This window comes from Natator depressus, chromosome 3, assembly GCF_965152275.1.
Source record: "Natator depressus isolate rNatDep1 chromosome 3, rNatDep2.hap1, whole genome shotgun sequence".
Lineage (NCBI taxonomy): Eukaryota > Metazoa > Chordata > Testudines > Cheloniidae > Natator > Natator depressus.
The window spans coordinates 96,774,089-97,062,446 of record NC_134236.1 but is presented as its reverse complement, the minus strand read 5'-3'; the positions used below and the strand labels follow the sequence as shown (position 1 = coordinate 97,062,446).

General features: G+C 43.4%; 3 protein-coding genes, 1 long non-coding RNA gene and 1 other non-coding gene across 22 annotated transcripts; 2 read left to right on the top strand and 3 right to left on the bottom strand.

The window, feature by feature from the left end:
- Positions 1-19,884: 19,884 nt before the first annotated feature.
- TRMT11 (tRNA methyltransferase 11) lies at positions 19,885-82,519 on the bottom strand. Of its 3 annotated transcripts, XM_074948386.1 has the most exons (14): positions 82,404-82,519; positions 77,395-77,460; positions 72,509-72,582; positions 70,022-70,103; positions 69,837-69,929; positions 68,492-68,626; positions 58,654-58,810; positions 53,914-53,994; positions 52,197-52,361; positions 49,052-49,124; positions 47,376-47,507; positions 37,930-38,050; positions 26,966-27,127; positions 19,886-20,220 (listed from the first exon to the last, which is right to left on the bottom strand). In XM_074948386.1, the coding sequence occupies exons 1-13, from the start codon at positions 82,512-82,514 to the stop codon at positions 26,996-26,998; spliced, it is 1,422 nt and encodes a 473-aa protein (XP_074804487.1). In that variant the 5' UTR covers positions 82,515-82,519; the 3' UTR covers positions 19,886-20,220; positions 26,966-26,995. The 3 variants fall into 3 exon arrangements, with proteins under 3 accessions (XP_074804489.1, XP_074804487.1, XP_074804488.1); XM_074948388.1 differs by lacking the exon at positions 26,966-27,127 and having other exon boundaries at positions 19,885-20,218; XM_074948387.1 differs by lacking the exons at positions 19,886-20,220; positions 26,966-27,127 and adding an exon at positions 20,697-22,644.
- A 122-nt stretch (positions 82,520-82,641) lies between these two features.
- Positions 82,642-91,510, top strand: LOC141983978 (uncharacterized). 8 transcript variants are annotated; one of them, XR_012638596.1, is made up of 4 exons: positions 82,642-82,781; positions 85,767-85,895; positions 87,053-87,158; positions 87,699-91,510. It is a non-coding gene; the product is annotated as an uncharacterized LOC141983978 (long non-coding RNA). The 8 variants fall into 8 exon arrangements; XR_012638597.1 differs by lacking the exon at positions 82,642-82,781 and adding an exon at positions 82,844-83,034 and having other exon boundaries at positions 87,056-87,158; XR_012638595.1 differs by lacking the exon at positions 82,642-82,781 and adding an exon at positions 82,844-83,034.
- Positions 91,511-95,612: 4,102 nt separating this feature from the next.
- On the bottom strand, positions 95,613-109,340 carry HINT3 (histidine triad nucleotide binding protein 3). Of its 2 annotated transcripts, none has more exons than XM_074948385.1 (5): positions 109,091-109,340; positions 106,686-106,776; positions 102,409-102,482; positions 101,107-101,233; positions 95,613-96,716 (listed from the first exon to the last, which is right to left on the bottom strand). In XM_074948385.1, exons 1-5 carry the CDS (start codon positions 109,222-109,224, stop codon positions 96,669-96,671), a joined length of 474 nt encoding a protein of 157 aa, XP_074804486.1. In that variant the 5' UTR covers positions 109,225-109,340; the 3' UTR covers positions 95,613-96,668. The 2 variants fall into 2 exon arrangements, with proteins under 2 accessions (XP_074804486.1, XP_074804485.1); XM_074948384.1 differs by having other exon boundaries at positions 106,686-106,799; positions 109,091-109,335.
- A 12,005-nt stretch (positions 109,341-121,345) lies between these two features.
- NCOA7 (nuclear receptor coactivator 7) lies at positions 121,346-273,127 on the bottom strand. 8 transcript variants are annotated; one of them, XM_074948377.1, is made up of 16 exons: positions 272,802-273,127; positions 234,273-234,403; positions 200,198-200,451; positions 167,464-167,543; positions 166,399-166,506; positions 164,849-164,962; positions 163,416-163,541; positions 161,067-161,251; positions 157,693-158,744; positions 156,439-156,607; positions 142,897-143,044; positions 131,948-132,073; positions 131,514-131,666; positions 130,712-130,807; positions 129,879-129,952; positions 121,347-123,891 (listed from the first exon to the last, which is right to left on the bottom strand). In XM_074948377.1, the coding sequence occupies exons 2-16, from the start codon at positions 234,320-234,322 to the stop codon at positions 123,756-123,758; spliced, it is 2,871 nt and encodes a 956-aa protein (XP_074804478.1). In that variant the 5' UTR covers positions 234,323-234,403; positions 272,802-273,127; the 3' UTR covers positions 121,347-123,755. The 8 variants fall into 8 exon arrangements, with proteins under 8 accessions (XP_074804476.1, XP_074804478.1, XP_074804483.1 ...); XM_074948382.1 differs by having other exon boundaries at positions 157,693-158,711; XM_074948378.1 differs by lacking the exon at positions 272,802-273,127 and adding an exon at positions 272,491-272,627.
- A 10,924-nt stretch (positions 273,128-284,051) lies between these two features.
- TRNAE-CUC (transfer RNA glutamic acid (anticodon CUC)) lies at positions 284,052-284,123 on the top strand. Its single transcript has one exon. It is a non-coding gene; the product is annotated as a tRNA-Glu (tRNA).
- Positions 284,124-288,358: the final 4,235 nt, after the last annotated feature.

The window sequence follows — 288,358 nt, the reverse complement described above, 5'->3', positions numbered from 1 at the left end:
GAAAAAAAGTGATCCAGGTAACAACAGGCCTGTTAGTTTGACATCTGTAGTATGCAAGGTCTTGGAAAAAATTCTGAAGGAGAAAGTAGTTAAGGACATTGAAGTCAATGGTGATTGGGACAAAATACAATATGGTTTTACAAAAGGTAGATCATGTCAAACCAACCTGATCTCCTTCTTTGAGATGGTAACAGATTTTTTAGACAAAGGAAACGCAGTGGATCTAATTTACCTCGATTTCAGTAAGGCATTTGATACGGTTTCACATGGGGAATTATTAGCTAAATTGGAAAAGATGGGGATCAATATGAAAATTGAAAGGTGGATAAGGAACTGGTTAAAGGGGAGACTACAATGGGTCACACTGAAAGGAGGTTACTAGTGGAGTTCCTCAGGGATCAGTTTTGGGACCAATCTTATTTAATCTTTTTATTACTGACCTTGGCACAAAAAGAGGGAATGTGCTAATAAAGTTTGCGGAACACAAAGCTGGGAAGTATTGCCAATACAGAGAAGGACCAGGATATCATACAGGAAGATCTGGATGACCTTGTAAACTGGAGTAATAGTAATAGGATGAAATTTAATAGTGAAAAGTGCAAGGTCATGCATTTAGGGATTAATAACAAGAATTTTTTTTTATAAACTGGGGGTGCATCACTTGGAAGTAACAGAGGAGGAGAAGGTCCTCGGAGTATTGGTTGATCACAGGATGACTATGAGCCGCCAATGTGATGGTGGTGAAAAAAGCTAATGCAGTCTTGGGATGCATCAGGCGAGGTATTTCCAGTAGCGATAAGGAGGTGTTAGTATCGTTATACAAGGCACTGGTGAGACCTCATCTGGAATATTGTGTGCAGTTCTGGTCTCCCACATTAAGGATGAATTCAAACTGGAACAGGTACAGAGAAGGGCTACTAGGATGATCCAAGGAATGGAAAACCTGTTTTATGAAAGGAGACTCAAAGAGCTTGGCTTGTTTAGCCTAACTAAAAGAAGGCTGAGAGGAGATATGATTGCTCTCTAAAAATATATCAGAGGGATAAATAACATGGAGGGAGAAGAATTATTTAACCTCAGTACCAATGTGGACACAAGAACAAATGGATATAAACTGGCCATCAGGAAGTTTAGATTTGAAATTAGACGAAGGTTCCTAACCATCAGAGGAGTGAAGTTCTGGAACAGCCTTCCAAGGGAAGCAGTGGGGGCAAAAGACATATCTGGCTTCAAGACTAAGCTTAATAAGTTTATGGAAGGGATGATATGAGGCATAGCCTAATTTTGGCAATTAATTGATCTTCATCTATTAGCGGTAGATATGCCCAATGGCCTGTGATGGGATGTTAGATGGGGTAGGATCTGAGTTACTTCAGAAAATTCTTTCCTGGGTGTCTGGCTGATGAGTCTTGCCCACATGCTCAGGGTTTAGCTGATCGCCATACTTGGGGTCGGGAAGGAATCTTCCTCCAGGGCAGATTGGCAGAGGCCCTGGGGGTTTTTTGCCTTCCTCTGCAGCGTGGGGCACAGGTCACTTGCTGGAGGATTCTCTGAACCTCGAAGTCTTTAAACCACGATTTGAGCACTTCAGTAGCTCAGACATAGGTTAGAAGTTTGTTACAGGAGTGGGTGAGTGAGATTCTGTGGCCTGCATTGTGCAGGAGGTCAGACTAGACTATCATAATGGTCCTTTCTGACCTTAAAGTCTATGATTCTATGATCATAAAGGAGCTGCTGTTTGGGGTGGAATCTGGCCCAATATGTGCAAAGAGTAGCACATTTCTGTTGCCAGTGAGGCTACAGATTAAATAGAACACTGTTCAGTTCATGGCTCTGTGGCAGGGCAGGGGTAAAACCCCCTTTAAAGCCCTGCCAAAATGCTGGCTGCAGACAGCTCTCTGGTCAAAAGGCCATGTAGAGAGACATGGGTATGCCGCAGGGAGCCCAGCTGTAAGCCCTAATGAGGGCTAGCTCAGAGCAACAAGCTGGGCTGAGTGGGAACAGCTGGGCTAAAGACTGGGAGGGCTAGAAAAGCCCTGGGAAAACCTCAGTGAGGGGGTGGCTGGGGAGGAGACAGGAGGGCTGTTTCTCTGTCTCCGTCTCCTTACCTACTGGAAGGAACCTCAAGGGCCAGAAGACCCTGAGAGGGGTCTGCGGTGTGATTGTTGTTGTGGGAATTGGGACTGCACAAGAACACTGTAAATAAAAACACAAAGGTGAAACCACAGAAGAAGGTGGTGGGACTCTTTATTATACCAGCCTGAACACAGGGTGCAGGCACAAAAGTGGGAGTGCTGTGACAGGCTCCAAAGTCAGAAGCCGGACGAGAAGATCAGTGGTTCAATCTCAAAGTATTGCAGAGTTTTTAGATACAGACTCTGAAGGCAAAATGTATTTAATCCACAACGCCCATGTAGTGCAGAGAAATATATAATCAGTCTGAAATGGCAGGAAGATGCACACCACTTTCTGGCAGAAACGGAAAAAAACTAACAGTAAATGCTGTGACTTAGGTATCTTTTTGGAGAAGATATGAAAAACAAGTTTGCCTGTGTGACTTTCAATCAAAGGCAGCCTACCCAGAAAGGCCCACTAATAGAAAAGGACCTAAGGCATATAAAGGGACTCAGACCAACAACTGAAACAGGAAGCATTTGAATTCTTCAAAACACTTCCGAGCACCAATGTACTGAAATAAAATTGAAAATAAAAGGTCTATTACAAATGACCTTTCTGAGCTAATTGTTGTGGTGACAGCTATCTTGCTGATGGAAAATATTTGTTACAGCTTTAACAGCTGCAAGCCATGCCCACATCTTGTGGTGCTCTGTCTCCCTCTAGTGGTGACTAAGTCCCATAGAGGTTGATGAGCCTGCTACAGCCCTGGCTAAGAAAATGGGTTCTTTCAGCTCAGGCTAGAGAGTCTCATACACTAAGACCTGGTGATCACTGGTGTAATCCCTGTTCATGATGACTCACCCAGGAGCATCAGCATTAAGTAGTCATAAAGAAAATGTTAGCAGAAATGGAGATGTTAGTGAACGCTATTGGTAAACTCCAAGGAAAGAATAAACTCATATTGACTTATGTATAAAGCTGGTGGTTTCATTGCCTTTGTTCTTTCAGAAATGAAGTAAAGATGCTCAAATCCTGTGCAGTTCAATGAACTATTGTCTGTTTTCTAACACTGTCAAGCTATCAAATTCTACTCAGTGGAACAAGGGAGTTAAGTTTAATGAAGAGCCAATTATATGCCAATTCTCAATCTGTTTATACAAATAAATTATTCAATGCCAGTAGCCTGTTACAGCAGGCAATAATGCCCACAGGCCAAGCCTTGGACATCAGAACTTGTTTTAACAGGAGAAAAAAGGTGGACTAGAACATGTGGTTACCTCTCATCTTTTCAAAAAGAAATGGTGGGATCTTTAAACACCTACCCATACAGCCAGAATATTTGACATTTAGATATTATGGTAGCAAGTGTCTGTAAATATTTATACCAAAGGGATCCTAGCTTAACACCTCCCATAAAGAACAGCATCAGGAGTGCTGCATCCGATGAAGTGAGCTGTAGCTCACGAAAGCTTATGCTCAAATAAATTGGTTAGTCTCTAAGGTGCCACAAGTACTCCTTTTCTTTTTGCGAACACAGACTAACACGGCTGTTACTCTGAAAGCATCAGGAGTGCAACTCCTACCGGGTACTGGATTAGCATGACTGGATATGATCAGTTGCCCTCTTGTGCAGGGGAAGAATAGGGCAAAAGTCTTGGAATCTAGGCCCCACAAATGGAGGGCCATGGACAGGGCAGTAAATCAGAAACGGTGTAGTAGGTGGCTGCTAGTGTACAACTGATTGCTCCAGGCAAGTTACCTAGTGGGAAGGGCTTGTTTGCGTCACTTGAAAGGAATATCGAGGACACAGGAGCTATAGCAGGGGTAGCCAAACTTACTGATCCTCCGACCTGCATATGACAATCTTCAGAAGGGGCTTCAGCTCTGAAGGAGGTGCCTGCCGGGGCTCAGGGCTTCAGCTCTGACTGGGGGGCACCTGCCGGGGCTTGGGCTTCAGCCCCACTCCTGCTGAAGCCCCGAGCCCGCAGCAGGTGCACCCTGCAGGGCTGAAGCCCCTTCCTTACCACCCCGCTGCAAGGCAGAGGTCCCAAGCTCCACCTACCCCTCAAGTGGAGAATGGGGGAGGGGCATGGGGGACTCCATGAGCTGCACTTTAACAGTAAAAGAGCCACATGTGGCTCGCCAGCCACAGTTTGGCCACCCCTGAGCTACAGGAAGATAAGAATCCCTCTGATCTAGTGAGGGAGAAAGCATCCCCAGAGTGGGTGGTTTGAGCCAGCCCAGGAGGTGGAGCCCCAAATCTAGGGGATTGGGGATCTGAATCCCATTTAACCCTAATCAGCTCTTGCTGATATGGGACCTGAAACCACATTCTTCTTACACAGGAACAAGAGTGTTGCTGGCTGAGCTACAGTGAGAGCTGAGAAGACTGTGGAGTAGGAGAAAGAGGGAATGCAACTGGATGAAATTAGCAACACCATGACTGGACACAGCTGATCACATCAAATTAATAGAGTAGGAAGGGGGTTGTTAAAATAAATCTCATTTAAATATTACAAATAAAAAGGTGTGTGTGTCTTTGAATAAAGATGCATTAATAGATTTCCATAAGTAAACAGGTAGGCTTGTCTGCCAGGGAAATAGTTATTGCCATAGCAATCAGCAACCAATAGTAGCTTGTGGAACACATAACTGAACTTTTGGAAAATAGCTGCCATGGAAAAGTTTCACAATTGGCTGTTTGTCAGCAGGTAACAGGAGAAGCAAGAGCTGCAGATCCAACTGGCAGCACTGGGTCAGTCACTGTAACAAGTAACTGCTGAATACTGACAGATAAGCCATATTTCCCACCTTAACTTGTCATCATCATCTTTCTTCATCAACATCACCTCGCTACAGTCAGCAATTCCGAGCCATGCTGTAACCTAGAAGGAGCAATGCAGCCATACATACCTTTTGTAGTGGATGCCACATTTGTTGAATCCTACCAGAGAGATTTACCTCCTCATTCTAACTCGGCTTCCTTATTGAGATCAGTGTGCCAGCCTTAAATATTACAATGAAACCTCCTGTAACAGCTACATGCCCGTTAATACCCGTATTAATCACTTTAAAGCAGCTCCATGTGGTTTTATCAATTATTCAGCGTATCAAGCTACCGTATCTCCAACAAAACCAGAGAATTATTTGAAAGGGCTTGTCTACACAGAGTTACTGCATGGCAAGCCAGCGTTTGACTCTCCAGTGCACTAGTTTGCCATGCACTGACTGACTGTACAGACCCTGCTACAAACACATGAAAAGTTCTTTAGTGCAAATTGACATACTCCTGTTTGAAAAGGGAGTATGTCAATGTCCACTAGGGAACCTTTAGTGCACAGTAGCAGAGTCCACGTGGCCAGTTAGTGGCAAGCTAGACCACCGTACAGTCACACCCTGGCTTGCTGCACACTAACTCTCCATATAGACAAACCCTTAGTCTAGTACTTTGTAGAAATATTCACCCAGCAACTGACCTATCTGGGCAGCGATGGAATGATCCCAGGTAATTTTTAGGCTTTGGATCAGGCTTGAAAACACTGAAGCATTTGGCGCTACAGCAAGTAAAGGAAGGAAAGCTAGAATTACTATTTTAATAAAATCTTGTCAGAAATTCACAGAATCTCTCTAAAATAAACCCTACCACAACCCTAGCTTATTATTCTCAAACCACCTTAGCTAAGTATAGTTCAGACCTGTACTGTGGATTTTCTTTATGAAAGTTCAGGTTACCAAAATGCATACACCATTCATACCAAGTTCTTTTCATACTAATGTTCTCATATCAAGTAATACTCTATTAGTATTCAGTCTTCAGCTGATTTCTCTCTTTGTGGTTACCAGTGAAATTTTGTTCAGCCTTAAAGCCCATCTTTTCTAGGCAGCCAATTTTAGCTAGATCCTTCACCCGTCTCTATACATTATGCCCTGTGCAACTCCATTATTACAATTAGGGTTGCACAGGGTGTTAATGGAGGTAGAATTTGGTCCAAGCAGTGGAGCTCATTTAAAAGTATACTGGACAAAACAATAGCAAATATACGTAACAATCCTGCATTGGCAGGGAAATGCACTGGATGATCTAACTGGTCGTTTCCATCTTTGCCTTCTAATCTGTCACTGCCTAAGTGATTGGGAAAAGGCAGCAAAGAGACAACAAAGAGCAAGTAAAGAAAAATAGATAAGACAAAATCATGTTTAACAATAGGAAAAACAAAATACAGATGAATTACAATTGCCCAAAATGCAAAGTACAGCCAGTCTCTATAGACCAAAGTCAGAGACATGTATTCTTAAGATGGCCTTACACTCAAGCTACCTCAGGCTCCCTTCGAACCAGTCTACTGACATCATGCTGAGGATCTAGAAGGAGGTATACATTAAAGCTATCCCAGCCCTGTTTTACTTACATCTTCTTAATTCTTCTTCTAGCTGTGACAGGGCAAGGCCAGATGGCTGTAGAAAAGTAGTGGGAGATAGATATATTAGCTCCAGGCTAAACAAATCCCTGGTACCAGGATAAGTGAAATGGCAGCTGCTCCAGGTCAATTAAGACACCTGGGGCCAATTAAGAACTTTCTACAAGGCAGGGAGAATGCTAGGTTGATTGGGACACCTGAAGCCAATCAGGGGCTGGCTGAAACTAGTTAAAAGCCTCCCAGTTAGTCAGGTGGGTGTGCATGTCAAGAGCTGTGGGAGGAAGTTGTGCTGTTGGAGAGACTGAGTAGTACACACCATATCGGTCACAAGGAAGGAGGCCCTGAGGTAAGGGGGAAGTGGAGCTTGAGGAAGTGAGGGCTGCTGTGGGGGAAGTAGCCCAGGGAATTGTACATGTCATGTTTCTAAAAGGTCAGCTACCATAGCTAATACTATTAGGGTCCCTGGGCTTGAGCCCTGAGTAGAGGGTGGGCCTGGGCTGCCCCCCCCACACACACCTTTGCCCCCTGATTAATAACTGAGACTGGGGGACAACAGAGACTGTGCAAGGAAGGATAACTTCTCCTCACCTCCCTTGCTGGCTTTTGATGAAAATGGCTCAGTAGACTGTGACCCTTGTCTCTAGAGAGAGAAGAGTTATGTGGATGGTCAAAGTGAGCCTCTGAGGCTAGTGAAATCTGCCAGGAAACATGGGACCCCTGGAGGCAAGGACAGAGCTTTATCACACAGCTCATCAGCAGGGAAGGGACACCAAAACTCCCCTGTACTATTGGCAGAGTGACGGTAAGTAGCTCAGAGAATCTGAGATTCCCCCAAGTCTGGAAAGAGTCTGAGTTAGTGTAAGAGGGTCTAACCTACACATTGAGCTAAACCCTGGCAGTGAGGATTTTATACAACAGTTTCCTTTCTGCTGTGAGAAAGGACTGCAAGGAGAGAATATGGCAGTGATTTAGAAGAGGGATAGTTATATATCACATACCTTTCATATATTCAAATATATGATACTCCCAGACTCACATGCCTTACAACATTCTACTTGCCCTGGGCAAGTAATTTGGGGGGGGGGGGGGGACGGGGAGAGCAAGAGTTCTAGAGAAAAAGAAGGAATAGAGCTCCTACTTTTCCCCCAGCAACAGCTCTGTTAACACAAAATACACAAGGGAATTGCAAGAAACCCTGTTCTCTGCCATATAAGTCCCAGAGGTTTTAGTTTTTCAGATTTAAGTTAGCTTTAGGGGAAAAAAAAGGAAAGAAAAAACCACCATAAATGCTGACTGCTGTTGGAAATGTAACTCCCTTGGAGCTACATTAGCTCATTTTTGGGGGGTGCCCTGTACCAAGAATTTCTGGTATGAGGGGTTCAAAGAACCACTTTGATATTGGATGTTGAGTTGGACCCCTGCCCCTTAAGTTTCATTCTTGGACATATTCCTAATACCCAGAGGTACCTGGTATCAGGGCACCATGGTTCCAACGTGCAGCTTTGGGTGCTAAAAAATCCTGCAAAAATAGAAAAGTTGATCCCCACGAAATCATAGAAGATTAGGGTTGGAAGAGACCTCAGGAGGTCATCTAGTCCAACCCCCTGCTCAAAGCGAGACCAGCCCCAACAAAATCATCCCAGCCAGGGCTTTGTCAAGCCAGGCCTTAGAGATTCCACCACCTCCCTAGGTAACCCATTCCAGTGCTTCACACCCTCCTAGTGAAATAGTGTTTCCTAATATTCAACCTAGACCTCCCGCACCGCAGCTTGAGACCATTGCTTCTTGTTCTGTCATCTGCCATCACTAAGAACATCCTAGCTCCATCCTCTTTGGAACCCCCCTTCAGATAGTTGAAGGCTGCTATCAAATCCCCCCTCACTCTTTTCTTCTGCAGACTAAAGCCCCATTCCCTCACCTCTCCTCATAGATCACATGCCCCAACCCCATAATCATTTTAGTTGAACTCTGCTGGACTCTCTCCACAACCTTTCGATGGGGGTGGGGTGGGGAGGGCAAAACTGAATGCAATACTCCAGATGTGGCCTCACCAGTGCCAAATAGAAGGGAATAATCACTTCCCTCGATCTGCTGGCAGTACTCCAACTAATGCAGCCCAATATGCCTGGCAACAAGGGCACACTGTTGACTCATATCCAGCTTCTCATCCACTGTAATCCCCAGGTCCTTTTCTGCAGAACTGCTGCTTAGCCAGTCGGTCCCCAGCTTGTAGCAGTGCATGGGATTCTTCCGTCCTAAGTGCAGGACTCTGAACTTGTCCTTGTTGAACCTCATCAGATTTCTTTTAGCCCAATTCTCCAATTTGTCTAGGTCACATTGGAGGGTAGGAATAGGGTCCAGAGTATCTACCTCTCCCCCCAGCTTAATGTCGTCCATGAACTTGCTGAAGGTGCAATCCATCCCATCATCCAGATCATGAATGAAGATGTTGAACAAAACTGGCCCCAGGACAGACCGCTGGGGCACTCTGCTTGATACTGGCTGCCAACTAGACATCGAGCCATTGATCACTACCCATTGAGCCCGACAATCTAGCCAGCTTTCTATCCACCTTATAGTCCATTCATCCAATCCATACTTTTTTAACTGGCTGGCAAGAATACTGTGGGAGACCATATCAAAAGCTTTGCTAAAGTCAAGATATATCACGTTCACTGCTTTCTCCATACCCACAGAGCCAGTTGCCTTCTATGAGGAGATAATCAGGTTGGTCAGGCATAACTTGCCCTTAGTAAATCCATGTTGACTGTTCCTGATCACCTTCCTCTCCTCCAAGTGCTTCAAAATGGATTCCTTGAGAAATCCATGATTTTTCCAGGGACTGAGGTGAGGCTGACCAGTCTCTGGTTCCCTGGATTCTCCTTCTTCCCTTTTTTTAAAGATAGGCACTAGATTTGCCTTTTTCCAATCGTCCGGGACCTCCCCCAATCACCACAAGTTTTCAGAGATAATGGCCAATGGCTCTGCAATCACATCAACCAACTTCCTCAGCAACTTTGGATGCATTAGATCTGGCACCATGGACTTGTGCATGTCCAGCTTTTCTAAATAGTCCTTAACCTGTTATTTCACCACTGAGGGCTGCTCACCTCCTCCACATACCGTGCTGCCCAGTGGAGCAGTCTGGGAGCTGACCTTGTCTGTGAAGACCGAGGCAAAAAAAGCATTGAGTACATTAGCTTTTTCCAAATCCTCTGTCACTAGGTTGCCTCCCCCATTCAGTAAGGGTCCCACATTTTCCCTGACCTTCTTGTTGCTAACATAGCTGTAGAAATTCTTATTACCCTTTGCATCCCTTGCTAGCTGCAACTCCAGTTGTGCCTTGGCCTTCCTGATTACACCCCTGCATGCTTGAGCAATATTTTTATACTCCTCCCTAGTCATCTGTCCAAGTTTCCACTTCTTGTAAGCTTCCTTTTTTGTGTTTAAGCTCACCGAAGATTTCTGTGTTAAGCCAAGCTGGTCGCCTGCCATATTTACTAGTCTTTCTGCACATCGGGATGGTTTGTTCCTGCGTCCTCAATAAGGCTTCTTTAAAATACAGCCAGCTCTCCTGGGCTCCTTTCCCCCTCATATTAGCCTCCCAGGGGATCCTGCCCATCTGTTCCCTGAGGGAGTCAAAGTCTGCTTTTCTGAAGTCCAGGGTCCGTATGCTGCTGCTCTCCTTTCTTCCTTTTCTTTGGATCCTGATCTTGACCATTTCATGGTCACTGCTGCCCAGGTTGCCACCCACTTCTATTTCCCCTACCAATTCTTCCCTGTTTGTGAGCAGCAGGTCAAGAGGAGCACAGCCCCTAGTTGGTTCCTCCAGCACTTGCACCAGGAAGTTGTCCCCAACACTCTCCAAAAACTTCCTGGGTAGTCTGTGCACTGCTGTATTGCTCTCCCAGCAGATATCAGGGTGATTGAAGTCCCCCATGAGAACCAGGGCCTGTGATCTGGAAACTTCTTCTGTTAGCCGTCCGAAGAAAGCCTCGTCTACCTCATTCTCCTGATCTAGTGGTCTACAGCAGATGCCTTCCATGACAGCACCCTTGTCACTCTCGCCTCTAAACTTAACCCAGAGACTCTCAACAGGCTTTTCTCCAGTTTCATATTGGAGCTCTGAGCAATCATACCGCTCTCTTACATACAGTGCAACTCCCCCCCCCCTTTTTTCCCCCACCTGTCCTTCCTGAAGAGTTAATACCCATCCATGACAGTGCTCCAGTCATGTGAGTTACCCCACCAAGTTTCTGTTATTCCAGTCACATCATAGGTCCTTGACTGTGCCAGGACTTCCAATTCTTCCTGCTTGTTTCCCAGGTTTCCTGTGTTCGTGTACAGGTGCCTAAGATAACTAGCTAATTGCCCTACTTTCTCAATATGAATCAGGAGGCTTCCCATCTTGTACCCTCCTCTTTGTGTTTCCTCCTGGTATCCCACTTCTGCACTTACCGCCACACGTGGCTGGCTGGCTCAGTGGCTCAAGCCTGGTTGACCTCATAGCTAACAGCCTGGCATTGCACAGAAGGGGAATTCCTGAAAAAATTCAAAGCCATTTGGCTGACTTTTTAGAAGTCTATGATTAATGTAGACTCTGAAGTTAGGTATGTGGCTTCTGCTCCCCTCCTTTTATTCTAATCCTCTTTACTTACACTGTTTATTATGGTGAATCTGGTATTTTGGTATATTTGTTGAATTTGGAAAAATTACTAAAATATATAACACTTAAACAGATGGATCACTTTGTCACATAACCTGAGCTGCACTGGATTTGAAGATGGAAGTCTTTAAATCCCTTTACCAATTACTTGTGACACTCATATCCCTCTAATTCTGCAATTCTCAAAATTCCTCTCTTCACAGTATAAGAACTAGCTATCATTATTAGTACCTAGCTTTTCTGAAGTGCTTTTCAGCAGTAGATCTCGAAGCACTTTCCAGAGAAGGTCAGGATCATTATCTCCATTTTACAGATGGGGAAACTGAGACACAGAGCAGTGAAGTGACTTGCCCAAGGTCACCCAGGCCAGTGGCCAAGCCAGTAATAGAACTGAGGTCTCCCAAGCTCAAGTGCAGTGCTCTATCTGCTAAGATACACTTCCTCCCATTAGCAATACAAATCTCTTTTCCTAGATCTCTTCAGGGCAAAATCTATATCTTCCTATTAAGGATGTAAAAGGTTAACCAGTTAATTGGTAAGCATAGTCTCACCAATGAACCATCTTAACCATTAACTCCCACGCCGGTCAACCCAGCAGCCCTGCACCGGCCGGAGATGGCTCAGCCGCGCCACACAGCTGCACCGCCCGGTTGGAGCAGGCCCAGCTGCAGCGCCTGGCCGGAGCAGTGCCGCCCAGCCACGCCACCTGGCTGGAGCAGCTGCACCGGCCAGATGGGCCCCAGCCACTTAAATGGTTAACCGTTTAAACAACATTTTTAAATCGTTTAAACAGTTAACTTTTTAAACAGTGTTTACATCCCTACTTTCTATAATGTTTGTACAGTGTCCAACACAAACGGGCCCCAATCCTTATCAGGGTCTCTGAGTGCTACCATAGTAAAACTAATTACAGATGTCCATTGAACAATTTTTTTGCTAAATCAATTTGAAAACAGCAATTTTCTTAGCCAAAGAAACCAAGAACTCAGTCAACAAAAGAAAAAAAGTTTATCCCCAATTTTCATGCACCCACAACTGTAACAATATTCAAGCACATTTTTATCATCAAGATCAGCTAATTCACTCTTAAAAATGTATTCTTTTTAAGCAACCATATAGCCAAATCCCTTTGGATCTGTCCAGTTGATTAGTCACATCTTAAACCAATGATAACATGCAAGACCATTTTCCATAATAAATAAAATAATTATTTACTAGAATCCAGTTTTTATTCTGTGTATCCTTTTCTGGAATAGACACAGTATTACATACAGAGTGATGTATTAAAATTCATATGACAACCAACAGAGGATAGTAAAGAAGCTGGTGAGGCTCCTACCTTGTCTTGAGATTTTGTTTCTGGGACAGGAGTCAGGAAAATGAAAGGCCTTTGGGGAAACTTCATTTGGTCTTTATTAATGAGTAAAAAAAAAGGGAAGATGAACTCACAAAGAAACTAAACCAAGATAGGGCTTTGGGATTTCAAACTCTGCTCCAATTCATATAAATACAGCCCATTTCCTATGGTTTCTCAACCCCACTCTACCTTGTTGCTCTTTTGTACTTTATACACAGAGATTTCACTAACCTCCCACAAGAGGCATGATAATCATTAGGACAACTGAGGTTGTTAAGGCCAGAGTTTGCCTAGCAGAGGCTGGGGTCAGCTGTTGCCACTTACAGGGCTCCTGTAAGAAGGTGAGTAATTTCACTGGCTGCTTAAAGGTGTTTTTTTCTTTCCCCACCTCATCCCGCTCTCTTTGTTCTGGAGAAGAAATTCTTTGGGAACTATATGGCAGAGAACAGGGTTTCTTGCAAATGCAATCCCTTTGTATATTTTGTGTGGGGATCATTGGTTGCAGCAAAGCAAACATCCCACCGAAGTCCGCTACAAGGCCATTGCCTCAGGGCACAATTTATTGTTTGAACACAAAAGATATAAATAATGCAACTCAACTGACCAATGCTAGCTACAGTCCCCAAAGGCCAGTGGCGGATTATTGTATGGGCCAGTGGGGCCCATGCCCAGGGGCCCTGGGCAATTTGAGGGCCCCAGAGGTCTGGCCAGAACTCTAGCCGTGCCCTCTGCTCCTCCTCTTCCTCTTGAGGCCCCGCCTCCAGTCCAGCCGGCAGCCTGTGGAGGTGGTGTCTGGTGAGCAATGCATAGTTCCCCCCATCCCCTGGCTGAGCGCTGCTCGGGCCAGGCCAGGGGCAGGGCCTTGGGGACAAGGGGAGGAGCAGGGGGCAAGCCCCAATGGTGGGGGTGGGGGTGTTCTTTGTGCCCAGGACCTCAATATATCTTAATCCACTTCTGCCAAAGGCTTTTGCCTTGCCTCTGCTAGCCAGTAGAAAAGAGAATATTCCTCTGCCATTTGGGCCCAGCTTCCACTTCCTTCTATATCCCACCCAACCATGTGATAGGCAGGGATCCCTTAACCCTTTCCAGTCTACTGTTGCTTCACTTTGGCACAAGTCCACAACTGTGGACCCACATTCTACCAAAGCCCCAGCTGAGCCTATCCACCCCCAAATTACACTATGTTGTTTCAAGTTCTAAATGAAGCCACATGTGGAATTGGGTATTTAATGTCTTTAACAACAAATATTCTTGACGCTGTGGTCAGTATCAGAACTTGGGCATGAACACTATTGTATGCTGCAAAAGTATTTTACAGTGCACTCCTCCACTCAAACTTCCTGCCCCCTCCAAATATATGACGGAACAAGCATCTGGTATCTAAAAAAAATAATAAAAAAAAAATGGGGAGGGGGGCCCAAACACCCAGATTGGCAAAATCTTAAAACAAGAAATGGTTACATTTCCTGTCTCTGTCCAGACTGAGAAAGAGGATGTAGTATTTCATGGTAAAAAAGATTGCCATGGAGTATATTGCCTGCACTTTTTATATGGTCTATTTGGCCTTTATGGGGCATGGACTATGAGGTATTTTTCCATCTATAATGTCTATTCTAACTTCATATAGCAACAGCAGGCCAATAACCACTAGCAGGAGCGAGGCACACACACAACACGCAAGCTACTGTAATAGCCAACACAAGAGTTTTGTCCATATCCAGAAGTCAGTAATCTGATATTGCATTACCTCTCATCTTTAAGACAGAAAATATCCATCATCATAGACTAGGAATTAATTTCTAGAGGAACAAAAAAAAAAAAAAAGGGAAAACTTTGAAAATAATCTGTTCATATGCTGGAGGTACCCTATTGGTTGTCCTCTCTTCATGTGCTGATGAGCTGTATCCTGTGAGGAAGGCTAAGACAGACCCACTGAAATGTTGTGACATGTTTATCTTCACCTTGTCACAGCTCTGCCGAGTGATGGAACAGGTTCTGAATGGCTTATTCTCTCTGCAGAAACTAGTGTCAACACTGCTCTAGATTTCAGAGTTGGCAAAACTTGCCCAAAGGTGATATGGAAGAGCAATAAGTCTCAAATGACATTTCAATTCTCATGTCATGCTTTCAGCAGGAGTGCTACCAATAAGATAAAAACCAATTTAGGAGACTGTTCAGAAAATTATTTTGCTTCGATCAGTGCGATGGGCTTGTAAGGTAGAAGAGGAACCCATTGTAGACATTCACTGGAGTAATAAGAACTGTTTACCTATTTTAGTTGTAATGTTTGTGGTGTTCAGAGGATATCGCAGCTCAGCAGATGAATTCATCTCTCTTGACATTAGCACTCACAGACATGCAGTGTTTTCTTTGGAAAACCCATTGTGCTTGTCTTTTTTTGGTGAGGAAGATCCTGAAGACAAGCTTTGAAGATAACCACTATAATAAAGGATTAATTCTCCTAGTCTCCTGAGTCTTGACCTGTTTGCTCTAGTTCTACACAAAACATAAGAGTAAAGAGTCTCCCATACTGATCACAGGTTTGAATGATTGAAACCAATGGTGCAGATTACAGCTTTTCAACTTTTCCCTGGAGACAGTGGTTATTCATTGGCCAGAAATATTTAAGTTACTTTCATCAAAAAACTAGTTTGCGTATTGCTTGTGTGATTCAGTTTACATGACTTAAAAATGTGCAATATGGTGTGCATGTTCACATCATAGGACCAGCATGAACTCCTTTGCTAAATTACAGATCAGTCATTCATTCTTTCACCTATGCTCAGAACAGTCACAAGGGTCATCCGTTCCTCCCAGTTAGAAGATTTGTACACATTACCTAATAGCATTACACTTTTGGACAAGTTTCTATAAAGCTGCTACTTTTAATGTTTACATTGCTAACATTTTGGTGAAAATTAACTACATGAACATTAAAAGATACAATACAGCCAATATAAAAGGGCTTGTTTTATGCTTCTTTACAAATATGAAAGGTTTTGTTGCTCCAGTCCCTTGGCACAGAGAAAATTCTAATGGATAATGCCACTGTTAGCTGGTTGTGGTCAATCCCAGAGAGGAAGGATGATGTAGTGTTCTGGGCACTAGCCTGGAACTTGGAAGACCTTCAACCCTCTGCTCCACCACAGACGTCCTGTCTGGCCTTGGACAAACACTAAGTCTCCCTGTGCCTCAGTTCCCCAGCTATAAAGTGGGGATACCTACCTACCTCCCTCACAGGGATATTGTGAGAATAAATACATTAAAGAATGTGAGATGCTCAGATACCATGGTAAGAGGGGCCATATGTATCTAATATACATAGGTAAGCCCCCTGAAGTGCTAGAGGGCAAGGAGCTCTCTGCCACCATGACTAGGGAAAGTATGGCTGCAGAGAGAGCTTCATTTGCAAAAGTGACACTTTGGGAGCCATCATAACTGAACACAAACTCAGGATTGGTTGGGCCAGACCCAGTGAGTTAGGTGCCTATTTACTTTCATTGGGAGTTAGGCATCTAACCTGCTTAGGGTGTTATGCATATCCTCCTAGGTGCCCATCTGCATTTTAGACATCTAAATTTCTGTGAAAATCTGTCCCTTAAAAAATTGTGGTTTAAAATTCTAAAAACCACAAAATGTTGTATGTGATTAAAAGAAAAACCCTGAAATTTTAGAAGTAGCACTTAAGGAAACACAAACATTCCAGATCCCCATGAACCAAAAGTGTATAAAGTATCATGGGAAACAGTGCACCACTGTAGTCCTGGAAGGTGACAGCATTTGTGAACTAAATGGACAGCTCTCTTTTGTTAGGTATACATTTCAAAGGGACACGTGATTCTCGTAGGTGGATGAAGGAAGAATCAAAGGGAAGATTACAAATTCTTCCCTCTATTATTCTTGTAGAGTCAAATGAATTTAAAATTCTTCATATTAAACTAAAATGATATAAGTAGTAAAGGCCTAGATATTTTCTTTTAAATTTCACTGCTTTGTCATGTAGTTAGGTTCAAGCCCTCAATATTATTACTTGTCAATTAGGGTCTTATCTTGGACAAAGAACATCCAATATTGTCTTAAAGCTAAGTACTGTTCTCTGGTGGAATGGGAATCATGCATGCACAACTGAATACCCTTAGTGTTTCGTGCTATATGTTCTTGTATCCTCATATGGCAATCTAGGTGTTACAATTAGATAGAAAGGTAAGGCAGCATATTATGGCACATTTTCCATATTGGAACCAGTGGACTTCAGCCAAATCAACATGTATTAATCTTTGATTTTTCTAAGGCTGTTAAACAATGTAGCTTTTAAAAAGCATGTACAGATGGGAAAGTGTTATGAAGTACTAAATGCCAAATTTAGACCTCATTATAGCCTAATAATGTAAACACATGGGCTGTGGCAGGTGTAACCAAAGACAATCTGGAAATAATGGGGTTGCACAGGTCTCATTGAGGGCACAATTTAGCCTCAAAAGTTCTTACAACTGGTGATGAACCATGAGATGGAAATAACCTAGCTGGACCGTCAGAGTCCAGGGGAGGTTGCAGAGCAAGCAGTTAGGGGAAAAAAATATTTTAACTTGCAAACCGAGCACATTTGATAAGGAAATCGGTGAGACAGTGACAACTATGGAGCCCCACTATGTTGAATCTCGACTGAGTTTCCTCTCTCCTGAAGTCATTGATTGCCCTCAGCCCCGGCCTTCCCCTTTTTGTCTCCACAGTGCTACCCCCCACCTCAATATACCATGGGTGGGGGGTCAGGCTCTCTATTTCCCAGTCCCTTTAGAGTCGCTGGGCCAGGCAAGGAATGGGGAATCAGGCATCTTCCTCCAGCCTTCTCAAAAGCCAGAGGGAAAAAACCCACCAGTGGTGGCCAGGAGAGACTCTTCCTTACACACATGTCCAGCTGGAAGAGGGTGTGCCAGGGAGCTGGAAAAGCATTGCAAGGAGGCCATCTCCAGGTACAGGTTAGGCAGCTCTTTGCTGCATTTGGTGCTAGCAGTGGAAGCCTGAAGACAAAGGATATAGCCTCCTATAAAGTTCCACCTGGAATGCTGAGGAGTCTCACACCAAGGTCTATTTCCTTTGCAAGTATCCAAGCTTCTCAACTGCCACATTTGTGAGCTGCTTTTCTCTTTAATCCTTCTTGTGCTCGCACACAGAACTCTAGGCAGCTCAGGAATTCTGGCTGAGCAGCTTGCAGTTCCTGCCCCTGTCTGAGGAGCTGCTCTCCTACCTTCCTGAACATGCTTCTGTGCTCTGAGCAGCTGCAGAGCAGGGGATCCCTGCACAGGCACCCAGAGCAGCAGTCTTTCCCTTCCAACCCTATTACAGTGCACTAAGGTAGGGGAGGAATCTGCCTGGGGAGTGGCCAGGGTGCTGTGCCATCCCATCCCAGGGAATAAAAGGCCCTTTCTCTGACAGAACAAGGGTCTGTGGGTATTCATCACAGGCAGGACTTGCTGAGATTTATAGTAATGAGTTTTCCCTGACTCACCACTAGAGGACATTCAGCGTGGATAAGGAATGCTGAAGAGAAACACACTGAGCAGGGTCCTAACAAGCTTGAAAGCTTTCCTAAAAGCTCCCTTAGAGGGAAGGGGAAATGATGTAGGCAACTTGCCAGAGGTTGGTCTGCCCAACTGAAAGAAACTGACTTAATTACTGGTCACAGTAGGACTACTTGCAGCGGCTAACTCCAGAGGCAGAAAACCTGGACAGTAAGGGGAGCAGGCAAAGCATCAGCTACCCCTGGAACTGCTGGAGGGAGCTAGGTACCCAACAGTCAGGACTGGTGAAGATCCTGTGGCTTAAAGAAATCACAATCCTAAAACCTCAGAGTTGCCACATTAAGAGAATCATTTTCAGAGTAGAACCAGGCTTTAAAATGCAGCTTCCATGTTCATGCACACAGTAGTTGGCCCAAGGTATCAAAACACCTTCCAGCATTACACAAGTTAAATCAGCACCTCACCGTGCAAATTACAGGCATCGCCTGCAAAAGGGGGCTAAGCAGAAGATTAAGGCTGTCCCTGGTTTTGTAGTCCATGATCTTTCCACACATAGTTGGAATTCCCAAGCCCATGGAAAAGACAGAGCTAACAACTGTGTGATTACAAAATTATATTTTGCTTATTTATTTTCCCTCTGAAGATAAGAACAGTTGATGTCACAGTTGTGGGGCCTCAGCAATCTACTGCCAGGATTTGCTGTTTGAGGGTTTCAACTACCCAGTTTAATCCAAATTAGTAGGAGCTTCAGAACAGGATTTTGGCAACATCACAGCTAGAAAGATTTTTGTCATTAATTCTGCCAAGTATATAAGAAAATACATAAAAGGGGGGTGGGGAGAATAAAGATTCTTGGCACAAGTGTTTTAAATAAAAAAACAAATGAAAATCCAGATTTAATTAAGGAATGTTCCATATTTTTGCCTACCCCATAATTATTATGAAATGGCACAAAAAATCTATTAGATGGTTATATAATTAAATTTAAAAAGGGGGAAATTTTCTAAATTTTAAAGAGGAGGAAAAATAGTTTGAGGTTTTTTCCCCCAGTTCCCTTCTCCTAACAGTGATGTAGGCCTGGGTCATTTCTGGCAGGTCATTTCCTGCAGCAAACAGTAGTAGTTTATCAAGTTCAAACTGTGGCTTGTTAGGATTGCTTCACAGAACTCCACTATTCGGAAACAAAACAACCATACAGAACTCCTAGAGTAGATAAAAACCCAACCAACTCTGTGTGGAGCTATCATTCAGGCAGACTCAACTGACCTACAAGTAGGCTTGGCAGATTTCCATTTTTTAAATAATTTCAATGGATAATAGCTATGTTTAACATACGACCATAAGAATGGCCATACTGGGTCAGATCAAAGGTCCATCTAGCCCAGTATCCTGTCTTCCGTCATTGGCCAATGCCAGGTGCCCCAGAGGGAATGAACAGAACAGGTAATCATCAAGTGATCCATCCCTCGTCACCCATTCCCAGCTTCTGGCAAACAGAGGCCAGGGACACCATCCCTGCCCATCCTAGCTAATAGCAGTTAAGCATTTTTCTATACTTATTAATTGAAATGTTGACAGTTGCACAAAATTATGGGTTTTAAGCTTTTTTTTTCTGATTAATACTATTTTCAGGTATGGGAAATTGTGGGGAGGAGGTTGGACAATGGGAGAGGGGTTAGACTATTATTTAATGACAGTAGACATTGATCAAAAAATTAAAGCTTTATAGCCATTACAACACAAATTGTCAACATTACATGTCAAAAATATACAAACTAAATAGCCTTAAATCAGTTTTCAAGCAGCATATTTCTTATTGTACCTATCTGTACATTTCAGTTAGCATCAATGGAAATATTTTTTCATCAGTGTGTCTCTCTATGGCAAAAATTGATGTTTATCAACATTTATTGATAATAAAAATCTAATCCTTCCAAGCCTATCTACAAGCCATTGTCATTATCAACTGCTTTAAGTGACATGGCTGACCAGATCCATTGTGTTAATAAACAAAAATGATCTACTTTCAAATAATTAATAGCAAGTAACTTTAATGCACCATCAATTTCACCAGCAGCTCTCCTTAACATGTGTCACCTTGCATCCTCATTGGCCAGTCATACACCTGTCCTTCTGAGACCTGTGAAGAGGAAAGATTTGAAAGGTAACACAATGCTCCGAGGCTCTTGAAATTACAGTGTTGAATTTCAGAGCTACTGGTTCAATTCCCCCTAGGGACAGGGATTGTTTAATACAAATGTCTTCTCCCTCTTTAAAAACACATGCACAAATGCCTTCATTTTACAAATTACATTCTAGAATAAACTAGGAGAGCAAGAGAGCAAAAGCCAATTCAGGGAAGTATCTCCCCAAGCCTGTGAACATAGTAAGAAATAAATGTAACAAGACCCAGTGGCCCAAGGAGAAGGGTTTGTGGGTTTTGGGGTTTTTTTTGGTGGGGGGCGGGATTTCTACCCTCTATTCCGAAAAGTGCAATAGCTACTTCCAATGGCAATAGGGACTAGAGCAGGCTGAAGTTTTTCCAAATTTTGAGTTTGAGAATTTTTTTTTAATTTGATCCCCCTTCCCCCCCCCCCCCCCCAATTTCATCTTTTTTTGTTTGTTTGTTTTTAAGTCTGGCAGTAGGGGTAGGGTGAGAGGTTGACCAGTTGTAGAACTTGTCTAATATTACTGCCAGTTTTGAACAGCCACTACTTTCAAAAACATCCTGCAATCTTTTTATTTTTATCAGCTGTAGTAGGGATAGAAGTGGGTATCCTACATGGTAGAGACCATGATGTTAGCTCTGACTGTGTGTATCCACAGTCTGTGCCTTATTACCATATAGACCATATTGTACTTACCTAGCACCTCTCACCTCAGGATCTCAAGGCTTCTTTACAGACTTTAAGCCCTTACACACCCCTATGAAGTAGGCACTAAACCCAAATTACATATGAGTAAACTGGGGCCAGAGAAGTGACCTTGCTCGAGATCACACTAGTTCTTGTCCGAGATAGAAACAGAACTCAATACAGGAGACTGCATAAATATGGACATCTAAATGCCCTTCCAAATTACTTGGAATTACCCACGTAATTCTCAAAAAGGAGTTCTTGTGGCACCTTAGAGACTAACAAATTTATTTGAGCATAAGCTTTTGTGAGCTACAGGTCACTTCATCGGATGCATTCAGTGGAAAATTCTTTATATGTATGCAAAGGTTATTTTGACCTTTGCTAAGAATCTGTAGTCACTCAAACCCACTAACCAAAGTATTTTCATAGCTGAATGAATACATCCCATGCTGAATTTATCCACCATATTTATTTCACAAATTCATCCAGTAGATGATGACAATAGGAATTGCAGATGCCTTTTGTTCCTTTTGATACTAATATTTAGAGGCTTAATCCTGCTCCCAATGAAGTCAATAGCAAAAACTCCATTCTCTTCAGTGGGAGCAGCATCTGGCCCCAGGTTTGCAATGAATCTCAAAACAGAATGATGAGGAATTTGCTAAGAGCAGTTACCCTGGCACTGGGTAGCTACCCTATTCTATTCAGAGAAAAAAACCTGTTCTGGGGCAGAAGTACTACACTGATGGGAAGATTATGATTGGTGTTCCTGTTCATTTGTCCTCAACTGTGCATTAATGGACGTGTGCTTGCATTGCGACTGATACATTCCCACAGAAGTGAGGTATCAGTCCCACTAAAATACATATTTCTTAATGAAAACCAGAGATATGTTTAAGTAACTCTAAGGTTTGGACATACACTAACAAAAACCAGTGTCACGCTGTCAGGAGTGGCTCACGACCATGAGTGCCTACTTCAGGGCAGACTGTCAAAAACAGGGCAGACACCCCAAACTGGTGGTGTGTTCTTTAATTAGATTTCACCAAGCCAGTAACAAATGTGAACTCCTTGATCATTATGAGAGTCTTACTAGGAAGCCATAGACAGTCCCCTTAGACTCTCCAATCTATCTTGCCAGCCAAACTAGATTTAGTGATAAATGGTCACGTACACCAAAAATCATACCACATTCAGGTTGCTTCCAGTCCCAAGAGACCAAACATGCACCCCAAATCAACTGGTATCCTTGATCTTACATCAAAGACAATGCCTGTAGCCAATACTGTAATAAACTATCTGAAGGTTTATTAACAAGGAAAAAGGAATAAGAGTTATTTACAGATTAAAGCCAGCAAACATACACACACACACACACAGACACACACACAGAGTTACCATCTAAACCCTAAGAGCGAAAGAATTGTAGTGATCTGTCAATTCAAAAAGTGTCTTTCAGGGTGGATCCAGGAGGCAGCCTCTGAGGATCTCTGGCTTCAGTTTACCGTCTCTGGTCCTTCAAAGTTCAAACAGCCAAGAAAATGGAAAAATTTCTTGTGGCTTTGCTTTGCTTTATTTCCTTCATTCATTTTCCAAGCCCACAGGACGAGCTTCCCTGCATGTAGCATTTCCCAGGTGCAACAGAGCCGTTAACCAATCCTTTGTTTTGTGAAGTTCCTTGATGGTTCATCTGATTTTGATAGTCCTTCTAGATGGGGGAAAGGGGGGACAATTTCCATGCCTCAGTTCACAAGTTCAGAGCAGTTTCAAAGTTATAAAGCAAGAAACTTACATATTTTCTTATAGCAGGGAATACAGACATTACAAGTGAGAATAATGCATGCAGCAATTTACAGGCATTTCACAGAGGCTAAAGACTAAATCCATTCTTATAAGACTCATACTTATTTTGAGTAAAACTAATATACAGGTGAACTGGTCTGGTCTCCAGCTATAAATTTGTCGGTTCTTAGTTAATGCCTGCAGCCTGGGCAAGAACTGGCACCCGGCCTGCCAGCATCATAGCCAGATCCATCTGAAGTATGGCAGACGGGCAACTCAGAGCCTAACACCTACAATGGAGGAGGAGGAGAGAGGTGGTGCTCACATCACATATACCCAAAGCTGAAGTTAGCTCAGGCCACAAGTGCCCTGTATAGGGGAAATGCTCAGCCCTGCTGTGGTTGGTTACAGTTAGAGCTGAGAACCACAAAAAATACCCCCAAAGTTGTTTGCTTCAAACCAAAATGGATTTTTTTTTCAGTTTCATTTCATTTGGGGCCAGTTTTGGATGTTTTCACCCTTTTTTCTTTTTGGCTTCCAAGTGCCCCAAGTCTCATTCTCAGATTTGCTCCCATGACATGTTTACTGTCTCCACCTTCCTAAACTCCCCAGTACTCACGTCCCTCTCCCTAAAGTGCCCATCTTACGCCTTTTACAAACCAGCCAACTCCCATGGACTTATGTCCAGCACGACAGTGGCAGGAAAAGGAAGAGTGGCTACAGGTGGTGTTCCTTGGCAGCAGGTCAGTTCCGGTCCTGCTAGACTAGACTCTTACTCCTCCCCAGCTTCTGAGCTTCCCAGAAAGGAGGCAACAACATAGCCGTGAAGGGAACTAACCCAGCTGCAGTGTGGCCCTGCTGAAAGGACATTGCTGCAGATTCCTGATGACTGAGCGCAGCAGCTGCTCACTTACTTGCAGGGGGAGGAAAGTTTGATGAGCACTACTGCATAAAAGCAATAGCCTCAGACTGAACACTTCCCCCTCCTGTCCCTCAACTGCCCTGGCAGGACCATTGTTGTTCCTGATAAGTGGTGGGGAGGGGGCATTATGTAGGGTTTAGTATGTTTACCTGTGACACATACACCTCTAGCTCATAATCCACAGGTTATGAAAAAGCCCTGGGCATAGAGGAAATAACCACTAGTGAGGGGGTGGGGGAGAAGAGAGACTAAGAGCAGTAAGATCTCTTTCCATAATAGCCAGTGTGGAAGCAGAAAAAGAGAAAAAGGAGGATCTGGGGTAGATGTCTTAATCAATTTAAGGATAGAGTGAAAGGTAACCCTAATCACGCGAGAGTTGTAAGAGATGCTGTTTTCGCCTTGCTTTTAGTCTATAAGGATAAAATGCTGACTTAAGCAGAAACCTTAAAATAAAGTAGCATCTGGAGGGAATTTGCATAAACAAAGAATAATCGTTAGCCGTTGATGTATGTAACAGGAAAGTATAAATACTTGTCTTACACTGCTTGTAGGGGGAGGAACTGCCTAAGGTCAGGGGACCACCTGTCCGACTGCAGCTTCCCTTTCAATTGCTCGTAGTAAACTGTCTCTGACTTGTTGCTAACAAATGCAGAGCGAGAACTTGTTTTCTTCCACACCAGCACTCACTAGTTCTCTGTACAGGTCCATTCTGTGAGGACGTTGGCCCTTCTCTTAAAGCAATGTTTCTCAACTTATTCAGATTGGTTACCCCTTATTCAAAGACAAAAGTTTTCACAATCCCCTTACATTTACTATAGGAGACTAATAAAGGTGTATCAATGATAAGGCAGGAAACTAACTGGAATCTGAGGAAGAGAGATGGGATAGAGTCAGCTTGGGTGGAGGATGTCAAAAACCTCTGCTATTAATGGCTGATTCCTCCAAGGAAGGACAATCCATCCATCTATAATGGAGAGGTGACCCCAGTCCACAAACTTGAAAGGATCCTTCATTACAGAAAGCATGGCAGCTGCATCACAGCATTCACACAGTCAAAACAGCAGCATCCATACATTGGGTACATAATTGGAGAGTCTGCTACAGGGATGTCAGATAAGGAAAAAAATTGACCAAAGAGCTTAGACAATTGAGGCTGCTCCTAAGAGACAACAGTTGGTAGAGAGATGCTTCTTTAGCTGACTTTTTAAATTTTGTACTATTCTGAAACAGTGGATGTAACACCAGTGCCAAAATTCCACTTGTACTTTCAGTTGGAATGTGGTACTCTTCAGTTACTTAACATGATGTGTGAACTGCTTGCCTCATTTCAGGGCAACTGCACCTGTACTTCCCCTCAGTGGTCCAGCAAGGGCCCCCACTCTCAGGCCTCCAGCTCCCCAGCCATTGCCTTTCTCGGGTAGAGCCCCCATCTCACCCTTCTCCCAGCGTATTGCCAGGCTGCACAGTTCCCTTCACTGTGTTATTCCCAGCAGGACAGCCTGCCCAAGGTGTAATTGCTACAGTTATAAGTTACCACACAGTTTTCTTTGCAAGCCGACTTTATGTGGAAGGTAAAAGCACTACAGAGAAAAACCATGTTAAAAACAACAGAAGAACCTACGTACATGCCCATAAACTTACCAGACACCATCCTAACTCTAACATGGGGCTGCTCTCTGGCAGAAGCAGTCCTTCAACACCCCACCCAGAGGGTTTCCTTTGCGGTAACAAGTTCATCATAGCTTCTGCTCAGAACAGGCACCCAATCTTAGAGGGTCTCAGGACACAGGTGCTGGAACCAGCTTAAAACCAGGTTATTAATCCAAAAATCATCTTTTTCTGTTGGTCCCTGGAGAATTCAATTTGAATTAGTATATGAAAACCTCTCCAGGCAGATGGCTTTAAAGGGCTGATAGAGAAAGTACCCCCTCCACTAGAGAAGGCACATACTATGCAACAATAACAATTGCATTTTAAATACAGTGTACCCCGAAGGTATTAACCCTAACTGCTGGTGAGTAAATCACCCCCTGTACAACACAAGTTACACCAATTAAAGTGCCGGCATGGACAGCACTATGTCGGTGGGAGAGCTTCTCCCGCCAACATAGCTACCGCTGCTCACGGAGCGCAGGGCTGGAGTAGTTAAGCTGACAGGAGAGCTCTGTTGGAGCTACATTAGACAGCTCACAGCCATGCAGCTACATTGTCGCAGCTGCGCTGATGTAAACTCTCCAGTGTAGCCGTGCCCTCAGAGTCAAACACAAGGGAAGGTGAAATAATGAACCGAAGAGATGCAGACTCTTGCCTGCCTAAGTATCACTGGCTTTTTGGAGGTCACCACTCTATGCAGACTATTCTATGACCACAACAGCTTGCAGTAAATTAAGAAATGGGGCTCTATCTACCTGGAACAAACAGATACATTCACCAATGCCCTGCTGAGGTATATTTGACCACCAAAAGCACGTAAAGCCATTAATATCCTCCATTAATGTGTCTAGTAGTTTTCAAGCAAGATATTTTCACGATGGATACAATGTAGGTCCAGCAAAGTTTTCCCATTAAGAAATACAACTTCGGTTTCGAAGAGCTGATCAGACTTAATACCATTAAGAAACCATTACCAAATCTTTTGTTGCTCTTACTGCTTTAACTATCAGTTTCTGAATCAAAAATTGCAGACAGTTGGCTTGACCAGCAGTCAAAGTTTAGGAATGCAACAGCAAATCCAAGGTACAGATGAACTTCGGATGTGGACAGGCTTTATGGGGTTTAATAGCCTCTCCAAGCCTTGTCAAGTCCTCAGTTCCTAGAGGCTGTTTTTTTGTTTTGTTTTTTAAACATAGCTGGCCTAGTACATGGCAGTAAGAATTCACATGAGAATCTGTTGCATGCAACACAATTTTAAAAAGTCACAACAAGCTCTGTTGGTTTTTATTGTGTATCAGTTACAAAAAAACAAAACAAATGAAAGCAATATTCCTAATGAGCAAACCTTGATCTCTAGTATGTGTTTCTAAAGCATCCAGATGTTCACAGTTTAAGAAGCCAAACAATACTACTATTTTCTGTAAAAGTTAGTGGTAAAAGAATAATAATAATGGTTTTAGTCAATCATCATTAGTACTTGAAAGTACTAATATAAATTAAATAAGGCTCAAAAAACTTGTACAATAAATCTGCTATAAACAAAGCTAATTAAAAAGAACTGTTCTTAACCTATGTTGTGGTTTTCATTGTGACTTTTTAAAATTAAAAACAGTATTTGCTTTCTGAAGCATCCAGATGTCTTTACAAAGAAATACAATCTTCATACTTTCCTCATTTTTAATCTGTTTATTTTATTTTTTCTTTACTTCTGGTTGTCTTTTTCTTCCTTGGCAATCCTCTTTGTCACACCACTGAAATACTTCTCACGGAAGGAATTGTGACCCTTGTATAGCAAAGACTGATAATCCAACAAGTGAGAATACTGGTCTTTGTCCTGTATAGCATTAAAAGTACAGAGGTTAGTCCCAAAAGCTCATTCAAAAAATGGCAAATGAAGGTAAATATAGTCAACAAACAAAGTCATTCTGAGTTTTTTGGTTTTTTTAAAAATAGTCCAAAGATAACTCAAGTTTCAATCAGAATTTACAGGAACGTTGATAGTCTTCTCCAAATTTCAATATTAAATAGAACTGAGAAATAATGTGCAATGAATAATTGATGTGAGTTTGCAGATATTCTTGGAACAGAAAAGCTAATAGATCATTTCAAGTGTATTCATTATTCAAATCTTCTTGCCCTTTTCCATTCTGTGCATCAATCTTGAACAGTTTGCTGTGAGTATTTGATACCCGATATTTGAAAAGTGAGCCATGCTGTTTGATTGCAATTTCTCACATCGAAACAGCAGCGTGCAGCTGTCTCCTGACTGGAGACGTTGGCAGGCACTTTCACCATGATGATTACTCAGACAGCAATTTAAAGTTTGGTTTCTGGAAATGTTGCTACCAGTAACACTTAATCACACAAATATTTGTGAAAGCAAACACCAAAGAGGCACAAGAACGGCCAGAGTGAATTCATGGAAAAATTACAGAGATATTGGTGGAAGGGTGGCTGGGCTTTTTGTTTTGTTTTCTGCAGTGTTCACTCAACTATAACGTTAACATTTTGACTGATATCCTTATAAATTATATACATCTTATGTTATGTTAGCCAAAAATATAGTTTCTTAAGTTGGCATATACATACACATACATATATACAAAATCTCTTGGCCTTAAAAGCCAGTAAATGGCTAAAATGACATTTAATTTAATGTGTGCGCGCACACACAGGCGCACACACAAATTAAAAGAAATGTCATTTTAGCCATTTACTGGCTTTTAAGGCCAAGAGATTTAGTTCAAAATACACATAATTAAGTTTCAAAATGCCTGTCAAATCTATATTATATATTAAAACACATCAGCTTTGCTTGGGAATAAACTTGCTGGCTACTTTACACTAACCATAAATGTTAGACTGCCATTAAATTGATCATGCTTGCAGCAAGGCTTGAATTAGTCAAAGAAACCTCAATACAACAAGAAAATAGTCCAGGAAAGTGTTTCTTCTGTATATACATATGAGGTTTGCTATTGTACTTTACTTTAAAGCAAAGCAGCAAGTTATTCAGTTTATAATTTTCAGTAGAGGTTTATTCCCCCGCCCCCACTTTGAAATTAGGGTTTCTCAAGATGATTTTGTCACATAAATGCAAACAGTAAGATGAAAATAATTTAAGGCAACACTTACACTCAACACAATAAAGTCTCCAATCCTTAGTCAATACCATGTGGAGACCATGATGTAGTGGACATTTGTTTTTATTAATATTAAATACCTTGATAGTAATGTGGAACATTTTTCAACACCAGATTGTAAGAAGGTTAAAATAGGCAAATTCAAAGAAGTTTCCCCCATTATGCAAATCTTTTAGGTTCTAAGCCTACAAAGCAATCTACACAATTGGAACTTTGTGACTGCAAGGAATCCCATTGGCTTCAGAGTGCATGACACTTAGAAAAACTACAAGGCATATTTTAAAAGACAAACTAAGATCTGTAATACTAGTTTGTGTGTACGGGTACAACTACCCTAGTCTACTAGACACAGTTAAATATATTCCTGTATACGGGCCTATAGTTTGTCTCTACCAGTAAATTCCATTAGCTCAGGCTACCAAAACCAAAAGGTATCTAAGGAAATGTAATGTGAAAACACACAAATAGAGCAGCATTAAACTCCAGGTGCTAACAAGTCTATTTAAATACAGAGAAAGAGAGAGAGAGAGAGAGTAGGAGAAAGATGACATGGGTAAATCCATAAGAGATTAAAGGAAGTAGTCAACCCATTGACCATACATTTTAATTATGGTTTGCTCTCTTCTTAAAGGAAAAAGTCAAACATTGAACTATTCTGAATCCAATAATTTACCAATCAAAATGGACATAATTCTGTAGGGAAGAACTAGAATTGGAATGATCAAAATCAAATTCATTCCTGATTTCAGATTCAGATACTAATATTTAAAACCTATTTCTTTTGTTTTATTAAGACACTCAATAGGCAGGTCAGTGCATTTAGGTTGTCTATTTCATTTTTGCCTAGAACACCAGTGTGACACTGTAAAAAGAAAGATGACTATGTTTACACTAAGGCATCACCACTGTTCTACAACCACTGATGTTTCACCACTGTTGCACAACTGTGAAAAATCTTATATAAAGTATACCTTGTAAGGTATCATTAAAAAAGATGTAGTTTGTTGAACAATGTTATCCTATTTATATGCATGTATTATCATTGTATATGAAGTTAAGACTCTTTGCTATGTGTTTGTATCTCAAACACGTTGTGTTCCTTGGTAACACCCAGAAGACACATTTACATCAAGATGAGCCAGCCACGTGCTGATGGGCCACTAAGGAGAATCAGCTCTTTCAGTGGGCCCCTCCTTAGGATGCCTCAAAGAGCATATGAATAATGGAGGCCCAGTGACTCAATAGGGTTTGTAGGGCATATGATACCTGACTCCATATTTGAGACAGTAACTTTTCCATGCACATGGACTGGAGGTATAAACTGAAGACTGTGACATCTCCTGGCCTCTTTCCTGCTTCACATCTCTGGACTATGATTTCTAACAAAGGGAAGCTTTGAACAAAGGACCAAATATCCCCAATCTTTTGGATGATCCAGAGAGACTTATTGCAAGCTAACAGATTTAACATCACTGCAATTATCCTGATCTACAAACTCTGAAATCAACTGTAACGTATAGGATTCATTTTAACCTTTTAATAACGCTCTTCTCTTTTTTTATTAATAAATATTTACTTAGTTTACTAAAGATTAGAACACTAACTATGGGGCAGCCAACTTTCTAACTGCAGAAAACTGAACAATCTTGCCCTACCCCCCTGCCCTGCCCCTTCTCCGTGGCCCCACCCTGCTCCGCCCCTTCTCTGAGGCTCTGCCCTCCACTCACTCCATCCCCCCTCCCTCCATCACTCGCTCTCCCCCACTCTCACTCACTTGCTCATTTTCACAGGGCTGGAGTATGGGAGCGGGGGAGGGCTCCAGCTAGGGGTGTGGGCTCTGGGGTAGTGGTGGGGATGAGGGGCTTGGGGTGCAGGAGGAGGCTCTGGACTGGGGCCAAGGGATTCGAAGTGTGGGAGGGGGCTTCAGGATGGGGAAGGTGGTAGGGGTGAGGGAGGGAGTGAGTGAGGGCTCCAGGTGGGGGTGTGGGCTTGGGGGCAGGGATGAAGGGTTTGGAGTGCGGGGGGGCTCTGGGTTGGGGTTGAGGCTGAGAGTTTCAAAGTGTGGGAGGGGGCTCTGGGTTGGGGCAGAGGCTCTGGGTTGGGGCAAGCGGTGAGGTGCATGGGGGGGTTCAGGGCTGGGGCAGGTGGTTGGGGTGCAGAAGAGGGCTGGGGTGGGGCTCCGGGTGGAGCTGACCTCAGGCAGCTCCTGGAAAGTGGCGACATGTCCTTCTGATTTCTAGGCGGAGGAGTGGCCAGTGGGTTCCATCTGCTGCCCCTGCCTCGCAGGTGCCCCCCCCCCCCGCCTCACAGCTCTCATTGGCAATGGTTCCTGGCCAATGGGAGCTGCAGAGCCAGCATTCGGGGTGATGCCTGTGGGTGGGGGCAGTGCGCAGGGCCCTCCTGGCCACTTCTCTGCCCAGGAGTCTGAGACACATGTGGGCCCCTTCCCAGGAGCCACACGGAGGTGGGAACGGAGACTGCCTACCTCACTGCAGCCAAATGGACTTTTAGCAGCCCGGTCAGCTTTGCCGACCGAAGCCACCAGGGTCCCTTTTCGACCAGGCGTTCCGGTCAAAAAACAGATGCCTGGCAACCCTAAGTGTGGTATTTCGTGAGATCCTGAAGTACATATTGATCTGGGGTGAGTGTCTGGTTCACTGCAACTGGAAGAACCAAATAGATGTGATTTTTGGTTTTAATAATCATTTATCACAGAAGTCTGGTTTGTCTGGATGGTGCATGAGGGGCTAGAACGCCTGATGAGGCTGTCAGCAGCTTCATAAGAACTAGTATAGTAATTTGGAAGCACACATTTGTTACTGGCTTGGTGAAGTCTTATGATAGAATAAACCACCAGTTTGGGGTGCGTGCCCTGTTTTCTGGCAGTCTGACCTGAAATCGGTACTCTTAGCTCTGTCCCATGCTAGGCAGCATGACAACTTGTTACCTAATGACCAGCTGAATAGGTAGAATCTGAACAGTAGTGATATTTTGACTTTAGGCATATAAAATGACAAATACATACATATCTTCTGGAAATAATTTACTCTGTACTATTTTTGCTGGATGTTAGGTAATTACAATGAGCAGAGTATACTGGTTAACTAAAATATGCCTTTTGAATAATGGCTGAAGTCAGCAGGTCTATACAAGCTCTAATCCTGCAGAATTATCTCTGCCAAAAGGCTCTCTCTGCCTGACAGTAGGTGCGTGGGCCACACTAGTTAATGAAATCTGCAGCACAGCAGATTTCACACAATTAAAGTGTTGGTGTCAAATCCTCTTGTACCATTGAATGGTCAGCTGCAGTTTCCAGATATTGCACCTTTTCTTCCCCTAGCTCCCGCTCTTTAAGCAAAGCAACAGGTTGGGGACAAAAGTTGAACTTTATTATTTGAACTATCACCTTAAAGCTCCCCTTCCCCTCCCTAACATTGCCTATTCCACTGCAATGACATCTTCCACCCCTCTTTTTCTGTTTTGTTCCTCAGATCTGAAATTGGAGAGGAGGGAAAAGAATAGGAAAAATGTTGTCATTTTGTTTCCTTTGTAACCACTGCCCAAAGTTGGTATTAGAGGTAAAACATTTAACTGGTTACTCTGCACAAGCGGGTGAAGTTCCTCTAGAAGCCATTGCTTTGGGTCAGGTACCAAGAGTGGCCAACTATGAACTATAGACACTAACTTGACAAAATCTATCACTACTATGATATCAGCTCAGGAAAGCAAGTAACTTTCTCCTTTGTTTGTAAGAGTCAGGTTTCTACCATCCTTTAGCCTACTGTCATTCTCTGATAAGGATTTCTTCCACATCATTCTTATGGACCATGATATATTTATCTTCTGCTCAATGGCACCAATTTTCAACTAAACTGCTGTTTTACATAAACGTTTACCCACATATGGCTTATGATGCATCCTACAATAAATGAAAGCCAGAAAGGCTGATGTCAAAGTGAAAGCCACCTAAGTGCCTACAACTTATTTGATCATGCAACTTCACATTAGTTTTGCTTATACAGAATAATCTAAAAATGGTGCAATATATTTCTATCATAATAAAACAGGCAGGGGAAGAGAGAAAAGAACTGAAGTTTACAGAGCTTTGTTTAGTTTAACAGCTGTACAGCTATTAAATGTAATGTACAAGCTTATACTGAATCTAGTGGGCCTGAGTTCAGCCTCAGGGTAATTACTCATGTCAGTTTTTTGTTTTAAAAAATCCTCCTACCCTTATCACAGCTTCCCAATGTTCTACATCTGGAACTGGACAGTAGCTACAGAAACCCTTGTACAAATTTTAGACAGCTATAAACATCACCTAGCTGTTCAAACAGGACAAAAGGGTCAAGTCTAGCAACTGATGCTGCTAAATACAGTAGAAAAACACAACACCAATAAAGATGCCTAGAATGACCATGTGACAAGGAGGTGCTGGAAACCTTCAGCTTTGCAAATCCGTTAACACTTCGCTCCCAAGTCTTTTCATGGGCAGTCATTTGTTCAGAATCCACTTTTCAGTCTAGTTCTTGTTCCCATCCTGACATGCAATTCGTAGGCACATTTCTCAAATGTGGTCAACAGCACTCTCCTCTAGAACTCTAGAGATCAGTATTTTTCAGGAGTACAGATTAAAAGTTTCAGAACAAGAACAATCACTAGCAAAATAGATATCAATTACTCTGTAAAGATACCAGACACAGAATAGTAGTGAAACAGAAAGTGGAAGTGAGTATATAGTCATCAAAATATTTTACATGGTGACTCAACAAGCCCCACAAAACTAGAAGCTAGACAGTTTTATTAAAAAACTAGAATAGACAAAAGATTTCCCCCCTTCTCCCTCCAAAAAAATTAACTACAACAGGAATTTAAAAACAAGTCAATCTTTTCAAGAATAGATATGGAGCCTCAAGAATACTTCCTATAATAATGCTGGAAATTGTTTTTGTCCCATATACATTTGTAGTTACACAGTTTCCATCTGATTGTACTTTGGAATTAGAAAAATACACAGTATGCAACATAAAACTAGCTGTTTGTTTCCTCCTTCCCAGTGTCATGTAAACAGATTGCTTATGAAACTTGGAAACTAACCTGGTGCAACATCAAGTACACTTCAACTTGGCTCAACCTACAGCTAACCTAAAACAAAAGACTGAACGAATTTTACTGGACACCAACCAGATTATACACCACAAACTTCACAGATCCTGCATTTGCTGAAGAAGCAGCCGTTCATATGCTTCACCGTCAGACATACTATGGTGCTTCCACATGCATGCCAAATTCTAAGCTCTGCCTCCTCATCAGCCTGGATGAGGAGAGGCTCATACCCCCTATTTGGAAAAAGCTTGCTCTAATAGCACTTACCCTGAACAAAGAATATCACTGAGACATGGGAGGTATCCACATCCAACCAAATCCCTCCCCAACCCTGGGAGAAACTACAAGAAACTAGGGACTGAGCGGCTAGGCAGCAGTTCTGCAGAAAAGGACCTAGGGGTTACAGTGTACGAGAAGCTGGATAGGAGACAACAGTGTGCCCTTGTTGCCAAGAAGGCTAACGGCATTTTGGGCTGTATAAGTAGGAGCTTTGCCAGCAGATCGAGGGACGTGATCGTTCCCCTCTATTCGGCATTGCTGAGGCCTCATCTGGAGTACTGTGTCCAGTTTTGGGCCCCACACTGCAAGAAGGATGTGGAAAAATTGGGAAGAGTCCAGCAAAGGGCAACAAAAATGATTAGGGGCCTGGAGCTCATGACTTATGAGGAGAGGCTGAGGGAACTGGGATTATTTAGTCTGCAGAAGAGAAGAATGAGTGGGGATTTGACAGCTGCTTTCAACTACCTGAAAGGGGGTTCCAAAGAGGATGGATCTAGACTGTTCTCAATGGTACCAGATGACAGAACAAGGAGTAAAGGTCTCAAGTGGCAGTGGGGGAGGTTTAGGTTGGATATTAGGAAAAGCTTTTTCACTAGGAGGGTGGTGAAACACTGGAATGCGTTACCTAGGAAGGTGGTGGAATCTCCTTCCTTTGAGGTTTTTAAGGTCAGGCTTGACAAAGCCCTGGCTGGGATAATTTAGTTGGGGACTGGTCCTACTTTGAGCAGGGGGTTGGACTAGATGACCTCCTGAGGTCCCTTCCAACCCTGATATTCTACGAATCTAAAACACTTTCATGCTGTAAAGGGCCCCCTTTATAATAATGCTTTTAGGTCCTTACCAAGGGTAGCAAATACTCACCTCGTATCCCTCAAACTTTACTTCTCCCCCACTTCCTTTCCTTCTTGTACTTCCACCTTCTTGGTTTTTATTTCACACAGATTCATAAGATATTAACTAGCCATTATTAACCTGCCCCCAAAAGGGCCATAACCCATTTATTATGGGGAAGGGGCAAAGTAATTAATAACAGACACCTTGGCCCAAAGTAAGCCTCAAAATGTTTCCTTTTAAAATTTCCCACCCATTGTGTGCCATACTGGAGTACATTTTTTGTATAGACTTTGTCAAATTTGCTCTGCGTAAGTATGTACATTACTGCACACATTTACAAAAAATAAAATCTTTATCAGCTATAAAAGGAATTCCTATTGGCCTTAATAAGATAAAAATAACTCAAGTGGTTTATTACTAGGATGTTTTGTGGTCTTTCTGCTTATGATAAAATTATGGTGTATGTCAATTAATATTTTTGGATAGGATTCATGTCTACTTTGGTCTCTTAGATCACTAATTTCTTGAAATTATAAACACGACCAATTTTCAACACCAGTTCAATTGGACCCATTGGAGACGAGTGTTTTCAACAACAGGTCAGTTTCTTTAGTGGAGTCAGGGTTTGAGAGTGTTTATACTATACATAAATATATACAATCTATTCATTACTGCTAGTACTTGTAACTCCTGGCAATACTGCATGATGATTGTGCGGTATAATTAAGGCTGCGAGTTTGTCACGGAGGTCACGGATTCTGTGACTTTCCATGACTTCTGCAGTGGCCGGGGCGCTTGGCTCAGTGGCAGCTCAGGCAGCCCCTGCACCAGGTGCACCAGCCGCTGCTGGGGCTGTCTCCAACCATCGCACTCTGCCTCCTCCCCCAGCACCTACCAGCAGAGTTTGGGTGTGGGAGGGGGCAGGGGGTTGGGGCATGGGATGGGGTGAGGCAGGCTCTGGGCAGCGCTTACCTGGGGGCTCCCTGGAAGTGGTGACATCCCCCTTGCTCAGCTGCTAGGCGGAGGCATGGCCAGGCAGCTCTGCACCCTGCCTCCACCCAGAGTGCTGGTTTCACAGCTCCCATTGGCCGGGAACCGAGGCCAGTGGGAGCTGCGGAGGCAGTGCCCGCAGGCAGAGGACAGAGCTGAGTGAAGGGGATGTTGCTGCTTCCGGGAAGCCTCCTAGGTAAGCACCGCCCAGAGCCCGACTCACCCCTTCCCGTGCCCCAACCCACACCCAAACTCTGCTGCTGTTGGGTGGGGGAAGGCATGGAGGCAGGTAAGGAGCCTGCCGGCCCTGCCAAACCCCTCCCCGCCACCTCCAGGTACCCCTCCCCAGCACCTGTGGGAGCCCCGGGCAGCCCACCCCCAAGTTTTAGTCATGAGTATTTTTAGTAAACGTCAGGGACAGGTCATGGGCCGTGAATTTTTGTTTACTGCCCATAACCTGTCTGTGACTTTCACTAAAAATATCCTTCACTAAAGGATAGCCTTAAGGTATAATCGAAAACTTACTATCTTTATAAAAATGTATCGTCATTCACGGACACTGTGCACTGTGGTTGAACTATCACACACACTAGAAAATTAGGTACTAATTAAATGAAATTATACTGAACAATGCCTGAAAAAGTACACTAGATGCTGGAGTATGAAAAAACCGTCATTCGCACAACAGCAAGACAAATGGGCAGACCTCCAGTTCTCCCAAACAATTTCTTTTCGTGTCACTTCTTTGCTTTTATTGGACACCATAATGTCCCTACAAAACATTTGTTTGATATGAAAAAAAAGTAGGAAGAATGTCGATTAACAGTGTGATGCCAAACATACCCTATGTCAAAAAACTCAACAGCAGGTATGCATTTGCTGAGGGAAGGAGTTAAACAATACACAGCTTTACCTATTACTTAGACGTGCTTTTTCAGTAGAAACAGGACATTGCCTTTCATTGCCCTTAAGTTATATAAAAGGTCTCTGGATCCCTGGGCAGAGTCACCTGCTATTTTTAACTAAGTAGTAAATTTGCCAGCTAAAATCAGGTGATCTAAACTAAGTATTTAACCACTGAACTGACAAGATTCATACTGAAGAATAAGTGATGTACAAAAGTGCTAAATGACTGAAGCCTATATACAGAAGGGTGAAGAAGTGGTTTAAATTAGAACATGTAGTCCAAGAATACTATTAATGTCAAACCCGTCAATATATAAAAAATAAAACTGGCGTGGGGGAAGGGGAAAGAGATACATGTCAAAATTTTAAGTTATAAATGATGGTTTGTTACTGCCAAAGTCAACAGCACCTGCTCTGAACAAATTATACAATTTGTTACACTACCTAAGTGCTATTTGACAATTTAAGTCATCACTTGCATTATGAAATCCAGACTGGAAGCTTGCTGGGTTGTTACTGTATAGCATCATGCTGAAGCCCTAACTTGTTTCAAACTGCCTCTGTTGTTTAAAATAGCAGCTTTTTACAGATAAATTAAGAAAATACTGGAAGCGCCTACTCACCTGCTACATATTTTAGCTAAGAACAACGTCCTATTTATTAACTTGCCTCTGCTTTCCTACCATGTCTAAGTATCTCTTTCCTAATGTTATATTTCCAGACTGATTTTTTTTGTTAGTCATCTTTAACAGTTTAAGCAGCTGAGGGGAAGAGGTGAGAGGATGAGGAGACCTGCAGATACCATACTCTGATCCTTCTCAGAAGGAAGACGACTGAGGAAGAATTTTTTAAAAAACATATTACTTTTCCTGCATGGACAGCTGCAGATTAAATACCACTGTCAAGAGGCCCCCACATAACTGAACTAATGTCAGACATTTGTACTGTACATATAATGACTTAGAACCCAATTTTCAGAGATAAGCACTCTCAACCCCCACTGAAGTCAATAGGAAATGCACGCAGTCAGCACATCTGAAAAAATATCTTGCCCTCAAAGATCCTGCCCTCACCCGTATTAACCAGTTTGCCCTGGATGAAAAATTTATCAAAAATTTTAAAAAACTACCTTAAATCATTGCAGATTAAGTGAGCAACACAACAGGCTTGTTTTTTGTCTTTAAGATGTGGCATTTTTCAAGGCCTCTAATTCCAGTCATAAAAACATCTTAGCGGCAGCAGAATTGACAATCCAGTGCTGAATACCAAATCTGGTGGTGGTAATACAATAAATTCCCTTTTGCAGTTCAAACAGTAGAGCAAACCTTTCACATATTTGACAGCCGCAATTTCGCACAACACACCAAGAACAATTTACCTCAAATTCTTTCACCTTTTCCATGGTTATCAAGCGCCTTGACGTGTGGCTGGAAAGCATCTGCTCACAGTTACTAATAAGTTTCAGGCAGGGGTGCCGGGGTATAATCTCTTCTGTGTATCTGGAAGAAATAAGCAGCCAGAAGGCTGTCAACCTATGAACTGTAACATGTGTATCTGAAACACAACAGTTATACAGATCTATTCAAACTGGCTTACGCTATAAGCTTCCACGCATTTTATAGCCATACTAAGTTTCCAGAAACAATGTTTTCAGAAATCATAAGCATATATCCCATCTTTTTGGGACACAAATAAAAGACATGGTGCAGATGAACTAGCTGTAAACAGGAAGAATAGTTCCTATAGGGCTCTCTACAAATGGGTAATTGAGCTCTTGAGGTCCCTTCTAGCCATACATTTCTATGTGTAGATGCCTGCATCACGTCAAGTATCATGGGAAAATTCCCCCAACCAGCCAATCAGGAACTGTGCTTTTTAAAAGTAGTTCCCAGGCATCCAATGATAATCAACTGATTTAGGTGGTTGTGTATTTACTGATGCGCCCCAATGGGAGACTATTATACTTGGACTTCAATCTATATTACAACACAACCTCTTTAATAGCCATTGAAATCTTTTGGATTCAGAACTGGTGTTATAAACAGACTGCAGCATATTGGACTTCCTTTGTCAGACAGGGCAAGACATCTTGAAGAAAATCTGGTCTGATAGCCCTTTGACAGGGAGGCAATAATACTGGCCGGCTGACCAAATGTACCAAAATTAATTCAGTTAAAACTTCTGTACTGGTGGGTAAAGAGTAAGCTTCCACAATATTTTAAGTAACTTCTATCTACACCAGCCATACGAAGACGACTAATTTATAAGAATCTTCATCTGCAAAATTGCATTCCCCCACTTATTTTTCAAAATGCTAAAAGCTGAAATAGGTTTTAAAGAGATTTACGGAGGATATGTCTGACTCAATTAACAGCCTATAATATATAATAAAGGAAAGTGTGAATATGAGGCATCTTCACCATGCAGCTGAGTCAGACTTTAAAAAACTAACCCACACACATTCCTTGAAGGGCAAGGAGTACTTGAGGCACGAGGGAGACACTCCATATTTTACCTATGACAAGGAGGCATTTCTGAACATGTATCGAAAAGCAAATAAATTTTAGGGAAAACAAAAACAAACAAAAAAATGCAAAAGCAGTTCTTACCACCACCAACTACCACCTACAATGGTACCTTCCCAAGTTTGTTTGGTTTTTTAAAATACTTTTTCTATGTATCTATACACTTTCTGTGTGACCGTGAGCAAGTCAGTTAGTCTCTGTGCCGCAGTTTCCCCAACTGTAAAATGAAGATAATAGCAATCCCCTACTTCACAGGGTTGTTGTAAGGATAACTACATTAAGAGACAGCTCAGATTCTACAGTAATGTGGCCACTCAAGACAGAATATACGTGTACAGTTTTGCATTGCTAGCTGAAAAATTATGAACAATGTGACCTATGTTGCAAGTCTTGCTTCTTTCAACTGTATTAGAAAGCCTGCTACAACAGCCATAGACACTAACCCTCACAATAATGCTGGTAAAGAGCTGGGGGCCATTAATACAGAACACTGTAGCATTTTTTAAATAAGGGGAGTTCCACCTCTTGCATAAACAAACCAAACCAAAATAGAACTAGAGTTTCTTAGGTCTATACTAGGAATTTACATTAGTATAGCTATGTCTCTCAGGAGTGTGAAAAATCCACACCCCTGAGAGACAGCTATACCATCCTAACTCCCGATGTACACAGCTCTAGATCAACAGAAGATTTCTTTTGTTGACCACGGGAGAAGCCTTCCCATCAGCGTACAGTGAAGCGCTACAGCAGCGAAGCTGCAACTGCTGTGGCGTTTTACACGTAGACATACCAAGCAGCTACAAGATTTCACAGGAAAGTGGAAAATGGAATGTCAATGACAGAAGTTCCAGACTCCTTAATTCTTGTACGAATGTGTGTCTCTTCAGCAAAGCTCAAAGCAGCAATAAACTTCTTGCCTCTTGAGCTGCATTTATTCTCCATTTTCTGCGTTGGGGACCACTATGATGCCCAAGAACTCCTGAACTTGTTTAATTTCTATCTGCTACCTGAAGTAGCACCCCAATACACTGTGCTTCAGTCAATTAATGGATAAAAGGGGATGGTCTTGACCCATATAAAACCCTAAATCGCTCAAGACCTTTTTATGAGAATGCCTCTCTCTTCTTGCTATAGTACCACAGTTGCAATCAGCAAATATGCTTGACTAGGACCCCCTTGATTTATTAGAGGGGGGCTGGCAATACAATTATCCTTGAGAGGCTCTCACCTCTGAAACAAGTTTTCTCCTGGTCCAAGCTAGCTCTGATCTGTTGAACTTCAAGGCACGCCGAAAGGCACATTTATTTGTGCAGGCTGCTCCAGAGGATGGTGGGCTTGATGCATGTGGGGAAAGGGAGATGTGTTCTGCTGGCAGGTAGGCCACTATTTAGTTTTATTTTTGTTCTTATGATTTGTGGTGGAATGCTGAGTCTTTGATAGGTGCCCTGTTTTATTATTGTATAAATCCAAAGAAAAAATTAAATTAAAAATGATAGCCAAAGCAACACTCTACGCCTTCTGGACGACAGACGGCATGAAAAATAACCAGACTCAGAACACTTGAGGATAGGAGAAAGGGAGCTGGCAGTAGTCTCCCCCTTAGTTCCTTAAACAATGAAAGTTTCTTCTTTCCCTTGCTTAAGGAGTGGAAAACAGGCCACTTTCTCTCTTCCCCTATTGCTAGACTGCTCACGGGAGGCAGCTGCAGCAAGGCGGCGGTTTAAGCAAGTACAGTCTGAGGCCAGTGTAAGAGACAGCAATAGTCACCAACAAGGTCACCCCTTCTGCGCTGCATGCAGCTCTCTGGTCAAAGCAGTGCAGGGTGCAGAGCAAGCAAGCCCAGGAGTGAGTGAGGCAGACTAGGCCTGAACGTCCGAAGCAGGTGACACAAAGACAAATGCCCAGTTGGTTGGTCCTAGCCTGGCTGGATAGCAACACAGGGAGTGACAAAAACTGCTACTTTGGAAAACAAACCCTATGTGATAGGTTTTGAGCTTGTCAAAAATAGCACATGGGAGGTGTGATGCTGACAGACCAGCTCAAGCCAAAGCCACAAGCCAACTCACTTGTGTATGAACTGTTAAAAGAAGTCTTGTCAAAGAAGTGTTAAAGGTATTATAGTGTATTCAGGCCAATTCACTTGTGTGTTAGTATAGATCAAGAGAGTGTTAATTGTATTGTTTTCAGTTGTCTATATCCTGTTTAATATTACTGGGGCATACATAATGTAAATGTAACGTAATTAAATAACCCTAGATCAAAGGTTTCAGAGTAGCAGCCGTGTTAGTCTATATTTGCAAAAAGAAAAGGAGTACTTGTGGCACCTTAGAGACTAACCAATTTATTTGAGCATAAGCTTTCGTGAGCTACAGCTCACTTCATCGGATGCATAAAAGTGGAAAATGCAGTGAGGATGTTTTTATACACACAGATCACGAAAAAATGGGTGTTTATCACTTCAAAAGGTTTTCTTTCCCTCCACCCCACTCTCCTGCTGGTAATAGCTTATCTAAAGTGATCACTCTCCTAGATCAAAGGTGTGTTAATGTAAGAGTGTATTCAGGTGTTAAAATATCATGAAAATTAATGGAATCTTACTTGTATTTCTTCACTTATCTATTTATATCATAATGTAATGGCAGGCTATATACATCACTATAATTAAATTACTCAAACACAATTGGAGTCTTGGAAATGTAAATGAAGAACGGTGCTAACTTCAAAGCAAGGGCCACTGTGGTCAACAATGGGAATTCACAGACTCAGTCTGCATTTCCTACTCGTCCTCAAAGGGTAAACACACTATTCAGATTGTTTTCTGGAGAAGAAACTATAAATATGGATTCAAGGAACAGTCCTGTGTCCCTGGACTGTTTGGATTCTAACAGGGTGGAATAACTGAACAAGATGACAGATCCCCAGAGTTATTCAGGGGACCCTGAGAGACATTTGGAAACTGGCAGTTTATTAACACCTCTGCTGTCATTTCAGACTTACAAACTTTGACTCACCTGTTAATGTATGTTACCTAGTTTAATCTCTCAATACCTCTCATTTCTTTTTCTTAGCTAATAAACCTATAGTTAGTTTACTATAGAATTGGCTGTCAGCGTTATCTTTGGTGTAAGACCTGGAGTACCAATTAATCAGGGGTAAGTGACTGCGCTCTTGGGACTGGGAGAAACCTGATGTAGTGTGAATTTTTGTTTTAATAAGCTTTTATCATAAAGTTCAGTTTGTCTGGGTGTCAAGATGGACTGGAGAGACTAAGGGGACTGTCTGTGACTCTATGGTAAGACTGATATAGTGATCCAGCGTTCACATTTGTTACTGGTTTGGTGAAATCTAATTATAGAACATACCACCAGCTTGGCCTTTGTTTTCTGACAGTCTGCCCTGAGAGAGGCACTCACAGTTGAGTGTCACTCCAGACAGCATGACAGGAGGAAAATATTGTTTTGATCCCTAGGAGATCTGATTACAGAAGGTAATAAGTCTCATGCAACTTTTAGTTTGCAGAATGCAAATGTTAAATCAGAGACTCACTTATGCACATATACCTGACAGGACACACTACCATTATTTGTATTGAAGTAGTGTGTAGGGGTTCCAGTCCTGGATCAGAACCCCATTGTGCCAGGCACGGTACGGATATATAACGGAGATGGGCTCTGCTCTAAATAGTTTATAATTTAAGACAGACAACCGTTCTGAGGGTTTTGCTTTTTTAAGAAAGAGAGAGTTTAGTAGCCTCAGCAAATATTACTACATTTCACATAATGAGACTGGCAGGGAGAGGGACGGACACTCTTGGCTAACCCTGGCTCAGAGGTACAAAACTAACATTTTAATCATTAATAAATTAATCTAGCTACCATTATTTATGACCACAAGCACAGAAAAGGGTCACAGATCAACTCACACTGTAGCTGGAAGAGCAGACTCTACTACTGTTTTCCCCCCACACTTCCTCTTAGTTACCCAGTTGCTGAGGTCTTCGCTACCCATAATGTGATCGGAAACCCCGATAACAACTGAAAGTGCCCCGTACTCTTTTAGCCATGCCTCGGGTGCAACAAGTATTATTACCAGGTCTTCATTCAAAAGCTCTCTGATAATCTTTATGTTCCCCGTTTTAAATTTCTTACCCAACCAAACTGCAGTTCTGTTTCCCAAAACAGACATCAAACCAACCACCACCAGAGCTTCAGCCACAATGTTACCAGGGTGGAGCACTTTGTGATTGTGAACAAACCAGTCCACAAAATCTGAATAATAGAAAGCTAAAGACAGACCCGAAGCATCTCCTACAATAGACTACAACCATCCGAAAAAGCAGGAAGGTGTAGGTGAGGAGGAAGATCTTGAAATTTCTTACTTGAAAAAAAACCAGAAGTGAGCTTTTATACAATTAAGATGATGCATCACAAGTCCTATCAAGTAAATGATCTGGTTCTGTGCGCATCATTTCAGAGGTTCCAAATCAATACCTCAAACAACTCTCCCAATGCACCTACGGTTTGAAATTTGGTAACGCCTTACAATAGGAAATGCCTGACAGAAGAGGGCCAAAGAATTCTTAACAACTTACAAAGATAGGCACTCTGCCACCACTTATTTTAGAAGTTTTTCTTCATAACTGTGTAGAAGCCTGACAGCAAAGGAATTAAAAGAATTCAGGCCTAACAATGATTTCAATGTCAGACTGAAACAATAAACTACTTTGGAGTGTAATGTTATCTTTCAGAATGAGAGGTGTTATCACTCTGCTAAAACACCTTCCTGTCTTTTTAGGATTAATGCAGACAGGTCTTTCTACAGGTAACGATTACTCCGTTAGGTAAATCCCAGAATGTTGCCAAATGAAGTATAGTAGCAATTGCTTTAACAAAAATCCATTTTACCCAATTTTGTTTTTAATTTAAAAGAAGAGGACATATGGTAACCATAAGTTACAGAAGAATAGGATGGGAGACACCGTCAGTGAACACCTGACAGCTCAACAGATTAGTCACTAGCTTCTCTCGCTTTGGCCCACAAATTTGCTAGCAAGTTTTGTTCAAGTAAGAACCTGCACAGAGGATTAGAACTGAAAACTCAGTGTGTTAATATATTAAGGTTTCACATTTCCATAGTGCATTTCATCTGAAATTTTCACACTGCACTACGAACAAAACATTCACAACAGTAGGTAGTCAGCACCATTTTACACATGGGGAAACTGAGGAAGTGAGAGGTTGATTTGCCCAAGGCAAGTCAGTGGCACAGCTACAACAGAACACAGAATTCATAACTCCTAGTCACCTGCTCTAACCCAAGTTCCCTGTAAGCTGTGTGGCCATGCAGCAACCTATTTAGCACCGCGCAGGTGCTCAGAGAACCCGCCCGAGGACCTGCCACAGCCAGGGAAGGGGTGCCCCTCCCTCAGCCCCACCTAGCCCGGCCCCTAACCTGCTGCGGGAGAGGCGCTCCTCCCTGGGCCCTAACTCAGCCTGCGGTCCAGACCCAGCCACGGCTGGATCGGGCCCAGCTGCGGCCGGGGTGGAAACGTGATGCCGTGACAAACAGAATAGACTTGACAATTCTAAGCAAATAGCATACTAGCACAAGCCATACATTTTAGCAATCTAGGAATTCACAAGCATACACAATGCCATCAGAGATAAGCTGCCATAGACATTCTAAGTAACGAATTAAAAACTTCCATTGGTTAAGGCACCTTTTAGTTTGCAAGAACTATTTAATAAGTAGTCACAAAAATATTTATTCCATCATTCAAAAAGAGTGACATGCAAGCTACATGATACAGATCCGCTAAACTCCCCTTTGAAGTACATTTTTATAGTGATTTCACCATCACAAAGCAACTAGAGAGAGGTCTGATGTTAGATTTTGTCTTTCCAAGTGTTAAAATGATCTCATTGGTAATAATCACTTGATGCCCAGAGTTAGCGTTGAGGTGTCACAACTTGACAAGCCACAGGGTTTTACTACTGTGGTGTAACCTTGGACAATTGTTAGTGGTTTCCAGTCCCACCACACGTGGTAGCCTGGAACTGGGGTGTCTGAAGAAAGAAGCTTCTGACAATGTACAAGCTGTATTGGTGCTGACCTAAGATATGTAAGCATATCTGTATACTACCCCCTTCCATATACCTGTGAGGAACACCTCTTACAGGCTGACATGTTAGGTTACATATTTGACACCTGTGAATAACAGACAGGATCCCATGTATTCCATCGCTGCAAAACACACCCTTTGCCCCAGATTGGCTCTTTAACATCTAAGCTCTCATATTAAAACAACACTTACACCACTTTTCCACTCCTAATTGCAAAGAAAATTTTTAAAATGTGAGCTAATGTATAACAATACAATATTGTTCCTTGAGTATGCAGACAGCCTGAAAGAATACCTCTGAGATACATATGATCCATTTCAGTCAACCTAAGGATGACTGTTTAAATGTCTATATTTCCAATTAGCCATGTCATTGCTGATCATTTTATCACAAACATCCAACTCATGTGCTTAGCCCACAATCCCAAACTGCTTCCCATACCCTTCCGGGGTTCCAAAAGCCTCAAATATCCAGCTGCCAAACATATCCAGCTTCCACCGCCCTCCCAAACTAAATTTCCAGGACACAATTATATATTGCCCTCACAAAAAACTGAAAACTGAGTGTGGGACAGCATAAAATGAATTCTACTTAACATGGCCTATTATACTGGCAGCATTTTTGTTCATGTTCAATTCAATAAAAGACTCAATGTTTTTAATTTAAATAAGTTGTGCAAAATTTCCAGTCTGCTGCAACGGCATGTCACAGAAGTCAAAGGGTCTTCCACAAAATTTAGTTTCAGCTTGCTGTGAAGGATATAGGGTCTTGGCATTCAGAATGCAATTTCTGTTCTCTTACCAACATAACGAGACGTTTCCCTGACATGCCGTAACTCCAGAGGCTCAGGGTGTAACTCTGTCTAAGGCACTGGACCAAGACTTAAGAGACTAATATTCAATTCCCAGCTCTACCACATACTTCCAGTATTACCCTGGGCAAGTCCATCTCTGTCCCTCAGTTCCCATCTGAAAGAAAAGAAAATACTTCTTTTCCCCAACTATTGTCTGTCCTATGTCCTGTAACGGAGTCCTTATTTCTCCTTGCATCTAGTCACGTCTCAGTTTCCCCCTCTTTAGCAGCTGTCCCAGTCTTTCCCAGGCAGATGGATGGGGTGGCATTTAACCTGTGGTCAATACTTCCCCTTCCAAGTATCACACAAAACCAAACCAAATCAAACTAATTTCTCTAGCTCTTCCCAGACTGAATAGTCCTTCTGCCTTGTTAGTGCAGGCTTGCTTTCCTGGGGCTACAGTGCCTTCCTGCTCCACAGGCTACAGCTTTCACCCACACTGGTTCATGACTGCCCTTCCATACCCAGTTAAGTCATATACCCTCTTCCCAGGGCCAAATGATTCCTTGCCCTATTAGGCAGAGGGTTCTCTGCTCTTCTCAGACTTCTCCAGGCTTTGAGACTCAACAGTCCTTTCCCTCTCATGGCAGGTGTGTCAGCTCGCCCTCTCCTGGTGGTGCAGTGGAGGGACAAGAGAGGCTGGTCTTCTCCTGAACCCCTCTCAGGCCTCATTAGCCAAGCCCCTCTGGCAAACTCCACCCCAGCTCACTCTCTTCACAGGGAACCACCTGATCCCTGGCAAGCTTTCCCAGTCGACCACAGTCATAACCCATACCTATGCAGCTGAACAGCCAGCATTTCCTGTTCCCTGCAAGTCTGTCTCTCCCCTAACTGAGCCACAGGCAGCTTCTTGTATAGCCTGGCAGTCATGATTCTCTTGGTCAGCTGACCTCTGGACTCTCCTGGAGAATTTCATTGTCCAGAATCTCTCTCTTTCAAAGGGTCAAGCCCCAGTAAAAAGGCAAACTAATATTGCCTGCTCTTAAAGGGGTGTTCATTTAGCTTTGACATTTACCTGGATTCCAGTATTCTGGTTTTCCAGTCACATACCATTCCTTTATCAGCAGCACGCATTTTTGCAAAAATATAAGAAAGTTTTGATTTCTAACTGGCAGCACATGGTTCTCTCTCCTTTCAAAAATTGTTCCAAACTCTGTTCTCCCTCACCCATCCAGTTTCAATATATGAAAGTCATAGGAATCCCTCTTAAACCCCAGTAGGAAGTTTTAGAAACATCCCACTCTGGAAGAAATTATGGCAAAGTTATAGTATTAATTTTTATCTACTATACACTAGATATCAAGGCACTTAGAAGAGTACGTACTCAGGTCTGTAAACCGGTAGCCAGTACACCAATCTTCCTCCCATCACCAGGTACTCTGCCGCAGAGTTTAACAGGTCAAAAAAGATATCACTCAGATGATAGTTCGAGGAAATGGAGATGTGATTTTCTGTGCTAAACAATATTAAAAAAAATACTGAACAGGTAATAGCCACAATTTTATTTTATTTTCTGAACAACATAGTCTGAGATTTGCAAAGCCAGGTATGGGTATTAGATGACCAAGTCCCACTAAAATTAATGAGAAATCTGCATCCAAACTCTTTCCCAGTGGCTTTGCAAATTCCATCCCTAATATTTCAAGGGAAAACTATTCAACTAAAATCACTTTTGAAATACAACTATTTTGTACCATGTCTTTCATAAGAGTTATTATAAAAATCAAAGGAGGATGAGACATTTTGAGATGATTTTCTTCTATTTTCAGATCTCAAGGCCAAGCAGCAGAAAAGGCTGTCATCCCAACAATGGAGAGATTGTCTGCCAGGACAGAGAATGCTTATTGTAGGTGAGCACAAAGAGGGGGCAAGGAAAACTAAAAGACATGGGTAGGGCCCTACCAAATTAATGGCCATGGAAAAAGCGTCATGGACCGTGAAATCTGGTCTCTCCCCATGAAATCTGGTCTTCCGTGTGCTTTTACCTTCTACTATATAGATTTCACAGGGGAGACCAGTGTTTCTCAAACTGGAGGTCCTGACCCAAAAGGGAGTCGCAGGGGGCATCACAAGGTTATTTTAGGGGGGTCACAGTATTGCCACCCTTACTTCTGCGCTGCCTTCAGAGCTGGGTGGCCGGAGAGCGGCGGCAGAGCCGCCGCCAGCAGCAGCACAGAAGTAGGGGGCAATACCATACCATACCATGGCACCCTTACTTCTGCGCTGCTGCCTTCAGCGCTGGACGGCTGGCCAGTGGCTACTGATGACTGGGGGCCCAGCTCTGCAGGCAGCAGCACAGAAGTAAGGGTGGCATGCGATGGTATTGCCACCCTTACTTCTGCGCTGCTGCTGGCGGCGGCTCTGCCTTCAGAGCTGGGCTCCCAGCCAGCAGCCGCCGCTCTCCAGCTGCCCAGCTCTGAAGGCAGCGTCGCCGCCAGCAGCAGCGCAGAAGTACGGGTAACAGTACCACAACCCCCCTACAATAACCTTGTGACCCCTCCTCTTCCCCCCCCCCACCTTTTTGGGTCAGGACCCCTACAATTATAACACCGTGAAATTTCAGATTTAAATAGCTGAAAGCATGAAATTTACGATTTTAAAAATCCCATGACCATGAAATTGACCAAAATAGACCATGAATTTGGTAGGGCCCTAGACACGGTATATGAAGAGGTTTAAAACAAAGGTAAGCAATTCTGGACTGGACGCTGGAGCCTTCAGGGGATTAAGTAGAGCTGTTCAAGTACAGGGATGAGGACGTGAAGCTATTCTGTAAATGTAAGAGAGGGAGTTTGGGACTTAGAAACTAGAAAACTTACATGGCCAAGGAGGAGGATTTTAGGAAGACGGACACTGACAGTCACTTTTGCAAGCTATGTAGTGACGGTGGTACTTTTTAAAATTGTTTGGTTAAAGGATAGCAATGAAATAAGTTTCTAAAACTGTGGCTGGCCTTCTATTAACACACTGATATTTACAATTAATAAAAGGCTTACCTACCCTCTTTCCGTTGCTTTAAGTATTTCTTTTTGTGAACCAGTTCGTCTAGTAGCTTCTCGTATGCCATATGGAGCTATACAGAGTAAGTACATAATGTCGAGATCAGGAGTTCACCCTTTACACAAATAAGTCATGAAATTCTACAATAGTGTACATGTGGTAGCAGTTGCAAAGAGTTTATAAGATTAACTTCAAGGTGTATCCATTAAAAGTTTATCTTGCTCCTAAGGCTCACTTTTTTAAAGCTATTTCAAAAAGGTCTCTTATCAGTAAGACACTAAATAGTCAAGTGTAATAGCACATTAACCACTTAAAAACTATTTAATATGGTGCTGAAGTGCTTTGGTTTTTTTTTTAAATGATTTTGTTGGCTAAAAGATCTTCTTTATATTTCCAAGAACACATGACGCTGTTAATCCTCTTCCCTTGTTTCGTCTTGTAATGGGGTTTAATGACTCTTAAGGCTAGAGGAGGCCAGAAGACCCTCTAACAGGAAGTTGAATTGGAAAAGGCCCAGGAAACGGCCTGGCTCTCCAGAGAGGCCAGGGGCTGATGAGGGAATGACAGAGCTCCCTGGTTGGGGTTCAGAAGTAACTGGAGGGGGGAAACTAGGAACCAGATGCCCTGGAATGTGAGTGAAATTGAAAACCTCAGAAAGGGTTTGGGCCAATATATTGAACCCTGGGCAGAGTGTTACTTTAAGTACTCTTGCCTGAAATATGTCATAGAGGGAACTGAGGGCAGGATACCTGCAAGGCCCCTCTGTGCCTCGAAGGGGTATGTCCTGGGATGGGACTCTGCCACACTGATGCTGCAGGGCAGCACTGGGAAAGGGAGCTTTAGAAAGGAGATTGTTATTGTATTGTGGTAATGTCTAGGGACCAGGACCCCAGTGTGCTAGGCACAAGACAAACAGAACAAAAAGGTGGTCTCTGGTCCAAAGACTCTATCATCTAAGTATAAGACAATGGATGTAGCCAATGTTCTTCTTTTTATCCCTGGCTGAATGCCCACATAGGCCCTAAAAATCCAATTGCATTTTTCAGAAAGATATGGGTTATCCCTAGTGCCCTGGCCAACAGCCTTCTCTCCCCATCTGAAGGAAACAGGTCACAAATGTCCAAGGTTATGTCTGAGCTCTTGCTATGGCTGTTAAGCTCGCCTGTGTAGCTTCACTACCACTATCTATTGCTTTGTAAAATACTTGGAATACTTTGGGATCAGGAGCCTTGTAGCATAGAGCGGAGCAGGGCTCCCTTCTCTTTCAGTCCATTGGGATCAGCTCTCTGGAGGAGGGTAGTATATACACTGGCTTCTCCCTCAAGATAAGGGGAAACACTGACAAGAGAAGAAAGCCAGGGCCAGAGCTCCAACCAGAAAGGTCCAGGACTGGCAGATTTGGTTAGCACAGACTTGGGTAGAGCAAAGCTTTGTGTGTGGCAGAAGAACCAGGGCTGAATATGAATGTGTGTGTCATCATTATGAACTTTATTTTGGGGACTCTGACAATTGTTTGAACTATTTGGTTATTAAGGACTGAGGATTGTTTGAACCTTTTCTATTATTAAACCAGCCCCAGGTGGAGATGCTGTTAGCCAGAAAAGAGAGACTTGCGGGGGGAGGAGGGGCTTAATGGACCCACAAGAGGGGGGCTAACAGGGGCAGAGTGCCTGCAAAGCGACACCTGGCCACAAGGGGGTGCTCAGTAAGCAGCCAACCCACTACAAAAGTCTGAAGAACAAACCCTCTTAATGCACCTAGAAAATCTGAACAAATACTTCAAAATGGTTGTAATTTTCTACATTTAAAAAAAAATCCTAAAAATACTACACAAGTCTTTATTTTTACATATCTCTGCAAAGCTTTAAGAATGCTGTACAAACATTAATTCACCTTCAACACTTCTGTAAGCTTTCCTAATGCTCTTATCACCATGGCATCAGGGAAGTGTCACCTCCATTTTACAGAGTGGAAACTGAAGCACAGAGATTAAGGACTTGATTCTAACACCCTTACTCACGACGTGCATCACCTAGTTTGGCCAGCAGTCCCAATGAAATCAATGGGACTGCTCCTGGAGCAAAGTAACACTCGCCAGGAACAAAGGCAACAGAATAGAGTCTTAACTGATCTGCTCACAGTAACACAGCAAGTCAGGGCAGAGCCACAGTAGAGGTCAGGAGTTCCTGGCTCCCCATCCCACATTTAGTCTAGTAGACTGTGCTGCCTTTTAGGTCTCCTGCTCATGACAAATGGTGTCTAACAAAGAGATTTAAAAGAGCAGAGAACCTTTCATATCTTTAAAATTGCTGGCAGTCAAGCATGCAGAAGATGCACTAGGAGTTTGTTTGAAATTATTTCAGTGAGCACTTCAGGGCATGATGAAAGTCGGTCGGACCCTTTCCATGGACTTCCATAGTGTTTGAATCCAGCCCCAAGAGCAATGCAGTACAACTTAAAAATTGAACAGAAACCTCTCCTAATGCAGATAAAGTCACTCCAGAAAGAAGTGTGACTCAGTAAAGTATAGGAGACAAGAAGATATATTTCTGAATAGGAACCAAATACTCTTTCAGTGGAAATAAGTTAATGAAACAAAAACCAAAATGTTATAGTTACAATGCTTTAATACAGTGGTCCATATTTCATTAGGTATTTAACATACTCAGATTAAATGTAGAGGTGGTGAAAATGCAGCCCCAATTTCTACAATGCTGCCTGTGATGTTCATCATTTCTAATGTGGAAATCACAGATTCCAGCACACTCTATTAGCAGACTTGTGGTCTCAGCAGGCCATGCTTATGTCGAGATGGTAGATGAAAACTTCTCCGTTTTGCACAAATTAAGAGCCAGGTTCCAATGCCCTTACACATACTAAATAGCACCTTATATAGTTCTATGAAAGTCAATGAGACTGCTTGTGTAGAAAGGCTGCACTCAACATAAAAATATTACATTCTGGCTCTGTGTGTTGTCCCGTGTGCTCCAAGCACACATCCTTTGGTTAGGCAAAGATTTGATGACCCTGTGCCAATATCAGTCTCAGGTTTGTATGCCAACCCAGCACATACAATATATAATCTTTTGGATACCACAGTTAGGCTGTTATGAATCATAAATATTTAGGACATTAATCAACTTACGATCTGTAATAATTGCATCAAAAAGCATTCCCTTCCTCCATATAGGTTTTGATGCATCAGAAACGAGTGCATCAAGATAGTACTTCTCTAAACCATACTGCCGAAGGTTAGCTCGGATATTCTCATCTGGTCCTCTCCACTTCTGGTTCTTCCTGCTTGCCTTGCCTGCAAGAAAATAAAAAGGGCATAGTCTAAGGCAGAGGTTTTCAACCTGTGGTTCACAGACTATGTCTAAGATTTCCAATGGGGTCTGCCAACGAAAAAAGGTTGAAGGTTGATCTAAGGCAAATTAGATGTGGCAAAAGTGTTCTGATTTTTCATTATTTATTTTAAGAGAATAAGGAGGTCACCTAGCTCTTATATAATGCTTTTCAACAGTAGATCTCACAATACTTCATAGGATTCATATTTGAGTAGTTGCCTCAAATAAAAACAATTTAAGATCTCTTGTCACCAGACTTGTCCTACTTATTGTGGAAAGTGGCTGTCGGGATTCTCTGAAGTATCAGAAGTTATTCTATTCAAGCCTTCTATTTCACAATTATGTTGTTCCATAAATGCAAATGAGAGGAAGAAACAGTTCAATAAAACTCCCCTACTTCACAGAGATATTGTGAGGAAAGTTTACTAAAGTTTACAAGGCACTCATGTTATGCTAATACACACCACATAAAACCCTACTCATACATCAAATTTAATCTACACAAGAATCTTCCAGAGTAGCAAAAATATTGTTAGAACTTTGGGTTTCAAAAGCTGCTAAGAAAATAACTACTGTATGACAGAACAGGATGGTGCCACCAGTACTAGCAGTGGTCTACTGTTTTTTTTAATCCCTTTGGTAGACTAACAATGGCTAACCTTTTATCCTAATTTAACACAGAAGACAAAAGGGATTCAATAAAGCCAATAGGCATTTCTCACCATGAAGGTACTTCTCCGGGATTTAACAGGAAGAGAGAACACATCTGTATCTAACTTTAATATGAAGATAACTTTCCCTCATCTTGAATATTTGCAGATTAAGAAATACACACCTGTGGCATAAGGCATAATATCTCAATGGGAACATATAGTTGCAATATTGAATTCAACTACTTCAAACTGCACTATCAATATAACGAGACAACTCTAAAAAGAAGTTCAAAAAAGTTTAACAGTTTTTAGTAACAAAAACTGCCAGTACAAACTGGTATTAAAGCCAAAATACTTAAAATTGAGCATTAGTGAGTTCCAACCCACTGCAAAGAAAACGCCCATCTCAAAGCCCAATTCCTCCTCATTCAGTCACGTTTGAGAAGTTTGGATAGAAACTCACTATGCTTGTCCCCATGACCCACTGGCTCTGGGGCATCGCTGTTAGCCAAACCAATCTACTTGCTAATCTTACCACTAAACTGAACCATGCCAGGCACTGCCACTCCAGGTGACATAATTCAGTTGTTGTTGGATTGGCAATTAAACTAATTACATATACTAGAAAACTTTAAAATAAAAAAATAAAAATCTTTATATCTTACTGACCCTTAATATTCAGAGTACTGCCTAGTTAGACTATATCCGTAAATGTGTTAGTATATCACAGACGTTTCACAAAACAAACCCTGTGAAGAGGAATGCTCCTTTCATACCCGGATCTACTAGTACCTGCTATAAAAGATACTTAAATACTGAAGAGTTAGAATTAACTTGTTCAGAAAGAAAATATACAACGTACCTAATCCATGGACAGTGTTATAATCTATATCAGTACCACACACGTATGCTCCAAAACGTGCAGAGGATATAAGAAGGCCGCCTGCAAAGGAAAAATAAAAGTGTATCGTCTGCTGTCATGGATATTGCTACCTGAGAGTCTGTACTGAGGAACATGAGAAATGTGAAAACACATGTACCACTCTGGGTTACAATCAAATGGCAGTTGCCCCTTTCTAGTTATAGTTAGAAATAATATTACTGTGAGGTCCCTTGTATGCCAACACTATTTTCCCTTTTATTCTCTTCACTGTACCTTAGTTTAACTTTGGAGTTTGGTCGTATGGTCTGCACACAAGGGTGCCCATTTCTGCAAGGCAGGCATCCACTCCCATGTACTAAAGTGCATTGCCTTAAAATGTTATGGAATGAAAACCATCAGATGGGGGCCACCCTACCAAGATGACACTGTGCAGTAGCCAAGATAATGACTTGGATAATGGAATGGAGGATATGCTTATAAAACTTGCAGATGACACCAAGATGAGAGGGGTTGCAAGCATTTTCAAGGACAGGATTAGAAATCCAAATGACCTTGACAAATTGGAGAAGTGGTCTGAAATCAACAAGATTAAATGCAATAGACAAGTGCAAAGTACTTCACATAAGAAGGAAAGAATCAAATGCACAATTACAAAATGGGGACTAACTGGGCTTGGTGGTGGTGCTGCTGAAAAGGATCTGGGGGTTATAATGGATCACAAACTGAATAGGAGTCAACAATGTGACGCAACTGTGAAAAAGGCCAATATCATTCTGGAGTTTATTAACAGGAGTGTCATGGAAGACATGGGAGGTACTTGTCCCACTCTGCTTGACACTGGTGAGGCCTCAACTGGAGTACTGAGTCCAGTTCTGGGCACCACACTTTAAGATGTGGACAAATTTGAGGGAGTCCAGAGGAGAGCAACAAAAATGATAACGGGTTTAGAAAACCTAACTTATAAGGAAACGTTAAAAATGTTGGGCATGTTTAGTCTTGCAAAAAGAAAACTATGGGGGCGGGGGGGGGGGGAACCTGAGAACAGTCTTCCAATATGCGAAGGGCTGTTCTAAAGAGGACTGTGATCAATTGTGCCTCATGTCTACTGAAGGTAGGACAAGAAATAATGGACAATCTGCAGCAAGGGAGATTTAAATTAGATATTGGGGAAAAAATTAAGGCTTCCAAGGGTTGTAGAATCTCCTGGAATTTAAGGCTTCTAAGGGAGGTTGTGGAATCTCCCCACTCCACTGGAGGTTTTAAGAAACAGGTTGGATAAACATCTATCAGGGATGGTCTACATTTGCTTGGTCCTGTCACAGTGCTGGAGGCTGGACTTGATGACTTCTCAAAGTCCCTTCCAGTGCTACGTTTCTATGATTCTCTAACCCAGCAGGATAAACATCTGAGATTCAATGGAGGGTTTAAACTGAGAGGGAGATAAGAGACAGTCAAGGGTAGCAGTGTTCCTCTACAGCTCAGGAGGTACTGATGATACATCTGAAGATGCGGAAGAACAGTTTCTAAAAGGAAGAAGAGTTCTACTGTTCATCACCTCTATAAACACCCAGAGGATAGGAGCCACATCAGGAAGAGCTGGTTTGTTCAGCACTTACACTCCCCTCCGGTTACCATAAGATGATTAAATGAACATCAGTTTAAAAATCACTTCTGTCTGATAGTTTCTTTTAAACTTTCTATTGTTACAACTTATCCCTAAGGTTAATTAAAGTAAAATATTAGAGTGGGGAAAATATGGTTCTAAGTTTTCTCCTAGTTTACTTTGTCCATTTCACAGCAGTTTGTCTGTTTGTGGGAATGCTTCACACAGCAACAGGGGAGAGAAACTAAAATATTAGGAAAATGTAATTGTAAAAAGCACAACAATTGACAGTGTCAGATGCAGTACTTGAAATAATTTCTAACTCATTTTTATAGTTAGATTTTAAATTGACAATGTCCCTTTCAAGTTATGTAAGTATGGCCAGAACGAAGACAGTTTACATCCTCAGTTATTGCAATGGATAGGACTGTGTACAGTTAGCATTTTTCTTGGGTATATAATATTTCTTGTTTTACTATGTCAATGGTGTCCTATACACACACAACAAAAACTAAGAAGTAAATTAAGTATTTGTTTCCCCTTACTGTTGTGATCTGTTAGCTTAGTAAAAAGCTTTATGTATGATTTACCCTTGAAATCATGCTACATCTGAATGGTACATAAAAGGGATTCAAGTGTTTCCTCTCTGCCCTGAACAACTTCCAAAATAAAGAGAAGGATGGCAGTAATGTACTTCCAAAGAGAAACTGCATTGTTGGGTTAAATTATTACTAAGGAGATGTCCACGACAGTAAGCCTAACATAATAGCATAAGGCCTTACACTGCAACTATAGACCAGACTCTAAACCTACGACTCTCAGTGATGAGTGGTTATGCATACAGATCATCCCATTTTAGTGAGTGGAACAGTTCCATAAGAGTCAACAGCTCACCAGCATGAGTAAGGGGTTCACAATCTGACCCTTTGTGCTTATAATACAGATTTTTACTTTAGCCATACTCAGAAGAGGAGTTTAGATTAGTAAAGCGAGACTTTAGGCTTGAGGCTATCTATCAACAGCTACATTCATCAAATGCTACCCATCACCATCTGTGTATTCTTAACACTTATTAAATATGCATGCTAAATATGCCATTTCAGAGCATTTAAAAAAACTCTTACACTTATAAATTAATGAATTCAAATTAAGTAAAAATGAAGAGGAAAAAAATAATTGTCCTCCACTTTTCTTTGTTAATTGGATCCGGGAAAAACAAGGTTACTCACCCGAAAGGAGTCACCCGTTTCCCTTCTTCACTGTAATCCCTCAGAACAGATGGGCAGTGCCTCCAGAGAGTCAAGACAAATTTAGCTAGCCCTGTCCCCAAGTATGATATACCACCCAGTCCTATAAAGAGAGCAAGAAAGAGTACTTTGCTCATCTAATAAATTATTTCTTGATTGCAGAAAAGGAAGAGTTAGGAAACATGAACTGACCACTCAATAAGTCTCTGGTTTTACCTCCCACCTATATCAAATAGTCACACTTTAAAACTGAATCACAGCAAATACAACATTGATGATAATAAAGAACATACAACACTGTCTTCAATTTCTGTATTTCCACCATTACAATGAATTGTTCCCGTTCTGTCTAACCTTATCCCCCTTGCCTACATCTCTCTCCAAGTTTGATTTCCTAAGAGAATGAATTCCATGACAAAGTTGCTTTGTAACTTTAGTTTTTATTTAAACACAAATATTGTAATTAAATGAATCTGACAAGAGAAGCAGAACACAAGCCGAAATGAATTTTCTTGACCTTCCAAAAAGCACTGCCAATCTGTGAAGGGGGAAAAAACAAACAAAAAACACAAGAAAAAGAGAAGAAGTTTCTGAAAAGATTATAGTGTGGACTGAAAATTTCAGTTTGCACATGAACGATATTGTATATAAAATGTGGAATTGATAAACGCTTTGCATCATCTGAAAAACACTGATGCCATCAAAGCAGGATATTTTCCAAGTCACATTTACAAATAATAAAAAGAGAATCAGTCCCAGAACTGTGGGACCTGCTCCTCCCCATTCCTAACTTCTCAATGAGGACTTGCTGCCATTCATTCTCTGGACCCTTCCTGCCAACTAAACACTCCCTTCCCCTCCTCTCCCCTCCCTTCCCCTCTACATTAGCACAGATACCTTTAGATCATTTCTTGTTCCCCTACTTCCTTCTGGATACCTGATCAAAGTTTACCTGGATTTCACTAAGTCACATCCACTACACTCCATCTATAGCCTTTGAAGAAATTGATGAAATTATCTTGACATAATCTACTTAAATGGCACATCCTGAAACATAGGCTTTTCCATATCAAATTCAAACAAGGCGCAGGAAAAGGTACTTGAATGCCTCATAAGTGATCCAATAAATGGAATAAAAGCTCCCCCTACTGACTTATCAGGAAAAAACAAACAAACAGACGGGAAAAAAAACACTCACCCAGAGAAAGAAATGCACAAAAAGTGTCACCACATTTCCCTACGACACAAGGAAGAGCTCATTATTTCCACCCCTGAAGAATATGGTCCAACAATTGCCATGCTAATATGTTCAGTCGGGGATGCTCTCTGCCCTTCAATACCTTCCTAACAACTCCCCTACAAAAATGTTACAAGGGGCAACATTCTTAAAAGTTCCTACAGTGACTCAGGAATCTAACTTCAAAATTTCACATCATTTGGGAACCTAAGTTCTATTGAAAGTCAGAGTGACTTTGGCTCCTAAGCAGTTAAATAACTTCTGAAAATGGGACTTAGGCACTTTCAAAAATGTTACTCAAGGTAAATAAAGACTTGAGAAGGTACTTTGTTCTACATTTTCAGCAAATCTACCCAGTCCATCTGAAGTTATAACCACTTCCCCTATAGGACTTTGGGAAATAACCAAGCAGTTGATTTTGTAATTATTCTTATTTGTACTGTGGCAGCACCCAGGCATGAACCAGGACCGGGAGCCTGTGTCATGAACCAGGACTTCACTGTGCTAGGCACTGTACAAACAAACAGAAAGACAGTCCCTCCCCTAAAGAACTTACTTTTCACACATATAATATATATAAAGAAAGCAATACCCAATTTTCTAATTTTTTTCAGCAGTAGAAAAAGAAATACCTGTTCCAACAAATGGATCAAACACGACATCATTTGCTTTTACTCTCCCATGGTTTGCCATGATGAAAGACAAGCAGGCATCCATGCTTGTGTTCCCAATAAAATGCCTCCTTTTTACACTGTATGACTCAATAAGCTCCCTTTGCCCATCTGCAATCTGTAGAAACATTTAGAAAAAGTCAATGTGATGGCACTGGATATAACAGGTAAGTAGACTAATAAACAGCCTTAATTATACTACATCACAAACAGAATATCAGGCACTCTTCATTGAATAGTATGCCACTTGGATTGAATCCACGGAAAATATAGAAATGAGATTTCTCTATAAAAGAATTGGCCTATTAGTAAAATTCCCAGACTTTAGGCTTGAGGCTATCAATCAATTACAGGGATGTTGCAATTACCAACTGTTATAGTTTTCACAGTAACAGTCGTGTTAGTCTGTATTCGCAAAAAGAAAAGGAGTACTTGTGGCACCTTAGAGACTAACCAATTTATTTGAGTATAAGCTTTCGTGAGCTACAGCTCACTTCATCGGATGCAACTGTTATAGTGTCAGCTGCCTTTGGGGCACCCCCTTGTGGCCTGAGTTCACTCTGCAGGCTTCCACCTTCAATCTTCCTCCTTTCTTTTCAGGGAAAAAGAAACCAGATCAGTCCTGCAGGCACTTCTGGTTTTCCGCTCCACCCCTCAAAACAACAAACCAAAAATAAAAATACAAAAACATTAAGCAATTACCTTAGTGGCCTTAATCTCTGGCCTCAGGTATCTCCGAAAGCCACTGCCAGGCTTGCTTTCTCTGGCAGTCCCTGAAATTCTCTCACCAACCCCCTTCCATTTCCTGTTACTTTTTACAGGGGTATCTCTGTTCAGATGTGCCTCCTTAGTAAGTAGGGTTTTCAACTTTGTACTTGCACAAAACCAAACACCCATGCCCCGCCCCTCCTGACTCCATCACACCTCCTCCCCGCCAGTCACTCACTCATTTTCACTGGGCTGGCTCAGGGGGTTGGGATGCGAGAGGGGGTCAGGGCTCCGGCTGGGGTTGTGGACAGAGATGAGGGGTTTGAGTTGCAGGAGAGGGCTCCAGGCTTGGGGATAGAGCTGAGGGGTTTGGAGTATGGGAGGGGGCTCTGGGCTGAGGCAGGGGGTTGGGAGGAGGTACGGGCTCTGTGCTGGGGGTGCAGGAGGGGGCTCTGGGCTGGGGTTGGGCCTCCCTCTTACGCCCAGAAAATTCAGAATTAAAGTTAAACTTAAAAATTCAAATATATTAATGTATTTACGTAAACGCATGGCTACACAAACCACTTAAGTTCTACATTAAGGTCCTAGCTACACTGGTTTTCCAGCTAGGTTTATAAGCTATGTTTAAGTACTGTTAAAAGCAACACTCTTCAAACCAGAACTTGTTGAAAAAATAGCAAACATTTTTAATGAGAATTTCAACCATCATGTTTCTAACACAGTTTGAACAGAACCAATGTAGGCAGGGTCAAACCACGTTAGAACACCCGTCTGCCATCATGTGCCAGCACAGTTTGATCCAATACCAACTAGCTGGCCAAACCATAGTAGAATCAAAAACAGACAGCTGCAGCGGCACAGGAGCTAGCAAACAGAGCTGTAAACAGGGGAGTTTGAAAGGGGAGTTTGTCTTGCGTTGCTTGGGTTTTTTTTTTGTTTTTTTGTTTTTTTTTTTCTGTGGGTGGTGGTGTTTTGGGTGTGGTTTGTTTTTCCCAGATTAACAGGATTTAGGTGGGAAGGCTATGACAGTGGGAGTGACCCATGTTGTGGAAGACACAATGAAGATGACTGGATGTGGAAGCTGTGGTATGTACATGATCCTGGAGGGGGCACCTGGTAAGAGTTTTTTCTGTATGAAATGCAGTCTGATAGAGCTGATGGAGGAAAAGATCCGAGGTTTGGAGATGCAGGTGGAAAGGCTGGTTGAGTTTAGGAAGGAGTTTGAGCAGATTATGGAGCAAAGACATGAGGTATCTGAAGGAAAAAGCTCAGACTTGCAGATGGAAGCAGGACTGGGGAATTCTGAGGGGAGACTGGGTGAGGAAAGTGGTCAGTGGAAGCATGTGACTAAAAGAACCAGGCAGAGGAAAAGACGGGCTAGTGAAGGAGAAACAGAGCTCAAGAATAGGTTTGAAGAGTTGGAAAATGAAGAAGGGGCTCAGCAGGTAGTCACTGAAGGTGGAAGGGCAAGGAAGAAGAGAAGAGCGGCTAGTCCTATAGGAAAAGGGGAAGAGTTAATGGAGATTACAGCAAATGTGAGCTCCAGGAGGATACAGGATGGGTTGAAGAGGATTACAAGGGAGAATAGGAATGGAAAGAACTTGCAGCCAGAGCGAACAGGGGATAGACTGGAGAATAGCACCGTCACTAGGAAAAGGCAGGTCTATGACTGGGGACTCTTTACTGAGAAGAACAGACAAGCCTGTAACCAGAGCTGATCCAGAGAATAGGAGGGTGTGCTGTCTTCCAGGTGCTAAGATACAGGATGTAGACCTGAGGTTGAAAAGGATTCTAAAGGGAACAGGAAAGAATCCCCTAATTATCCTTCATGTGGGAACAAATGATACAGCCAGATTCTCGCTGGAAAGTATTAAGAGAGACTATGCTAGGCTGGGGAAGACGCTTAAGGAAATTGAGGCTCAGGTGATCTTTAGTGGGATTCTGCCTGTTCCTAGAGAAGGGCAACAAAGGTGTAACAAGATTATGACTATCAACAGATGGCTTAGGCAGTAGTGCTATAAGGAGGGCTTTGGGATGTATGGCCACTGGGAGGCATTCATGGACAGAGGACAGTTGTTTCGGGATGGACTTCATCTGAGTAGGGAAGGAAATAGACTTCTAGGATGGAGGCTGGCACAACTGATTAAGAGAGCTTTAAACTAGGAATTTGGGGGAGATGGTTGGGAGATGTCCAGGTAATCTCCATGCCGGATTTTAGCATTGAGAGGAAAGAAAACGAAGTAAGAAAGGATACAGCCGTGGGGAGGAGGAAGGGCAGTGTAGATACTAGTCTAATAGGTTATAATGGCTGTAGAATGACCATGCCTAATAGGGTACAGAATGTGAGTGAGGCCAAACAGCAAAAATTAAGATGTTTGTACACTAATGCTAGGAGCCTAGGTAACAAAATGGAGGAACTAGAGCTACTGGTGCAGGAAGTGAAACCAGATATTATAGGGATAACAGAAACATGGTGGAATAGTAGTCATGACTGGACTACAGGTATTGATGGGTATGTGCTGTTTAGGAAAGACCGAAATAAAGGTAAAGGTGGTGGAGTAGCATTGTATATCAATGATGAGGTAGAATATAAAGAAATAAGAAGCGATGAAATGGATATGATTGAGTCTGTCTGGCAAAAATTACATTGGGGAAGAAAACTATTAGAGCCTCCCCTGGGATAGTGCTTGAGGTGTGCTATAGACCCCCGGGATCTAATTTGGATATGGATAGAGCCCTTTTTAAATGTTTTTAATAAAGTAAATACTAATGGAAACTGTGTGATCATGGGAGACTTTAACTTCCCAGATATAGACTGGAGGACGAGTGCTAGTAATAATAATAGGGCTCAGATTTTCCTAGATGCGATAGCTGATGGATTCCTTCAGCAAGTAGTTGCTGAACCGACTAGAGGGCATGCCATTTTAGATTTGGTTTTGGTGAATAGTGAGGACCTCATAGAAGAAATGGTTGTAGGGGAGAGTCTTTGCTCAAGTGATCATGAGCTAATTCAGTTCAAACTGAACGGAAGGATTAACAAAAATAAATCTGCAACTAGGGTTTTTGATTTCAAAAGGGCTGACTTTCAAAAATTAAGGAAATTAGTTAGGGAAGTGGATTGGACTGAAGAATTTATGGATCTAAAGGTAGAGGAGGCCTGGGATTATTTTAAATCAAAGCTGCAGAAGCTATCGGAAGCCTGCATCCCAAGAAAGCGGAAAAAATTCATAGGCAGGAGTTGTAGACTGCTGGATGAGCACGCATCTCAGAGAGGTGATTAAGAAAAAGCAGAAAGCATACAGGGAGTGGAAGAAAGGAGGGATCAGCAAGGAATGCTACCTTATTGAGGTCAGAACATGTAGGGATAAAGTGAGACAGGCTAAAAGTCAAGTAGAGTTGGACCTTGCAAAGGGAATTAAAAACCAATAGTAAACGGTTCTATAGTCATATAAATAAGAAGAAAACAAAGAAAGAAGAAGTGGGACCGCTAAACACTGAGGATGGAGTGGAGGTCAAGGATAATCTAGGCATGGCCCAATATCTAAACAAATACTTTGCCTCAGTCTTTAATAAGACTAAAGAGGATCTTAGGGATAATGGTAGCATGACAAATGGGAATGAGGATATGGAGGTACACATTACCATATTTGAGGTAGAAGCAAAACTTAAACAGCTTAATGGGACTAAATCGGGGGGCCCAGATAATCTTCATCCAAGAATATTAAAGGAATTGGCACATGAAATTGCAAGCCCATTAGCAAGAATTTTTAATGAATCTGTAAACTCAGGGGTTGTACCGTATGATTGGAGAATTGCTAACATAGTTCCTATTTTTAAGAAAGGGAAAAAAAGTGATCCGGGTAATTATAGGCCTGTTAGTTTGACATCTGTAGTATGCAAGGTCTTGGAAAAAATTTTGAAGGAGAAAGTAGTTAAGGACATTGAAGTCAATGGTAAATGGGACAAAGTACAACATGGTTTTACAAAAGGTAGATTGTGCCAAACCAACCTGATCTCCTTCTTTGAGAAAGTAACAGATTTTTTTAGACAAAGGAAACGCAATGGATCTAATTTACCTAGATTTTAGTAAGGCATTTGATACCGTGCCACATGGGGAATTATTAGTTAAATTGGAAAAGATGGGGATCAATAGGAAAATTGAATGGTGGATAAGGAATTGGTTAAAGGGGAGACTACAATGGGTCCTACTGAAAGGTGAACTGTCAGGCTGGAGGGAGGTTACCAGTGGATGTTGTACCAATAAATTAAAAACCAGCAGGATCTTATTAAAGGGAAAAAGGCAAAATACCACATTTATTGTGAATACAGAAAGAATCATAGTGAGCAGTTAGTTACAGCTGTAACATTCCATTCAATCTCATCTTTATTCACTCATTCATTCATACAAACACACACACACACACACACAGGTTCTGCAAGGTTGTTATCATAGTAAGCAGTTAGTTATAGCTATAACATTCCATTCAATCTCATATTTATTCACACATTCACACACACACACACACACAGAGGTTCTGCAAGGTTGTCATCATAGTTACCAGCCTTAGAGTTGCTCATGCCAAGCCACTGGCCAGGTGGCCTGGACATGAGGAGGGAGCAGGGCCTTGTCAGATGCTCATCTGATGCTCCTGGAAGTTGGTTTGCAGAATCAGACCCCAAAGTTCTCACTTTTTAGAGTCTCTTTTTATAGGAATTTCTTCCTAGGCCAGTCTGTGGGAATTGCTTCATCATGCTGTTGCTGAATCAATCAGCAGATGGCACATTCCTGACGGCTCCGTGCTGCTAGATGTTATCTTGTTCTTTGGTTCTCCCATTCTTGAGGCTGTTGGGTGGATTCCAGTCTGCCCTCCGGGGGTCCTCTGGTTATTTCCACTTGACGCCTTCTTCAGCCGATGGACACTGGATTCTTAGGCTGGCACCTCCCTGATCATTCAGTTATTATCCACACCAAGCATCCATCCACATACATCCTCTATCTCTATTTTAATCACAATTGTTAATACAACAAAAGGGCGGGGAGTCTCTGGGTGCTGTTTCTGTTGTTAGAGTATTGCTTTGAGTCTCTGTGAATTGCTTTGAGAACAGACTCTGTCTTAGAATGTACTAACGCAATTAGCAGCTTGCAAGTTTCACACATAGAGGGAGAGAAACAGTACCAAAACCCAAGAGACCTCTTAATTAGTAATACCCTGGAATTTAAACTATGGGGAATCAAACTCATTTGTGATTTTAATACAGAACTTCTTTAATATGATCCAACATGGAGTTCCTCAAGGATCGGTTTTGGGACCAATCTTATTTAATCTTTTTATTACTGACCTCGGCACAAAAAGTGGGAGTGTGCTAATAAAGTCTGCGGATGATACAAAGCTGGGAGGTATTGCCAATTTAGAGAAGGACAGGGATATCCTACAGAAGGATCTGGATGACCTTGTAAACTGGAGTAATAGTAATAGGATGAAATTTAATAGTGAGAAGTGTAAGATCATGCATTTAGGGATTAATAACAAGAATTTTAATTATAAGCTAGGAACGCATCAATTAGAAGTAACAGAAGAGGAAAAGGACCTTGGAGTATTGGTTGATCATAGGATGACTATGAGCCGCCAATGTGATGTGGCCGTGAAAAAAGCTAATGCGGTCTTGGGATGCATCAGGAGAGGTATTTCCAGTAGGGATAAGGAGGTTTTAGTACCATTATACAAGGCACTTGTGAGACCTCACCTGGAATACTGTGTGCAGTTCTGGTCTCCCATGTTTAAGAAGGATGAATTCAAACTGGAACAGGTACGGAGAAGGGCTACTAGGATGATCCGAGGAATGGAAAACTTGTCTTATGAAAGGAGACTCAAGGAGCTTGGCTTGTTTAGCATAACTAAAAGAAGGTTGAGGGGAGATATGATTGCTCTCTATAAATATATCAGAGGGATAAATACTGGAGAGGGAGAGGAATTATTTAAGCTCAGTACCAATGTGGACACAAGAACAAATGGATATAAACTGGCCACCAGGAAATTTAGACTAGAAATTAGACAAAGGTTTCTAACCATCAGAGGAGTGAAGTTTTGGAATAGCCTTCCAAGGGAAGCAGTGGGGGCACAAGATCTATCTGGCTTTAAGATTAAACTCGGTAAGTTTATGGAGGAGATGGTATGATGGGATAACATGGTTTTGGTAATTAAATATGCATGGTAAATAGGCCCAATGGCCTGTGATGGGATATTAGATGGGTTGGGATCCGAGTTACCCAAGAAAGAATTTTCTGTAGTATCTGGCTGATGAATCTTGCCCATATGCTCAGGGTTTAGCTGATCGCCATATTTGGGGTCGGGAAGGAATTTTCCTCCAGGGCAGATTGGAAGAGGCCCTGGAGGTTTTTCGCCTTCCTCTGTAACATGGGGCATGGGGTCACTTGCTGGAGGATTCTCTGCTCCTTGAAGTCTTTAAACTACGATTTGAGGGCTTCAATAGCACAGATATAGGTGTGAGGGTTTTTTTGTAGGAGTGGTGGGTGAAATTCTGTGGCCTGCGTTGTGCAGGAGGTCAGACTAGATGATCATAATCGTCCCTTCTGACGTAAATATCTATGAATCTATGAACAGGTTTCTATGTTTAAATATTGTTAAAAAGCCAGTGCAAGATGGGACAACGACTTTAGGCCTTTCACAGTGTTGCAGCAACTCAAGGCCCTCTCTTCATTAGTGACAGAGGTGGACAGTACTCTTAGTAACTAAGAGCTAACCAAGTATCATTCTTGCTAGCAGCCCAGGTGGTCACAATTGTCTTCTTGTAACCAGCTCTTATTACTTGGTTAGGGACCTTGTCCAGATATCAAAGTTTGTGTAAACAAGTTGGCTGGTCTTCCTTCCTTCTAGTTTTCTTTGCTCTAGGACATCCAAGAGTGCATTTCCCCTGGTACTGCTGGTCCTACCTGTGAACATGACCTCTGGATGCTCTATCCTTGCTGAAGCAGTACAAGACACTAGTTCAGATTTTCCCAGGATGCACTGATACAAATACAGTTAGGTAGGCAGAATATGGACATGCCAATGTGACTGAACCATGGCCATATTGTGAAAGACACTGCTGTATGAACACAAATCAATCACGTTTATTGTACATGGATCAGATGAACATGTCCCAGACAGTTTAAAAAACATGGCCGTACTTCCTATATAGTGTAGATGTGGCCAAAGTCCGGCACTTCCAACGTTCTGCTCCATAAACATCAACTTCCGATTTACACTGAGTCAATAACTTCTGAGGTCCCAAGTTCATAGAATCATAGGACTGGAAGGGACCTCAAGAGGTCATCTAGTCCAGTCACCTGCACTCATGGCAGGACTAAATATGATCTAGACCAGGGGTTTCAAACATGCGGCCCACAAAGCTATTTGCTATGGCCCGCCAAGCTCCCTGCGCCCCCCCACCCCCACCCCAGTTATTTCCTGCAGCCGCCAAGTTCCCCTCCCCCAGCGCGCCTCGTCCCCGCTCCTCTACCTACCTCCAAGCACTTCCCGCCGCCAAACAGCTGTTTGGCAGCACTTAGCGGTTTCCAGGGGGGAGGAGCAGGGAGCCACGTGCTCAAGGGAGGAGGCGGAGAAGAGGCAGGGCAGGGGCGAGGATTTGGGGAAGGGGTTAGAATAGGGGCAGGGACGGGGCGGAGCTGGGGTGGGGACTTTGGGGAAGGGGTTGGAATGGGGGCGGGGCAGGCCTCATGGAAGGGGTGGAGTGGGGGCGGGCAGTGTCAGTGATGCAGCCCTTGGGCCAATGTATTAGTCTTCATGAAGCCCTCCTGGTAATTTGAGTTTGAGATCCCTGATCTAGACCATCCTGACAGGTGTTTGTCTAACCTGCTCTTAAAAATCTCCAATGATGGAGATTTTACAACCTCCCTAGGCAATTTATTCCAGTGCTTAACCACCCTGACAGTTAGAAGATTTCCTAATGTCCAACCTAAACCTCCCTTGCTGCACTTTAAGACCACTGCTTCTTGCCCTGTCCTCAGAGGTTAAGAACAACAATTTTTCTCCCGCCTCCTTGTACCAACCTTTTATGTACTTGAAAACTATTATGGTCCCTTCTCAGTTTTCTCTTTTCCAGACTAAACGAACCCATTTTTTTCAATCTTCCCTCCTAGGTCACGTTTTCTAGACCTTTAATCACTTCTGTTGCTCTTCTCTGGACTTTCTCCAATTTGTCCACATCTTTCCTGAAATGTGGCACACAGAACTGGACACAATACTCCAGCTGAGGCTTAATCAGCGCAGAGTAGAGTGGAAGAATTACTTCATGTCTTGCTTACAACACTCCTGCTAATACATCTCAGAATGATGTTCGCTTTTTTGCCACAGCGTTACACTGCTGACTCATATTTAGCTTGTGAAGTTGCAGGGATAGGACCCATGGGAAAACTACCTTTCTTTACCTACTTAGGTGTCATCCGGGGCCACTTCAAGTCCCTACGGCAGGTTAGAACAGCCGCAGGGATGCCCTAATTTGGATCCAGCTGCCTATAGCTTCAGGATGTTGTTCAGAGAGCCTGGAACAGCTAGAGAGTGGTGCTTCAGCCACAAACCTCCCTCCACACACCTTTACTCTGGGTGTAGCGAAGAGGCTGTGTAGTACTATTAAGCCAGTATTGTGCCTTGCAGAAACTTGTCCCTATGTTGGAGAACTCCCCAGTGGACAGGTTTACAGCTCCTCTGTGCTGGCAGAGCTGCCTTAAAGGGGATGTACAGTGGCACAACAATTCACTGGGTCCCTCATGTCTAATCTCTTTTTACAGACACCTTAATCTTTTCATTTTTGTTTGGACTGATGAATTAACCTGTCTTTTCTTACTCACAATAAGGATTCCCAGAATTCTGCACTATCATTGCATTATACTGTATATGGTGGCATAAACAACTAGTAAATATTTAAAAAGCAGAGAATTTATCACTTTTTTTTAAAGCTTTAAATTTTCTTAAACTTTATTTTTTTAGAAATTAAATGTAAGTAATGATGCTAGAATCTGTCTTTTTGGATTATGCAAATTACTAAAATGTGATATAGTTTTACCACTCACCCATCTACCAAAATACAAATCAAGAGGTTCTTCTGGAATGTTGTTAGGGTCCATTCCATAATCTTCCAGAATCCAGAAGATATGTTCTGGGTTTTTTAAATTCACTTTTCCTTCAAATGGCAGAAATTCCAGAGCCTGTATAAATAGGAAAAACAAATTCTAGACTTCCTGGGGCAAATTTTTAAATAGTCAGGACAAGAAAAACAAAACTCATCTGTTAATTAGACATTAAAAGTTACCAGAAAAGTGGGAAGGGGACAAAGAAGATTGAGATTTCACTCTTTAGCTTCTTTCTGATGTATAAAGAAAGGCTGAATGGTTTTGGATTGAAGATAGGTCAGGAGCCATTGTGTGTATTATTACATGTACATTGCTCACTTCTAAAAGAGATCTACTGTGAATACTAAATATGGAATTTTCAAATTAAAGTTTTTTCAAGTCAAGCCAAAAAGTACCTGCTCTCAGTAAGGACTATGGCTACACCAAGTGTCTAGTTTCAAAATTCAGACATTTTTCATGTAGCCACTTAAAAAAATATTCTAGCCATAATTGGGGCAGAGGGAGGAGGAGATTCACCCCAACTCTCTTGTAAGTGAGAAACAGCTGAAGGAATTTTGCTCAAACTTCCTCACTGGAACCCAACACCACAAAAATGAGAATCAACATTCACAGTGAAAATTTCAGCAAGATATGTAAAATAGGTGGCTATAAAGACTACAAAATATTTTGCATAAGTACAGTAGTCACTATTTCTCTAAAAGATCATGGGAATATACAAAAATTAGCATTCACTTACCAATGCTTCTTGATTAAAACACTGTTCTAGTTATGAGGAAACAGCATGGTCCAGCAGATTGGGCACAGGACCAGGAATCAGAAGACTATTTCCAGCTCTGCAGCTAACTCATTGCATCACATTGGGCAAGCCACTTAAGTCAAAGTTTTCCACACACAAATGCCTAAAGTAAAGGCACCTGAAAGTGGCCAGATTTCCAGAGGTGCTGTGTCCAGAAGTCCATTGCCTAACTTTAGCCATCCAACTTTCAACACTTTGGCCTTAACAACTCAGTGCCTCAGTTTCCCCATTTGTAAAATAGGTACATTGATACTTGTTTTTCCTCATAAAAAGGTTTTGAGTGAGATCTATTAGGAAAAGTACCAACTGTGGGATTTTCAATGGATTTTGAGTTAGGCACCCAGCTCCCATTCAATTTCAAACGAAATTAGGATGACTAACTCCCTTAAACCCTTTTGAAAATCCCAACTCAAGTGTAAATGTATTAACACTATAGTATTCTTATGAATACATGAAGTTGAAAATAAGATTTTTTTTTAAATCACTTACATCTATCCTTTTAATTTTTTCTTCTTGTATCAGTGTTTTGTTAAATGCATGAATATGTATTTTGTATGTTGAGTTTGACTGTAGATATGGAACCTAAAAGAAAGAAAAAACACCTTTTGATTAGTACAAATTGCAACGCTATCCTGTGTGACTGAAATTAATTGCCTAGATTTTTAGAAACGTACCATCTTCTCCATTGGGTAGCTCTTCAGAGATGTGAACAGCTCCTCTGCAGATTTTCCCTGACCCCACAGTTCAAATATAGACCTGGAAATTCCATGATTATTAGATTGCTGTCAGTGAAGAAAATGATGCCTTATAAAATAAGCATCCTATTTCATATTCAGTCTTCTTGCACAGCATATTCAGGAAAGCACTTAAGCACATGCTTACGTGCTGCCTTGAATAGGGTTTGGTTTTGTTAATTGGGTCTCAGCTGGAGATGCAAATTTTAGTCCCTATGTTATGGGACCCTTAAAAAAACATCCTTCATTTAACAATGTTAGCATTAATTACTACCGTGCTACTAGGCATGATTCACCAACAAAAATTCACTCATGTTTAAAATGTTCAGGAAAGAGCATTCAGGCTGAAATTCTGTTCTTTACCTATTTCAAAGTGTTTAGGTATCATTATACCTGAGAATTATACTGTGCTGTAATGCCCAAGCTATAATGGGACTAGCTACCATCAGAGGTTCTGTCTCATTTTTAAGATGTTCTTTCTTATGCCATTTTGAGACAGATCACTAGCATTACCACCACCAACTTTTTATGGATTTCCTTTGCTTTCTATACTGCCAGTTTTAAGAGAAAGAAAAAACAAAACAAAACCCCTCTTGGAAGCTATGAGAGTTGACACCCTAAGCTAAACTCTTCCTTTGGAACAGTTATAGTAATACACTATCGTTTGCCTTTTCTCCCATTCAAATATCCTAATCCAGTGGCCTTTTCCTGTCAGAAAATCCCTTTTTCAGTACCAGGAACATTAATGGCATCATATATTGCTATACGTTCTTATGTTAAAAACTCTTACGAAATATCTAAGGATTAGTCACTATGCAGCACCTTAATTTTCAAAGATGAGGGCCTAACATCTTCAAAATGCTGAAAGGTTCCAGTTTGCTCAAATGGATATGCCAATGAGCTATATTTTATTAAGTAACAACAAAAGCCACTCAGAATAAATCATTTTATTAATGTATTCAGTTCCTGAAAGTGTTATTTAAAGCTAAATTTGTAATCTGCATTTCCCCTGGAAAATAGGACATTTTTGAAGTCTGTTATTTCTTCTCACAGCATCTGTGTTTCTATCTACTGTGAGATTTTAAATTACTCAAAGTAAGAGCTACATAAATGCTGGCAGTCTAAACTGCATTAAGCAGAACTGAATATTAATCTTTGTCTTTTGATTTAATGTTAGAGGAATATTTAAAAAAAGTTGTTAGACCTGCATCTCACCTATTTATCTATCTGTTGGCAAAGACCATATCATTCTTTTGTTGTTGCTGGTGCTGGGTTTTTTTTTTTTTTAATAGTGCTTCAGAGTGCAGTACTTAAACACCTGCATTGCTAGCAACCTGAAAAATCATCAACAACCTTATACTTTTATTATATATATTATAAAAACTAATGTGTGGGCACAATGGGTGAAAAAAATACGAGCAGCTATACTAGGTTCATTCTTTCTAAGGGATATCCTTAATTATTCTTTTTTTCTTGAATATTAGAAATATACTTTTGAAGGCAACCTTTACGAAAGATCACTACCACTTAGGTGAATTTCAAAAAACATTTTGTTGAAAATGCCATACCTTTCAGTTTCCTTTCCCATTGTTGTTTGAAGTAGAGCACAATTTATCCCCAGAGAAAATACAACTACATTTTACCATATAAAGGCGCATTTGCATGAGCACACTCAAAGCCTAGCATAGATGAAACTGAATATATGATGCAATCGACAGTCAAAAAGACATAAGGCTTCTTTTTCAGCCCTCAGACCGTTGAGTCTGGTCTGCAAAGTGCCATATAATGGACACAGCCTTCTGCAGTTTGAAAAGCATATAGGGCTGTATCCTCCCCTCTGCTTCCACCACCAGAGCCAAAACAAGGAGACCTCATCTTAAGGGAGGAGGGCACTAGCTCTCTGAAACATTTCCCCCTCCCTAGGACCCGCTGGAAGGCTCTCTACTGCAACTCCACAGGCTGAGGACTCAGCATTCAGGAGTGGAAAAGCGAAGCCAGGAAGCAGCTACTCTGTACCCCTTCTTTTTTAGATAAGTGTTAAACACTGAATTTATCACTTACAACTGATGTAAAAATAAAAATATACCCCAATGGATTAAAAAAAATCTCTCCCCTTTCTCCTTCAAAAAAGTCACTAACTTAAAATGACACAAGGTGCCCAAACAACTTTGCCACAAGGTTGTTCACATGAAGAAATAAGTACTGTACTCTGCAATGAAGAACAAAGGATAAGATTGCTAAAGAGATTTGAAACTAAAGAATAAAGACGGATTCTTTTCAATCAATCGTATTTCATTTCAACAACATGTAGACATTTTCAAAAAGTTTCAACAGTGAAATTAAAAAAAAATAAAGACTCCATGTAAAAATATTTGTCACAAAATAGCTGAACACGTTGCCCTGCTGTACGTGATTTGTAACTCTTACTTTGCACATACTGTCCTTCTCATTAGTCCCCTTGCCATCTCTTCTGAAGGAATATTGAGAATCCAAAATGGAGACTGAAATAAAAAGACAGTAAGAGAAATCCCAGTGCTAAGAAGAGGATATCACAAGACACACTTTACAATTAAGATTACTTGTATAAAATTACAATACGCAATCAAAGGTACAAGAACCCCTTTTTTCTGGTTCTGATTTAACTGTTGTATAAATAGGAGGATGTAATATTCAGTTTGAGGTCAAACAGGAGTAACTGGAATGTATGCACACACATGCTCTGTTTAGCACATGTAGATAGTCCAAAATAGTAGATTGTCCACTTGTTCCTTCATCTTTCCTCAAAGAATCCCATAGAAGCATAACCTGACAGTTGTATTTACATTTACCTATCCTTGCTTGCTTTGTTTTGATTAACTGCTAAGACTAAAATTTAATACCTTCACTTTTCTAGATACTCACACATTAGATTTAGAGACAAAACCCCAAATCCAATCAGGACTCCAGCTACTGCAAAGGCCAGGTTTCAGAGTAGCGGCCATGTTAATCTGTATTCGCTAAAAGAAAAGGAGTACTTGTGGCACCTTAGAGACTAACAAATTTATTTGAGCATAAGCTTTTGTGAGCTGTAGCCGTAGCTCACAGCTCACGAAAGCTTATGCTCAAATAAATTTGTTAGTCTCTAACGCGCCACAAGTACTCCTTTTCTTTTTGCAAAGGCTAGCAATTCTCATGGCTCAACTGCTTTAGAAAGAAGCAACAGACTTCCAGTAGATGGCACTATTTCTTTTAAGATTATAGTCAGTAGCATGTATGGCAACTACCCTTCCACAATTCTATCTTGAGACATCACATGAAGGGGTAGAAAGCAGACATTATAGCAACATAATGCTGCATTAGGGTTTATATTGGAAAGTGAGAAAGAACTATCTAAGGAGTTGAACACCTCATAGCTTGTGTATACCAAGCTCACTGGACCCACCAGGGGCTCCTTCCATCCCTGCATTCCACCCCACAAGCTCCTTGTGAGCTACCCTCTCTCTCATCCCCCTCTATTCCAGGGACGCCCTGCAACTCCACTCTGCCAGGGGTTTGCGCACCCCCCTCCCTGAGATGCTGGCAGACCAGGCGCCAACTCATGCCAAGGCCAAGGACTTCACTGAATACAGACATATGCACAGCTGGAATCCAGTTTGGCTTACTAATGGGTTAGCATAGTTAAAATCAATATTAGCGTTCCAAGAATGTGTTTAGTGTTTAGATTTATGAAATGCTTGTAGGATGCTGCATGTATTAATCCTACTTATAATATATGTAGCCCATGATATAAAGTTATATTGAGTCTTTACATTGTAAACCTCTGTAATTGTGTAACTGATCAAACAGGGGAAAAAAGCATTAAATTAAAGTGAAGTGCTTGCCCTGCACACAAGATGGCCCACTGAAGGTGAATGAGGTATTGTGTAACAAAGGACAGAAACCTTGTTGATTGCATTCCTCACTCCCTCCAGGAAGGGGAAGCCTGTGCATGAACTCATCCAATTATCAGCTTGGATTCTGGGAGATAAAAATCCCTGACAAGGAGAAACTGGGTTTCTTTATGCTGTCTGCATTCTGAGGGGCAAAGATTCCTAAACATAAGCAAGAGACCCCCATGCTGCTTGGTCGGCCCTAAAGGACACACACAGCTGCTTATTACAGAAGCTTATATTACCTTTTTAAATCCAAGACAATCTCATTTGTGTGTGTATATTTCCTGTTTTAACCTTGTAAACAACTTTTTTTTTTTTTTTTTTAAGTTAATAAATCTTTAGTTAGTTTATCACAGGATTGGCTACAGGTGTAGACTTTGATTTGTGATTTAGTACAATTGACCTGGGGCAAGTGACTGGTTCTTTGGGGCTGGAAGTAACCTGAATATTAGTTATATTTGGTGTAAAGCAACCATCTATCACAGCGGTCGGCAACCTGTGGCACGCGTGCCAAAGACGGCATGTGAGCCCATTTTTAACGGCATGCTGCTGCCTGTCAGGGCAGCAGCAGCGTGCTATTAAAAATCCTGCCCTGCCCTGGCTGGCCCGCTCTTCTCCGCCCCCCGCCCCCTCCCGCGGTGGCAGGGGGCAGAAGCTTGGTCCTGCCGGCTCCCCTGCCTCTTCCCGCAGTGTGCTGGGTTCCTGCCCCTCCTCCTCCTCCTCTCTGTCCCTCCCTGCAGGCCGATCAGCTGATGTCCCTTGCGAGGGGGTGGGGGAGAAGCGGGGTCAGCGTGCTTGCTGCTCCTGGCGGAGGCAGAGAAGAAGTGGGGGCAGGGCCTTGGAGAAGGGGGGCATGGAAGCGGAGCATACCCCTCCAGCCCCCTACCATGAGCACCCCACGACCCCAGCCCACACTCCCAGCCCTCTGCCCTGACCCCCCCACACACATACCCAGCCCTGTGCCCTGAGCCCTGCAACCCCGCACACCCCCGAGGCCCCTGCCCTGAGCCCTGTACTCCCCTCACACACACCCAGCCCTCTACTTGACTCCTTCACCCCCCCACGACCCCAGCCCTGACTCTGGCACCCCCACATGCCCAGGCCCCCCACACCCCATCCCCTGACACCTGCACCCCTCACAGGCCCCCAGCCCTCTGCCCTGACTCTTGCACCCCCCCACATACCCAGCCCCCCCACATCCCATGCACCCCCCACATCCTGACTCTTGCACCCCCACATCCCCACCCAAATGGGAGCTCCTGCACACACCCCCCCCACATTCCCACCTGCACCCCTCCCACCAAATGGGAGCTGCCCAGGTAAGCACTCCACACCCAAACCTCCTGCGCCAACCCAGAGCCCCGCCCTCATTCTAGCTCCAGGCCAGACCCTACACCCCAACCCCCAGCCTGCTCCTTCACCCCCAGCCCTGTACTCAGTGCACTCTCACCCTTAGCTCAGTGCAGAGAAGAAGAGAATGGGCCAGAACCAGGGAGAAGGTAGGTACCCACTGTATGTGTGCAGGGTCAGGACCCCAGACCGGCAGCGGGCTGAGCGGGTCCAGCAGCTGGGATCCCGGCTGGCAGGAGCCGGTGGATGGAACCCCTGAGCAGCAACGGGCTGAGCTGCTCAGCCCACTGCCGGTCTGGGGTCCCGGCTACCAGCCCCGCACAGCCCGCTGCCAGTCTGAGGTTCTGGCTCCCGGCCCCCTGCCAGCTGGGGTCCCGGCCCCAGGCCCCACTCAGCCTGCTGCTGGTCTAGGTGAACGGAACCCCAGACCAGCAGCGAGCTGAGCAGTCCGGCGGCGTAAGATCAATATTTTAATTTAATTTTAAATGAAGCTTCTTAAACATTTTGAAAACTTTGTTTATTTTACAATATAACAATAGTTTAGTTATATAATATATAGACTTTTATAGGGAGAGAGATCTTCTAAAAAACATTAAAATGTATTACCGGCATGTGAAGACTTTGATTTGTGATTTAGTACAATTGACCTGGGGCAAGTGACTGGTCCTTTGGGGCTGCAAGTAACCTGAATATTAGTTATATTTGGTGTAAAGTTACCATCTATCACAGGGGTCGGCAACCTATGGCAACATTTTTTAATGTTTTAACATAATAAATTAAAGTGAATAAATGAAGACTCGGCACACCACTTCTGAAAGGTTACCAACCCCTGATCTATCACATAGTCCAGCTTGCCTGGGTGGCAAGATAGACTGCAATGCCCAAGGGGAATGTCTGTGACTCCATCATAAGACTGTTACAGTGCTTCAGGAGTTCACATTTATTACTGAGTTGGTGAAATCTAATTACAGAACATACAATCAGTTTGGGGTTTCTGCCCTGCTTTTTGAAAGTCTGCCCTGAGGTTGGCACTCATGGTCGGGAGTCACTTCAGACTGTGTGTCACCCCCCATTTCCCTCCTCCCCCACCAGGATCTCCTATTACCCCCCATTCAATGCCAGAAATTGTGTGTGAACCTCCATACCCCCATGGCAGGGGCTCTGTGTGCCCTATTCCCAATACAAGGTTCCCCCAATCTCCATTACTTGGGGATTCTGTGTCCTCCTCCGCTTATTCCTGGGTCACCCATTCTCCTCTTCCCTGCCAGGGGCTCTGTGTGCCCCCCACTCGTCCTATAGCAGGGTCCCCCATTCTTCCCCCGATACCATTATTTGTCTGGGAAATAAGTCATTCAGGGTGTCAACATTTAAAACTCTATTGGGAGGATGAGTAAGAGTACTGTTATGCTGGACAGTGTTGATTGTTGCCATCAACCAATTGTCTGATCTACAGACAATTGCAGAATTCTTGAAGCTGTGACTGTGCTAAATATGGAGTACTTGTGGCACCTTAGAGACTAACCAATTTATTTGAGCATCAGCTTTTGTGAGCTATTATTAGCTCACGAAAGCTGATGCTCAAATAAATTGGTTAGTCTCTAAGGTGCCACAAGCACTCCTTTTCTTTTTGCGAATACAGACTAACACGGCTGCTACTCTGAAACCTGTGCTAAATATAGTAGCAGCCCCACATGCCCTCCATTTTCCCCCTTTTGGTCTTCCAAATTCTCCCCAAAATCAATAGGGTTCTGACCACTGATGTTTAGAGTGTTCCCTAAAATTTTGGTATTGACTAGATGCAGATTTCAAAAGTTTTTGAGTTACATGCACAAAAACACACACAGAAATGCCATGAAATTGAATGTAAGGCCGCTACAAACTCCAGCAATGACAGTTTTTGGAAAATGCTCTCTTTTCCCAAGCATCTTTGAAATTTGATCAGCTACTCAAAATGAATAAAGATAATACAGAGAAAATACATAAGTCAAGTCAATCTATCGCAAGTAGCCCATATATATAAATTTGCAAGTAAAACATTTGGACTCAACTTACATTTATATGAATTTCTTGTTGACTGCTGAATTGTCCACCACAAAGTGAGAGCAAGGACTTTATCTCCTACAGTGAACACATTGTAGGACAAAACATTTTTTAGAAAACAGAAGTATTGTTCCCATACCGTAATTTCACATACTACATCTACAGTAACTTTATACTAGAAACAAAATTTCAAAGAGACTTCAACAACAATGTTATGATAGTTCTTATGTCCAATATAAATTTCTAGGAGGGGCCAACTATTAAAAATCTTAGGAGAGGAGAAAAATCTGACACTGTGGTAGCGAATGACTAATTAAATTTTACTTAAATATTCCATTTGCAAAATGAGCCAATTTTTTTAAGACACTACATCCCACAAGTACCCTCTCATAGTAGTAATCCATTGATTAGTTATCCAATGTACAATGGGATTAGGTTAAAATTAGCCTAATAGTTTTATCAAGCTCCAGTGTTTTTCATTTTTATACTTACCTCTCTGAAATTGCTAATATTTAACAAGGTTGTACAATCACTATAACTATAATTAAATTCTGGGTAATGGGTCTAGTCAGAGAAAGATTCAAGTGCATTATTAGTGAGGAAAGTCCCTCCTGAGGAAAACAATGGCAAGAGTCCATTCTGCTTACAGAGATCTTGATAACGTGCTCTGTTGGATGCATTTTCCAAAGTAACTGAACTTAAGAGACTGTAAACTGAAGCATGAAGATTATGGATCCCAGAACAACCATTAAGTACTAAAGAACAAGAGTATAATGAACGAGAATAGGCTTTCACTCTCTGATGTCTCTGTTGTTTCTCAAGATACTTCTCTTGGAGATCTATCCATATCAATAAATATCCTGAAAGGATGAACTTCCCATTCATTTTCTAACAAATGACTACCTATAGCCTCACAAAATTATCTTTATAAATACATATGCCTACATTTTATTATGGAGAGAGAATTACATTGGGATGGGAGACAAAAGGAAGAAGTCATTCAGTATTACCAAAAATCACTGGATAATGCTAGTCATCCACTATTTTAGCAGGACTGCTATTATGACCATTTTCCCCTTCTATTTTCTATAGATATTAAGAGTTTTCCAAAAGCGAGTTACTCGCCAGCTTGCACAAGGTGAATAAAATGCATTAGTTGTTTCACTATGATCACAGTAGTCCTGGGACCCCATGGGTACATGAGTAGATACTACATATGGGTTGGTGACATTTCCTGACAATGTTAAAAAGGAGAGTTTATAGTTACAGTAAAAGCTTTGTTATCTGGCATGTTGGGGGGATGGGGGGGTGCCAGTAAGTCAAAAATTCCAGTTAACTAAGAGGGAGGGAGTTTGGGTGCGGGAGGAAGCTCAGGGCTGGGGCATGGGAGGGGGTGCGGGGCAGGCACTTGGGGTGCCGGATCTGGGCGGTGCTCACCTCGGGTGGCTCCCCGCAAGCAGACATGTTGCTGCTGCTCCTAGGCAGAAGCGCGGCCAGCAGCTCTGTGCGCGGTCTCTGCCTACAGGCATAGCCAGCAATCAGGGTGGGGCGGGGGCAGCGCACGGAGCCTCCGTGGCCATTCCTCCACCTAGGAGCAGCAGGGACATGTTGCCGCTTGCGGGGAGCTGCCCGAGGTGAACGTTGCCTGGATCTAGAACTCCAAAACCCTTCCCATGCCCCAAACCCCTGCCCCGAGACCCCTCCTACACCCAAACTCCCTCCCAGAGCCTGCGCCCCACAACCCCTCCCAAAATGCCAGTTTCTAGAGCTTTCCAGTTGGTAAAGTGCTGGATAACAGCTTTTACTGTATTTGTTTCCAATAGCGTCCACAGCGTGCTAGCTGCTTTCCAAACATAATTCCAAACCTCAAAGTGGCCTTAATCACCTCTGAAAATCCTACCTGGTACAGAAGTTTGAAGAGAAGAGAAGACAAGACACACTGTGCCCTGAAACAGCCAATGAAGATATATTCAGTAGAGCTAAAAAATACACTCATGTATGTTTTTTTGCTCCTCACTCTTTTTATATGCATCTATGGGTGTGTCTACACGGGGCTAAAAGACCCGCGGCATGGCCGCAACTGGCCTGGGTCAGCTGACTTGGGCTTGTGGGGCTAGAAATCACTCTGTAGATGTCCATGCTCAGGCTGGAGCCCAAGCTCTGGGACCTTCCACCTTCCAGCCAGAGTCTGAATTTCTACACAGTGATTTTTTAGCCCCAGAATCTGAGCCCCACAAGCCTGAGTCAGCTGACCCAGGCCAGCAACAGATTTTTTATTCCTGTGGAGATATACCCTATGAGACAGTGGGTTTGCTCTGTTTTTGTTGCTTTGCCTAGTTAGTGTGCCTAAAATTTGACTATATAAATCTTATCCCTTTCCCTGTCAATAATACCACCACCAAATCTACCATTCACTGAGCTCCCCCACCCTCTCTCACACAGTCTCTCAGCCCAAGACTGTAGCAAGGACACATGGCTCTACATGAGGAAAAAAGGAGATCGAGCTACAGTCCTCTATTAAAACAACACAGGAACTAAAGCAAAACCTCAGAAACTCAAACCTGCTAACACAGACAAAAAATTGCAACACTGTAGCAAAAATAGCCAGGAAAAACCTTCTTAAATTATTTGTTTTAAGCTTCCAATTTGAACCCCTCCTTGAGACATAGCCAGGTACACTAGTTAACCCAACATGCACAAGTGGAGATGCCTTCAATCTTTATCAACTACAGAGATATTTGCAATGGCAATAACAACATTACCAAACTGTCCTTTAGCATCCTTAATAAAAATACAGACATTGACAAAAAACAACATAATCCATAATTAAACGAGATTCCTCATGGATTCTAAGAAATGATCTAACCCAGGGGTGGGAAAACTATGGCCTGTGGGCCGGATCTGGCCCCTCAGGGCTTTGAACCCAGCCCACGGGATTACCACCCTTGTGGCTCTCTGAGTAGCGGCTGGCACCACGTCCCTGAGGCCCCTGGGGGAGGGAGGGAGGGAGGGTAGAGAGTTCCGTGCGCTGCCTTTGCCTGAGGGTACCTCCCCCAAAGATCTCACTGGCCAGGCTCTGCTGCGCACCCCGGAGCCGCTCCAGGTAAGCGATGCTGGGCCGGAGCCTGCACCCCAAACACCTCCTGCACCCCAATCCCCTGCCCTGAGCCCCCTGCTGCACCCTGCACCCCAACCCCATGCCACACCCCGCACTCCCTCCTGCACCCCAAACCCCTGCCGAGCCCCCTGCTGCACCTCACAACCCTCCTGCACCCCAACCCCCTGCCCTGAGCCCCCCACACCTCTCCGTGCACCACTGCCCTGAGCTCCCTCCCGCACTGTGCACCCCAACCCCCTTCCCTGAGCCCCTTCCTACATACTGCACCCCCTCACACATCCCACACCCCCTCACACACCCCAACCCTCTGCCCCAGCCTGACATTCATGGCCCTGCATGCAATTTCCCCACTCCGATATGGCCCTCGGGCCAAAAAGTTTGCCCACCCCGATCTAACCAGAACTCTACCTATGGACACTTGTTAACAAACATGTAAAAAAGCAAGTAAGCTTGTTTGTTTCATATATTTGAAAGAACTTTTGACTCAACTGGGCAGCCTGGACTGAAGTGTAAATGCATATAAAAAGCTATCCATATTTCAGTCCCACCAAATGCCTGGGAAAAATGAATATACAAACTGAACTCTTCATTCCAGCAAGGGGAATAAATAAGGGATGTAACCTTAACCCAGACGTTTTCAATAGCTATATCAATGACCTACCAACTCTAATGAAATAATCCTGAAACACAGGACGTCCATTAAACAACTAAGTAGTAATTTTTAAAAAAGCTATCTGGATGTCATACTATCAACTATGCAAAATGGTCCCTAAAGAAACATACACCAGACAGAAACATACTGCAATGCATAGGATATTTGCTGACCAGCATGTGAAAACAAAACTCATAATTTCTGAAGAAGACTCAAAACAAACTAAAGTTTTACTATAAAGACACGGAAATTGAGTATATACTAAATTATACAAACTTGGGCCTCAAATTCCACTTTAGAGAGTTGCAGATTAGCCATAAAAATTTTACAAGAAACTCTGCTGACCTTCTATGCCTGAAAGAAGGCACCAGATAACTAAAACCCACCAAGCAAACACCTGATAAAACTATTCAGCAGGATAATTCAATCCAATTTACTATATTTACTCAGCTTTTGCAACCAGATATGTCTCTGGAGACAAGACCCCAACAGAAATGGTACATCTGTAATTCTGTAAATACTCCATGTTTGTTAGAACGCAAGAACAGTCATACTGGGTCAGACCAATGGTCCATCTAGCCCAGTATCCATCCCCTGTCATCCTGTCCCAGCATCTAGCAGTCAGAGGCTTAGGGACGCTCAGAGCATGGGGATGTTATGTCCCGGACCATCTTGACTAATAGCCATTGCTGGATCTACCCCTCTCCCTGCTGTAGGGTTCACATTTAATGACTGCAGTGCAGAGCTGGGGCGATTCCCTCCGCTAACCCACATACAGAAAAAACAAGCAAGCTTGTGGGGCCATCTCAGCCAATGGGGCTCGGGTGACCAGAGAGCAAGTGGGAAAAATTGGGACGGGGGTGAGGGGGTAATAGGAGCCTGTATAAGAAAAAGACCCGCCCCCAAATCGGGACTGTCCCTATAAAATCGGGACATCTGGTCACCCTAAATGGGGCACACACAAGCCAGCTCGATGCCCGGCTAGGAGGGACGACACAGTCCCCAAAGAGAGTCACGGCAAAACCTCCCTCCCCCGACAGGGAGGAAGCGAGAGAGGAGCCTGCCCCACGAGCGGGGCAGGGGCCGCTGGCAAGAGAGGGAGCGGGCCGGGGGCGGGGGGCTGAGGTTTGCACGCCCCCCTCCGCTCGCACACACCGATGGCGCTGCAGGGCCGAGCTACCCCCCGCTCCTGCCCCGCAGGGGGCACGTGCCCAGCAGGGGCTGCCCCGCCCGCTGCGCCCCGGCTCTCACCGGCAGCCGGAACTCCAGGTTCTCCTGCGCCAGCAGCAGCAGGTAGCGCGGCAACAACCCGCGCGCCATGGCCCCGCCAGAGCCCATCAACCGCTTCGCCCAACCCCGCATGCGCCGCCGGGGGGGGGCGGAGCCAGGGGGGTGCTCGGGTGGGCCGGGCTCGTGCAGGCCGCCGCGCCTCGGGGCGGGGCCGGGCGAGCGGGGCTCCGCGCTGTGGCCCGTTACGGGCTCTTGTCTGCGTCCCTACGGCGGCCAGAGGGGAAGAGCCGGCAGCGCCATAACGGAAATCTGACGGGAACCGGGGGAGCCCGAGCCCCGGCCCGTGACGCGACTTCTTTAAGCCAACGGGGGGGCCAAGGGGCCGCTGGGCGGGGGCAGGTATTAACCCGGGAGCCACCCCCAGCTGAGGCTGCTGGGGCGAGGGGAGGCGCCGTGGAGCGGGTCTGTAACGAGGGGGCCTGTTTGAACCTGAGCGCAGCCCCGTTGCGGGGAAATCCCTGACCGGGGGAGCTCCCAGGGGTGGGGCTGTGAGTCCAGTGCCCCGGGCAGGAGGAGGCCTGTGGAAAAGACTCTCCAGAGAGGCCAGGGGCTGATGTGGGGTCTGACACAGCTCGCTGGCTGGCTGGCTCAGGTGAAATTGGAAACCTCGGGAAGGAAGGGTTTGGGCCTGAAGGGCCAAAGGAGGTGGTAAGGACTCAGTTGAACCCAAGGAAGAGACATGTTACTCGTGCAGGGCCGCACTGTGCCAAGCCCTGGTATGGGACCTTGCCACGCCGTTGCTGCAGGACAGCGTTGGGAAAGGAGCTTCAGAAAAGAGATTTCAAAGTAGCAGCCATGTTAGTCTGTATCCACAAAAAGAAAAGGAGGCCTTGTGGTACCTTAGAGACTAACAAATTTGAGCAGAAGCTTTCGTGAGCTACAGCTCACTTCATCGGATGTGAGACTGTTATTGTATTGTGGTAGCGTCTAGGAGCCCTAGTCACAGACCAGGACCCCAGTGCGCTAGGCACTGGACAAACAGAACAAGAAGATGGGCCATGCCCTAGGGAAGCCTACAGTCTAAGACAAATTACGAAGCTAAGCTGCCTCTTTTATTCCTGGTTGGATGTCCAAGTAGACCCTAAAGATCCAATTGCACTTTTCAAAAAGATACGGGTTATGCCTAGTGCCCTGGCCAACAGCCTTCTCTCCCCATCTCAGGGAAGCAGGTTGTAATGTCCAAAATTATGTTTGAGCTCTTGCTGTTAAGCTCGCCTGTGTAGTTGTTTCACTACCACTATATATTGTTTTGTAAAATACTCTGTAATATATTGAATATGGAAGATGCTTTATACCTATATATTGTTCTCCACTCCAGTTCTGACCTGCCAAGAAAAAAAAGGTCTGGGAATCAATTAGAAGCAAGATCGTTTTGGCCGCTTCTGTGGTCTATAGGTAGTACTCTTGCAGTGCAGGAGACCTGACTTCCATTTCTGGTCCCAATTTCACATCCAGTAAAGTAATGTCTATCTCTCTTAAGCCCTGTGTACTCTAGGGAATTGTTACAAAAACTTCCCACCCATTTACCTAGCTTTCTCATTCTGGCCGCTGTTTTCAGCACTAGGTGGAAGGGACTGTCTTTAAATGCTTTGGGCAGCACTACTCACTTCAATGGTGTGACATACAAATGTTACAAAATAATACTACCTTAGAGGTTGGAAATGCTCTTGAGGGCAAGAGGCTTTCCCCTCTGAGGGGCAGGAGAACCTCATGTTGCTCACCATTGACCACTTGAGCTGACTAAGGAGTGACACAATCTAGATTCTATCTAGAAAGCATCAACTAGTTTCTGAAGGGAGTTGCATCCGTTTTTCCACACCAAAGATGACAGTAGCTGTTGCATAGAGTTGTGAGGGTGGGAAGTGAATGGAGATGGAAAAAATGGAGAGATACTCAGGATTGTGACAGACATGAAGACCCAGTGGACAAAAAAGGCAGACTTTCTTTCTGTATTTTTCTTGAAGATTTGTTCTCCTTTGTTTTGGGTTCCCCCTTCCAACATCTAGGTGTGATTACTGTATTTCCTTGCATCTGATGAAGTGAGCTGTAGCTCACAAAAGCTTATGCTCCAATAAATTTGTTAGTCTCTAAGGTGCCACAAGTACTTCTTTTCTTTTTGTGAATACAGACTAACACGGCTGCGACTCCTGTAATTCCTTACTGGCTGGTGTCTCTATTTTGCTGACTGAAAGCTTATCCAGATTTCACTAAGCCTTTTATTAGCACTAGACCAGCTCAATACTTAACTCATGTTTTCCAGCTTTTTGTTGTTGTCATATGATGGCTTTCCTTGTAGATCTTAAGATCTTGCTCATGACTTATAAGCACTCCATGCATTCTTTATATATTTGTGTTCAGAGGTTGGAAAGAGTTGCTGCTGGCTGATGCATTACACTAGAACTTCTGTGGTTACCTCATTGGTTTCTGCAGAATTTAAACTTTCACTTTAAAAATGTCTAGTCCTTGTAATCTCAAAGAAAATATTCCAAATTTGAACTGAGGCAGTACTATCTGTCTGAGTCTTCAGACAGAACAGCTTTGAGAGATGTCAGCTATCGCCCTTTGTCTTGATATCTTAATGCTGAAACCTAATTTTGACACATTTTTTTTATCAATGTTGTTAACTGTTTCACTGCTAATGATTTCAGCAGAAACATCCAGCTAGTCGGGGTTGTTGACAAAAGTTTGGGATTGCAGGAAGAGATTAGTGGAAGGTCACCACTTTTATTTTTCCAATCTGACCCATTTGAGCCTCTTTAGCCATTTAGTCTCTGTCTTGGCATCTTGTAAGTAGGAGTTATCTGTTCCATTGTTTAAAATTAACCTCTTTGAAGAGATGATTTTCTCTTCACATGCTTTCTCATCTATGGAGTGTGTTGCCTTCTGTTGTCAGGAACTCTGAATACTTCACTGTATTCCAATCATACGGTTTTCTAACCAGGGGTTAAGAGAGTTAACAAACAATCAGTCTTGTTCGGGGAGGGGGCGGGGGGGGGGAGGATTTAAAATTTTAAACACCTCATGTAAATAGCACTGGATAAGCTTTTATATTTCTATTGTATTTTAAAATATGAACCAACTGCATGCACATGTGAACACAGATACACGTGTTGTTAGTATTATCTCATAAAATTTTGTTTTCACATTTTCACTATACTCGCCAAACAAAAGCACAAGCTGAGTCTCTGTAATGAATGTGCTACTCAATTCTGCTTGTGACTGCACATCTAATAGCTATGGTTTATACAGAATGTTTGATCTTGAAAGAATCCAATCAATTTTAGATTGTATATTATATTTTATATATAAACCATTTCCCCACAGTGCTATTGAAAAGTAGCTGTTTTGAGAATGGAATATGACAGCCATATTAGACCAACAACATTGCATAATTGATTTTAGGAGGGGAAATGAAGAACAATCCCTCATTTCAGCCTTTGGGGCGCATTTTAGGTAAGCAATATGTAATTACCCAAATTGGAATTTGACCAGTACACTGGAGTTAACACCCCTTCTCCTGCAGCAGGTGTCATGGGATCTTATAATGATCACGAGTTTGAATGGAGGTGGGAGAAATCCTCAAAACACTTCTGATGAACAATGATTGAACTCATGCTGTTGTTTTTCTGAAATATATTTCATAACCATTGTGTTATGCATAATTCCAAAAACATTTATAGTAAAAATATTTTAGTGAAGTCATTCTTTTTGCACCCAGAAATACTTCATTATGAGCATAAATTGATTATAATTGATATTGAAGTTTACACATTACAATGCACTGGAGCAATTTGGGAATGCCATTCTTACTTATTATTAATGGAGTGTTTCTGTATCGGAGTTCGCTAGAAGCCGCACTGCAGTCCGTTCGTGGACAAATTGCCATGAAATTTTAACTTTTAAGTTATAGGAGAACATACAAAACATCCTCCCATGCATTGTTATCAAACTGATCGGGTTTGTGTTACTGTAATTTAAAAACAGTAATTAATCCATTCACCCCAACCCCATCTGGGGGGAAAACACCTACAGCTTTTCTCTTGTATTATATGGACCTAGTATGTTAATTTTAACAGCCGAAGTGTAAGGCTGGTATAAAGAAAAGACTAATACAAACGGATCCATCTGTATAATTGGTACAACTACACATTATCTTTCTATATATCAAATAATTATAGCTGCACAAGAGCTGGTTCCATGTATCTTATCCTTTTCTTTTAAGTGAAATCTAGGACAGCCCATGTATATCATTTCCCACATGCAACACTTCTGACTGCAGTGCTGCAATGCACATTTTCCTTAGCAGCATCCATGACTTTACTGTACAGCACAAGCATATTAAGGGAGTGCCAAATTTGTTGGGATTCCGTTTCCTTTTCAGCCTGTGTGACCACTGAAACCCCTCTTAATACACTGTGCATCAGTGTATGGCATATCACAGATGAGGGAAGAATGTTTTCTATAAAGAGTAACTAACATCAGCTCTGGGAATCTTCAAAGCATGGTTCGTGTGTCCACCTTAAGTGTATAAGTAGAAGAGAAAATCCCCACCCCTTAGCACTTATTGGTGGGCTGTTGCTTGATGACTGGTTTGTTTTGTTGTCTGTCAGCAGGCAGCTGCATTGAACCGGTCAACAAATATTGGAACAGATTATTTGGGTATGGTCTGTGCTACAAAGGCTGAACGCTTTATAAAAGGTGTAATTGCATGAAAAAGTAAGTAAATATTATACTGCATTTTTATTTCACAAAGGCTATACTGTATTGATCCCAAGCCTGCTGGGATATATGGTATTTCTGTCTGGAAACTGAAGGAAAAGTATGTCCTGTAACAGACTTAAAGTTTTAATATGTTTAATTTATTGACCTACATTATTTCAGTGACTTCAGTTATTTAATTAGGTTTCTTCTATGTTCTTGATTGTTGTTGAGTTAGGAGCAGATATGACATGCCCAGATTTTTACTGTATTCTTTGGCCTAAGCCTCCAGCCCTAACTCAGGCAAAACTCCCATAGAAATCACCAGGACTTTTGCCCGAGTAAGGACCATTATTCTCAGTTCATGCAGTTGTACAATTGAAAGAAGTGAAGGTAGGGGGGCTTTGTGTGCTACATCTGCTACAAGATATGAATGGGTTTATAAGAAGATGAAAAGACCCAGAAACTATTATTTCATTTTTTATTATATTTTATATAAGCACTGAAGGATCTTTAGATAAGAGCTGTATGAATGTAAAGTGCTATTTTCCTCCACAGCTGTGAGTGCATACAGGAAGCTGCTATTCCAGCAGTGTATTGCTTTGACTCCTGCTTGGATGCCACAAAACATTCTTGAGAGATGGAGGAAAACAAAGGGCAGAGTGCTGGAGCCACCAGAACCCAACTCACTGCTGTAGGTGACCTGAGGAGAAGCTGGCAGAGCTGGGCAGAAGATCACATTGATTATCAGAGACAAAATCCATTCAGCAATGATAGCAAGCCTGTGCATCCCCAGAGAGGAGATCCCATCTATGGAAGACCGCCTGAAGGGTCTAAAACAGAGCAAAGAGGGAAAGATGCCCACACACATGTGGGAAAGGAAGTGGAAGAGCTATGCTTGATCATGAGAAATATTGGTGAGAAAGGAGAAGATGGAAATGTAAGAGTGACATTCCGACAACTGTTTGAAACATATGTGACTATTTCCAATAAAGTAGTGGGGATCCTGCTGAGAGCAAGAAAATATGGGCTAGTTCAGTTTGAAGGTGAAATGCTTTGGCAAGGAAAAGATGACAATGTCATCATCACCTTACTTGAATAATACTGATGAATGTTTCCATTTAGGAAAATAAACCATCTAAGTGTCAGCTTGATAAAGGTTTATACAGCACAGGGGTGGAATGGAAAACCAGTGAAGAGGATGAAAAATATTTTCATGGAATCCTAGAAGTTGGAGATAGAAATGATGTAATGGGTCAACTAATCTATCCCTGTGCCCTTTTCCTCCACAGCTTGGACTTGTCTACTTCTAAATGTCTCAAGCGAGAGGGCTTCTCTTACAGCTCTGCATAACTGAAGTTAAAATTACTACCAGTCTGCACTGGGTCTTGTAGCAGTGAGTTTAGAAATAAGCAGAGTAAAATCCATCACAGAATGTGGTATCTTGCTAATGAACCACAGTTAAATGCTTGGAGATGAATTAATAAACTTCAGTTTCATTTAAAAAAAAAAAAAAAAGCTGTACCTATGGTACAACTTTAATTATTTTCACATATTGAAATTGTAATAAAATACATGCAAATTAGCCTTAACTTCACCAGGTACTTGAAAAATTCAAAACCTACCAACTTAATGAAATACTCCTTATTTAAATATTCTGCAAGTCCAGCAAGAGCATTTGGTGATTTCACAAGTTGTGTTCCACTTTATGTATTTTTTGGAAGCCAAATTTTTTTGATGTGGTAGAAAAATGTCTTTGCTATCTTTCCCACTATCCTTTTAAATGTCTCTATGCTTCATTTATTTTAAATTTTTGTGTGTGTGTGTCCTGTTCTCCTTGAACTTACTTCTTTCCCAAGAGGTTTACAGGGCAGTCTCTTCTATGCCCTTTCCAGGAAACCTGGAAGTGCCCTTGTAAAGTGCCAAATTTTGTAAAGGGGATTCTATCTAGCCCACCTCACAAGGAAGGCTGCCACATAACACAGGGCCTTGGAGGGCAGAAAACGTAAACTAGGCTAATGCTCATGGCACTGAATAAAGAGGATGATTCCCTTGAAACAAAATATAGCAATGTTGTGCAACTTTTGGAAGGAAGAGCCCTGGGGGAGAGGAGATGACTGACAGTAGAGTGCCAAATAGACAGCTAATTATGCAACACATAATCATATACCTCATTTGGCAGATGCTTAAAGACAGTGATTTAAACTCTATGCACGTTCAGAATAGGGAGAAAGAATGGTCTTGTGGTTAAAGAATGGGAGCTAATAGATATGGATTCTACTTTTGGTTCTGCTATGGAGTTCCTGGACTTTTTTACACTAGAAAAATTAGAATCTGTAATTCAAATTGATGCATCAATACCACTGGAACCTGTAATATACTCAGGAGCCCTGTTTACACTACACTTTCCATCAATCCATTTTTGACACTGTAGATTCAACTCCTTGTGTGATATTGACCAAGTGTCTTAATGGGTCTGGTGCCTCAGCTTCTCCATCTGTTAAATGAAGACTATTCCCCTGCTTCAGAGGGATGTAGAGGATTAATTGAGTGCTCTGATAGACTCTGAAGGAACTTGATAAGTCCAAACCATTACCATGCTATTAGAGAGTCAAAAAATGTGAAAGCCTGTGAAAAGTTTTAAAGGAAATGAAAATTTGTCAGAAAGCTTTCAAAATGGAAATTTTGAAACAAAACTTCATTTCAGTTTGAGTTGATGCAAAGTTTGGTTTTCAATTTTCATTCCCCCTACCCTCTTCTCTCCTTTTACTACTGGAAGAGGAGAGAGAAAAAGAAAATTGAAAAAATTCAGTTGAAACAATTTCTTGTTTTGATGAAAATCAAACTTCAAACAATACAGAAAGCTTGAACATTTTCATATTTAAACAGCCATTGATCAAAACTTGTGCTTCTCATTAGCTGTAATAGTGCATGTGTATTGTATGAAGATGGACGCATAGTAGAATCAAGTTTTTTAAAATACATTTACAGCTAGCATGCTTAGTTTTAAATGCCATAATCCCATTGATTTCTCATTAAAGTAGTGGATCATTCCTCCTAGGAAGTGTTTTTTAGGTAGGACAAGCCCTGATGGGTGACCCGTGGTACAGATCAGCATTGTTGGGGAAAAGCAAGGAACCACTTAGAAGTGGTACCCCAGTGCTCCAGCCCCATTGGGATAGCACATAGAGGCCGGTTAAGCCCCAATGAAATGAGTCAGGAAAGGCTAGTCTTGTGGAGATAAAGTGCAATTGGCTGGTCCTATCATACGTAGGTTACTAGACAAAACTTAGTGAGAAGGTCACCAGGGATTCTAAGTGCAATAAGATGTTTCCTGTTCACAAGTTATGCACACAAGTCCCTTAAAGACTAGTTGAAATCCTTCTGAGTGATAGCAGTGGATAGCTAAGCATGTAAGAATCACCATACTGGATCAGACCATAGCTCTGAGTTCACTAGCCTGCAGGGGTGTGCGCAAGGGCAGGCAAGCCCCCCCAATCAACTGAGGCACAGAACTCAGAGGCCAGGCCAGGGAGAGTAAGCTCCTGGGCTGGAGATGAAAACTCCTCCAGCCTGGGGGCACAGAAAGGGCCCTGCCAGAAGTGGACACATTTTTATTCCCATACATGCTCCTGCTAGCTTGCTTTCAGCAATGGTTAATACCTTAAAAGACGCTTGAAAGAATGGGGTTGGCCAATTTGTTCTCTAATATACAGCGAGTGAAAAATAAAATCCTTAGGTTGTCAGGAAAGCATTAAGTATAGTGGGTAAAGCATGAGACTGGGATGCAGACCTGGTGTCTAATCCCAGCTCTGATATTCACTAGCTATATGTATGATGCAGACCAAATACTTAATCTTTCTTGCCTTAGGTACCCCAGCATAGCATGGGGTAACTCACCTTTGAAAACACTACATAACTGTACAGAATTCATTATCAGCTAAATTGATTACAACCATCACTGCCACTCATAAGAGAGCATGTGGAATACATTATAGTTTACCAGGAAAATTTTTACAATTTATTTTTATTGGGTTGGGTTCTGTTTTTTGATATTTTAAATTGCCACACATTCAGTAGCAAACCTTGTTTTTGATCATTTAAAATTCCTACTTTCGCTCTGCCAAATCACTTTCTTGTCTTCCTTCAAATCCCTCCTAAAAGATTCACTTTTTCTGGTTTCCCCACAAGTAGTGAATAACTTAACATAAGCTACCAAAAGAAAAAAAAGCAAACATATTCCTTCATTTGTCTTCCAGTTGTGACCTGTCCACTCTGTGGCTATTCAGCTGAGAGTGTAAGTTCTTTGGGACAGGCTTTATCTTGTGAAGCTTTGAGCACAGTGCCAGCAGTTTAATAAAGGTCATCATGCAACAGTTGAACATGTGAGCTGTTTTTCTTATGCAGCACCTTTTGTTAACACCAGTTTAAAATAACGTGGACAAAGTGTTGATCTATAATTAGCATGCTAGGCATACACCTCAAAATAACTTGAAGGATCATTGTCAACAAATTACATTAGTGGAAGTTTTTGTACTTCTGATACTAAACAGCCCTGTCACTGAGATGTGTAAGAAAATATTTTCTTTTTACTTGGTGCTATCAAACGCACGGTGTTTAAACCGTATTACTGTTTAGTTGCTGGTACTTACTTTAGCATTAATCTCAAGATCTGCTCTCCGTGCGGGAAAAGGAAAATTTACATTGCAGCCTAAGGGCATGCCTAGACTGGAACCGGAATCTGTAAATTCCATCTTGAGAGGAGACAGCCATTCTAGCTATGATCAAGTTAACAGGCTAAAGCATATAGCCACAGTGGGATGAGGGGCTACTCCACCAACTACGATCCCAACAGAGACCCTAAGTGGGTACTCAGGCAGCTATCCCATCCCCCTCCCATTATACCTCCACTCTTTTTAGCACACTAGCTCAGTCAGAGTAGCATCAGTATGTCACCTCCATAGGTGCTGACTATGTGGGTGCTCTAGGGCTGCTAAGCTGCCCACCCCACCCAACCCCACCTCCTCCTCCGCCTACCTCCCAGTGCTTGCTGCTGCCAAACAGCTGTAGGGGGAGAAGCGGGAACATGGTGTGTGTTCAGGGGAGGAGGTAGGACAGGGATTTGGGGAAGGGGTTGGAATGGGGGCAGGGCCATAGCACCCAGCTGTGCCAGCAGTCACCTCAAGCTAGAATTTACACCTTCCAGCTCTAGTGTAAAATATGCTCAGACACAGGCCCTGCAAGGTGTTGTTGCTGAATTGCTAGCAGAGCTTTTGATGTTCCTGAGTTTGTAGCCCAAAGGGTGGTTTTATTCCTCTTAGGACAAGGGCTAGGAAACCCCTTCACACCCTAGGCCCGTGCAGGCATTAGTGGAACAATTAACATGAGGAAAGCTGCCTCAGCCTCCAGGGTCCATAAAGGAACAGTGGCTAAGGCAGGTGAGACCACTTTCTAGTCTTTAGAGCATCCCCATGAGCAGAGGGAGCTAGAGTGGTGTTCATTTCTTAGGGCATAGGAGGAAGCCTTTATTTCAGTACTATTAAAGAGGTTAGGAGAAGAGAAGGAACAAGCCTGTCCCCTGTTTTACTGAAAATAAAACCCTTATAAATAGCCACAGTGAGCAGGAAGCTTTAAGAAATCAGGAGACTAAAGGGTTCTACCAAAGCTTTTTTTAAAATCTTAAATAAAAAAGTAAGTTACTAACACTGACAGTGCCCCTTTCAAAAAGCAAACTTACTACTCCCAACAGGTCCACCAAGAACTTTGTCAGCCTCCAAAGGAAACAAAGTGAAAATCTACACTGAGAAGTACTTCTCCATGTCTACACTGGCAAGCTTACAGCAGCCCAGCTGTACTGATGCAGCTGTGCAACTCAGATCACTCATGTAACCACATTATGCCAACAGCAGAGGGCTCCCCTGTTGACAGAAAACCAGCTCAATGATTGGCAGTAGCTATGTTGGCGGAAAATGCTGTCCCACTCACATAGCGCTGTACACACAAGTGCTTATGCTGGCAAACTTATGTTGCTCAGGGTGTGTTTTTTCACAGCCCCAAGCGATAAAAATTTTGCTGACATAAATGCTAGTGTAAACATGGCCTAAGAAAAGCAATGTGAGGTTCTGTTTGTCTCAATTTCTGTAGCTCCATTTACAATTAAATGTTAAGTCAGCACTGTAAACAATCTAATCTCGGAATCAAGTTGGCTTCTTTCAATCTTGCACATCACAAAAAGGTTTTTGCAGGCTAAATTAAGCCCTCATTACACCTTTACAACCCCATTGTGTCCAGTGACGTTTGCACACATGTAACTGGTTGGAATTTACAAAATTCCATTGATGCTCAAGATGTAATAAAATCTAACTCTTGATACGAGGTGTTGATCTTTCAGGGTTAAGGAGGTAAAAACTTAACTAAAATTGAATAGGTAATTCTAAATATACACAGCAGCTGGGTAAGGCTGTCCTGTTTATACATAGTCTCTTTCCAGAGTAGTCTCATATTAGAAGTACAGTTGGGCATACACTGTACACTAACAATTCCCAATTTAATTTTTCCTTGGTAAGAATGACAGTATTGGCAAGTGCATGTATAACAGTAGTGTCTATTGCCACACACAAACCTGACTATGACTCAGCTATAAAGGATTAGTCTTTAGTTGTTGAAAAAGTCAGTCTTTGACCTTATTACCTACCAAAAATAGGGAGTAATTGCTAATTATGGTGTTCTTTGTGATGTAAATACCCATTCCTTAGGAACTTGATTAAAACTAAAATTTTGTTTATAAGCACCACTGAACAGCTATTAAATGGCAATGTGGTTTTTTTGTTGTTCTTTTGCCATTACCAGCCTAGTTGAATTGGAACTAGTAACCCAGAAGTGAAAGGTTCTGTTTTCCATTAACAGTTTCCAGTACCATCTGTTCCACTGGACTTTCATTCTAAACACATATCGTGATCCTGTCTACATTTTCTATACCAGAACTACGTTACATTTGCATACTTTTCTAAAATGTGAAAATGAAAAGTATGCAAATGTATTACACTTAAGAATAAAACAGTTAAATTCAACATTACCTCTTTGCAGCCACCTCTGACAGAATTATAAAACATTCCAAGAAGCCTAGGTTAACATTTCTGGTTTTTATTAAGCTTTTCCATAATACTTTAGAACTGGCTCATAAAAGTAGCTTGTAATGATGCAGATCACAGTTAAGTATAGTTACATAAATTAATTCACCACAATATTCATGAGCAGTATTTTATCACTGTTTTAAAAAAGATGTTAATATATTGGCATCCTAATATTTTAATCAAGTTACGATGTGTGTGAGCTGATTCCCTAATTATTGCAAGGAATGAGTCGAAGTCTTCCTAGCACCAATCTGAAATAAACCAGACTCCAAAGTATTGCAAGTTACATGCCAATCCCCCTTAACAAGAGGATCAAGACACTAACACTCCATCTATATTTAGAGCTGGAGATGTGTTTCCCAGCTCCTGTAGATGTACCAGTGCTAGCTTTGATCAATCTAGCATGCTAAAAATAGCAGTGTAGCCAGAATCACACAGGCAGCAGCAAGTGGCAGCATGGGCTAGCTGCCTTGAGTAGGTACCCACCGGGTTTGGGTGGGATATAATCAAGGTAGCTAGCCCATGCCACAGCTCACACCTGCCCCTGCCACCGTAAATTACATTGCTATTTTTAGCAAAGCTAGCACAGGTATGTCCAGGAACCACACCCTCAGCTCCAACTGCAGACACAGCGTAAGTGCAATGTCTCAGAGAAGACAGAAGTAAGCTCTTTATGGCAGGGAATCTTGTTCTTTGGTCAGCATATTCTTAACACTTCAAGTACTATATACACAAATAAACATTACAAAACACTGCATCACTAAGGCAACAGGATCCGTGGAAAGCACTTTAAGACTTCTCAGAGAGCCTGCAGGTGCAGTGGATAACCACCACCCTGGCTGTTAACATGTAGATGCTAAGGGCACTGGTTTCAATTAGGTAAATGCAAAATGGTTTGGTGGAAAACAAAAAACAAATAAATAAAAAACCAAGGGATAAAATTATTGTCCTGAAATTTTATCTTCTTTTCAAATGATCTGAATTAATTTGGTGCTCATAAAAATGAGGGAGCGACAGCACTGACTAGAGCCATATGTAGTGCAGATAGACACTCTGAACACCTCCTCATGCAACTCTTAACACCACATCACATGAATACTCCAGTTTTGGGCTTTGCCTGAGTCCCAGATATGCCAAGACCTATCAGGTTATATAGTAGTTGTGTGTGGTGAGCTCAAAAACAACAAAACCCACCATCAGTGAACAATTTATCTTGTGACCTCTAAATATTTAGGAGTCAAATTTAGCCATGGCATAAGTAAATCAAAGTGACATTTAGTAGAACCACATGTTAGGGCTTGTCTACCCACTGTGTTCGTCTGCACAAGAAGGATGTAAGCTTTTAGTGCACACTAAGTACCCATGTAGACCTCACTGGCATGCACTAAAAATTCCCTAGTGTGTGTTAATGTAGTACTGTTTGAAACAGGACTACAGTCACACACACACACACACACACACACACACACACACACACACACACGATCTTTTAGTGCGTGCCAGCAGGATCCACACAGGCCAGTTATATGCAACAAAGTAATGCACACTAGAATTTACACCCCGGTCTTCTAGTGTTGACTAACGCACTGTGTAGACAAGTCCTTAATCTAGGTTCTAGGTTAAATTTGATGCCCAGAGGCAAGTGTGTTAATTCAATCCATCCAAACTCTTTAACTGTATGTTTTAAAAATCTTGTATTTAGAGAATATTCAAGACAAGTAACAATCTTAATCTAAATCCATCATATAAACATTCCTACACACATTTAAACTAAATTCTATGTTCTAAAGCATTATCATATTCTGGGCACAATATGTTATGTTTAGCACTTGCTACAGACCATCATCATGCAAGATAGCAATATATTAAAATGGTTTAGCACCAAAAAACAGTAGTATTATCTTTAGTACTGTACCTACTAAGAACTAGACATCACCAGCATGACTCATGCAAGTACTAAAGGAAACCTGTTCATTTTAAACACTATTTCATTCCCCATTTTTTTTTTGTTAATATAAAAAGCTAGATTCCACTTTTAAGCATTCAACTTGGTACAGTGTACATGCTATTAACAGTTACTGTTGAAAATTTGCCCAGTTTTAATACATTCAAATCATGACTGTTTATAATGTATTTTACTAGAACTAGTGTTTTATATATTACTCTATTTTCCATTCAAATATTTTGCATCTATTATCAGTAAACTTGAGTACACATACACTGAGCATTAGGTAGACAATCAAAAAAGTTCTTGCTCTGAAGGAACAGGCAATCAACTCAATCTTTTCCTTTTTTTAAAACTTCACAAATAGTTACACCAAACTGTATAATCTTAATCAGAGTTCAAAGAACAAAATCTAAATTGATTTGTGATCCAAGACTAGGTAAGGTGCTTTCAACTGGCAGTATTTTCAGTCTGCAGTCGTTCAATCAGCTGTTCAGCCTGCAGGAAAAAAGGAAGAAATATTAACCCTATGACCAATGGAGCTCCAGTTTAACAACTGGTCTTTCATAAATCCAAAATATCCCACTGAAAGCAACACATTTAGTTTAGTGTGGATATGTACCAGATACATTAAGCAGAACAGTTAGTGCTCCTTACTTCACATAGCCAGGGTGTATACCAGAAGTTAAATCTGCTTGAGCAACAGATTCACTAATTTTCTCCCTCTACCACTGGAGGAAGAGTAGGTCAGCAGAAGAAGGAGAAAGTTTTGAGACAATTGGGATGACAGCTGGTCAAGCATGGGTCACCCAGGCAGGGTGTTTTGGGAACCTAAGAGGAGAAGTATGCTTGGAAACAGCCAAGTTCTGAAAGCTGGGGCACAAGTAGCTGGTACTGCTGTGGACTTCATACTCAGATACCTAGCCAAGCAAAGGTAGGGCAGCCTACGGGTGACTCATCAACATGGAAGGACAATGTGGAGGGGCCCCCAAGTGAGACATAATGTGGAACTTACTAGAGGATTTGTAGGGATACCCAAATTCCTTTAGCAGAGGAATGGACTAAACTCGGACACACTAGGTATTAGGCATGAGGAGCCCTAAGCCTCTTTTAGATGGCCCCTAAGAGCCAAGCTAGGAGCAACTCGGTTGATAATTGTACTGGGAGCCGAGGGTATTTCTCACCTTCTCTGCCAGTCCTATTAAGTTATCCTTTCCATTTGAACATGTGTCTGAGGTTTTACTGGGACCCACTAGGTACTGGAACCTAAAAACGCAAGCAGCTTAAGTGCTTCAACCCTTGCCTTCAAGTTGTTAATATACTTGCTAACTGTTATGGGACACCAGACCTCTAGCATGTTACAAAGCTCACCTAGTGACGACAATTAAACAAAGTTAAATGGCCTTACAGTTCATTTGCTCTTAAAGTTAGGTAATTGAATTTTGAGTTCTACAATTTAATATAATTCTGAATCTTGATTTCCATTCTTTCCAAATCAAGTGTCATATTTAAGCCATATTACAATAAAGAAAAATTCAAGTATGTTTTCCATTTTTTGTTATTCGTATTTATCTTTATGTCATTTCAGAAAATAAAAAAATTTTATTTTATATATATAAAGGGGCCCTCTCTTGGCTTTTTATTCACCTTTACAGATCCCATGTCCCAGCAACACTCCCTTAAGCCAATGGCAAGGCAGGGATTTTTCTAGCACTTATGTGGAGGGTCTGTCTCACTTAACAGGATAATGCTGCTGTACTAAAAGTGTACGTTTTTCTGTTTATTCAGCACAGCTGCAGCCCAGGAGCCTTCCCCACCCTGCCCTGACAGCATGCCTCAACCCTAAAAGATAACTTCCCAAGATTAGTCAATTATTCAGTCTCCATGCCAATTCTGCTCTTAGCCCCTCTCAGTGGAGAGCTGGCACTATTTGGTTCTTCTGCTGCAACAAAAAAATGTTTTTTTGTGAAGTGGACATTTGTGAACTGGACTGAGACCAGCAAAACAGCACATAAGCTATTGAACAGCAGCTATCAAATGGCAGTAACTTTTCACTCAAGCTGGATTGAACTGGTGAAATGCTATGTATCCTATTAACAATCTTAGGCTACCTTCTGCTCACAAGTATTTTTGTTGTTTCCAAGTTTTAGTGTATTTGCATTTTGAATATAGGCCATATATTGCGTCTAAACTACACAATAGTATGCACTACTCATATTTTACCACCATATTTTCCTTAAAAAGGAAAAGGCTGTAAAAAGGTAAAAGTAAAGCACACTGAGTTTTGCCTTAACATTTGCTAAAGGAAGTAATCCTGAATTAAAAATTATACAAGTGTCTCTCTCAAAATATCTATGTTAAAACTACTGTTTGAACAGTTAACTAAAGCTTTTGACACGGTCTCCCACAGTATTCTTGTCAGCAAGTTAAAGAAGTATGGGCTGGATGAATGTACTATAAGGTGAGTAGAAAGTTGGCTAGATTGTTGGGCTCAACGGGTAGTGATCAATGGCTCCATGTCTAGTTGGCAGCCGGTGTCAAGTGGAGTGCCCCAGGGGTCAGTCCTGGGGCCGGTTTTGTTCAATATCTTCATAAATGATCTGGAGGATGGTGTGGATTGCACTCTCAGCAAATTTGCGGATGATACTAAACTGGGAGGAGTGGTAGATACGTTGGAGGGCAGAGACAGGATACAGAGGGACCTGGACAAATTGGAGGATTGGGCCAAAAGAAACCTGATGAGGTTCAATAAGGATAAGTGCAGGGTCCTGCACTTAGGACGGAAGAACCCAATGCACAGCTACAGACTAGGGACCGAATGGCTAGGCAGCAGTTCTGCAGAAAAGGACCTAGGGGTTACAGTGGACGAGAAGCTGGATATGAGTCAGCAGCGTGCCCTTGTTGCCAAGAAGGCCAATGGCATTTTGGGATGTATAAGTAGGGGCATAGCGAGCAGATCGAGGGACGTGATCGTTCCCCTCTATTCGACATTGGTGAGGCCTCATCTGGAGTACTGTGTCCAGTTTTGGGCCCCACACTACAAGAAGGACGTGGATAAATTGGAGAGAGTCCAGCGAAGGGCAACAAAAATGATTAGGGGTCTGGAACACATGACTTACGAGGAGAGGCTGAGGGAACTGGGATTGTTTAGTCTGCAGAAGAGAAGAATGAGGGGGGATTTGATAGCTGCTTTCAACTACCTGAGAGGTGGTTCCAAAGAGGATGGTTCTAGACTATTCTCAGTGGTAGAAGATGACAGGACAAGGATTAATGGTCTCAAGTTGCAGTGGGGGAGGTTTAGGTTGGATATTAGGAAAAACTTTTTCACTAGGAGGGTGGTGAAACACTGGAATGCGTTACCTAGGGAGGTGGTAGAATCTCCTTCCTTAGAGGTTTTTAAGGTCAGGCTTGACAAAGCCCTGGCTGGGATGATTTAATTGGGGATTGGTCCTGCTTTGAGCAGGGGGTTGGACTAGATGACCTCCTGAGGTCCCTTCCAACCCTGATATTCTATGATTTTTGCATTGTATTATACATTTCAAACTAGAACCTTGCAACCCTTCCTCTGCAGCACAGGGCATGGGGGCACAGCACAGCAAGGGGCACTTGCAGGTTAAACTAGAGTAAATGGTGGATTCTCTGGAACTTGAAGTCTTTGAATTATGACTTGAGGACTTCAGTAACTCACCCAAAGGCTATGGGACTATTACAGAGGGGGGCAAACTATGGCCTGCAGGCCACATCCAGCTCACAGGACCCTTCCCACTGGCCCCCAAGCTCCTGCCAGAGAGCGGGGTCAGGACAGGCTTGCAGAGGAGCCAGCCCAACTTCCTGGCAGCGCAGTGAGCAGGGCGGAGGCTAGTCCCTGGCCCCTCCCCTTCTGCTCTCCTCCCTCCCAGTCACAGTTCCCTCAGCAGGCGGCATGCCTATAGCACCACCAGACCTGGTGCTCCAGGGCGGCGCAGTCAGAGGGGAGGAGCAAGGGGGATCAGATAGGGGACGGGTGTCCTGGAGGGGATGGTCAGGGGGCAGAGAGCAGGAGTGTTTGGATAGGATGCCGGAGTCCTGGGGGGCAGTCAGGGTGGGGAGCGGGGGGGGGGGGGGGTGTGGAGATTCCAGGGGGCTGGATAGGGGGCAGGGGCCAGGCCACACCTAGATGTTTGGGGAGGCATAGCATCCCCCAGTCTTCCTATCCGGCCCTCCATACAATTTCTGTATCCAATGTGGCCCTAGGGCCAAAAAGTTTGCCCACCCCTGGTCTATTACAGGACTGAGTGGATGAGGTTCTGAGACCTACAACATGCAGGTCAGATCAGAGGATTACAATGATCCCTTATGGCCTTAAACTCTATGAGTTTAACCCAACACGAACCTGGTTTGACCCGACTACAAGTGTCAGGTTAGATCTGAAAACAGTCCAAACATCTCAGGCTTGGGTTGAGTATGCTCTAATCTCCTCCTCCGACCCTGCGGTCGGTGCACCAACAGCTGCATACTGCCCACTGACACCTTGCTGTGTATGAGGAGGAGTGGGAAGTTCTACGACTTGTTGGTACACTCACTCCACAGCCCAGCAATTGTCTTCACTACACCCGAGATGGATTGCAGGTGTGGGGAGAAAAAGCAGCACTCACCAGACTGAGCCCCCAGGACGTGGGGTGACAATAATTCAGGTTCAGGGGGAAGTGTTGGATTCAAGTTGGGCTTGGTCTGAAAACAACTCAACCCTCTGAGGCTGGGGTAGGGTTTAGGTTGGCTATGGGGCCCATTGGATTTGGATCAGGCTTTAAAATTAGGCCTGAGCAGATCACTATTTCAAATCATTTGAAAGCTTTCACATTTTATGCTGGCAACTGGAAACCTACCAAATCAACTGCGCTGCACTTACTGTAATAAACCAATAGGAATTGGTTCTGTATATCATCCTGGACAAGAATCCCAGTTGACTGGCTGGGGCCAGGACATGAAGATGTAAGTGTGATATTGAGCAGAATGGAGGCCAGTGGAATCCCATCCTTGAGAAGAGTGGGGGAGGGGAAAAAACATCAGCTGCATTAATTCAGACATAGGCGAGAACATCTTAAAACTATGTGAAGGGCTGATTGTACTGAACTGTAGCTTTTTGTCTGGAGTACCAGAATTACTTCACAGATTTAGCAGCAAAAATTTATGTTACCAAACAATTTTAATTTTCACCACTTTCCTCCTCCCCCCAAAATCATAAAATTGAAATGACAGAAGCTACAATAAAAGTTAAGGGGTATTTTTATTTGTTTAAGTCAAGGGCTCATACAGTAACATTAATACCCCTTCCTTCACTCCAGCTGTCAAGATAACATCTCAATGTAGGGGCTTATTTCTCACTTAATGTTGGCATTTAAATATATTTTCCTATTTTTTTTGGGGGGGGGGGGGAGGGGGGAGGAAAAAAAAAGATTTTAACATACTACCAAAAATGCACCACAGCTAGCAGTGAAATCAGCAATAAGCTGTCTCCCAAATGAAAGGTGCCCTCCAACTTCTTCAGCCACAAAAATATGTCCCTATCCATTCTGGGAAACATGGTTCAACCCCACATTATTTAAATATGGTTTTAAAGCATTTAAGTATAAGATGATTTCAAACATGCTTTTGCTTGCTAGCATGGCAGGGGTAGAACTCATTTCAAACAAATTCTTAAACAGCATTTGAGACTCAGCTCAACTACATTCAAACGCATCTCAAACAGAGGCCCAGGGTTCCAGATGGACAGGGACAGTAAGTTCATCTCTACTTTGGCCTCCAAAGCATGCTACTGGCACCTGGTCAGGGCAGCCTTTTAAATAGTTTGTTTAAAGTTTTCCCAAGGCCTGGTCATAGACAAACTTCAAACTGCAACACTATTTTGTTACATTCAACATTTTCTAGAAAACAAAACAGGAAACTAGTTTCATATAGAATCATGCTACATTTTACCAAATAGTCAAATCAAATTAACTCTGCACTAGAAATGTATCAGTGGAAGAATAGTTTATAGGTCCCATGTATGCGCATTCTACCAGAGAACTCCTGTATTTCAAATCCTAATCAACTTTGAGGCCATTTCTCTCAGACAATTAAAGATGCTGCCCTTGCTACCATTATCAGACAAGTACTATTATCAGAAAAGGTCAATAGTGTATTAGACATATCCAGAAAGCGACTTATATACCTTATATCATTCAAGTCAGTAAAATTATTTCGCTGAAGGATGTTCTTTCCAGCTTCCATCATTTTCTCCACTAGGTAGAAAAAGAAGTTAAATTGAATGTGAACGCTAAATGTAGTGCACTAAAATGCCTCTAAATAACGAATAGGAGTACTTGTGGCACCTTAGAGACTAAAATTTATTTGAGCATAAGCTTTCGTGGGCTACAGCTCATTTCATCAGAAGCATAGAACGGAACATATAGTAGGAAGATATATATATACAGAGAACATGAAAAGGTGGAAGTTGCCACACCAACTCTAAGAAGCTAATTACTTAAGACGAGCTATTATCAGCAAGAGGAAAAAAAAAAAAAAAACTTTTGTAGTGATAATCAAGATGGCCCATTTCACACAGTTGACAAGAAGGTATGAGGATACTTAACATGGGGAAAAGAGATTCAATTTGTGTAATGATCCAGCCACTCCAAGTTTCTATTCAAGCCCAAGTTAATGGTATCTAGTTTGCAAATTAATTCCAGTTCAGCAGTTTGTCGTTGGAGTCTGTTTTTGAAGCTTTTCTGTTGCAAAATTGCCACCTTTAAGTCTGTTCCTGAGTGACCAGAGGGGTTGAAGTGTTATGATTCCTGATGTCAGATGTGTGTCCATTTATTCTTTTGCATAGAGACTGTCCAGTTTGGCCAATGTACATGGCAGAGGGGCATTGCGGGCACACGATGGCATATATCACATTGGTAGATGTGCAGGTGAATGAGCCCCTGATGGCGTGGCTGATGTGATTAGGTCCTATGATGGTGTTACTTAAATAGATGTGGACAGAGTTGGCATCAGGCTTTGTTGCAAGGATAAGTTCCTGCGTTGGTGTTTTTGTTGTGTGGCTGTGTGGTTGCTGGTGAGTATTTGCTTCAGGTTGGGGGCCTGCCTGTAAGCGAGGACTAGTCTGTCTCCCAAGATCTGTGAGAGTGAGGGATCATCTTTCAGGATAGGCTGTAGATCTCTGATGATGCACTGGAGAGGTTTTAGTTGGAGGCTGAAGGTGACGGCCAGTGGCGTTCTGTTATTTTCTTTGTTGGGCCTGTCCTGTAGTAGGTAACTTCTGGGTACTCTTCTGGCTCTGTCAGTCTGTTTTTTCACTTCAACAGGTGGGTACTGTAGTTTTAAGAATGCTTGATAGAGATCTTGTAGGTGTTTGTCTACAGCCAAGCTCTAAGATACAACCACATTTGCTCTAATCCCTTAGACAGAGACAAACACCTACAAGATCTCTATCAAGCATTCTTAAAACAGACCATTCCTCGCTTACAGGCAGGCCCCCAACCTGAAGCAAATACTCACCAGCAACCACACAGCCACACAACAAAAACACCAACGCAGGAACTTATCCTTGCAACAAAGCCTGATGCCAACTCTGTCCACATCTATTTAAGTAACACCATCATAGGACCTAATCACATCAGCCACGCCATCAGGGGCTCATTCACCTGCACATCTACCAATGTGATATATGCCATCGTGTGCCCGCAATGCCCCTCTGCCATGTACATTGGCCAAACTGGACAGTCTCTATGCAAAAGAATAAATGGACACACATCTGACATCAGGAATCATAACACTTCAACCCCTCTGGTCACTCAGGAACAGACTTAAAGGTGGCAATTTTGCAACAGAAAAGCTTCAAAAACAGACTCCAACGACAAACTGCTGAACTTGAAGTAATTTGCAAATTAGATACCATTAACTTGGGGTTGAATAGAGACTGGGTCATTACACAAATTGAATCTCTTTCCCCATGTTAAGTATCCTCACACCTTCTTGTCAACTGTGTGAAATGGGCCATCTTGATTATCACTACAAAAAGTTTTTTTTTTTTTCCTCCTGCTGATAATAGCTCATCTTAAGTAATTAGCCTCTTACAGTTGGTGTGGCAACTTCCATCTTTTCATGTTCTCTGTGTGTGTGTGTACATACACACACACACACACACACACATGGTCAAACTTCCACATCACAAAACTTCCACCTATATTTTGGCACCATTTTTGGCAAGGCCAAAGATTTATCTTCACGCCTAAAACCTCCAAGCCAATGCTGAGGAATATTAGTGGGTCAGAATTAGTGGGAAGTTTGTTCTGTTGCCCTCAGTGATGTATCTGCAGGACTTTAATCTCTAGGATTTAGCATTTTTCTGCAGCAGGCAGTACAAAGGCATTTTTAATCACTGTGTTAAATAATCCTGTACTGAACAGGGTTACTTATGGTGGTAGTAAAAATGGCAGCTGCCACTGGTGGCAAGCCTACACTAGTACTCCGAGCTGCACTGGTGTTAGTGAAGCAGTAAGAGATGTTAAGAAAAAATGCCAGAATAGACAAGGACTAGGACTGTTAATCCAGAATCTTTCAGCTTAATTTTTAAAATTCTTGAGTTTAACTTTTTTGAAGTTTAACTAGGTTGAATGAGAGACTTGGGACAAAAATTAACGCTCATGTTAACAAGGATAAACATTTCATAGTCTCTCTCTCTGATGCTTAACACACACAGCTAATCAGAACATTTCTTGCAGACTAAGGCAATCATGGAGCGTGGCCAGGATTTTTTAAACCACAAAACCTTTGACATTTTATGAATGCTACAAGTTGATTTAAAAAAAAAACAAAAACAAAACAAAAAACAAGCTAATCTGTTCTCACTGAAACTGCACCTACCTTTAGAAACTGCATTATCTTTCTATCATCATTAATAAACAATATCCCAATTTAGCACAGGTAGTAAAGATAGTAATAAAATACCTTTCACATACATATTCTCTCCAGTCTCCAAAGGAAAAAAAAAATTTTATGAAAATCACTAACAGATTCTCAACCAATTTAAACTACATCTGCAACTTCAGACAAGAAGAAATAGCTGTATTCTTGGATCTTAGGGCTTGTATACACAGGCAAATTGACTGACATAGCTACAGTAGAATTATTAACCCAAAACAGGGTGTCCACACAAAGGAGTTATACCAGCATAGCCACAGCAGAATAATTAGAACTATTCTGCTATAGCTATGTCAGTCAAATTCCCTGTGTAAACACACCCTAATAAACTACTAACCAGTAATCCTCTGATACTAGAATGGAGGAAAACCAGTGATCTCTTAATAAAAAAAAAAACAAAAAAATTGACTTTTTAAATTTAAATCAGCCTTTGTATTTAATTATTTTAATAAACCTTTTAAAATTACATTTGAACTTTGACAACCTATGTCAAGGCCTTGACCTAAATTTAACATAATCTGTTAAAATAATGTAAATAAATATTCAAGCAGTACATGTTTACTAGCAAAGTTTTAAAGAAAAATCAAACCACTGAACTGGTGGAATACACTCGCTAACCATTTGAAGCAGGGTTTGAAGATGTTCTAAACCAGCTTTTGACAGCATTTGCCTCCTCTGCAGGTGCAGAGAGAGTATTTTCTACATTTCAGTTTATTCAATTTGTTCAATTCAAGGACTAGTTCATTCAAAGTTGAGAAACCAATCAGAAGCTGAAAGAAGCAGGAAAGCATGTTTTCTTCCAATCTATGAATAAAAACAGGGTGTGAAAAGATACTAGTTCTAAAATCCTGAAGGACATGGTGACCAGTACCAATCAGTTCAATGCACTAACTATAGATAATCTGTCTTTTGTTTAAGAAATCAATTTTAAATACAAAATTTGTTGTAATAAGCTTTTTTTTTTTTTTTTAAATGCAGCACAGTTAAGGTAGTTTTATTTAACTAAAACAACTTTAAAATATTGTTTGTGCATTTTTATTAAATTTCAATTTCCTTCCAAATACAGTTTGAAAAATCAGAAGTAAAATGTATCATCTAGTAAACAAGAAGTGAATAATTCACTATTTCTAACATTAAAAAAAATGTAATTATTGAGAATCTGAATAAATGTGTGATGTCATAAATTGAATAAATGTATAGATATAGTGTATCCTTCTGGTTAGCATGAAGTACCAAATCATACCAACTTTTCTTTAGGAAAAGAACTCCCAAAAGTACACCTGCAAAACTAGATTTAAATCAATTACTTAAAATCAAGGCTTCCTGTTTGATTTAAATCAGATTTTAATCATGACTTAAATCAGCAATCTACCCTGACACAGTTAGCCACAAAATAAACAATGCTCAAAACTACAATGCAATTGACAATATACTGCAGCATGCATCTCTACAGGAATAAACAATGATCCACAACTGTTTTCTTTTGATTCATGCAATAGCCATAGTTACAGTCTTACCTAGTGGAATGTGCTCTTTCTTTAGAGTCTTGCAGTTTCCCATATGCTCTATCGGCACTACTAGATAATGGTGTGGAGCCCCAGGTCTGATATCTCTAAAACAGACTAGACCTTCAGACTAATGGAACAATACCAACATATTAATCTATTATTAAAATTAACACATTAGAAAACAGCAGATAACATAAAATCATTTTTACTGGAACTGAAGTGGCATTCAAACAGTGGAACACTCTATGGTTATTCAAAACACATTATAGCAGGGGAAGGCAACCTATGGCACGTGTGCCAAAGGAGGCGTGCAAGCTGATTTTCAGTGGCACTCACACTGCCCGGGTCCTGGGGGCTCCGCATTTTAATTTAATTTTAAATGAGGCTTCTTAAACATTTTAAAAACCTTATTTACTTTAATATATAACTAAACTATTGTTTTATGTAAAGACTTATAGAAAGACCTTCTAAAAGCATTTAAAATGTATTACTGGCACGTGAAACCTTAAATTAGAGTGAATAAATGAAGACTCGGCACATCACCTCTGAAACGTTGCTGACCCCTGCATTATAGTTCTACTATAAATTGTAGCATTAGCTTCACAACTATTTCTCAGAGGATACGTCTACACCAATGGTTCTCAAAGCTGGTCCACCGCTTGTTCAGGGAAAGCCCCAGGCGGGCGGGGCTGGTTTGTTTACCTGCCGCTTCCGCAGGTTTGGCTGATCGCAGTTCCCACTGGCCACGGTTCGCTGCTCCAGGCCAATGGGGGCTGCAGGAAGCAGCGTGGGCAGAGGGATGTGCCGGCCCACGATTGGCCCTACCTGCAGCCTGGCCAGCCAGGGGCTTCCCCTGAAGAAGCGGCGGACAGGCTTTGAGAACCATTGGTCTACACTACCCACCGGATCAGCGGGTAGTGATCGATCTATCAAGGACCGATTTATCGTGTCTAGTGTAGATCCCCTATCTCTCCGCCGTCAACTCCTGTACTTCACCGTGGCGAGACGCGGAAGTGGAGTCGATGGGGGAGCAGCAGCAGGTCGACCCCACATCGTGAGGACATGAGGTAAGTCGACCTAAGATACGTCAACTTCAGCTATGCTATTCTCGTAGCTGAAGTTGCGTATCTTAGGTTGATCCCCCCCAGTGTAGACAAGGCCTCAGTGATGTACATTGGAATTAGTCCACAAAAAGCAATAATGCTTGTAAATAGTTACATCAGTCACTCCCCATCCAGGCCTCCCCAATGTTCTGATGCTCTCCTACTGGAAGGATACTGCCCAGAATAGTGAGAAATTTTGAGTGCCTGCCTTTCTGATGAACATTTCACTAATACTTCCATCATATTAGTGGAGGAGATCTTCCAGCTTTTTAGCCATGCTGGCCCCAAACACACAGGGAACTCTGTACAGGTAGACCCCTGTGTTTACATAGAGCCCCCGCTATGCAGATTCAGGGCTTAAACTTGTGAATTATTGTATTATCCAGGACCACCACATTTAATCTACTTTAATGATTATGGATAAAACTAAGAACCTGTCATTTACATTTGGAAATTAAAATTCCCCTACAGATTAAGTGAAATGATAAAGAATAAGCCAGACATATTTTAATTCAAATACACATTTCTAGCTACTTATACCGCCCCAAACCTCAGAGTTAAGATTGAAAAAAGTTTAGTTCTACCCTCATGCTCTACTGTTGGACCCCACCCATCCCACTTTCTGGGCAAGGCAGGGTAGAATGATTTAAATTAAAGCAGTTTAAATCTTGTTCCAAGCAGCAAGCCACTCACAAGCAGCAAATGAAGAGATCCCCTGAACAGACTAGTTATCTAGAAAAAACAGTAGATTGGGTGAATTACAGACCATTTAACTAGAACTATCGAGATTTGGACAATCCCAACACCGGCTCTGCAGCACAGGCTGCACCCGTCCCTATTTGCTCGTCACTGTTCAATAATGGGAACGGAACATAACCTATGGAAGTCGTGAATCACCGCACCTTTCGCGGTGTTTTTGCGAAGTCGAGTCGGGGGCACCCCTGCACTGCCCTTGGGAGGCCCTGGGCTCGGTTTCCCAGACCCATGAGACAATTCTCCTCTCAACTGCAGGATCAGCAACTGCGGCCGCTCGTCCCACGGGCCAGCGAAAGAGGCAGACACCAGACACCCCGCCCCCCGGCACTAGCCAGGCCTCTCCCACCCCGCCCCCCGCGCTCAGCCTGCCCGCCGGTCTCTGCGCCGCCCGCGCCCCGCGCTGCCACGGGCGGCTCTGCAGGGCGATACCCGGGCGCCCCGGCTGCGACCCGGCTCCTCACAACGCTTCCGGGGCCGGCAGGGGCGAGGCGCGCGGCGGCAGGGCTCAGAGGGGCCGGCAGGGACGGGTTGGTGCCCGCCGGTGCCCGCCTCCCCTCACCTCGCAGGGCAGCAGCGCGGTGCCCGGCTCCTCCCGGCGGCCGATCCTGCAGAAGACGCACTTGGCGTCGTAGCCGCCGCTACCGGCAGGGCCCGGGTCCGCGGGGGGCTGCGCAGCCTCCGGGGTGGCTCCATCCTCCCCGGCCATCGCTCAGTGATGCTGCTACAATCGCCTCCCTCCGCCCGCTTCCCAGAGCCTGGCGCAGCCGCCGTGTCGACTACTACCGCGCCCCCTGCCGGCCTGAGGGAGACTCAACCGCCCCGAAACTATACAGCAGGGGGCGGGGACACGTGACTCTAGGCGTGCCCGTAAGCAGGCGGGGCAGCGGGCGCGCGACGCTAACGGCACTGAGGACTCCAGGCGCACGCGCGTCAAGGGGCTCGGGTCGTCGTGCTCTCTCTCGCTCTCTCTGCGGGGGCGGGGCTGTGGGATCTCTGGGCTGGCCGGCGGCCATGGCCGTTCCGCTCCAGCCGGGGGCGCTGGCTCCCCTGTGTCCCCCAGCCAGGCTTAACGTGGCCCGAGGGGGAGGGGCGGGCGAAGGTGGGAGTGGAGGCGACACCCTGACAAGGAGACCTGTGGAGGGGGGCGGAGCGCGCAGCGCTTGGAGGGCGGGGCCAAGGGGGCGTTGTCCCGCGCAGCTCCCCACGCCGGGGGCGGGCGAGAGCAGAGTGTGCGGGAGCAGGGAGCGAGGCGCCGGGACCGGGGTTGGGGTCCCGGGTAAACCCCCCAAGGCTGTTGGGTGCGTTGCGTCAGGACCGGATGAAATTTTTGTGCCCCCCCCCCGGGAATGATTGTAAAAGGGCCCTGGGCAAAAGCACAGTGGGGCGGGAGCGAGGGTTGGTCCCTGGAGCAAGGGAGGGGCCGGGGTAAACTGCAAGCGCCGCAGGGCTGGGGAGGGGGTAAACGGCCCCGCACCCGGCCCCTGCCCACATCGAGCGGGTACGGACCTGGTTCTAGCCCGGTCTCTTCCCCTCTCTGCAGCGAGCTGCCCCTCCTCCGGGTTCTCTCCCAGCCCTCGGGGGTGGGTGTTGGGAGTGGGAGGAGCGGAGCTAAGGGGGTTACTCCGGTAACCGGACTTTAACCGGACGCTCGGTCCCGCTTTCTACTGGAGTTTCCAGTCTAAAACTGGATACAGGGCTGCCAGAAAAGCCGGGGGGGGGGGGGAAGCAATCGTTTTTAAAAGTGAGCAGGCTAAGCCTTGTGGGGGGGGTGGGGAGTGGAGAGGAGCTAGTGGGAGGGGCCATGTCTGCTGTACTGCCCAGGTAGGTTGGAGATTGTGGGGATCAGTCCACACAGATTTCAGAGTAGCAGCTGCGTTAGTCTGTATTCGCAAAAAGAAAAGGAGTACAGTCCACGCAGTATCCCCAGCCCAGGTGATGTAGGGTGACCAGACAGCAAGTGTGAAAAATCGGGGCAAGGGGTGGGGGGGTAATAGAAAAAGACCCAGAAATCGGGACTCTCCCTATAAAATCGGGACATCTGGTCACCGTAAGGTGACGTGACCGCCAGTGGATTTAGAGTTAGTGGGGCCCCCCAGCCCTGTGCTCAGCTTCATTTTTGGGGCCACTCTTTGGGACCCAGCCAAGAAAAAGAACACTCTCTCATCTCCCCCCAGCCCCCATTTTTCATTTTTTTTCTTCATCCTCCTATAAGTAATAGGAAGTAAATGAAAGTAAGTGAGGTACCTTGATTGTTCTTGTAGTCTAACTTATTTTTCCACAGACCACTTGAAAATCGCAGAGGGTCTCAGTGAACCACTTAATGATCTTTCCAAATATTGTTTGTACCGTTAGCTAACTATTGTAAAGCACTTTAAATAAGAGCACTTTATTAAAAAATGTAAACAACCATTGGGGTGCAGGGTCTGGCCAGGAGCTAGGGTGAAGGAGGGGGCTCAGGGTTAGGGCAGGATGTTGAGGTGTGGAGCGCTTACCTGGGGCAGCTCCTGTTTGGTGTGAGGGGTGCAGGTGGGAATGGGGTGTGTGTGCAAGAACTCCCGTTTAGGGTGCTTGGGGTGGGGATGTGGGGGGGGGTGTAGGAGTCAGGGCAGGAGGCTGGGGAGGTGTGTGAGGGGGTGCAGGAGTCAGGGTGGGCAGACAGCTGGGGTCATGGGGGTGCTCACTAGAGGGGGTATGCCCAGATTCCAGCCCCTTCCCCAAGGCTCTGCCCCTGCCTCTTTTCCTCCCCCCCCTCCCCCCGGAGCGGCAAGCCTGCTGTGGCTCTGCTCTTCCCCCTCCCTCCTGCCAGCACGGATCAGCAGCAGGGAGAGGGGGAGGGGCAGAACGCAGGGGGAAGAGGTGGGGGCGGAGCTTGGCTGCCAGCAGAACCTGCCCTGCAGCAGGACAGAGCCCCAGGAGCCAGCAGCACCAAGCTTCTGCCCCCACAGGAGAGCGCAGGGGGGTGGAGGGCAGGCACAAGGAGAAGAGCGTCCAGGTCCCCTTTGGACCGTGGGCCTAGTGCCATGGTAAATCCAGTATGGGTTGCATGGCCCATTTCATAAACGCTCCGCGTTTGAAAAAATCCGAGGAAGGTGGTATTCAGGAGAACTGGCAAATGGGCGTAAAAGGCATAACCGGAAACGGTCCTGATACTAAGGAAAGGGAGAAGTAGCAGCAGGCCTGTAATGCTCTGAACACCAAAAAATGAATCCTACCAAGACTGGGAACTTGGACAAATTGCTAAAGAGAACAAAAGACACGTACAAGTACTCAGGGAAAACAACAAAAAGGCCAAGGTAGAAAATGAGTTACAGCCTGCAAAGGACATAAAAGGCAGTAAGAAGAGGTTCTTTACATATAGTAGGAATGAGAGAAAGATGAATGAAAGTGTAGGTCTGTTACTTGGTGGGGAAGGAGAGTTAATAACTGATGCCATCAAGAAGGCTGAAGTGTTTAAGGCCCATTTTGCTTCAGTCATCGCTGAAAAAGGTTAATAGTAACCCATACACAAGTGATCAATAAAGGGGAAGGAATGTAAGCCAAAATAAGGAAAGAACAGGATAAATATTTAGATAAGTTAGATGTATTCAAATCAGGAGAGCCTTTGATGACATTCATCTTAGGCTACATAAGAAACTAACAAACAATCTCAGAAACATTAGCAATAATTTTTGAGAACAGGTGAGGTCCTAAAGCAAGGGATCTCAATGAAATTTTTGGTGCCCTCAGAGTGTAGTCACCAACTCTTCCTGGTGTCCACACTGACATTTTTTCCTAAAATTTATTTTTTTCTTAAAGTTAATAAATATATACACACACACCCACACCGCCAAATCATTGTAAATTAATTATTTATGTAAGGTTTTGGGGGTGTTTTTTACAGACTCAATAATAAACATGCAATTATCTGTGTTCTTTACTGGACCTAACAAATGTGTTTTGCACGTTCTTGTATTTATTATTGTTTCTTTTGCTTTTTTGGTAAAAGTGGTTGTACAACAATTCTGAAGTAAAATTAAAAATGTTTTGACATAATAGACATAATAGAAGTCCAAATAATAATGAAAAAACAGATCTGCAAATTGTTTCTGAAATAAAAAAATTTCAACCTGACAAAAAAAAATAAATCCAATAATAATGATTGTATTAACAACAAACATAATCCTATTATATTGTGTTAGAAATACAGTGTGATAAAAGTTCTGGGTTTTACTACATCCATTGGGTGGATCAGATTCCTTTCAAAGAGCTGCTGAGTTATTGCAAGTAAAGTCTGCAGGATCTTGGCTCTCCTGTGAGATTAGAAAAGAAGCTCAGGAAATGAAGTGCACCGAATGCCCTCTCACACAGCACAGTCATAGAAAATGCACAAGAAAAGCAAAGCAACTTTAGCTAGGGGATTGTAGGTGTCCTCAAAACAGGTACACATTACTCCGTAACTCCTGTACTGTAACAGTAGGCTGACTGAAGTATGTTTTCATTCTTGAATCATTGCACATTTTCAGCATGAGGAACTTAAATCCAAAAAGAGTCAAAGGAAGCGAATCTGTCTTGCAAGGCAGTTTGCAGCCAAAAAAGCTGAACCAGAATTGCTGAATGGGTCAGTGACAAAGGTGAACTGACAGAATAAGTTTCCCTCACTGAAACAATTTTCCAGATCCTCCAAGAGGATACTCAGGTATTTGGTTACACCTAAGTCGACTTTTTGCTGCACATTCCAACCAACTAAGCTGATAAACTGAAAAGTCCATTCCTCTTGTAGGTGCTGGACTGTCAGGTATTGTCATTCTAAATTTATTAAATTATTTCATTATCATCAAATATTGTTAGCTGAGGTTTCTGAAGCTCCAGGTTCAAGGAAGCAAGCTTTGGTAAAAACGCTTTAGAAAAGCGTTAGTACAGTTTAGTACAGGCAACCATGTACTTCTGGATCTTGTAGTTTTTGGGACAGTTACGGTGAAATGTTATTCAAAACCTCAATGAGCTCTTCCCAGAGCTTAAAGAGCCTCTGCACATTGTCATTAAAACTAAGCCAGTGGACTGGGTTGTTATTCAGCAGCATCGTGTGTCTCTCACAGCCCATTTCACACACAGTTGCGGATCTTCCTTTATTGACATTGCTGGTGTTGACAGCACTGATGCATTTTTTCCACTATGGATTCAACCTCATCCATACTTTCCATTGAAGCTTTGCTGGTAAATACTTCTTGGGCAAAACATTGAAACAGAAAACATTTGAGTGCACCTTTCTTGGAAGCAGTTCAACACCCTACTCATGCACTTCGCGTAGCTGCTTCCCCATCAATTGTCAAACCACAGAGATTGTCAAAGTTAACATGGCATGCCTACATTCTCATCTGAACACATTCAAAAATGTATGTGTCAGTAGGCCTATCTCTGAGGCACCTGACATAAAATACCTTCAGAAAAACAATGGCAATCACAGTCCAAAAAGTGAACACATACAATTACCTTGGGATTCCTCATGACATCAAGGCTCTCATCCAAGCACAGACTGTAGAAAGGGCTTGCTGCGAGTTTTCCAGCTATTTCATTTTGTAGAAAATTCACCAGATCTCTTGTGCTCCCCTGTAATGTGCCGTTGCTCAGTGGTATCTCTCTGAAAAGCTTACTTTCTGGTTCTATGGCCAGAACAATTTTCTTCAGGAGTTCTCCATCGCTGAGTGGTTTTCTTGCTTTCCCCAAAAGTAGTGCAACTTTAAAAGTAGGCACTCAAATCTGATCTGGTTTATTCAAAAAAAATCTTTGAGCCGCCACTGTTGTCTTTCAAACTCAGTTTTTGCATCATGTAACAGCTTGCGCCTCTGAAACTCATTGTGGTAATTCTGTTCAAGTATCCCTGCATGAGTGCTCTAGTAACATTGCATTGCATAAATTTTGATTTGATGAATTTCTCTCTTGCAAACATTGTGTGGATGCAACTTGCAACAGAATGCAACTTGCTCAGAAAGTGAATCAGACAGCTTCAGAAACACTAGAAACTGCATTTCCCACTATCTTGAAATGTTTGTTTTTCTTCCTTCCATGTTCTGCTTTTCTTAGCAGGAAGTGGCTCCTGTGGGACCATCTCTGTATCATATTCAGAGGCACTTTCTGGCACTGATTTTTTTGAAAAACTTTCTGATACCCATTTGTGTCTTAAACTCTTTTGCCTTCTGCCACAAACAGTCTCAGCCCACTCAAACACCACACAGTGATTTTGCCAACAATGAAGTTGACCAAAAGCTACTTACAACAAAAACAGAAAAATTCCCTAGATTTCCCATCCTTGGTAACCTTGCAGTCTTGACTGCATTGGTTACCATTTCTGTGTCCCAGGTGTACTAGAATACCTGTGCTGCATAAAGGCCTTTCTTACCTTGGCCTTAACCCAACTTGTGGTAATAATAATTGACACTATAGTAACAAACTGAGAATATACCACACCTTTGTAACTTCAGTGAGACTTGAAATAAAACTTTCCCACCAATGAGTGAACTTTGCATCCTTTAGTACCTGTTTAAGGATCTTTTCAAATGTTGTTTGTGGAGTGATGGATGGTAAGCATCAAATTTTTACCTTGGTTGGCCAGATCCTTAATGTGACCCTCTAGTACAGGGTGCTGGACTAATTGTTCCAACACCTTTATGTTTACCCCTAGATGGATAGGGTCTAGGTAGTTGCACAAACTTTATGAGAGCACAGTGTTCTGTATATTTAACTTTTTTGATACAAAACTTGTATCACACCTTTGTATAGTCATGACAAAACAAAGACAAATTGACATGGGGATTGTTTACAACTTCGTAAAAGAAGTTAACAGTAAATGTTCTACAAAGACTTCTAACACAAACACAGTTGCTGTTAACTATTACTAACTCTGAATGGTTGCTTTCATATACCTGAAGGTCATAGTGGCATTTCCTTGGTCCGGATCTAAGCAGATATGTGGAGCCATATAGACTTCGGTGGCACAGATATATCCATTACCTGGTTCCCTTACACGTGCACTAATATCAATACTGTAGTATTGCCCTTCACTTTCCTGCACCCAACTTCGGATGTCTGAAGGTATTAACACCGGCTGGTTAATATTAATACACAAGGGAATGCAGGGATATGCCCACTTTATGCTGGCGTTGCTGATGGTTAGAATGTGAGCTGTTCTATTCATGTCTGCATCAAAGTAAAAATCTACTAGCTTCCACCAGGCATGATGTTCTCTCTCGAAAGGCATGACATCTTTAAACATTAGGTTTTTACCTCTAGGGGAATATTACCCTGAAATCCTGTTCTTAGGATTCCTACCGCTACATCCTGTAGCAATGCCTGGGTCGGCATACAGGCAAGTACCCATGAGGTGTTGGACTGGAGCACACCTTTAGCCTTGATTGTTTTATCAAGATTTTTTTTCTTGGTGGTGTACCAGACATTCATGATATCTACAGCATCATAATTTAACTCACTGATTTTGCTGAGTGTAGAGGTAAGGGGCTGGCTGAGGGAGGTCATATCGTATCCTGATTTTCTGGGCCAAGTTGGTAGTGCTCAGTGAATTTGCCACCCCAAGGCTAGTCCCACCCCTCCTAGCACTGTGACTGCTAGGTTCCTCTTTTGTTTGGAGTACTTAGAGGTGATGCTGTCTAACCAAGCATCCCAGCCTCTTGTTAAAGGTGTCACAAAAGGCGCATATCTGGGGGACATATGAATTAGCACTGGAATGTCCATATTTACTCTTTTTAGAGAGTAACTGGGACTGATAATAAGTAACCTTTTCAGGTTCTGTTTTACCACCAGAGGTCCAATAGAACTAACATAGGGTTTGGGCACAACAGTTATTATAGTCTATTTTACCCCAGAAGGACCTGCCAGGTACCACATTCCAGAGTCATTTACAGACACAGACAAGTTAATACTTCCTACCTTAATTGATTAGTCTTGTTATAGTTGGTATGGTAACACCCATTTTTTCATGTTCTCTGTGTATGTATGTACATATCTCTCTCTTCCTACTGTATTTTCCACTGCATGCATCCGATGAAGTGGGTTTTAGCCCACAAAAGCTTATGCCCAAATAAATGTTAGTCTCTAAGGTGCCACAAGTACTCCTCGTTCTTTAAACACAAACCATTCTTGAACATACAAACGAGCAAAACTTGTTCACATATTCTGAAGCATTACAGTATTGCTTTGGTTGGCTACTACAATTTAATACAAGAAAATATGTACTTGAAGGGGTGTGTAACCGTATTCTGACGTATGGTACATAGGATTACATATTTAGGAATATCTTTACTTCCTGGATCCCTTCCCTCAGTTTTTAGGCCAAATTAGACATCATACAGGCACATCTTAGGGGACTTTTTATTATAAGCCCACTAGTACAGTTGGTGACGCATCTGTCATGTAGCTTCCAAACACAGCTCTCACCAAATTTGGTAACCTTCCCTAAAGCTTCCAAATTTGTCTCAGTTAAGATTACATTAGTGTTATAACTAACTACATCCATGTTTACCTTATTGCCCATTTCCTCCTTCCATTGGAGGATACAGTTGGTGTCTCTTTTGTAAATGACCACCATTATAGGACCTTTATCATCAAGCAAAGGTGGTCCATGAGATACTCCCCATGGTCTTTTCTCATTTCCAAGAAATTTCCAAAATTTTCAATTTCCTTAGTACCATTCACAGGTGATTCAAGGTTACAAAAATAATGTTCCCCTTCTATGGACAACATATACATGTTTGTATACATTAAAAGCAATAGCAGGTGATTGATGATTTTGGACACCTGAGAGATGAACAGAGAGAGAGATTACATTTTGCAGTAACTTGGCCCCTTTCCACCCTTTTAATTGACTGGAGTGAAACCATTTAAGGGTTTTAACTTTTTTGCCCTTTAATTTCACCTTGTAGACGGTGGGGCTGGCTTTATTTGTAATTACCACAGGCCCCATCCATCTTGGGCTTAGGACATGCCCTCTTTCTGAATAGAATTTGTATAAAACACAATCCCCCAATGTTCCATTCAACAGGTTTCAATGCGTCTCCTAACCTTTTTTCCATGAACTTGGCATTTGCCTTCAACTGTAGGGCGACCTGTCTTTGAATACAACTGATGTTATTCAGAAGCTCCTTCATATACTTATCTATCAGAACCCTGGGTTGGTAGTGGTCAGGAGGAACCCCTCCTACCCATCAGTGCTCTGGAATCTTCATCACGCGACCTATTATTACCACCTTGTGTGGTGTAAAGCCAAGGGATGCTATTGTGGATCTTAATGCCATGAAGACCAATGGCAACTTTTGGTCCCGGTTCTTTCCATTATTGCTGGTGATCTTATGGAGAGCAACCCACAGCTCTGGGGGTGTCCTGCAATATGAAATTGTTTGATACCCAGAGCCTGACATAGGGCCTTCATTATCTCACTCACAAAGTGGGGATCCTGGTCTGAGTTGATGGTTTCAGGCAGACCAAAGCGTGCAAAGGTTTTTTGCTGTTGTGGAAGCTGTATTATTTCTGGTAGGATAAGCCTCCACCCATTTGGAGAATGCATCTATGATGACGAGGCAATATTTATTACCTCTGCCCATACAGGGTAATGGCCCAATAAAGTCAATTTGTAAATGTGACCATGGCCCAACAATCTTTTGGTGTGCCCTGGGGCCCTTGATTACTTTGTGGTCTGCGTTATTTTCAGCACACTGCAAGCAAATATGACTGTTTCGACATCTCTAGTTATTCCCAACCACCAGCCCATGCTTAGGATTCTGTTGGTGGTTTTTTCCACTCCAAAGTGGCCTTGGTTATGTGTGATAGGTTGATGAGTTCTTTTCTCAAGCATTCAGGCACCACTAATACCGGTGTAACATTGTTAACATCTTTCCTTTGGGCCATGATGATACTATTCTTGTTTTTGAAGAGCTTATACCCTCTATATTCCTCTTTTGACAGAAGGTCCTGGACTTTGTCAGCTTTTTGATGGTCTATGATGTCTACCTGGCTCATGATTTCCGATTCTGCAAGTTGCCCTTTATAGATCTTATCAGACTTGGTCCACAAATATTCTTTTCCCACTAATGCTGCTTGCTTTGTGAGGCTATCAACTTGATTGTTGTGTTTTGCAATTTCGGCCTGATCTTTCCTGCGTGCCTTCACTTTACAGGAAGTATGTATTACCTGTCCTGGAGGTGGCAAGATCCCAGATGTGTAAAAGGTATTTTGCATAGGAGACAGGTCTTCCATCCGAGGTCTTCATGGATCTCTGGATCCATACTGGCATCCATTTTGTGAGTGCCTTCACCACCCAATCAGAGTCTGAATATTCCAACAAGTTGCTCTTTGGGTCTGCAACATCTAAGACAGCCAGGATGGCAACAACTTCTGCTGCCTGGGCCAAATAGGCTAGGACAGTGCTGTGCACAATGGTCTATGAGCTGAGCTGAAGGGCGGTATAGCTCGCATGCAGCTTGCCATCCTTGTGATAGCAACTCCCATTGACTACCAGACGTCAAGATGTTTATCTTTGGCTACCTGGTATGTCATGCCCATTTTAAAGGTGCTCTAAGTTGTCTGATGTTAGAGGGCACTCATGCTCCTCACCTTGTATTAGCAAAGCGTATGGTGTAGCTGATAGTTGAGATGTCTTGTCAACTTTGCTGTCCCTGTTGATTAGGCTAAAAGTCCAGAATGCTAACCTAAGTTTGAGACCCTTCCTTCATTTATTCATCCTGAAAGGACATACTTGATAAGAGTGTGGGCTGTTTTGAGAACGACTGGGGACATTCTGATGATATATTCCCAGTGGCTGCATGCCCATGTAAGGACCAATACCTCCTTTTCACATGCTGTATATTGTTGTTCTACATTGCTTAGTACTCTTGAGCCATATGCAACTGGTTTAGGACCATTACCAGCATCCTGCGTTAGCACTGCACTTAGACCTTTTCCTGTTGTAGCCAGCTGTAACTGATAGGGAATATTAGGCATAGGATAAGCAAGACTCGGAGCCTTCATAAGGGTTTGCTTTAGGCTGACAAAGGCATTTTTCTGTTCTTCTCCCCACATCCAGTACTGTCCCTTCTTCAGCAACTGGTACAGAGGGTGGGCCATCTCTGCATAACCTTCAATGAATTCTCTTGAGAACCCCTGTCAGGTCCAAGAAGGAATGTAGAGAAGATCGGTTCTGTGAAGCAGGAAACTTATTTATGAGCTCAATTCTTTGAGCATCAGGTTTTCTTCCTTCAGCTCCTAACTCTATGCCCAGGTACGTTATTTTTTGGCACACCAGGTGATAAGTGATGGTATGCCAGGTGAGTGGGAGCAGTGCAATTGCAGATGGAACAATGGGCACTGATCTGCCACTCTGATGGGCAGCAGCCATGGGACAAGCGAACCAACCTTAAATACTCTCCTGTTACGAGGCAGATTACGGTCATGCGACCATACCTTTTCCTGCCTTGCGGAGAAAAAGGCGCCAAATCTGGCAACAAGATAGGCACCAAAAATGGAGGGACAACCACCACCCCTTGAATCCAAGATGGATAAGTAGGGAAAAACAACAAAAACAGAAAAATTCCCTACAAAACCACCATTGTGGTTTTCTACTCCTGGAGCTGATGGATGCTGACACGAAATAGAACAGCTTGGAGAATACAAGCCAATCTCTACGGAGAATCTTCCCACCAAAATCGAAAAAGAAAAGTAGTTTTAAATTGAGACACTTTGAAAAAGTTCACCTCTGAAGATTATTCTAAGATGTTTTCTTGCAAGATCCTATCTTGAGAACAGAAAGTGGGAGCTAATTTAAATAATGATTCCAACACAAAAAACTATGGTGTGCAACAGCTAAGTTTGCACAAGTACAAGTACCAACTCAAATATTAAACGACTTGGAAAATTCACAGTTAAGAGGTAGCAAACACTAAACAGCAGCCAGCCAACAAAAATGCATGGAAATTAAAATCTTAATAATCCATCACACACTCGTAAGGAAACACCAAAATAAACCTTCAACTGTATTCCTGTAGTGATTAAAGCATACGATTCTGAAACAACTTGTCATCCATAACAGTTTCAAAATCACTAGTGACCATAAAACACTAGACTGTTTTACTCCTAGTTTACAGTTTTCCTGCAAATTCTGGTCACCATTAAGTTTACACAAAGAGTTACTTAAACTTATGAATAGAGGGTATGCTCATTCTGAGACCTCTGAGTTTCTCCAGTCAGACCAAAAACTTGACATGCCCGATCTTTCTGAAATTAAAAAAAATAAAATAAAATAAAAATGCCCAAAAGAATCCAAAAAAACAAACAAACCAAACAGACACCACAGAAGAGTTTTTCTGGTTTTAATTTCAGGCCTTCTTCATACACTATAAAGTAGCAAAAAAGGCACAAATTCTTTGCAGATTACCTTCATGTTACTAATATCAATTTTAGCTTTATCTTAGTTATTTTTTGTCTGGGAATAAAACTATTATATTTTGCAAGAAGTCTGATGGTAAGCTAAGTATGTGCGCTACCTTTTCATATCTTGAGATAGGCTGACACTCAGGAATATCATGACCGTTCTCAAAAACATGAAGTACTTGTAACATGGCATGTGGGCACATACAAAAGTAGGACTAAGCACTGCAGAATAAGGCTGATCAGATCCTCAGATTAACTGTTCTATTATTTTCATTATTTTTTTTCCTAGTAAAAGGTGTTTTTTTCTTTTTTGCATAGCTTTTCTTCTTGAAGTCCCTTCATAGTACATTGAATCAACCCAAGTTAGAAAATAACATACCAAAATGGATCAACTTTACCATCTACTCCTGTATTCTGCCTCTGCTATGATCTGTACCTTTGAAACTCTCTTCTCAAGGAGGATTCAGCTACTATTCTTATCTGAAGTATTTGTGCCTTAAGGAAGGGCTCATATTATTCCCTCATTTTAGGAGTATTCAACGTCTGTAAATAAATGTAAAAGAGAAAACATCCAAAATAAGCATCTGAATGCATAAACTCCTTTATTGAAAATATTGCGATAGCATTGCATTACATATATTCAATATTCATAGTTTAAAGTGTAAAGGGTCACAGAAGTTTTAATGAACAACACTGCTGAATATAGAACACAGCGTTTAGATATGCTCTGACAAGTACAGAGTAATGGAATAAACTGTAGGTAAATAAGAGAGATAGGTATGTAAAATGACAATTTTTTTTGCTTGTAACTAGTAAGGGGTATGCAACTGGCCAAAATGGCAGACATTATTGGACATTCCTAGCATCTCTCAAAGCACTATGCTATTAGCAGGTTCTGAAATATCTTACAGCTAAATCCATCAGAACTTTTTCTTATGGATAGACCAAGTGGTAGAAAACAGTGTTAATAGCTTATGTGCACTGTGTTACAGACTTCTTATTTTTACAGCATCAGTTTTTAACTGCATGGAACCTCTGTGTGGACTTTAAGACTGATTGATGCTTGGCATCTAAGTTGTTCCCTTTTATTTCTGGGGGATGGGAGAAGAGGGTGAAGAGTAGTAACTAACTGGAGTTGTACTACTGTGGTGGAATATTCCAAGTGTTTACAGTGCATTTTTGAGTATGAGTGCAACACCATTTCTAAACTGACTTCAAGATGATTAATTGGATTCGGTATGACGTGTTACATTTTGCTTTGAACTCTAGAGGCAGGACAGTATTCCTTTCCTACCAGCAGAGATTATCATTTAAATAATTTTTTTTTTTTTTAAACAAAAACACCCATAAAGCTATGTTTTTTGACAAGGCAGAATTGGTCACATACCATAAAGAAAAGTATTTTCTTATTTCCTTCAGTTACCTTTTGTATCTGTTGGTGTTTTCACAGCACTAACTGGATTAGAGTTCAGCTCTGCCTTTCATAAATGAAATGTCCCTCCAGAGAAAAAATTCTGGTCAGCATTTAAATGCCACTTCATTAAACCAAAAAAGAAATAATTAGTTACTTGTAAAAGCATAAATTAGCATGTTGGTTCAAGCCTTTTTCAGGAAGGAAACCAAATAAGAATGACCAAGAAAAACAGTTTTTACACCAACATAATATGGCCTCTATGGGAAAGAACATTCCTTCCAACTTTTCACATTATATTTTTCTCCCTATTAAAAAACAATTAAAAAAAATCTTATTTGTAGGTAAGACTAATGAAACAGAGCTAGTTTTCTGTGCCACCACGCAAGTGGCTGAAAAAACCAACCTGTGTTTCTTTTCAGACATTTTCTTAGTCATGAGTATAAACATGCTGGGGCAGATCCTGAGCTGGTATAAACTGTCACAGCTCTACTGAAGTCAATGAAGCTACGACAAGTTACGCTAACTAAGAATGTGCCCTGCTGTCCCATATATTGCCAGTAGAACACCCGATCAATAGGAAGATGGCAGCAGAGTCAATAATGAATGCTGACAGCACCCACCTCTCTCCCACCCTCTGAAAGTAATCCAGAATTATGCACTCAGAGTTTATGCCAAAAAACAAAACCCCTAAATTAGGGCAACAACAAAACAGAAACAAAAGTTTCATTTACAAAATAAAAAATATATATATAAAACTAACTTTAGAAATCAAATGGATTTGTTGCCAACACATATGAAAAACACCTCAGTAGTATTTTTCTGTCAAATTCTGAGGTTTTAAACATTAAAAGAAAAAAACATACCTAATACATTTTAAACAAATGTACTATACAATGAATAATAAATAAAAAGATTTAAAAAAAAAACATGTTCCCTTTAAGTGCTGTGTTCATCTATTTCAGATTATTATTGTTTTCATGGCAAACAGAAAGTATGTTGTAGATTTTCTTTTTAGTTAGCACTTACATGTAATATAAATACACATGGAATGTACTGTGTATATATATATATATTTTTTTTTCCCCACAGTATTTTTTCCACAGTTACAGAAAATAAACAAAAACTGCTTTAAACAAATTCATACACCATGAATGTCTTCATTAGCATCTTGTTTCCTTACTGAAGGAGTGTTGGTGGGAAGAGAGTAAAAACACTCACACACACTGGTCCTCTTATTGTTTTCTACATTTCTGCCTCTTAAAATTGGCTCTCAGAATGTTTTTGTGTAGCCGTGTTCTGCTGGGATATCAGAAAGAAAAAGTGTTACACTGTGAGGCCTGTGCTGGGGCTTTAGCTTTCAGCATCCTCAATGAACCCAGTCCATAAGACAGTCCGTATTTCACTCAAATGTCCATACTTCCACATCTTGTATTATGAAATCTTCCTTCTTGGATAAGATGTCATTATTGAAGGTGCTGCAGGAGTTGCTTCGCCCATGATACAAATCAGCATCCAGCCATAAACCAAATCGACCACTAAAAAAAGAAGAAAAAAAAAAAGTTAAAGTTTGAACTTTATCTACAACGGCTAAGCCCACATCCTTGTTAGCTGGAAACAAAACAAACCCCCACAGCTTGGGCAAAAAATGGTTCCTCGCCTTCTTGTAACTGTTGTTCTTCAAGACGTATTGTTCATGTCCATTCCAAATCAGGTGTGCATGCGCTGCATGCACGGTTGTTGGAAACTTTTCCCTTAGCAGCTCCCACTGGGTATGCTAGGGAGCCCCCGGGGGTGACGCCTTTATGACCCTGCTGACCCGACCCACCCTTGAGTTCCTTCTTGTTGGATACTCTGACAGATGGTAAGGAGGGTGGGTACTGGAATAGATGTGAACAACACATCTCGAAGAACAACAGCCCCAAGAAGTGCCTTGCACGATGACAGGTTTCAGAGTAGCAGCCGTGTTAGTCTGTATCCGCAAAACGAAAAGGAGTACTTGTGGTACCTTAGAGACTAACAAATTTATTTGAGCATAAGCTTTCGTGAGCTGTAGCTCACGAAAGCTTATGCTCAAATAAATTTGTTAGTTAGTCTCTAAGGTGCCACAAGTACTCCTTTTCTTTTAGTCCCAAGAAGGTGAGTAATCGTTTTTTCTTCAAGTGCTTGTTCATGTTGATTCCAATCAGGTGACTCCCAAGCTCTCCCCCAGAGGTGGGACTGGAGTTAAGGAATCACTGATTGGAGAACCGCCTTCCCGAAAGCTGTGTCCTCTCTAGCATGCTGGGTGATGGCATAGTGGGTGGTAAACGTGTGCACCGAAGACCAGGTTGCTGCTCTGCAGATCTCCTGGATGGGCATCTGAGCCAGGAAAGCAGCAGACGAGGCTGGAGCTCATGCCAAGTGGGCTGTAATATCCAGGGCTGGGATCTTGGCGAGGTCGTAGCAGGTATGGATGCAGCCCGTGATCCAGAAAGAAATGCGTTGTGTTCTCAGTGGTAGCAGATGACAGAACAAGGAGTAATGGTCTCAAGTTGCAGTGGGGGAGGTTTAGGTTGGATATTAGGAAAAACTTTTTCACTAGGAGGATGGTGAAACACTGGAATGCGTTACCTAGGGAGGTGGTGGAATCTCCTTCCTTAGAAGTTTTTAAGGTCAGGCTTGACAAAGCCGTGGCTGGGATGATTTAGTTGGGATTGGTCCTGCTTTGAGCAGGGGGTTGGACTAGATGACCTCCTGAGGTCCCTTCCAACCCTGATATTCTATGATTCTATGAGACCGGATGCCCCTTCATCTGGTCTGCCACCACTACAAAACAGCTGGTTAGACTTCCTGTAAGGCTCTGTGTGCTCAGTGTAGAATGCCAGCGCTCTCTGGACATCTAGTGAGTGAAGCCTCGGCTCCTGCACATGAGCATGCGGCTTGGGATAGAAGACTGGTAGAAAAATGTCTTGGCCAATGTGGAATTTGGATACCACCTTGGGCAGGAAGGCTGGATGCAGCCTGAGTTGTACTTTGTCCTTATGGAAGAGTGTGTGTGTGGGGGGGGTGTTTGATGGTTAGCACTTTTAACTTGGACACCCTCCTGGCTGATGTGATGGCAACCTGGAATGTCATCTTCCATGAGAGATACAGAAGGGAGTATGTAGCCAGTGGTTCAAATGTCCCCCCCACACACATATTAGCCTAGAGAGGACCAGAATGAAATCCCAAGCAGGTACTGGCGGTTGGGACTGTGGATATAGCCTTTCCATGCCTTTCAGGAAACGGCCCACCATAGGTCTGGCAAATACCCCAACTCTCCTGGGTGAAACGCCGAGATGGCTGCGAGGTGTACCCTGATGGATGATCCCACCAAACCTTGCTGCTTCAGATGCAGTAGATACTCCAGCATGAACGGTGTAGATGTCTGAAGTGGAGGTATGCGATGCTGCTCACACCAGCATGAGAACCTTTTCCCCTTAGCTAGGTAAGTGGCCCTGGTGGAATGTTTCCTGCTACCAAGCAGCACCTCCCTTACTGATTCCGTGTATTGGCGCTCCTTTGGGTTTAACCATGAAGCTTCCAAGCCATGAGATGGAGGGAATAAAGGTCTGGGTGAAGAAGGTGGTCCTGTGTAATCAGATCAGGGTAGAGTGGCAGTGCGATTGGGGTGTCCACTGACAGCTCCAGAAGCGTGGTATACCGAAGTTGGCGTGGCCATGCTGGGGTCAGCAGAATTACTTCCGCTTTGTCCCTGTGGATCTTGAGCAGCACCTTGTGGATGAGCGGTATCAGCGGGAAGGCATACATTAGATGGTCTCCCCAGGGTAGCATGAACGAGTCTGAGGTAGAGCCTGAACTGTTTTTGGAAAGAGCAAAAGGGACACTTCCTGTTGCTCCTGGTGGCAAATAGGTCTATCCGGGGAAGGCCCCACCTTTGGAAGATGGGATGCATGACGTCCAGACGGATGGACCACTCGTGGTTGCGAGATGGCTGCAAGCTCGTTCCGTACTCCAGGGAGACAGGACGCCTCCAGGTGAATGGAGTGGGCTATACAGAAATCCCACAGCTGGAAAGCTTCCCGACAGAGAAGAGAGGAGCGGGATATGTCCTGCTTATGTAAAACATGGTGGTGGTGTTGTCGGTCATCACCGCCACCCACTGACCCTGAATTCTGGCCTGGAAGGTCTGGCAGGCTAGACACACAGCTCTGAGCTCCTTGATGTTGATGTGGAGTGAGAGCTCGACCTGCAACCACTGATCCTGCATCTGTAGGTCTCCTAGCTGGGCCCCCCAACCCAGAGCTGATGCGTCCATTACTAGGGTCATGGAGGGTTGAAGGGTGCTGAATGGGAGTCCTTCGTGGACCATGCAAGGGTCTAGCCACCAGCGAAGGGACTCTAGAACTCACTCCAGTACTGTCACTACTGAGTTCAAGCTGTCTCGACCTGGGCAATAAGTTGAGATGAGCCATGCCTAGAGTGGCCTGAGCCTCAGTCTGGCATGCCTGACCACATAGGTGCAGTCCGCCACAACCGAGGAGACTCAGGCATCCCCTTGCAGTTGTGGTGGTGTACTGCCTGAGAGTCTGGATAATACCTGTCATTGCTTGAAATCTGGACTCCAGCAGGATTGCTCTGGCCTGTACCGTGTCCAGCACTGCCCCGATTAATTCTATTCTTTGGGTCGTGAAAGCATGGACTTGTTCACATTGAGGAGGAGTCCTAGTCTCTCGAAAGGGTCTCTGACTAACCAAACTTGGGACTCCACTTACTCCTTGGAGTGCCCGCCCCCCCAGCAGCAGCCAGTCATCGAGGTAGGGATTTGGGGATTGGTCCTGCTTTGAGCAGGGGGTTGGACTAGATGACCTCCTGAGGTCCCTTCCAACCCTGATATTCTATGATTCTGTGGATACACTTGTACCTGCCTCTTTTTGAGAAAGGCTGCGACCACCGACATGCACTTGGTGAACACTTGGGGGGGCCATCAATAGACCGAATGGGAGCACTGTGAACTGGTAATGTTTGTGGCTGACTACAAATCTCGGGAAAAGTCTGTGGGCTGGATGAATGGCTATGTGAAAGCACACATCTTTCATGTCGAGAGCAGGGTCAAGGCCAGGGTCTACCACAGAGTTTTTATATTGTTCTGCACTGTCTTGATTAGGGGCAGAGCCACCCGTGATGTACCTTCGGGAGCGAGAATGTCCACCATGGCGTCCTCGGTCTCGACAACCTCCTCCACTTGCAACTCCATGTTGTGAGAGTGATTCACCTGAGGACGTCTTGGTGCACCCTGTGATCTATTGGAGGTGGCCCTGAAGCGGACACCCCTGCTACAGCTTCGTCTGGGAAAGAAGATGAGGTGGCAAGTGGAGTTACCGGCTCCTCCTGTCCCTCTAAGTCTCTGACCTACTCTTGGTCAATAGACCATTGTGGCCACTACAGTCTATGCCTGGGGCTGGTCCTGTTGTGGAGACGTCTCGGTCACAACCCGAGGTTGAGGGGACAGTTGGGACAGGGTGGCCTTGGATCCTCGAGGAGCGAGTCTGTCCCCAGGAGAGTGTTGCGGCCGGCGTCCTGATGCTACAGACCTTGATCCCCTTGACAAGGTGCCCTGGACTTGATGATACACCCCGGGGATCCAAAAGGGCCATTGCACCAGGGGTTGCCACTGCTGTTGCCAACTCAGTGGTACCTCCCTTCATCGATTCTGGGATCTATGCCAACTATGCCTTTAATAATATGAGTCAACATAGGACTCTGAGGTCCGAAGTACTGATGCTCGGTGCTGCAATGGAGGCGGGGGACCGGTGCCTGGAATCCAATGACGGAGACCAGTACCGCATGTCCGGTGCCAGCGAAGGCAGTCGAAGGTCCGGTGCCGTATGTCAGTGCGAATCGTCTGCTGGCGTGGGGGACCTGCCCCCTACTTCATTCATCTATGAAGATGGCCTTCTTAGTTGTCATCATGTCAGCCCATAGAAGCTCCCTCCTCTCTCCATGGGTACTGCTAGGAAGTCACCTGAAGTGGAGCACCAGTAGGGATGCTACTTGAAGGAGGAGGAAATGTTACTCGCCATGTGCAGGAACTGTAGTTCTTTGAGATGTGTGTTCTGTGGGTGCTCTGCTACCTGCCTTCTTCCCCTCTACTTTTATTTTATTTTTGGTTGTTCCCCAGGGGATGACTAGGTAGAGAAGGAACTGAGGGTGGTTTACCTGTGTGCCCTGATTGCCTTGGTGCCTGCCATAAGGAGGCATAGGGAGCATGTGCAGGCTGAGCGGACACTGCTGGCTAGAAATCTCTGATCAAGGACTCAAGATGCGTATGTGCACCTGGAGTAGAACACCTATGGGGGAGCTGATGGTACCAACGATGATGGGCATACACCAGATATTATAGATGTCAGGAGCTGATGCTCGCTTGGTACTGAGGGTACCACATGTACAGGCACCCCTGACTGAGCTTGCATTGGTAATGATGATGGGGTTAAGGTGCATGATGGCAACAACAGCTGAACAGGATGCTTCATTGCTGATGGCAGGGTCGAACTTGATGGTACCGTGTGCTTACCCTCCCCTTACTAGTGGAGGGTACAGGTGCCGTATCAGAGCTGTGTCTACTGTTCTTTGAGCTCTGGGACTTTGCAGGCCCGCAGGTACCAGAGGAAGAGTCCTTGGCCTCAACAGTACCCTTGGAGACTGAGGACCTCGATAGCGACCTGGTCTTTTTTTGGAGATGGAAGAGTGAGAGTCCGCGCTCTTTCTGGGAGTCTTCCCAGCAGGCTCCTTTTTGAGAAGAGGCAAGCCCTGAGGCTGACGGGGTGCTCCATCTGTCCAGGGATTCTGACTGGCTCAGGGGGTGGCTGCAGGAAGCATTCCATGGCCAACAGTCTGAGATTTATCTCCCTGCTCTTCCTAGCTGTGGAGTTAAGGGTCAAACAGAAGGAATGCTTCTGGGACATGTGGAACTCCCCCAGGCAACAGACACACTTGAGAGTGCCCACTGCTTACTGGTATAGTCTCCAAGCAAGAGAGGAAGCATTTGAAGTCTGGCGAGTCAGGCATGCCCTGCCAGAAGACGACAAGTCTCCCCCGAGGAAAGGTGGGGGGGAACCACCCACAATCTCTCACCAAAACTAACTATGGTAAAACACTAAGTACAGCTATCTGTGCAAAACAAAGAGAAGTCCAATTACGCTCTAGGCAGACATGCTAGGTGTTCTGTAAGACTGAGGCAGAAGAGAAGGAACGGAGGGTGGTTTGCGTGTGCATCCCTATGTAGCCTCAGTGTCTGCCACCAGGAGGCATAGGGTGCATGCGCAGGCCAAATGGACACTGCTGACTAGAAATCTCCGATCATGGGCTTGAGAGGCGCATGTGTGCCCGACGTGGAGCACCCATAGGAACACTATTCAAAGAAGGATTAATTAATCTACTGGACTAACCAGTTTTTCCTTCCACACTTACATGTAACAATATCCCTTCTCTCCCAAAATGTAGTCAATTATAGGATTTCAAAACCAAAAAACCACACACTTACCCTCCCCCTCCAAGTTCTAGAGAGCTGGTATCTCCATTGATAAAGTAGGTGTTTTCTCCAGACCACTTAAACACCTAGAAACGCAAGACCCAAATTTGATTATCGGGAATATAATAAACTACAGAAGTAGGCTAGGGAATTATTGTGTGTGTGTGCGCGCGCGCGCGCAAAAAAAATAAAAGCAGCATGGTTCATATCTAAAAAAGGCACAACGATAGATTGCTTTAAATTTCACGTGTGTCCAATCAATATGCCTTTCCTTTTCATAGACTTAATATCTTCAATATTTAAAAACAAACAGCCTATTTACATTTTAGGGGTGTCTCACAGTTGCCCATTCTCTAGTTTCTTGTCACTATGTTCTAAGCACTACGTAAAATCAAACTACTTCTGGAGCTCCCACCTCTCCGGTTTTATAAGTGTTCCATGGTTTATTCATTACATCTTCCCACACAATCAACCTAGAACCTTCTTCTCACCCTCATGGAAGAGTCCAGCTCCTCCAGTCACTTTTGCTGCAAGTACTGCAGTTTGGTAGTACTGAATGAAGAGTTTAGTGATTAGCTGCATTCACAAGCAGTTTGTCACACACCTTCAAACTGATGCTTTCTGAGGAGTCAATTTTTTTCTTCTCTCTCTCTAACCAAGAGAAGTTGGTCCAATAAAAGAGATTACCCCTCCCACCTTGTCTCTCTAATATCCTGGAAACAACATGGCTACCTCAACACTGCAAAAGGGTCTCATGATAAACATGCTGTTCAGTAATGTTTTGTCAAGCGTGTTTCACAAGTGGAGCTCCCCCTAGCCATGGGTCCCCTTCCCCAACAAGTTACCTTGAAGTTTGGACTAAACGTGTAGAGGAAAGTTTCGCCTGTGCCGTAATAGTGGTCACTAAATCTGAAAGGATGTGTTGCATATGCTCCAAATATCTGTCAAAACAAAAATGGTTGGGTTATACTTGAAGACAATTTGCAAAATTCAAAAGGCCTTTCAAATATAGTTTCTGACAAATAACTGCACTGATGTTTTAGGTAATAAAGGCTAATTAGTGAAATTCGGGGGGTGGGAAGGGAAGCTGATCTGGTGTCTGGGTTGTCCACACCCCTTTCTAGTTTTAAAAGCCAGAGGGCTCCAGATATGAGGATTCTAGAAGCTACTGGAGTACTTCACACCAGTCCTAAGGATGCTCTCTGCTATTTTATAACAGACTGATAACTGAAGTCTGCTAGTGACTGGAATGGATACTTGCGAGAACACAATTACAGTTGCAAAGCATGCTCCATAGAAATTGTGAGTTCTGTACAGATTTTTACCTCTTTTAGTACTAATATTTTCCTGGGTTTGAGTTTAAGGATAAATATGCTAATTTAACAGTCAGTACTAAGCATAGTATAACATACGTCTTGTCTTACTTTGACTCCTATTATTCCATATAATTGAATTTGGCTGAAAACTGCTGCTTTGCTAACAAGCGTATGCAACTCTTAAAATTGCATGGAATACCCATGTGAAGGTTGCACTACAAAATGATAAAGATAGTTATGTTTAATCTATTTACAATCATAAGGTCTTCTTTAATTGGGTCATTCCAATCAAGGAGACCCCAAAATAAGTGCACTATTCCCAAGTCCTAACCTGGTTGTCCATATCTTTGATGACAAGGAGGACTGGACTGTCAAGAGACGCTGATTTCCTGTACAGAGTTTTCAGGCTGGTTCCATGCTCCAACGTGCTATATGCAAGCCGCCATGGATATCCCTGCACTCTTGCTGGCAGACAGCGTGCAAGCTAGGAGTGAAAGAAGAGACTAGTGTAGACATTTAATTATATATGATTTCTCTCTCTTCATCTCAAGTCGACAGCCAGTAGAGCGCTGCAAGAAGCTGTGCCTGACACCTAGACACTACAGAGATGGGTACTTACAATGCACCCAAAATAAAGAGCTGAAGCATTGTGGTTAGAAATTTAAATCGCCAATATAATTTCTAATGTAACTGTTCCAGTGTCAGCAGGGAAAAAAATGAGAATGTGGGAAAGGGAACAAACCAAAACTCCATTACTAATTATACCTGTTCTATGTGCATATTCTCTAGGAGCGCGCTGTGGTGCTTTAGGACAGGTAAAGAATCATCGTCATCTTCCTCATAGTAACTGCAAATGCTCTTTCGACGTTTTGCCTCTTCTACAGTGATAATCTGAGACAAGAGGACACAAGTATTATAAATTTGAGTCAATTTCTGGGTTTTCATTAACCTTAAACCTGGACGAGTGAATTAGACTAATGGAGTTAAGTTAGTACCAGACCCAGATCTTATACACTGTGAAGCAGCCCCAGAAAGCTAGTATATCCTACATATGCAGGACCACCCAGTGTAAGGACATACCCCAGGAACAATGTTACATAGTGAATAAAGAAGTGTTGTTTACCCTGTCCCACAATACAAAAACCAGGGGTCACCTGATTAAATTAAATTAAATAGGCAGCAGATTTAATATAAACAAGAGGAAGTACTTTTTCCTCACACCACAATTAATCTGTGGAACTCATTGCCATGCGATCTTGTGATGGTAAAAATTTAACTGAGTTAAAAAGTGAACTGGATAAATTCATGGAGGATAGGTCCACCAATAGAAATTAACCAAGACGGTCAGGGATGCAAACTCATGCTCGGGACAACCCTATACTCTGACTGCCAGAAACTGGGAGTGGAAGACGGGGTGGATCACCCCAAAATTGCCCTGATCTGTACACTCTCCCTGAGGCTCTGGTACGGTCACTGTAAAAAGACAAGATACTGGGTTAGATGGACTATTGGTCTGACCCAGTATGGCAGCTCTTATATGCTTATGTCTATGGGTAGCACAGGAAGCATGGAGAGGTCTTCTTTATGGCCTGACAATCCCTTGTTGCTGTATTAACCCCTTGGGGCCATTAGCTGGTGGAGTAACTAAACTATGTTGGGGAAGTAGCCTGGTACATACTTAGTCCAACATCAAAGGAGTGCAAAGGCCACCTCCTCCTGAGAGTCACCATGTGTATGTGGGCCACGGGGCTTGGGATATTCTTTCAAATATGAAGGACACAGAAGCTTCTTTGTTTTCCTTCCTGCAGTTAGTCAAGCGCAATGAACTCTTCTCAGATGCTAATGCATAACACTAGTATAAATAAGGCTTTAGGTTTCACTTCCCATTATTGCTAACCCTACGGCAGCCCTTTCTTGCCCATTTACAAAGAAATAAACATTTATTTATATAAACTGAAATAAAACACCACACCGAAGAACCAAAAAGAAAGTTACATTTGAGCAAAACCTGGAAGAAAAGCACATGTTCTGAAGGCTGCATCACATAGGTAAGCTCTCAATGAACCTATATGCTCAGTCAAGTATTTAGTCCCAAATTCTTACTAGTGTAAGTTCTTTCTTGTCTTTAAAATAGTCATTTTGGGAAACTGATGCTTATTTCAAGAAATTTTAAGAATATTCCAAGGTCAAAGGTCTCATGGTATTTAAATCAAAAAAATCATACATTTTCAGTTGAAAAACTATCCAATAATTCTTTGGAAATGTGGATTGGTCACTGGTAGTTTTAAATCCGAGTTTGCTACAACTTTAAAAACAACATTGATCCATATAAAGACTCATTAGTCAGATTTGGATTCAAATGTTCTTTAGTTAGAAGGAAAATACCATGCCCTTCCTCCCCCAGAACTCCATTAAGGTCACTGCCTGTTCCACTAGACTGACTGCAGAGTCTGCAGAGAGAACTGACTGCAGAGTCTGTGGCTTCAAATTTATCAGTTATCTAAACCATCTTTTCTATACAAACCTATCACCCTACAATTAAACTCTATGATTCTATGGAGCCGCAGGGCTGAAGCCCCAAGCCCCAGCGCTCCTCCCAGATCTAAAGCCCTGAGCCCTGTGCTCCCATAGGGCAGAAGCCCTGAGGGCCCCTCCCCTCCGAAGCCCTGACCTCCCCCTATGCTGCAGCTGCAGCCCCAACCTGCTCATGGCTGAAGTCCGTAACATTTTGTTGAGAGTTACAGACCATTTCAGATATAAGAACAACCTCCATTCCCAAGGTGTTCGTAACTCTGAGGTCCTACTGTACAAATTAAAATTTCATACAGACAGACAATTACTTGTTTATACTGCTCTATGTACTATACACTCAAATGCAAGTACAATATTTATATTCCAGTTAGGGCTGTCAAGTGATTAAAAAAATTAATCATAATTCATCGCACTGTTAACTAGAATACCATTTACTTACATATTTGTGGATGTTTTCTACACTTTCAAATATATTGATTTCAATTACAACATAGAATACAAAGTATACAGTGCTCACTTTATATTTATTTTTTATTACAAATATTTGCACTGAAAAACAAAACAGTATTTTTCAATTCACCTCATACAAGTATTGTTGTGCAATCTCTTTATAATGAAAGCTGAACTTACAAATGTAGAATTATGTACAAAAAGTAATTGCATTCAAAAATAAAACAATGTAAAACTTTAGAACCTACAAGTCCACTCAGTCATACTTCTTGTACAGCCAATTGCTCAGACAAACATGTCAGAGTGTAGGGTTGTCCCGAGCATGAGGTTGCATCCCTGACCATCTTGGTTAATTTCCATTGTTGTAGCTGGTGTTGCAAGATATTTATGTGGCAGATGCGCTAAAGATTCATATGTCATTTCATGCTTCTACCACCATTCCAGAGGACATACATCCATGCTGATGATGGGTTCTTGCTTGACAACGATCCACAGCAGTGAGGACCAACTCATGTTCATTTTCATCATCTGAGTCAGATGCCACGAGCAGAAGATTGATTTTTTTTTTTTTTGGTGGTTTGGGTTCTGTAATTTCCACATCAGAGTGTTGCTCTTTTAAGACTCCCAGCAGCATGCTCCACACTTCATCCCAGATTTTGAAAGGCACTTCAGATTCTTAAACCTTGGATCGAATGCTGTGGCTATCCTTAGAAATCTCACATTGGTACCTTCTTTGTGTATTATCAAATCTGCTGTGAAAGTGTTCTTAAAACGAATACGTGCTGGGTCATCATCAGAGACTGCTATAACATGAAATATATGGCAAAATGCAGGTAAAACAGAACAGGAGACATACAATTCTCCCCCAAGAAGTTCAGTCACAAATTTAATCAACGCTTTTTTTTTTTAAAACGAGCATCATCAGCATGGAAACATGTCCTCTGGAATCGTGATGAAGCATAAAGGGACATATGAATATTTAGCATATCTGACAGGTAAATACCTTGTAACGCCGGCTACAAAAGTGCCATGTGAATGCCTGTTCTCACTTTCAGGTGACATTGTAAATAAGATGTAGTAAGCAGTATCTCCGGTAAATGTAAACAAACTTGTTTGTCTTAGCAATTGGCTGAACAAGAAGTAAGACTTGCAGGCTCTAAAGTTTTACATTGTTTTGTTTTTGAGAGTGTAGTTATGTAACAAAACAAAAAACCAAATATCTACCTTTGTAAGTTACACTTTCACGATAAAGAGATTGCACTATAGTACTTGTATGAGGTGAATTGAAAAAAAAACCTATTTCTTTTGTTTGCCATTTTTACAGTGCAAATATCTGTAATAAAATACACTGGACCCTTGCTAGAACGCGCGTCTATATAGCACGAATTTGCATAGATGTGGTCACGGCCATGGATCCCAAATTTAATTACTTTAATTGCAATTCATTTTAACACGGTCCCCGCATTAATGCAGTCCCGTGCATGGATCCCAAATCCCGCGTTCTTGCGAGGGTCTGGTGTAACATAAATGGGCACTGTACACTTTGTATTCTGTGTTGTAATAGAAATCAATATTTGAAAATGTAGAAAAACATCCAAAATATTAAATAAATTTCAATTGCCATTCTCTTGTTTAACAGTGCGACTAATCGTGATAAATATTCTTTTCTTTTATTGCAGTTAATTTTTTTGAGTTAATAGCATGAGTTAACTGCGATTAATCGACAGCCCTAATTCCAATTGATTTATAATTATATGGTCAAAATGAGAATGGAAGCAATTCATCAGTTATGTGCTGGGACACTTTTGTATTTTTATGTCTGATTTTGTAAGCAAGTAGTTTTTAAGTGAGGTGAAACTTGGGGGTGTGGAAGACCAATCAGACTCCTGAAAGGGATACAGTAGTCTGGAAAGGTTGAGAGCAACTGATTTAAGAGATATGAATTTTCTGTTTTTTCCTTTTTTCTCTCATTAACTGTGGTCTCCCTGGAACCTGGACTTTTTTACATTTTTAATTTTGAATATTTTATAAGTGACTCCTCTCCCGCACATTGAGAAAATAGTGGGGGGGGGGGGGCAGGTTTGATTGCAAAGCTTTCATAATGCCTCCAGGTTTCAAAAAGAAAGAACTCAAACCAAGTCTACCAGCCAAATATGTTTGTACTGATGTATAACTGAATTTGCAAAGGCAAGCAGCTGCAGATATGTTTCTTCTTAACAAGTCCATCATCAGTTTCTATCAATAAGGAATAAAAGTCAACCCCGTCCTACCACCCAAAAAGGGACAGAAATCCAGTTCTTAAGAAGTTAAAACAAAAAGGCATTCAATGAAGACAAACTCTCCAAAAGTTCACCTACTTGCATCACACCAAATGAATTAAATATCTCAATGCTGTAGTCAGGCCAAAACAGCAATGAAGAGATATGCATTACCAACCATTTACAGGTCAGTTCAGGTAGCATAAACATTAAAAACCCCACAGAGATCCGAACTGCAAAAAATACTGCCATTTTTAGGAACAAAGAAGCAAGCCCCAGCATGCAGAAATATCCAGTTAAAATGCATTTTAGTTTATTGGTACAGAGATAGAACACAGCACCACAGCATTGTATGCAGTCCAACATACCTGCACAAAAGGCTCCTGGTTAGGTCTGACACAGTAAACAATCTGAATATCCAAAGGTATTTGTCGCACTCTCATTGTTATGGAATTTATTTTCACTATATCAAACTTCTCTGCTGTACTGCCAAAGCTGTTTCCTACACGCTAGACAAGGCAGCTACTGCTTCTGCCACGCTGTGATAATATTGCTTATACACTTCCCTGGTACAGTCTTACTTTCTGTTTCCCCAACAGAAAGTATAAGTTTCACAAAGGATTATGACCAAATTAGGGCCTCCCTCAAAGTCATTTCCAGGCAGATCCACCTTCATATGTAAAAGCTGTACAGGGTTGGTTGGTGGGTTTTTGTACCTTTGGAACAATTTCCAGCTATTTCCTTATTACCACCAGAACATATTTAAAATAGAACAATGAGTTCAGCACGATAGGAGCAGCGGTTTGTCTCCCATGCTTTGTGGCAGGCGTTCCGCAGCTCCTTCACTTTTACCCTGCACTGCAGGGTGTCCCGGTCATGGCCCCTTTTGGTCATTGTGAAACCTGTCCGTAGGTATCATAATTCCTACGGCTGGAGTGCAGCTGGGACTGGACAGCCTCCTCTCCCCAAATGCTGTTGAAGTCCAGCAGCTCGGCACTGCTCCAAGCGGGGGATCGCCTGGTGTGTGGAGCATGCATAGCCACCTGGAAAGATGCGCTGAGACCACTGCACGCATCGCCGAGCAAACAGGAAGGGGACTTTCAAAATTCTTGAAGGAATATAAGGGGTGGGGCTCACGGTTGGTCACCCGAGGGCAGGGCAGCAGAGTTCAAACCGATGACCAGAGAGGCAAGAACAGGCTGTAATCAACCAGTCTCTCTACACTGGCACGGCAGTGCTGTTGCCCCGGCGCAGAAAGCTGTACGCCTCTCATCAGGGTGGTTTTTTTACAGCGCTGCAACTGCGCAGTTTCTGCGCACTAAGTGGCGTGGCGGTGTGTGCACCTCAGGAGTTACAGCGCAGCAGGCTGCTTTACTGCGCGGAAACTTGCCAGAGTAGAGAAGGCCTAAATTATTCCATCATCTTTTCTCCCTCTCTCTGTCCTTGGGTTTATCATCCCTCCCCATCACATCTACTTACACATCACGTGCTTGAACAACTGCACAGTGACACTTAATTATTTGATATGCATTGACTGTATATTCAGCACTGTACAAGGCAGGGAATAAAGACATATTTCCCTTTGCAGAACTGAAATCTGTTTCTTTATACAGCATTTAAGCTACAGACTGTCAAGTGGAAGTTAACAATTACAAATGGGGGACAGTTTTTCAATATAAGCCCTACTTTCCATCCCTTTCTCTAACTTTTGAGCACAGCAACTCAATTGTTTGCAGATGGGAATGCTTAAAATAGGAGAGCTGTAGAATTTTTCTAGAGATGTTTGAAATTTTATTATTTAAATTCTTAAATACTAGATCAATTTTTTTAAATTAAAAATTGGTGTTGGAAGGCTAGCAGTTCTAAGTGCTACACTCAGCTGTGTTCTGGAACTAATAGAAGCTGGGGATGGCAAAGCTGGATAATGAAGGAGGAACACTGAACAGGGGGTAGGGTGTATTCTATAGGCTCCAAGGAGAAGAGGCTCCAGGCTCTGATATTCAGGCTACTTTGAAAATCCACAGGTCTCCTAAGCTCCAGTCAAGCAGGACTCCTCCTCTTACTCCTGGGGAAATTCTGCACCAAAATATTAAAAATTCTGCACTATAAAATTAAAAATCCTGTACACAATATTTTAAAATGCTGCAAAATTCCACACATTTTGTCAAAATAATGCAATATAATCATGCCAGTTTCAATTAGTTTGGTAATTTATTTAAACTACAATACAGTGGATGGAGAATGGGAGTGGGGTGCATTAGAGGAAATCCCCAAACCCCCTTTGTCTAATAGTAATGTAGCTAGGTTTGACATATATAAGACACACACACACACACCCACACCCATATGTTCAGTGTCACACTGTAGGCAACTGAAGAGCACGTAAGGGCTGGGGTATCAAACTCACAATTTATGCTGGCTACTGACCATCTCCAGAAAGGTAAGTACCAAATAGTTCATGGAGCCCATTTTGATAGGAATTTTTTTTTCAGTCCAAAAATTTAGGCCAGTTCTAATCGGTAACACACCATAAGCATTTATAAGGACATACTGTTCTTTACACCACTCTGGCAATGTAAAGGAGCCTTAAAACTTTTACATCTGTTTTGTATTCCTGGGGGAATTCACAAAGACAGTGGGAACAATTCACTAAGCAGGAAGGCTGCTACATTCTGCTTTGCCCCATGCCTACCTCCTCAGAAACACCTCAAAGCCCTGCCTCTCCACGCCAAGCATGCCACAATAGCGAGCAGGAGGGACAGAGTGTGTGTCTCCCTCTCACATGCACGACTGCCCAGCCCCCCAACCCCCTCTACTGTCCTAGTGGTGATTTACGGCTCTCTACCAGCTGCCCCGGGCGCCTGAACCAACCTGCCTCCGCTGCCAGGGAGGGGCACATGACTGCTCTTGTGGGCTTCCCTTTGCTTCCCCATCAGAAATCATTTTTCTGCAGGGAAGCGAAGGAATCTGTGGGGCCATGAATTCTGCGCATGCACAGTGATGCAGAATTCCCCCAGGAGTATCCTCTGCACACCTAGCAGTGGGAGAAGCAGCCACTGGGGATAGGGCAAGGAGCAAGTCAAGGAAAGGGGCTGGCTGGAGAATGGGAATGAGTCTGCAGCCTGGTAATGAGAACCAGCTGGAGTCGGGAATCAGACAGCGAGGAATGGTTGGGAAATCAAGGCCATCTGTGGGTCCTGGGAATGAGGTGGTCTGAGAAGCAGAACTATAGAGCTGGTGAGCAATCTCCTCGGGTGGCGGGGGGGGGGAAATCTTTTCATTCTCAACAAAGCTTTCACCAACATTCAAGTTTTCACTAGATAATATACAGAAATGTTCTTGAGGCAGAAGCCTGACATGAGATGAAAGAAGAAATTAACAAAAATACAACAAATTCCAAACAAAACATTACGTTAATTTACAAGTTACTAAGCACAATTCAAGAGAAGATACACCAAATAAGTGTGTAAAATAAAATCCCCAAAGCATGAACAATTACTGAGAGTCACCTTGTTACCCCCTCCACACCCCCAGTGAGAGAAAGAGACTTGCTAGTGCTTAGGCTGGTGCTGTCAGGCAACTGACACCCAGTCGTTAGCTACCCAAACAATCTCCTCAGGGCTATGCCAGCCTTCACTTTGCTTTACACTTTACCCATAGGGGCACTTCAGTCCCTGAGCTGATCACCCCTGTGATATTCAGCCCTGACACCAGCTAGTCACAGAAACATGAGGTTTGCTATCCCAGTGTACACTCCAGCTTATTTGATTCAATTCAGGATCAGCTCCTATGTAACACCACAGCCCTGAGATATATTTATAATTAAAACAATCCTAAGTTCATCATCAAAAGCTAAGATTTAGGAGACAGTGAATGAGGATAATGGAAACATAAAGGTTATATGTAAAACAAAATCCATACATGCTTTCTAGAGACTGAACTTGGTTAACCTGTTTAAGTTATTTGTCTAAAAGCAGTCTCTAAATGTCTTTTATAGTGCTCCCAATCAGGACAGGTTGGGATCCTCTTTTCATGAATGTAATCATAGAAATGTAGGACTGGAAAGGACCTACTCCAGACCCCAGCATTAAGGCAGGACTAAGTATTATCCTTCCAGCCCAACCCAACAAGCGTTCATGGGTGAGGGGAAGCGGTTCTTAAAAACCTCCAATGACAGAGATTCCACAGCCTCCCTAGGTAATTTATTCCAGTGCTTAACTTCTCCTTACAGTTAGGAAGTTTTTCCTAATATCGAATATAAATCTCTCTTGCTTCAATTTAAGACTATTCCTGCTTGTCTTGTCCTCAGTGGCTAAGGAGAACAATTTATCACCCTTCTCTTTAGAACAATCTTTTACTTACTTGATGACTGTTATCATGTCTCCTCTCAGTCTTCTCTTCTCCAGACTAAACAAACCCATTTTTTTAAATCCTTCCTTGTAGGTCATGTTTTCTAGACCTTTTATCATTTTTGTTGCTCCCCCTCTGGACTTTTTCCAATTTGTCCACATCTTTTCTGAAGTTTGGTGCCCAGAACTGGACACAGCTCTGCAGCTGAGGCCTTATCTGTGCTAAGTAAAGCGGAAGAATTACTTCTTGGGTCTTGCTTACAACACTCCTGCTAATATCTCCCAGAATGATGTTTGCTTTTTGGGGGGGGGGGGGCGGGGGGGCGGCAACAATTTTACATTGTTAACTCATATTTAGTTTGTGATCCACTATAATCCTCCAGATCCTTTTCAGCAGTACTCCTTCCTAGGCTGTCATTTCCCATTTTGTACATGTGCAATTAATTATTCCTTTCTTAGTGTAGTACTTTGCATTTGTCCTTATTGGATCTCATCCTATTTATTTAAGGCCATTTCTCTAGTTAATCACATTGCCTGATTATTTCCTAAGGTGCAGGATAATGAGATGTCCTTTTGCCTCCTCCTTATATGCTCACATCCCATTTTTTGTACCTAGAGTCAGGGTGATCTGCCGAGATTTATTCCCTGGTGTGACTTCATGTTGAATTCACATATTCATGCTGACTTAGTGTGCACACTGTTTTGGCTTGCAATGCTTAACTTACACATGAACTGAGGCAGACATCCCTTGCCTAGCAGAAACCCATTTGTTAAGAAACCTGCCTTGATTCAGAGACTCTTTTAGGAACAAAATTTCTTATATCTATAAAAAAAAAAAAAAAAAAAAAAAAAAACCACAACACACCTTTTTATGTAGTATCTGCAAAAACAATGAGAGTCCTTGTGGCACCTTAGAGACTAATAAATTTATTTGGGCATAACCTTTCGTGGGCTAAAACCCACTTCATCAGATGCATGGAGTGAAAAATACAGTAAGCAGTATATATACACACATATACACACAAACACAGCACAGCACATGAAAAGATGGGAGTTGCCCCTTATCAAGTGGGTTGTCAGTGCTAACAAGGTCAATTCAATTAAGGCGGAAGTGGTACTATCTGTACATACATTTCACAATGGTATTAATGATCAGTGTGATCCTGGCTTTCATTAAAGATCCTACATGACATCATTTATGGATAAGTAGATGAAAGCGGTGTACAAGATGTAGTTTGTCACGCTTGTTAGGCGTTCTTGTTACAGTACAGTGAACCCTTTGCCAATTGACACTGAGGGGTTCTTACGGTCACAATGGTGGAAATCAGAACCTAATGTTACAAACAGTTCTACCCTTAGCACCAAACCCACAAAGTCTGTTGAACAAAAACATGTCCCAAAGATCAGCATCCAGACCTCCTTAACTCTGTCCCAGTAATGCAACACTCAAAATAAAGTTCACTTATACTTCACAGTTATCTATTCAGCGCAAAGCTTTTTCCCAGAACTGTAAAACTTTAATACCTTATTTATCTTATTCTTTTTCATACGAACATTGCAAAATGTTTGGCCTTTCACACATGTATGTACAACCCACAGATCAGAGATACATCAGCAATGCTGTAAAAGTATTCATTAATGATTTAAAACAGATGCTCAAGCAAGTGGTATGCTAAATGATATTCTCCACCTTGAAACTTCACTGAAGCTGACCTACGAGTGCCTTTTTTGCAACATTAATACTATTGTAACATTTGTAAAGTTTCAGAAAAAAATATGTTCTCCCTCAAAAAGGCTATGAAATATGGTTTTAAAACTTTGTATGATAGTTGCAGTAAATATTTGTATAACTTCTATTGATTCTGCTGGAATCAGAAAGTTCCTTGCCTGATCACTACCTTGGATCACTAGAGATATAAAGGGAGAGGAGAGCTGTAGGGATCAGAGTAGGTATGTTGGACAGCCACAAAGCCTGAGGACACCATAATACAAGGAATAAGAGTCCCATCAGTAAAAAAAAGTGCCAGAATGTTAGAAAAATTAAAAGAGTGGGTATTTAGATTCTCAGTGGATGATGCACATTCCCTGTATCATTCTTGATTCTCTGAAAATAGAAGGCACTCACCTCCCAGCTTTTAGTTGATGGCTCACTGAAGAAGTTGTCTATCATATCAAGCTCCTCCTTTTCCACCACTACAAAACCTTGCTCTTTGGCATCTTTTCCATATACTTCTGGTGACCACTGAACAAAAAATGTATACAGATGATCTACCCTGTGAAACAAAACAAAACAAGAGAGGACATGGTGTTCAGTTTTCCACAGAACTGTTATATGGTATACAAAAATGAAGGGCCCTATTTTATTAAATTTTCCCCAGAAATTTATCAGAGGTTATTACTACAACAACAAAAATAAGTGAAAATTACCCAGAAAAATTATTAATTTTTTTCCCCACCAAATATTGGGGTATATTTTTGTGGATGGAAGGACAAGGGAAAGAAGTATTCAGTAGATTAATGCTTTGATGAGTCGAATTCAATGTGGTTTGCTGCAGAACTAAAACAGAACTCAAAACTCAATGCCACCTCTAAGTTTAACAAAATAATATATTTCTAATCCTCAATTTAAAATTTTCATTTGAAAAAACAATTTACTGTTGTAGACTTGGTACTATTAGTCCTATAAATATTTACATTTAATAACTGGGCCACACCATTTGCAGTGCATACACTCAACATCCTTTTCTCCGGTTTTTGTTTTCTTAAAACTTGATTACTTCCTTGTGTTCTGAAACGTACTCTGATACAGATTTTCATGTTCTTTCCATTTTAGTGTGTCAGATCTTTAAACCGTTACCTGCTAACCACTTAAAATGTGTAACGGGTGGGTGTGAGATTCATCAGTACATTCAGATGTACATGCACTTCAATATCATACATATTATTTTGACAGGTGTTTATTTTTAAGCATTTTTTTAGATTTTTATCAACTGAAATTTCAGTTGCAGAGTTGTCAGACAATTATTGAATGACAGAGACATTGAGATTAAAAATTTTTAACATTCTGTAGACAATTTGTGTATTAACAGTTAACATCACATACCAAAATATCCTTAAATCAATAAATACTTGTTTTTACTAATCACTTGCTAGTCGATTTGTAACAAGCCTAATTAAATAGACTAAATCACTGTTTTTTTTCCAATACAGTCTTACTTTGCCTAGCTGTAAATTTCAATTATCATCGAAGGAAATATTTTTTCATCAGTTTGTGTGTATGGTGCAATCAATATTTATCGACATTTACCAATAAAAATCTAATCCACCCAAGCCTACCTAGAAGATTCTTTCTACATTTCAAATCATTTTAGGACTTATGATCTATGCATGACTGATCTTTAACATTTTTATAAAACACCAAATAAGCAACATCATTAAATTTCATCCTAAAATGTGAATACTGCAATAAAATACCTGTGGTTGGGCTAGGTCACTTGACTCAGGCTCATGGGGCTTAGGCTGCAGGGCTATAAAACTGCAGTGTAGACATTTGGGCTCAGGCTGGAGCCTGGGCTCTGGGACCCTCTCCCTCATGGGATCTCAGAGCCCCCAAGCCCTGAGACCCTGCAAGGGGTGAGGCTCCCAGAGCCTGGGCTCCAGCCTGAACTTCTACACTGCAATTTTATAATCCCACAGCGTGAGTCAGCTGACCAGAGTCAGCCACGGGTGTTTTATTGCACTGTAGAATCATAGAATATCAGGGTTGGAAGGGACCTCAGGAGGTCATCTAGTCCAACCCCCTGCTCAAAGCAGGACCAATCCCCAATCAAGTCATCCCGGCCAAGGCTTTGTCAAGCCTGACCTTAAAAACTTCTAAGGAAGGAGATTCTACCACCTCCCTAGGTAACGCATTCCACTGTTTCACCACCCTCCTAGTGAAAAAGTTTTTCCTAATATCCAACCTAAACCTCCCCCACTGCAACTTGAGACCATTACTCCTTGTCCTGTCCTCTTCTACCACTGAGAATAGTCTAGAACCATCCTCTCTGGAACCACCTCTCAGGTAGTTGAAAGCAGCTATCAAATCCCCCCTCATTCTTCTCTTCTGCAGACTAAACAATCCCAGTTCCCTCAGCCTCTCCTCGTAAGTCATGTGTTCCAGACCCCTAATCATTTTTGTTGCCCTTCGCTGGACTCTCTCCAATTTATCCACATCCTTCTTGTAGTGTGGGGCCCAAAACTGGACACAGTACTCCAGATGAGGCCTCACCAATGTCGAATAGAGGGGAACGATCACGTCCCTCGATCTGCTCGCTATGCCCCTACTTATACATCCCAAAATGCCATTGGCCTTCTTGGCAACAAGGGCACACTGCTGACTCATATCCAGCTTCTTGTCCACTGTAACCCCTAGGTCCTTTTCCGCAGAACTGCTGCCTAGCCATTCGGTCCCTAGTCTGTAGCTGTGCATTGGGTTCTTCCGTCCTAAGTGCAGGACCCTGCACTTATCCTTATTGAACCTCATCAGGTTTCTTTTGGCCCAATCCTCTAATTTGTCTCGGGCCCTCTGTATCCTATCCCTACCCTCCAACGTATCTACCTCTCCTCCCAGTTTAGTGTCATCTGCAAACTTGCTGAGGGTGCAATCCACACCATCCTCCAGATCATTTATGAAGATATTGAACAAAACCGGCCCCAGGACCGACCCTTGGGGCACTCCACTTGATCCTGGCTGCCAACTAGACATGGAGCCATTGATCACTACCCGTTGAGCCCGACAATCTAGCCAACTTTCTACCCACCTTATAGTACATTCATCCAGCCCATACTTCTTTAACTTGCTGACAAGAATACTGTGGGAGACCGTGTCAAAAGCTTTGCTAAAGTCAAGAAACAATACATCCACTGCTTTCCCTTCATCCACAGAATCAGTAATCTCATCATAGAAGGCGATTAGATTAGTCAGGCATGACCTTCCCTTGGTGAATCCATGCTGACTGTTCCTGATCACTTTCCTCTCGTGTAAGTGCTTAGGATTGATTCCTTGAGGACCTGCTCCATGATTTTTCTGGGGACTGAGGTGAGGCTGACTGGCCTGTAGTTCCCAGGATCCTCCTTCTTCCCTTTTTTAAAGATTGGCACTACGTTAGCCTTTTTCCAGTCATCTGTGACTTCCCCCGTTCGCCACGAGTTTTCAAAGATAATGGCCAATGGCTCTGCAATCACATCCGCCAATTCCTTCAGCACTCTCGGATGCAACTCGTCCGGCCCCATGGACTTGTGCATGTCCAGCTTTTCTAAATAGTCCCTAACCACCTCTTTCTCCACAGAGGGCTGGCCATCTACTCCCCATGTTGCGATGCCCAGCACAGCAGTCTGGGAGCTGTCCTTGTTAGTGAAGACAGAGGCAAAAAAAGCATTGAGCACATTAGCTTTTTCCACATCCTCTGTCACTAGTTTGCCTCCCTCATTCAGTAAGGGGCCCACACTTTCCTTGGTTTTCTTTTTGTTGCCAACATACCTGAAGAAACCCTTCTTGTTACTCTTGACATCTCTTGCTAGCTGCAGCTCCAGGTGCGATTTGGCCCTCCTGATTTCATTCCTACATGCCCGAGCAATATTTTTATACTCTTCCCTGGTCATATGTCCAACCTTCCACTTCTTGTGAGCTTCTTTTTTATGTTTAAGATCCGCTAGGATTTCACCATTAAGCCAAGCTGGTCGCCTGCCATATTTACTATTCTTTCGACTCATCGGGATGGTTTGTCCCTGTAACCTCAACAGGGATTCCTTGAAATACAGCCAGCTCTCCTGGACTCCTTTCCCCTTCATGTTAGTCCCCCAGGGGATCCTACCCATCCGCTCCCTGAGGGAGTCGAAGTCTGCTTTCCTGAAGTCCAGGGTCTTTAGACATTTTCTTAAGAGTCAAATTCTGCTGATGGCTACTCCAGTGTAAATCCAGAGTAACTCCATTTAAGACAACGGAACTACACTGGTCAGAATCTAGCCCTTAATCACTTAAATTATCAACCTCCAAATTCTAGACAGATTAGTCCCCAACTAGAATTTTGCAAGTGAGCTGCAGGGGCACTTTTTTGTGTTTAACAAAATAAATTACACCTACAAAAAGGGACACCAATAGTTGGCTGCAAATGCTCTCCCAAATCTCAGCTACATCTTGGGCCACTGGCTCACTTTGGACCCACAGCTTTGCTGCAACTCCCCACACCCCCATGCAGAATGAGAGGTGGGTTTTTGGGACAAATCCATGTCCCAATGGAGGCCCTTCTGTTTTTACTGAATTTAAGTTCTCATTTTAATTTTTTTTAAAAAGTGACTATGCTTGCAAAGAAAAACATTCCAAATGCAAGGCCAAATCCAGTGTAATCTTTCAGAGCCTGTGGATAGTCTGTAACATACATGTAAGAGATGTATGTAATGCATGGGGGCAGGAAAGCAAGATGTGTGTGGAAAAGAGTTTATCCCTGAAGTTTAATGGCAATGTAAAATGTCCATTAAACAACTATTTCACTGCTCCATCACTGTAGCAGAACTACTTAGCTAATGTGCTTCTCCAAAGTGGCTGGATAACAGAAATTAGAAATGCAAAAAGGGGGTGGTAAATAAAAGTTATGTGCACTATACAGGCTGAGCAAACCTGGGGATGATCAACAGTAATCAGCTAGGAGAGCTTATGGAAGGCTTATTCTGCAGCTATTGAGGACTCTACTCTCTGCAAATCTGAAGCCACCTGACTAACTCAAACAGCTAACAAAATCTGCATGCTTATAAAAAATATCAAGCTGGGAGAGCTTGTGGCTATCATAATGGTGGAGGAGATAAGGCTTTTATTTCTAGTTGCAAGATTTTTTCCCATGGACAACTTCAGCAGAATGATCTTTCCCACTTCCTGACTTGCTCGAGTAATAGCAAGATCCCTATGCTGAATGGATGAAAAAGTTTCCACATTCATTTGATCAACAGTTTTAAAATTTCTAAAGGGACAACAAAATGTCCAAGTTGCTTACAGACTCATTTTTAGCTTAACCTGTAGAAAACATAGTCACAGTTGAGTAGACACGTCCGACGTGCAATACTCTGATCCAAAGTTTGGGAAGCTAGCTACATTTCTACTAATCCCCGTGAAGGGACTGATATGCAAAGAGCTACTGTTGTGAAAGCATGTTTGAAAGTATTTATATTTGTGGGGGGAAAGAAATTCTATGACAGAGCTAGACAAATTCATACATTGTAGACCCAAAGCGGATTCCATAATGTACGTGACAACCTCAAAAACAAAGCCAGACAAGAGGATGGACTGAGAGAACCAGTACGAGCCATTAATAGCAGTTTCTTAAAGCATTATACTGTGCATGTACTGAAAATCTACTGTGTACGCTTACAGCACTGTCTACATATAAAACTGTGTGGTTAGCATTTGCTAAAATCCCATGTACATTTAATGTAAATTAGGTGCAGCCCTTGTACCAATGGTAGGGTGTGCAACCCACGGTGCTAGAAAAGTTTTGCATCACTGACCTATTTAAGAGACAGGCAAATTTTGAGAGATTTTTTATTTTTTTAAATTATTTTGACTGAGGCCAGTTTTACTATCTAATTCAGTCATCTGCTTGTCAAACCAAGGTCCTTGTATTAGGCAGTCACTACAAGAAAAGGTCAGTTGTTCAAAGGATGAAATGATGTCCCTTCTGAAGGTAACTGAAGAAGTGATATACAACACATCACCTCTGGTTCAGTGCAACATTATAAATGTGAAAATGGAGGAATTCCCAGTTCTTACTTTCTAAAAATTATAACTGACAATTTCCTAACTCAAAAAGCATTGCATCCAACATGGGGAAATGCTATCTTAGACCTAATTTTGCCGATAAAGAGGACATGATCACACAACTAAAAGTTAAGGGTTGCCTAGATGCATGCAACTGTGACTGGATTACATTTGTTATGTGCACAGAGATAAAGTCCAAACCAGTAATAAATATATAAATATTAAATATTATTTAATATGTATAAGTATACATACATACATACATACACACACACATACATACACACACACACACACTTAGCGCTTTACCAGGGACATTTCACAAAGATGAAAATTATAAGCCAGATGAGCTAGGAGAAAGAATTTAAACAGAAAAATGTTAGTGATAATTGGGAACTGTTCAAGAACATTCTACTAGATGTCCCGAAAGCAAAAACATGAGAAAGAAGGCTATGCTGGTTAAACAAAAAAACCAACCTCTGACCCATACCCTTGCTTAGAGGGAAACTGAAAGCAGTAATAAAAAATAAATATGTAACAAATAGAAAAAAAGGGAAACTTTTAACAGTAAATATACATTAGAGGTGAGAAACTGTAGGAAATTGATAGGGAAGCAAAAGGACACAAGATGAAATCCATGGCCAGCAGAGTTAAGGACAATAAGGAGAGGTATTTTAAAAATATACAGGAACGAAAGGAATCTTGACAATGGTAGCGGTCCATTAAGTAGAACTGTCACTAATAATGCAAAAAGCAAGAAGTATTCAAAAATATTTGTGTTCTGTATTTGGGGAAAAGCTAAATGTTTTCATATCATATGAGGGTGATTAAATAATTCTACATAAGTAACTTAAGGGCTTGTTACACAGCAGCTACTGAAGTTAGACATCTTTAAATCAAGAGGTCCAGATAACTTGCATCCAAGAGTTTTAAGAGAGCTGCCTGAGTAGCCTTTTACTTTTTAATAGGTCTTGGAACACTGGGGAAGTTCCAGAAGACTGGAAGAAAAGCTTATGTTGTGCCAATATTTAAAAGGGGGAAAAGAGGGCAACCCACATAATTTCCCAGACTTCAATCCTGGGAAAAATAATGGAATGGCTGATATGGGACTCAATTAATAAAGTAGGGTAATTTAATTAATGCGGATCAGCATAGGTTTATAGAAAAATATCTCAAACTAACTTGGTATCATTTGTGATAAGATTACCCATTTAAATTAATAGCCTGATGTTATAATACTTAGATTTCTGAACAGCATTGACTTAGTACTGCACAACATGTTGATTAAGAAACTAGAACGATACAAAAATCAACAAGGCAATATTCAATTAATTAAAAACTGGCTAACTGATAGGTCTCAAAATATAATTGTAAATGAGGACTGTTATTGAGCAGGTGCATTTATAATTGGGTCCTGCAGGAATCAGTTCTTAGTCCTATGCTATTTAATATTTTAGCAATGATCTAGAAGTAAATATAAAATCTAGAGCTGGTTGAAATTCAGAAATGTGGGAAACTTCAACATCCAGGAACAAAGATGCAGACCATACTTAGGCCTTGTCTACACTGCAGAGTTCTGTCGACGAAACAGAGGAGGTTTCACACAGCAATGCCACTGTTGGCGACAAAATAAAACCACCTCGACGAGAGAGACCGCTTTTTGCAACGAAGTTAAAGCAACAAGGCGTCAGTGTAGACCAGTGGTTCTCAACCTATTTACCAGTGTGGGCCGCATATGCGGCTCTCTATGTCTTACGTGGCTGCATCCACACAATATGTATGCTACCTGTATGGCCCCGAGGATGTCACATGGGCCACAGCTGTGCGCTGATTGGACCACAAATGGCTTGCAGGCTGCGGGCTGAGAACCACTGGTGTAGACACTGCCCTTTCTTCTATCGCCAGAGCTGGCCTCCCCCAGTATCCCACAATGCCTGCCACGACCGCTCTGCTCACTGTTTTGAACTCAGCTGCCCTGCAGGCATGTGCCCCTCCCCTTTCAAAGCTCTGGGAAGTTCTGACAGCTGAGCATGCCTCCGGAATCCTCTCCCCCTGCACTAGGAACACAGCAGCAGGCAGACTGCTGCTGGGGGTGGGGTGGGGGGGAGGTGCGGTGCGGCAGGCAGGGAGGCTGATGGCTGCCCTCCATCTAGCTATGCAGTCACGCACCCCTCCCTTTTCAAAGCTCTGGGGGAAGCAGAGCTGCTGAGGATATTGCTCCTAGCAGCTGGAGAATCACAGAACTGCAGGCAGGCAGGCAGTGGGCTGCTGCTGCGGGAAGGATGGGAGAAGAGAGTGCTGAGCTGTGCAGAGCTGAGGGCTGATGTGTATGCGGGGGGTCCACACACTCTGTTTCTGTCTCCCCCCACCCCCACCCCACTTCAGTTGAAAAGCAGCTGCAATCTACTAGGATGCCCTTGGAACAATGCAACTGAGAAACCTGCAACATGTGATGCTGTACCTGCCCCATAAGGTGTTGCAAACCCTTCCCAAAGCACCCTGTGGCCAGTTGCACAGTGGGAAAGCTACCACAGTGCACTGCTCTCTGTGTCAATGTAAGAGCTGTTAGGGTGGACGCACTCTGCCGACACAAGGAGCATAATGTGGACATGCAACAGCAGTTTAATTAAAATGCTTTAATTAAAGCAGCATAACTTTTGCCTACAAAACTCTGTAGTGAAGACGAGAATGGGCTACTCCGTCATGGGAAGCAGTGACTCTGAAAAATACTTGAGTGTAATGGTGGATAATCAGCTGAATGCAAGCTTGCTGTGCAATGCTGTGGTTAAAAAGGCTAACATGATCATTGGGAATAGGAAATATTAAGTACAAGTAAGGATGTTATATTACCTCTGTATTTGGCACAGGTATGACTGCTACTGGAATCCTGTATTCAGTTCTGGGATCAAGGAAGTCTCGTGGCTTGTGTTACATAGGAGGACAGGCTACACTATGACAGTGGTCCTTTCTAGCTTTAGAATCTATAAAGGGTATATGAAAGTGAAAATCCAAGGCACCCACTGGCTGCATAACTAGAACACATTCCAGAACACATTGAAAACCTATTCTATCTATGACTTGGTCTCTTACCTATCTGGAGTTTCAAAGGGCACCAGACATTGGTGCTGGGATGACCCAAGGAGTCCAATCCTTAACTTTATCCAGTCTGTTCCATGAATCATACCAACAATAGGAAAGGGAGGGAAATTTAGGGGCCAGCCTCTCCAGATGTCCCTAGCACCAATGTCCAGAGTCATGTCAAAATCCAAATGGATCCCTGTCACACCATCCATGATGTACAGTCCTGGTGTATTTGACATGGGACCATGTTATGATTCTAGACCCTTGCTAGTTAGAATGGAATTCAACTTGTTTGAAATTTCTTGCAAGAGATCCAACTTTAATAACCACTAATCTCTTCTCAGCTGAATGTCACAGTTTGTTTACAGCCAGGGTTCCCATGAACAAAAGACAAACCAGCCAGAATTTCATCCTGTCTTATAAAATTAACTGTGTTGGAAACAGAAATTGCCCGTATTCATCAAGCACCAAAACCCTACTACCTTTCTTTCCTGAAGCTACGGTGTGCACCAAACATAATAAGCGAGTGCCAATGAGAGAGAGCCGATTCCTGAACTTACTGTTTCCTGGATGCTGATACCAAGGCAAAAAATAAATCCATACATTTGGCTGATGAAAGGCTACTGTTGATAACTAACAAGGTTTACTTTTTAGTATGGAAACTACTCTGAATATTGTAGTAATTAGAAAAAAAAATTAAAGTAGCATGCACATTTGTGTTTTGAATTTGTAAGTGTATATTTGGCAGTTCTGGATTCAAGCCTGATATGTATGTACACTTCATTTTTGTTTTAAATTCTGCTTTGTGAGGACTGAAGAAATTATTGAATAGTGTGTTTCACCTTGAATAATTTCATACTAGTCTTCCTTAATCTGTGCATCGTTGTTTTTTCATCACTTTCCATACATACCTTAAACTAAAAACCATTCTACAGTTGTTTACTTTCCAGCACTAGATATTTTTCCTCTCAATGCCTTTAAAGAAATAATTTTAAGAGTAGCTCAACTTCTAGTCTAATATCCTCAACAACAACTGAGGATCAATTCAGAAATGTAATTCTACAGATTCACTTAGTTCCAGCGAAATATAAAGCCATACAATACAAGCCCACTTATACTTACTCTCCAACGCTGTAAGCAACACCCATTGTCAGGTCTACCAGCAAGCGAATCAGTTACTCTCAGTCACTGTCCAAAAGCATTAGCACTACTCTACCAAACAGCAGCGCACGAAGTTCCCTTATGAAGTGCACCTTTTTCAGCTGAGACTTCTTTAATGATTACATCTTCCCAGTTACGTGCTAGAGACAAGGACTGCTGTGATTTTGCAATCAAAAGAGCAGCCCTGGAGTCACCGATTAACTCAACTACATCATCAGGGATAATGGAGACACATATTTTTGGGACTTTCTGAAACTTGTAAGTCATGTATTGCACGAGAAGGAATCCAGTAGAAGAATTAAGACAGAAGACGAGGTGGATACATGATCTGTTTACAATTTTGCTACAGTTTTGTGGCACAGGAAGAAAATAGTGGGTTCTGCACATTTTTTTTTAAAAGTTGTAGTAAAAGCTATTAAAAACAGTTAAAACTAAGGAATGAAGTTTTTTTGTGTCTCCACTAGTGATGTTTCAAGTGGCTTACAGAAAACACTGAAAAACAGACTAATTCAGACAGGTATATGATGGTATGAAACTAAATTTGAAAATCATGAAGTAACTTTTGTCATGTGACTTTAGCACTCATGAATCATGCCAGACTGAAAGACCTGGGTGCCTGCACTACGTATGCACATAGCAAGTACTACACTGGGAGGAGCAGTTTAAGTTCCCATTATCTCGCCACCACTGAAATGCAGTCACTTGTGGGGTTATTTACAGCAGTGGTTTAACAGCACACAGCAACACTACATGAAAGTTTAGGATGGAGTAAACTCATTGGAGTTGAAACTATGGGGGAAATTTAACTAGACAGAATGACTGGGAGCATGGATGTTGATTTCTCCACGTTCTGGCTACAATTTTAAGTCTTAATGAATAAAACAAAGACAAACTAAGATGTCACACAGGTTACTATGACTGGGTCGCATGGGGGAGAATTTGGTTTCACTTATGGCAGGTTGAGAGGGTTTGTATGTGGCTATTGAGCCTATACAGATTTTTTTAATACACATTTGGAATGAATAATTTCATGAGCAACTAAACAAAGCATTTTTTTGATCTATGGAAACAAACAAAAACAGCCCTACATGATCTGCTGTTCACAGCTTTCCCAAGGAGTGGCACAGTGAAACAGACCTGATTATGGACAGCAATGAAACTGTCAAGGTTTTGAATAGCACCTCTGAAAAGTCACCAGTCTTGTTGATTTCACTGTGAGGCTCTTTGACAAAGTTAAGAGCAGCAGCAGAGTACTGGAGCGGTCAGCCTGCAGACTCGGCAGCAGCAGTTCACATTTAGAATGATTTCTTTGTAATAAAAAGGGCTAGAAAATTAGTTTTAAAAAAATAGCTTAAATTATATGTGGCCACTTCACTCGCCAGAAATATTTTCTACTCCTCAATGACAGGTAGGCAAGTTATTTTTCGAGCATGGCTAAGGTTAATATATATATATTTCAGATTTATCCTTGAACACAGAATAAGCAATCAGAGAAAGTGATTTAGCATTTTTTATACAACATTAAATTAGATACACCGCCTACAAAGCAATACTGGCCTTGCATTAAGTTACAGTATCGTTCTAACTCTGAAGTGCTGACTCACATTTGAATCTAGAATTTTCTTAATCTACAGTTTTGTGACCCCACAGTAAGCAAGTACTGGGTTCTGCACATAGCCAGTGAATTAAAAGCTATCTTCAACTACAGCTCAAACCACTATAAATTTAACTACTACCAACATTCCAGCCAGATTAAACCTTTCTCTCTGAGTCAGCAAGTTCCACACCACTGCTCTGCTTAACTAACTCCTTTCTAAAATGCACCAGGGGATCAGAACATAGCTAATTTTATCTTTGTTTTTTTGTATTCTGAAACTATTAGAAGATTAGGAAAATATGATTTTTAAAAACTGCCTATAGCTTAAAACCCCTGACTGATATTTGCAACAGTGGGATAATTCTCTCTCCTTAATTTTTGGATCATCAATAGAACTAACTGAGCAGTTCTGAATATTATGTGAGTCCATTATAGCAATACAATTGCAGAATGCTGTGGGGCGGGGGAGAGAAAGAAAGAGAGTATGAGGGTTGTATGTGGAAAGCAGCAGCAGATGGAAAAAAGCTCTCTCAGAACATAAGTCTGAAAAAGCCATACCATTGCAAAGATCATTTAGCAATCGGAAATGAGACTTTAGGTAATTGACTGCATTAAAGCCTTATTTCAACAAGTCTGATGAGCAAATACAGCCAGTTATGCTCTTCTGTTCATCAGTGAAAGCTAGAGGTTATTGGTACAGTGAAATCCAGGTAAGCAGTTTTTGCAAACTGGTCCACATCTGCCAAAAAGGAGAAAAATCAAGAGCATGGTTTAACGGGTGATTTACTTTGAAAAATGACCTTTAAAATAACTGGCATTGTGGGGTTCTGCATTTATTGCTGCTCACTGACCTACTAGCAAACTAAGCTAACTTGCTGTGTAAGAAGATAATTTTGTGATGTGCCAACCCCACAAACTCAATCTGGGGAGTTAAAAAAAAAAAAAATCAAATTGGCTTCCTTTTGGCTTGTACATCATTGCAGTTGTAAGAGGTCCTGCAAACCCAATTCTGCCCTAATTTACACCAAAGAAGCCTCATTGACTTCCATCCATACTCTGACACCTATGTAACTTGTAACTGCACAAGTGGAATTGACAGGCAGAGTTTGAAATTGGAACTTAAAAAATTCTATGTGTAAGCCCGAATAGATCCAGCTCACATTCTCACATAATTGTGTTGGCTCCATGCTGTTAACAAAACTTAGGTACAATGACACTGACCACCTTCTAAAGCATTTGACAGGCAATCAGTCTCCAAATACAAACTGGGAACAGATGTGAATAAGATGCCACTATTTTTACATAACCGCATTGAAATGCAGACCTAAGTATGTACTCTTGAGATTTGAAGGAAGCAATACCTTTTGATATGCCCACATTTGACAGAATTTCTCTGCGGCGGCCACATGACTATCTTTACAAGCTATAAATTCCAGTGGAATAAATAATATTTTAACAGGCTAGAAATTCAAGTGAATCATGATGCTCTAATGAACTCTCTGGAACTTATTCTATGGATCTTAGAATAAGTTTAAGCAAGAAATTATTCAACTACTATACACAATATATCCTTCCAGCAGAATAAATTGTTTTTTTCACAGCGGTCTCATTCAATTCAGAACACAAGGGACATAAAGGCTCATCGAAAAAGAAAAAAAAAATCTGGAATTCTTGTGTGCAGGAATCCAACCCTCCTTTGTTGAAAATTATTTATTACAATTTATACTCTTCTAAACAAACAACTGAACTTCCTTGACAGTTGTTTGGGAGGTGGGGATTAAGGAGTGACTATCTGCTCACATGCTGCTAAGGAGTAGTACGCTTTCCTTTGTGCGTCCAATCCCTCTTCACCCCATACACTTCCCCTGCATCCTCAAGAACACCACACAGACTCTACCTCCTAGCATTCCTGCTGCATTTGGGCTCTTGTGCAAACTCTGGGGTGGGATAGTGGGTGTCAGGATTTGCCCCTAAAATTGTTGATATGGTTGATAATTAATGAAGAGACAAATGTGTTTGCATCATGCACTGCAGCCTACCTTTCCCGAGGAACAGCAAACCAGTACTCGGGCTGCTTTCTCCTTTTACCATACTGCTGTGCCATGGTGGTGCTTTGAGTAACAAAGGACTTTCTCATTGGCTTGCCCACTTTGATACACAGGAACATTGGAGGGGTCTTGCTTTTCTCCTCTTTTGAAGGAAGCATATCTGAATCAGAGAAAAAAGGAATGACAGGCTTCCAGTACAGTACTGGTAGCTTAGATACAGACACAAAGATCAATCTCCTTCTGGGAAGGAATATTCAACAGCACTGGGAAACTCAAGTTTGCCACATTCACCCTGGGAAGGCCCGAAGGCCACCTTTTCAGTAAGACAGATGCCGAAGAACTGTCAGTGGCGCACAGACCTTTTCCAAAGGGGAGATTTAAATCCCCCCCCCCCCCCCGACACAATTTGTGACATCTAGACTATGATTCTCCTCTGCCCTACTCTGTTGTAAATCAAGGCTCTCTCTACTGAAGTCAATGGAGTTTGCTACCCTGGTTTTAAGGGAGAATGAGGCCCGTAGACTTGCCAAAGAAACACAACCAAACCTCACACGTGCTATGTAAACTGGAGGTCAGTTTGGCTCCAACTGTTCAAGAGTTTTCAAGTTCAAGAGAATTCCACATTTTCCAACGTGCTCCTATATTTCATCAAGAGTCACATAATAGTAGAACAAACAGAATGGTCACTCAGCAAGACTGTGCTTATACTCCTGCTCAGCAGCACATCTTGGGTGGTCCAGTAGCACAAAAAGGACTAAGAAACAGTATAAACATGTGCACGCCTGCACACACACACACTCTTTAGAGTCATTATGTTGCTGTGTACTACTCTGGATTTTTACACATTAGAAGTACATTGGCAGTCTTCAATGGAACTGCAGATCATGTCAATACATAGCAAAATAATAGTAATCTTTCAGCCACTGTGTGTCAGTCAACTCTATAAATGGATGACATTTTATTGCACTTATCGCTAAAATGTTACAAAAAATAGTTACTAAACATGGACAAAGCACGTTAGCCATTTGTCAAACTCAGTAGCCCAAACAATTAGAAGGGATCCTTTTTCTCCTACATTACTTCTGGATTGAGAATTTGTACAGTCAAGTTATCGCCTGAAGATTTATATTGTAAAATACCAAACTACACTGAAAAGGAAATTAACAGGAAGATCATCCTAGTGAGCACTGAATTGATGCTGCCCAGCTTCCACAGTTAACAGAATAAGGACAGACAGAGACCTACCTTCAATTGGTACTTGAATTCTCTGTAACAGCCACAGTCTGATTTCTGAGTTATTGTCGAACTGTGTTTCTTGACACGCCTTGTCCAGAGATGCTACCGATGAAGATTTCACAGACTCTTTAAGATCCTTTTCCTCCACTGCAGGCAAGTTGACTTCCAGTGAAGGCTCTTTCCTTTCAATGCAGCTTGAATCGGGCTCCCCACTTTTAACTGTAAGAAGTTTGTTAACTTGGGACTCTGAACAGCTAAGTGTGAGGTCTACGCCTGTTACTTTATTGTTTTCACCTTCACCAATTCCAGCCTTACGTAGGTTTTCAGAAGACTGTGACCCATCTTTATCTTTACTGAGGTAAAACTCAATAAGTTTGTTTTTATCTAGCTCCTTTTGAGTGTCCAGTGTAGTCTCCACCTTACCTGTCGGGGAACTGGCACACTTGTTTACTTCTGGCATGACATCTTGCTTCTCACATGATTCTAAGTCTATATCAGCTTTGGGTTCAACATCATTCTTTGTGTCCAAGGAATCAAATGCCAGTAGGTCCTGGACTTCTGAAAGAGATTTGGTTACTTGCGACCTGGCTTTCCCTGACTCCTTGGGGTCAAAAGAAAAACCTTCTCTTACTGCATCTTTTCTGTCTAATCTGGTATTTGTAGGAGATGCAGTCTCTTGCAGTTCAATGAAGTCATCATCTCCTCCTCCTATAAGGGAATGTTCTTTGGTTTTGGAATCTGAAACAGCTTTTCCCCGAGAAGGTTCCTTGGTATGTCCCGCTACAGCAGACCTTTCAGATGGTTCAGCGGAGGCCATGTCATTGGGAGGTTCCAATGACTTAGATTCCATTGAAACAGTACTGTCAGAAGGCTTAAGAAGTTCAAAATCTGCAGACTTCTCCTTGTCCAAAGACTTTATTGATTTGGAATCATCCCCATTTTGCTGCCTCTTCTCCTTGCTCAGGGACTTGAATTTGCTGAAAGGGTTGATATCTTTCTCAGAGGAAAGGTCTTCCCACTCTCCTGGCCTGTACAAAGGACAAAGATCCTTTGGAATGTCACTGTCAGGAGAAATGGTGGATGTACGTGGGATGTTAAAACAAAATGGAAAAGAAAACAACTTAAATATGTCAAAATGATTTTAAACAAAACCAAACCAAAAAATGGCTTCCTTGAAAATAAAATGTAAGCCAACTGAAATACATGGTATCAAAATGAAGAAGCTGTAGGAAGTATAACTTTAAAAAGATGAGTAATTCTGCCAAGTATAGTCTCATGGGGGAAGATATGGTACATATGTAACCAACATGGTATGCGTCATCAGGTACTCAATAATACAAAAATAAGGCCAGGTGGTGTAAAATGGCATTGCTTTACTGAAGTCAACGGACCTGCACTGATTTGTACCACCTAAGGATCTAGCCCTGTGTATTCTGTTACTTCTCATCCTTTATAAAAGAAGAGTGGTATGTCTGGGACAATACTCTGGGCTCTTGCAGCATTCCTGCTTCTTTAACTGGTAGAAGTTAATTATTGAAAGTACAGAAAACCACAGAGAGAACCTCTACATTTTTAAAGCACTTACACAACTTTAGAGCTGTAAATGCCCTACAAGGCATAAGTCACTCTTATTACTTGTTATTCCCTCAATGCTAAAATTGATCATTTGACTGCAGGATTTCCCCAGAAACTTTAGGGATCGGGGGTGGGCAAGCCATCAAAGAGCCTGAAAGTAGAAAAATCTTGGAAATATAAGGACATATAGCTCAAGATCTTTATTTACTTTATTATTCACACAGGTCAAGGTTAAAGAGCTTGAGAACAGATAATGAAAGCTTATATATTTTCCCACCAAGATACTGGGATGGCAAGTATGGTATAGAGGTCTAAACAGATAAAGACAGGAAACCCTATGACTAAGGATCAGATTACGTCACAGATTCTGTAACTTTCAGAAACCTCAGTGAGATTTTCCACCTCAGCCCTAGGGCCAAAGCCCCAAGCTGCCGTGGGGGGCCCTGGAGCCCCAAGCTGCCCCATTATCTTTAGTAAAAGTCACAGACAGGTCGACGGCTTCTGTGAATTTTTGTTTATTGCCTGAGACCAGTCAGTGATTTTTAGTAAAAATCAGTGACAAAATCTTAGCCTTACCTATGACTATATCCCCACTATACATCTCTGCAGGGCTAGCTGCCTTTGTTTTGCGTGGCTGAGATGCTATGACTAATTGTTTTTTGTTGGGTAGGGGAGAAGAGGGAAGATGATGCATTTATTTAAAACAGTGAAACCCTGTTAGCTGCATTGAGAAGACAAGTTGTTTTCTAGAACACACCTGTGGACAGTGTTTATCATCAAGGTACAACTGACGAAGCATAAGTGAAAATACCAGCTAAGAAACACTGCCGTGTATTAGAAGAAATTAAATGGGTTATGATCTCTGATTCCTACATAAGAGGACTGATATTTTGGAGGTTTGTGGGAGGTAGGAATTTTCCTGCTGCTGTGACCAGAAGTGTTTAAATTACCTGCTCCATTAACCAATATAGTCACAACAGCAACCAATTTGAACTAAAGCTGATCAGTTAACATCCTGTAGTCCCCCTCCCTTCCATTAAAATTGTGGAACACTTTCTGTGGGGCCTCAGAACTTTCAATCAGTTGCAGAAACTAACCCGCAGGAATAAATATCACAAACATTACATATGGCGTGCCATCTTTCTCTTTGCCTTTGGACGTTTTCACTGTCCTCTGTTTCTTAGGTTTTGATACCTACGACATGTCTCCTTTTCTGCTGTTGAAAAGTTTATTTTCCTTCCTCTTTTATAGCAGTGGCTCTCAAACTTTCCAGACTACTGTACCCCTTTCAGGAGTCTGATTTGTCTTGTGTACCCCCAAGTTTCACTTCACTAGAAGAGTACTTGCTTACAAACTCAGACATAAAAATACAAACATGTCACAGCACACTATTACTGAAAAATTGCTTACTTTCTCATTTTTACCATGGAATATAAATATTGTACTTACATTTCAGTGTATAGTATACAGAGCAGTACTAACAAGTAATTGTCTGTATGAAATTTTAGTTTGTACTGACTTCACTACTGCGTTTTATGTAGCCTGTTGTAAAAGTAGGCAAATATCTAGATAAGCTGATGTACCCCCTGAAAGACATTTGCATACCCCCAGGGGTATACCTACACCAGGTTGAGAACCACTGTTTTATAGGACATCACACCTTTCTGCCTCTCTTTCTTTTAAGGCACTGTTAATTGTCTCTTCTCATGAACTTTATTACCACTCCCACCAAACCTCTCTTTTCTTGTTCTGTCTCCCCACCCCGGCTGATAAAGATGTAAACACAATTAGCAAAGAACACTCCTTACGATGGCAGGGCATCTTTAATCTTCATGTGAGAAATATCATTGTAGAGGGCTATCGAGACAACCTCCTCCATAGGGCAGATGAGCCCATACTCTTCACAGCCATTCTCAATTACCAGAGGATCCGACTTATGTGGGTCAAACATGATGTTGTTTGGAGTCACTATCATGACACCCCCAACTACACCCTAATAATAAAAACAAAGAGAGAGAGTTAGCATATCAAATCTAATCACTGACCAGAGGTCACTTTAATGAATAGCTCAGTGTCAACCTTTAAGTTATTTGCCTAGTATAATACTCTCTCTCATGTCTCTTTATACCCATGTGGAGCAATATTTTCTAACAGAACGCTCTGGCTCCCAGCTGCACTGGCCCAGGTATTATAAAGAAGGATAAATAAAAAGAGAACTCTTTGGAACACTCAAAATGCTTAGCTGACAAGGACAGTGTTATAAAGAGGATTCAAGGTACTTAACTCTCATCCCTGGCTGCTATAAACTAGAGCTGCAGCTTGTTAATTAACCAGAGGCAAGGAAAGAGGATTTTTTTTTTAAACCCACCAACAACTTTTTATTTTGGCTACACCGGTAAATCTGTGCTAGCAGTCCTACCTCAACCTGCTGGTATGGACTTCTGCACACATGCAGGGCTTCCCAGTAATAGGAACATGGAGAGGTTGCTGTACTGACAGCAGATGAATCTAGGGTTCCACATCCCCTTCCTTGAGAGCGCCATCTGGTACATAGAAAATCTTTTCTTGACCTATTTTACAGGGACCCGACATGGTGATTCCAGTCTCCACCCTCCAATGTCACCACTGGCCAAGCTGACAATTTACACTGCTGCAGAAAAGACTTTTAACTCTTGGAAATGACTAGCCCTGGGTTGGACGAACGACTGTCTCCCACAACCAGATATGGGGCTCATGGATGTGGCCTTTTAGTAGCCTACAATCATGACCAAATTTTCAGCTAATGCTGCATTTGATTTTAAGTCATTTGACAGACAGTTGTCACAGGGCCCAAATGACAATAAGATTAGCCTGCATAACACTGCAAGCATCACTAAGGAAAAGGCTAGTCAACCAGCAAGTCATGCCAGTGGAGGCTAGGAAGCCAGAGGAAGAGATACAAAACAAACAGATCGATACTAGGGAGCACATGTTACCTTTAGTTTGTGGAGCAAAGGCAAGATATACTTTGCACATGTTTCTTCTGTGTGATATGTGTGTATGGCGGGAGGTTCTGCCATTCAAACTCACAGCTATCTAAGTCACTGTTCTCAATACAGACAGCAGAATTCTACATATATAGGCCAAGTTCTGTATTTGGGCCAAAGGGGAAACAGGACTACATCAGGCTCTGCTTGAAGGTATGTTGCCAAGAACAAAGTCCACACTGGACTGCTGAGGTGTGAAGCTGTTTTTGGCTCCTAAAGCATACGGAGGCTTCAAAAAAAGTGACCAGTTATATATTTTGTGAAATGGAACCCAATATCAAAAAACCTTCATATAAGAAAGCACTATGTTGTACAAATTTCTGCATAAGACACACTGTAGTATTCTGCTACTTTCTACAAAAACTCCAAGTTGGTTAAATGCATATTCCACATGTATTCAAAACCAGAAAAAGCAAACACAAAACAATAGGACAAAAGAAAAATAAAGCTAAGTTGAAACAATTAGTATCTCAGGTGTTTCCTGTTGACTCCAAAGAATGGGAAAACTCAAGTGTGTAAACATCTTTTATAGGAGACTTAAATGAAAAACAACAAGAGTAGATAAGAAAAATAAATAAGCGTAGGGAAACAGAGTTTTCATACTTCAGGAGTGAGAGAACTAAGATCTGCCCTGATCTTGTGCATTTACCTCTAAAGAGAGTTCAAAGCCAATTCAGGTCACGCATATACTACAACGAAAAGGGACATTTGTCCATTTTATAAAGTGATCCTGTAATTTGATGGAACTTGGCAGTCTCTGCTCAGGCGTTTTGTATATCATGATTAGTGGAACTATGAAGTGCAATACTCTCTGTACGGGTGTCTTCCTAGCAGATGGGTGCCCCCCCAACAGTTCTTGGAAGGAGACCTTTCTAATAAAAGGCTATAAAGGAGAAAGAGATGGGTGGGAAGGAAGAGCTAGTCTTCTATCAAGCAGTCACTGTAATAAGTAAATGGATGTAAAGAGCAAATATGTCAGCATAGTGCGAAGTAACAAACAGAACGTCCAGAGCACTTGCTTACGTTATGCTTGGCTCCCAACCCTGCTGTTGGTCTCTGACTTACACTAACAACAAAAGTTCACTCTCTAAAAGGATCTCGAATGAGACACAAGGCACAAGCTCCACTTACCTTACCATCTGTGAAGTAACGGCAGTTCATTTTTAAAAATTTGACAACTATTGGTTCATCTTCCTCCGAGGTAGATGACAGGACTCTCTCAATTGGTTTGAAGGCCTTTCTTGCCAAATCAGCATCCTTTAAAAAGCAAAAGCCTCAGTGTGAAACAACAGGACCAGTTTCACAGACATGTTCTTTCTTAGTTTTTGAAAAATTAAAGACCAAGGTCCATTAACAATTTTCCTTTTGGTTTAAAGGAAAAATACGGCCAGATTTATATTTCATACTCCCCCCAGCATGTGACCAAGTTTTGTTTATAACTTTATAAAAAAAAATCTCCAAGTAAATGACAGACAGGAAATTAAGAACAAACAAAACCACGCACTACAACAGTTTTCAGTTAGACACCTAAATTAACCACACTTAGGCCTAAGCTCCCTATAGGCTGCACAGTAGCCTATTTAGTGCCATGCAGGCACTTAGGGATCTCACCCTGCGGCCCAGACCTGCCGTGGCCGGATCAGGCCCAGGTGCAGCCTGACCCTGGAGCAGCCTGGTGGTCCCAGCTGTGGCACAGCCAGCCTGCCGACCCTGCTGGAGCTGGGGCGCCTACCCTGCAGCCCCAGCCCCAGAACTCCCACGGCAGGGACAAGCGCCTCTCTGCCCCAGCCCAGGTGCTGCTGCGGGGAGAGAGCATGGGGGTCCTCTCTCTGCGCAGTAGCCCCAGAGCACCCTCCTGCATCCCAAACCCACCATCCCCAGCCCCACCCCAGAGCCCACACCCCCAGCTGGATCCCTCACACCCCTGCACCCCAACCCTCTGCCCCACCCTGAGCTCCTCATCCCCAGCCCCACCCCAGAGCTCACACCCCCAGCCAGAGCCTTCATATCCCTGCACCCCAACCCTCTGCCTCAATTGGGCCCCCTCCCACAAAAACCCCTCGGCCCCACCCCCACCACATGAATGTTGTTATGTGCACCAATATGAATGTGATGTGTCACAAATCACCTCCGTACTGGTGCACATAATAAAATTCATTCCACACATGGGTGGGAAAAATTAGAGAGAACACTGGCTAAGGCCCAATTCTTCAATTTGACTGACATGGAAATACCAATGCACACAGCCCCACTGGCTTTAATGGGACTCCGTTTTCATGGATCAGATCGTAGGACTGAGGCTTAACACTCTCAGCAGTTTACTGCATTCTAGTCTCAAATCTCTCTTAAATAGCCATAGATTTGGGGGTGAGGATTGGTGTAATTGTGTAAACAGCAGCACAGAAACATCTAAACTCCCAGGAACAACTGGCTCAAACCCATCAGCTGGTTTTAATGCCATTTTCTACAATGCCTCAATTGCTACCTCATCAAAAATAACTATTTAATAGGATTTAACCTGAGCTTCAAAGAGACAGCGTTCTATAAACACAAGATTTACTTACAGGAAGTTTATCATATTCAGCATCTGATGATGAAGGAGAAACAGGAGCACCAGGACTGGAAGACGCTAACCTAGCAGCACTGGAACAGTGGTCAGTATCTGGGACATAGAGAACCTACACAAAGATTACATTAAATACAAATAACTTATTTTAAAATAATTACATATAGAAGAAAAAAAGACAGACATATGTAATATAAACACTATGGCCCTGATTCTGCAATGAGATCTATGCAGGAGTCCCAACAAAGACAATCTGGTATTGACAACACATCTCACTGCAGAACACATTCTGGAATAACTCCTATCTCTAAAATCCTTATTTGTCAGTCAGTGGGGTTCCATATGAATGTCACTGAAGGATCAGGGTCTATATTTTGTTTTTTGAGAAAGGCAGCAGCATACACCAGTTTTGAAAGAATGACAACCTCCCTTACCTGTGTAAGCTACAACCTAATTACAAGATTAACTAATACAGAAATCATCACAGGATAGTCTATAGAAGTTAGTGCAGCAGATGCCCGTTATAAAGGCAAAAATTGGACCAAAAAAAAAAAAAAAAAAAAAAAAAAAAAGAGAAGCCACTGGAGGAAGCAACAAATGTAAATTTTAGAGCTAGAAGCTACAGGAAATTATGTTTTGCAATAAGATCTCTCTTTTCCAACCATATTTATGTCAGAGGGAAAAACTCTTCTGAATTCAAGAGAAAAATATATAATGGAACATTGTCAGGTACCTTGGAAACTTTTTATTTAAAAAAATAAATCTAAATGTCAACAAATGTTTTTATTAAAAAAATTAAGCCATGTTTTGTTTGGATTTTTACTCTTACAGACTTTCAAGCTTTTAGTAGCATAAGACCTTAAAAATAAAACTGCACAGTCATTTGTCAATGTCAAAGCCCAAAGAAGTGCAAAAAGAAATACACTTCAATGGTCAAAAAGTTAAAACCACAGAACTTTTTAAACTCACAATATTATTTACGAGTACAGACATTTTCAAAAAATTACATTTTCTTTTTTTTTTTTTTTTTTTTTTAAATAAAAACTGAAGGCGTCCCTGTACTTGAATTCACTCAGGATTTCTGGTCAGAGAGAAATTTCAGAATTTTGAGAATTGGTTTTGTTCTGACTCAGAATGAAATCAAATTTTCAAGATTTCTTGCAAATCAGAAATTCTGGAAAAATCTGTTTCTGAAATGCCAATATATGGTGTTTCCAAATCTAACTATGTTCCCAGGACAGCAGCTGCTCACTGACTATTAGCAGTGGTGAAGCTGACAAGGATGTCAATTTCACTCAGCAGCTGCTGTGGGCTCCTGCCATGCAGATTGCCTCTGGCCAGCTGGCTTCCTGGGCTGCCTGATTCCCAAGTGGGCCTAGACCAATTCTTGCAACCATCTGAGCTAGACTCCGTTCTGAGGTTTTATACTACTGCCCATCACCATCATATACATCTGCCTAATAGACTCATTAAGTTGGGGTGGGGGTGGGGGCTTTAAACACATAGCAAAAAATCAGAATTTTTCAGTATTTAAAACTTAAAAATTACCTGCCCTGGAACAATTGTGTGTGTGAACAGCCTATTGAGCTCCACAAGTCTGTTTGGAGTGATGTTAAATTTCAATGCTATGCTGTTTAGGGTGTCCTGACTTCCAGCCTGAAGAAAGGAAACTTGATGTTTAAGATACAGCAATAATCAAGTACAGGATCAGTATAACAGTTTAAATAAACTTTATCGGGTAGACCAGTTGCAGGGTATGGACTCGGTGATCTAACATATTTTCTATCAATCTAATTTTTGCAAGATGACACAGTTAATTTTAAGACAACAGCTACTCTGTTAACAGCACTTTTTCCACTCTATAAAACAGAGAAAAGAGAACAGTTAAGATCCTTCTCTCACTGCTTCATCAACCTTAGTTAAACAATGTATCATTTTAACTTGGCTCCTTCCAGTTAGAACTGGTTAGGAGAGGGGGGGGGCACATTGTACACACATTTTATATATATTATATATATTTGATGTTCATTACTCTTTCACCCATTCTAGCAGTTAAGATTAAAGCCTGTTCTCAGCAGGCCTGGTGGTAACAGCATACTAGCACATGAGAGAATCAGGTTAAGAGTTCCTTCCCTTCCTGGATCTGTAGGGAAAGGGGACATTGCAATATGTCCCTGGCACCTTTCAGTAAGCTTTCTCCCAGTACACAACTAATCACTTCTGGTACAGAGGCAGTGTACATCATTGGCATTCCAAAAAGAAAACGCTGGCATCTCATGACCAGGGTACAAACATATTCCTGCTAGAGGGCCTAGGCAACATTTAATGGGACAGAAATCTTTCTCAGAGGAAGAGGAGAGGTTTTACATTGCCCCACTATGGAACTGGAAATACAGAAGGCAGGCAGCTGGGAGAGGGTGGGTGATGCCCAAGTTGGAGGATGGTTGTGGCATTGAGACCAATTTCCCTTCCTACACACAGGATATTTGGAGGATATTTTTAAAAAAGAATTAAAGGGTGTCTATATTAGTTTGGTTTCTTTAGAGTCTCATTAACCTCAACCTCATTTTAAACAACATTAATAAATGACCTAATTGTGCACCCAATACTTACAGTATATTCTATAGTTCCAAGGGGTTTCTGAGCAACCATTTTCTTCTCTTTCTTTTCATTGGTTTTGTTTTGATTGTCATCTGAGGAACAAACAAACAATGTCTCAAACCATTTATTTACCTGTCAACATTTTTCAAGTGAGGATATTTACAGTATGTGGGATATAACTGTGGTTTGATCACATACAACAGTGACACCGCAAAAAAAAAAAAAAGGTTGTCAAGTTCTGAAATTTTACCATATGGCCACCAAGACTAAATCAATACTAGGTTCTGATTAGCATTTTAAAGCCTTTTAAGGTCAACTTATACTGTACTGCATCCCTGTAAAAAGTCTTTGTGGATTCTTCCCTTAGTTAATGAAGAACAATTTACTTCTGGGGCAAAGCACATTTTTGTACTACATGACTGGGGTGATGTCCAGATAGAAAGAGCTAGGACATGGTCATATTCAATAATTCTGCATCAGTAGGTTTATGAACAATCAGAATAATACTTAATATTTTAAATACTATTTTCACCCTCAAAATATTTTACAAACTAAGGCCCTTGTAGACACTTACGCACCTGAATAGTTCCGTTAACTCATGAGCGTAAAATTAATCCCATGTGTGTAAAACTTTGCAGGATAAGAGCTTAATTCATTAGAATTCTCAACTTCAGTGTTAGGTAGGTAATAATATCCTTATTTTTTGCAGAGAGTTTAAGTAACATGCCCAAAATATGAGAGAGACAACAGGTGTCTGTCAGTCAGTTGCATGCCCACAGCTCTCACTGACTTCAAGGATTACTGAGTAAAGGTGCTGGAGGATAAACCTGCATGGAGTTCTACTGAAATCAATGGGACTCTCTGCCCAGGTTGATCCCTTTGGAGGGCTGAAATCTGATTTTGAAAACAAGCATTTTTTTCTTAACTACATGGTGCAATTATTTCCTTGGAAAAGTAAAGTTACTCCTCAATTACTTAGAAACAGTCATGCAAACACTGCAGCTACTTAAGAGATAAACCACCTTTTACTAAATATATACAGCTAAATGACTAGATAATTGTATTGATTGTAAAGGTATTGGCAGCATCATGTCTTTTCTTGCTAATCTATACTCATAAGCAAGTGCTAAAACCAAAACATGGTAAACACAGCATGAATAAAGCGGCCTCTAAAAAAAAACCCCAAAAGACCTTAAGGATCTGATGCTATTGGGAGTTCTGGATGGGAAGAAACACGCCACACCATCGGGACACAACATAAGTATTAATTTTCAAATTGTGCCATTACTACAAAATAGTCTCTGTACGTGCTTAATGGAAACAAAACCAAACATTTTTAGGGGCAAAGGTACAATTATTTGCTATTAGAGAACAACTTCTAAAATACACCCATTCACGTAAGATTTCAAATTGATTCAGCCCCTTAACCTCCTCCCCCACACTCTAACAAGTAAAGTGACCAGCGGAAGGAAACAGGAATCAAAGACTGCATACCCAGCAAAAGGTAAGGCTGTCTGTAGTCAACACACCAGGAGAAATGCTTGTGAACGGAAAAACTGTGCATAACCTCTAGCAGGTTGTTCTGGGGTATCAAACTGCTAGGATCACAGGCCACAACTTCAGGTAAGGACTCGCAGCTGTCTCCATTTGCCGAATTGTACCCAGAAGACAAAGTCTCATCGCTTTCAACACTGCTGCATTCTTGGGGGAATCTGCACGCAGCTCTTTTGTCTGTGGCAGCCGCCGCCGCAGCGGGAGAAGGGCAGATGTTGCAACATTCACCTGGATCGTGGACACAACAACACTCCACTGCAAACATCTCCGGGCGGGGAACGAGGGCAGAGTACCTAATCACACGCAACGTGTCTGATAAGGCACGTGGTGGCTCATACCCTGCAAAGGAACGGGGACTTCTGATCCTGCTGTTCTGTTGCTTGTCCTGCAATCCTTCTAGAAAGGACACGTTTCTCCCCTTTCCCCGCCGCCGTCTCCTCCTCCCAAGACCGCTCGCTTGGCTCCAGGCGAGACAGGCAGATCCAGCAGAGCCTCTTGCTGCTCTGAGCTGTGGGGGCCTCTCCCCTGCAGACTGAGGCCCCTTTCCAACAACAGTACGTGCTTGCTGCTCGCTGAACTAATGCAATGGGAAGAAGCTGCTGCCCACCCCTCGGGTCTTCTCCGATCAGAGGGCAGGGCAGCTGAGCTCTCCCAGTGCTCACTGGGGAGGGGGGCTTGCTCTGCGCAGTCCAGTTCCAACCAGACTAGAGCAGGAGCAGAGCGAGTGCTGCGCTGCACGCACCGCCCCCAGCCCCAGCATTGCAGGCTCTGTCTGGAACAAAAGTATAAGGGCCCTCCCTGGTCCTGCGCATGCAGCACGTACAACCCCAAGCCCTGCAATAAAGCACAGGAAGGAGCAGGGCCAGTAGTGGGACAAGGAGCACTTAGACTACCTGCACAGGTGGCTCCTGAGTGGGGTGGGAGGAAGACAGACACGAGTCTCCACAAATCAGTTTTAACAACACTAGCAGCTGTTTTTACGAACCCATTAAAATAGATTCCAGTCCCTGCTTTGTGATCTAACCCCACAAAGCCCTGAAAATTAAAGTTTAGGTCTGTTTAACAATATCTTTTTCTTTAAGGTAACCAGTGGCTGATTTATTTGTTCCATCCTGCTTTGTGATTTGGAGAACAGGTAACCAAATACTGCAAAGCAGGCCTTCTGGTCCTTTATATTACTCTTTTAGGGAGACTCTGAAATTTAACATCCTTGTAGGGGGGGAAAGACCAAAGAAACCTAGCACAATAGCATTTAACTTTAAGAAGGGAAACTGTACAAAAATGAGCAGGTTACTTAAATTAAAAGGAACAGTCATAAGAGTTAAATGCCTGCAAGCAGCATGAAAACTCTTTAAAAACACCATAATAGAGGCTCTGACTAAATGTATCCTCCTCCCCTCCAAGTACCAAAAATGCATGGTAGTTCTTGGCTTGTGAAACTGTGAATGTATTTACTTAGTAGGATTCCAAACAGCTGTCTGATGGAATACAGAAAAGTGAGCTGATTCTTGTTTTTAATTAAAAAAGCCTACATAATGCAAACAGGAAGCTTTGCAAAAGTTCACAAAATCAGTTTAGGCTAAATATAAATTCTAATTGAGGCAAAAGAGACACTGTCAAAATTAAGACAGGTTTCAGAGTAACAGCCGTGTTAGTCTGTATTCGTAAAAAGAAAAGGAGTACTTGTGGCACCTTAGAGACTAACCAGTTTATTTGAGCATGAGCTTTCGTGAGCTACAGCTCACTTCATCGGATGCATAGCATATTGTGGAAACTGCAGAAGACATTATATACACACAGAGACCATGAAACAAAACTTCCTCCCACCCCACTGTCCTGCTCGTAACAGCTTATCTAAAGTGATCATCAAGGGAGGGCCATTTCCAGCACAAATCCAGGTTTTCTCACCCTTCCCCCCGCCCCCCCCACAGACACACATACAAACTCACTCTCCTGCTGGTAATAGCCCATCCCTCTTTGAAACCTCTCTTTATAATGCGCATGATAATCAAGGTGGGTCATTTCCAGCACTAATCCAGGTTTTCTCACCACCGCCACCCCCCCCACACACACACACATACCCCCCTCCAAAAACCACACACGCAAACTCACTCTCCTGCTGGCAATAGCTCATCTTACAATGTGCACAGCAATAATCCAAGTTTAACCAGAACGTCTTGGGGGGGGGGGTTTGTAGGAAAAAAACAAGGGGAGATAGGCTACCTTGCATAATGACTTAGCCACTCCCAGTCTCTATTCAAGCCCAAATTAATAGTATCCAATTTGCAAATGAATTCCAATTCAGCAGTTTCTCGCTGGAGTCTGGATTTGAAGTTTTTTTGCTTTAAGATAGCGACCCTCATGTCTGTGATTGCGTGACCAGAGAGATTGAAGTGTTCTCCGACTGGTTTATGAATGTTATAATTCTTAACATCTGATTTGTGTCCATTTATTCTTTTACGTAGAGACTGTCCAGTTTGACCAATGTACATGGCAGAGGGGCATTGCTGGCACATGATGGCATATATCACATTGGTGGATGTGCAGGTGAACGAGCCTCTGATAGTGTGGCTGATGTTGTTAGGCCCTGTGATGGTGTTCCCTGAATAGATATGTGGGCACAGTTGGCAACGGGCTTTGTTGCAAGGATAGGTTCCTGGGTTAGTGGTTCTGTTGTGTGGTATGTGGTTGTTGGTGAGTATTCGCTTCAGGTTGGGGGGCTGTCTGTAGGCAAGGACTGGACTTTCTCCCAAGATTTGTGAGTGTGTTGGGTCATCCTTCAGGATAGGTTGTAGATCCTTAATAATGCGTTGGAGGGGTTTTAGTTGGGGGCTGAAGGTGACGGCTAGTGGCGTTCTGTTATTTTCTTTGTTAGGCCTGTTCTGTAGTAGGTGACTTCTGGGAACTCTTCTGGCTCTATCAATCTGTTTCTTCACTTCCGCAGGTGGGTATTGTAGTTGTAAGAATGCTTGATAGAGATCTTGTAGGTGTTTGTCTCTGTCTGAGGGGTTGGAGCAAATGTGGTTGTATCGCAGAGCTTGGCTGTAGACGATGGATCGTGTGGTGTGGTCAGGGTGAAAGCTGGAGGCATGTAGGTAGGAATAGCGGTCAGTAGGTTTCCGGTATAGGGTGGTGTTGATGTGACCATCGTTTATTAGCACTGTAGTGTCCAGGAAGTGGATCTCTTGTGTGGACTGGACCAGGCTGAGGTTGATGGTGGGATGGAAATTGTTGAAATCATGGTGGAATTCCTCAAGGGCTTCTTTTCCATGGGTCCAGATGATGAAGATGTCATCAATATAGCGCAAGTAAAGTAGGGGCGTTAGGGGACGAGAGCTGAGGAAGCGTTGTTCTAAATCAGCCATAAAAATGTTGGCATACTGTGGGGCCATGTGGGTACCCATAGCAGTGCCGCTGATCTGAAGGTATACATTGTCCCCAAATGTAAAATAGTTATGGGTAAGGACAAAGTCACAAAGTTCAGCCACCAGGTTAGCCGTGACATTATCGGGGATAGTGTTCTTGACGGCTTGTAGTCCATCTTTGTGTGGAATGTTGGTGTAGAGGGCTTCTACATCCATAGTGGCCAGGATGGTGTTATCAGGAAGATCACCAATGGATTGTAGTTTCCTCAGGAAGTCAGTGGTGTCTCGAAGGTAGCTGGGAGTGCTGGTAGCGTAGGGCCTGAGGAGTGAGTCTACATAGCCGGACAATCCTGCTGTCAGGGTGCCAATGCCTGAGATGATGGGGCGCCCAGGATTTCCAGGTTTATGGATCTTGGGTAGTAGATAGAATATCCCAGGTCGGGGTTCCAGGGGTGTGTCTGTGCGGATTTGATCTTGTGCTTTTTCAGGAAGTTTCTTGAGCAAATGCTGTAGATGCTTTTGGTAACTCTCAGTGGGATCAGAGGGTAATGGCTTGTAGAAAGTGGTGTTGGAGAGCTGCCGAGCAGCCTCTTGTTCATATTCCGACCTATTCATGATGACAACAGCACCTCCTTTGTCAGCCTTTTTGATTATGATGTCAGAGTTGTTTCTGAGGCTGTGGACGGCATTGTGTTCTGCACGGCTGAGGTTATGGGGCAAGTGATGCCGCTTTTCCACAATTTCAGTCCGTGCACGTCGGCGGAAGCACTCTATGTAGAAGTCCAGTCTGCTGTTTCGACCTTCAGGAGGAGTCCAACTAGAATCCTTCTTTTTGTAATGTTGGTAGGCAGGCCTCTGTGGATCATTATGTTGTTCAGAGGTATTTTGGAAATATTCCTTGAGTCGGAGACGTCAAAGTGACTGGGAGTGGCTAAGTCATTCTGCAAGGTAGCCTATCTCCCCTTGTTTTTTCCTACCCGCCCCCCCCCCCCCCCGGCCTTCTGGTTAAACTTGGATTTATGCTGGAAGTGGCCCGCCTTGATTGTCATGCACATTGTGGGGAGAGTGGTCAGTTTGGATGAGCTATTGCCAGCAGGAGAGAGAGTTTGTCTGTGGGGGGGCGGAGGGTGAGAAAACCTGGATTTGTGCTGGAAATGGCCCAACTTGATGATCACTTTAGATAAGCTATTACCAGCAGGAGAGTGGGGTGGGAGGAGGTATTGTTTCATGGTGTCTGTGTGTATATAATGTCTTCTGCAGCTTCCACAGTATGCATCCGATGAAGTGAGCTGTAGCTCACGAAAGCTCATGCTCAAATAAATTGGTTAGTCTCTAAGGTGCCACAAGTACTCCTTTTCTTTTTGCGAATACAGACTAACACGGCTGTTACTGTAAAAAGTGGTTGTTTGTCTTTTTCATTTTGATATTTTCAGGGCATGTGGCATACAACCGATATGCACAGCTGTTTGCCTCTTCCCCACCCCCCACTCCCCCAAGTATTAATACATAATCTGGGTTAATTAATAAGTAAAAAGTAATTTTATTAAATACAGAAAGTAGGATTTAAGTGGTTCCAAGTAGTAACAAACAGAACAAAGTGGGGGGGGGGGGAAGTGCTAAAGGAGTTGGCGGATGTGATTGCAGAACCATTGGCCATTATCTTTGAAAACTCATGGCGATCAGGGGAAGTCCCGGACGCCTGGAAAAAGGCTAATGTAGTGCCCATCTTTAAAAAAGGGAAGGAGGAGGATCCTGGGAACTACAGGCCAGTCATCCTCACCTCAGGCCCTGGAAAAATTATGGAGCAGTTCCTCAAGGAATCAATTCTGAAGCACTTAGAGGAGAGGAAAGTGATCAGGAACAGTCAGCATGGATTCACCAAGGGCAAGTCATGCCTGACTAATCTAATTGCCTTCTATGACGAGATAACTGGCTCTGTGGATGAGGGGAAAGCGGTGGACATGTTGTTCCTTGACTTTAGCAAAGCTTTTGACACGGTCTCCCACAGTATTCTTGCCAGTAAGTTAAAGAAGTATGGGCTGGATGAATGGACTATAAGGTGGATAGAAAGTTGGCTAGATTGTCGGACTCAACAGGTAGTGATCAATGACTCCATGTCTAGTTGGCAGCCAGGATCAAGTGGAGTGCCCCAAGGGTCGGTCCTGGGGCCGGTTTTGTTCAATATCTTCATAAATGATCTGGAGGATGGTGTGGATTGCACCCTCAGCAAGTTTGCAGATGACACTAAACTGGGAGGAGAGGTAGATACGTTGGAGGGTAGGGATAGGATACAGAGGGCCCGAGACAAATTAGAGGATTGGGCCAAAAGAAATCTGATGAGGTTCAACAAGGACAAGTGCAGAGTCCTGCACTTAGGATGGAAGAATCCCATGCACCGCTACAGACTAGGGACCTAATGGCTCGGCAGCAGTTCTCCAGAAAAGGACCTAGGGGTTACAGTGGACGAGAAGCTGGCTGAGAGTCAACAGTGTGCCCTTGTTGCCAAGAAGGCCAATGGCATTTTGGGATGTATATGTAGGGGCATTGCCAGCAGATCGAGGGACGTGATCGTTCCCCTCTATTCGACATTGGGGAGGCCTCATCTGGAGTACTGTGTCCAGTTTTGGGCCCCACACTACAAGAAGGATGTGGAAAAATTGGAAAGAGTCCAGCGGAGGCAACAAAAATGATTAGGGGTCTGGAACACATGACTTATGAGGAGAGGCTGAGGAACTGCGATTGTTTAGTATGCGGAAGAGAAGAATGAGGGGGGATTTGATAGTTGCTTTCAACTACATGAAAGGGGGTTCCAAAGAGGATGGATCTAGACTGTTGTCAGTGGTACCAGATGACAGAACAAGGAGTAATGGTCTCAAGTGGCAGTGGGGGAGGTTTAGGTTGGATATTAAGAAAAACATTTTCACTTGGAGGGTGGTGAAACACTGGAATGCATTACCTAGGGAGGTGGTGGAATCTCCTTCCTTAGAAGTTTTTAAGGTCAGGCTTGACAAAGCCCTGGCTGGGATGATTTAGTTGGGGATTGGTCCTGCTTTGAGCAGGGGGTTGGACTAGATGACCTCCTGAGGTCCCTTCCAACCCTGATATTCTATGATATGAATTACCAAGCAAAATAAAATAAACCCCGCAAGTCTATGTCTAATAAAACTGAATATAGACAAAACTTCACCAGTTCCAGTAAGCTTCCTTTTACAGACTGATCTCCTTCTAGTCCGGGTCCAGCAATCACTCACACCCCCTGTAGTTATTGCCCTTTGTTCCAGTTTCTTTCTTGGTGGTAGAGAGGCTCTCTCTTTAGCCAGCTGAAGACAAAATGGAGGGGGTCTCCCACGGGCTTAAATAGACTTTTTCTCTTGTGGGTGGAGACCCCCTCCTCTCTCCTATGCAAAGTCCAGCTCCAAAATGGAGTTCTGGAGTCACCTGGGCAAGTCACGTGTCCATGCATGACTCACAGCTTTTACAGGCAGAAGCCATTGCCCACATGGTTTCTTGAATGTCTCCAGGAAGACTTCTCATGTGGATTGGAGCATTCCAAGATGCATTGTTCCTTAAGTGCTTCTTGATCGGGCATTTAACTTTGCAAATTCCTTTCTCCGGAACTGATCAAATGCTCTACTAAGATTATTTAGAAATCAAGCCAGTACAAGGCCAATATTCATAACTTCAAATACAATAATGATACATGCATACAAATAGGATTAATAGATTCAGTAGATCATAACCTTTACATAGGTATGTTACATGGCATATGTAGCATAGAACATATTCCAGTTATGTCATATATATTCATAAGCATATTTCCATAAAGCCTTATGGGGGGGCACCATCACACCCTTCTCCCCCGGTTCAAAACAACACTAAATGCTATCTCTTAAAAGATATTTAGTAATGTGTATTCCATGTAAGCATCCAGGAAACTTCAGACTGTCAGATGAAAATTGTTAAGTAAGACTTGTCAAACTTCTGCTTATCAGAGTGTTCTGCTAAAAGTCTGTAATCCTGGCTGGGCAATTGGAGGCAGGAGAGAAAGGGTTAACCACCAGATAAAAGTTTGGAAATCAGCTTAGACATTGAACAATAGTTTGGTTTGAATATTAAAATATCCAACCCACTCCAAGCTCTGATTTGAGTAACAGCCACCTCCTTAGATTGCCTGTAAGGACTGATGGTCTGTGAGCCCCAGGCACTGTTAACTTTTCTTGGGCCACTTTGTGGAATCTACAGAATGATCTTCCTGGGATCCAGAGGAGAGGGATGCCATGAAAAAGAGAGCTATGACGAGTTTTCTGAGTAGTGGGGGAGGGAGATAAACACAGTCATTCCCCTCCCAGCAGGGATTTGAGGGACACCATTCAGATCATGGTCAACCCTATTAACTAATAGATAGAAAATCTAATAAACAGAAAATACTTTGGGTAACTATAACCAATAGTAATAGACCTCTTTTGTAATAGGCATATTTATTAGTTTTCACTGGTTGCCTGTCCATTGTATGTATGTGGGTGTGTTATCTCAATATGGAAACTAAAAAAATTGCTAGAGGAAAACCAGGATCCTTATTTCTGAAGAATTCATTTGCTCCTGCTACTTATTCCCTACCTAAAATGACAATCCCTCAGTTTTCAGAGTCAACTACTTGTCAACTGCTGGAAATGGCCCATCTTGATTATCACTACATTTTTTTCTCTCCTGCTGGTAATAGCTCACCTTAGATCACTCTCGTTATAGTGTGCATGGTAACACCCATTGTTTCATGTTCTCTGGGTATATAAAATCGTCCTACTGTATTTTCCACTGCATGCATCCGATGAAGTGGCCTGCAGCCCACGAAAGCTTATGCTCAAATAAATTCATCTCTCAGGTGCCACAAGTACTCCAATCCCTCAATTGTAATTTCATAATCAATTTTGATGTCAGAAACAAAGTATTAAACATCAGGTATGGGATTAAATAACAGGAGCAGATGGACTCTTAAAGATTCAATTTTCATGCTACTATCTTTAATAATAAAATTGGGGGCGGGGAGAGGGAGCAAAGAATAGAAAGAAGAGTGAAGCTATCTAGGCAAAACAGTCTCTAAACAGATTTCCAAAGCTTTCCACAAGGCATCAACAGGGCTGCAAGTACTGTATCAGGTGTGATGAAAAGGGTGGGGAATTCTTCCTTATTGTGGTTGTCCGAGTGGAGAAGATAAGGCAAGGGGCTTCATTCATCTTCTCCCTTGCCCACCTGGGAAGGGGCTGGGCTAGCACAGCCAGAGGCACTGCAAACCCTAAAGAAGGTATGGCTGAGTGTGGTGGGGCCATGCTCATATCGCCCCCTGTACATCTGCTGGACGTTGATGCTGATGGGAGCCTACATTGCACCTCTAAAAAAGGTGTGAAAACAGCTTCTTACCAAAGGCATGCTTTGTGCCTCAGCTTTCTGCAGGCAGAATGCCCCCAACTAACGCTGGCAGGCTGCCCTGCCGCATCTTCATCTATCATCTCAATTCTGGCTCTGAAAGCCACAAAAAAGGGCCCATATCCTTTGTGCTTCTAAATGTATTTCAGAAACAAATGTGAAATCTTTAGTCATATTTTCTTTGTTTGGGGCTATTTATTTTTACCCTGCAAATACAGTAACTGATTCTAGATAAAATCCTTAAACTTACCCCCCACCCACTTTATTTGACAGTTTTTTGCCATTTAATTATTGCACTTCTGCTGGTGGAAAATATTGGCATGTAGGTATGAGCTATTGCTGTACCTTGCGTACACATTTTTAAAAAAATGTAACCTTTAAAACAAACTCAGATGAAAGAAATCCAACTAACCTAAATCCCAGGAGGACCTAACAGTGTCACTTTACTGTACTTGTAACCACACTTATCATACGTTTAACTTTACAGAGGTCACAAATTGAACTCTGCACAAAAATATTTTATATATATACGTTTATTATTTTCCCCCCTCACCCCCACTTCTCTCTGAAGGAACCGAAGTTTTCTTCTCTGTGCATGAATTAGGGACACTAATACTTGTGTCCCGTTTGCTCCAGAAGAGGTCCCAGGCACCTAGTAAATATCGGGTGATGGAGGTCAGCCAGGCATCTTCATCCCATGGCAGAATGGGCAATCCCCCTTTTTTGAGTCAAATAGTATCTCAGGCTCGAAGAAAAAAGGCAGCCAGTATCTGTCCTTTGAACTTGGACATTTGCTTAGTGCTGACATGATACATTCATGTTCTCAGTCTCAAGGTTTTTCTGTAGTGCCCATTTGCCGAAAAGCTGGTGGCTCGAACATTTGAGAATTCTAAGATGTTAATACCATTTGTTAATTTGTGCTATGTGCTGAATAGCATTTGTAGGAAGGGGAAAAATGGGGGTGGAGAGGGAGCCACTCACGAATCCAACACACATGGACAATAGCAAAATAACAAGAAGCAAAATAAAAGTATATAGAAAATGATTATTAATAAAGAACAATGAGAATGAGTGTCCAGAGAAAAAAAGCAATAGAATAGATCAGCTTCAAAAAAAGATTTTAGCAAAGAACTACTGACTCCTTTATGCCACAATCTGTGAATTTATACATAATTCCTGAGTTCCCTGGAAGATTATTCTGATTTTTCTTTTCAGTGCTGTGAGATCCTTAAAAATGTGCACAGTCACTTTTTGATGGTATTTTGGTAAGTAAGAATGAGTGCTAAAAGAAAATGATGTTAAAAGAGCAACTATCCTCCTAGTAGCCTTGGTGAATTATAGTAGAATATTACTCCTGCAACCGAGTAAATATCTGTGTAAATGGAGAGAGAGAGTCCATGGAAAAAGCCAGTAAAATGCTGGGCTGTATACACAGAAGTATCAGATCTGGGTGCTGTAAGGTACTAAAACACTACTTTCTATGGGTCTGTTCCTGCTCCCAATGAGAGCTAGACCAGGTTCTATATAACTTTGTCTGTACCCGGCTTTTCTGCAGAAAATATCCCACCATTGCTATCACCCATTCAACTCTCTGGGCAGTAGCAGCAGGAGTGGTAGTGTAGGCAAGGTGCTTGAAGGCTTCAAGGATTCATTTAATCAAGAAAAGTTAAAGGCATTAAATAATGATAGCTTAGCTAAACTACGAATAAGGAGTGCATGCATGATTGCAGTCTACAAGTATTTGAAGAGCCTGAACACACAGGGGCGAGATGAAATGATCCAACCATCGCACTAGAGGTAATGGGATGAAACAGAGTTAATGGCTGAATCTCAGGAAACATTCCTCATCAGTGAGCTCCTGTTTAGAATGTGAAACTGCATGTCTCCATGCGGATGTGGTATAATACTCCTCCTGTGAGTCATCCTAAAAGAGACGCACAGAATTTAAGAATATAGAAAGTAGGGAGCAATCCTGCTTTGGCCACGGTAGGTGTGTGGGAGACATGGGGAAGGGGGAAAATGGATAAGATGACATAACATGTCTTTTCTATCTCTAGGTTCTAGGATGTCATTATAGCAGGTTGCAGTGATACTGGCATGTGGAGGGGGTGATTTCATTGTATGTCTGTGGGGGTATCTTCCTACCTACTGTTGGCTGTTTTGAATGGAAGTGGGAGGATTTGTTTATGAATTCTTTCAGCTTCTTTATTTTTTTTCTAGACTCCTGTAATTTAAATGTCTTTTGCTGCCACTTCTCTCCCCTGACCCAGTCCCCATCTTGATTCCTGTACGTTTCTTCTCTGTCATCTTGTTCTTTCCGCTCTCTCTTGCAGGGGGCAGCTAGGGGCTGTGTATGGGCAGGGAACTAGCTCAGGGTGCAGCTATGGGCTATGTACAGGCAGGGGAGTAGCTCAGGGTGCAGGTAAGGGGTAGCTAGGGGCTGTGCGTGGGCAGGGGGGGTAGCTCAGGTTGCAGGGAGGTAGCTCAGGTTGCAGAGATAAGGATAGTTAGGGGCTGTGTGCCAGATGGCTTCCACTGCGGTGGCTGCTCCCCAAGGGCTCTGCTGGCTCCGGAGCCGGTTCCCCCCACCTGGGTGACTCTTACAGGCTGCGTGAGCAGTCAAAGGGAGCTGGGAGCTGAGGAGCAGCCGCAACCTCAGGCACCAGCAGGAGATGGGGGAAATGCCACAGCTTCCCACTCCATGGCACCACCAGGCACAGGAGCAACTGCCCCGCACTGCTTGGCTCTGGCTTCCCACCTACAACAGGGGCTGAGGGAGAGGAGGAGGTGTGTGTCGGGGGGGGGGGAGTGAAGCTGCCCCCAGACTGCCCCACTCTGGGTAAGGCACTGTACTTTGGGGGGGCCAACACCCTTGTGCCCCCCAACTCTGCCAATGGGCTCAGGGCTTCTGCCTGTGGGGAGTGCTGGGGCTCGGGGCTTCAGTCCCATGAGACTCCCAGCTTTAGTGGGGGAGGAGAGGCAGACTGGGGCTCCTGGCTTCAGCCCTGCGCTGCTCCTGGCTTCAGGGGGTGCTAGCTTCAGCCCCACGCCGCTTCCAGGGCGGGGCTGCCGACTTCAGCCCTGTGCTACTCCCAGGGCTCCCAGCTTCAGCCCCATGGGAGGTGCCGGCGCTTGGGGCCCCTGGTTTCAGCCGTGGGGCCCCGGGGCACCCCTGAAAGGGCTCATGGCCCCTCAGGGTGCCGCGGACCCCTGGTTGAGAAACACTGAGTTAAAGGACAGAGTCATTTGAGAATGTACTTGGTTTTGAGGCAAAACCTTAGCAGAACATCTAAGACTATTTTAATAGCCTTTTACATCCAATCAAAGTATTTTTTCATTATCAGAGCACTTTATAAAAATTAAAAAGAAAAAAGAAAAGGAGTACTTGTGGCACCTTAGAGACTAACCAGTTTATTTGAGCATGAGCTTTCGTGAGCTACAGCTCACTTCATCGGATGCATAGCATATCGTGGAAACTGCAGAAGACCTCTGCATCGATGAAGTGAGCTGTAGCTCACGAAAGCTCATGCTCAAATAAACTGGTTAGTCTCTAAGGTGCCACAAGTACTCCTTTTCTTTTTTCTTTTTACGAATACAGACTAACATGGCTGTTACTCTGAAACCTATAAAAATTAAAGTAATTAATCTTCTGCACTTCTCTGAGGGAGATAACGGAGGCCTGGTCTACGCTACATGGGTAGGTTGATGCAAGGCAGCTTATGTCGACCTAGTTGTGCATGTGTCTCCCACCGCTGTGAGCACCCCATTGCTCCGACATAGTAACATCACCTTCCCAAGCAGCGTGGAGCTGTGGCCAATGTACTTAAGTTGACACAGTGCGAGTGTAAACACTGCATGTCAACCCTAACTGTCTTCCAGCACCTGTCCTACAGTACCCCCCACTGACCACTCTGCTCACCATTTTGAACTCCACTTCCCAGGGGTCACTGAGACCAGAAGTCCCCCCTTTAAAGCCCAACAAATTTTTGAAATTCCGTTTCTTGATGGCCTGGCTTGGTGAGCACACCTAGCAGTTTTCCATTGATGAGTGCAACTGCCCAGCTGACCATGCCAGCTACACACTCCAGACGTGCTCCTGCCTGGTGTAGACAGGAGATATTGGATCTCCTGGGCCAATGGGGAGAAGAGGCTGTGCAGAGAAATGTGACATCTACGAGCAGATTGCAAAGGGATGCAGAAGAAGGGCTAAGACGGGGACCAGCAGCAGTGCTGGGTGAAAGACAGGGAGCTACAGCAGGCATACCAGAAGGCCAGGCAGGACAAGACGTGATCCTGTGCCGAGCTGCAGTCCTATTGCTTTTACAAAGAGGTGCATACCATACTTGGTGGAGACACTCCACCCCCACCCCAGCAGCACCCTGGATACTTCTGTGAAGCCTGAGTCACAGGTCCCTGCTGTGAACAGTGAGGAGGAAGAGGTTGTGGAGGAGGAAGAGGAGAAGTAAAGGGGACAGACGATCAGGGGATCCAGCTGCGCCGCAAGCCAGGACCGGTTTTTGACTCCACTGCAGTCCAGGCAGTTGAGCCTGATGCAGGGGAAAGAACCTTGGGTAAATGCGTAAGTAAATTTTCAGTTACAGGGATGGCCCCCACAAAGCAGCAGGACACATCTTTTGACTTTTCATGACTTTACTCGTGCTAGAAGAGGTAGTGGTACAATCAAGAAAGGCAGAGTTGCTATCTACTTTTCATTCTCCTCTAGAGTTAGGTGGGGAGGGTGGGAAACAGAGCAGTTTATGTACACCGGGATGTCCCTTGAATCTCCTGAGAGATCTTGATGAAACTTTCATGGAGGTACTCTGCAATCCTCTGCCGAAGGTGTCTGCGGAAGTCTGCCCTCTTTCTTCCTCTGTGGTAGGACACTTTTCTGTGCCACTCAGTGATATCTGCAGCAGGCATCATTGCAGTACACAAGCTAGCAACATATGGGCCCGGGCAGCTTTGGGATGCCAGCGGCTGCTGTGCTCTCCCTGCCTTTGTGACCCTCAGGAGCGAGATATCAGCTAAAATCACCACCCTATGTGGAAAATAGGGCCAGTACTCAGTGCCATTGCCCTTGGTTACTAGACTCATACAACCAAGCAATTCCCTCCTCATTTCCCCTACCCTCGGTGGGCCATACTCACCATGGCTAGTGCCATGACTGCCACTGTGCACAAGCAATCCCAAAAAGAAGTGAGAATGTAGTGCTTTAAAACATGAGAGGAGTGACTTCAAAATCTTAAATTTCACTTTCTGTAGTGAATGCACTGACAATGGTACCTCTGTGTTTTATCTTCATCTGCTGCCACTGCAGCCTTCAACACCACACAACGCCTGAGCCAGATAAGGAGGAAGAAGAGGAGGACTTGGGATGACATGTTCAGCAAGATCCTGCAAGCCTATGCTGCATCGGACCATGAGCGTGAACACTGCAATCAGCCTGAAGAAGGAAAGAGTGGTGAGGAGGCAGAAGTCCCAGCAGGAAAAGGAGAGGGAGATGTATCAGGACACAATGGGGCTTCTCAGGCAACAAACACAGATGCTGCAGACTCTGGTGGACCTGCAGGTTCAACAATCCAGTGCTTGCCTCCACCTGTAGCCCACTGAGAACTCAATATTGGGATCTCTGTATACATTCCACATGGCATCGGGGGTCACTGCACTAGCCCTACCACTCCAGTCCAGGGAACATTAAAAACAAACACAGCTTCACATACACTGACCAGTGAAAGCCATGATTGGTGTACGTGTAGCTAAAATCATGTTCTTTCTCCTTCATAAGTTCTGTTACCTTAATTTATTAGGTTTTTAGCGTATTTGTTTTAAAATCTCAGGGTTTTTTGCACTGATTTTGTTACAGAATAAAATTCTATTTGGAGCTTAATTCATCTTTATTAGTACACAACATATGCCGCCGTGTGCTCAGCAGTTCTGAAAATAAGCAATTACCTCTTACTGTACAATGTCACACAATTAATAGGATCATTCACAAACAAAATTAATAAGTGCATTGACAATGTTACATTCCTACATGTATAGCAATCACCACACAATTCCTACCAGGCTACAAAAGCGCAAGGCCAAGTAGAGCACACTACAACACACACTACTCTGCCTTGCTGTTAAAATGGTCTTTCAAAGCCTTCCGGAGCCTTTGAGCTCTTCTAATAACCCTTGTTCAAATTCAGCAGACCTCTGCTCCACCTCCGCACTCCACCCCGGTGGAAACATTTCCCCCTTTGCTTTACGTACATTATGCGAGACATAGCAGGCAGTGATAACCATTGGGATATTTTTCCCACCGAGTTCCAATATTTGTGAGTAAACAACTCCAGCAACCCTTCAAACAATCAAAAGCATATTCAACGGTCATTCTGCACCTGCTGAGCCAATAGCTGAATTGTTCTTTGGTGCTGTCAAGGTGGCTGGTATATGGCATCATGAGCAAATGGTAGATTGGGTCCCCCAGGATCACTATTGGCATTTCAACATTCCCAATGGTAATCTGCCAATCGGGAAAGAGAGTCTCTGCTTGCAGTTTTCTGAACAGTCCTGTGTTCTTAAAGATGCGAGTGTCATGCACCTTTCCTGAGCAGCCCACATGCATCTTTCCCCAGTGATCCACCAATGCTTGCATAACCACAGAAAAGTAACCCTTTCTGTTGATGTACTCTGTGGCAAGGTGGTCTAGTGCCAGAACAGGTATATGCCCTCTATCGCTCCACCACAGTTTAGGAGCCCCATTGCTGCAAATCCATCCACTACTTCCTGCACGTTGCTCAAATCACGTCCAGCAGGATGTGATTAATGGCCCTGCATACCTGCATCACAACAGCCCCCATGGTGGATTTCCTGACTCCAAATTGATTTTTGACTAACCAGTAGCGATCTGGCGTTGCAAGTGTCTACAGTGTGATAGTCATTCACTTCTCCACTGTCAGAGCAGCTCTCATTTTGGTGTTCCTGCACTGGAGGACTGGGGCAAGCTCAGCATACAGATCTAGGAACGTGGCCTTGCGCATCTGAAAGCCCTGCAGCCACTGCTAGTCCTCCCAAACCTGCATTACAGTGAGATCCCACCAGTCAGTGCTTGTTTCTCACCCAGGAGCGGTGCTCCACCACCTGCAGCTGCTCTGTGGACACCACCAACAGCCCTGAATTGGTTCTCGCTATGTCCAACAGCAGTCTGTCCTCCAACAATTGTCATGTTCCCCACTCATTCAGTTTTTGCAGCTCTTCAAACATTCCAGGATTGTGTGCCCTGTGCTTGCAACGCTGATAACAATAGTGCAGAGCTGTGCAGGCTCCATGCTTCTGTCAGAGATGGTGGACAGTGAGGAGGGCAGTGTAGGTTTGTAGGATTTTGAAAAATAAAGTGTAAAAATTATGGGATACAGGTACCCTTATGGGATGGAGACAGTTACAAACAGGGAAGTTGACCCCGGGCTCCCAGTCACCTCTGCATGTCTTGTTTTGGCCCCATTATGTAAAAGATAGTGCGCTGGATGGTGACGAATTGCACATGGGATTTCTACACATGGTGTACCGCACTCTGCATTGATACAAGCGCTTCTGGTGAGTACATGCACTGTCAGTACAAGGAGCCAAGTATGCACATGCACAAATGATGTACCAACTATGGTGGCTGTATGCCAATGTAACTTGTGTAGATATAAGTTTGTAGTGTAGACATGGCCTAAGTATGAACCCCATTTTACTGATGAGGAAGCTAAAGCAGGGAGTTAAAGTCTTGTCCACACCAGCCTCCTTCTGGCAAACATTTCCCACCATTGTTACAATTAGTACAAGTGAAAGCATGAGCACTAGCCTAAACAAGGCTTTTGCAGCGGCAAATGTTTAAGCCCACTTTATTGAAATGGTGTTAAGAATGCCAGTTGCTGCTGCAAATTGGATAAAAATTTTTAAAGCACCTAGGCTCTTAAGTCACTTGAATGTCAATAAAATCTCTCTGGTCACTCAATAACAGACCTAAAAGTGGCAATTCTTCAACAAAAAAACTTCAAAAACAGACTCCAACGTGAAGCTGCAGAACTGAAATTAATTTGCAAACTGGATACCATCAGATTAGGCCAGAATAGAGACTGGGAGTGGTTGGGTCATTACAAAATCTAAACTTAATTTCCCCAATACTATTTTCTCCCTACTGTTACTCACACCTTCTTGTCAACTGTCTGTAATGGGCCACTCTCTTACCACTTCAAAAGTTATTTTTCCTCCCTTGGTATCCTGCTGTTAATTGATTTCACTCATTAGACTGACCTCACACTTGGTAAAGCAACCCCCCATCCTTTCATGTATTTATACCTGCTCCTGTATTTTCACTCCATGCATCTTCATCAGATGTTCTAGCCCACGAAAGCTTATACCCAAATAAATTTGTTAGTCTTTAAGGTGCCACAAGGACTCCTCGTTGTTTTTTGCTGATACAGACTAATATGGCTACCACTCTGAAATAAAATTTAGGTTCCTAGGTGCCCAAGTTTCTTTTGAAAATGGGACTTAGGAGCCTAAGCCACTTAGGTGCTTTTGAAAATTGTACTCCTTTGTCTACTCTACCACTGGATGCAATGGTAGGAATACTAAAGACTCAGGGTGTGAACAATACTGGGAAATGTTTGTCAAAACCCAAGCGTACACAAGGTTCCCAATCCTGCACTTGTGCATGTGCTTAATTTTAAGTGCCTGAATAGTGCCATCAAGATCAATAGGACAGCTCAGATGCTTAAATTTAAGCAGGCTTAAGTGACTTGCCCAAGAACATAGAAATAAGAGCTGAGATTGGAACTCAAGCTGGCTTTGCCTAATAGTGTTTAAGATTCAAAGGGTAATTTAGAGAATTTCTCACTAGCATCCACTCACATCACAGAGAGGACCTTATCATGAGACCACACATTGGAAGTCAGTTTCATACTGTGTGTTTTTCAGAGACAGAGTTACTCCCAGATTACAACAACTTTGAGGTGGGGAGGCAAAGGGGGAAAAAATACATGAACTAAAAGATTACTATTAGAAAATAATAGTAATAGAACAACATGTACAGGAAAAACCTTGGCGTATGGAAGGGAAAACAGGCAATTCTAAATTAAAGATATTTAAAGCATTTTTTAAAGCAATTGTAAAAGTTAACCTAAAACTCTGAGTTCAAAGGGACACATGAAAAAAGCATCTTAAGTAAAAGCCTGTGTAAGTGGAGGAAAACATTTACCGGATGAACCAAACCCAACTGTCCCCTACATGCAAATACCTCACAGAACAGGAAAGAAAACAGGCATCAAGAACTGCTTGGTTTGAGGCTGGAGGATTTAATGCAGTTTAAAAGCCATAGACAATTGACTGCATTGGGAATGTACAATTTCATTCATTTTCCTATCCATTAGACCACAGAGCTAGTAAAGATGTACTGATATAGGGGAGCAGAGCCACTCATGGGCATCTTACTAATGCAGAAAAGTATCATAGTGCAATTAGGTAAGTATGCACAGCCTCTCAGCTTCAAATTACTTTGAACTCAGTCCTTTGGGGAGATGTGTGGCATAGCTTTCTTGTGTTCTGGGTTTTCCTCATTCAAGTATTACCATTTCATGCGCTTGCCAAATTCACTTTGGATCAGTATAAAACAACTTCAGTCACCACACACCCAGATAGTGCTATCTAGCTCCCACTTCAGCTACAAACTTCAAGTGAAAACCATCACTCATGTAAAGCAGTGTAACTGAATAGATTGCTCCTGCTGGCGTGTCAGGCTGAAAGGCTCGGATAGAGAAATTACAGATGGAAGAGTCAGGAAATTCCAAAGTTAAAGGTTCCTACTGAGGTACCTTACTCTGTTGCCTCTTAGTGTATTTTATAGTGTACATGTAACAATATGAACAGTAACATATGAAGTTATATAATCAAACACCACCAAAATAAGAATACCACATATGTACAACTAGGATGAGTTTGCAATGTTGTACAAAACAGTCATTTCTCAACTTCCTGCTTTGGGGGCTTAATTTCTTAGTCGTAGCTTTGCATTTAATTTCCCCTTTGTGCAAAAAGCAGCTCTCTGGCTTTAGCTTCTTCCCTCCCCTTTGCTAGCTAATTCACTCCTGAGCCCTCTCCCTCCCCCCCTTCCACTAGTTCAGAAGACAGTGGTCAACAGACATGTGGACAAGGGGGATCCTGTGGATATAGTGTACTTGGATTTTCAGAAAACCTTTAACGAAGTCCATCACCAAAGGGTCTTAACCAAAGTAAGCAGTCATGGGATAAGAGGGAAGGTCCTCTCATGGATCAATAGCTAGTTGAAAGACAGGAGACAAAGGATATGAATAAATGGTCAGTTTTCAGAATGGAGAGAGATAAATAGCAGGGTCCCCCAAAGATCTGTATGGAGACCAGTGCTATTCAAAATATTCATAAATGACCTGTCAAAAGGGGTAAACAGTAAGGTAGCAAAGTTTGCAGACTAAACTAAATTACTAAAAATAGTTAAGTCCAAAACTGACTGCAAAGGGTTACACAAGGATCTCACTAAAGTGGGTGACTGGGGAACAAAATGGCAGATGAAATTCAAGGTTGATAAATGCAAAGTAATGCAAACTGGAAAACATAATCCCAACTGTCCATACAAAATGAGGGGATCTAAATTAGCTTTTACCACTCAAGAAAGAGATCTTGGAGTTATCATGAATAGTTCTCTGAAAACATCTGCTCCATGTCCAGCAGCAGTCAAAAAAGCTAACAGAATGTTAGGAACCATTAGGAAAGGGATAGTTAAGCAGACAGAAAATATCATAATGCCACTATATACATCCATTCTACACCCACACCTTGAATACTGTGTGTAGTTTTGGTAACCCCATTAGATGCATTAGAATTGGAAAAAGTACAGAGAAGGGCAACAAAAATGATGAGGAGAGATTAAAAAGACTGTGACTGTCAGTTTAGAAAAGAGAAGACTAAGGGGCAATAAGACAGAGTTCTATAAAATCATGAATGGTGTGGAGAAAATGAATAAGGAAGTATTTGCCCCTTCACATAACACAGGAGCTAGGGGTCACCCAATGAAGTGAATAGACAGCAGTGTTAAAACAACCAAAAGGAAGTACTTCTGAACACAATGCACAGTCAACCTATCGAACTCGTTGTTATGAAGGCCAACGTACAACTGGGTAAAAAAAGAATTATATAAATTCCTGGAGGATATGTCCCTCAATGGCTATTAGCCAAGATGATCAGGAATGCAACCCCATGGTCTGAGTGTCCCTAAACCTCAGATTGCCAGAAGCTGGGACTAGACAACAGGGAATGGATCACTTGATACTGCCCTGTTCTGTTCATTCGCTCTGAAGCATCTGGCACCAGCCACTGTCAGAAGGCAGGTTACTGGCCTAGACCATTGGTCTGACCCAGTACGGCCATGCTGGTGTCTCTAGCTGGGTGAGTTACATGTGAAAATTAGGGCAGGCTTCTTTTCCCTCTGTGATTAAACACAAATTTCCTGTTGGTCCAGCCTTCATCTATCATCATTAAGGCTAAGATTTTGTCACAGATATTTTTAGTAAAAGTCACGGACAGGTCACGGGCAATAAAGAAAAATTCACGCAAGCCTGTGACCTGTCCCTGACTTTTACTTAAAAATATCCCTGACAAAATGGGGAGCTCAGCTGTGGGGTCCCCACGCTGCCTGCAGAGGTTGGGCAGCTGCAGGGCCACTCCGAGATCTGGGGACCACCACCACCTGTGGGGGCTTGGAGCTCCAGGGTACCCCCACCACCCACAGCAACTGGGAGCTTTGAAGGACCCCTGGTGCCCATGGTGGCTCAGAACTCCAGGGGCCCCACTGCCATTGGTGACTCAGAGCTCTGGGGTACCCCCACCGCCTGCGGTGGCCAGGAGATTCGGGGTATCCCCATTGTGGCCAGGAGCTGTGGCCCCGCTGCCCACAGCATCTCGGAGCTGCGGAGGGCCCCGCCACCCACGGTGGCTGGGAGCTCCAGGGGTCCCCCGGCTCCCGTCCAACAAGGCTGAATTCATGGAGGTCGCTGGAAGTCACCGATTCTGTGACTTCCGCGACCTCCATGAAAAAATCACAGCCTTAATCATCATTTAGAAAACAGTATATTTGCAGTTCATAAAAGAATAATAAAGTGACCTCCCGCAGACTGCAAACAAGAGTGTCATACATCAGCCCAATGGTTTGAAAGATTGGGTAATAAAAAGCATTTCAGATTAAGGTGGAAGAAGGTCTGATGGGACTCAAACTCTGCAGTCCCAAAATAGCCAACTGTGCCCACATATCTATTCAGGGGACACCATCATAGGTCCCATCACATCCATTTGTCACAGTACTTAAATATGAGTTCCATCACCTCTATTTTTCCACAGTATTTAGTCTAAATACTCATATTGTGCTTGAAAGACGGGGCAAAGAAGCTGGCATAGGTCTGTGTGATCATAGGGTGAGATGCAAGGCCATGAGGGTGCTCAGTCTGTTTACACAGAAGATGGAAATTATGCTTCAGTATCTTGTGTGTCGATGTTCTCTAAATCTTACGACATTTAGCATTGTTTGTGGTTTTGCCTGTCTGCGAAAGAATAAGCAACTGTTGGAAGGTTTGCTTATGTTTTAAAACATGAAGAGATTTACATCCAATCTGCTTTCAACAGAAAGCAATCATTCAAAACCATATGCAAATTCTTCGGTACATTTATATGTGCATGGAGCTTTTAGTTACATTTATTAATACTCATACCTGCAAAGTTAAAAATCCATTCAACAAAGGGAAAATCCTAGCCCTCTCCATAGGCATAGGGTCCCAGTAGGCAGCTGAACTGCTAGGGTTCCATTGTGCAGAGGAGGAGGTGTGACATGCAGAGACTTAGGCCTTGTCTACACTGCCACTTTACAGCGCTGAAAATTTCTCGCTCAGGGGTGTGAAAAAAACACACCCCTGAGCGCTGCAAGTTTCAGCGCTGTAAAGTGGCTACTCCCCTCGTGAGGGTGGTTTTTTACAGCGCTGGGAGAGCTCGCTCTCTCCCAGTGCTGATGCCGCGATTACACAGCCACATTAAAGCACTTTACCGTTGCTAGTGAAGACATACCCTTACACAGGGTATGCACACATCCAGTGCCCAGCCCTGCATACTCCCAGAATGTTGTCACATAAAGAGATTTGGGGGTGGGGAAGGAGGGCTAAGGATCTGCCTCTTTATGGATCCACCATCCCCTACATAATGAGGGTGCAGCATTGCAGCAGTAGCCACTGAACAGCTCTGCTGCTATACTGCAGCCTTGGCTGGAGGAGGATTCCTTCATCTCCAGCCCCTTCTAGAAACCTCCGCTACCCCAAAGTCCAGCTAGTTGGGCTACATGTTAGGGAACAATTTGCCCCACTAGGGCTTGATTTTCAGAGGTGCTGAGTATCTGCAACTTCTACTGGCTACAATTAAGGATGGTGAGTGCTCAGTATTTCAGAAAGTCGGGTAGTCAAGGGGTGGCATAAGGGTGGCAGAATCAAACCTTTTATGGTTAGATCTGATGTAGAAAATTGGCCCTTTGCCAGTGAGTTTATATCGGTTTTGTTTTTTAAATATACCTCGCCTTTTTCAGGTCAAATTATGAGAAGAACTTTATTAAATTATGCCCTCAGCTTCTTATCAATGTTAAATAAAATCATATATTTTTAACAAAGTGGTTTAAAATACCAAATAAGACTACCACATTATCACAGTAATGCTTCAGTTTTAAGTCTACTCTAAACTGAAAATTCCACACTGAAAAGTCATTTTTTCTCTGAGCTCTGATGTTACTGTATGTTTTTTTAATTTGCGCACCCCAGTTCAGAAAAGTGTCTTAATAGGATTATGTCTATTTAATAAGACTGTCACCAATAAAATACATATTATTTGAAGTGTATCCCCAATGTACCATGCAGTATTATGTATTTAAGTTGTCTAACCTTTTCATTACAAAAATTCTTCAGACTTATTTAAAGAGCTTCCACGCCTCCATCATTTGCAAGAGGACTTTGAGGTTTGACAGTGGGATAGTCTTAGCATTAGGGAGCTACCTTCTGCTGGTCCCATGTAATCAGTGCAGATTTGGCTGTGATATGAGCTGTTGAACATTGTCATTTCCCATCTGTGTTTTACTTGCTACCTAAAGCTTGTTCTTGGCCTGCTGCCAAAAACTCTGAATATTCTATTAATACTGCACGTGCACCACTCTTCAGGTGGCCTCAAGCAGAGCACCTTTAGATACGACGCAAACAAAATGAATCTTCCTCCTGTTTTCCCCCATTAAAATACCCTTTGGCTTAGGGGAATATACACTTGTCCATATGCATTAGAACAAGATCTTTAATTACATGATCACATACTATTTTTCCCACAAGATCCTGCCTCATTCACCTTACTGGATGGACTGCTATGGCGATGAATCAGGGTTGTGTAATGAAGGAGGCCCCTCTGGCATCTCTGCCACGTTTACTGAAAAAAAGGAAGGTGTATAGTGAATGGGGCAGGGGATTATAAGAAGAGAATGGATGGCTTTGTGGTTAAGGAAAGTTAAATGCCACCCTGCAGAATTGAATTCTATCCCTGTCTTAGAGTTCCTATGTGATGCTAAACCAAACTTTTGACAAAAGTTGGCCCCTAATTGTGTGTTCACCACTTTCGGGCTGCCCAAATTAAGACATACGGAGCACTCACAACTGCAGCTTTAGTCAATGGAAGCTGTGGCTGGTCAGCCCATCTGGTCGTGAGACAGAGTACGGTGTGGAAGAAAAAACACACGGTAGTGAGTCAGGCAGTTCGGAGTCTGAATGCTGGCTTTGGCCATCAACTCAGTGTATGGCTTCAGGAAATCATGTTACCTTTCTGTTTCAGTTTCCCATCTGTAGAATAGGGCCGTACACTAAGGGTCCCCTGAGGGTACACCTACACTGCCATTGGGAGCATGCTTGCCATCGCGGGTAGACAGGCCTGCACGAGCTCTGCTGGGCTCCTGTTCTAAAAATAGTCAGCATGGGCGTAGCCCAGGCAGCGGATAGGGGGTCTGGAAGGGTTTGTGTATAGGCAGCTGGCTCGAACCGCTGCCAGTGCTACCCCTGGCTACACTGTTATTTTTCGTGTGCTAACCTGAAGTGGCGCACTACTCCAGCTGGAAGTCGTGTCTGTCTACACCAACTGGGAAGCAGAAGCATGCTCCCAGCTGCCGTGTAGATGTACTCCAGGGCTCCCACCCTAGCGCCAGACTCTCCCCTTAGCAGATATGCCTGCCTGGACTCAAGGAGGCTCTGGAGTGCAACTGGTGGGGAAGATTACTCCTGGGAAGATTCTGCGTGACTGCACACCTGCAGAAAACACGCCCCCCCCGAATTCCTATCCTTCCCTGCAGAAAACGGTAGGGAAGCACAGGGAAGCCACTCAGGGAGACGACCATGAGCACGGGGGGGCGGGGGTTTTGGGGGGGGGTGAGGCACGGGTGGGCACACAGGGTTACGTGCCATTGCCCCCCACCACCACCACCTGCAAGCGCAGAGCTGCCTAGCTGAAGGAGGCTGCATCTGGGCTCCACTGAGTCCGCAGCCGAATGCAGCCTCCTGGGTCCTAGTGCCAGTCATGCTCCCCTTCTGTGCGCTGACGACGCATCACTCTCACAAATCTTGGGAGACAGGCCAGTCCTTGCCTACAGACAACCCCCCAACCTGAAGCAAATACTCACCAGCAACCATACACCACACCACAGAACCACTAACCCAGGAACCTATCCTTGCAACAAAGCCCGTTGCCAACTGTGTCCACATATCTATTCGGGGATACCATCATAGGGCCTAATCACATCAGCCACACTATCAGAGGCTCGTTCACCTGCGCATCTACCAATGTGATATATGCCATCATGTGCCAGCAATGCCCCTCTGCCATGTACACTGGTCAAACTGGACAGTCTCCACGTAAAAGAATAAATGGACACAAATCAGATGTCAAGAATTATAACATTCATAAACCAGTCGGAGAACACTTCAATCTCTCTGGTCACTCGATCTCTGACCTAAAAGTCGCAATATTACAACAAAAAGACTTCAAAAACAGACTCCAGCGAGAGACTGCAGAATTGGAATTCATTTGCAAACTGGATATAATTAACTTAGGCTTGAATAGAGACTGGAAGTGGATGGGTCATTACACAAAGTAAAACTATTTCCCCATGTTTATTCCCCCCCTCCCCACTGTTCCTCAGACGTTCTTGCCAACTGCTGGAAATGGCCCACCTTAATTGTCACTACAAAAGGTTTTCTTCCCTCCTCCCCGCCCCCCACCCCCGCTCTCCTGCTGGTAATAGCCATCTTAAGTGATCACTCTCCTTACAGTTTGTATGATAACACCCATTTTTTCTTGTTCTGTGTGTATATAAATCTCCTCACTGTATTTTCCACTGAATGCATCCGATGAAGTGAGCTGTAGCTCACGAAAGCTTATCCTCAAATAAATTGGTTAGTCTCTAAGGTGTCACAAGTACTCCTTTTCTTTTTGCGAATACAGACTAACACAGCTGCTACTCTGAAACCTTCTTGTTTTCTGTGCAACAGTGAGTGCCTGCGGTGGGGCTGGGTAAAGGGTTGTGGGGGAAATGAGGGAAGGGGGGTGAAGGGGAGGCAGTGGGGAAGGAAATGGGGGTGGAATAAGGCTGGGGAGGGGAATGTAGGAGTGAGGGGCATAGAGAATAAAAGGGGATAGAGGAATCACAGGGGGGAAGCAGGAGCCTGGCATGTGGCATCCCCTCGGCAGCAGCTGGGGCTCCCCCATTAAGCAAGCCCTAGCCCATCGAAACCTCACCCTGACCATCCCCACCCCTCTACACCTGGACCCCTCTGATGAGTCCCCACCAGCTGCTAAAAGCGAGATTAGTAGTAGGAATTTCTAGAAAAGGCCACTGCCAGGAATCACAGCAGAGGAGGTGAGAAGGTACTGCATGAAGTGTAGAGAAGAGGGTGGATCCCAAAGGTCAAGGAGCAAAAGGGGCAAAATCAGGAGTGAAGTGATAATGTCTCCACTAACACTGAGAGCAGAGACAGACAGAGGTTGCCTAAAGGCTGAGATGCCAAGAAAATGAGGGCTGAAGATACAAAGCAAGCTTTTATAGGGTTAGATTTAGATGTCAAAGAGAAAGATTTTATAAGTTTATTTCAGAGCTATAGGTCCAAATTGGAGTTTGCTAACTTGCATGAGAAAGAGCAAGAAGAGGATAAATAATCAGGAAGGACTGCCTGGCAGTGTAATCTATTAAACTGTGCAATCTTCTCCCCAAGCATGTGGTGGCAGCTCCCTAGCCTGGGACATTTAATAATAAACCAGTCAAAACACTAGAAAATGTACTGTGGGGAACAACACTGCACTGGGAGAGGTCTTAGGTAAACTAAAAGGAACTTTTCATTTCCACTTTCTGATTCTTTCCTACAGAATCAAAAGGTGCAACAGCTATTCCTTTTTGGTTCTGATACGTCACCTACTGGCCTCTACCAGTAACAACAAGATAACATCATATTCCTTCATATATTCTACTGTAAGATTTCTCATTCTCATGTCATATTTGGAATCTATTCCAAAGATAGAAAATGAAAAATCAATTCCTTCTATGAACCATCTCCTCCTCCAAATCGATCAGAAAAGCAACAGTGCCTAGTTAATATGCATCTCCACACCCTTAAGAAGCTGCATTATACTCATCCTAATGTAAGAAGTGGCATTTGTTGAGTCAGTGAAATTGTGCGGACAGAAAATATTACACAAATCTATTAAGGGGACTGACATTCAAAGTGAAAGAATACGAAAGTCACAGTCAGCATTTACAAATTAACACAGGCATGCAGATTTACATGCTTGCAATGAAGATTCATGGAGTCTACATAATGATTTATAGTGAGATGTGGTGCTCCTCCCCCTTCTCCCCAAAAAGAATAAATAAAGAAGGCTTTAAGACCCTGTAAAGCATGAAAGGGAGATTATTAAGAGGACAAATTTCTGCTAGACTGACAGACTTGACCTTCCTAGACTCAAAGCACTTGCGATAAAACTTCCATTAAGCCATGCTATATATTATGCATCCACAATCACATTAGCACACAGATGAGGCAAACTGCAGTGCCATTAATACATCTAATACATTTCTTTCTTTTCCACAGAAGCACAAAGGTGTACTGGAAAAGCATAAACTATTACTGAGAAATAATCTCAGAAGTACCACTCAGAAACCATTAAATGTTAAAGATCTAAAGTGTAGAGTTAAATTATACAGATATTCCTCAAGCTAGCAGCCACAACAAACCACCACCACCAAAACATACAAATGTACCCAACACTGGATATATGGATAGGCAGAAGAACAAGAGAGAGTGAGGTTACTGGGTTTAGTCAAAGCACTTCAGGGCTTGTCTAGAGAATACTGGTCAAAACCACACGTAGACTGAATGAAGTATGGCACAGACACTCTCCATTAGCCTGCTTGTTAAGGAAGTCCTGTGATACTTCAAATAAGCATGTGAATTGTTTGCAGGATGTGTGTGTACATATTATTGATTGGGCAGAAAGTATCCCCTTATTGGTAGGGCCCTGTGTGTTCTGCCACTGCAGAACTCCTGAATTCACCCCTTCGTATAGAACTGCGCTCCGGGATCTAATTAGCTTTTTAAAAAATAAATAAATAAATAAATAATGTTTATAGCCCTTATGGTTGTGGAGATTACTTTGAAAATGTTAACTAGCGTAAGGGCATGTCTACACTTAAAATGCTGCAGTGATGCATCTGCACTGGTGCAAATACATCACTGTAGCACTTCAGTGAAACGCTGCTAGGTAGATGGGAGAGCTGCTTCTGTTGGTGTAGTTAATACAACTCCCTGAGAAGCAGTAGCTATGTTGATGGGAGAAGCCCTCCCGTCGACATAACGCTGTCTACTCCAGGGGATAGGCTGTTATAACTGCGTCGCTCAGGGATGTGGATTTTTCACACCCCTGAATGACATAGTAATACTGATGTAAGTTTATAGTGTAGACCTGGCCTCAGTGATTTGTCTGCTTGAGTTTGCAGAGCTTGAAACAAACTCTGAGAGGTATGAGCTGCCTCTTAGTTCGGTTGATTAAATCTGTAACTTTAAGATGATCATTTCAATGTCAACATTGTTAACTACTACCTCAGGTTGATCATTTTAGCAGCAACAACTAGCCATTGTGCTTGTCCCACAATCTCAGTCTTCCCGTATCTCCCAGCTTTCCCTCCAACAACTTCTACAAACCAAATAGGTAAAAATCTTTGGTATTCTGAAACTGTGAAGCTATCATAAAATAAACCTAATTTAGTATGAGGATTAATAATACAGGGACTACTGTATGGATTATATTAGTCATTTTTATATTTAATCTGACAATAAAACTCAATTTTCAAATGTATCATCTGAAGCTGCCCAGAGTTTTCCCCAGAGTGCTGCAGAATCCAGAGATCCCAAATTTGGGTGTGGCAGATAAACAGCTTTTAAGGTCACTTTTCAAGCATACCAGTCCATTTTAAACATCGCATCACAGATGAGATAAATTTTGTTAATATAAATTCAATCTCTGCATTCTCAGTTTACTCAGATTGAGATGCTAAACGCTCTCCTTATAAAGGCTCAGGGGGCACATTTTTTGCTGGAAAGAACCAGCTTGCAAAGACACTCAAGAGAAAACGATGGCTGGAATGTGACCACAGAAGAGCCTTGAAGGAGTACAGGGAGAGAGGAGGGGAGCATCATGGTGTTTACAGTCCTAGCAACTTCATTTTCGTGTTTGTCATGTTTTTCCAAGAAAGTTCCAATAGTTCTTCCATGTTTCACAAAAACTCTGAAACACTAAAACAAATTCCAGCCATCTCACAAAACTCAGAACTTCCAGATTGTCATTCTCTATTTAAAAATGATCTTTTAGAGAAAGGGTTCTATAACAAGATTTCATCTAAATCATTTTAAGTAGAAACACTTTTATTTAAGTAAATAAGCACAGTATTTACTTTGGTGTCTTTCAATTTGTCAGTTATAAATACTTGCAAAAAGGTTTGCCAGAACAACTAAACAGAAGTAACTTAAAAGATTTATTCTTCAATCCAAACACTTCAGTGTTCCTATACTAAAGATGCTATTGCAAATACATTGTTGATCTGAGGCAGTGCTCAAGATAAACTGAAGTACAATGTTTTTAAAACTTCTAAATTGTTGATCTCTTTGGGTCCAGCTCTGCCAACGCTTTACACACAAGGAATTTTGCTCAAGTGAATGAAGTTACCAACAAGCAAAAGAGTTTACAGGATAGGGTCTTTAAAAAAAAAAATGATCACAAATTTCCACAGAAGAGCTTTGGTTAATGTACAAGAGAGATTCTCAAACTGTTGACTAATCTGCACATGCTGCTCACAAGGCACTAGCTCCTTTTTGGTTGCTGATTCTTTTATTACAATGCAGGATATTCAGAGTGAAGAGGGTTTTCATGAATGTGCAGGGCACAAATTGTAACAGTATAGCATGTAACACAAAAAGGTCATGTCTTTATGATGTAAAATGTACAATATTATTTTTTTTAGAGACAGCTTTGTGACAGCAAGTCCTCACAAAACAGGATTGCAGTGAGGCCATATACTGACACCATAAATTAAACATTAGTTAATGGTTACTTTTTCTATCAAATTCCCAATACAACATTTGGAAGACACAATATATTATTTTAAATCCTATCTGAAATATATATTTGTCCTGTGACTACAGGTGTGTTAACAGGCCACTTAACTTTGAACGGTCCCTTAGAATATCAGCTACTTATGCTAAACTATCTGTTCGATCTTATATTTAGTTGTGACACTCTAAGTACCTTTCCCAGAACTGAGGAAGAGCTCTGTGTAGCTTGAAAGCTTGTCTCTCACACCAACGGAAGTTAGTCCAATAAAAGATATTACCTCACCTACCTTGTCTCTGAAATGATTTAGATAGGGCGATCATACATCCCGTTTTGACCTGGACAGTCCCCTTTTTTAACCTCCGTCCCAGACATCATGACTTTTTTTGCAAAACTGGGCATTTGTCTCGTTTGCTCTTGCCCTAAAGGGGTGCAGAAGAACGTTTGGGCAATAGCAAATGGGACAAATGCCAAGTTTTGCCTAAAAAGTTGTGAAGTCCATGACTTCAGCTTGGGAGAACAACACCAGGTGGCTTAGGCCAGCCCAGTGCAGTGAGGCTCAGGCAAGCAGCAATGCCAGGCGACGCGGGGCTAGCCCGAGCTGCCTGGCATTGCCACTTACCCAGTGTCCCGTTTTCAGTTTAGGGAAATATGGTCACCCTAGATTCTGGGAATGTAACAAAATGTAATCCAGACCAACAGACTGGACGCTACATATAGACTCTGGTCTTGCAAATACTTAGATGCAAGCTTAACTTAGAGGCACAAGCTAAACTTTATTTCAATAGGATTATTCACATGTGTAAAATTAATAAGTGATTGTGAGACCATGGACAATTTTTTTTTATCATTTATCCATGTCTCAATGCCATATCTTCTCAAGACTATGGGTGGATTGTTTTTAACACTTATTTCACTGCACTGCAAATAGAACAGGACTTACATTTAAAAACAACACACTTCAGGATTGCTATATATTCGGTTGTCAGAATGCAAAAAACAAACTGAAAAACAAGATTGAATGCACACCATCAATTTAAAAAATACAAACCACCTCACATTTCCACAACTGAAAAGGAAGAAAATTATTTCTATCTTTTCATTTGTTTACTTCATGATACTGACAGTACATTGCCTACAGCCAGTTTCCCCTGTTTTGTGTGGGCATTTCATGCAGTAACAGGGAAAAGAAAAAACATTAAAAAAAAAATAGGAAACCAGTGACTGAAAAACTACAAGTGTTGGCAGAAGGGAACTAGGCTATGTCTACATTAGGAACTAGGGGTGTGGTTTCCCTGCTCACGTGACAGCTCTCATCGAGCCAGCGCAAGCATACATAGCAGTGTAACAGCGGCAGCACTGGTTGGTGTGTAGTCAGCACAGCCCAGCTGTGTCTCCACTGCCACTACCCGTGCTAGTGTGGCTACACTACTACTTATACCCAGGCTACCTTAATGACAGCTAGCGTGAATATCTGTAAGTGAGCAGGGGAATCACACCCTTCGCTCATAGCGCAGACACAGCCTTGGGGGCAGGGGCAGTACCTGAAACTATTTTAACTAATTTTTAGATATTACAAGATTTCAAGTTGACTATCCCTTTAAGGAATACCTAAGTCAATCACATGAGAAAAAGATATTAAGAACTACCAAAACAATACTGTGTCAAAATACTATAGTGTTAACATCACTCACCAGTATTATAGTATCTTTTCAGCTCTGTGCGCCTGATATCTTTTAGCTGATTATATTTTTTCTTTTTCTTCTCTTCTTCAGTGACACACTCCTCCTTTTCCTCAGCAAGTTTGCAGTTGTCTTCAGAACTGATTTGCTCCAAAATGACCTTACTGCCATCATCCTTCCCAGCCTGAGTTCTGGAAGCAGTGGTTCCACGAGAATTAGCAGCAACTGTCTCAGCATTTTGTTTGGCTTGCTTTTTCTTTTTCAACCTAGATAAAATATAAATTTTAAAAAAATGAGAGTGAGATGTGGTCTCTTACTGGGAACTGATTAACTGAGCTGGCCAATCTTATTTCTGCAAATGAATTTATTATATGGTGACTCACTACAATCTCTCTCTCACACACACACACACACCCCCTTCACAAAACAGCATACTCTTTTCTCTATACCGCTATAAGGAGTGGGGGGGGACACAATGTTTTCAAGATGAGACAAGGGATAAAATCAAAACTATTCCAGGTCTAAATGTATTATAATACAACAGCTAAAGTTACAATTTCACAGTTGACTGCCCCTGCTTTATGAGCTAGCTTGTTTTGATATAAACTTATTTAATTACATTTTGTTCAACGTTATTTATCAGCAGCCACTCATATTCTGTTCTATAAAGGTTGTTATATCACCCTCACCACCATAGTTTCTGAATGCCTATTGCATTAAGCAACATAACTATGGTTCTGTCAGGACTGTTCATATAGGGCTGTTCTCAAGCTGTCACAGTTTCTAGAAGAGAAATCTTAATGCCCTGCCTGTAACTCTCTACAAAATCTTCTATCACAAGAGATTTTTTTTTTTTTTTTTTTTTACAAAAGTGCCTTAAAATATACCCAAAGTAAGAGATACATGGCAGGTGTCACAACTGCTGTTCCAGTCACCATCTTTGGTGCTCAATTTCAGTAAGAACACCATTTAACTGAGAGATCGTCATGAAGATTATCAATGGTAATGTAATCCTCTGTTACCACTGGTTTACAAATCACTGACACAAACTGTATGAACAGAAAAACAACTAACCTCAATGATCCTTCCCTCTAGTGCATTAATAGCTTTTCAGTTACAGGGATACTAAGGAGGATGCTATATGTTGTTCTCTGAGGCTGATAACAGTCATTAGGTATGTGCATCGAGAGAAGATAGCCATAAAACTACAATTATTAAGGATCCATTACAGTTATGAAAATGTTTCATGACATGGAATAGGATGGGAAGGGAAAACCCAACATACATACAAGGATTGCAAAAGAAGTGTACTTCCATCAGATATATTTGTAACATACCAAGATATTATAGTATTAATATGTTTCCTGGCTCAGAGTTTACAGTAAAAAAATCCAGGCGGGGGAGTCAAGATTTTCAAAAGTGACTAATGATTTCAGATGCCTCAATTTGTGCTGCCCAAGTTGAGACACCATAAAGGGGCCTGATTTTCAGAGGATGGGTGTCAGGCCCCTTTAAGGTGTCTCAACTTGGGCAGCACAAATGGGCAGCATTTTCTGATAACCAGAGCCAATCAGGTGTCTCAAACGGGGAACCTAAAAATTGCAGCACCCAAAATCACTAGTTGCTTTTGAAAATCTCAGTCCACAAATTTATATTTGGCATAAACATCTCTGGACACAGTCTTAGTACAGCTTTTAAAAATGTCCTGTCTCTATTATATTGCACGTTTATAAACTTTGTGTTCCCTCCATGTGGCCACGGAGGAAAAGGAACTGCCAGATGCATGTACGTGGATGGCACCCATGGTTAAGTTTCCATGGAGGGACTGGTGGGCAGGAGTACAGGAACCACCCTCCAGCCCTTTAAGGAACCGCCCCACCATTGGGTGGGAAAACACCAAGCCCCCTGAGAACCCCGGATGGAAGGCGGAGATGGCCGCCAGGTGCACTCTGAGTGAGGACGGGGCTAGCCCTTGCTGCTTGAGTTGCAGGAGGTACTCCTGGATGGCCTGCACCAGGGCCTGGCACAGCCGCATCTGTCGGGGTTCACACCAACACGAGAACCTTTTCCACTTGGCCATATAGGCCGCCATGGTAGAGGGCTTTCTACTGCCAAGCAGAATCTGCTGCACTGGAAGGGAGCACTGGCTCTCCAGGGCGTTTAGCCACAGAGCCTCCACGCCGTCAGGTGCAGTAACTGTAGGTCGGGATGGAGAAGCCGCCCGCCGTCCTGTGTAATGAGGTCCCGGTGTAGGGGCAGGACTACTGGGGCCTCCACCGACAGCTCTAGGAGTGATGTGTACCAATGCTGGTGGGCCCAGGCTGGGGCGATGAGGATCACCGCCGCCCTGTCCCTGCTCACCTTGAGTAGGACCTTGTGCACCAAGGGGAGCAGGGGGAAGGCTACATCAAGCCCCCTCTCCACGGGATCGCAAACGCGTCTGCAAGCGAATCCGGGCTGCGGTCCTGGAACGAGCAGAACCGCGGGCACTGGGTGTTGGCCCTGGTGGCAAACAGATCTACCCGGGGAAACCCCAACCTGCGGAAGACCGAAAGCACAACGTCCACCCTGAGCGTCCACTCGTGCATGCGGTACGACCTGCTGAGGGAATCCGCCAGCTCGTTTTGTACCCCGGGGAGATAGGATGCCTTGAGGTGAATTGCATGGGCTATGCAAAGATCCCAGAGGAGGAGAGCCTCACGACAGAGTAGCGAGGAACAAGCCCCACCTTGTTTGTTTATATAAAACATGGCAGTAGTGTTGTCTGTCAGAACTGTCACGCTGTGACCACTCAGAGTGGCGTGAAAGGTCTGGCAGGCGAGACGAACCGCCCTGAGCTCCTTCACATTGATATGGAGCGACCGCTCTGCTCCAGACCACAACCCATGTCATGAGGTCCCCCAGGTAAGCCCCCCATCCGTGGTCCGATGCGTATGTCACCAGCGTCAGGTCCGGTTGTGGGGCGGCAAAGGGGATGCCTTCACTAACCACAGGCTGGGACTGCCACCACAGCAGGGAGTCCAGCACGTCCCTTGGGGCTGTCACTACCAAGTCCAGGGGGTCCCTGCCTGGGCGGTACACCCGAGCGAGCCACGCCTGCAGAGTTCTGAGTCTCAGTCTGGTATGCCTGACCACGTGCGTGCATGCTGCCATGTGGCCCAGCAGCCGCAGGCAGCACCTGGCCATTGTCATTGGAAACTGGAGCAGGGAGGGCACCGCTTGCTGGATAGCCCAGAATCGGGATACCGGAAGGCTTACTCTGGCCTGCACTACGTCCAGGACCACCCCTATGAATTCCACTCTCTGTGTGGGTACGAGCATGGACTTGGGGATGTTGACCAGGAGCCCCAGCTCACGGAACAACCTCAGGGCCACCTCCACATGGCCCCGCACTTCCGCCTCGTATCAGCCCGCCAGGAGCCAGTTGTCAAGCTACGGGTACACCTGGATTCTCTGCCTCCGTAAGAAGGCTGCCACCACTGCCATGCACTTTGTGAACACCCTTGGGGCCGCAGCTAGACCGAACGGGAGAACCACAAACTGGTAATGTTCTCGGCCCACGGTGAAGCGTAGGAACCGCCGATGTGCTGGGTGGATGGCGATATGAAAGTATGCGTCCTTCACGTCAAGGGCAGCGTACCAGTCCCCCGGGTCCAGGGAAGGGATGATGGTGCCCAGAGAGACCATGCGGAACCGGGTCTTGACCAGGAACTTGTTGAGCCCGCGCAGGTCTAGGATGGGGCAAAGGCCCCCTTTGGCCTTGGGGATGAGGAAGTACCGGGAGTAGAACCCTTTTCCCCTGAGGCCGTGAGGTACCGCCTCTACCGCCCCCGCCTCTAGCAGCGAGAGGACTTCCTCCTCTAGGAGATGCTTGTGAGAGGGGTCACTGAAGAGGGACGCGGAAGGGGGGCTAGAGGGGGGGAGGGAGGCGAACTGCAGCGAGTACCCGTTCCACACCGTGTGTAAGACCCCAAGGTCTGACGTAATGGTGGACCACACACGGGAGAAACGGGACAGGCGGTTCAGGAAACAAAGGGATGGATTCGGTGACTGGTCTGGTATGCTGTCCTTGAGCGCACCTTCAAAAGCCTGGCTTAGTGCCCGGTTGGGGTTTGTTCTGGCCCGGCACATTATTGTTACTGTTGTTGTTGCGCTGTTGCCTGTTATCCCTGCCTCGCCTACGGTAAGGCTCATGCCGATGGCGAGGCTGGTACTGGCGTGGAGGGGGAGGCTGCAGCTCAAAGGGCTTCCTCTGGGTCGCCGGGGTGCGCATACCCAGCGACTTAAGCTTAGCTCGCAAGTCCTTGAGGCTATGTAGCCTCGTGTCTGTCTGGTCCGAGAAGAGCCCGGATCCTTCAAAGGGGAGGTCCTGGAGAGTATTCTGGACCTCGAGCGGCAGGCCTGACTCCTGGAGCCACGCCGAGCACCTCATGACCACCCCTGAGGCGATTGTTCTAGCTGCTGCGTCTGCCGAATCCCGGGAGGCCTGGAGAGAGGTCTTGGCTACTGCCTTGCCCTCGTCCACCAGGCCCGTGAACTCCTGTTGGGAACCTTGCGCGAGGTTGTCCTTAAACTTCCCCACCGCTGCACAGGAGTTGAAATTGTGCCTGTTGAGGATGGCCTGCTGGTTTGCAATCCTCAACTGAAGGCCCCCTGACGAGTATACCTTTCTGCCAAAAAGGTCCAGGCGTTTCGCCTCCTTGGCCTTAGGGGCCGAGGCCTGCTGTCCATGGCACTCGCTTTCGTTTACCGCTGAGACCACTAGGGAGCATGGACTCGGGTGGCAGAACAGGAACTCATAGCCCTTAGATGGGGCATAGTATTTACACTCCACTCCTTTGGCCGTTGGAGCGGTGGAGGCCGGGGTCTGCCATATAGTCTTATAGTTGGACTGAATGGTCTTAATGAGCGGGAGCGCTATTCTGGATGGACCTTCGGGGCTCAAAATGTCCACCATGGGGTCCTCCTGCTCAACCCTCTCCTTGGCCTGCAACCCCAAGTTTTGGGCGACCCTGAGCAGCAATTCCTGGTGGGCTCTATGGTCTGTCGGCAGAGGGCTGGACACCTCTGTACCTGCCACCGCCTCATCGGGGGAAGACGAGGAGGTTAGCTGCTGCTCGACCCCCTATGGTTGCTACTCCTGCTCCCCTTCTCCTGTGGGAGGGACCTCCGGCTCAGGCCGGGGCAGGAGTCCATGGGACGGCACTAGACTTGGTGCCAGTCTCTCCGGTTTATGCTGGGGGGATGCTGGAGGCCTGGATACTGTAGCCTCCGGCACCATCTGGGGTCGGTGCGGGGACCGGGACCGCTGCACTGAGTAACTTGCCCTGCATGGGGCCCCTTGGCGCTCCTTATAGGACCAGGGGGTCCAGAAGGGCCAATGGCCTGGAGGCCCCCATTGGGGTTGCCAGCTCCCCTGAGAGTCCCTGCTGTCTGGAGCCCGGTGCGGGTAGCTATAGTGGCCGAAGTTGGCACCGGACTGCGGCACCGCCGATCGCGAAGGCCATGGCAGTGCCAACGATCTGCGCCGGCGGGAGTACGAGTGGCTCCTGGCTGAGCGGGAGCGGTACCGGTATCCCGGGGACCAGGATCTGGACTGGGACCAGTGCCGGCGTTCCCTGGACTGGGACCCTCTGCAGGAGTCCTCTGGCGAGGGCTGTAACAACTCCTCCTGGTACTGGTCTCTGGGTAGTGCCAGAGAGCAGCATTCCCTTTCCAGTGCTTCTTCGCGCCAACCCGCTGCCGGTGCCGAAATCTCCTTCTGGGCTGCTGGCAAGTGTGAGTCCGCGGAGTCGGAACTCGACCAGGACCAACTCTGGGAGCGGTGACAGGTGTCCTCGAGTGGCACACCACTACCAGCTTACCCCTTGACGGCACCCGAGGCATGGGTGCCGGAGGGTTCTCCCCATACAGGAGGGGGCTCACCACCGACAACTGATGAAGTCCTTTGCAGCTTCAAAGGTGCCAGGCGTAGAGGGCTGATCCGTTATGCCCTCGAGCCCATCGTCCGCACTGAGCTCACTTAGGTCTGGGCTCGGTGGGGCTTGTGCTGCCGGGACTGTCAGCACCGGTACTGCGGCCTTCCCACTATTATTGGCACTTGGGGCCCTGGGAGGTGCCGGCCTCCTGTGCGGGGAACGACTGCGCCTTCCTTTCGGCTGCGCCAGGGGCCGCACCAGGGAGGACGAGAGGTGCCAGGGCCTAGCCTGGCGCTCTGGGGCCGACAGTTTACGGCGCTTAGCTGGTGCCAGGTCTCTCGACGGCTCCGGGGCACTACACACTGAGGAAGCCTGAGCCGGCATCGGGTGCGCCGGGCCCGGCGGCTGCAATGCAGCCTCCATCAACAGTTGCTTTAGACGAAAGTCTCTTTCTTTCCTTGTCCTTGGCTTAAACGCCTTGCAAATCCTACACCGTTCAGTTTGATGTCCGTTCCCCAGGCAACATAGACACGAGTCGTGGGGGTGACTAACTGGCCTAGGTTTGCGGCACGTGGCGCAAGCCTTGAAGCTGTGGGCCTGCGGCATGCCCCGCGGCCTGGGGCAGGTGCTGGATGCGTCCAAGCACCTAATGACTTACGTGTCCACAATAGGTATGTTAACGAACTGATAACAGCTACTCTAAAGACTAAGGGACTGCTCTTCTACGATAGAGAGAGAGAGAGAGAGAGAGAGAGAGAGAGGTTGTTCCAACACCGCCACGGACAGTAAGAAGGAACTGGAGGGGGTCGGGCCGGTGGGGGTATATATGCACGGCGCAGTGGCGCCACTCGGGGGGCCCTGTCGGTTCGACGGGAGCTGCTAAGGGAAAAAGTTTCCGACGCTCATGCACGCAGTGCACGCACACCTAATGTGGAATGGATGTGAACAAGCACTTGAAGAAGAACTTGTGTATGCATTTGTTCAGCAACCACAGATCCAGATTGGGGCGGTGGCCACCCCCCTTCTTCGGCACAAGGAAATAGGGGAGTTGAAACTACGGCCATGGTAGCTGCACGGGACACATTCTATGGCACCCTTACGGAGGAGGGTGTTAACTTCCTCTCAGGGGAGATCGCAATGGGAAGGATACCCACGGCCACCATGGGGCAGGCCACAAGGAGGGAATGAGAGGAACTCTATGGGGTACCCCTGGTGAACAACATGCAGCACCCAGCAGTTGGTAGTGATCTTGTCCCAGTTGTGAGCAAACAGGGCAAGAAGTCCCCTGAAAATGATCAGAGGTGCTGTGGGAGGAGTGGAGTGAGGTTCGTGGGTCTCGGAGGAAGAGTCAAAAGGACTGCTTGGATGAATGTTGTGAGAAGTTAGAGGTGGCGGAAGTGGCAGTGGCAGAATAGCGAGGTCACTGTGTGCATGGGTGTTGGCGAGATGGGTCTGCAGGGGTTGAGGGTAGGGCTGGTAGGCAGTGTGAGGGTGGGGTCAGAAGGACGACCGCTGTTGTCTGCGATTTGGGGCCAGGGTATAGATACCAAGCAACCAGAGGGTGGCACAGGAGTCGTTAAGACTTATCCATTTTATCGCTGAAGAGTTTGTGGTTGTCAAAGGGAAGGTCCTCTAGGATGGTCTGGACCTGCTTGGGAAAGCCAGAGGACTGAAGCCAGGAATCCGGGCGGAGCACCACCCCGGACACCAGAGAGCGCAATGTGGAGTCAGCAACATCAACCGCGGCTTGGAAGGCCACTTTGGCAACTAGCTTAACCTCGACCAACAGGGCCTGAAAATGCTGCTGTTTCTCTGTCGGGAGAAAGGCCCGGAACTCCGTCAACTTGGATTAAGAGAGGAAGTCGTACTCCGCCAAGATGGCTTGGTAGTTGGCAGTGAAGAACTGGAGGCTTACGGAGGAGCAGACCTTGTGCCCCCGCAGGTCAAGTTTCTTCACCACCTGATGAGGAGGGGTGGCCTTAAGCTGTTGCTGTTGGGCACACTCGGTCGCTGCATGAACCATGAGCAAGTTGGGAGACAGGCGAGTAAACAGGAAGTCCGTACCCTTAAATGGCACAAAGTAGCGGCATTCCGCCCACTTTGGGGTACGGGCACAGTAAGCTGGGGTGTACCAGACTCCTTGAGCTGGCTGTAGGATGGCTTTGTGGCTAGGTAGGGCAGTACAAGAAGGCCCAGAAGGTTGCAGGATGTCCAGGAACTGGTTCTGTGGGTCCTGAACGTCTTCCACGGGAAGATTGAGAGCTGCAGCCATGTGCCAAAGCAGGTCCTGGTACTGACTGTGATGTTGCACTCTATATGATTTTATGAAAATATGCTAATGAGTGAATATAATGTAACTGAAATATGCTTCCTACAAAAGGTCTTTTGTAAGGTATCATTACAAAGCTTATAATCTACTGAGTGTGGTCACCCTATTTGTATAAATGTATCACTCTTGTACCTGAAACTAGAAATATGAAATATAACTCTGAAGGCCTATTGTAATTATGCAAAGTGTGGGCCATTAATGGTGGTTTGGAAACTTGATGGCTCCCATTAACCAGGACAATTGACTGTAGATGTCTGTGTTTACTTGTAAGTCTTCCTGTATACCTGTGTGCTGGCAAGTGGGTAATGAAGTCATACAGTGACATGTAATCATCCGTCTTTAACCTGGTGCTTTTCCATTTAGAAGGAGGGGTGGGAACCCAGAGAGGGACAAAGGATTCCCACCTTGTGCAAAAGATATATAAGGGAGTGGAACAGAACAAAGGGGGCTGAAGTCCTGAGAAATCCCCTAGCTACCACCTGAGCTGGAACAAGGGCTGTACCAGGGGAAAGGATTGGGCCCAGACTAGGAAGGAGTCCAGTCTGTGATAGAAGCTTACTGAAACATCTGAGGGTGAGACTTTATCCGTATTCAGTTTTCTTACTGTATTAGGCTTAGATTTGTGTGTTTTATTTTATTTTGCTTGGTAATTCACTTTGTTCTGTCTGTTATTACTTGGAACCACTTAAATCCTACTTTTTATATTTACTAAAATCACTTTTTACTTATTAATTAATCCAGAGTATGTATTAATTCCTGGGGGGGGAGGGTCGGGGGTGGAACAGCTGCGCATCTCTCTCTATCAGTGTTATAGAGGGCAAACATTTGATGCGTTTACCCTGTATAAGCTTTATAAAGGGTAAAATGGATTTATTTGGGGTTTGGACCCCATTGGGAGCTGGGTACCTGAGTGTTGGAGACAGGAACACTTCTTAAGCTGTTTTCAGTTAAGCCTGCAGCTTTTGGGGGATGTGGTTCAGACCTGGGTCTGTGTTTGCAGCAGGCTAGCGTGTCTGTCACAACCAGACAGGGCACTGAAGTCCCAAGCTGCCAGGGAAAACGGGTTCAGAGGTAGTCTCAGCACATCAGGTGGCAATTCCCAAAGGGGGTTTCTGTGATCCAACCCATCACACTGACTATGGTCCTCGCGGGGGAAGGAAGGCAGGATGAGCATGCCGTCTGCTGACGAGGAGGCTCCAGTAAGGACCAGCGGTGCCAGTGGTGGGTGCAGTGACTTCCGAGGGTTTGTCATAGACGGAAGGAGAGGCGGTGCAGGCAGGGTACGGCCGGTGGTGTGGCAGCAATGGTACCCCGCTGTCCTGGTAAGGATCCCAAGCAGGCCAGTAGGGCCAGGCATATGGGTCACTGGGCATTGGTGGCCCCCAGGGGTAATGAAACCATGCCTCGGTGGAAGGGCCATACACCTGTGGGGACAGCTAGCACTGAGGGTCCGGGCTATAGGAGCGTGCAGGGGAGAATGTGGGGTCCGGCTCAGAGGACCACTCAGAATCTGAGGATGGGTCCAGCAGAGATGGGGCCATCGATGCTGTCAGCGCAAGACGGAGTGGAAGAGGGTGCTCCTGGAGCAGAAGAGGGTCAGCCACTGGCGGTACAGACGGTGTGAGGCAGAGAAAAGCAGGGTGCTGCTGCAACAGGAGAGGTTCATCTGCTGGAGATGGAAGCCTCAAGGCGACCGGAGACCTGGGTGCCGAGGGGAGCCAGCATATGGCAGCATGAGCTCTGACATAGGCGTCAGTGAGGACAAGCATCGTGGTGTGCGTGGGTCGGGGCGTGAAAGTCCGGATGGCCCTGGCAGCATCGACAGTGCCGGAGATGAAGGCGATGGACCAGTTACCATGGCTGGAGGTGGCTCTAGCAGTTCACGGCGGCGCTTGGACTTATGCTCTGTATGAGATTTCTTAGGAGGCAGAGCAGCCGTGTCGACATGCAACTTCTCACCTGACCTGGTGCGGCTTGAGGAAGCAATGCAGCATTTAGAGGTGGTCCACATTAGGAAGCCACCCTTATGCCCATATCCATGTTTCTTATGTTCACCGTAGGCCTGCAGCGGTTGTGTCGATTCCACTGGTGCTGCATGGGAAGGGCCCGCTCCAGCAGATCCGACAGTGCCAGATCCGATTGCACCGTGGACACATAGTCTCCTCCATCAGGTGTTTGTGGAGGCAAAGTTCCCTAGCTTTCTGAGTTCGAGGCGGGAATGACCGGCAGATTGAGCAGCAGGCGACAACGTGGGCTTTGCAGGGACAATAGAGACAGCGCTGATGCTCATCGCTCACAGAGAAGGAGCGCAAGCACAGAGCACAGGATGGGGGAGTGCCCTGCAAGGGGAAAAAAGTCCAACAGGGGAGACCTAACTAACTAAAAACCGGTAGATAACTATATACAACTAGAAAAACTATTTACAGAAGTTCGGAAGGAACGGACAAGATTTTCTGAGTGGACTAAGAGCAAGAGGGGTTCCGACTCTGGCCATGCAGCAGTAAGAGGGAACTGGAGCACGTCTACCCACACAGCCTCTTAAAGCCTTGGACACACCACACGGCCAACAGAAACTACTACAAGCAGTTCCAGTTCCGGCGCATGGCACGCATGTGGAATCCATATAGGGGCCATCACTCGAAGAACTTGTATTACAAAAACACAAATAATGGAGTTTGTGTTTAAAAATCTTAAACACATTGTCACAGCTGTACTTTAAGATCCAAAAGCCTACCGTACAAAGGGAAATTGTTAAGTGGTCTTTAGCATGAAAATGTAATGAACAATACTGCTATCACATAACCCCTATGATGTTTGACAACAGTGCTCACAGCTGAGGCCTCCCCAATCCCTCCATAATGTTACAATAGCCTCTTTTTAAGGGGAGACATGTTGACTGCTTAATTCCTTCTCTGTATAGTTAGACTTGCCTATCAACAGAGATGCACAGTTTTAACTTAAGGTGCATTTTTAAACTGATTTATTTAACCCAGTGCAAAAGGCTGGGTGGACACTGAATATCAATTTAAACTCAGATTAATTTAGTTTATCTTAAATAGATTAGAAACAGGTTTAAACTAAATGGAAGGAGGTATGACCTAGCATGGGGGTGGACAAACTTTTTGGCCCAAGGGCCACATTGGGGAGCGAAACTGAATGGAGGGCCAGGTAGGGAAGGCTGTGCCTCCTCAAAGAGCCTGGTCCCTGTCCCCTATCCGCCCCCTCCCACTTCCCGTCCCCTGACTACCCCCCTCAGAACCTCCCACCCATCCAACCTCCCCACCCCACTCCTTTTCCCCTGACCGCCCTGCCGGGACATCCCCCTCGTTCCCCATCCCCTACCCCGCCAGAACCTCTCCCCATCCAACTGCTCCCTGTCCCCTGAATGCCCCCCCGGGACCTCCTGCCCCTTACCCAACTCCCCACCCCCTTACCATGCTGCTCAGAGCAGCATGTCTGGCAGCCGCCCGGCCAGAGCTAGACACACTGCTGCTCTGTGCTGCAGGACCGCGCTGCCCGTGCGGCAGCGTGGCTGCAGGGGAGGGGGTACAGCAGGGGAGGGGCCAGGGACTAGCCTCCCTGGTCAGGAGCTCAGGGGCCGGGCAGGACGGTCCCGCGGGCCAGATGTGGCCTGCAGGCCGTAGTTTGCCCACCTCTGTCCTAGCAGATAGAGCACTTAACTCAGATGCCAGAGACCTTTGTTCTATTCCCGGCTCTGCTGATGTCTGACCTTGGGCAAGTCACACTTCACGGCTCTCTGCCTCAGTGTCCCCATCTGTAGCATGGAGATAATGATCCTGACTTCCTTTGTAAAGTGCTTTAAGATCTATTGATGACAAGAGTATGTGTGAGTAAGGTATTATTATTACAGTAAACTGAAATAAGCTACTTTAAACAGAAATAAGAACATCTGCATAGGGGTTTACACCTGTTCAAACTGGTGAAAACTAATATGTAGACAAGGCCTTAGAAACACGAGACACAAGGTGAAGAAAAGCTAAAAAGAAAAAAGCTAAAAACCCATGAAAGCTTATGCTCCAATATGTCTGTTAAGTTTATAGATGCCACAGGACTCTTTGCCGTAAAAACAGATGTGATTCTTAAATTTATCCTAACTACAGCCTAAGACCCAACCCTGCAATGAGCTCTACTAAGGCCTAATTAATTATCAGAAACAAATTCAATACAATCCACAGGGGTGTATAACAGTAGTTTAGAACTGAACTATATATACATACATAAGGTCAGGTTTCAGAGTAACAGCCGTGTTAGTCTGTATCCCTAAAAAGAAAAGGAGTACTTGTGGCACCTTAGAGACTAACAAATTTATTAGAGCATAAGCTTTCGTGAGCTACAGCTCACTTCATCGAATGCATAGAGTGGAAAATATAGTGGGGAGATTTTATATACACAGAGAACATGAAACAATGGGTGTTACCATACAGACTGTAACAAGAGTGATCAGGTAAGGTGACCTATTACCAGGAGGACAGCAGGGGGGGATCTTTTGTAGTGATAATCGAGGTGGGCCATTTCCAGCAGTTGACAAGACCAGTAGGAGGGGAAATAAACAAGGGGAAATAGTTTTACTTTGTGTAATGACCCATCCACTCCCAGTCTTTATTCAAGCCTAAGTTAATTGTATCCAGTTTGCAAATTAATTCCAATTCAGAAGTCTCTCGCTGGAGTCTGTTTTTGAAGTTTTTTTTGTTGAAGAATTGTCACTTTTAGTTTTGTAATCGAGTGACCAAAGAGATTGAAGTGTTCTCCGACTGGTTTTTGAATGTTGTAATTCTTGACGTGTGATTTGTGTCCATTTATTCTTTTACGTAGAGACTGTCCAGTTTGGCCAATGTACATGGCAGAGGGGCATTGCTGGCACATGATGGCACATATCACATTGGTAGATGTGCAGGTGAACGAGCCTCTGATAGTGTGGCTGATGTGATTAGGCCCTATGATGGTGTCCCCTGAATAGATATGTGGACACAGTTGGCAACGGGCTTTGTTGCAAGGATACTGCTGAATTGGAATTAATTTGCAAACTGGACACAATTAACTTAGACTTGAATAAAGACTGGGAGTGGATGTGTCATTACACAAAGTAAAACTATTTCCCCTTGTTTATTTCCCCTCCTACCGTTCTTGTGAACTGCTGGAAATGGCCCACCTTGATTATCACTACAAAAGGTCCCCCCCCTTCCCGCTCTCCTGTTGGTAATAGGTCACCTTACCTGATCACTCTTGTTACAGCCTGTATGGTAACACCCATTGTTTCATGTTCTCTGTGTATATAAAATCTCCCCACTATATTTTCCACCCTATGCATCCGATGAATTGAGCTGTAGCTCATGAAAGTTTATGTTCTAATAAATTTGTTAGTCTTTAAGGTGCCACACAAGTACTCCTTTTCTTTTTACATATACATACGTAGTGAGAGAAGGAAAAATGTTTTGTATATACTAAAAAAACCCTTAGAAAATAAGGTTTGTTAGTCAAAAATAATTACAGCCCCGATCTAAATCTGGTGCAACAGCAGCAGTGCACTATGATCAGATTGCAGACATATGGTTATACTCAGTCCTTGGGTAAACTTGTGCAAAGCTAATATCTATGCTGAAATTGCAACCTCTTACATCATGGTTGATCTTGGCTCCAGACTCTTAGTGACTTGCATTTTCTGCTCTGGAGAAGGTGATGACCTTTATCTGTGTGCGTAAGATTGCATCACTTTTAGGGAGACCTGAATCATCTGGTTCACTAAAAAGTAAAACTAACAGCCTATTAATGGCCCATCTACAATTCAAACTCACCAAGGCCTTAGCTTTCAGATTTGCAGTTTGTTTATTTTTATCAAAACCAGACAAGCAAGTTTTGAAGGGCATATGTGTAGTCTCAAAACTAAGAAAACAGTAATGGAAAATTACAGAAGATTTCTCACATACATCTACCAACTAACTTTAAGAAACCCTCAACATGTACACTGATCCTCAGAAACACAGTTTCATATAAAGGACACTATAAACAGATTCCTCCAATTAATACATTTGCTTATAATATTCTTGTGTTCTTAATTAGATAAACTGTAGTTAATAAAAAGAAAAAGACATAAACCAAAGGTTATCAGGTCTGTTCTATGGGCAGTAGCAATGGCGAGAGCAGTAGCATGAATACAGGGTTGATGTGTTTTTTTACCACATCTAACCCAGAGTCCTGAGCACTGTACTATAAGTGCATGATTCGTACCAGTCTGGCACGTAACTTCCTTTGCAAATGGCATAGTGTAAGAAAGACACCGTAAGATTAAAAATAATGGCCAAAATTTCCAAAAGTGACTAGTCTTCTTACTGAATGCAGAACATGCGAAGCCAATTTGCGGCAGCCTCATCAGCGAAGCATAGAGCCTTCAGACCACCATCAAATCCAGGGAGAAGGCAGTGATTTGGGGTGAGTCACATTTTGAATTCCCAATCTGTGACACCTTAGAGGGGCTTGCTTTTCAGACAGTGCTGAAAAGCAGAGCATTTTAAGGTGCCTCAAGTTTGGCATCCAAAAACTGAGGCACTACAAATCATGAGTCACTTTTGAAAATCTTGGTCTGTGTATTTTTTTGAAAAAAAAAATCCTTTTGCCTGGACTAGCGACACCACCTAGCATTATACACAACAGATTATTAAAAAATCTCACTTTCTTTTTCCTCTCTCTGATTTTGTTTATTATTTGCATTTCTCTCAGCCTGGCCAGTGAAAAACGCTATATAAGTGCTACGTATTATTATTATGCACTAACACAATGCAGCAGAATGTGGTTGCAACTCTCACTGTTACAGGCCTAGCTTCACCTTTGACCCCTCTCTAGTCCCTTTGGCTATGTCTACACAGCAACTACACAGGCACGGCTGGCCCATGCCAGCCAACTCGGGCTCATGGGGCAGGGCTGTTTCACTGCTGTGTAGACTTCTAGGCTCAAGATGGAACCTGAGTTCGGGGACCCTCCCCACCTCACAAGGTTTTAGAGCCCAGGTTTCACCCTGAGCCCAGAAATCTGCACAGCAATGAAACAGCCCCGCACCCTGAGCCCCGCAAGCCTGAGTTGGTGTGTAGACATACCATTTGAGCGCATGCATTCAGGTGAGTAGCCCTGAGCCTTCACTTCACTCAGGGTGGAATCCTTCAATTCTCCCACTCACTCCTCAGCAGGTCTGACTGGGAGCAGCTACCTGTGGTTCTTCCCGTTGGGAGTAGTGGTGAACACAGTGACCTAACACAGTCTTTTCAAAACAAAAGTATCGTTTAATCTCATCAGGAGGAACAAGGCCTAATCAGAGAAAAGGGTGTGTAACACAATAAAAAGTTTATATGCAGGTCTATCTCACCTAAAGACAGGTTTCAGAGTAGCCGCCGTGTTAGTCTGTATCTGCAAAAAGAAAAGGAGGACTTGTGGCACAAATTTAAATTTGTTAGTCTCTCAGGTGCCACAAGTCCTCCTTTTCTTCTTACCTAAAGAGTAAGCCTAGTTTATCCCAGACACTCCAACCTTTGGGGATTGGAGTTTAGTCTGCTCCCCAGCAGTTTGCTGCCTACTCTCCCCAGTCCTTCAGGAACTATCTTTTTATCCATACAAAAGTCTTTGTTCCAGTTTTTCCTAGGTGGAGTTGGATCCCCCCTGTGAATACAGGCTGGGATCCAACCCACCCTGCCAACCAGACTGTTGAGCTCAGCATGGTTAGAAGTAATGACACCTGCACTGTCCTTTAAGTATTGGTAAATGGGAGGCCATCTGAAGCTATTGTCCTTCTCCGGGGTACAGGCCACTAACTCCTGCTTGAATTAACCCCTTGTAATCAGACAGCAAACAACACAAGAACAATCAATAAGATGGAACTTATAATATTCATTAAATATTACATATCACTCCCATGTCCTTCACAGCAACTACTCAGGAAGATTTATTTAACAAAAAATGTTTCCTTTGGAATTAATTTGATAGAAACATTTCTACCATTTTCAATTTACAGAACCTTTTTTTTATTTTGGTGAAAAAACAAAACTTGGGGCCAGATTTGAACCCCAGAATCCAATCCAGAAAGTTATTCTTAAAATACATTGAGTCTGAGCACTGTATGGCAGGTTTCTGTGACTAAACAATAGACTTTGGATGCAGCAGTACATTACCTGTCTGGTGAATGAATAAATTGCTATTACAGGAGATACTTGGGTTAGTCACATCACACTAATGGATAACCTATCATGTTTCATTGGGCAGATTGGGAAAAGAGAAAATATGCCACTCAGCAGACAAAAAGAGTTTTAGCTATTTGTATTTCCATGACAATAGGACCCACATCACTCAGATTAGTCTCTTTCACAGCTGTCTTCGTATTTAAGCACCAAGAAAAGTATTTCATATAAGGCAGTTCTGACAGGCAACACAACTATTTTATTTATTTACTTACTTACAGGCATCTGTGTAGTGCCTCAACTTCTCAAACTTTTGTACTGGTGACCCCTTTCACATAGCAAGTCTCTGAGTGAGACCCCCCTTATAAATTAAAAACATGTTTTTATATATTTAATACAATTATAAATGCTGGAGGCAAATTGGGGCTTGGGGTGGAAGCTGACAGCTCGTGACCCCCCCCATGTAATAACCTCGTGACCCCCTGAAGGGTCCTGACCCCTAGTTTGAGAACCCCTGGTGTAGTGCTCCCACACCCTGGCATCTCAGTAACAATTGATATTCTATTTCCCACATCTATCTAAATGCATAACAATGATTTTCAAGCCAAAGCCTCCAGTCTCTGTTGGTTTCCACCAATTCTGACGAGGGGGGTTGGATAAATTCCCACTAAAATAAGGGAAAGATTCCTATTGATTCCTGTATGAGTTAGCTATGGTTAATTTGCTGGGGGGGGGGGGACCTTATAAACAGTGATAGGGGAGCAGAAAAACCCTTACAATGTTTTAAAATGTCAAGACTATTTTCTTAGTACTTAAAGGATGCTCTGTCAGAAACTGGAAAATTTCACACTAGTCCATTTAAAAAAAAATTTAAGGTGACAGTGTCTGTTTAATTCAGCACTTGCAATCTACCCCGCAGGTGAACCTGGGCCACTCCCTGTTTCAGACTCCCTTCAAGGTAACCTACAAAAATAAAACATATTATGATAGTGCTCCCCCGCTTTTTTTCTGCTTCTTTATGATGTATAAAGTTTGCCTCAGTTCCCACCCAGCTCCACCCTAAAAAGAGGTGATTTTTCGTTTGTTTCTTTCTGACACTAGAAATTGTCTTGTTTCCCCTGTTTTCTCTGGAAGACTTTATGACTGGAGTAGTAGCAGGCTTATAACACCACAGATACCAAAAAATGGAAATCTGACCATGAAAAGAATTTTGCTTTAGACTATTGAAAACTGTTACTTTAACTCAAATGCCTAACAATCAACTGGAAGAAAAGCTCTTTTTTGTTAACAATTTGACATTCTGCCCCTTCATTTATAAACAGAGACCTCCCAGTCCACATCTTCGGAACCTCCAAGGAAAACCTCAAGAAAAACAAGGAGTTAAAACTTGATATTTTTGATATTGTATTATATATCTATATCTATATATATAATAAAAACAGAAACCCTCTTCCATTTTCACCCTCTATACGAACAAACAAACAAAAAGTCAGCCAACCAAAAACAACCTCCCCTTAAGCCCTCAAACAGATATGGAAAGAAAAAATAGGCACAAACTGCTACGTTCCCTAGCACAGACACAGAAAAGCTGGATAAAAAAAACCTTCAAATACTCTTGCTGGAAGGTTGCAATGTAATATTACTTTTATTATTAGAATCCAGAACAATAACACAGAGTAACCAAAATCAGAGAGGGAGAAAGAAGGTTGCTCCCTAAAACAAAGAGGCACAACCCACCCCCACTTACTATATAGGCTGTCCGCTAGGCCAAGATCTCACATGTCCCTGCAGAGCCCCTCGCCCACAAGCAGAACCAGGAAAAAACCTTGAAATGTACAGTGTCAGCTTACAATTTTAACACAACTCTTAGTAAATCACACAAACCTTCCCTCTTCATTTCACCTTTAATGGACATCCTTTTCCCACTGGGAACAGTTCCACAATGTGCGTCCTGTAAAAGTTTCCCTGGCAACTGGTATACAATCAGCATAACATCCTGTGGCACATGCACATTATGCTCCACAGACGGGGTCACTGGAAATCCAGCAACATGCATACATGCAGTAAGGTGTTTTTTGTTTTTTTTAATTAAGCCAATAGGCATTTTAAATCACCTTAAAAGGATCTTTATCTGTTTGTGCCCCCACATGCCTATTGTACAGAGATGAGATTAATATAATAAGGAGAATATTATCTTAATTACATTGTATCACCTCACAACAATATAATTAAAAGAATACTCATCCTAACTATATTAATCTCACCTCACCACAATATTAATGTTAATTCTTTTCTCTAAGAGGAGCCTCCCATAAACTTTACACTATCCAAATATATTGCACAGAGTTATTCTATTAGAAGCCTACATCGGATTCCACTAGACAGATACTTCCCAGGCTTTCCACTCTAGCCTGCCCAACAACTCCCCTTCATTCAGCTCAGTGCCACAGGAGCTCAATCAGCTCTAGGCACAGCTACCCTCTGATCGGATCTGATGTAACCTGATGAATAAGTGATTTCAAGCTAAATAAATTATAGCTGCTTGCAAAATTAAGGGAAGTCAGATGCTTTGCCAGAGCATCACGCCTTGCTCCAGACTTCCGTTGCGGAGCCAGCAATCTTTCTTTTCAGATCAAAACTGGTGCAAACAATTAATCTTGAGTGAAATGTCTTCATAAATCCATGTATCAGCCACCCTGCAGGAAAACAGCTCTCTGAAATGGCAACAAGTGCCCACACTGATACACATCCTGCAGCAGAAACAGAAAAGCTAAGAAGCTTAAACTGACTCAGGGCAAATTTGCGGGCTGGCACACTATTTCGTACTCTAAAATAATGAACATGTTCAACTACCACTGAAACACAACTATAACAATAATCTCTACTGGCTCTCTCAATTTTCAAAACAAACCTTATTGTAATTCAATTAAACAAACCCAATTATCTATTAAAATGACAAAATACACTATGTAAGAGACTAAATTAGCAGCATAGGTTATTACAGGAAATTCCCTCCTCTTTAGTGGAAATTAATTACTCATCTGTAGAAACAATCTTTGCATAATTTGATTTTTATTTTTTTGTAATTTTGATGGATAATGTTTATTTTTTAAAAAGGAGTACTTGTGGCACCTTAAATTAGTATGCTATGAAGTGAGCTGTAGCTCACGAAAGCTTATGCTCAAATAAATTTGTTAGTCTCTAAGGTGCCACAAGTCCTCCTTTTCTTTTTGCGGATACAGACTAACACGGCTGCTACTCTGAAACCTGTTTATTTTTAAGCTCTCTTAATATTTATACATTTAAATGTTTACAGCTGCAAGGAATTGGGAGGATGTCAGACAACAAGGGTGTCCGAAAATAATTATTTAATAACAGTAGACATATATTCAAAAAGTTCAAGCTTTATAACCATTAAAATACAAATTGTCAACATCACATGTCAAAATATACAAAGTAAATATCCTTAAATCAAACACTAATAAGTTCTCAAGCAGTATTTTTCTTACTTTGCCTATCTGTAAATTTTGATTATCATCTATGGAAAGATCTTATCAGTTTGTGTGTGTATGGTAAAAATCGACATTTATCAATAAAAATCTAATCCTTCTACGCCTAAGTAAAACAGCAGATTCAGATTTCACACACAGTCACCCATCAGCATCACCAAAAAGGCAGCATGATCCAATGGATATGGCACTGCACTCATGACACCTCAGTTATGACTTTGATCAAGTCACTGCAACTCTGGACTTCAGTTTCCACATCTGTGAAAAGGTGCTAAGGATATTTACCCTCTTTTGTAAAGAGCTTTGAGAACTATGAACTGAAAAAAGATGTATAAGAGCTCCTTATTATTACTTTAGTAAGAATGAAGAACCTAAAAACTCAGTATATATATATATATATATATAAAAATCCTAACAAATTTAGAAATGCATAAGATAACCCCAATTTTTGGCTATGTCTACATCGCAGCTGGAGGTGTGTGATTCCCAGCTTGGGTAGACATACACGCACTAGCTATGCTCCAGCTAGCACGCTAAAAATCACTGAGTGGCTGCAGTGGCACAGACAGCAGCTCAGACAGGGCACGTCTAAGTACATACACAGGACCTCAAATGGGATGGACTTGGTGTCACGGAGTGTGGGGGAGTCCAGGCCCTGCACCCCTCTTCCTGGGATTCACTGAGACTCTCAGCCAGCCAGTCAGTAAAACAGAAGGTTTATTGAACAACAGGAACACAGTCCAAAACAGAGCTTGTGGGTACAACCAGGACCCCTCAGTCAAGTCCTTCTGGGGGAGCAGGGAGCTTAGACCCCAGCCCTGGGGTTCCCTGCGTTCCTCCACCCAGCCCCAAACTGAAAACTAAACCCCCCCAGCAGGCTCTCTCCTGCAGCCTCTCTTCACATTCCTGGGCAGAGGTGTTACCTCCCCCTCCTGGCTCAGGTTACAGGCTCTCAGGTCTCCCATCCCCAGGGCTCATTCCCAGGTCAACACTCCCCCCTCCCTGCTGCGTCACATCGTCACACTTGGGCAGCTAGCCCAAGCCACCTCACAGGCTACCACAAGCACACTGATATTTTTATCACATGAGCACAAGCAGAGCTAATGCATATACATCTACCCTAGCTGGGAGTCATACCTCCCAGCAGCAGTGTTGACACACCTTTTCTGTTTAACCAAGAAAAACAGATTATAACGCATTCAGGTCTACATTGCCATTACAGCAATCTAATAAATCCCCTCACAGTGGAAGGCTTTTATAAGGATATTTTTACTTTGATTTACAAATCTACTTAATGCCTTCTTTTATAATGAGTTACAGCTGGCTCTCAACCAACAACATTAGACAGAAGGTAGAATGAAGTGATGTATCTTGGGAATTGCTCCTTTAACATTCTATTAAGGTCACATAACAACAGGTACCGACTTTCCAAAGTGCCAGGGGGGCTTGACCCCGGCTCTGCCCCAGGCCCCATCCCCACTTCACCCTTTCCCCAAGGCCCCACCCTGCCTCTTCCCGCCCACTTCTGCCCCCTCCCCCGAGTGCATCGCGTCCTTGCTCCTCTTCCCTCCCCCCCCCCGAGCCTCCTGCATGCCGTGAAACAGCTGACCACGGCGGGCGGGAGGCGCAGGGAGGGAGAGGGAGGCGCTGATCCGTGGGGCCCACTGGCAGGCAGGAGGCTCTAGGGGGAGAGAGAGGCATTGATGGGGGTGCCGGTGAGTGCTCAGCACCCCACATTTTTTCCCTGTGGTGACTGCTCTGACAATTTTTCCTAAAATACTTAATTAACTTTAGGGAAAACAAATAAACATGCACATATGCACATCAAAACCATTGTAATGTATTTATTGCTAGCTAATAAGTCTGCTGCTGAGAAAAGTGGTATTTGTATGTTAATATTTTTTACAGCCTCCCAGCCAGCTACTAAGTCTGATGTGAAAAGTGATATTAACAAACATACAAGTTTCACTTTTCACAGCAGACTTATACATCCCCGGCAAGCCCGGGGACAAATTAAGCCCTGGATGGGGAGGTGGATGGATAGTCAGCAGGGGTCAGGGGCGATGAGGGCCCCAGGAAGGAGGATGGGAAGGCAGCGGGGAGCCAGAGCCTGAAGCCTGGGGGATGGGGCCTCAGGAAGGAGTTTGAAGCCCCGGGGCCATAGCCCGAAGCCCTGCAGCCAGGGCATGGGGCCAGAGCCCAAAGCCTGAAGCCCCGTGGCCGGAGCCTGCCACCCCACCATCCCAGGGCTGAAGCCTGGGCCCTACCACCCCTGGGAAGATTGGGAACTCACAGGCTGCCTGCTCCTCCAGCACTGTGTCTCCAGAAGGGGGCCGGGGCAGGGCCCAACCCCTGCTGGCAGCCCCAGCAACCAACACCTAGGTGGCACATCTAGGAGCAACAGGGAAGGGGAGGGGCGGCTGCTTTGCCCCCCAATCACTGCCCAGGAGGCTGTGGCCACAAGAAAAGCCCGTGGTGGCGGCCATGCATTTGAGAAACGCTGTTCTAGACACTAGTGTCACAGTTCAGGCCAACTGCACCTGCATTCCCCCATCGTGGTCCACTAAGCGCACCCATTTTAGGCTCCTGGCTGCTTAACCGGCATCACCTCTCTTGGGTGGAGGCCCATGTCTTTTCCTTCTGACTGTTATTCCAGATTGTACAGTTCCCAGCCTACACTGTCATATTTCCAGCAAGCTAGACTGCCTAAAAGGCCAGCACCTGCCCTTTGCTTTCCTTTTAGAGACTGTGCCCAGGGTATTGACCACAGTTATAAGTTACCACACAGCTCTTTATAAAAAAGCACATTTATTTTTCAGGTGAAACATATTAAAACAACAAACGAACCTACACGCATGCTAAAAATCTTATCAGAGGTTATCCCAACTCCAGCCTCAGGATCTGGTAGCTGTTAGTTCTTTAAAACCCACAACTGGGTTTTTCCCATGGCTACAAGTTTATAAGGGTCTTGGATTTAGAACCAGAACACAGGCTAGTAGAGCAGCCAGTTTCTTTATATGGCTATTGATTGTTACGTTTGGTAGCACGTAATTAGCAGACAAAGACTCTTTCCTTAGGGCATAATTTTAAAAGGCTGAGTTTTTGCATAACCAAAGGTGGGAAATTTGCATTAGTCTTTTTTAAGGTATTTTCCAGGAAATTCACTTAACACTTATTGTTCCAAAAGTCCATTTTTGTCTGGCACATTTTTAATATAGTTCTTTGAACTTTCAGGCCTTACTCCCTCCACCCCATCGCCCCTGCTAGAGAGGTTGCATGCAATCCCAGCCCACAATAATACATAAACTTTGCATTTAACACAGTGGACCCTAAATATATTTTAATTCAGTTTAATAAGTTTTTCCAAGGATATTCAGGAAACTGCCATATTTGCTATTTACCATAACACCACCAAATATTTAAGACCCACTACTATCATAAAGCCTGTGACAGTAGTGGGTCTTAAATATTTGATGATATGCTAAATAACAAATATGGCTTTTCTGATTTTTTGATATAAAAATCTAAAACTGTTACCAGCTTTTCATTTTAAAAAATCATAAAAATTTCACTTGACATTAATATTTTCTATGGAAACATTCATTTTGGGAAAAAAACAATTTTCCCAGAAAATATGTCACAATTACATTTTTTTGACCATCTCTAAAAATCAGGAAGAAAATAGGGCCATAGTCGTGGCAGTGTTCTGCACTAGTAAAGAATATATTCTGCTTTTCTTCCCTGCATAAATTACTCACACCCATAAACATTTGCAGGATCAGAGACATACTCTGCATTTGTCCCGTTTGCAGTGGGGTACGACCCCAAGTGGGGCGCAGAAAACATGCAGGGCAGGGGAGCCAAGCAGCAACACCAGCCCCACAGAGGAAGGATGGCTTGGGGGAGTGGCTTGCTCGGGCCTGCCCTGTGGGTGGGTGGGCGGGCAACGGGGGGCCTCGGGACAGCCCCACGTTGGTGGGGCTTGAATCAAACCCGTGGGGGAAGGGGGATCTCGGGCTGGCCCCACACAGGCAGGAGGCAGGGAGGGCTCTGGCCAGCCGCATAGGGGGCAGAGGGGGGAGTTAAGGGGGGCCTCAGGCTGGCCAGTGGGGTGTCCCTTTTCCCTTTGGGAGAATATGGTCTCCCTATTTATAAGACACAGAAGGAGACAATCTCTGTGCTTACAATCTAAATAGACAAACCAGGGGTGAAAGTAAGTTGAGTGACTTACCGGTACTCTGGGACCAGCTCTGGCCCCCGGAAGGGGCGTGGCCTAGAGCGGAAGGAGTGGGGTTGAGGGGGTCAGAGCCAGCCCCAGACCACCCTGTAAGGTAAGTGCCCCCCCCACCGGGGTAGCAGCAGCAGCCTGGGGCTCCAGGGGCTATTTAAAGGGTCCGGGGCTCCCCTCTTCTACCACCCCGGCCCTTTAAATAGCTGCCAAAGCCCTGGAGTAGGAGCGGCGGGGCTCCAGTGGCTATTTAAAGGGCCTGGGCGGTAGAAGCAGAGGAGCCCCAGGCCCTTCAAATAGCTGCCAGAGCCCTGCAGCTGCTACCCCAGGGCTCCAGCAGTGGGGCTCTGGAGGCAATTTAAAGGTCCCGGGGCTCCCCTCTTCTACCGCCCTGGCCCTTTAAATAGCCACCAGAGCCCTGGGGAAGCGGTGGGGCTCCGGCGGCTATTTAAAGGATCGGGGGCAGCAGAGGCAGCTGAAGCCCTGACCCTTTAAATAGCCCGTGGAGCCCCCGCTACCCCAGGGCTCTGGGGGCTATTTAAAGGGCCCGCGGCTCCCCTGCTTCTACTGCCCCGGTCCTTTAAATAGCCGCCGGAGCCCTGGAGTAGCAGCGGCAGGGCTCTAGCGGCTATTTAAAGGGTCCGGGCAGTAGAAGCAGGGGAGCCCCAGGCCCTTTAAATAGCTGCCGGAGCCCTGCAGCTGCTACCCCAGGGCTCCAGCAGCGGGGCTGTGGAGGCAATTTAAAGGGCCTGGGGCTCCAGCTACTGCTGGGAGCCCCAGGCCCTTTAAATTGCCCCCTGGGGAAGCCGGGCTGCCCCAGTACGGTGCACCTGCTCTTACTGGTACGCCGTACCGGGGCGTACTGGCTTACTTTCATCTCTGAGACAAACACACGACACACTGGGACACCCAGAAGGCTAATGTTAACTTAATGTTAACTTTCTGGGGTGTAAATCTATCCCACACTAGCCTGCCATGCACTAAAAGTTTCCTAGTGCACTTTAATGTTTCCTGCTTTGAAACAGGAGTAGATTAAAGCGTACCAGGGAACTTAGTGTGCAGCAACAGAGCCCACACAAGTATTAAGCGTTCAGCAGCAGACTAGCGTGGGGTAGACTTATACCCCAGGTTGCCGTGACCTAAATGGTTGTATAGTCAAGCCCTTAGGGTGATTCTCTTCTATCCAATTTAACGGCAAAACTCTCACTGACTTCAATAGTGCAGCTTCAAACTCCTAAAGCACATGCCTAAATCCTATTGAGTCAATGGGATTTAATCACATGCTTAAATGTAAGCACATGCTTAAGCACTTTCCTAACGCAGGGTCTTAATTATTATTATTTTAATCATTCATAATTCCACAAGTATAAAAATCAAATTTTAAGACGTTAGCCAACCACTAATTAGTGGCTGGGGGGCTAAGGGAAAAAAAAAAACCTTTTCCATGGGCATGCTATTGCATAATTGTTCATTACAGGAGTTTTAAGCCTTACACTGAAACATCTGGCATGGGCCACTGTCAGAAACAGGATACCACACTAGATGGACCAATGGCAATTCCTAGTGAAGGGTGTGTGAAATTTTTAGGACAGCAAATTTACTGGCAAGGGATAATATTTTTGGTCCACAGGAAGTATTTCAGTTTCCTGCCAAAACAGGTTATTTTTGCAGGCACATAATTTACTGTTGCAGACCAAGCTGGTCCAGAGCCAGGGGTCCAGGTTCCCTGAATCTGTGTTTTCATTACCTGCCCTCCCATGGAGCTTTGTCCTGAAGGAGGCAGCTTTAAGTTCCATAGACGCACCTGTGGAAGCTGCAATGAGGGGGTGCTGAACCAACACATCCCCCAGGTACTTTGGCTATGCCTCCTCCATTGCCAGCACTGCCCAGTATGAGGGTTGGGGTAGTGGGTAGCGGATTGCAGTTACCTCACACCACCATAACTTTCACCACTACAACCTTGCAGACCTTCCACTGTTGGGGACACTTACTAAGGGCCTACTCCAGCTTCTGCCACAATGCCCACATTAGTAAACCAACTACAACAGGCCAGAAGTACATAATAATATTCCCAATTTAAAAGTGGTGTAAACGAGGCAGGGATCTTAACAGTCTTGCACAAGACCGCAGATGGAATTAGAGAGGGGAATAAAATTCAGGCGTTCTTGACCCCAACACCTGCATTCAGACCTTACCTCTCTTCCAGAGCTGAGTTGTTTTGTCCTTTTCCAGTATTTTTGATGCATTCTCTGTTGGGTGAGATTTACAGGCATATTGCCCTGCTCGTCAGGAACACAGAGTCACAAAGATTTCCTGAGGAGACATTCCTAGATGCATTGTGCGAAGTTTCTTTCTTTTATTTCTTTTTGGCTGTGCAATCACTTCCCAACTCTACTAACTGAAATATCTTGTTGATACTGACTTCTAAAAAACTAACCGTAATTCAAACACTGGCAGGCTTGCTACCGGCACTTAAAGAAAATTGCTTTCTTCCTTAAAAGAATGTGGAAAAAAAGGCAGCAGGGAGGCTGCAGTGTCATTTTAAAGGAGAACTGTGAAGAAAAAAGTTATTTACTACTCCATTATCACGTGCAAAAATGGCCTTAAAGATTTTATTCCAAAACAGGTTTCAGAGTAACAGCCGTGTTAGTCTGTATTCGCAAAAAGAAAAGGAGTACTTGTGGCACCTTAGAGACTAACCAATTTATTTGAGCATGAGCTTTCGTGAGCTACAGCTCACTTCATCGGATGCATACTGATGAAGTGAGCTGTAGCTCACGAAAGCTCATGCTCAAATAAATTGGTTAGTCTCTAAGGTGCCACAAGTACTCCTTTTCTTTATTCCAAAACAAGAGATCTTTCCATCTGCTTGTTTTATTGGATTAAAAAAAATATCAGGTATGGATTTCCTTCTTTTTCCCCATATCCTATTGGCATTCTCTAGCAGTCTGGGAACAACCAGAGACTGAAGCTGAGCTGCAGTGATTCAAGTCCCCAGCTGAGGGGATATAAAGATCTTGAGTTAATTTAATTTACTATGGGAGCACAGGAAAGTTTGTTTAAGGTCAACATTCTCCCCCCACTCCCATCCCCTTTCAACTGATTGCCAGGGGAGCTGCAGCTCAAGTTTTAGGGTCCAGCAATGTCACATTCACAGTCCTCCTAAAGTTTGCAAAGTCCCCCAGGGAAAAAAAAGGGAAGTCAGGACCTGGTCATTCTAATGTGTGAGGAAAACCCAAACAAACATAGAACTTGATGTTGATTTTATACAGGGGTGAAAGTAAGGCAGTACGGGCCGATACAGTGTACCGGTAAAAAGTGGCCGCCTGTACCAGCTCTTACCGCTGACTCTAAAGCGCTGCCACAGCAAAAGGACCCAGCTTAGAGCATTGCCACAGCAGCGCTTTAACGTCCCTGCCCCTTTTGCCCCCACCCAGGCCGCTGACAGCCAGAGCCCCAGGTCCTTTAAATCGCTGCTGGAGCCCTGGGTGGCGCGGGAGAGCTGGCTGGGGGACGCTGACACCCCGCAGCCCCGCCCCTTCCGCCCGAGGCCCGCCCCTTCCGGGGAAGGGGGCCAAAGCTGCCCCCCCCCACATACCAGTAAGAGAGAAATTTTATTTTTACCCCTGATTTTATATATCACAAAGAGCAGTAAAGGATATACATGATTTGGGGATTTGGCTTGGTTTACAATTCAGTCTTCATGCCTCTTCTTATTAGGTTGCCATCATAGCACTACCAAAGCTTGTACTCCCCTGCAAATATTGTTAGATAAATTGTGGCTTCCCAAACATTTGATTGAATGAGAGGCTAACAAAAAAAACAAAACAAATGAAACAAGCCAAAACAAAAACAAACAAAAAATCCCCTGCCACAACTCTGTACTACTGAATGTTTGTTTATTAAGTTGCCATTTCTCAATGCTAGGATTTAAACAGCTTCATCTTGAACTTAAATTTCATGGAGGTCAACAGAATTGTTTGTGGGGTTCCCTACTGCAATTTGGCTGCACCTAGTTTTCTGTAAGGTGAAGTTAACAGGACAATAGTACACTGGGAAGGCTATTTTCAAAACTGAAAAAATAAAACTGCAATATTTTAAAATTAAAATCTTAGATTCTGCAGAGTACAGAAAGAGCCTAAAACTGAGGAATCAAACAACCCTATTGTTTTCTGCTGCCCTCCCTTACGTCTTGATGGCCACTAAGATGTAATGCTATTTAACTATCCCAATGACAGGATCAGTTAAATTGTGCAATATTACATAACCGTAAAGATCTCCAGGGTCAGCTCTGAGACTCTTTCTATGGTGGAGGAAAATGAAGACATAATATATTATGACTACTATAGCACCAACTCTTATCAGAACTGTACAGACTTCTGCATCAAAGCTGCATTATGTACACTGTTTACACACTAAAGGAGGGACAAGTTCAGTTTTTCCTAATGCTTTCTTTTTAAAGGCAGATAAAAGTCACCAAAGGTCCCCCTTAGAAAGGCAAATAGAAGGTCATTGTATGCGTACTGCATAACAAGTTAGTATTGCACATATCTTTCAGGATAAACAATTAGTGAAAATCAGCTTTGAAATCTCTAATGTACCACAGTCTGTTTTGAAATTAAGTAATCAAACACTTTTTGCTCTGTATGTTTATAATGGTGCCGCAACAGAATTCAAAACTCTTCATTCTAATTTTCTCCCTTCTTCCCTTTGCTAAAATCTCTTTACAGTAAATGTGGACTATTCCCTGGTCTCTCTTCCTTCACTCCCTTCTCACTGTGCATGGTCACTAGACATACAGCACTAAGAATCTCTTCTCTTCCAGAAAACGGCCCAAATGACCCAAATAAATACTCCCACTATCCCCGCATCTAGTAACAATGTTTGTTCTGCACTCCTATAAGGTACCTACTCAGTGAAGGCACAGATATCAGTATAAACTCACTAAGACTGCACAAATCAGTTGTTGCTTGGACTGCCCTGAAGAAAAACGTGTATGTTGGGAACGTAGTCCTGTGACTGATTGCACAAGTAGTGCTTAGCTCGTTCTTATACACACTTTTATCCTGTTTTACACAAAGGCTATCACAGAACTGCAAAGAGCTCCACGCTGATAATGTAAAACCTCACCGATAGTTCAGAAATCAGAAGGACACAGTTCCCAAGTTAAGTGCTGCCTCAAAACCTCCTAAAACCTTCACATTCCAAACCCACTTCCACAACAGATTTTTTTATGCAGTAATTAGGTAACTGCAAACTGTCACACTTTTCAGATTTACACATACAATAAAAGTTATTCTTAATAAATGCAACAGCAATATGATGTAAGCAATGAACTGCAGATACCACCTATCCACACTAGAGGATCTTCTCAGTTTAGCAAAGCCCCTTACAAAAATATAAGAATTTCTTATAGTGCTGTTTGTGCAGGTCTAGACAGTCTTCAATGTCTGAAAGCTAAAGCCATTGTGAAAGGGATTTAAAATATTAAAATTATATTTCATTAAAAGAACACCCTAAAAAGTTATATAAAACTTTATACAGTTATATAAAAGCTCTGGAGCTATGTACTGATATAAGGCACGCTAGCAGGCAGAAAACCGGATACAATCATTGACATTTCTGCTCCCCATAATATCACACAGGTCTAAGTCCCAGACGTTCCTTTATGGTATCTCTTAGGCCAGATCTACACTAGGAAATCAGGTCGGTATAACTACATTGCTCAGAGGTTTGAAAAATCCACACCCCTGAGTGACGCAGTTAAACGAACCTAACCCCCGGTTTAGACAGCGCTAAATCATATAGCTACCACCTCTTAGGGAGGTGGTGTACCTACGCTGACAGAAGAAGCCTGTCAAGTGTAGACCTGCCCTTAGCATCCAGAGCTTTATCCACAACTACATGGAGAAATCTTCAGTTATAGGACAGATTATATGGGTTATAAATATTCATAAATCTGAACAAGTTATATATCTTTAGTAATTTTTTTGAGAATGAAACTTCTTTGGCATACATGCCAATGGTCATGATAATGGGACTAAAATATAATACTGTTTATAGTCTGAATAGCAGGATACTGAGCTAACATTTACATCCCTGTAAGATGATCTAAACCATTTTCGTTATGTAAATAAGATGATACAAGACAATATTTCCCCCACAGTAATTTATAAAATTCCAACTTCTGCTGTATGTTGGCTTTGAGACTACTCATACTGCAAGGATAAACTGCCTAGTCACTATGCCTTAACAATAGGTGGAAACTTTCCATTCTGAAAACACATAAAAGACTGGGGACAAGCAGATGATAAAAAATACCCAAGCTTGATATACCTGTGTAGATGCATTCTACACAGCAAGTTTCTGACTTCTTCCAAGCAAAGGTGTTGATGCTAGAGGATGAATGTGAAAATCTAACCACTGATTTAATATTTCTCAAATATTTTAATTACACTGTCAGATACTATTATAAAACAAAACTATCTAAATAATCAACTCCTTCTTTACTTACAGATTCATAGATTCCAAGGCCAGAAGTGACCATTGTAATAATTTAATCTGGATACCACGGGCCACAGAACGTCCGCAAAATAATTCCTTTTGAATTCAGCCGATCTTTTAGAAAAACATCTAAACTTGATTTTAAAATTACCAGTGACAGAGAATCCACCATGACCCTTGGTAAATTCTTCTAATGGTTAATTACCCTTACTGTTAAAAATTTTCACCTTATTTCCAGTCTGAATTTGTCTAGTTTCAACTTCCAGCCATTGGATTGTGTTATACCTTTCTCTGCTAGACTGATGAGCCCCTTTATCAAATATTTTGTTCCCCATGTAGGTATAGACTGTGATCAAGTCACCCCTTAACCTTTTCTTTGTTAAACTAAATAGATTGAGCTCCTTTATCACTATGACTAAGGCTAAGATTTTGTCATGGATATTTTTACTCAAAATCATGGACAGGTCACGGGCAATAAAGAAAAATTCATGGAAGCCCGTGACCTGTCCCTGACTTTTACTAAAAATATCCATGATAAAATGAGAAGGGGCTGGGCAGCTGTGGGGTGGCTGAGAGCTCTGGGGCCCCCACCACCCATGGGGGCTCAGAGCTCCAGGTCCCCCTGTCCCTCCGTGGTGGCAGGGAGCTGCAGGGTCCCTCTCCCATCCCCAATGGTGGGGAGTTGCAGGGATCACCCTGCCGCTGTTGCCGCCACGGCCGGGGACTGCAGGGGTCCCCCTGCCCTGCTGGCCAGGGAGCTGCGGCGGTCCCCCTGTCGCCCACGAGGTACCCGTTGCCCACAGAGGCCAGGAGCTGCAGGGTACCCTCGCTGCCCATGGTGGCTCAGAGCTTGGGGGCCAGCTGCCTCAGGGATATCTCACAGCTGCCTGCCCTGCGGGAAGCGGCGAAACCCTGAAGCTCCCAGCTACCGCGGCTGAAGTCATGGAAGTCTTTGGAAGTCACAGATTCCGTGATTTCCGCGACCTCCATGACAAAATCATAGCCTTAACTATAAGGCATGTTTTCTAATGCAGTAAAAGCTGTTTTATCCGGCACTTCACCAACTGGAAAGCTCTATAAACCAGCATTTCTGATCTTCACTGAAATTCCCGTTTACAGTCCAGTTGGCGTGGGGCCAACAGGGGCTTGGGGCGTGGGAGGGGGTGCGGTGCACGGGCTCTGGGAGGGACTTTGGGTGCAGGAGGGGTCTTGGGGCATGGGAGGGTCTGCGGGGTGCTGGATTCGGGGGTCACTCACCTGGGGCAGCTCACTGCAAGTGGCTACCTGTCCTGGCTGCTCCTAGGTGGAGATGCGGCAGGCAGCTCTGCACGCTGCCCCCGCCCTGCCTTGAGTGCTAGCTCTGCAGCTCCCATTGGCTGAGAATCGCGGCCAATGGGAGCTGCAGGGGCGGCGCCTGTGGGCGGAGGCAGCGCACAGAGTCGCCTGCCGTGCCTAATGAACCCCAAATCATTTTCATCCTTATCCTGGTTTAAAAACCCCTGTGTGGACTCTCTTATTTTGGTTGAAGAGTGGCTTATTTCAGGTTAGTTTACACCAAGTCCCCAATCAATTTAAGCTATTTCTTTCTGTAGACAAGACCTAACTTACAACAGCCATTTCTTGTCAATCTTCTCCAAGTAGTCCTCAGTGTCAACCTTCCTCTCAGTACAGGAATGGAACTTGTAACTCCCTCCACAGCCATCCCATGCATCAACCAGGATATGGAAGAATAGAAGCTAGTGTAACTAGTACCCTAATAATCACTGCCTCTTGCAAACAAAGAGGATTTTGGTATGTGGAACACATAAAGCCTTCATTAATTTAAGGGGTCCTGAGAGTACTTCCAGACTTTGGAAAAGGGAGAAGAGAACTATTGCCATAGCCATCACTCAGAAACTTTTCAAAGCTGAAGCTCTGAAATTATCACTACTATGAACTTCCACATGACTATTACTTCTACATTCCATCTCACATTAACCTTAGGTTTTGACTAAACAGCAACAAAAAAATTGTTGAACCCCTTTTCCCACTCCTGTTATTAGGGAGGGGACCTACTTTATTACAAGTCCACAAAACACATAGTGCAGTTTTTGGTGTAGTTGGTTAACAACAATTAGGGTTGGCAGAATTTGATTTTTATTTTTTTTATAATTTCAACAGATAAGGTCAATATTTCTTTTTAAGTATTTTTTTTATTTTTACTGATTTAAAATTGCACAAAATTATGTGTTTAAGCATTTGTTCCTGATTTTTATTCATTTAAATTTTCAGAGTAGCGGGAAATTATCAGGAGAAGTCAGACAATAATTATTTAATATCAGTACATGCTGAGATTCAAAAAGGTAAAACCTTATAGACATTAAAACACAAACTGTCAACAGCCAATGTCAAAATATACCAGGTAAATATCCCTAAATCAAACTCTAATAAGTTCTCAAGCAGCACTTTTCTTACTATGCCTATCTGTAAATTCTGATTATTACTGACAGAAATATTTTTTCATCAGTTTCTGTACAGTGAAACAGATGTTTACTGATAACAATCTACCGTAATCCTTCCAAGCCTAACAATAATTAAGTACAGACTGGAAAGGAAAGGCGGAAAAGCAGCTCTGTGCTGGATTTTCCTTCCCAGTAATGTTACAGCAGCTATTTGTATATCTCTGTTTGAAAGCAGAGTGAAGAATTTTACTCTCATATTTTTCAAACAAACTAACTGAGCTTTGGCACTTTTTCTCCCATACAGCTCATCATGGATGACTATTTATAAAATGTTTATTATATTAACAAAGAATTATTTTCCCAGCAACTCATTTTTATCCTTAAAAAATACTTGCCATGGCTCCAAGATAATAAAAGTAGTTGGCAAAAATATAATGTTGTCTTTATAGACAGTAATATAATATAACTATTAGAGTAGTTTATAAGTATTAGCATAGAACATCATCTCATCTTTCAAATTATTAGGGTGATGGTCTCCCATAATTTACCCACCTTCCCCCTATGAGAATGTACTGCTGAATCGTTGTCTCTTTAAGAATCTGAAGTTAACAAACTTCTGTTGTGTTGCAGATTTACAGTCACTGCAGCTTTATCCAGTTCACCTTAAACAGGAGCCAGGCAAGTTGCTAATATGAGATTCAGAGCATATTGCAACTAAGTTCAGTAACAGCTCTGTACTGGAAGTAACATTTATAACTGGTATTGCAGCACTGCCTCCATTACCCAGAAACAGCAGGAAAAGGACAACAAATCATTACTCAAACTCAAAGGGGGAAATGCAGATAGAAAATCCAGCTCCCACCTGTGGATTCATAATTCACTGGATTATAATTTTAAAGTGTGAAAAACAAGCCTATTACCGATGGCAAAGTCCACAGGTACGTTTTTATCAGCACTGAACTAATTATGCACACTTACCGGGCAAAATAGCCTGGTCTCCGCTCCTTCTTCTCCTCCTTAGTCTCCATGGTATACAGTGAAAAGTGCCAGGTGAGCGTTTGGGGTTTGTTGCTCTTTTTCGCAGTGCCTCATACCCATGTATAGTCCCCCTGTATTTATCATTTAAAAACAAAAAAGAAGTTCATAAATCAAAATGTCAATAACTTCTGCAGCAATTTATAGCGCGGAGATAACATGCATAGCCCCATGACAAATGGCAGTAAACTTTAACCAGAGAAAACATGTCACATGATACAGACCTATTGTACCAAAAACACAAGACAATGAATATGGTTGGGCAAGTCACTGCAGAAAAATCATATCTGAGATTTGTTTGTTTTTGTTTTTCAATGAGGGAGAATCAGAGGGAAGCTGAAGAGATTTTGATATGAAAATCAGTGACAGCATTTACAGTGGCATACTACAGGGGATTAATTCAAAGCGCTGTAACAATGTCTTAGCAGCTTGTAAATATTTTATCCTTTACAGATTTGTAAATTGGTTGTATATACCAAAAAAGCGCACCCTTCTTTTGTTTCCCAGTTGTGACCATAATGGTCCCAAACTGCCGAGATATCCTATAATATGAGAAGCAAAAATCTGAAATAATAATTTAAATTGCATTTACTGAAAAATGCTGACAAAAGCAACAAAAAACCAAAAAGTTTGAGTAGGGGCCCACTGATAATTCAACTTGAAATAGTAAAAAGCAATCTGTTTTCTCTGTAACAGCACAGGTATTTTTTTTTCATGCCTCATGAAACCAATATGGAAAATCACAAATAAAGATGGCACAGGTTGAACCTCTCTAGTCCAGCCCCCTCGGGACCTGACTGGTGCCAAACCAAAGAATTTGCTGAACCACAGGAGGTCAATGCAGAGTTCCAGTGGGTCTCCATAGGCATGGGAAGTAGGGGTATGGGAGGTGCTGCAGCACCCCCCAGGCTTTGAGCCCAGCATAGCCTCCCACTCAGGGGCCCTGCTGCCACCCAGGGTCCCGGCCACTGGCCCCCTGCCTGGGGGCTCCAATGACAGCCCCAGGTCCCAGCTGCCAGCCCCTCACCCAGGGTCCCAGCCGCTAGCCCCAGGTCCTCACCCTCCCTCCTGGAGCTTGAACACCACAACTCAGCTGTTCACAGCGCTCCGAAAGTGCTGGGAGGAAGGAGGAGGAGTTGGGGCCACCAGCGCGCAAGAGGCACGGGGTTAAGGGGGCACAGGGGACAGCTTGGCACTGGTGGATGCTCCACACCCACTGATTTTTCCCTGTGGGTGTTCCAGCCCCGGAGCACCCACGGAGTCAGCGCCTATGCCAGACCACAGATGTTGCTGGACCAGGGAGTGCAGGATTAGAGAGGTTCAACCTGTATGCTGCTTGCAGATGAATTGTAGCCACCTTGAACAAGGAATCAGTGACTTTTCTGGGCTGTATGAGAAATGAAAAATACACCTAAAGAAGGTCAAGATAACATCCAAAGTTTTAAACTATTGCAGATTAGCATATCAGTTTTGGCTAGATATCTGTTTATGGCATTATGCATTGGAATCACAGCTTCTTTACACAATGCAGGACCAAGACCCTTTTAAGCCAGAGGGTAGGATTTTCAAACGGGCTCTGCACTAGAGCTGGGCAAAATATTAATTGGAGCAGGGACTCGAACACAGGTGTCCTCCCCTCCGCCTGACTGCCAGGCTATAGTATAGAGTCATTCTCAATGAATATTTAATTATTTACACAAAATGGAACTACTTCTACAAAAGAGGTTCAGAGACACCTATCCCAGACTAGCCAACAAATAGCTTCGTGGTTAGGGCATTCCCCTGTGACATGGGAGGCCTGGATTTAAATCCCTGTTCCAGACTTGGAACGTGAACCTGTGTCTTCCACATCCAAACTGAGTGCCCTAATTACTAAGCTCTTAGATATGGGGGAGGCCATACACTGCTACTCAGCACTGGTCTAAAGCTGCTCCTGCTGAAGTTAATGATAGGCCAATGCCATGCGTTTTTGAAAATCCCCATCAAAGCATCTCTGGAGCAACTCTTTTTCCAAGAGGCTATTCTGTTGGACATGCGCTCACTTTCTCACACAAACATACACAGATGGAAGTAGTAATTTAATTGGGAGTAACTTTCCCGCAGTAGATTAGATTTTAAGGCCAGAAGGGACAATTAGATCATCTAAGTAGTCTGATTTCCTGTATAACACAGGCCGCAGAATATCATCCAGTTACTCCTGCATTGAGCCCAATAACTTGGGTTTAGCTAAAGCACATCTTCTATCAAGAGATGGAGAATCCACCACTCCCCTTAATAATGGGAGACATACAAATGATTTGCCATGTAAGCAACAGAAAATTTACCCCTTAGCATAATCTGTTCCCACCAGTTTTGTTTCTGCATTAAAATCACACTCTTCAAACTAGCAGGCATCTATCAAAGTAAATGTATCCAAAAGAGGTCAACTTGACTGAAATACCAAAGAAGAAGATATTTGGTAGCTTGTAATATTATATTCTATCAAAATATTTGGCATAATTTTCCCATCCCCATATAATGAGCACTGAACATCACCAGCCCACGTTCCTGAACATGTACTGCATCAGAATGCACTTTCTATTCTTACAAACTCTTTGTGGTTAACTGAACATATTCCAAATTAAAATCTTCTTTCTATACAGTTATCTTATGCAGTGGTCATCATTGCAGTCTGCTAACAGCAATCATTATAAATCCTAAATTGAATTAGCTAGATTAGACAGATTTACCATTTTAAAAAATGCTGAAAAATCCCGATCAAAAGTGCTCTGCAAACGAAAATGTTGCAAAGTCTTCAGTAGGATACTAGGATCTTTGTGACAGTAGCATAGGAAAAACACCATAACATGCCATTCTGTCCCAGATACTTATAGCCCAATTATGCAAGATGCTGAGTGCCTCCTGAAAAATTAGGAGCACCCTTGCATCCAGCCACTTTGGGAGGCCCTGAACAGCTTTCAGAATTAAGTCCTAAATACTTAGATGTTTAAATGTAAGGAAATAACAGTCAGGTTTTTTTGCTTGTGCTATATTTAGAGTCAAGCCTGCACTTGGAGGTCAAGTACCATCTATCTAGTAAATTTCAAGACGTTCAAGTGCAAAAGGAGCCTCCTCTTCTCTAACTTTGTCTACACAACAGGTAGTAAAAACAATTATATTCTGTGCAGTGTCACGTAGCAAAGCTAAGCATGAGACTGCAAGTCCAGAGGCTACAATTTGCTTCCCATTTCAGCTCCGTACAACACAAACAAAAACAGCAGAGTGTATCCCTTTGGGCAACTTCAAAATCAAGACTAAATACAATAAAAGTGCAGTATTCTATTCAGGGTAAATGGACTACCCTGAAAATGGGAACATAACATATAACGTGGAGATGATGTAAGGGCATTCAGATAAAATTGAGGAATTCTTAAAAGAGAAGTGTCTGTTATTTTTTGTCTTATTGTACTGAGAGGGAAATAATGAGCTCATCTCAAGCATTGTTAAGAATTGGCCCGATCAGTGAAAGTTCACATATAACTGACTTCATATTGTTTAAGTTCTACTTCTATTGTTTTGTTTAGTTTTAAATCTTAGCTCACTTTCTCAGAAAGAAATTTCTGAGAACAAAATACTAATGCATCTTAAAGGTATGTTGTAAGGTTAAAATTTGTACTTAACAAAAATTCCTTCTTAATGTTACTAAAGAAACAGAGTTTTTAAACTCTATCCTAAAAATATTTTTTAAAAATCCAATTTAGTTTCCACCATTTATGTTTGGAGTTTTTGCGCTTCACTTGAACAAGGAAAACGAAGTAGGCGAGAGGTTCTGAAATTTTTTCATAGCACAATAGCGATATTGTCTCATGGACCATCTCCTATCATGACCATATAGCACCCTACAGTAATTACTACCAAAAAACAATAGTTAGGAAAGAAAAGCTTCAATTTCTGGTTCTCATGCACTAGTTCAATGCTGCAATGGTTTGGTTACAAACACTACCGGGGAATGTTTAGTGCTAAATAATACACATTTTTACTTGAAATTTTAAAACATCTGAAAATTCTTAAATAAATTTTTATAACTTTTATTAAATAAAGAAACCCCATATTTTCCACTCTAACGGATAGTGTCCCTTCAATACTGTCAGAAAAGAGATTAGATTAATTTAGGTTAGGACAGATATTTAAAAATCCACCTCTTGTAGTAACCTTTTCTGTACTACGGATAAGGATTGGATCATGAAACTTCTATGGAGGTCCAAAGATAATATTTTTATTAGGGAGAAAGATACTCAGATTCCCAAATACTGCCAGCATGGCCCAGGCTCAAAAACACAAGCATGACAGAGCTGAATTTGTCTTTATAGGTATTTCAGATTCAGTGTTATTTCCCACTAAACTGCACTTTTCAATAGATGGGAGAAAATTTCTATTTAATGACTCTGATGATGCTAGGGTTTTTTTGCTTTTCATTTTGTTTTGTTTTTTGGACACAATTTTCTAAAGAGGGAAGATCTGACTGAATGACATACACTTAATATCAAGATGAATTATTGCTAAACTCCATGTTCAGAACAATTACATCAGTGTTAAATAACATAGCCAAATAAAATATAAACCAATATGAAATATTTAAAACTATACTATAAATTTGGGTTAGTTATGCGTTTAGCCTTCTTGCTTTCAATTTATTTTCTTAATATATAATAGTCCTCTAACCCCTTTTCATTGATAACTTTGAACTGAGTCTCAGGGACTCTTATTTTCTTCCTTCTTTTAACCTCTCAGTCTATCTAGATGAACTAATTGATTTTAAACAACAAATTAATTAAACATTAAGAATGTTATTTGTGTTCCAAGTCATTTGTTTTCTTTAAAGAAATCTGTTTGGTGCCACCAGTGTAACAACCTATAATCACTTTTTGATTGGCTCTGCAGCAGTAGTTCTCAAGCATCAAGTACTATTTCTCTGAGCAGTGCACATTGCTGATGATATATTCAACAATATGAGTACGTAGATGAGCATGAATCAGATTCTGGTATTTTGATATAAACCAAAAGGGGTACTTCTCAATGGTGTTGTAAGTGCTGGTGGATCACAGGGGCCGTTTCAACAACAACAACGTGGGATGGTCAGGAAAGGTGCTTGACATGCACACCTTTCGGAACACAGGTCTGTTCAGAAAGATGCAAGCAGGGACTTTCTTTCCAGACTGCAAAACAACCATTGATGCTGTCGAAATGCCAATCGTGGATCTGGGAGATCCAGCCTACCGCTTGCTCCCATGGCTCATGAAGCCTATACAGGCATCCTGGACAGCAGTAAGGACCAGTTCAACCATAGGCTGATTAAGTGCAGAATGGTGGTGGCATGTACCTTTGGACGTTTAAAAGGTTGCTGGCATTGTTTGCTTATTAGGTTAGACCTCAGTGAAAGCAATATCCCCATTGCTATTGATGCCTGCTGTGTGCTCCATAATCTCTGTGAAACAAAGGGAGAAAAGTTTCAGAGTAACAGCCGTGTTAGTCTGTATTCGCAAAAAGAAAAGGAGGACTTGTGGCACCTTAGAGACTAACCAGTTTATTTGAGCATAAGCTTTCGTGAGCTACAGCTCACTTCATCGGATGCATACTGTGGAAACTGCAGAAGACATTATATACACAGAGACCATGAAACAATACCTCCTCCCACCCCACTCTCCTGCTGGTAATAGCTTATCTAAAGTGATCACTCTCCTTACAATGTGTATGATAATCAAGTTGGGCCATTTCCAGCACAAATCCAGGTTTTCTCACCCTCCACCCAGCAGGAGAGTGAGTTTGGGGAGGGAGGGGGGGGAGGGTGAGAAAACCTGGATTTGTGCTGGAAATGGCCCAACTTGATTATCATACACATTGTAAGGAGAGTGATCACTTTAGATAAGCTATTACCAGCAGGAGAGTGCGGTGGGAGGAGGTATTGTTTCATGGTCTCTTTGTATATAATGTCTTCTGCAGTTTCCACAGTATGCATCCAATGAAGTGAGCTGTAGCTCACGAAAGCTTATGCTCAAATAAATTGGTTAGTCTCTAAGGTGCCACAAGTACTCCTTTTCTTAAAGGGAGAAAAGTTTCCACCAGGATGGAGGGTTGAGGCAGATCACCTGTTAGCCAATTTTGAGCAGCTAGACATCAGGGCAATAAGAAGAGCACATCAAAGAGCTCTGCGTCTCTCTGAGGCTTTGAAAACCAGTTTTAACAATAAGCCAGAATAATGTGACCCTTATCTGTGTTGTTCCTTACCAAACTGTCCCCTCCATTGCATTTTCTCCCCTGTAAACTCCACTCCCACCAACCACCGTGTGTTGAATGAATAAAGAGTCTTTTCTCCTCAATCCGTAAAGTTTTATTATGCACACAAACACACAGAGACAGCAAAGAAAAGTAAGATAACCTTGGGCAAAGGGCTGATAACTCTATGGGCGGGGCGGGGAGAAACAAGGAAAGTTTGCTTATAGGTGCACTGCAATAACAATCAAAGGTGTGGGAATGGGCACCTTCTGGTTCTTGTAACCTCCCCTGGTGTTGAGTGCAAGGGATACCTGACTTTTCCCCCACTCTCCCACCTCATAGGATGTGTAGGGGAGGAGGATGTAGAACTGGGCGATGATGACAGCAGGTTCAATATAGGCTGCAGAGGGACTCTAGCATCCAGCTGCCTTTCTTGCCTCAACATGTCTGATTGCTCCTTCATAATCTGCAGCATCCCTTTCTGTGTGGCATGCTCCTGTTCCCTGCATGGTCTCCTGTCCTCCCTGTCCAGCTTCTCGGACAGTGTAATCCCCCATGCTCTGAGCTCCTTCTTGTCACTCTAAGAGGTGCGCATTAACTCATTGAACATGTCCTCTTGAGTCTTCTTTTTCTGCCTTCTAATCTAGGAAAGTCTCTGTCCCGGTGTGGAGGACGCGCCGTCGGACAAGGTTTCAGCTGCAAGGAATCCAAAGCAAAACGGTAGCATTGACAGTGCATACATTGTTTCTGGTGCAAGGTTAATTTTTTTTTATTGAAACAACACCCCTCAATATATTTCACTGCAAGCCACAATGTAATCACAACCGCTGACTATTGCAAGAGTCTGTTTGCTGCTCCAGCCATGGTGAGTAAGGCCACGAGGCATGGGTGAGAGGTCTTGTGCTGTTGCTTTTGTGAAGACATCCTTGGGATCACAGGTTGGAACTTGAGAAAAGCCCCCTTTCCCCTAGCAACCTGGATGGTGCTTGAGGACAGGCACCAGTGTAAAGCCTCCCCCCAATAGATTGATTTTTATAAAAGCAGCACCAAGGGGGGGTGGGGGGGGGAGGGAGACAAACAGGAAGCTGCCACTCCCCCCCCCCCTTTTTTTTTTTTAATACAATGCTGCTTGCAATACATGGTGATCCCTTCCAACCACAACCATGGCAGTTTGGGAAAGCGTGGTTGTGTGACCCAGATTTTACCAAACGGGGGCAGATTACTTGTTGAAGCGTTTGCAGTTTAAGGGCTAGCACTGAAAACTTCCCATTTCCCCTAGGTGACCCTATGTGATATCACTCTCCTGCGGGTAACAGAGGCGGCATGAGAGCAGATTCTGCAAGCGTCTGGGTACAGCCCTGGTCCTTATGCTGCATGCCACAGTGGTGCCAACAGAGTTAATACTGGAGTGGCGCGAGAAAGTGTCCTACCAGGAAGAAATAAGGCAGCCCTTTCCAGAAACCTTCTGCAAAGGATTGCAGAGTACCTCCATGAAAGCTTCCTAGAGATCTCCATGGAGGATTCCCAGGCCATCCCTATGCACATAAACAGTCTTTTTTTGGAGAGCACCCTCTGCATAGCTGGAGTGGCAACCAATACCCTCTACATCTACTTTTTTGTTCAGATTAAACATAAAAAATAGTAGCATGTAACCTCTACAGTTTGAATGGAAATGTGTACTCACCAGAGGCGCCTTCCCCAGCATCACGCTGCGTTGCCAACTGGTCCTGTGAAGGGATGGGCTCCAGAGTTAAAAACAATTCTTGGTTTGCCGTGCATTCTCCTTCTCCTCAACAACGTTCTCCTCATTGTTGCTCGAGGTCTCCCGGGGCTCCTGCGAGGTATCCATGGAGAATTTTGGGGTAGTGGTGGGGTCACCGCCGAGAATCACATGCAGTTCCTCATAAAAGCAGCAGGATTACGGGGCAGAACCAGAATGACTGTTCGCCTCCCTTGCCTTCTGGTACACTTGCCAAAGCTCCTTTATTTTCACACGGCACTGCTGCATGTCTCTGGTTTAGCCCTTTTCCCCCATTATGCCCCATGCAATCTTGGCATAAATGTCAGCATTTCATCTGCTGGATCGGAGCTCTTCCTGCACAGACTCTTCTCCCAACATAGCAATAAGATCCACCACCTCCTGTGTACTCCATGCTGGAGCACATTTGCGGCCTTGAGTCTCCAAGATTAGCTGTGCTGGTGACCTTGCCACGCAGATCAAACAGAAAATGAAAATTCAATAGTTCCCGGGGCTTTAACAAGGGAGCAGCTGTTTCCTGTGTACCTGGCTGACATGCAGTGGAGTTGAAAGTGCTTTCCAGAGTGGTCACAGTGGAGCACTGTGGGACACAGTGGAGGCCAACTGATTCGAATTACACAACGCAGTGTCTACACTATCCCCATGTCGACTCAAGCGCAATGCCTCTCGCGGAGGTGGAGTACAGAAGTCAACTTTACAGGCCACTTAGGTCAGTGGAAGGGATTCAGTAGTGTAGACACCCATTATTAGATCAATTTAATGCAGTTTATGTCAACCTAAGTTTGTAGTGGACCAGGCCTAACCCATACAAGAGCTAGCACTTTTCTCTCGTCTATGTCCCACATTACTGTAATATGTACATGCTTTACAATCTTCGTTGCATGTTTCCTGACAAAATTCTTGAGAGATAGGGAAGTGCTATTATTTCCATTTTACAGATGGGGAACAGAGGAACCTGGAAACTAAATGACTTGCTGATGTCATATAGGAAGTCTATGGCAAAGCAGAAAACTGAACCCAGGTCTCCAAAATCCCAGCTTAGCATGCTAACCACTGGAATATCCTTCTTTCTCTAGGTTCTCCAACAAACAATGGAAGACATGGCAAGTCTGAGCCTACATTTCAACAGCTTTCTGAATTGCTAGCACAGAATAACCACTATATTATTAACTGGAGGATAGATACATTTGATTGCTTCCTATTATTATTAGGAGACCTGACTCAGGACTCTACTGTATTAGTTATTGCACACACATGTAACGTAGAAGAGAGATTCCCTGCTCCAAAGAGCTTACAGTCTAAACACATGGTTCTGTTTGAATCTGCTTCCTTGGAGAGGACTATATTTGAAATGTAAGAAAACATGCAGGGTTTTATTTGTTTCAATGTCAATTTGACACATATTAGGACACAGTGATAGCAGCAAGGATATTGCCAATAAAACAGCCAGAAAATAGGTAGCAAAAAGGACTCAACATTATAAAATGTAGTAGTAGTAGTGTGTGTGGGTGGTTGGGGGGCAGGGTTCTTAAAGAAAAATTATATACAGCATTTTGAGAATGATCTTGAAATATGGATCAGAGTGAAAAAGGGAAGAGTTCAGCAAGCTAGGGCACTGCAAGTAAAGAGTAAATACTTCCACCATTTTACTAATTAGGGACATGATCCTGCAACTGGCTTCAAGAGGACAGATCTCTTTGTCCACATGGAACCCAGTAAAGTCAATGGGGCTCTATGCGGGTGCAACAATCCACCTACACCGTTGCAGGATTGTGATAGAAGAAGCTTATTCAATACAGACTTATTGTGAAGCAAGTAAGCTTGGAATGTGAGGATTCTGATTTGTTATCAAGTCATGGAAATGAGAATAAGGTTTACATTCTGTAGTTTACTGGGCTGAAGCATATGTATTATCAAGTCTTTAAAGAAATATTCATTTTAACATGCCTTTCCATTTATTCAAACACTACAAGAAGCAGGTGTATTTTAACACTATACCTGCAAAGCAAAAGGCAATGGCAATTTTCATTAAGTTATTCAGCAATGACTGGACGAATCAGGTTTACTTTGAATTATTGTCATGATCAACTAGTTCATTTCATTTGCTGCAATCATAAAAACCCAAGTAGAAGAACAACACTGCAGTGTCTCAGGATAAAAAGGCAACAGAAATGCATGGCCAGCAAAGATTAGAGTAAACCACAGCTTATTTAGTTCTTTCTTCAGGCAGAATGCTGCAATTACAAATGAGATTGGAGGCTTATAAGTAAGCTCCAGCACAGCCATATAATTTAGCCTGAGCTATATTTTATTAAATTAGATTTAAGTGCCTTGAACAATAAATGCAGAAGTTATTAGAAGGTTACCTTAAGAAAACCAGGGAATTTTTACCTTCAACTATGTAATCATGGTACTAAATACCATGTGAATTTTAAAGAAATTTCCAAAACACAAATATGAATAAGCTCTTTGTCTTTGCAAAAAGTCATGGTCCAATCAGCTTACTATCCAGTTTAGACTACACCAGGAAAGCTTCCTTATTGTGGTGAGATTGAGTCTGCTCATGCAATCCTTGCTCATGAGAGTAATCCTTACTTATGCAAATAGTTCCATTGATTTCAATGTGTTTGGGTGAGTAAAACTTGAAGCAGCAGGCCTACAGTGTTTCTTGCAATGATACTGCACTTTTAAAATCTAATAAAGAGGTTTTCAAGCTGTGGTCCACAAACTATGTCTAAGGGGTCTGCAGAAGGTCACCATTATCATAGAACAGTTGTTTTCAAACTGGGTTCCGCAGATTATGTCCAAGATTTCCAAAAGAGTCCATACCTCCATTTGAAATTTTGTAGGGGTTCACAAATGAAAACAGATTGAAAACTACTGATCTAATACAACTCGAAAACACACCGAGAAATAAAAAATTTGAAAAATGAATACATGGAAAAGATTTCTGTGGAGCTTTTGTTCAAAATAAACCTAGCTGGGTATCAGACCAATGCAGACTTGTATTTCTCTGGCTAAATGAAGACAGAGATATTCTATGGTAGCTCCATCTTGTGGGATCGCTATACCTTCTACTGAAAACCAGAATGAAAAGTATGTCAACACTGTTTCCAATCCAAAGACATGATCCTGCTTCCAGTGGACATAGCAGAAAAACTCCTATTGACTTAATTGAGAGTAGGATTGTGCCCCAAATCAAATCACTATGTTTCCTCACAGAACATGAGTGAGTGAAGAAAAATGCAAGGGATTCCATGCTGTGAGTAAAAATGGTATTTGTCAAAGATAAAAACATCCTGATTTAATCTCCTGTGCCCTTAATACTTGGCAACCAAACACCATCAAGTTATTTTCCACATGGTGCAGTACATCATGGTGTGCAATTCAGTTGTTGCTGTTTGAAAAAAAAAACTGGAAAATAACATGGTAATTCATTAATGGGGGTGAGCTGTATAATACTGAAGGTAAAAGTAGCTCTCAACAGACAATCTAAATTGTAAGGGTTTTGGCAAGTCTTACTGTAGAAGTTAATTCCTATATAGGTTTAAAGGGAATCTTCACCCCCTTGCATCTTGTGTTTGCATGTACACCAGTGCAAAGCTCGTGTAAAACACCAACACACTTTTTTGGTAGCATTTCACATCCATGTTGCACAAGTGTACATGGCAACACAAGGCAATGCAGCAAAGAATCAAAGCCTCTATTCTTTACAAAGAGAAAACTCTAGTGTTTTCTTCTCAGATATCATATAGGAAGATGAATGTTCCAGAAAAATCCTATATAACATTTTTATAAACAGAATGAATGATATACTTCTTAAAGTCAACAGGACTACTTGCATGTGTAAAGTGATGCATGTGCATAAGCGTTTGTAGGATTGGGGCTCTAGTTAGTTCTCAAATGTTGAAAAAACACTACAGTATTTATTTATTTATTTAAATTAAACCCGACAACATTTCTGTGCAATAGCATTACCATCATTTTACAGATGAGAAACTGAGCCCCAGAAAGGTTAAGAAACTCCCCTTCAGATCACATTGCAAATCTGTGACAGAGCCACAGACCTCTTAACTCCCACTCCTGTGGTTTATCTACTGCTCCTTACTTCCTCTCCTGCTTCTAGCATTACACATTTTGAATTAAACCTGAAACCTGAAAGTCCTAACAATATCTCAAAGGCTATGTCTCCACTAGTAGCTAGAAGTGAGATTCCCCGGCTCATGTACACATACTTGCAATAGCTCTGATTGAGCTAGTGATCGTACAAATAGCAGTGTAGCTGAGGTAGTATGGCTCCAACGTGCTGCTCTGCAAATGTCTTAAAGTGGAATTTCCAATAAAGATGCAGTGGCATCTTGTTCTCACATGGAATAAGCTGTAATACCCCCAGGAGGGGAAAGTTTTGCTATTTTGTAGCATTCTAAGATGCATCCCAAAACCCACTTAGAAGTCCTCTGTGAGGATAATGTTTATCCACATTATCTTTCTGCTATGGCAACAAAGAGTCTTGGATGGGTTCGGTTTGGTTCTTTGTAGGTAGAACGCCAGAGTGCGTCTGACACTTAGGGAGTAAAGTCTCCTGTTTTTGGAAGAAGCATGGGGTTTCGGAAAAATACAGGTAAGTGTATTGACTGATTGGAATGGAACGCAGAAAAAATCATGGGGAGAAATTTAGGGCTCCTAAGGGAGCCCTTCTCTTTGTGAAATACTGTATAAGGAATATCTGCGTTCATGGCTCCTAGCTCAATGATCCTTCTTGCTGAGGTGATTGAACTTATGGCAACATGTGCTATGATCCACCTGTCCATGAAGGTGGCAAAGGGTTGACCAGTGAGTGTTGACAGGACGAGGTTAAGGTCCCGTTGAGGCGTAGGTTTAATGACCAGTGGGAAGGTCCTGATCAAGCCCTTCATAAATTGCACAGTAGCCAGATGTGTAAAGACAGAACATCCCTCCACCAGAGGGAGGAAGGCATTAATCGCTGCTGCGTGTACCCGCAATGAGCTAAGGGCCAAATCTGAAGTCTTTAATGAAAGGAGATAGTCTAGGATAACTGGAATGCCCACTGTATCAAATGAATGTTACTGGCCTTGTGCCCAGGCTGAAAAGCACCACCATGGAGCCTGGTAGCAGGCTCTGGTAGAATCTTTTCTATTTTGTTTAAGGATTTTCTGAATAGGGACGGAGAATGAACATTCTATTTCTGACGCCCATCCAAATGCCAGGCCGTGAGGTGGAGTCAGCCTGGATTGGGGTGCTTGATTTCCCCCCTATTTGGCTTAGGAGATCTTGAAATGGGTGGATCCTGATTAGTGGGCATGAGGACATTGTTAGTAGTTCCATGAACCAGAGTTGTCTGGACCAGGAGAGTGCTCGAAGGATTATGGTGACTTTGTCATGACAGATCTGCTGTACAACTTGTGGTAGCAGGGGGAAGGGAGGAAAGGCGTATCTGAGGTCAACCGTCCAGGAGAGCACTGCCCTGGGAATCATGGTCTATGGCTCCCCTCGAGCAATAGTTGGGAAGCTTTCTGTTTGTCTGGGAAGCAATGAGATCCCAAAGCAGTGTACCCCATTGTGAAAATATGTTGGTTAGAACTCTGTCGTGGATCTCCCATTTGTGGTGTGCGTAGAGAAGCTTCTGCTTAACCTGTCTGCCAGGGAGTTGTGAACACCCAGGAGGTTTGCAACCTGTTTCATAATGTGGTTTCTGATGCACCAATTCCAAAGCCTGACTGCTTCCAGGCTGGGGGGACAAGATTTTGCCCCTCCCTGTTTGTTTATATAGACCACTGTGGTGATACTGTCTGATATTATCTGTACATGGAGTGAGTGTTTGAGGGGAAGGAAGGCCTTGCACACAAGGTGGATCTTTCTCAGTTCCAGTAAGTTTATGAGTAGCCTTGCCTCTCTTGCGGTCCAGGTGGGCACCCCACCCTAGAAAGGAGGTGTCTGTTAAGATGGTGGCCTTTGGTACAGGACAGCTGAATGGAGTCCCCACAATGGCTTTGTTTGGGTTGGACCACTATGCGAGGGAGGAGAGAACTCTGGTGGGAACAGTGACGTTGGAGTTGATGCAATCCCTGTTTGGTCAGTAGGTTGAGTGGAGCCAAGCTTGCAAGTACCGTAAGTGGATCTGGTGAATGGCATCATGTAGGTGCATATGGCCTAACAGAGCAAGACACCAGTGCATTGTAGTTCACAGTCTGCGTGTGCTGCAAGAGATAAGGTTGCTCAATGTGTAAAACCTGTCTGTGGGGAGAAATGCTCTTGCAGAGACTGAGTCCAGACTTGTTCCTATAAAAATTATTGTTCTCGTGGGTGACAAAATGGACTTTTCTTTGTTTATGCAAAGAAAGGTGGCAAAAAGGTGCCGAAGAGATCCTGTTGCTGACATGATTTCCTGATGAGCTTGGCCTATCAGGAGCCAGTCGTCCAGGTATGGAAACACCGTATAGCCCTGGTGTTTTATCTGGGTTGCTACCACAGCAAAAGCTTTTGTAAATACCCTGGATGCCACAGTGAGCCCAAAGGGGAGGACACAAAGCTAAAAGAGCTCTTGGCTAACCATGAAGTGCAGAAACTTCCTGTGAGATGGATGAATATCTGTGTGGAAATATGCATTCTTCCTGTTGAGAGCCACGAACCACATTCCTTCCTGAAGGGAAAGGATTATAGGTGCCAGCATAGTCATCCTGAATTTCAGCTTTCAAATAAAGATGTTGAGCTGCCTAAGGTCCAGGATGTGTCTCCATCCTCTGCCTTTTTTGAGGATTAGGAAATATGGTGAGTGGAGCCCTGTCCCTTGGTAGTGAGGCAGGATGTGTTCTATTACCCCCCCTCCACCCCAGTGTAAAAGGGATTCTGCCTCTTGTTGAAGAATCTGTTGGTGAGACTGGGATCAGGGAGGTGGTTTGTGAGGAGGGAAGGAAAGAAACTCTATGAAGTACCCTTGATGGATAATCTCCAGGACCCAACTGTCTGTGGTGATCTTGTTCCAGCTGTGGGTGAATAAAGTGAGACAGCCTCCAAAGATGATCAGAGAGGAAATAGGTGGCATTTGTGGTGGTAAGTGGGTCTCGATCTGCATGTCAAAAGTGGCCCCAGCTGGTGTCTGGGAGTAAGCAGAGGCTGTGGCAGCAGAAGGAGCCGAGAAACAGGACCTCTGAATCTTCTGTCATTCATGCGGAGGCTCAGGTGGACACTGGTAACATGAAGCATGTGAAAAGGGTGGTTGTGATCTAACGGGCTGTCTCTGGTGTTTCCTCGTGGAGGCTGGAATGTAAATCCCAAGGGATTGCAAAGTGGATCTTAAGTCCTTTAGAGAGTGCAGGGATTCATCCATCTTTTCATTAAAAAGGTTGGCCTCATCAAAGGGGAGGTCTTGGATGGTGTTTTGGACCTCACTAGGAAATCCTAACTGGAAACACGAGTACCTTTGCATGACCACCCCGTGGCCAGACTTCTGGTCATTGTATCTGCAGCATCTACCGTACCCCGGAGAGCCACTTTTGCTACTAGTCTCCCCTCATTGGACTTTGACTTGGTAAGGATGTCCCTTAGGAGGGCAGGGTCTGAAAAGAGGGGAGACTGCAGGTAGAGGAGGAATATATCCTCCAGTGTTACAAAGTTCTCCATACAGCCCGGAGTCCGGGGAGTTCCAGCAGAAACATCTGAAATACCTGGCTCGTCCGTTGCAGCTGATCGGTCTTTGGATAAATGAGGTGGTACCAACAATGAGTTCAGACCCACATACACAGAAGGGAATGATGAGTGTGTCTCTCTCTGCTTCGGTCTCACAGCCACAGCCAGAACTGGTGGATCCTTTTTTTGAGTGCCTTGCCCTCCAGTCTGGCAGTTTTTGGTGGAGCTGGTTCTGTGGGTTCCATATGCAATGTCTCCCCCAACCTAGAACGGCTCAGGAGGAAACGCATTTCTTTTGGACAATCCTCTGTGGGCATCTGTCCTTACACCCATGAGAGTGCCCCTTACTCTCATAGGGAGTCCTGAAGAAGGAGTCCTTGGGCTTCGGTGGTAAAGGCACCGTCCCAAGGTTTCTGCTTGGAGAGGCACTGCTGGTCCGTTGAGGCCAATGTTCAGGGGGGTCTCCTGGACCCGGGTCAGAACAGAGCCTTGTTGCCTCCTCCATTGGGAACTTTTTTAGTCAGAGCCCTCAGGCCTCTCTAGTTCTGGGAGGGAAAGATCAACAGATACTGCACTTTGCAGAAATATGTGCCTCACCCACGCAGTACAAGCATCATTAATACTCATCACTGATGGAGAAGAATAGAGCACAGGAGACGCAATTCTTAAATTCCAGGACTCTGTGACTGGGGAGGATTTCCCCTGAATAGTGGGGGAGGAGAAAAACTATCCTATACTAACTATATACTATACTAACTATAACTACTAAGCGAGATATAAAAACTATTTACAAAAAGTTTACTTTACATGTTGTGCACGGAGCGAAGGAAGAAATTATTCCAACTTAGACCATGTGGCAGTAATAAGGAACTGGAGAGGCACTGACCTACACTGCCTCTTACAGCTTCAGTCAGGATCATGAAGAAGGCTACTGCACAAGTGCGGGTCAAAAGACACTGCTTTGAAGAATTTCCAGACTCGAGTGCATGAAGTGCATGTGTACCCAGGGGTGGAAAACACATAGGGACCAGCACTCGAAGAACTATGTATTTAGATATAATTAAAAGCACTTATCTACAAGGCTAGCTACCTGCAATTTCCTTTAAAAAAAAGATAAAAGATGTAATATTTTCATCAGGGTGGATTTGATTTAAATCACTAGTCAGGAAGACTTGATTTAATCATGGATTTCTACATAAAAGTGCATTCTTGTTGGTTGTTATAACCTTAATACAGATTCTTCACAACTCAGAGATAGATGTAGGTTTCATTTTTAGAAGGTACACACTATACATTTTTAAAGTGATTTATTTTGAAAACTTTTCAGATTAGTTTTATAGCTATAACAGAAAATGAATAACTATCAAGGTTTCTTCCCCACTCTGAACTCTAGGGTACAGATGTGGGGACCTGCATGAAAACCCCCCTAAGTTTATTCTTACCAGCTTACGTTAAAAACTTTCCCAAGGTACAAACTTTACCTTGTCCTTGAATCGTATGCTGCCACCACCAAGCATTTAAACAAAGAACAGGGAAAGAGCCCACTTGGAGACATCTTCCCCCAAAATATCGCCCCAAGCCCTACACCCCCTTTCCTGGGGAGGGCTTGATAAGAATCCTCACCAATTTGTACAGGTGAACAAAGACCCAAACCCTTGGATCTTAAGAACAATGAAAAAGCAATCAGGTTCTTAAAAGAAGAATTTTAATTAAAGAAAAGGTAAAAGAATCATCTCTGTAAAATCAGGATAGTAAATACCTTACAGGGTAATCAGACTCAAAACATAGAGAATCCCTCTAGGCAAAACCTTAAGTTACAAAAAGACACAAAAACAGGAATATACATTCCATCCAGCACAGCTTATTTTACCAACCATTAAACAAAAGGAAATCTAACGCATTTCTAGCTAGATTACTTACTAACTTAACAGGAGTTGTGATGCTGCAATCCTGATCTATTCCCGACAAAAGCATCACACAGACAGACCAAACGCTTTGTTCCCTCCTGCCTCCAGATTTGAAAGAATCTTGTCCCCTCATTGGCCATTTTGGGTCAGGTGTCAGCGGGGTTACCTTAGCTTCTTAACCCTCTAAAGGTGAAAGGATTTTGCCTCTGGCCGGGAGGGATTTTATAGCACGGTATACAGAAAGGTGGTTACCCTTCTCTTTATATTCATGACAGTGATATTTATGAAGTCATTGGGAGGCGAACTATCTCCAATTCAACAGGTTAATCATTAATATTTGGAGGATTTTCTTGCCATGCTATATTAGGAGGAAAACATCACCAGACAGAGATTTAAATTGTTTTATTTAACTAAAACAACAACATTATGTATTCTGGATTTTTTTTCTTCAACAGCAAATGTATAATATTTTAACAAAACAAGCATATGAATTTTTGAATTTAGTTAAACATTCAAGTTTTTTAAAATCAGGTTTGTTTTTGTTAAAATTGTTTTTAACTAAAATAGTGAAATGAAATTTAAAAAAAAAAAAAACAAAAATTAAATCGATTGTGTCAGCCAAGTCAGCATGAGAAACTTAAAATACTGGCTTCTGCAGCTAACTCAATCATCTTCACCTTCATCTTCCTGTTTGTTCATAATCTGGAAAGAAAAACAAGCTTTCCTGCTTTTTCAGGTCCCAAACGATTTCTCAGTTTGGAATGAATTAGTCCAAAGGAAGAAAATATTCTTTCAACAACGGCAGAAAAAGCTGCTGCTGTTAAATGTGAGATCATCACTTCAACAGTCTCTGAATCCAAGTGCTTAAGTGACTTCCACCAGTTCACTGGTGTGACTTTCTTTAAAACATCATCAGCAAACATATATTTCTTGAATGGCTCACCCTTAGCGCTGAAGTTTATTATAGTCGGCATTATGGAGGGATGATTGCTGGAGGTCCATGTCATAGCCATCTCCTCTTCTTCAGGAGTTAAGGTTTGACCCTGGTACCAAGTATTGAGAATATTTGCAAGAAAATGAGCTGCAGATTGTGCTTGTCCCATTCGTTTTTTTAATGCTTGTAATTTAACTCTGTCATTGTATATTTCTCTTTTTAAGATCTCACTCAGTTCCTTCCAAATTTCAACAGCGTCAGCAATAAAACAGCTGTTTCCCTGCATTTTGTTCAAGGCTACAAAAACAGGCTTCAGGGTACTAAGCATGTGTTCAACATTTCTCTTAAGCCCAATGTTGAAAACTCTGGCTGTGACAGTGCCATCTATTTTTTCACGATTTTGTTCACAAACTGTCATCAGATTAGGCCAGTTATAGATATAGTGCTCAGAACAGTCCACTACTGAGTTCCATCGCACGTCTTGTGGGAAAGTTAGCTTGGTTCCTCCCACTTTTTTCAGAGCAGCTCCTACAAAGTGGTTGTTACAGAAATATTTTGCAATTTCAAGAACATTAGCCTTTATTTCTGGAGCATTGAAGTCTTTGGCTAGGAAGAGCATCAAATGAGCACTGCAATCATATGTTATTAGCTTGGGACTCTCTTCACTCTTTTCTAAATAATTTCTTCTCATCTTGGATACATTCGCAGCATTGTCTGTGACCAAGCTGTTTACCAGACATTTTAATTTTTTTCCCCACAGTTTGTTATAGCTTTTACTGCTACTTCTTGTAAGTATTCTTCTGGTAAGTAAGTCGCAGCTGACTTGCTGCGTCAACTCAACTTGTGCTTCTCATTCTGGTGGAGTACCGGAGTCGACAGGAGAGCGCTCAGTACTCAATTTATCGCATCCGACCCTCGCTGTATCGATCATTGCCCGCCGATCTGGCGGGTAGTGTAGCCAAGCCCTCAGTAGTAATGCAGCTAACTTTCATTCTTCCATTGAATACTATCTAGAGCTGGTCAGTTTTTTTTCAATATTGAAAATGTTCATGAAAAATAGTTTTTCAAAATGTGTCAGACATTATCAAAAATAATTTATCATTTGCCATTTTCAAGATAAGAAGTTTAATGATTTTTTAAAAATTTTAATTTAAAAACCATGTGACTAAACTGACACATTCTTAAGTATTAAATATTTTTAAAACAATAGAAGATAAATGAAAAATTCCAATTAAAAATCTTGTTAATTCCCCACTATACACCCCATTTTTCAACCAATCCACGTGGTATATTTTACAATCTATTGTACTCAATTGTGCAATTCCAAAATTCCTTTGTCATTTTTTTTTCCTCCTTCTTAAATAAAAACAAAGGAATCCAATGAAAAAAATGTACAGTAATGCAATACAAATGTTTCATATTTGATCACACAAGTTAGGAGAAGCAAAATGTAAGGTTTCCATGGCAACATTCTCTGCCACATTGCACACACTGCATATTAAATAACACATTGAACTGTAACTGAAAATACTATCTAAGTGTAATATGGGAGACTTACCATTGCTATGGAAACCTTAATTTTGTATTTCTGAACTTGTTAAAGTTGCATTAGTGTGTTTTTAATACTGTATCACATAACCCTTGCTGCTCAACAGATGCTCAGATGCAGCAGCGCTGAATGCATTACACTCACAAATACCAGACAGTGAATCATATCATTTACACACTGTGCACTCTGACACGTCCCTGAAAAAACAAGGGAAGACTTCTAATTATTTCCCTCCTCTTCGCAAAATTCCTTTGTGTATTATACTCAACAATCATATTAAACACGCTTAGTTCTATTCCCTTTCCTCCTGAATCCATTCTCTCTAAAGCCTTTATTAGCCTAGCAGTTTTCCCCTCTATCTTTCCATAGTAGAGGGCTGGAAATTGCATGTAGTATTCAGGGAGTGGACCTGTGCTGTGTATAAAGAAGAAACATCTCCCTCGTTGGAAACTTAATTCACCTAGTTATATAATACATGGTATGACTACATTTGCTTTAATAACTAATAGTGTGACACTGAATACTAATTTATTTAAGAATAGATATAACCAGGTCTTTTCCACTTTACTACCATGCAGCCATTTGTACACTGCTGCAAACTGCATTAAATTACTCCTGTGAATAAGTGTTTGGAGGGCCACAGTTCTGCTATGATATTTCTATGTAGCTGAGGAAGACAACTAGCCATAAATGCCTTTGAAAGCTGCTCTTGTACTAATGCCAGAAAAGGCATGAAGTGGGACTGGAGGCCTAAAAAAAATTAGAATGTTTACATCTGAGTCAGTGAGTTATCTTGTTTTTGCTATAATACTTTTTCCCCCTATTGCTTCCCCCTTCGGCATTCCCCCTCATTTTCTGTGAGCTACAGAGAAAAGTTCTTACATTGAGGAGAAATCCAGCAAATCCTTGCATGTTTTATTTTTTTATATCTTGTCTTCAGAAACAGTCCAAATTTTAAATTTTTAAAAAGCATTTGAAGGATGACCCAAGTCAGCTGATTCAGGTTGCAGGGTTTGGGCTAAGGGGCTATTTAACTGCAGTGGAGACATTTGGGCTCGGGCTGGAGCCCAGGCTCTGGGACCTCGCGAGGGGGCAGAGTCCCAGAGTTCAGGCTCCAGTCCGAGCCCAAACATCTACACCACAATTAAATAGCCCCTTAATCTGAGCCCTGCATGCCCGAGTCAGCTGAGATGGGCCAGCCCTGGGTTTTTAATTGCAGTGTAGACATACCCATAGGAGCTAAAACCAACTGAGTGGTCTGCCAAAGGTATAGGCATCCTGAGGCCAACAAGAAATTCCATTTGGAAGGAAAAGATTAAAGTTGGAAGCAGGTATTTGAGGCCAGTTTATGGGCAATACATATGCAATTCCACTGGAACTAAATAAAGTGCCACTATCAATCACACTGGCAAAAGAATCAATTAGTTTAGGAGTTGAGGGCTCAGTGTAGCCAATGCAAGCAGTATGAAATTGTTCCATCATGAAAGAACAAAAAAAGTGTTAGGTACAATAGAAGCAGGAAGCTTACCAAGCAGTCAGTGGGGCCACTGGACGATCGAGGTGCTAAAAGAGCACTCAAGGAAAATAAGGCCATTGCAGAAATGCTAAATAAATTCTTTGCATCAGTCTTCAATGCAGAGGATGTGGGGGAGATCCCCACACCTGAGTGATTATTTTTAGGCGATAAATCTGAGGAACTGTCCCAGACTGAGGTGTCAATAAATGAGGTTTTGGAATAAACTGATGAATTAAACAAGAAGTCGTCACCGGGATCAGATGGTATTCACCCAGGAGTTCTGAAGGAACTAAAATATGAGAATGCAGAACTATTAACTTTGGTATGTAAACTATTGCTTAAATCAGCTTCTGCACCAGGTGACTGGAGATTAACTAATATAACACCTATTTTTAAAAAAAGCTCCAAAGACAATCCTGGCCAGTAAGTTTAACTTCAGTACCAGGCAAACTGGTTGAAACTACAGTAAAGAAGACAGTTATTAGAGACATAAATAAACATGATATGTTCGGGAAAAGGCTTTTGTAAACAGAAATCATGCCTCACCAACCTTACTAGAATTCTTTGAGCGAGTCAACAAGCATGTGAACAAGGTTGATCCAGTCAATATAGCGTACTTGGACTTTCAGAAGGCCTTTGACAAGGTCCCCCACAAAAAGCTTTTAAGCATACTATGCAGTCATGGGAAAAGAAGGAAGGTCCTCTCTTGGATTAAAAGAGAGAAAACAAAGAGGAGGGGGAAATGGTCAGTTTTCACAATGGAGATAGTAGAAAGCGGGGTCCCCCAAGGATCTGTACTGGGACCTGTGCAGTTCAACATATTCATAAATGATGTGTGAAAGGGGGTGAACAGTGAGATGGCAACATTTGCAGACAATACAAAATTACTAAAGATAGTTAGGTCCAAAACTGACTGCAAAGTGTTACAAAGGGATCTCACTAAACTGGGTGACAAAATGACAGATGAAATTCAACGCTGGTAAATGCAAAGTAACACACATTGGAAAACATAATCCCAACTATATACAAAATGAAGGGTACGTAAATTAGCTGTTACCATTCAAGAAAGAGATGTTGGAGACATTTGTGGATAGTTCTCTGAAGCCATCCACTCAATGGGCAACGGCTGGCAGAAAAGCTAACAGAATGTTAGGAACCATTAGGAAAGGGATAGATAAGACAGAAAATATCTTAATACAGCTATATAAATCCATGGTACACCCACACCTTGAATAGTGTGTGCAGTTCCGGTTGCCCCATCTCAAAGAAGATATATAAGAATTGGAAAAGTTGCAGAGGACAACGAAAATGATTAGGGGAAATCAAATAGCTTCCATTTGAGGAGAGATTAAAAAGAATGGGACTGGTCATCTTAGAAAAGAGACGACTAAGGAGGGGGGAATATGACAGCGGTCTATAAAATCATGAATGATATGGAGAAAGTGAGTCCCTATTTATACAAGAGCTAGGGGGTCACCCAATGAAAGTAATAGGCAGCAGGTTTGAAACAAACATAAGGAAGTACTTCTTCACAGTCAGCTTGTGGAACTGGTTCCCACAGGATGATGTGAAGGTCAACAATATAGCTGGGTTGAAAAAAGAATTAGATATGTTCTTAGAGGTTAGTTCCACCAATGGCTATTAGAAAAGGAGGACTTGTGGCACCTTAGAGACTAACCAATTTATTTGAGCATGAGCTTTCATGAGCTACAGCTCACTTCATCGGATGCATACTGTGGAAATTGCAGAAGACATTATATACACAGACACCATGAAACAATACCTCCTCCCACCCCACTCTCCTGCTGGTAATAGCTTATCTAAAGTGATCATCAAGTTGGGCCATTTCCAGCACAAATCCAGGTTTTCTCACCCTCCGCCCCCCCACACACAAACTCACTCTCTTTCTGGTAATAGCCCATCAAAAGTGACCACTGTCTTCACAATGTGTATGATAATCAAGGTGGGCCATTTCCTGCAGAAATCCAGGTTCTCTCACCCCCTCACCCCCCTCCAAAAACCACACACACAAACTCACTCTCCTGCTGGTAATAGCCTATCCAAAGTGACCACTCTCCTTACAACCTGCATGAAAATCAAAGTGGGCCATTTCCAGCACAAATCCAGGTTTTCTCACTCCCCCACCCCCATACACACACAAACTCACTCTCCTGCTGGTAATAGCTCATCTGAAGTGACCACTCCCCCTACAATGTGCATGATAATCAAGGTGGGCCATTTCCAGCACAAATCTAGGTTTTCTCACACACACCCCCACACACACACACACAAACTCACTCTCCTGCTGGCAATAGCTCATCCAAACTGACCACTCTCCCCACACTGTGCATGACAATCAAGGTGGGCCACTTCCAGCATAAATCCAAGTTTAACCAGAACGTCTGGGGGGGGGGGGGAGGAAAAAACAAGGGGAAATAGGCTACCTTGCATAATGACTTAGCCACTCCCAGTCTCTATTTAAGCCTAAATTAATAGTATCCAATTTGCAAATGAATTCCAATTCAGCAGTTTCTCGCTGGAGTCTGGATTTGAAGTTTTTTTGTTGTAAGATAGCGACCTTTATGTCTCTGATTGCGTGACCAGAGAGATTGAAGTGTTCTCCGACTGGTTTATGAATGTTATAATTCTTGACATCTGATTTGTGTCCATTTATTCTTTTACGTAGAGACTGTCCAGTTTGACCAATGTACATGGCAGAGGGGCATTGCTGGCACATGATGGCATATATCACATTGGTGGATGTGCAGGTGAACGAGCCTCTGATAGTGTGGCTGATGTTATTAGGCCCTGTGATGGTGTCCCCTGAATAGATATGTGGGCACAGTTGACAACGGGCTTTGTTGCAAGGATAGGTTCCTGGGTTAGTGGTTCTGTTGTGTGGTATGTGGTTGTTGGTGAGTATTCGCTTCAGGTTGGGGGGTTGTCTGTAGGCAAGGACTGGCCTGTCTCCCAAGATTTGTGAGAGTGTTGGGTCATCCTTCAGGATAGGTTGTAGATCCTTAATAATGCGTTGGAGGGGTTTTAGTTGGGGGCTGAAGGTGACGGCTAGTGGCGTTCTGTTATTTTCTTTGTTAGGCCTGTCCTGTAGTAGGTGACTTCTGGGAACTCTTCTGGCTCTATTAATCTGTTTCTTCACTTCCGCAGGTGGGTACTGTAGTTGTAAGAATGCTTGATAGAGATCTTGTAGGTGTTTGTCTCTGTCTGAGGGATTGGAGCAAATGCGGTTGTATCGCAGAGCTTGGCTGTAGACGATGGATCGTGTGGTGTGGTCAGGGTGAAAGCTGGAGGCATGTAGGTAGGAATAGCGGTCAGTAGGTTTCCGGTATAGGGTGGTGTTTATGTGACCATTGTTTATTAGCACTGTAGTGTCCAGGAAGTGGATCTCTTGTGTGGACTGGACCAGGCTGAGGTTGATGGTGGGATGGAAATTGTTGAAATCATGGTGGAATTCCTCAAGGGCTTCTTTTCCATGGGTCCAGATGATGAAGATGTCATCAATATAGCGCAAGTAGAGTAGGGGCGTTAGGGGACGAGAGCTGAGGAAACGTTGTTCTAAATCAGCCATAAAAATGTTGGCATACTGTGGGGCCATGCGGGTACCCATAGCAGTGCCGCTGATCTGAAGGTATACATTGTCCCCAAATGTAAAATAGTTATGGGTAAGGACAAAGTCACAAAGTTCAGCCACCAGGTTAGCCGTGACATTTTCGGGGATAGTGTTCTTGACGGCTTGTAGTCCATCTTTGTGTGGAATGTTGGTGTAGAGGGCTTCTACATCCATTGTGGCCAGGATGGTGTTATCAGGAAGATCACCGATGGATTGTAGTTTCCTCAGGAAGTCAGTGGTATCTCGAAGGTAGCTGGGAGTGCTGGTAGCGTAGGGCCTGAGGAGGGAGTCTACATAGCCAGACAATCCTGCTGTCAGGGTGCCAATGCCTGAGATGATGGGGTGCCCAGGATTTCCAGGTTTATGGTCAGCAACCACATGCTCGAGTGTCCTTAAACCTCCAACTGCCAGAAGCATCTGGCACTGCAGACTTTCAGAAGATAAAATACTGGGCTAGATGGACCACTGATCTGACCCACTATGGCCATTCTTACGGTCTTATGGAATATTAGCATCTAATAATTAATTAAATTTGGTAATTTTTGTGACAAATTAGGAAAGAAACAGTTTGCAAGGCACATGTGAACAAGAAGGTGGTCAGGGAAAGTGTGGGACACTTACTGAATGGGGGAGGCAACCTAGTGACAGAGGATGTGGAAAAAGCTAATGTACTCAATGCTTTTTTCGCCTCTGTCTTCACGAACAAGGTCAGGTCCCAGACTGCTGCACACTTCTTCTCTGTGAAGAAAGAAGTGGTTCAGGACTGTTTAGAAAAGCTGGACGAGCACTAGTCCATGGGGCTGATGCGCTGCATCCGAGTGTACTAAAGGAGTTGGCAGATGCGATTGCAGAGCCATTGGCCATTACCTTTGAAAATTCATGGCGATCGGGCGAAGTCCCAGATAACTGGAAAAAGGCTAGTGCCCATCTTTAAAAAAGGGAAGGAGGAGGATCCAGGGAACTACAGACCAGTCAGCCTCACCTCAGTCCCTGGAAAAAGTATAGAGCAGGTCGTCAAGGAATCAATTCTGAAGCACTTAGAGGAGAGGAAAGTGATCAGGAACAGTCAGCATGGATTCACCAAGGGCAAGTCATGCCTGACTAACCTAATTGCATTCCATGATGAGATAACTGGCTCTGTGGATGAGGGGAAAGCAGTGGATGTGTTATTCCTTGAGTTTAGCAAAGCTTTTGATACGGTCTCCCACAGTATTCTTGCCAGCAAGTTAAAGAAGTATGGGCTGGATGAATGGACTACAAGGTGGATAGAAAGCTGGCTAGATTGTCGGGCTCAACAGGTAGTGATCAATGACTCCATGTCTAGTTGGCAGCCGGTCTTAAGCGGAGTGCCCCAAGGGTAGGTCCTGGGGCCGGTTTTGTTCAATATCTTTATCAATGATCTGGAAGATGGCGTGGATTGCACCCTCAGCAAGTTTGCAGATGACACTAAACTCAGAGGAGTGGTAGATGCACTGGAGGGTAGGGACAGGACACCGAGGGACCTAGACAAATTAGAGGATTGGGCCAAAAGAAATCTGATGAGGTTCAACAAGGACAAGTGCAGAGTCCTGCACTTACGAAGGAAGAATCCCATGCCCTGCTACAGACTAGGGACTGAGTAGCTAGACAGCTGTTCTGCAGAAAAGGACCTAGGGGTTATAGTGGATGAGAAGCTGGATATGAGTCAACAGTGTGCCCTTGTTGCCAAGAAGGCTAACGGCATTTTGGGCTGTATAAGTAGGAGCTTTGCCAGCAGATCGAGGGATGTGATCATTCCCCTCTATTCGGCATTGCTGAGGCCTCATCTGGAGTACTGTGTCCAGTTTTGGGCCCCACACTACAAGAAGGATGTGGAAAAATTGGGAAGAGTCCAGCGAAGGGCAACAAAAATGATTAAGGGGCTGGAGCACATGACTTATGAGGAGAGGCTGAGGGAACTGGGATTATTTAGTTTGCAGAAGAGAATAATGAGGGGGGATTTGACAGCTGCTTTCAACTACCTGAAAGGGGGTTCCAAAGAGGATGGATCTAGACTGTTCTCAGTGGTACCAGATGACAGAACAAGGAGTAATGGTCTCAAGTGGCAGTGGGGGAGGTTTAGGTTGGATATTAGGAAAAACTTTTTCACTAGGAGGGTGGTGAAACACTGGAATGCGTTACCTAGAGAGGTAGTGGAATCTCCTTCCTTTGAGGTTTTTAAGGTCAGGCTTGACAAAGCCCTGGCTGGGATAATTCAGTTGGGGATTGGTCCTACTTTGAGCAGGGGGTTGGACTAGATGACCTCCTGAGGTCCCTTCCAACCCTGATATTCTATGATATGAAAAGCGCTTTACAAGAGTTAGATAATGGTACAAACAACATTTGGACAGATCATTAAGTGGTCCTCCGAGTCCCTCAGCAATTTTCAAGTGGTCTGTGAAAAAAAAAGTTTGAGAACCTGACTTAAATTTTGAGGAAGTTCCCAAACTCCTGCATTAAGTGAAACAAAGTTAGTTCCTTGTTAAGCAAGAACATCAGTGGGTAGCTCAACAGGTCAGGAGAATTGTATTAATTCTTTGGCTTGGCTCGGGCAGTACTTACAAGGGCAGCTAACTACTGCAAGGGTCCATAGCTGTACGGAGGCTACACAGTTCTGATGTCATCTGTTTTCTGCTGGTGTACCTATATCCCATATAACAACACTGAATAACCAGGCACACGCAACTAATGAAGCCCAGTGTTCTCCGCTGAAAATAAATTACTGGTGAATCAAATGGACTTTCCTTGGCCTCATAATCTGATTTCCTTAGACACTGTAGCTGATGAGTCCTTGTGAGAAGCAGGAGCGTACCCAGGGCTCTCTTTGGTAGTCCATTGTTCTTCTCCTACCAACTCTGATGGCTCTTCTGACTGCCTGGTATCCAGCTCCTCCATTCTCACTATATGGCAAGGAGGGTTGCTACCTAATCAGTCATTGTGTAGTTTTCAGTCACCTGCCCAAAAGTGGGGGGGCCAGGGCCCCCCGCCCCTCCTCTTCTGCCTGAGGCCCCACCCCCAGCCAAGCTGGAAGCCGGAGCAGGCCAGGAGTCACGGACCCAGGACAGAAGGGTCCGCAGCTCCCCACAGCTGCCCATGCAGCTCTTACCATAGCCAGACTGTGGCCCTCCAGCTGGAGCTGGGTCCAGGTAACAGCCATGTGCAGCATACGGGCAGCTGTGGGGAGCTGCGGACCTTCCTGCCCTGCGGGGGGTGGGGGGGAGGAGCCCCACGGGGTGGAGACACAGGCTGGGGGCTGCTCTCGATCCCCCCCACTCTGGGCAGGTGGAGAAGCTGTGGCGCCAAAAAGTGGGAGGGCCTTGACCCCTTGCCTCCCCCTTCTGGTGTCCCTGACCTGGGCTGCATCTGCCTGACTGCTGAGTTTTACCAGCAAATCCAACTTTACACACATGACACATATGAACACAGGCCTAGCTTGAAACTATGTTATCCACTTTATAAATGTTACCTCTCTGAGCCAGGGATTGTAAATTGGCTAGTTGGGGAGGATTACCGAGCTCTGCCCAGGAACTACAATCAGTGTGGAGAGGTAATGATTCTTGGGGTACTCAGGACTGAGAGTCACTTTGTTACCCCCGCCTCTCCCAAAAGGTAGTTTTCCCCACGGTGGCTGGGTGTTAGGTCCCTAACACCACCAGCCTGTCAGCCATTCAAGCACTTCTCTGGGGAACGCCAGCCCCATCTTCACCTTGCAGGTTAACAATAGATGCACTTGAGTCTCTTTGAAATGTTCCCCTGTGATATCCAGCCCCTGACACTGTCTGCTCACAGACATCCCAGATCTACTGTTCCCTGTACCCAAGTTACTAGTTTTACCTTAAACTTTCATTCCTGTATATCACACAGCACTTGTAGTAAAACAAAAGAAGATTTATTTAAGAAAAAGAGTGATGGAAACAAATGGTTACAATACAAAACAAATGCAAACCTGGGCCTACACTTAATATATCAGGTTCACACACACACACAAAGTTCAGACTGTTACAGAGCTGTCTGGCTTCACAGGAACCAGGATCTAATTTTTCATGAAAATGCCTGTGTACTTCAAAAGGTCTGCTCTGTGAGTGGATACAGACTGCCTCTCCCCCTCAGTGTGGTACAGAAACAGTCTTTTGTCAGTATTCAAAGGGTGATTTCCTGTCTGTTGTAATGTTCCTTTTTCACCTCCAGATGGTTTTGATTGTTTGCAGCTGATTGGTAAGCTTAAGTATGCACTTAGATCTTTTATTGTTTTATTATACATTTTCTCTGTAATGTTTTTGTCCTAAAAATAAATGTATTGTGCTCTGTGTACATCTGTCTGGTCTCTGGTAAACCACTGTCTTTGCTTATGAGAGAAATACAGAGTGAAACTGCAGGTGCAAAGCTAAGTCACACCTGGTGAGATAATCACAGTAAACTGTAGGGGACTGCAGCCTAAAACCCTTGTCTGGAGGAAAATGGGCATAGGTTTCTGTCCCAAGGGACGTGACAGCTAGAGGCCTGAGACCTTAGGGGCATCCCTTGAGCAGACCACAGACAGGGTCAGAGGTGTATTTACTCCAAAACAGAAAACACATAGTTCGACATGTGCCAGCAAGTTCTTCTTGAACAAAACAGTAGTCTAAAAGGCCTTTTACTAGGCAGTTCTCTGTCCAATGCCACTATGTTGCCTATTTTTTCAAGTGCTAGGCAATAACTCATTGTCAGAACCCTGGGGAGGTAGGGGAAATCGTTCTGACGCTGAAATTAACACACCAGTAGCTCTCCGGGGTAGCTCTCACTTTTCCCTACTCAGAAAAGTACTGCCAGGTTCAGACTCTCAATCGTTAGCAAATTCATCATCCAGGGCTTGGTTGGCAGCTTGAGTTTTGCCAGTCAGGATGGGTATCACTTGAGGAACTCACAATACCCTTCGCCCACGGTAGCTACTTGCTCAGAAATGACTGGGTAAACATCCGGATCATCGTAATATCCTAGCTGGACAGGGCGGGGCTGAGACTGGCAGTCAGAACATCAGCTGGGATGAGTTGATGACCCAGTGAAGTAGTAATTCCTGGAACATTTGCTCCTACTTCTGTTAGACGGCCAAATGACCTTGCTGAAACTATTCTGGGGCTCTTATCAGGGTCTAATGCTGTGCCAAATACTTTGTGAGACCTTCCATTTTCTCTCGCTTGTGTAGAGGGTGTCTGCAATTCCACCTCTAGTGCAAGACGGTGAGAGACAGGTGGTCTGAATAGCCAGAGCAAGGCAGATCAAGGGAGATTCATCTAGACACAGACAGTTCAGAGTTTGTGTAAACACAAGAAATGCTCTCTGGGATTTCAGTTTTATCTCAGAAGTTCTGATTTAATCAAAACAACACACATTTTTATTTTTTCTATGAACCAAAAGTCCCTGCCTGTGTTTCTTCCATGCAGCTCAACACTCAGTAAAACCCAAAACAACACTACCAATCAAACAACAGGTATTCTATTCAGATTCTTATGTCTCCCCAAAGCTCCCTGCTAGTCTCCTCTCCCCATTTTGGAGTAACCCAGACTACCTTTAAAAGATAATGTACACAAGAGGGAAAATAGCTTGTGCCCTTTTTTGCTTCTTTGTGAGACATAAAGCCGGTCTCTATTTTTTCATAAAGGCGAATGGAGAACCAATAAAATGGTAACTCCAGGAGAAAGAGTGAAAACTAAATAACTGACAGAGAAAGGGAGTTTTAGCCATACTGTTTAAAAATGAAGAAAAAAAAAGTTTTTAATTCAGGGGTGGGCAAACTGCATCCCACGGGCCGCATTCAGCCGATTTAAGCCAGTCCTCGAGCTTCCGCTGGGGAGTGGGGTCTGGGGCTTTCCACACTCCAGCCACGGAGCAGGGTCGAGGGCCACTACACGTGGCTCACTGAGGCAGCCGCATGGCCCCACTCCGGAGCTCCAGCCAGGGAACAGGATTGGGGGCTGCTCCATGCAGCTCCCAGAAGCCACAGCAAGGCCTCCCTCCGGCTCCTACATGCTCCAATGGCCCCCTCCGGTGCTCCAACGGAGAAGTGACATGCCACTGCTTCCGGGACCTCCCCACGCCCCAACCCTCTGCCCCAGCCCTGATTCCCCTCTCACCCTCCAAACCCCTGGACCCCAGCCCGGAGCGCCCTCCTGCACCCAAAACCCCTAATCCCCAGCCCTACCCCAGAGCTTGCACCCCCACCTGGAGCCTGGATCCCTTCCCGCACTCCAGCCCTGATCCCCACCCCACCCTCCGAACCCCTCGGTCCTAGTCCAGAGCAGCCTCCTATATCCCGAACTCCTCATTCCCAGCCCCACCCCAGAGCCCTCACCCCCAGCCGGAGCCCTCACACCCCCCCCGTACCCCACTCCCCCACCCGCACCCTGAACTCCTCATTTCTGGCCCCACCCCAGAGCCCACAACCCCATCCAGAGCCCTCACCCTGTCCCGCACCCCAACCCCAATTCTGTGAGCATAAAATTTCTATTCCCAGATGTGGCCCTCGGGCCAAAAAGTTTGCCAACCCGTTTTAATTAATACCTGTTTAACGTACATGACTAATGTTTTGAGCCTTCTTTAAGATTCAGCACCTTCGTCCCTTCATTTAATGTGTTACAAACTCACAATAAACATCCCTGAGACTTCCACAAGCTCCTCCAACAAAACCAGACAAACATTCTTGACATTTATTTCAAAGGTAAAAAGAAATATGGGGGGATGGAAGGGGGAAGAGCCATCAGGTATTCTTTATATATCACAAAGGAGCAAAAAAGAGCCCACATTTATTTTAAATCCTTTATAAGTCACCCTAATGTGTTGAGCCCAACTGGGCTCAGCTGAACTTAATTAGTTTCTTGCTGGGCATGCCTACTTGAGGTGTAACTGAACCTTTGCTGGGAGACAATCAATAAAACTTAGGCCACTATCTGGCTTGAAAGGGCCTCTTCATCGGCGCACTGCCTGGGTGGGGAGTGGCAGGGCTATAGGATCCTGGTTAGGGATCAGCAAAACACCTGTACATCCCGTCAAACTCTACTTTATTAACAGTCCCATGGAATCTGAAATAACCACAAATGGTTAAAAAAAGCCACTGTTTTACCTTTCAATTTACCATCATGTTGGGGCATTCCTTACCCAAGAGATGATTTCTTACTACATGAAACAAATGCCACTTACTATTTTATTTACCTGATGTTTTTCCATAGTGCCCATCACCACAGTACCCATGTATTGCTGAATCCTCAACTCTCCTTAGCTATTCCTGGCATGTGTCCCGTCCAAGTAATGGCCCAGCCTAACCCCATTTAGCTTGAGATCACAGAACCAGCTGGTATGGCAGCAAGCCACACCAGTTCCCCTTGAAACTTAAGTGACAGCACTAGTCTCATAAATATTAATGGTTTTAGTCTTTTCCATTATTATGCTGGTTTAGAATATAAGAAAATAAACAGAAAACGAGACAGACGGTGTGTGGGACAGAAAGTACAGAAGTGAGAGTAACTGCAGAAATGGAAAATGCCATTGCTAGGAAACATTAAATTTAGTTTGAAAATGAGTCAGGTGCTAGTTGACATTTTCTGGAGATAAGCAAATGCCTGTGCAATTAATCCACATCAGGCTGGTATTCCAATAATAATTCACTCTTATTATTGTGAGACAGCCTAAACGGTCTCCTCTCTTCTCCATTTAGGCCTTGACTACACTAAACAATTAATATTTGGTCAACATACAGCCACCGCAGTAATTACTGCAGTTTTTCATGTCCACACTACCCTCCTTCTGCCAGTGGTGCACGTCTTTGCCAGGAGTGCTTGCTCCAACTTAAGTGAAGCAGTGTGAGCTCTGCTGTCAGGTGCTGACAGCCTGGGCTGTAGGCTCTGCATGGAGCCCCACTGCTGGGTGCTGACAGACCAGACTGTCAGCACCCAGCAGCAGGGCTCACAGCTGTGAGCTCCATGCAGAACTGATAGGCGATGTAAGTAATGCAGTGTCTACCCAGACACTGCATCGCCCTAACTACACTGACCTAAGCTCTATGCCACTCATGGAGGTGGAGTTATTAGGTCAGTGTAGTGGGGGACTTACATCAGCGGGAGCAACACTGCAGTGTAGACACTTACAGTTGCTTTACATTGACCTACTTCTGTAGCGTAGACCTGGCCTTAGTCCTCATCTTCTAAGGTGAAGGAGCTGGTTCTTTGCCTGTATCTCAGGAAGGACCATAGGGGATCCCTGGGCAATAGAGATGGGAAAGGGTTCTGAATGAAACGATTTCCTTCTCTTCTCTCCTCCCAGAGAACTGATGCTACTCCATCAGAATCATAAAACTGATTGTGTACAGGGGAAGATCTGTAAACAAGCCATAATTTGGGGAATCTACAGAAAGAGGGATTGCATCCTAAAAATCAATTAATTTGAAAAAAGACTTGGGGATCCTGGTGGATAACCAGCTGAACATGTCCTCCCTGTGTGAGGCTGTCGCCGAAAGGATAATGTGTTCCTTGGATGCATCAGCAAAGAAATATCAAGTAGGAATAGAGTAGGGATTTGCATGTAAACAGCACTAGAAAGACCATTACCAGAATACTGTGTCCTGTTCCATGTCTACACTTCTAAAAGGATGTTGAAAAATTGGGAAGGTTTCCAAGAAGAGCAACAACAATGATTTGAGAACTGGAAAACCTTCCTTACAGTAAGAGATTTAAAGAGCTCAATCTATTTAGCTTACCAAAGAAAAGGTAAGACTTAAGCATGGTCTGAATATACTTACATGGGGAGAAAATACCTGATGATAGAGAGCTCTTTAATCTAGCAGACAAAGGCATAACAAGATCCCAGAGTGGGGAAGATGAAGCTAGATAAATTCAAACAGGAAATAAGGCACACATTTTTAATAGTAAAGGTAAATAACCATGGGAATTGCTTCCCTAGGATGTGATAGATTCTCCATCTCTAGACATTTTTAAATCAAGACAAGAAGTCCTTCTAAAAGATATGCTGTAGTTCAACTACAAATTTTTAGGCTTGATGCAGGAAATGGTAGGCAAAATGTTATGGCCTGTGCTGTGCAGGAGGTCAGACTGGATGACCACCATGGTCCCTTCTCATCTTAAAAAAAAAAATCTAGGAAACCCCCAAAGGGGAGCCTCCAAGGTGTGATAGTATCCCCTTCTGGTACTTAAGAAGAACAGAAGTCACAGACCCATGATCAGTTTAAGACCCCTGAACAAGTATTGAGCAAATTCAGTTGATAGGTGACACCGTCCAGCCTGGCTCAATTTCAGCAGCTTACCCCTGAATGACATTCCAATCAGCAGCCAGCACAGGAACAGAGGATATTTGGTGTGGTTTTCCTCGTGGACGCAGAAGCATTTATGATGAATAGGAAAAACATACATGCTGGAACCCTCACTGAAAACAGCTTCCTTCAGATTCCAGGTGGACTTTACCATGGCCCTGATAAATCTCCCAGGGAACAAACTAGGGAAAATAAGGAAGAAGATAAAGAGACTCCTCAGACTTCAAACAGTTCCTCAAAAACTAGGCTCAAGTTCAGGGGTTACTATCTCTACCATTCAGTCAAACCTCCCATGTATGGATCCGTAATTGGGCCCTCTAAAAACTGAAAGCTAACCTGCCTCACAGTGGTTGTTCATATGAGAACATCTTTACTGGAAAGTGAATAAGGAAGTCCAATGGTGTCTAAACCACATGAACACATGAAACAGCAATGTAATCTGCCTGTCTTCCCCCATGGGACAGTAGAATCAGATGCCAGTCTGTCAGGTTAGGGAGCAAAATGTGAAAAATATCAAAAAGGGGACAATGGTCCCTTAAAGAGTCAAACTGGTACATAAACTCACTGAAGTTTAATGACTGGAGTGTTTGCCATCATGATTTTTGCAAACAACTGAGACAGATTGTGGATCCTTCTAGAAAAGGGCAATGCAACCAATGTATGGTGCATAAATTGCCTCAGGATGGTCTAAAATCCTAGAAAATGTCCAACATTGCTGAAGGCTTTGGATCTATATTGTCTGCTGTGCCAAGTCTTGGTTCAGGTCCAGTATATTTCAGAAGTGACTAACCTAAAAGCAGACTGTTATTCTTACCTTCAACATGATGCCTGGGGGAAACTCCCCAGTTATTAATACAAGTTCTTGGGCCCAAGCAATAGTCCAATTTGCCTCATGTCAGCTCTACTAACCCAGTGAAACTAGTATTATTATTCCAGAACTGGAAGAATAACAACTCTCTTCCCGTTGATGACCAGGAAGCAAACCTTGGCTATTCTGCTTTGTCTGGCATAGGACCCTCCTCTCTAAGTTAAAGGGAGTGGTAAAATGTTCTATTATCAGTTGTGTTCCAACCTTCCTTCAATGCCTACTAGAGTATAAAGGGAAATTGTGCTTTCCTGTCCTCTATTTAGCTCACAATTATCCTTTTGTAAAAACCTCTTCTGCCAGTATCAGCAATTAATTGGATCAGACAGATCATGTGGCAGGCAATATAGATACTTCCACGTATGAGACACCCTTTGGCGCCACTTTGGTCATCCATCTAAAGGAGATGTATCAAGTCTGACAATTAGGTCACAGAAGAGGTCCTGCTTTAACATTGTTATCATCTACTCTGTTCTCCAAATGAATGCAGCTCTATGTCAGCACTGAATATAGAAGCTCAATGCCTTGCCTTAATATTGTGATGCTTGCAGGCACCACACTGCAGGAAAATCAGGACTTATAGAAAGATATGGAGGTGCAATATTGAGTACTGTCACTTCCTGAGTAATTCCGCTTGTATTCTCCAAATCTTAAATACAGAGGATAACAAACAGAAGCATTCTTATGGATTCACTTCAAGTTCAAGAGATGATTTATCACTTCAACATTAGAGATGACAAATCAGAATCATAGCTACATCAAAGGAAGAAATGCTGCAACTCATAGAAACAGGGACATCACAAGGGAAGACCCCATTGAGGCGAGAGAGGGACAGAGAGGCATGTATATACAGTATGTTTTCTGGAAATGTTCCTTGTGTGATGCTGTGCTACATAATAAAGAAAAGGAAGGCACTGCACATAGAGCCTCCATGTTCTTTAATAAAGAACAGAATTTCCCGCAAGATTCTTCTGCAAAATTCACAATACTGGATCATAAATGAACTAAATAGACAATGGACTCAATCCTACGAAGTTTTATGCCTGGGAATAACTTTGCTCATGGGATTGCTCCTGTTGCAGTCAGTGGGACTACTTACAAGAGCAAAGGTACTCACAGGTATACAACTTGCAAGATTGAGTCCATTATCTATTTAGTTCATTTATGGAAATCTTCCAGGAACAAGAGTTTGAGAGAGGAGGAGGACTGGAAAATGGAAGCATTTTTACTTTGGCTTGCTTTCAATTTTCAAGATCTGCAGGGCTGCTTATACCATTTTTCAGATGCTGTATATATATTTCTTGGTGTTTCTTTTTGCAACCTGCAATAACTTTTTTTTCTAATGTTATATTTTGTACATATAATACCAGTATTCATTCTTTAAAATATGTAAAAAATTTGTGTAAGAGATAGACTGGAAAGACTTCTTCAATATGCATGCAAAATATTATCCAAATACAGGCACTCAATGTAGTTCATAGCAGCTCCACACAAATCATAATCAATTAGTGCATAAACATCACCCATTTAAAAGTCCATAATTATGTATTGATATAAGCATGTACAATGACCTCATGGAAGTGCAGTATTTACAGACCATTAAGTAAATAACACACGTGATAAAATTACATAACTGAGTATTTACTCTAAAGACTAATGTCAAGAAGATAGCTGTTAAAAATCCATAGCCTTGATACTGCAGGCAGATCGACACAGGTGAATCCCTGAATCCACTCAAAGAATCCTACTGAAATCAGTAAGGATGTGAACAGGTGTAGGGTCCAGTTGCTCAAACGAAATTGCAAGATCTGGGCCCAATGTATCCACTCTCATACACCAAATATTGCTTATTAGCTATTGTCTTCTCTCTGTTTAGAAAAGAAAATTAAACCATAAAATGTGTTCTGATATCATGAGTCTGAAAATCAGATGTCAGGACTATTAATCCAGGATAACAATGCATCCACAGTTAAAACTGTTTAAAAAAAAATACAACGGCACAAGTCAGAGTCCAGATTTGTAATGTTAACTCTGAGCAGCCTCTCTTCTCTTGGTCAAATCTTTAATATGTTTGTGACCAATGTCGTTTGATAGTTAAAATACATCTATTTGTTTTAAACAGAACCATCACAACCAACCCCATTTTCCAATAATTCACATGCTGGGAATCTTACAATTGCCCCAAATCCAGACTGATGCAAGACAATGAAAATCAGCATTTGTTCTTTATTTTGAAATTGTATTTGAAACCAAGTTCCTAGCCCACCAATTTTCCTGAATAACAAAGGATATCAGGTATGAAGTTATGTCAGACACACTGGAATATGATCGTTGCCTATTGCTGGATGCTTCCGTGCATCACTGCAGTGACTACCCACCCCACATCACCCAATACTACGACAGATTTCATGCTCCCAAAATATCATTTAAGGCCCTTCCCTCAAATTACCACCATCACCTTCTCTTCCTCCTCCTCAGATTAAAAAAAATGAAATCTACTTCTTGGAAGTACATGTAAAAATTCTGTAATCCTAACTGGAAATATATTTCAGAACGTGTTAAAGGTGGGAGAGGAAATAATTACACTATTTGCAAAAGGATTTTAATTGCAGAGAAATAAACAAAAAGACTTGGATAGTAAAATCTTTGAAGCAGGACTACAGAGATTGAAAGCAGCTACCTCGCTGTGGGTACTACCAAAACATAACCAACCCGGTAAAGATTCAAGCGAACTGAACCCCCCCTTCCCCAAACACAGGCTAGCTGTACATGCACAACACACAATCTGCACCTTTCAGTCCCGCAGCTTCCTCAAGTCCGATGTTCCCCCTCTGGTTTTGCTGTCACAGCCAAGCCAAGGAAACCAGCATTTCTGAAGCCACACAAACTAATGCACTTCCCCATCTGCCCGCCTCCTCCTCCCCCCTCGCCGGCTGTGTTGTTGTGCCTCTGAAAAGGCAGGTTAATTGTTATGAGGTCTGCAAAATGTCAGCCCCCGATGGAGCCCCCTTCTCCTCCCCAGGCGGCTGCTGGGTCACCCCCACCCCAGCCTGAGAGGGGCATCTCCCGCGCAGGGCTCGCTGCCCGCCCGCTGAGACCCACCCAGCTGCACCGGTTCCTTCAGCCGCGGGCCGGGCACTTGCGGTTGCGGCTGTGTCGGATCCTCTCAGGGATGATCGGCGGGGCCCCCATGCTCCCCGGGCGGCTTCAGCAGGCGGGGGTGGGGGTCGCTGCAGAGGCGCGGACGCGGCAGCCCGGGAACATCCACGACCGCCGAGGGGAGGTCCCCGGAGAGACCCGGCCGCTGCAGCTCAGCTCAGCCCGCTGCAGAGAGCGCGCAGCTCCCGGCCTCCGCCAGAAGCATGGTCGCCAGGCAGAGCCCGCCCCGCCTGCGCCGCACCCACCCAGCGGCCCTCGCCACCAGCGTGCCCCGCTCCCCTGGCTCTGCCTGCGCCGCTAGCTCGGCCCGCAGCTCCGCCCTGCCTGGCCGCAGGCGCCTTCCCCCGCTCGGCCCCGTCTTCCAGCGCCGCTCTGCGCGTCGGCTCCCTCTCCCCCGAGGGAGGGGGACAGTATTAGCCCCTTCAAAATGTCACCGCAGCTTTCGGCCCCGTGATTTGTCCCATTGAGCACACCAAGGAGCCGGCCCTCAGGTTGCTCATTTTCTAGGCAAATTGACTTGTCTGAGGGGTTTTTTTGGTGGGGGGGGGGCGAGGAGGGGGAAGAGAGATACATTTGTCAGTGTCAAGGCCTCAGTCTCACAAGTTGCAACATAAAGGGTTGACCCCCCCTCCTCCCCTCCCCCGGCACCCCCATAGAGTCCATGGCAGGGTCAGCACCTTAATCTGAACAAGTTAGTGTTCCCTCAATTACTTTGGGACCCCCCCCCCCAAAAAAGTACATACACTTTTTTTACTAGCTCCCCAATCCTGCAGTTTGATCCATGTAGTTGGCTCCTTGCACCTATGACGAGCCCTATTATAGAATCAGGGCCCAAATTTTAAATGTATTGAAAATTGATAACCTTAATTTCAGTGGGAAAATGAAAAACCTAAGATATTCATATTCCCTGCCTCCCTACACTCCCAGCCTCCACCTTTCTTCTTCTTAGGATAAAAAAGTGTTCTGTTTTAAAATCAGGAAAATAAATATATTTTCCTACATTATTTGACTTTGGGCAACAGCAGGTCTCGAGCATACAAGATTTGTCATTTTTGTAGCTATTCCTCCATTAGACTGTATAATGTTCACCTCTCTCTCTATTCCTCCCTTTAGTCTGTTTCACATTCACAGCTCCAGCTCTGGAAGTCCTGAGACTTCAGAAGCAGGCCTGAAGGCTTTAGCAATCCCACAAAATCATGAACTGCAGACTAAAAGCCTGAGGTTAAGCAGTTATGTATATAAACACCATGGGCCACAGGTATCATAGGCTGGGGGAGGCTGTGCCTCCCCAAAGAGCCAGCTGTGGCCCCGCACATGCTCCACCCCCAGGTCCCCCCTCCAGCTTCCGCTAGGTGCAGCTCCAGTCTCCCTGTGGGGTGGCCGCAGCTCAAGCCGCACTACCCACCCCCTTGGCGCTCTGGGCCTAAGGAGGCTGAGGCCACGCCACCCACCCTCCCGACACTCTGGGGCTGGGGGGGCCTGCAGCCATGCCACCTGCCCTCCCGGTTCTCAGGGTGGCTGCACCACCTACCTCCCGGTGCTCTAGGGTCAGGGAGGCTGCGGCTGTGCCACCCGCTCCAGGACTGTGGGAGAGGCTGTGGGCACTCTGGGGCTGAGGGCTCTAGCCTGGGGCCGAAGCTGGCAGCTGCAGTGGGAGGAGGGCTCTGGCAGAGGGTGTGGAAGGGTTGAGGCCTCAGGCAGATAGGGCGGGTTTTTCACACGCCACCCATGATAAACACACAATATTCCCCATGCTTGTAAAATGAGACTCTCATAATGAAATGCCAGATAAAGAATAAAGTGCCATAGCAAGGCAGCTCTTTTAAGATAAGAAATATTATCATGCCTTCCATATGGGCCTAGCCTATTGAAGCCCCATTCTTAGTTGGTCCCCAGGCATTACCCTAATAAACATAATTCACAATGAAAGGAAAACACTGTGAAGAACCAACTGGGACATTTTTTCTTTCCCTCTTCAATTTGTTTCCACTGAAGATGTACATCTCCCACTCAAAATGGTGCAAAGCCTATTTAATTCATCCCTAAATTTGGCTGAGCAGGTAAAGTCAGTGACTAGCAATACTTTCTTTCAGGTCCAAGGAAACTTCACCCCTTCCTCTTGGCCAAGGACCTAGCCGATGATCCAGGCATTTGTCACTCTCAGGCTACATCACTGTAATTTACTGTATCTGAAGCTGATTTTAAAGAAAATGCAGAGGCTCACAGAATGTAGCTGCCCACCTTTTTGTGGTTTAAGCTTTTGTGAACATATACATCCATGCTCTATTACTAATAGATTTTACATGAGAGGTGCTCAGAAACCACAGTGATGATAGGCAGCTGTATAAAATTTATGAGAAGCATCTTGAAGATTAGGGTCCCACTCTTGCAGGATGTTCCATGTGGATATACCCTGTACCCCCATAAAAATCCTTGTAAGAGCAAGGTCTAAGACTCCACTTAACTATATACTGGGCTTCTACAGTTAGAGATAGTAGCTACTCAGATACTGTGGTGATGGGGGTTACATAAGAACCTAACTAAATGTTATATTTTGATATCAATTTTATTTTTGTCTTTTTTTCCCTACCACATAGGATTGACAATAAGTCTGGACTCTTCCCTTGTCATTCATTTGCCCATGACCTGGTCATGGGTGTAACTTTGATCAGCTCATCTTCTGATTCAGCTCATCTTCAGCTCATCAAATGGCTATTAATAGTGGTCAAGTTTTTACCAGTTAAAACCCCCAATGCCTGTGAATTGGTCCTTTTAGAGTTGTACAATTCAGTTCCATTAGTGTTTATACTAGTTTGAAAAAAATATATAACTTTTTTTCAGCCACTGACAAAATTATTCTGTGGATTGTGGCCTTGCTGGGATATTTGGGGAGATTTGTACCAAGTCGGGACAAAACTTTAAATTACCGCTTTTGATACACTAACATGCAAAATAAACAAACAGCATAACTGGAATGCTAGAGTCAAATTCTTGAATGGATTTAAATTTCTCCATGGGCACTGATGTTTTGGGGAATATTACTGGAAATGCATACTTTGCACAGAGCTAAAGCCACAAGTTATATTTGGTGTTAGTTGGAAGTTTTAACTATTAATAGTTAAGCCTGCGATTCTGTCACAGAGGTTGTGGAAGTCATGGATTCTGGGCAGCTGGCTCTGGGGACTGCCCAAGCAGCAGCCAATGCAGCTGGTCATGGGCAGCGCCCAAGCAGCGGTCCCAGGGGCTGCCACGGAGTCAACTGCACCGGCCCCTGCTGGAGCAGCCCTGTGGCCAGCCGCTTGGGCGGTCCCTGGGGCCATCCGCACTGACCGCTGCTAGAGTGGCCCCGGAGCCAGCCACTCGGGCTGGCCCTGGAGCCAGCCACACTGGCTGCTGCAGGAACAGCCCCAGGCAGCTGGCCCCAGGGAGTGCCCAAGCAGCAGCCATCTCCGCCTCCAGGGAGAGCCCAAGCATTGGTCCTGGAGTCACCCCGGGGACCACCCCAGCAGTAGCAGTCCTGACACGGCCAGAGCAGCGGCCCCGGATGCCATCTGGAGAGCAGTCCCTGGAGAGCAGCGGCCGCTGGGGGGGAGGTGGGGGGGGGGGAAGTCAACTCCCAACCCTGGAGCAGGGGCCCACAAGCAGGACCCCACCCCAGAAGTGTTGATTTAGTCATGGGTATGTATAGTAAAAGTCATGGATGGGTCATTAGCTATGAATTTTTATTTCGTGAGCCGTCCATGACTTTTACCAAAAATATCCATGACTAAATCTTAGCCTTATTAATAGTATTATCTGAATTACTAATAGTCATTCATACCTAATCCAATGCCCACTGAAGTCAACAGGACTCTTTCTATTTATTTTAATGGACATAGGATCAAGCCTTTAGTAAAAGCTAGAATCATATACATTTCCACACTAAATCATTTAAAAGGGCAATCTGGGATTTTGAGGTACAGAAAAGGGCTTCTCACGTCTAACAGTAAGGGAGAAAGAAAGATAGGGAAAAAACATTAAACATTTTACACAAGAATAATTTAGTTGAGACTTCCTTTCCCCCACCCCACAATTTTCTTTTGAAAAAAGGCTAACAATTTTCTAACCAGCTGAAAATAGTAGCCACATATTGTACATGAACATAATTTACAAACTCTCAGATAGCACCCTCTAGCTCAGTTGAAGTTTAACAGCATGTAATAAAAATATAAAGGAAATTAAATTACAGGAAGGTACTGTCAGCCAACTCACAGCTCATAAACACAACATTGGGGGCAGAGGGTTGAAGCTTGCTACAAAGCTCTGGACAATGTATTTTGATGTTTGTTTGTTTTTAAAATCACCTTTATGCTGAAAACAAGTATAACACACTTCAGCTGTAATGGTAATTTTCAGAGAGTTATAAGGGCCTGACAATGAAGTCTCTTCTCCAGTTATCTGATAATAGAGGCTTAGAATGAAAGGGCAACTGTAGAGATGTCACTCAGAGCTCCTGTGCAAATCAAGATAGGTTAGTACTGAAGTGCACTATAAAAAAAGCACTATATACAGGGCACACCAGAAATCTACAGAAAGTCATCTTCTACCTAATGTATTTTATCTAACATCAAAACAATTCTTTACTTTGCTTAGGCTTTTTAGGAACCTAGAACCACAATCAAATTAGAGTAATAACTTAACCCATGTATTAACTTATAATGACCACATTAGTCAAATGTGTGTATGCAGCCATGTGAAAATAACGTACAGAGTTAGGTACCCAAATTCATATATGGGCACCTAACTCCGAACATTTTGGCTACAGTACCTTTGATAAAAAGCTGGGCTTTATTAATTTTGATTGCTCATGGACATTTCCTTTTTATAATTAATGGATGGAAGTCTCTTTTTCAGACTTTATTCCTCCCCGTCCCCCAACTCAGGAAGATTATGCATCTTTCTTGGTTGTTCTTGAATGCTAGTTGGAGCTGAAGAGACATTGAACCCAACTGGCTGCACTTCTGTGCCAGTAGGAGCTGAGAGAAGCTGAATCACTGACAGAACACCACAGAACACAGAACAGCAGCACAGGATGTGCTGACTGCTGCTTCCCGCAGCCCCCATTGGCCAGGAGTGGCAAACTGCGGCCAGTGGGAGCTGCGATCAGTCGAACCCGTGGATGTGGCAGGTAAACAAACCAGCCCGGCCCACCAGGGGGCTTACCCTGGTGGGCCACATGCCAAAGGCTGCCACTCCCTGGTCTAGTGGTTAGGATTCATTGTTCTCACCATGGCACCCCGGTTTGATTCCCAGTCAGGAAAGTACTTTTTCTCCCCTCCACTCCTCCGCTAATCTTTTACTACATGTTTAAAAGAATATTTCTCACAACAATTCACATCGCAAAACTAAAATCATCACTATAAGTAATTAGAGTTCTTTCTATATATATTTAGAATATCATTTATTTTGAAAAATACTCTGTTTGCTTATTGTGAAACCAGAGAATTTTACATTTTTACTTTTAAAGTTTCCCTAAGCACACACATCAAGATCTTTGTTTTGCTATTGATTCTTTAAAAAACAGGACAAGGCTGGTACTGTGATGCCAAACATTCAATATTGCCAATCATGAGTCACCCCAAAACATCATTACATTTTATTTGTAAGTTGCTTGGACCTTTTTATATGCCTTCTGACTCAATTCACATTTTTAAGTTATCCTCCACAACTATGAGGGCAAGAAACTTAGCTTTCATTTTAAAAAAAAAGGAGGGGAGAGTGGAAGATGATCACGTGTCCCATAACTTCAGGAGAAAGGCTTCTAAGGCCTAATCTATACTAGAAAAAGTTTGCTGGCATAGCTATATCAGCAAGTCTTCCTAAGGTAGACACAATTTATAGCTGCAAGAGAGTGCTTTTACCAGTATAATTATGCTAGACTAGAGCTTTTGCTGGCACAGAAGTGTTGCAAAAATAAAAATAAATAAATAAAATCATAACTCTACCTGAAAATGCTATGCTGACAAAAGTTTTAGGGTATTCCTGGCCTAAGAAAGCCACCACATAGCATAAGAGTTCACAAAACTAAACATGTGCACTAGGTTTCCACTTATTGATGCATAGTTCCCCATTGTGTGCCTATATGATCTGGTCAGTTTCTACCGAAAGACTTGATATGGAAATATACAGGATACATTTTCTCTACAGTCCCAGTCCTGTTTCCACATCAGTGGCAAAACTCCACCAACATCACTCGGAGCAGGACCCGACTTATACTCCATTTCCATATTCTGTCTACTCACAAGGACAAAATAATTGCCTGCGTGCACACTTCGTGTGGGTTAGTGTTGTAGGGTCCCTCTGCAATGTACACATTACTTGGCTAGTGAGCTTTACTGCATATGAAATATGCATCTTTGAAGTAAAGCTAACTGTATCATCAATGTTTAGAATGAGATCATACGAAAATCTAGGCAGGGTTTCAGGAACTTGCTCTCCTTGTATTCTGGAGGCAGCAGTAGTAATTCCATAATAAAGGGTGAGCTGACTCTTGCATGTAAGACACAGAATTCATACCTTTTATATATGAAAAAGACAATATATCCTTCCCCAAATTAAATCACTCACTCTGAGCACAAAATAGCTTTTCTGAGAATGTATAAGTACCATTGTTTTTTGCTGTGGTGTTGTGGCCATGTTGGTCCCAGGATACTAGAGAGACAAGGTGAGTGAGGTAATGGACAACTTCTTTTTGTGAAAGAGACATGCTTTCATGCCACAGAGTTCTTCTTCAGGTCTGGGAAAGGTCCTCAGTGCCACAGCCAAATAAATGAACTCACAAAGGAAAATGATAAAAGACAAGAACACCATCATCTCCGGGCAAACACTTTTCACAAACAACCTCGCCACATCTGACCTCTCAGTCCTCATCTTCAAAGGAAACCTGCACAACACCTCCAAAAAAATGAGCCTGGGAACTTAAATTCATAACTCTGCTAGGCACTGAGAATCATCATCTTAATAAAGACACTGGATTTACAGTTTATTACAACAATCTGTAACCCACTAACCTCCCTCCCCCCTTTTTTGTCCTATGGCTGCAGAATTATTAATGGGGTACCTCACTTTGAACGCTCTCTTAGAATATGTGTTAACTACTTAATGCTGAACAGTGTGTTCCATTTTGAATTTAGCTGTGACAACTCTGAGTACCTTTCCCAGACCTGAAGAAGAGCTCTGTGTAACTCAAAAGTAGGGGTTCTCAAACCTCTGTATTGGTGACCCCTTTCACATAACAACAAGCCTCTCAGTTTGAGAACACCTGCTCAAAAGCTTGTTTCTTTCACCAACAGAAGTTGGTCCAATAAAAGATATTACCTCACCCACTTTTTCTCTCCTGTGTATAATAAGTATATCTGTTAATTTAGGAATTCAAATTAGTTCAAATGGGTTCTGTAAGGAGTTTAGCACCTAGCATTAGGCACCCCACCCTCTTAATCTCAGTAAGAGAACATCAGACTCTTCAAGCTTCCCATATAGTTAAAACTCACTAAAATCTTATGCACAGGCTACACCTGAACTTAAGATCAATGGTCTTTTTTCCTGTTATTCTTCATATAAGTCTCTTCCTCAGCAGAAGCTGTGGTGGACACAACGGTCTACTGCAGAATTCCACAAAGTTCCCTCTTTCACAATGGCTGCCATTTCCCATTGAGAACAATGGGATTGAAGCCACACCTGGTGGCCATTTTGACAAAGAGTTCTCATTCTCTCACAATGTTCTCAATGGAACTGAATGTCTCCCCATCTTTACAGTGCAGGGGAACATCATTTTTCAATTATGAAAAATAATGGCAGTAACCATCATCTGAAATAGCTTAAAAAAAACAAAACAAAAAACCCTACCACACCAAAGCTACTCAAGAGGTAGACAGAGGGGAAAGGAAACATAGGATGAGTAGGCACATGTGGAGATAAACATAAGGTGAATGCAGTGTGAACTCATGCTACTTTATGCTGCTCTACCAAAACAAAGCAGCTGTTAACTCAGTTTAGTTGGTCCATATGCTCTGACTGCTGTACCTCACTTTGGAGCAGCACAATATACCAGTGAATCTGGCCATAAAAGTTTTTTTTAAGTGATTGAAAATTGATGCTTCATATCTTCAAATCATTAGCAATATTACATGATAACATTCTTTCAGTTTCTTGTTTATTGTTCATATGGGACATTAATAAAAATTCCCAGACAAAAATTTAAAAACAGAGTTACAGCTGAGTACATAGCTGTAATTTAGAGTAAACTAAGCTACATTAACAGCTGTTGTAATCATCCCAAAACCAAACATTATAAACCCAGGAAACCAACAGCTAAGGTTAATCTGAAAAGAAATCTAAACATGTTCAGGTATGGAATTGCAGTTAAGGAACAAAAAAGCACCTTAACTCTCCCCCTTCACAAATATTTCAAACTTCCCATGTAGTTAACTCATTTTTAATGCCTCACTCCAAATTGTGATTTTTGCCTTATGTCACTATAGGACAGAGTTGAGGTTTCTGCTGAAAGAGAATTTTTCTATCATGAATAATGGAGGAAAGATTGATTATTAATTCTTTTTTTTTTTTAATTAGTCTATGCACAATATTTCAGTGAATGTTAACAATATGGGGAGCCTGAAGCATCTTTGACAAGGCAGAGTTAGGGCCCCCAAACAACTGTGACTGTGCATTTCACCTTAATTTGCTGGATTTCTTTTCAGTTTAACCTTAGCTGTTAGTTTTCTAATTTATGATGTTTGATCTGGGGTTAATTACAACATTCCTGTAGCACTGTTTATCCTAAGTGACTGATAATACTTTCAGTCACTCTTAACTCCATTTAACTTTTAGTTAAACCATTAAGATGAAAGGTCTCTTATTAACAAACCCTCAGAAAAGATATTACAGTCTTCAGGGGCAGCCAGAGGGATTTCAGCTAACTACTTCTTCTGGAACTGTAGGGGAGCAACAAGAACATTAAAAGAATTCTTTAATCTAGGGGTTCTCAAACTTCATTGCACCGCAACCCCCTTCTGACAAAAAAAAAAAAATTACTATATGACCAGAGGATGGGGGACCAAAGCCTAAGCCTGCTCAAGCCTCACTGCCCCAGCTGCGGGGGAGGGGGGACGACAAAGCCCGAGCCCCACCATACCAGGCAGGGGGGCCAAATCCCAATCCCAAGGGTTTCAGCCCCAGGCAGGGGGCCTGTAACCTGAACCCCGCCACCCAGGGCTGAAACACTCAGGCTCTGACTTCAGCGCTGGACTGTGGGGCTCGGGCTTTGGTTTCAGGCCAGGGGCCCAGAAAGGCTATTAGCCAGCCCTGGCAACCTTATTAAAATGGAGTCCTGACACACAGTTTCAGAACTGCTGCGTTAATCAAACTCTTGACTCATTATTTACATCTGACTTTTTCCCATAACATCCTCAAAAGCATAACTCTGATCAGAGCCAGGCTTTAAGGCTGAGTACCCCTACAAATTTAAGCCCCCACACTGCACTTTCCATCTCAAAATATCTTATGATATTTTATTAATTCTGGCTGCAACCCTGCAAGCTCGCTACGTGAAAATGATTTTGAAGTCAATGGGAGTTCTGCAGGCAGAGGACTTGCTGGATCAGATCCTATATCAGGAGTGGCCAACCTGTGGCTCCGGAGCCACATGCGGCTCTTCAGAAGTTATTTTGCAGCTCCTTGTATAGGCACCGACCCCAGGGCTGGAGCTACAGGTGCTAACTTTCCAATGTGCCAGGGGGGGCTCACTTCTCAATTCCTGGCTCTGCCCCAGTCCCTGCCCCTGAGCCTGCACTGCCCTTGCTCCTCCCCACTCCCCCCCCAGAGCCTCCTGCACTCCATGAAACAGCTGAACGGGAGGTGCGGGAAGGGAGCAGGAGGCGCTGATCAGTGGGGCTGCCAGTGAGTGGGAGGCACTGGAGTGTGGGGGGAGCTGATGGGGGGTTGCTGATGAATTACTGTGGCTCTTTGGCAATGTACAGGCTCAGGTTGGCCACCCCTGCCCTATATGTTGGCATTTTACCCCATCACTTAAATTCAGCTACCTCTTAGGTGAAGCATTTAACTCCATATACCAATACTGCACAATAGTTTCTTATTGGAGTGATGGAGAAACATAAGCACCTACAATACACCTGGCCAAACAGAAATATAGCCAGGTGTTTACCATTACACTTGTGATAAGTAACACTACTTTTTTTTTTTAAAAGAGTAATCAGAAATCCAGGTTTTTAAAAATTAAGTTAATTTTATGTACTCTGCCTGCACCTTCCCAAGAACCCCTTGATTTTGATTTATTTGTGGATTTTTAACCATTTTTTCTTATTTGTAAACATGCTTGCCCCCTTCTCTCTCTCTCTCTCTCTCTCTCTCTCTCAAGACCTGCAAAGCTTCCGGACTATGCGAAAGAAGCAATAAACTAAGAACTGACAACTACACATCACATGCAGAGAATAAATACGAGGACAGCGCCAAAAAAAAAGAGGAGGAAAAGATTATTTCCCAACCCCTCGGATCCTTTTTTACTTCTAGTCGTCTCAGGCAGCTACCCGTGACCACACGAGTTAAAATACCGCGAGGGACAGCAGCACTCTCAACTTGGCACGCGTCCGATCCAGGTCTCATCCCAAACCAAGGCATCCCCCGGCAGGGCAGCGCCCCACTCCGGGAGAGATGCAGGTCACCCACGCGCCTCCCTACCGGCCCCGCCACATGTGCGCGAACACGCGTGTGTAGCGGCAGGGACGCGGCGCCACCAGCCCCCCCCCTCCCCGCACGGCCCCGCCCCCGCGCTTCCCCCACTCGCGCCGGGCTCCTCACAGCCCGCCCCTTGCATCCCGCCGCTCCCAAGCCGGGCCTCCGCGGGTGGGAACGGGCTCTCCCTCGCTCGGTGCGTCACCCCCGGCGCTTCCCTCCCAGCAGGGTGGTACTGGCCGAAAAGGGAAAGGCCACGGGGTGGGGCTAGGAAGTGGGCGTGATACAAGTTACGGATGGGGCGTGGCTACGTGTCGAGACGGGCGGGTTTTATGTGAGTAGGCGGAGTTAGGAATTCGCACTCTGAACGGCGGAGAGGTGGCGGAGGCGGGGCTACGTGAGAAGGCGGGTAGAACGTCTTGCGTATAGCGCTTACAACGATGCTCAGAGAAAACACTCACCAGCTCCCTGGTGGTCTAGTGGTTAGGATTCGGCGCTCTCACCGCCGCGGCCCGGGTTCGATTCCCGGTCAGGGAAGCTAATTTTTTTCCCCCTCCGGGCTTGCACAACCCCCACAGCAAAGCGGGATACCCCTAAAGGGCCCGTGTTAGAAGGCACATGTGTGTGGTGGGGCAGAGAGGGACAGCCACCCACCCATCCATGCCATAGAGGACACTGGCAAATGCAGGCGTGGTGGGCACCAGGCCTGGAAGGGGGTTTTCACCCCCCCAACTACAAACCCTCCAGAGTGCACCAGCACGGCTCTGCCTGTTGCACCAGTGCGTGCAGTATGGCCTGGGATCACTCTCAGGGGCCTGGTGCTCTTCTCGCCAGGCCTGGGCCAGCCCACTGCGCCCCAGCAGAGACGTGTCACAGTTCTCCCAGGGCCGAGGGTGACCAGACAGCAAGTGTGAAAAATTGGGACAGAGGGTCGGGGGCTAATAGGAGCCTATATAAGAAAAAGACCCAAACATCAGGACTGTCCCTATAAAATCAGGACATCTGGTCAACCTACCAGGGCCACCCCACAATATTTTGGCACCTGAGGCAGGGAGCTCAGATGACGTACATAAGCCATGGCCTCTCCACTTTGTCACCATTGGGGATTTCACGTCAGTAATGTGTTGGATGGAAACTTCTATTTTCATTGTCTTTGGGGAACATGAAGTTTTTCACCATGCAGTACAAGGAAGTCCCTCAGGCTACTGCTCAAGTGGGTCCACAGTCCTGGATCATCTAGACTTAAGGAACTAAACTCAGCAGCAGCTGTTTCTTGGACCTCTACCACACCCTTCTCTGATCTACACTTTTCTTCAGGAATGTGCATGGTTACATCCATTTGAGATGGAGATATGGATGGTGCAGTAGCTGCCAGGTCACCTGCACTCCAACTAACTGGAAGAGCATCTCCTCACCACTCACATCCTCACTGGAGCCAGAAGGCTCACCGTGAACATTTGTGTCCATGTATCTCAGGAGAGCTCCTTCCTGCTTCGATAGAAAAGCTTCCTTTGCTTGCTTTCGTTTTCTGAATGCTGCCCCAGAGGGGCGTTTTCTTCTTTCACTCATGACTGCTGTTCTGTGCCAGCTATAGTGGCTCTCAACACTCAGTTGAAGGGGACAAATAAGCAGGCTGGTAGCAGGGCCTGAGTGAGGGAAGATATCAGCATCTTAAGGGCCTAACTGGCTCCTACTACTTACTTCAATTGACTGCCTGTTCTCCTCAAGTGGGTTCATGGAAGCAGCAAGAAACAGGAAGCTCCCTGAGAAGCTGGTGTTAATCAGTCCAGGCTCCTGGGGGTGCTAGAGAGGTACATAAGAGGCTCCTCCTCCTCTCTCTCCCTGCAGCTCCTGCTGCTTTATGTTCTTGCATCTCACCTTTTCTCCTGCGTGCCTGTTTTGTCTCTTGTGCCCTCCTTCCTCCAGCACAGCACTCCACCATCTCTGTGCATCTAGAGCAGAGAGAATACATATGCACCAGCAGCAGACACAATTTTCTACAGTCTGGGTCCCACAGTCTGGCACCTGAGGCGGCTGCCTCAGTTCGCCTCATGTTAAGGCCAGTCCTGGTTCTCCCCATTTCTGTCATTTCACACGCTCATTGCTCGGGATCGCTTCCCTCGTCCTGCTCCCAGCATCCAGCCCTGGCAAGTGAACTTGGATTGGTGGTGTCCACAGCAGCGGGGCAAGGGAACAGAAACGTCCTTTCCTCCCTTAGGCTGCTCCTTGATCCCTTCTGCATCCTGCCCTAGCCCCTACATCTACACACACACAGAGGAATGTGTCAGTTGGTCATAGGGTTACTACCTGATAGGTATTTGACCAGCCTGGCCCAGTTTTTTCATGGATTTGCGGGTTGCCAGAAAAATCTACAGTACTGGTTTTTGTTAACGTCATTCTAAAGATTTGCCTTATTATCACAATAGACTGGGATATCTAATGTTAAAAGTTTCTTTGTCCAGCTAAAGATGCTGAGATGTTCCCACTTCCGCAGTTTAAGCGATAATAAATCAAAACTCTTGAAAATGCGGTAGCTGGCTGCCCACCAACACACAAGCTCAGCGCACGTGTGTGAGAGAGAAGGTTTGAATCACGTGAGAGTGGGGAGACGTGCAAGGCGTAGTAAATAGTGGACGATCATGGTGATGGTGCGAGTGATCCTACTATACCCCTGGGGAAAAAAAGTTTGCATTAGAAACTGCACATTCAATGACAACTAGCTAAATGAAACAACTAGATACCATTAACTTGGGTTTGAATAGAGACTGGGAGTGGCTGGGTCATTACACATATTGAATCTATTCCCCCATGCTAAGTATCCTCACACCTTCTTGTCAACTGTCTAAATGGGCCATCTTGATTATCACTACAAAAGTTTTTGCTCCTGCTGATAATAGCTCATCTTAATTAATTAGCCTCTTACTCCACTTTTTCGTGTTCTCTGTATGTATATATATATCTTCTTACTATATGTTCCATTCTATGCATCCGATGAAGTGGGCTGTAGCCCACGAAAGCTTATGCTCAAATAAATTTGTTAGTCTCTAAGGTGCAACAAGTACTCCTGTTCTTTTTGTGGATACAGACTAACACAGCTGCTACTCTGAAACTACAAAGACGGGCTGGCAAAAAAAAGATGCTGATAAAATAAATGCCTGTTTGTTATCAATTTGTTATCAATCTTATCTAGATGTATTATATCTCTACATACTAGAAGTGGCTGTTGAAGCAGGGGTTGCAGAGTTGCCTGGTGGTTGGGGTTGGGGTTGTGGCAGGCATGCCTTGGGGGGTGGGGGATGCTGGTATTTTTGCATTTCAAAGGTGGTAACTCTAGTTCGTGGGTTTATACCCTCATGGATTCACTAGCAATGCCCCAACCAACCAGCTAAGTCACATGGCACTCCCCACACCCTGCCCTCCCCATTGCAGTGCTTCTCTACCCATTCCACTGCCTATAGAACGATATGTGCTCATATACCAGGTGGAGGCAGGATTTGTCCCCTAAGGCCCTGTCTTGACAGGCAAGAAGTGTTTGTTTTTCAATCGAGTTAGCTCAGCTGACTTAGGTTAATAATATTGAAAAGTTTCAGAGTGGTAGCCGTGTTAGTCTGTATCAGCAAAAATAACGAGGAGTCCTTGTGGCATCTTAGAGACTAACACATTTATTTGGGCATAAGCTTTCGTGGGCTATAAACCACTTCATCAGATGCATGGAGTGAAAAAAAGTAAGCAGGTATAAATATACAGCACATGAAAAGATGGGAGTTGCCTTACCAAGTGGGGGGTCAGTGCTAACAAGGCCAATTAATTTAGGGTGGATGTGGCTCATTCCCAACAGTTGACAAGAAGGGGTGAGTATGAACAGAGGGAAAATTATTTTTCTAATGACCCAGCCACTCCCAGTCTTTATTCAGGCCTAATTTGATGGTGTCAAGTTTGCAAATTAATTCCAGTTTTGCAGTTTCTCGTTGAAGTCTGTTTTTGAAGTTTTTTGTTGAAGAATGGCCACTTTTAAGTCTGTTATTGAGTGTCCATGGGGATTGAAGTGGTCTCCTACTGGTTTTTGAATGTTACAATGTCTTGGTGTGTCCATTTATTCTTTTGCATAGAGACTGCCCGGTTTGGCCAATGTACATTCTCTACGCAAAAAGAATATGGAATTTCAGCCATTCCCCCATTTTACCCTTTTTATTTTGGACACTTCCTGCTTCCATATACAGTAATCTACAATTTACTCCTGCTACCTCTATTAGGATGTCACATTTGTAACATCAGGGATTGCAAGGTGGCTCCCATATTCCACCCTCTCCCTTGGCTCTCAGTGCAAAACGACTAATGAAATGGTGTGATGTTACTTCCTGCCTTCCACTTCAGAGAATGATGGCTAGTTTTAGAAGTGGTTGAAGTGATTTCCATCAGCAGAGAGAGTACGTGATGGTGATATATGACATATATTTTACGGAATAACTAGGATAGAAATATTTTAAACATTTGAGCATTATTTGTTATGGGTATAACTTTCACATATCCAGTGGTAAAGTCAGAGTCTCTTAGTACCAAGAGTCCAGCTTTACAGGCATTGGAGAGAGAATAATTATAACAAAGAGACTTTAGACACTTCTAAAAAAACCCCAAAAATAGCTTTTGCATGCACAAATGGTGCAATTTTAAGGTCAGATATTTTGTATTTTACTAGGGCTAGAAATTTATGCCTCTAAAAAGTGAGATTCCTTCCTTTCTAATGGTATAAAACTTCTCTTTCTAGCATTAAT

Bases quoted from the DNA above. Each gene is read 5' to 3' on its own strand.
- TRMT11 (XM_074948386.1), bottom strand. From the start codon at position 82,514: ATGCGGGGTTGGGCGAAGCGGTTGATGGGCTCTGGCGGGGCCATGGCG. The intron at 68,627-69,836 runs GTAAGTGATTTA...CTATTTATACAG, and splicing joins AAAAAATTAAAAGGATAGAT to GCTCTGGAATTTCTGCCATT. The intron at 49,125-52,196 runs GTAAGTTGATTA...TACTCTGTATAG, and splicing joins TGATGCAATTATTACAGATC to CTCCATATGGCATACGAGAA.
- NCOA7 (XM_074948375.1), bottom strand. From the start codon at position 169,270: ATGTTTGCAGTGGAGTGTTGTTGTGTCCACGATCCAGGTGAATGTTGC. The intron at 167,544-168,945 runs GTATGCAGTCTT...TTTGTTCCTCAG, and splicing joins ACAGCCTTACCTTTTGCTGG to ATGACAATCAAAACAAAACC. The intron at 129,953-130,711 runs GTAACTTGTTGG...TTGCGTTTCTAG, and splicing joins CGTTTAGTCCAAACTTCAAG to GTGTTTAAGTGGTCTGGAGA.
- HINT3 (XM_074948384.1), bottom strand. From the start codon at position 109,237: ATGGCCGGGGAGGATGGAGCCACCCCGGAGGCTGCGCAGCCCCCCGCG. The intron at 106,800-109,090 runs GTGAGGGGAGGC...TTGTTCCATTAG, and splicing joins CCGCGCTGCTGCCCTGCGAG to TCTGAAGGTCTAGTCTGTTT. The intron at 101,234-102,408 runs GTATATAAGTCG...ACTCTTCTCAAG, and splicing joins ACTGACTTGAATGATATAAG to GATGGGATTCCACTGGCCTC.